At 44.5% G+C, this 256,178-nt stretch overlaps 6 protein-coding genes, 1 long non-coding RNA gene, 1 other non-coding gene and 3 pseudogenes across 25 annotated transcripts; 7 read left to right on the top strand and 4 right to left on the bottom strand.

Moving 5' to 3' along the window:
• Positions 1–13,165: 13,165 nt before the first annotated feature.
• Pop1 (POP1 ribonuclease P/MRP subunit) lies at positions 13,166–48,140 on the bottom strand. Of its 2 annotated transcripts, none has more exons than XM_004850152.4 (16): positions 47,991–48,140; positions 42,158–42,301; positions 40,168–40,335; positions 37,362–37,537; positions 35,630–35,878; positions 32,256–32,343; positions 31,661–31,848; positions 30,000–30,256; positions 29,787–29,880; positions 27,578–27,689; positions 26,872–26,991; positions 22,581–22,696; positions 19,936–20,127; positions 18,730–18,884; positions 14,907–15,266; positions 13,166–13,962 (listed from the first exon to the last, which is right to left on the bottom strand). In XM_004850152.4, the coding sequence occupies exons 2-16, from the start codon at positions 42,297–42,299 to the stop codon at positions 13,308–13,310; spliced, it is 3,072 nt and encodes a 1,023-aa protein (XP_004850209.1). In that variant the 5' UTR covers positions 42,300–42,301; positions 47,991–48,140; the 3' UTR covers positions 13,166–13,307. The 2 variants fall into 2 exon arrangements, with proteins under 2 accessions (XP_004850209.1, XP_021118336.1); XM_021262677.2 differs by lacking the exon at positions 47,991–48,140 and adding an exon at positions 46,769–46,937.
• Positions 39,144–39,738, top strand: LOC101713113 (eukaryotic translation initiation factor 1A, X-chromosomal-like). Its single transcript, XM_021262680.2, has one exon. The coding sequence runs from the start codon at positions 39,184–39,186 to the stop codon at positions 39,616–39,618; it is 435 nt and encodes a 144-aa protein (XP_021118339.2). The 5' UTR covers positions 39,144–39,183; the 3' UTR covers positions 39,619–39,738.
• Rida (reactive intermediate imine deaminase A) lies at positions 48,130–62,199 on the top strand. The gene is made up of 6 exons (XM_004850153.3): positions 48,130–48,327; positions 56,735–56,840; positions 58,843–58,897; positions 59,475–59,543; positions 60,062–60,117; positions 61,648–62,199. Exons 1-6 carry the CDS (start codon positions 48,263–48,265, stop codon positions 61,708–61,710), a joined length of 414 nt encoding a protein of 137 aa, XP_004850210.1. The 5' UTR covers positions 48,130–48,262; the 3' UTR covers positions 61,711–62,199.
• A 9,039-nt stretch (positions 62,200–71,238) lies between these two features.
• On the bottom strand, positions 71,239–97,220 carry Erich5 (glutamate rich 5). 2 transcript variants are annotated; one of them, XM_004850150.3, is made up of 3 exons: positions 96,897–97,220; positions 80,019–81,041; positions 71,239–77,149 (listed from the first exon to the last, which is right to left on the bottom strand). In XM_004850150.3, the coding sequence occupies exons 1-3, from the start codon at positions 96,952–96,954 to the stop codon at positions 77,040–77,042; spliced, it is 1,191 nt and encodes a 396-aa protein (XP_004850207.2). In that variant the 5' UTR covers positions 96,955–97,220; the 3' UTR covers positions 71,239–77,039. The 2 variants fall into 2 exon arrangements, with proteins under 2 accessions (XP_004850207.2, XP_087046793.1); XM_087190667.1 differs by lacking the exon at positions 96,897–97,220 and adding an exon at positions 92,419–92,690.
• Positions 97,221–104,754: 7,534 nt separating this feature from the next.
• On the top strand, positions 104,755–110,084 carry Rpl30 (ribosomal protein L30). The gene is made up of 5 exons (XM_087190668.1): positions 104,755–106,809; positions 106,916–106,968; positions 107,210–107,355; positions 109,174–109,304; positions 109,985–110,084. Exons 2-5 carry the CDS (start codon positions 106,948–106,950, stop codon positions 110,032–110,034), a joined length of 348 nt encoding a protein of 115 aa, XP_087046794.1. The 5' UTR covers positions 104,755–106,809; positions 106,916–106,947; the 3' UTR covers positions 110,035–110,084.
• On the top strand, positions 109,733–109,864 carry LOC147824075 (small nucleolar RNA SNORA72). The gene has a single exon (XR_015442942.1). It is a non-coding gene; the product is annotated as a small nucleolar RNA SNORA72 (small nucleolar RNA).
• Positions 110,085–113,611: 3,527 nt separating the features above from the next.
• On the bottom strand, positions 113,612–247,761 carry Matn2 (matrilin 2). 16 transcript variants are annotated; one of them, XM_087190651.1, is made up of 18 exons: positions 247,622–247,761; positions 234,219–234,392; positions 198,400–198,969; positions 186,732–186,854; positions 173,389–173,511; positions 164,998–165,120; positions 146,972–147,094; positions 140,107–140,229; positions 137,302–137,424; positions 136,935–137,057; positions 128,286–128,411; positions 124,831–124,953; positions 120,152–120,565; positions 117,882–118,034; positions 117,016–117,087; positions 116,566–116,700; positions 116,097–116,195; positions 113,612–114,241 (listed from the first exon to the last, which is right to left on the bottom strand). In XM_087190651.1, the coding sequence occupies exons 2-18, from the start codon at positions 234,364–234,366 to the stop codon at positions 114,186–114,188; spliced, it is 2,757 nt and encodes a 918-aa protein (XP_087046777.1). In that variant the 5' UTR covers positions 234,367–234,392; positions 247,622–247,761; the 3' UTR covers positions 113,612–114,185. The 16 variants fall into 16 exon arrangements, with proteins under 16 accessions (XP_087046777.1, XP_087046781.1, XP_087046778.1 ...); XM_087190655.1 differs by having other exon boundaries at positions 116,566–116,643; XM_087190652.1 differs by lacking the exon at positions 247,622–247,761 and adding an exon at positions 234,968–234,987.
• On the top strand, positions 190,127–192,174 carry LOC147824074 (coiled-coil domain-containing protein 152-like; annotated as a pseudogene).
• On the top strand, positions 230,636–231,539 carry LOC101712035 (F-actin-capping protein subunit alpha-2 pseudogene; annotated as a pseudogene).
• On the bottom strand, positions 235,212–246,485 carry LOC147824073 (PEST proteolytic signal-containing nuclear protein pseudogene; annotated as a pseudogene).
• On the top strand, positions 247,599–249,067 carry LOC147824072 (uncharacterized). Its single transcript, XR_015442846.1, has 2 exons — positions 247,599–247,729; positions 248,020–249,067. It is a non-coding gene; the product is annotated as an uncharacterized LOC147824072 (long non-coding RNA).
• The last annotated feature ends 7,111 nt before the right edge of the window (positions 249,068–256,178 follow it).

The following is a 256,178-nucleotide window of genomic DNA, read 5'->3' as shown; positions in this document are numbered from 1 at the left end:
CAAGATGCTACCAGTTCGCTTCGAGTAAAATCTTCAGCTGAAGGTATTTTACTTTTTTTGTTTATTGTCTGTTTCCCAAACCAGAATAGCAGGCTCCCCAAGGGCAGCAATGATTGCTGTTGCTGTCTTCCAGAGCTTGCAGCTGTGTCTGGCAGGTGGCACTTGCATGAATGCAGGGACATTCCAGCGAAGAAATGGATCGATGAGTGAGAGAAAAGAAAGAGGTACACCGTCCCTGCCCTCCAGGCCTTTGTGATCTGGTCAAGTAGATCCTTTTGCTCCTACAACTTAGAAACAACTCAAGCTCATTGCTCTTTGAAATTTTTCTTCAGCATTTTCTCATCTCCAGATCCCAAGCAGAAAATTCCATCTATCCAGGTCCTTTTTCCCAGAACAGTCATAGCCCATAACTGAGCATCTGAAGGAACTTAGAGGAAAATCATCTGGGGTGTCGTGGTCCTCACACAAACCAGCAGGGCCTGGGGACCATGGCAGACCATGCTTTCACCATAAAGCAAGCAGAGCTGGCAGTGCTGACAGCACCGAGCCCTGGGAAAGGCTGGTGACCAGCTATGGGGAATGGGGAGCAAACACCAAGGCCAACAAAGGGGAGGGAGTGACAACAAGGCAAAAATAGGAAGCGAGAAGAGCAGCAAGATGATTTTAATATCCTCTCAGACTATGCAGTATCAGCCTTATTCTCTGGTAGGCAGCTCAATTCTGGAAGAGTCTTGGTGTCTGAAATTCTACCATTTAAGCCCTTGTGTGTGTCCGTTAGCTACAGCTCCATAACAAATCACCCCAAACTGTAGAGACTTCAGTGGTAACCACTGACTATCCAACATTATTTCTGTGGTCAAAACAAGGACAGTTTGGCCAGCTAGCTCTGGCTCAGGACTCCACGTGCCAATGTAGTTGGCTAACAGCTAAGTTAGCAATCGTGAGAAGGCTGGCCTGGGGGTGGAGGTCCCCTGTGAGTGGTGTCTAGGAGCCTCTGTTTCTGCATTCTGGGACCTTCCACAGAGTCACTTGAGTGTCTTGGGCATAGAAGCTGGCTTTCTCCAGAGCAGGTGACCCAAGGGCCAAGACAGAAGCTGCAGTGCTTTCTTGCTTGAGCCTTGGAAATCACCACCAGCACTTCCAGCATGTTTTGTTTGTCACACAGGCCACACTTAGGCCTGTTGGTCAAGGGATTTGAATATCTGTAGAGAACTGGGAGCTTGCTTGAAGGCAAAGGATCACACTGCCTTTCGTGACACCAAGTCACTACCTGCAGTTAGGTGCCAGGACCTCTGGGCAGGACAGCAACTAAATCTCATCCACGCACTTCCAGTCTTATTGGGACTGACTGCATGAGTTCCTCCAGCCAGGCTTCACACCCTGTCCCCAGGCCCAAGGGAAGGTCCCAGAGGAAGGTAAGAAGTCATGGTGATGAGCAGGGTAAGGTGGCTGAGAAGGGAAGTGGAGAAGTTGAATAAACACTTTCTCCCATCCGAGGACTTCCCTCCTCACTCACTCATCTACTGAACAAACACTGATTGCACCATCAGTGCGCTGAGGACCCAGCAGTGGCACACTGGTCCCATCTGAATATGCACTTCCATGTGGTAACAGTTCCAGGAGCACACAGGAGGAACTGAGTACACTAAGGGAGACCAGGAGAGCTTCAGAGAGGAGGTGCTCGCTCCCCTACACACCAAGGAAGGAGGCTTCCCCATCCCTGTACTGCCTGAGAAACAGAGAGGGGAGAAGCTACACCCCATCTCACTTGCTGTCACATGGTTGCTGAGAAGGAAGGGTGACCAGCTGCAGCAAGACCCAAAGCTCCCAGGATCCATGGTCCCCTGAGGAGAGTCCCAAGGCCCCAGACAAAGGGCACCTCACATCCCTGATGCTCCTGTGGACCTCTCAGGGACAGCAAAAGCGACATCAATCAACTGAGGGCTTCAAAGCTGGACTCTTTCCCCTTTTTCACTTTTAAGGCATGTTTATTATTATAATTGATTCAAATATTTTCATTCCCACAAAGACATGTCACCTCCAGCCTCCCCAATGTCAAAACGTCCTTAGGTAAGCTCCCTGAAGTCAAGTTTAACCTCAGCACCAAAGCCCACAGGGGGCGGCCCCATCAAGCCCCAGCTCCACAATAGGTGTACCTGCCTCCTGCTTCTATAACTACGTAAACTTGTCAGAAGACACAGAGCAATGGTCCCTGGCGCCCAAGCTAAATTGTGCTAAGATTGTGTCTCACTGCTCCCTCTGTGAACCACCTAAGAACGGCTTGTCTCCAAGCCTCTGTTATCCTCTGAGATGGCAAGAACACGATCCTCTTGCCTGTGTCGTCATTGCTGTTGCTCTTCAAGTTTTCCCCCAAAACATCTTTCTTTTCTTCTCTAAGAAACACAGCCAGCCCTTTTCATTTCCTGACATGAGGGTTATTTTACCCATGTCCTTTTCTTTGACACATGATGTTCTGCAGGCTCAGCCTACGTAGGTTGTTTGATATTTATTACCAGTGTCAGAGCGTGACTCGTAGGTGTGGATGCACATGTAGGAGGATGTGTTCGTGTGCGGGTGTGTACAGGTATGTGGCTCTGCAGCAGAGTTTAATTGTTGGTATGTGCGTCTCACATTTCTCAGCGTGCCCCTCCATCTATATGTCATGGCAACGTGGCTAGTTTGGGCCAATGAGTTATAAACAGAAATAACTCCCAGATCAGGGCACCTGAGTATCCACCCGCCCTGGAAGTGGTAGTTCTCACGGACTGAATGCAGCACCAGGAGCTGGGATCTTCATGAGATGCTTGGGTGGAGGTAAGGCCATGAGGGTGGGGAGTTCCTGACGAGATCTGGGATCCCAGAGGAGGGGAGAGAAGTCAGGGGTGGTGTATGATGAATCCCAGCACTTGGGAGGCTGAGGCAGGATTTCAAGCCTTGCCCGGGCAACCTAGCAAGACTCTGTCTCAAAAGAAAAAGTTAAAAACGGGGTGGAGAGTAGCTCAGCGTGAAGACCTGGGTTCAACTCCCAGGACAGTGAAAGCAATCAGGAAAAAGAATAAAGAAAGAGGAAGAAGACTAGAGTTCTCTCTCTCACTCTCTCTCTCTCTCTCTCTCTCTCTCTCTCTCTCTCTCTCTCTCTCTCTCTCTCACCTTGGAGGATATCTTACCAGAAAACAAACCTGCTGTCACCTGGATGTCCAACTTGCCAGCCTTGAGAACTGTGAGAAAGAAAAGTCTGTTTAAGCCTCAAAGTTTGTTTTTGTTACGGCAGCCTGAGCTAACTGAAACAGCAGCCTTGGAGAGACAGATCCTCCTGCCTCAGCCTCCCAAGTGCTAGGATTACAGGTGTGCATCATTACATCTGGCTCTTCATATTCCCTTGGGAGGGTTAGGGAGACTGTGAACTCCTCACGGGCAGGGACAGATCTGAGTGTACAGCGCCTGGGCTCCTCAAGCCTAGGCCTTGCTCTGTGGCTGGAGCCCCAGAAATGCCTGTTGAATCCAAAGGATCATGAGCCCCATCCCACTGCTGATGCGCAGCACAAACAAACAAAGCTGAATATCCCTCCAGGGCTGTACCAGGCCTGCACTCAGGTTTTTCTGCCCTAGGGCCTTGGCGCCACCATGTGGTCACGTCTGGGTGCTGCAGGTTCTCAGGCCGAACAGAGTACCATCTTGTCATTTTTTTTTTGGTACCGGGGATGGAACCCAGGACCTTGTCCTTGCTAGGCAGACATGGTCTCACTGAGCTAAGTCCCCAGCCCTGTCTTTTCATTCTTCGTGCCCTCTGTCCCCAAAGTCTTGAGGAAACAGGGACCCAGAGATTGTCCTGCCTCCCCACCCCTTCCCTCCATGAAATCTTGGGGAATAGCCACCACTATTAAGCCCCTGTTTGCCAAAGGATTATTAATGGGAGGTCATGTGTGAGATAACAAAGGACAAAGACAGGATGCTCTAAACCCTTGTCAAAGAGTACATAGATTAAGATGTTCACATCGGTGTTTAATACCACTCCGCTGCTTCCTAGCTGTGTGACCTTGGACAGTCATTTCATCTCACTGAACCTCAATCTTCCCTTCTGTAAAAAGGGAAAGATAATAACTTTTAGGATTGCCATGAGGATAAAAACAATTCATATAAAACCAACTAAGGCTCCATGACTGGCCCATAGCAAGTGCTCAACAAATTCAATACAAAGCCCTTAGGTTTCTGTCCCTGCCCAAGACTCCCTGCAAGAGGACGAGGTAGACACTAATATGACTTCCATTGTAGTGACCGGAATGCTGAGCAGCAGAGAGAGTGATTACAGGACAGAAATGGCTGGACCTGAACCCAAAGAGTCTTGCTCTTGCTAGTGTTCCAGGCAGCCCCTTGAAAGGAGAAATGCCCAGGGAAAGTTGGGCAGTTGAAAAGCAGTTGACAGAGGAGATGCAGAACTTCCACACAGCAAACTGCTCACTTCTGCTGTGACTGTCAGACCCTCTCTATGGAAAAGGGAATTCATGCCAAAGATCCGTCCTGAGAGGCACCTGGCACCATCAGGAGACCTGGGTTCTGGCTCAAAGTGTAACTGTGACTTGGGCCATGTGAGTTGGCCTCTCTGGGTCTCAGCCTCCTCCTTGGCTCAGGTAGGGGTTGGTCAAGGGCCTTTCAACCCTACACCCCACCCCATCATTCCACAGTCTGTCCATGGGGGGGGGGGTCACCTCTGTCCCCAGAGACAAATGGAGGAGGAGGTAGAAAGAACCCAGAACTCTGCCCTGAGGGTGGGTAGTGACAGATGGAAAGAACAACTCTGCATTTGATCACATGAACAGGAGATCAGGAGTTATTCGCACACAGTCCCGCACCTTGGGCCTGGAGCACAGCAGGAACAGAAGAGGGGAGCCAGGCTGCTGACTCACGGCACAATTAGATGAATCCAATGAGCAGAGGTCTGGCTTACCCTGGGTGAAGAAGGAGAACAGGCAAAGGCTCCAGGACCCCCTGGTTCGGAAAGAGCCCCATGAGGCTCCTCTCCTCTCTGGGTGGAGTGGATGGCTATGTGTGTGTATTGTGCTGTTTTGCTTCTGGCTGATGTTTCCAACTTGAGCAGGCCAATTGAGAGACGTAATCGAGGCTCTCAGCCACACCAAATGAGGGCAAGATGAATGGTGTGGGAGGTGCTGGGGTCATAAATATCTGCAGCGTATCAGGGCAAAATTAGAGAGAAAAGCAAATGAAATAAATCTATCAGGACTCTAGGGCCATCTTTCCGAGAAAAACATCAGGATGAGAAAGACCAGATTCCTGTGACAGACTAAGAGCCAAAATCCATGACATTCTTCACATGGTACCAAAGCACAGGGCTGTTGACCTTGAAATGCTTAAGGACAGAGTCACGTGTGATCCATGTGTGCCTCTGACCCCTTGGGTGTCCCGCACAGAACAACAGACCCGGCTCTGATGCTGACTGGGTGGCAGCCGGAGCAGGCCCAAAGCCTGTGGCTAGGAGCTCAGACCCAGATGCCAGCAGACCTAGGCCCAAACACTCCCACACAGACTGCCCTACTAGCAAATCACCGCACTTCCCCAAGCCTTGGTTTCCTCATCTGTAAAAGCGACACAGCGGTAAGACTTAGAGTGTGGTTGTAACTATCAAATGGAATGCTGCACGCAAAGCCCCAGAGTGGCGCATGTGCTGAGTGTCCCCCATTCACGTGACTAAGGCCTGACTGAAGTAGTTGGGAACTTCACAGATCCACTCCACACGCCAACCTGGTTGGACTAATGTGTTAAGTTTTGCCTCTGCTTTCTAGGAGAAGGCACCTAGGTGGCTCTGGGAGGTCACATGCTGGGTGTGGGGCACTCTAGCTGTCCCTCCTCCAGCTCTTCTCCTCGGTCACCACAATGGGGGTGGGCACGCACCTCAGGGCGTGTGATAGATCATGCTTGGGAACTCAGGCAGGCCCTGACCTTTGCTGCTCTCGCGCCAGCCTCTGGGTGGAGCAGAAAGGGGCAGTGCCAGGCAGCTGCCTGTGAATGAAGCTGGCCCCGAAAAATCAAATCCCCCCTCTGGCCCCTGCTGAAGGCCAAATTCCCGTCTACCCCTGACTTCCCCACTGGGGGACACCTGAATGGGTGACAGCCAAGCTCTCCCCTCAGTAAGAAGCAGTTCCTACCTTCCCCCCTTTCCTACTTGTGCCAAAGAGCCACTCCCAGAGAAAATGACTTGAAGGAAGTTTACAGGATCTTCAGGCCTGCCGAGGGCCCGAACCCCAGGAGGATCTTCGAGATCTTTCTTTTGGTTTGAAGCCTCCTGCTGCTTCTTTGCCACTGGCTTCAGCAGAGGGATCCATGAGGTCCTTGCCCCCTCACACCTCCAAGTCTCTGAGGTCCAGGGACCAGTAGTGCCCAGCCCCCTGGGCATGTCCCTGTCATGAGGGTAAGAGGCTCCACAGATCCCACTGAGGCTCCCAGAGCTAAGCTGCTTTTGCGAGAGCCACTGAGGCTTACAGGACACGACGCTGACGACCTAGGATGCTCAGAAACCAGGCGCAGGCAGACACTTGGACCTCCCAGCCTCAGCCTCAGGCCGCTCTCTCAACAGCAGCCCTGGGGAGGCAGCAACCTGGGCAGCGCCCACTGGCCAAGGGATGGAGGCCTCCACTACCCGGCTGCACCACGGCCCATCAGCCCTGGGTCCTCAGGTGGCAGCTGGGGAGCTGCAGGCATGGCAAAGTGCCACCAGTTCCTGTAAGTGACAGCTGCTAGAGGGTGGAAGGAAGACAAGCTCCTGCCCAGAATACCCAATCGTCAGTACCAGAATCCAGGCCTCACAACTATAAACAAACAAACAAACAAACAACAACAGCCCACAGAGGCCCAGAAACCAGATCTCACTGTTTTAAAAAAAAGTTCAGACGGGGGATTTAGCTCAGTGGCACTGAGCCTGCCTCAAAATCCCAAGGTCCTGACCTCGATCCCCCATACCAAAAAACATAAAAAGTTCCTGAGGCCTCAATTCGTAACACCTAAAAAGACTAACATTGAAGTTTGTAAAAAGTCAATGACAAAAATACCAGAACCTCAAAAGTGGAAAGAACCCAGAGAGGACCCGGCCCGGTGCCTCTGAGACCTGAGCCTTGAGCTCACACAGGGAGCTTCTAGAAGCCGGGTCAAGGCTGGTGCACCAGGGCCGAGGCTGACAGCGCGTCCTTGTCAAGCGCGGAGCCCCCGGGTGACGCCGGCTCACGTCCTGTGGACGGGAATCGCCTGGCTAGGGAGCAAATGAAGAGTCTACTCCAGGTCCGGGGTGGCACCTGGGGCTCTGCATTCCCAGTGCTGACGCTGCAGTCTGAGGACGATGGGAGCCACTGGGGGTCCCTCAGCCTCTACCTCCCGAGAGAGGGAAAAATCATTCTCCATCCTCCCCCAGTTCACAGAGAACAGAGCGGCAGATCTGAGGGAAGCCAGAGGTGACCCGCTGAGCCGCAAGAGCAAACCCTGAGGCGCGCAGAGGATGATGGGAGAGCCAGGCCCGAGCCACCGCCTCCCCGCGGTCTTTCTCCTACCAGACCACCGTCCTGGTGTACAGAAAGAACGAATCGGAGCGGCACCGATCCGGGTGTGGGGGCTTGCTGGGCGGCTGGACCCTAAGCGCCCACACTAAGCCAAAGCAACACCAACGTTGCAGTCGGCACGCCAGCTTCTGGCACTTGTTCCGCAGTGTTCATCAGGAGCGCCCTGACACCTGGGAGCCTCCTGCTCGCAACAGGGCTCCAGTACACAACGCCATGCACGTGCGCACAAACACCATTAGCCCCTCTATTTCCTGCCCTCGGGGGTGCCTGGAAGGCCTTTCAGGGGCCGAAGCCGGGGAGCAGGCTCAGCCACCAGCATTCGAGCTAAGGTTGAAATGGCAGGAAGTGCACGCTCCCTGGCGCAGCCCTGGGCCTGCAGGAAGGGCCGCTGAAAAATGAACACATACCTCTTCCCCGCCTCAAGTAAACAGGCGGAGGGGCACTCAGTTCCACGGCGTCCCTGGGGGAGGGGTCCAGGTGCCCCTGAGGGTAACTAGTTCAGGGTGCTGCTTGGACTAGTTTTCCAGCCTTTCCCTGCCTCCCTTCCCTGTCCCCTTAGGTCACCTCCTGACATGAATCACCTGCCTGTACTCCGTGTGCGCTCTTCCTTTAAGGGAAGCCAAAGGAACACAAGGGCCCAGGCAGCAGTGTGGAGCCCTGCAGAGCCCGGGGGTGGGGGGCGGTCCCTCAAGATGCAGATGCCCTCAGAGTCCCAGAGAACAGAAGGATCTCCCTCCAGGCGACAGCTCTGCCGGGGCCCACCACTGTGCCAGGCTTTCTGACAGCAAATCACATCATGTCCAAAAAAAACAATTCGAAGTCCTCCGTGAGATGCTGGAAATAGAAAGGGAAAGCTAAAGAAAGGAGGCCTGTTTAGCCTGGAGGAAAGAAAACAAAATGTTAACAACTGACTTCATAAAAATAAAGGGATGGCTGTCAATGTCAGCTGAAATAAGAATGTCGTGAGATAGCGTGAAACCAGAGCAGAGGCATTTTGACCATCCGCCGGAAGTAATGAGCTCTCCATCATCAGAGGCAATCGCTCGTGATGGAGGGGGACCGTCTTCCTGGGGACGATGTGGATAAAATTTGTCCATTAGATAAAAGCTTTTAAAGTTATTTCTTCTAAGCCAGGCATGGTGGCTCACACCTGTAATCCCAGCATTCGGGAGGCTGAGGCAGGAGGGTTGCCATGAGCTCGAGGGCAGCCTGGACTACATAGTGAGTTCAAGGCCAGCCTGGAATACATAGCGAGACCCTGTCTCAAAAACAAAAAATTGTTTCTTCCGTTAGGCGCACTCTTTAAAATTCGGTCTTTTAAAATAGGATTTTGTTAGTACAGATTTGCCTTCAGAAGGGGGAATCCTGATTGATCTTTGACCTCATATCCCCTCACACCCTGCCGGTCCCCAACCTACTACACAAGGACAAACATAACTGAATTGTTTTAGTTCTGATGGTTTTTCCAGAAAGAGCTGTTTACTCGTGTGGTTTTGGCACCACCTTGTGGCTGATTTGTTTATTACAACATATACCTGGCCTGCAATAGAGTTTAATACAAATACAGTACCCTCTTTGATGAATACTGTACATTAATTCAACAAAAATTCATTAAACACAAGTTATGGCTTAAGAATTCTCCCAGAACCTGGGTTCACTTCCTGAGAAACAAATTAAAGACATGCTCTTGCCTTCCTGAGGTTCACTGTGTAATGGAGTAGACAGCAAACAAGCCAACAGGGAAAGAATTAATGATTGCACATTGTGATGTAATTTGGAATAAGCCCATCGTGGGACAGAGGATCACATAGGCAGGAGGAGTGTGTGTTAAACAGGGTAAGAAGGACGCCCTGAGAAACATAAAAATCAAGCTTGGAAAGACGGGATGAGGTGGCACCAACACAGTGAGCAAGGCCAGGGGGCGAGCGGTGAGGCTGGAGAGCAACTTTGAGCTCCGCAGCTGGGGGAAGGGCCTCCCAGAGAGCACCTGGTTACATTTACATCTTCACAGAAACAGGAAGGAGGGGAAATGCTCTGGTGTAAACCTGGCCATTTGCTTGGCTCCAGCAGAACCCCAACCAGGGACATCGATAATTCCTGCGCTCCTCAAAACCAGACGGCCTGCGTCTGCTCCTGCCCTGCCTTGTGTGGTTGCCACTGCGGAAAACTGTGTCTCTGCAGCCTCATTTTAAAGGTCCAAACAGTGTACTTGCAAGTCACTTGGGAACGCTTAAGAATCCCAGTGTGTGGGGCCAGGGATTTAGCTCAGTGGTTTCGCTGCCTGCCTGGAAAATGCAAGGACCTGAGTCCGATCCCCTGTACCAAAAAAAAGAATCCATATGTCCAGGCCACACCCCTGATCGGTTAAATCTGCTTGCCTGGGGGTGAACCTGGGCTTTAAATACTCCCTGGGTGGTTCCAATGCACAGCTGAAGCAGAGCAGAGCTGATCTGGAAGGACATTTGCCAGAAGAAAAAATAAAGGCCTCACTTGATAATGTGGAGTGGTGAAGGTTATGCAAGTAATGAGCTGGGCTGGTTTCTTTTTCAAGACCTGGACTCTTTCCAAGTGGAAACCACCACTCTGGGCCACCACGCATGCCCTCCACAAGATGCTTGAAGTTCCTGCCTGGACGCTTCACGTTGCAGGAAACAAGACAGCACCTGTAGTCCCCTGTGTCCCGGGGAGGCCTGCAGTGACCAGAAATGCTGTGCACCTGGACTTGCTGCTCCAAGTGACCTGCAATTGCTAGATTTTGTATTACAGGTTGAATACCCATCCAAAATGCTGGAGACCAGAACTATTTCAAATTTTGATTTCTTTTTAATTTTGGAATATCTGCACAGAGAGAGAGAGAGAGAGAGAGAGAGAGAGAGAGATCTTGGGGAGAGGACCCTGGAGCTGAGCCAGCCACGAAACATTAGTACACAATGGGCTGTTTACTACCAGCTTTCTATTTCCAGTAAAAGGATGATTAACATTAGGGTTTACGCTAATCAAGCTCCCTAAGGAACTGGCAACACACACTTATGTTGCACTTGTATTTAAGCAATTACTAACATTATTTTCCTCAAAAGGAAACTACCCCCTACATTTTAGTGCCCACGTAGCTAAGCAAAGGTGGCGAAAATCCATGAGACATAAACTGTCATTTTCTAGTTTTCCTATCATGAATACAGATGATTAGTGTAACAGTATTACTTACATAATTGCAAAGGAAGCAAACCACAATCACCCAGCAAGAATCAATTCTGTGCTGTACAAGATTCAAGCATGGAACTGCTGAGTGGTCAGCACCCAACTGCCTTTTAGGATACTTCCTCTGTGGACCCTGAAATTGTTCTCCCAACAAGGAGAAGGGCCACGTCATACTTCCTTGGTAGCTAAGTGTCTCTAGTATAGGGTGGGAGGCACCTATCAGGATCAAAATACGAGCATAATCAATTCAGTTAGCTTAGACAGTGAAGCCATTCCCAAACAATTTTTCGTAAGGGCCGTGGGCTCTTTATTGTATGTGTGCAGATGTTACCAGTTTTTCAAAGTATATTCCAGAAAACTAGTGTTCTCTGGGCTACAGGTATATAAAGCAGGTGGTTGGGGGCTGAAAGACAAAACATTTCTTTTCAGAGATGGTCAGAGCCTTGACTATGCAAGTATTCACTGTGAATCTGTTAATAGGAAGTCGCCATAGCCCTTTATGAATTTAGTCACAACACACCTTTCTCCAGAGACCAGTGCTCCCAGGATATGTTTTTAAAAATTCCAGTCAATCTTTCAGGACATGGCTCTTCGACCTACCACCCACAGGGAAGAGGGACTGCAAACTCGGCCTATCCCGTGATGAGGGCAGGGCAGCAAACCCCAAAGGGCACTGTACAGAATGAGGTCAGGTGGCCATAGGACAACTCAGACTTCTGTCAAGAGCTAAGCTGCAGATGAAGTGGCTCAGAGCCTAGAAAACACATGAGGAATGGTCCAATAGTCACAGCTGAACATCAGGTGACATTTTAATTTATTGTTTAGACATCACTTACACTGTTTTCTAGGTCCCGTTTGGGTTGGTCAGACACTCAGAGGGATGGTGAGAGGAGAAACAGCAGCGTGGACCAAGTGGCTCACAGGGCTTCCTCACTGTCAGGCCTGCAGCACCTTCCCCAGCACATCGCCACAGACCTTTACTGTCACATGCCACTGCGAAAATATGCTTTTACATGAAATAAAGCCTAACTGCACATTTACCTCATTAAAATCCCACACAGACTCTGCCAGAGATTAATGAAGGAGAGTAAGGTGTTAAGAGTTAAAAGATGATGAGCCACTGAGTTTTTCCATGGATGAATAAAAGCAGTGAGCAGGATGCGGTCTCTCCTGTACCCCACTCCAGGCCTCCAACGGACAATGTGACTGCACTGATGGTGGCAGGCACTTAGGCACCTATCAGAGGTAGCCATGACAACATACAGCCACACTGACCAAAGCGGGTCCCTAAGAACACATCCTACAAAGTGCTCCTTGTAAAAGGAGATCACAAAGATTTAGAAAATACTCGCTATCGTTTTTATCTAGATGTCTCCCAAGAGCCTCCTGCACCCCTGGGCAGGGCTTCTGGAAGGTGACTATCCCATAGGGGCTTACAGCTGCCCTGCTGGTAAGAGGTGGGGTGTCTGAGGGCAAGGCCTGGGTCATTGCCCCTTCCTCCCTTCCCTCTCTGCTTCCTGTGGGCAGCTCTGCTCTGCCACACATACCATCCTGCCTTGGAGCCAGTAAACTATGGCCTGAAACATGAGCCAAGATAAACCTTTCTTCCCCTAAGCTGTGGGTGTCAATTACTATATACTATTATCTTTCTTCTTGGAGATTCACAATGCACATCATGACACGGAAGTGTCAAGAGGTCCTTTAATTAAAAAATGCTTAACTTGGTTAACCCAGAGTTTCCCAAATCAACCTGACCTTGCAATCTTTATTTATTTTTAGTCAATATATGTCATAGAACATATTTTCAGAAATGCTCCTCATGCCTTTGAGAAATTCATTATAAAACAAAAATAATTTTTTTACTTAAAAAAATTAAATAATTCCTAGGATCACATGTTGGTCAGTAAGGGAGAGGTCACAAAGCCATAGACCCCCACCATTTTAATTCCTGCCCAGCTCCTGTGTCTGCTGTGATCATGCTCTTGAACGGGCCATTGTGCCTGAGCTCTTGAGCCTGCCTAAAAACACACAGGGATAAATTGTCCATAATTTCTTTCTTTATGGCATAGGGTTCAGCATCTGATTATGGTACAGATTGAGGAGGGCCTAGACAGGGGCCTAAATTTCATGTACAGAAACCAGATGTTTATAGTCTTTTCTTCTGTGGTAACCATCAGATCGGTAAAACGGTACTGCTCATCGCATGACTATAAGGCCTTCCGAACAGACCTTTGTTCCTAACAAAAAAGGGATGATAAAAGGTAGAGCTTCTAATACTTTTCAGCAAGAGTCACACAGGCCAGAGATCATAATACAAAAGCTTTTGGCTACACAAATTTAAAGGTATTACAGCGAGGAAAGATAAAAATCAATCAGAGAACTGGAATGATGTAAACCTTTCATCGTTTGCATAATATGTCATTTTTTATTCTTGATTCCAAGGAATTTCACATGATATTTTGAAAGAGAAGACAGGGAAAGCAAGAATCTCCAACTGTGGGACTTGACAAAGTTATCATCAGAGCCCTGCAAGGCCGTGAACCGCGTTCACACCTCAATAGCAATTCTTGCAAATCGGTACTGCGGGGAGGCGGGAGGCCTCAGCAGCACCAAGCCCCTCTCAGCTGCTGGCTGGCTGGACAGCAGATCCAGCAAGCCCGTCACACTAACGAACCCCAGGGCTTCTCCACAGCCAACAGCCATGGAAAAATCTCCCTGAGTGACAAAGCCGAGGAGGGCTCTGGAGCAGTGTGAAGTCAAACCCGGGAGGGTGCCTGACCATAATCCCAGAGTCGGGGCTTCCTGCCTGGCCTCAGGCGGCCCTGATGCCAGGGCCTCAGAAGCAGCACATCCTTGGTTCTGCCTTTTCTCTATTTTCTTCTTTTCTTTCTGCTTCAGGATGACGCTCTTGAATGGGTCGTTGTGCCGGGGCTCCTGGGGCCCACAGTACTCTGGGTCCTGACTGAGCCGAAGCAGGTCCTCCTCAGCTGGGACACAGATCATGGTGTGTGGCTCGGGGCTGCCCTTCCTGAGCAGGGACAGGCTGACCCACACCAGGGCCCTGGGGAAGCGGTCCTCGAAGGCTAGGCAGGCCTCTCTGGTCAGTCCTTGCTGGCCTCTGGCAGGGCCCCACCGGGCTGCCCGCCGATCCTCAGAACGGGGTCTGCACCAGGCGGACAGCTGCTTCAGTAACTTTCTACTCCTACATGAAGCCAGAGACACACATTTGAGGATATTTTGTTTACGGAAAGATATGCAATCAGAAGATTAGGCATTGCTAGAGTTAATTTGATTTTTTTAGACTATATGCGAGAAAGTATCAAAACTATAATTTTTTTAAAATTAAAAATACATATTAATATATTTTAGTAAAAATATTTTTCTTTGTATGTGTCTGTCATTCTAAAACTAAAAGTTTAAGAAGTTGAAGGCAGAGAAAATTAAGACAATGGGTAGAATGGAAGGCTGTCATCAGGGACAGGATGGGGACAAAGAAGGACTGGTATTCTGATGAGGAAAACCTAAAAGGATAGATGTGAAGTAAGAAATAAGGATATGAAATTCTGAGCTTATTGTGCAGAAAGAGAAGTATGAGGGAAAGAGATGAGTGTTTTTTTAAAATGAGAACGTATTCTACGGGGAGCTGCTAGGCAGCAGACCTTGGCCTGCCCAGTACCAAGGGTAGAATGAATTTCACCCAGAAGCTGCATGACATGGCATGTTACATCGAGGCAGCTGCTAACCCACCATGAGTCCATGATTCGAAAGGAACCGGAAGAGACATAACTGAGGGATGCAAAGAAATAAAGCTTGCTCAGTGCAAGAGGTTCTTGGTGACCTAGTAGGACCACAGCCGTGAGGGTGCGGCAGTAGGAGCAAAGACTAAATGAGGTCACAGGAAAAACTGCCTTGATTACTACTGCAGATGACAGTACTTTCATTTCATCAGTGACTATCATGCCCTCAATCAGCTATTACCATGCTGTTTTGCTGGGCCCTCTATGCAACATCAAAGGACTTCTTCCGGAAAGCCCATGCATTCACTTGGGTTTTACATGAAGGAACGGTGCTAACTTTTACATCCCGTGGCCTGTTCAACATAAAAATAAATAATGCAAAATATATCCAGAAGTTACCTGCACTTACCTCAGCACACAGAGTTGACTACTGGTAGCAGCAACATGGTTCTCACTTGTACCCTGGTCCATATCCCTCTCGGTGCCTGGCTGGTCCTGACACTCTGTGTCCAAGACTCGTGACTCGGTGGTGTTATTTACGGGTGTGCCTGCTTCAGCAGATGCCTGATGAGGTTCTTCAGGGGTGGGAGCATGAGGCACCTCGCATCTTCTTAGGTCACTCTCCTCACCAGTTGGAGAGGAATCTACAGAAGATCCTTCTTGGGCCCAGACTCTGGACTCCCAGTCCTGAGTTAACTGCTCCCAGGGACAGCAGAAAGGTGCCAGTGTGCCAAGCTTGACATAGTTGGGCCGTTTGGCAGGAGGGCGCCTAATGAAAACCAAAGAGGAGAACAGATTTTCAACAACTGAGAAGTGACACTTAAAATGATTAGGGCCATTATCTCCATCTAACACACACACACACACACACACACACACACACACACACACACGTATACCACACACATACACTTCCCAGGAAATGTATGATAAGAAAATAACACCTACCACTACTGGCCAAGAGTTTTTGTTTCCTCTGGTCTTTAGGAGATACAAAGTAGTTCCACGTGGCCACTGGACAACCCCAGGGAGTGCCATTCCTGAGAGGTCCAAGCACATGGCACTCCTAGTTTGGAGATGTCCCTATACATCCATCAGGCTAAGTACAAGGTTACGGTGAAGTTTCTCTCTCACTCCTGACCTCTCCTCCTATGACCCTGCTCTCCTCCACAGAGGCAATGTTATCAGTTTCTTAGATATCCTTCCAAAGACATTTCATGTACATACAAGCACGTGGGTATCAATTTCTTCCTTTTTTACTCATATGGGAGCATACTAGATACAGTAACTTTTGTTTAACTTCACTTTTTCTATTTAACAAAATATCTTAGACATCATTTTATATCAATACATCAAGCTCCCTCCCTTTTTTGTAAAAGTCTGTGTCTCCTTTTCCACCACGTGAATATACCCTAATCTATATAGGGAGCCCACTGCTGAAAGACACTTTGGTTATTCCCAAGCCTCTTCTTCTACAAATAATGCTGCCATGAATGACCCTGAGCATGCTGCACCTGTATCACCACAAGCCATGGAACTGCTAAGGCGAGGCTTCTGCCAACTTCCCAGATGCCCTGTTCACCTCCACTCCCAAACATTTGTTGTCACTCACAGTGGCCTCTGCATCTACATAAATCCCCCTTCGAATACACTGGCCAACCGTTACTCTACCTCTGGGACCCACCTTAGGTCTAGTCGTTGCCAGCGTCAGCCCCACCTCACCATCTCAATTCCAAGGACACTACTCTCAGAGCACCGGCTTCTATTCACCCACTTGCCCTCCCCCAAACTCCTCCCATCAGAGTCCCCATTCAGTCACACTGCCAGTTTCTCATCCTTCCCATCGCCCCCTTACCCCTGACTATCAGCTCAGAGTCCAAGTGCACCACACCCCCTCCCTTACATGCACCTTCAACTCCCTCCACCTGGCAGAACCCAGCCAGGTTAGAGCAGCTCCCCAGTGCCCTGTGCCAGCATCTAATCAGCAGCACGAAGCAGGAAGGATTCACAATAGTCCTGAATAGTCCTAGTTATTTAGTTTATTTAAACACAAAACAAGTGGGAGTGCTCTTCCACTTCTTATAAATCTCTTATTTTATTTCCCCAGTCAATTCAATCTTCCACTCTTCCAGAAAAGTGTTTGCAACAATTTCTCTCTCTTCAAATCTCCAACAATCCCTCTGCACTTCCTGCTTCCAGCTTCCAATCTCACCACTGTTTGCCGAGAAGACAGTCACAGCCTAGAAAGCACTGGCCAATCTCCTCACCACAGCATCTGTCCCACTAAGTCTGGGTTAAGACTTCTTTAAGGGGAATAACTGGACCCCCATCCTATCAGATGCTACCCCTCCACCATGTGCTGGACCCCACTCCCTCTTCCTAGCAGCACTCCTGCATTTAGCCTCCCTGCCCTCCTCTAAGTCCCCCTACCAGCTTGGAAACATGTCCATCAAGGAACTGGGAGCTGTGTCCATCAAGGATACAGGCCTCACAGAGCCAGGGACAGACTTTGTCAGCCTTGTCCCTGTGACAGCCATGGTGCCTAGAGTGGTGTTGGACCCACAGTACATTTTAAATCAGTATTATTAAGTGAATGAATATGTCTGACACATATACAGAGATGTGTACAGGGAAATGTTCACAGAGCCCACAGTAAGAAATCAGAAATAACCAAAGGGCAACTGATAAAATATACATCCATATCCCAATTCCATGGAATCACTAAAAGTTCTATTTCCAGCCAGAGCAGGAGAGCTGTGACTCACAGGCCAAATCTGGTCCCTGACTATTTTTGTACAACCCATGAGCTAAGAATGGTTTTAATATTTTTAAATGGCTGAAAAAAGCAGAAGAATAATATTTTATGACACACAAAAATTATATAAAATTCAAATATGAGTAACCATAAATAAAGTCTGATTGGAATACAGCCATGCTCATCAGCTTCTATGTCATCTGAGATTGCTTTCGTGCCACAATGACAGTGCTAAGTAGTTGTTATGGAGACCAAAGGGACCACAAAGCCAAAAATATTTATCATCTGGTTCTCTGCCAGAAGTATGCCAACATTTGGTTTAGAGTTATTGATATGATTGCTTCTCGGCCTTTTGGCTAAGATCAAGTGTAAAGTTATTGATATGAAGAAACCATCCACAATCTATTGTTAAATGAAAAGGGCAGGTTTCAAAATAGTTTGTATAGAATAATCTTTTATTAAAAAAAAAATTCTGTACCTATGGAAAATGTACTTGCATTAAAAAAAAGTATTACTATCAATTACTGACCAAACACCTAAAAGACCTTGACTATGTATTATGGGAGACACAAGGACTGCAGCGCATGATTGCCACCTCCAAGAGCCAGTAAATGAACAATCCAAGAATGTGTTACCACTGCCCCTCTCCGTCGTCATCCATCCATCACTGAACACATGGCTGGAGAGCTAGGCCCTGCGCCTGCTTCTGTGGTTGCAGCAGGGAATAGGAAGGCATAACCTGGTCTCCATGGAGCTCAGTAAAGGGACTACAGCAGAACCTCCATTATGCACTTGGGCATCAGAAAACAAAGAAAAGTTATCAAGGCCTACCATGCCCCAACAATGGCTGGACACCACAGATGCCACAGCAAAGAAGAGAGAGACAGAGAGAGGAAGCCTACCATTCAGTGGAATACAGGTTCCTGATGTGCACACAGACTTCCCTATGTAAAGGAAATAAAGCCCCTCGTTCACTTATCTTCAATTAAAAGTCCAGATGAACAGCTACTAAAATATAACAACTGTGCTTATCTCTCTGGATAGCAGGACTACATCAGTTTGTAAAGTATTTTTAACTATTTACATAGATTCATTAACATTTTATAAATATGTATTAACTCTATCATCAGTTTTTTAAAAGCACAATTTCCACAAAGGAGGAGGGTGGTATCGAGACTCCATTAGCACATGTATGAAATTCATGGCCACAGTTCAGGTGGACTCCACTATCAAAGCCAGTAAACAACCAAGAGAAAGGCTGCAACCTGAATGTGCCCATAAAAGCCAGATGGACAGGAGATAATCTCCTGACTTAAGTAATATTATCTTAATTACTTCATGGTATTACAGCGCTCAAGAAAAGATACCACACTGCACATAAAGAGTTACGGAAGCCATGCCCAAACCGCTAGACAAGGCTGGAAGGTACCATCTCTTATTCCTTAAGACATTACCAGAATAGAGTGCACTTCCTCACCTTTTGTACTTTTCAAGAAGATTCTTCGTTTGCTCTTCAGCAAAGAGAACCCCAGCAGGACAGTCTGGGAAATCACCTGGGACAGCAGGTGCCCTTTTATACTGAGAATGCACTAGACCCTCTTTTAATCCTCCAACTCTTGCACCTCGATAGATCTAAAAAAAAATATCAAAAGATACCATCAATTTACCAACATAAAGTAAAATGCTAAAATGTACATTAGAAGGAGAATGGATAAACACGTGATGGGATGATCCTATAGTCGATTACTATCTGACAGTAAAAATGAATGAAATGGAGCTTACCATTCAGCATGGAAACCCCATACCAAATGAATACAGCCAGTAGCAAAAGCATATATACAGTGAGATATATAGTTCAAAAGCACTTCAAATGTAGTTATTTCATTATGGGATAAAAACGGTTAATAAATCAATAAAAATATGCATACTGGCGACAAACACCAAAATCAGAACAGTGATTATTTTAGCATATGGGAAAGGAAGTAAGGTTGGATAGAGGGTCACAGAGTAATTCCAGGGGATCTGCATGCTTTATTCCTTAAACTGGATGGCAGATGAAGAGTACACAGGCTTTTATTATTTCAGGGTTGTTTTTTTTGATGCTTGAAACATTTCATAATTTTTTTAATTAAGTGGAATTATTTTAAAATATCACTCCTAAATAATTAACAGACTGTCCCTTGCACTAGGCATAATTGCTAAAAATTGACTGTATGAATCCAATAGTCTGATATGCCATTCACAATCTGTACCATCAAAGTAATATTTAATGTAATGAGAAAAATACAACATGTGACATTTAATAAAAAACTTAACTGTAGTTAATAAATAGAAGTACTATATGCTTATAGTTAACATTTTAGATTAGAAACAGAAAAGTATATTCTATACATCTGTAAAAATTGTCTTTTGCTTTTAAACTAAAACTCCAAGTTGAAAACTCAACATTTTGTTGCTACTATTATTAAAAATAAGGCCATTTTTAAAACCTCAAAAATTCACAGTTCAGTGCAAGGGAGAACTTGTCCTGGGACTATTTGTATGAAGTACGCTGTATCCAGGATTAAGCCTCTAAGGGCAGAAATATACTACTCAGTTTCTAAGTCATATATACATTCTAGAACACTTGTAGCATGTGGTATTTACTAGGAATGTATTTTAAATGTTGCAAAGAGTAACTTACAAATGGGATCCAGAAAGCCATGCCCCAGCCCTTTGGGAGGAGGACATCCCAGCCACTGCCCCATCCTAGTCGGTCTTCACCAGTCACTTTGCCCGGCTGTTGAATCAGAAGTATAGGTATCCTTGATTCATGGGGACCTAAAACAAGCTGAGACCCAGGCACCAGCAATTCACTTCTCATCCGGTTTAAATCCTAAAGTGGAAGAAAATAATTCAAGACAAATAACCCTAGTCTTCTACAAGATTCTATTGGGTCTTCTTACAAGGAGCTTTAGAAACTTAAGTGCTTTTTTAAAAAGCGGGGGGAGGGTTCTGAATAAATAAATGTAACCCATTATAAGCACAAAGTATTCCTCCTATAAAGATCTTCCTCTTACAGGGGCTTTGGTAGAAAATGCCTGCCAAATTGTCTTAAATTTGCTAAGATTGGGCTAGATGATTCAAAGTTATAAAATGATACATTCATTCTGCAATCTCACATCAGAATTAATCTCATATATTTATACTCTGTCCCTACATTTATTTGATTAAGAGTGGCATGAAAAAAGGAACAATTAATGACAGCTTCTTAAGGACAGGCAACTAGAAAAATATTCTGGTTCTTGAGAAAACTTCTCACCAGGTCTGAAAGACTTAAAATAGAAGATGCTATGAAGTATTTGTTAAGTGGAATATAAGTGGGACGACAACATCTCATCAGACTTTCCTTGCCAGCTGTAAAGAGAGATGCACAGGCAGGTGAGAGGGCCACCACTCAACTGAGAACACGACACACGACACACCTAACTCTACGACCTCATGCATGACCTCAGACACGCTCATCAAGGCATCACCAAGCCCGAGTCTTCTTTTTACCTTTGCTTGAGCTTCCACTGCTATCTATATACATATCATTCACTCCAAAGTACATTCCTCTTTAGTCCCGAGTTTCCCATCTGGAATTAAGTCCTGTCTCCTAGGTACCTCCTCTAAGAAGTGTCACAACCCTGAAGCACCTCCCCTTCCTACTGCATTCACCCTCCTCCTGCATCTGCTGTGTAGCTAAATGATGCTGTGACTCACACAGTTCATGCACCCATCCCCTCAGACAGTGACTGAGCGCCTCATGTGTGGGCATGTTCTAGAACCTGGGGACGCAGTAGTGAACAAGTCAAACATCGCTCTCGCTCTCTTGTAACTGAGATCCTAAACCCTAGCTGGAACCTTAGGTACTGATCAACAAATCCTACATCTTATTCCTTTTCTCAATCTGTTTTTTGGGGAGGTACTGGGGATTGAACTCAGGACTTTCACATGGATCTATAGCCCCAGTCTCTTTTTTTTTTTCAATTGTCTTAGGGTCTCCCTAAGACACTATTTTCCCCAGCCTGGGCTCAAACTTACAGTCTACCTGCCTCAAGCACCCAGAGTGCTGGGATTACAGGCATACACTGTCACTCCAACTAAGTCTCCTTTCTTCTCTTGCATCTGCCAGCCAACCACCAAGTGTCACCAATTTTGCCCTCCAGGAAAATAACACATTAAACTTCAGCAAAAAAAAAACTTCAGCATGTCCACTTCTGCCCTAATTCAAGTCCCATCGTGTCATACTTGGAGTATTTTAAGGATCTTTTAAGGCCAGCAACCCATCGTCCTTTCTCCAACTTCCCTGTCCCCCCAACTAATCTACCCTCCTTATGGCTGCCACAGTGAAACCCCATCATAGCATGGCCCACCTTAAAACCTTCAGCGGTGCCTTATATCCTCAGTCCAAGTCCTTGTTATGCCTCAAGCTCTTTTATGTGCTGGCCCTTAAATTTATCTCTTCAGTTTCATCTCCTGTCCCACTGCTGACTACCTCAAGTAATTGGAAGTTCATGAATACATCATCCTAATTTTGTTCTGGGCCACTGCACATGCTCTTCCCACTTCCTAAAATCTTTTCTCCACTGCAGCCTTGACCTTGCTCCCAAAAATTCAGTTAATTCTGATCCCACCTGAGAGGAAGTTCACATACCAGCTCTTCCACTCGGGAAGCCAGCTTCAGTTTCCCTAGTCTGGACTCAGGACCCTGTACTTCAACCATCCCCTAGTCACATATCCCAGCGTCTACTACAATGCCTGCCTCTGGTAGGAGATGGTATTTGAACCTATTCTCAAGTAGGAGTCAGAATTAACTAGACAGATAACATTCCAGGGAGAAAAAACACCAATAAAAGAAACACATATGTAAACCATGAGATTATCTCTTTGAGAAAAAGTCTGTATTTTTCCTAGAGATCATTCTTTCTGAGAACAGAAAAGAAATTACAGTGTGTGCCAGGCAGGGCAGCACACACTGTAATTCCAGCTATTCTGGAGACTGAGGCAGGAGGGTGGTTAAGTCCAAGCGCAGCCTGTGCCACTCAGTGAGACCCTGTCTCAAAATGAAAAAAGAAAAAGGGCAGGGGATGTAGCTCAATGCAAAGGCTCATTCTCTAGTACTGGGGAAAAAGAAAGGAAAGAAAAGAACAATATTATCATGAATAAGGAACCAAAAACTTGTTTTAAAATAAAAGGAAGTCTATTGGATTCTCTAAAGTATAAAATCACTTTTTATGGTCTCTAGAATGATGAGTTTCACCTGTCATTTGTGATTTTACCAGTGATCCTTACACTCTTAGTTACCTGATCCGAGATTTTATTCTCTGTGACACTCCTACAGATCTCTTGGTTCCAGATAAAGCTATGCGCACACTCCACTGGCACGCCCTCCTGGAGCAGCTGTCTAACTTGCTCATTATCTAAGAGGGAAAAGAAATAGCCTTCAAACCACATTCTTAGATCAATAACTCACACCTGAACACTAGCCCATTCATGACAAGAAAATAGCATATAGACAGTTACTTAACTAGAAGAAATTAAGTTATTGTCAGAGCTGGTTTCACAGCCATTGAAATAGCAAAGCCTGCTGAACTTTTCTCTTTGATATGTATTTTTCATGCAGAAGATCCAAATATTACAATATTAAATTCCCTCTTGATAACTGCCTAATATAAGAATTTGCAGTAATCAAATTCTCAATCATTTTCTTCTGCCTCTTATCTCAACTCTCTGATAACCCATTTTTATGGACCTATTTAGTCCTTTTTATGAAACGTGTTTCTCTATTCCTTTAAGATGAACATATTTCCTATGAAACATATGGTTTTATCCCTTTAAGCAAGCGACTCCATGCTAGAAAGGGCTCTACTGGAGAAGGAAAAGGAACATTTTCAGTAATAAACACCAGTATTGATAGAAGACACTTTCCCCATGAGGTCACTTAATCATCAAGGGAAAAAAAATCTCTAACTTCTAAATCTAAGTTTATTAGACTGAAGAATCAAAAGCAACAAAGTTAGACAATCCATGAATTTTGACTATGGCTCCAAAATGCCAACACAGAGAAAGCACGTACCTCTGAGGGTCTGATGGCTAGGAAAACTAAGTTCAAAGTAACCAGGCCAGAGTGTAATAGATTTCAGGGGAGAACAAAGAGAAAACTAAATGATGAACAGATCTGAGATGAGAGCTGCTTAGACAGCAACGGCTTCTGTGCATGCTCCTCTCTCAGAGACACTAACCAGGGGTCTCAGGCACCAGTGCAGAGTGTTGGGAAGGTTCACACCACCTGTCTAAGAGCAAGCAACAAGCTTCATTCCACCAGCCCTGGTCTACCCAGATTGCTTTCCTGTGGAGCACTGCTGCAGATCAGAGTGACAGAATTGGGTGGGATATTACTCAGATGGAGTTGCAGACCAAAGAAACAGCTGACACATAGGGTGTAAAGCACAGAACACCACTGCCTCAACTTCAAATATTCTAGATGAAGGGATATTATTCATCACTGAAAAGAAATGAACTATCAAGTAATGAAAAGACATGGAGGAACTGTGAGGGCATATTAAAGAGGGAGAAGCCAATCTGAAAGGGTACAAACCATATGATTCCATTTTATGGCACTCAGAAACTATGGAGACAGTAAAAGGATCAGTGGCTGCCACAGCTGGCAGGGAGGGAAGCTGCAGCCTTCAAATTCACTCTACTTTATAAATATGCAGATGGGTTGAAGGTGCCTGCCTGAACCTATTAGGATTATTATTTTTTTTTTTTTTTTGGTACCAGGGATCGAACTCAGGTCCTTGCGCTTGCACAGCAGGCAGCGAACCCACTGCGCTAAATCCCCGGCCCCTGAACCTATTAGGATTTTTTCCTCCCAGGAACAGAAACAAAGAAGTCATGGCAAAATGACCACTAACTTGGCACTCCTGGAAGCCAACTGTAACTCTGTGATCTAAAAGTGCTTGCAAGAGCTATAAAAAGTAAATACCATTCTGAAGCCAAATAGACTCTCCCCATGCTATCTCACAAAGTCCTATAGCCAGGATGTTTAAAGAGAAAGATGAAGACAAGCTTATGAACACAGTGTAATTTCAGTATTTTCTTTGTCCCTTTCCTCTTTTTTTTGGAGGCGGTGGTGATGCTGGGGATTGAAATCGGGGCCTTGCACAAGCTAAGCATGTGCACTACCACTGAGCTATACCCCATATTCGGTATTAAAGCAAACTCCTCCTAACAGACAAGGACTAGTTAAAATGACGTATTAGAGCAAGTCAGCAAACGCTAAGGAAAGCAGATAAAGTAACAAATAGTACAATACAGATCTGGGTGTTTTTTAAATTTGTTTTGCTGTATGTTTTTTGGTTTTGTTTCTGTTTACCCTGGTGCTGGCAGTTAAACCCAGGGCCTTGTACAAGGCAGACGCGAGTATTACACGGAGCTACAACCCCCACCTCAGCCCCAGGTATGTATTTTTAAGTCTCACCTAGAAAGCCAGTTACTTGCATAATGAAATGCTGTATTAATAAACTCAAAAGTATTTATAAAAACACATTATTAATATTTAATTCAAACCTAAAAACCAATGACCAAGTAAACTTCTTCAAAGCATCTGAGAATATACATCATCACTTCAGGTTCTTCATGTACCTTCTCTTTTAAAGGCTCTGTGGTCCTCAGGACACACAAGAAACTAAAGAGTTTGTTATCCAAAGCAGGCAACTCTATGGTTTAACTAGCCCAGAACTGATCTTTCTCATCTAAGCCAAAAGAGGCAGAGAATGACTTCAGATACAGACTGAAATTACATCAGAGAATTAGGTCTTTCCATCATCCTGATGTTGTAAATAATTTTTCCAAGGATTAATCTTATGGGCCCAGCCCACCAAAGTATACTTCTACCCTTGGAATTTTTGGTTTTTTGGTTTTTGGGGGGTTTTTGGTATTTCTATAGTACTGGGAACTGAACCCAGAAGCTTTCACATGCTATGCAAACATTCTAGTGTTATGCTACATCCCCAGCCCTTTTTATTTTTTATTTTGAGTCAGGGTCTCATTAAGTTCGTGAGGCTAAACTGAAATTTCACTTGTGATCTTCCTGCCTTAGCCTCCCAAGGTGTGTGTCATGGCGCCCTGCTCTATCCTTGGTTTTGACTTATGTTCCAGGATATTACACTTGTTAATAATACAGTACTAAGTCCTTAAGATGTATACTTTTTTTTTTTTTTTTCATGCCAGGAATCAAACTTGGGTCCTTGTGCTTACACAGCAGGCGGTGAAACCACTGAGCTAAATCCCTGGCCCAAGATGTATACTTCTTAATGTAATCTCATGTAACCAGATAAAATACATCTGCAACGAAACTACAGCATTTAAAACAAGTCTGGGGTTGGGGGTTTAGCTCAGTGGTACAGAACTTGCCTAGCACTCATGTATGCCCCAGATCTGACTGTCTAGGTCTGCCCACAAAAAAGGTTTTAATGAGCTATTGCAATAACAGCTAACAGGATGGTAAGCTTTTATCATGGAAATTCAATCATATATTTCAAAACATTTTAATTTTCCTTGAACTGATTTATAGTAAGATAAAAGCCTTAGAAAGGATTTAATATATACTGCTTCATTCCAGAAAAGAATTTGAGGTAACAAGAGAAATGAACCAGGGCTGGGGATTTAGCTCAGTGGTTCCACCACCTGCCTCGCAAGTGCAAGGTCCTGAGTTCGAACTCCAGTACCAAAAAAAAAAAGGGAAGAGAAATGAAGTAGAGTTTAACTATAGCTTTAAGACAATTAAGATAGCATTTATAATGGTGTAGAAGACACTACAAGCTTTATGGTTGCACTAAATGATACTGGCATTAAAAAAGAAGACAACTCATTGATTAAAATCTTAGGCTCCATAATTAACTAACTTACCTATGTATCTTCAGAGTCCTCTTTCATCCTATCCACCTTTTATGTGATGGTCTCACAGTGTAATTTATTGCCCCCTTAATATGCTATTTAATGTACTATCTAATACATTAAAAGGATAGTAAATACAATGAGGCATTATCACAACTGCTACAAATCCCAGATCAAACTAAAATTCTAGCCACCCCAACCCACCATCCCAGGCCCATCCCAGCCAAACAGCTCCCTCAGGCCCTCTCCAATCAAAACCCAGTCATCTGACACTCTAGCACCTGGGATGGCCTTGCCAGGATTCGAACCTGGATCATCTGTATAGTCAGACAGAGGCTTCCAATGAGCACAAGACCAGCTGCGGGTGCAGATCCCTTCCTCACAATTAACATTCTGAAACACCAGGCATTGTCAGAGAGTCCAGTTTGCAGAGAGACAGGTTTTACTGGATATTAAAACACAGAGAACTCAAAAAGCAAATAAGCAAACATAAATATCCAGCTACATGGTTTACACCTACAAGATACTTCCACACACACCATGCCCTTTGATTGCACCACCCTGAAGGGAGGTAACTAAAGAGCCCCCTGATTTTTCACAGGTAAGTTACTGCAGAAGTGTAACAGACAGAATGCTCTTAACAGGACTGGCATGATCAATAGAATAAGGAAAACCATAGGTGCAAGTGCTTTACCTTGGCATTTTTCTGGGTTGGACAAAGCTTCACAGCGCTTCTGAGGCAAATTTATTCGAGGGTCCCCCACCGTGAGTCCCAGAATAGTACCTGCTGGGATTTCTGCTGGTGATGTTATTCCTTTAATAAAACAAAGGAAAAATAAGCTTACAGCAAGTCACTCATAATACATATATATTTTCTTAGGTTTCAGATTTTCTAATAAAAAATTTTCTTTGGGCTAATTATTTAAAAACATGTCTTTCCTTTTATTCCCCACTGATACTTTTAGAGAATAAATTAACATTCAAAAAAGGGATGTTTCTTGCAAAAAAAAAAAATTAAGCTGACATGAAAGAAGTTATTTCACAATGCAAGCACATATGCTTCTATCAGTGATAACTATTAACTGCTGCAGGCACAAAAACAACCAGCAGACTAAGTTTAAATGTTAGGGTCAGTACCTGGTATATGCATTTATCTACCTCAGAATGCCAGTTATTTAGAATAGTAACATCACCATGGTGAGTCATTTCATAAACAAACATGAATACAGTGTTTCATTAAGTCAGGTACCTCTCTTACTTGCTTTTCTTGCTATATCATAACCAACCACAGTAAGATAAGAGCAAGACTACTTATAGGAAGCCCAACAGCATATGCTCTCTTAACCCATGTCTTTCTCCTCTCTTCCGGCCTACTACACCCCAGTGCTCCCTCTGTTTACCTCCCAACAGCTCAAAAATGGCTTCCTGTCTGCGATGAAGGGAAACACTATCAGTGTTCCTACAGGCATCAATCCACCAGCGGTGAGGTGTCTCCTCTGTGTCCTCTTCCCCCTAAAAAAAAAGGTCCTCCTCACCAGGTGCAGGGTGAATCAGATTTAATAACAATGCAGTCTTGGGAGCCACCCCTTCTGTTTCTGTTTGTGGGAACGACTGTTTTATGAGGAGTGGCACAGTTAAAGCAGTAATTAGTATCAAACTAAGTACTCTTCTAATTAGAGGCAGGGACATAGTGTTATAAATTTCTGTCCAGATTTCACACACTAGTAGGAAATACAGCCCTGATTTTCAAAGAGACTACCTAAATAAGCCACTTCTCACCTCCAGATTTCTGTGGAGCGCAGTTCCTTTTAATAAGAAAGGCCTTGGTCCTCTCCCACCTGATCACACCAGTACTTTCAGAAGACGTCTTCAGGTAAAAGATGCATTATTACTACAGAATTCTTTAAAATGTTTCTAAGATGCATGAGTGCTCCATAAATACCTTTTCCTGACAGAACCAGGAGTTGCATGAGGTTTCAAAAGGCAGTTCAAGCATTGGGCACACGCCAAGCCAAGAGAACCAGCAGCCAAGATTCACAGTGCAGCTCAGAGGCACCATTCACCTCACAGAACTGTGGTATCGAATCAGAGGGGTCTCAAGTACAGACTCCAAACTTTCTAGATCCAAATCTCTACTCCACAGCTGTGAGCTACTGTGGAGCACCTTCTACAAAGTGCCATGCTGCACCCTGGGGACACAACACAATACCCTTGCTGTCATGAGGCTCACAGTCTATCTAACAAGAGAGGCAGACACAGCATAAATGCATGAACAAGTCTGAACACATAAACTGAGGAAATGTGCATAGCACAACAGGAGGGACATGATGTAACCCGAGGGATCAGGAAAGGGCTCTAGAGGGAAGTGATGTAGATTGAATGAGGCAGGCGGAAACTGGAAGAATGAGAATGATTTAGCCAGGCAGAATGGAGGGAGAATGTCCAGGAAGCGGAAGAAAATCAGCACAAAGGCTCTGAGGGAGATGAGAAGTGACACGTCCAGGATCTGAAAGGCCAGTGTTAGCAACATGCAAAAGTGACGAGAGAGGAGGCCGCAAAGGCAAGAAGGTCCCACGTTATTCGAATCACATTAGGGCTCTGGATTTCACCTTAAAATCAACAAGCTACCCAGAAACTTTTAATTGCAAACCAAAAAGTAAATAAAGTGTTAAAAGATTACTGTGTCTCTTGCATGGAGCATAGCTAAAGAGCAGGAAGCCCGGCCAGTACTGCCAGCCAGAGACAAAAGCAGTAGAAACTAGGCAGAAGATGGAGCGAAGCCACTTGTTTTTTAAAGCTTCTTTTTTCTAAAAGCTCAAAATTCATTCAACTCTGTCATAGTTGACCACATCAGATCTGTGAGCACAGGCCCTGAGAACTTAACTGCACTAAGACAGGAAAACACACAGGACCTGTACCTACATGGGCGAATCCTAATCTAGTCTCTATGCCTTAGAGCTGTGCTGTCCAACACAGTAGCCACGAGCCACAAAGTCATTTACCCTTAATTCCTGCTTAATTAAGAGAGCAGAGATGCAAACTCACTCCCGAGTCACTTTGTAAACATTCAGGAGCCTCATGTGGCTCGCGTCTACTATACTGAGAAGCACAAAGGGCCATCATGCTTGCAGAAAGCCAGATCAGCAGTGCTGGGCTCGACATATTACTCTTTCCCTTTTTGGAGATGACAGAAACCAGCCCCAGAGAAGATGCATCACACAAGTCAAACACTCGAAAGCTGGCATACAATTTCAGGGATTTCAGAGGCATCCTGTTTCCTACACAGAGTTTGTATGTAAATAAAAAGTCACAGTTTACTTATCACAAGCTCTTAGATGTGGTCTTCTAGAAGAAAGAGATAAAAAGTTCTCTGATAAGTAGGGAATATTTAAAAGCTATGGCCCAAAATATTATCAAATTACAGTATATATTGGGTTTCAGAAATCTGCTGAGAGGGCCAGGGATTCAGCTCAGTGGTTCTGCCGCCTGCTGCGCAAGCGCAAGGACCCAAGTTCGATCCCTGGTACCAAAAAAAAAAAAAAAAGACAAAAGAAATCTGCTGAGAAAAACATGCCCAGAAAAAAGCTGCCAATGCACTTGTACTCTTACCACATGGACAGAAGCAGCTTTCAGTGCCTCCGTTAGGACAGAGTGGGAAAGGGGGCCGATAAGCCGGAATCTACTCATCTCCATGGTCAAGTCACTGAAAGACAGAAAAGATCTTACGGTGGGAACTTGCATCATGTACAGAGCCTGTGCCACTGGCAAAATGGGGTCTTTGCCGGAAATGTTCAGTGGACTCAGAGTGAATCCAACCCAGACCTGATTATAACGCCTGTGTCTGCAGAGACCCAAGAATACGGTTGATGTGGATCTCTAGTCCCATCACCAACAATTTTTGTAACTGGTTTAGCATTTTCTTCATCGTCTCTCCTTTTTCTTTTCTTGCCAGTTTTCTCATCAGTCATTTCAGTTTGGCATTTTCCTTGAGACAGTGTTGGAAGTGGGTTAGGTAAGCCGACAGGTGACTGGATGGGTTCCAAACACTGGCACACAGTTTTTATCTCCTCTAAGATATCCTAAGGGTATAGAACACATTTATTTTTAAGTTTTGAAATATAAATACTTCTTACAAGTTTCATTATATATTTTACCCTTTATAAAAATTTACTTTATATTTTACCCTCTTTTTTTTTTTTGGTACCGGGAATTGAACTTGGGTCCTTGCGCTTGTGCAGCAGGCGGCGAAACCACTGAGCTAAATCCCTGGCCCATATATTTTACCCTTTTAAAAATTAACATTTTGGGCCAGGGATTTAGCTCAATGGTTCCACCGACTGCCTCGCAAGCACAAGGACCCAAGTTTTTTAAAAAAGTAACATTTTGGAGGCTAGGGATATAGGTTAGTGAGCACATGCTTAGCATGCTTGAGGCTCTGGGTTGCATCCTCAGCACTGGATTTTAAAAAAAAAACAAAAAAAACTATTTTTCACATTTCTATCCCTCAAAAGCTTTTTGTGCCAGGCATGGTGGCACATGCTTGTAATCCCAGCACTTGGGAGGCAGAAGCAGGAAGATCACCATAAGTTCAAGGCCAGCCTAGACTACACAGTAAGTTTAAGGCCAGCCTGAACTACATAGCAAGACCGTCTCAAAAAACAAAACAATCAAACAAAAAGGCTATTTGTATAGTACTTGGAACTAAAAAAGAACCAAATGTCAAATATTATGAACACAATATGACCATTATGACCAAATTAAAAAAGAAAAAAGAGGTCGGGGGATTTAGCTCAGTGGTTCCGGAGCCTGCCTCACAAGCGCAAGGTCCCGAGTTTGATCACCGGTACCAAAAAAGAAAAAGAAAAAGGAAAAATAAGTTTAAAAAAAAAATTGTAAAAACTTTACAGCCTACAGTATAAAAATAATGCTAAAAAAAGGAAAACTAAGCTAAATTGCAGAATTAAAATTCACAGAATTACTGAAGCTTCTCATTATCAAGTAGGGTGTCATAAGCAGCTAGACCTCGGTGAATCAGCCCAAGCAAGAAGGAAGCACTAATCCAGAGGTAACATTTCAAATCATTAGCATAGAAGGTTGCTTTTCATCTCCACTGCTCCTTACAGTTTACGGAAAAATGAGAGGTTGAGATTTGCCTCATTCTATAAGATGGACATTATTACATGGGTAGTAATGGATGTGATGTCATTTGATGTGGTAATCATTACATAATGTATATATGTATCAAGTCATTATGGTGTGTACCTTGAACATATCCATGTTTTATCTGTCACTGAAATATTTTCAAATAAATATTTTAAAGATTAAAAAAGAATCTGTTTCATTCAATATTCACACAACTTTCATTACATTCTAATGCTAACTATCAGCTAAACTTTTATATTACTGTATTTAAATTTCACTAACACTGACTTCTTTCAAAATGTAGTAGTACAATGATGGAGAAATAATACAAATCATCATACCTGTTTAAGAGTTGGATGAAGCCAAATCCACAACTGCCTGCTCTCAGATGTGCCACCAGAGGTCCCCTCTGACTTCCAAATAAACGTAATGGGCCCAAGCATTTCTCTCGGATATTTATTTGCCCGGTAAAGAACAAGATTCCCTTGGTGCTTTCCAGACAAGCAGTGAACTGCTGCAAAGGTCAGGCCTGACATAAACACAAGCAAAATACTCTGATCTCAAGTGTCGGCACTGCAATATTATTTCCCCCTAGGCACACTGTTTTTTACTTGTCTCCAGGAGGAATGAAATTTTGGTTTCACTTATTGCTTAGATGAAAGCCTGGCACATAGTTAAGTTCTCAACAAATATTTATTAAATGAGTGATTTAATGTGTTTTTATAAAAAACTGAAACTAAGATCACTCCACCAGAATGACTACTTCACTTTACACCTAACAATGTTATAGACTTAAATGCCATCCCAACTTTTCTCAAATGAGCACTCCCACTGGGACAGTCTTATGTTTAAATTTCAAAATGCTTACACCAGTTATTCATAAAATGAATAAATGTACAAAGACTAAAATAGGATCCAGCTTTGAAACAAGATTACCTGCATCTAAGCTACACATTTGAGAAAGTGCCTTGAGTATTTCCTCCTCTTTGCCCTTCAACTCCAAACAACAGTAGTAGGACAAATCCTGCATGAAAAGGAAACACAATTAAATTGTTTAGAAATTACATAGGGCAAAACTACCAAGAAGCCAAAAGCTCTGAGGGGGTCAAAAGAACAAATTACCAAAGTTAAGGTTTTCAATATCAAAACCTGACATTACATTAGCAAATAGTCTTAAACCAATGTGAATCAAAACGAAAAATGAATCCCCATTTAAATGTAAGTGTTCTTTCAAGCAAGAAAATCTGTTTTCTCCCATACTCAGAGGCAAGTCCAAAGTAGGGTATAAAAATGGTTGCTTTTAAGCAAAAGTTTACTCATCCCCCCAAAATCTACATAAGATAAGAAACTACAGTAGAGTAAGGGAGACAGTAATAAATTCTGCAAAATTATGCTAAGTTGCTCAGTCTGGTTAGCTAGTGCAGAACCTCAGGATTATGTAACACTGAGCCGAGACACAATGTTACAATGATTTTATCCCATATTCTTCCCAAGCTCAGTCTTGTCCACCATAGGGAACTTTTAAAAAGCAATGTATAGGGAAAAATAAGGGTAATGCGAGTAAGAATTTACCAGCTTAAGTAAGATGAGGTAAAACTGAACTGAGTCGGTGAGATCAATACCTTAAAAAACTGTAACAACAGTTGTAGCACTGAGGGGTTCCTGACTGCTAGGCACTGGGCTAACTCCTTACAAAATTGTCATTGTCAGGCTGGGGATTTAGCTCAGTGGTTCTGGCGCCTGCTGTTCTGCTGCCTGCCTCGAAAGCACAAGGTCCCGAGTTGGATCCACGGTACCAAAATAAAAAAAACTGCCTCACAATATTGTCATTGTTTTCCCCACCGCCTAACAAAGCAGGTCCTATTGCTATCTCACAGGTGAGGACACAGAGGCACAGAAACAGCTGCTTGTGCAAAGTCATACAGTCAAGCTGGAGCCTGAAATTAAAGCAGGCTCTCTGACCCCAAACCCCTTGGCCACACCTTACACAATTTACTACGTACACTCAGCAACTGGAGCTAAAGGCAAATTATAGCTATGATTCTGACAAAATCCGATCAACCAATGCCACCACTAGCACACAGAAATCTTCCTCCTAACAGTGACTCGCTTTCAGCTAACAGTGGCAGATGAATCTCCCCCAAACTGGTACAGCTGGGTGACATAGAGAATAGTGGCGGGAGTGTGGAGCTCTTGAGTCAGCTTCACCACTCCCTCACTTTCCTCTTCTGTAAAACGGAAACCATGGTAGCTGCCTGCTTCACACTGTTGCTGCAAAGACTATAAATGAGCAAACCTGCAAAGCATATAAAAAAGGGCAGTTGTATATTAAGCACTCTAAAGTATTTGTTCCTAATAGCTATGACTTTTATAACTCAGGCCTGATCAAATATTAAGAAAATATTTGATGACTTCAGCAAAAATTCTGCCCTAAATAAAAAGTAACACATTCTGAAATAACTGTCTTAAACTTGAGAGGTGACAAAGTACAGTGGGAAAAGCATAGGTTAGAAAAATCAGGTGCTCAAGTGCTGTCAAGACCCCCAACAAGCCACGTGGTCCTGGGCAGGCCACTTCATCTCTCTCAAACTCAGCTTTCTCGATGTAAAGGAGGGCCTTGATCACACCTATCATTTCTGCTGTGGAGTTCACAAATCAAAGGCTCTTAAAAGCTTCTTACATTCACTTTACATTGATTAGACTAGTGATCATCAAAAAAATACAAAATTTAAAAAATACACAAAATAACACGTGTTGACAAGGATATGGAGAAATGGAACCTTTGTGCACCACTGGTGGGAATGTAAAAGGATGCAGTTGCTATGGAAAATAATGATACCTCAAAAAATTAAACATAGAATGATCATATGACCCTGAAATTCTACTTGTGGCTATATATTTACAACAGCCGAAAGCAGACACTCAAATGGTATTTGTAGCATTTTTGATCATAGTTACATTATTCAGCCAAAAGGTGGAAGCAACCTATGTGTCCATCACAGACAAAGAGGTCAACAATTATGCACACAACAGAGTATTATTCAGCCTTAAAAAGGAAGGAAATTCTGACACGTGCCACAGCATGGATGAGCATCAAAGACATTATGCTAAGTGAAATATACCCAAAACAAATGGACAGATATTGTATGATTCCACTCATGCTAGTATCTAAAGGAGTCAAATTAAAAGGCAGAAAGTAGAACGGCAGTTGCCAGGGCCTAGGGGAGGGAGGAATAGGGACTCTGTCTACCAGGTACAGAATTTCAGTTTAGGAAAGTGAAAAGTTTTTGGAAATGGATGATGGTGATAGCCACATAACCACAATACTGAATACCAAAAGAACTGTTCAATTAAAAATTGTTCATTGTTCAATGGTAATTCTGTATCATGTCCTTTACCCCAATTTTCTAGAAAAGGCTTTTATTATCTGCTATATTGCTCTCAAGAGATATCAGAGGACACTAATACCAATGGCTTTTAAAATTTGGCCAAGGCCATCATGCCACTGAAAGATACACCCTTCTGCAAGGAATAAATTTCTAAGTATGTACTGGAAGAGAGAAAGCAACTGCACTAGCCACTGTTGATAAACTGCATTATGAAGCTCTAAAACAAAATGTCCTCTCAAGGAGTTTAAATCATGCTTCCCGGCACGCCACTGAATCATACACACCTAGACCGGCACTGTGAGCACTGAACAAGGAATCTCAGTATCTGCCACTGCTGCTGAATGACTATTTGATTAATCTACTCTGAGTGAGTCTTAACCTGACAACAAGAGCCTGCATGGGCTCTTTCTACTTATGCCTCCAATCTAATCTCACCCTAACAGTCGCCTTGCTCTCAGTCTCTCCACCTTTGTCACAAAGAACCTGTTCTAATTTTCACTCTCATCCAGCTTCCTTCTGCCTTCCTCACTCTCCCATCTTATTCCTAAACTCAACTTATCCATCACGGCCAGGCGCCTTCCATTTCCCATCAGAAACATTCACTGCACTGCATTCTTTTCTCTTACCACCATATACTTAGCTAATTTGGTCACTGTTAACCTCTCCCACCAATTTTAGGCTCCAGTACCCAGCAAAGTTCCATAGTCATCGTTTTCAAGATGGACAGACTTGGGGCCGGGGATTTAGCTCAGTGGTTTCGCTGCCTGCTGCGCAAGTGCAAGGACCCGAGTTCGATCCCCAGTACCAAAAAGAAAAAGAGGGACAGCCTCACAGATAGGACCCTGGCATACCATGAACTATTCTAAAGGTCAACATTGGAAAGGGTCTAAACAAAAAGAAAAAGCCCACGGAAAAGCGTACCTGAAGGAGGCAACGGTTTGTCATGGCTCGGTAGCAGGCTCTGTGGCTTTTGACTGTGGGCCTCTCCCCAAGGCAATAGCCCCACCTCTTCACCATGTGAAACCGTTTGGCATGCCAGATGTGAGTTTCTAACCATATGTTCTTCTTTTGTCTACGGTTAAACTCTTGTGTCCGGTTTATGTGACATCTTCGAGCTTTATGGCATTTATTTTTTGAATGTTCTTTTTTCTGATGCACAGCCTTCTCTGCCTACAGTTTCAAGAAGAGAGGTAGAGCTTAGTTTGTAAACATCTCAGAACCAGGTTAAATATTAGAAATTCAAACACGTCACTTCAGAATTAAGTACAGACCCCATTAGTTTGCTTAATTTGTTAATTTGCTGGTTTCTCCAGTGTAAATAGAAAATGGAGACAATGGAAAGAGTAAAAATTTAGAGATAGGTAATCCTAGAAAGAAAGCACATTCATCACTCACTAAAACGAGTAAGCTTTGGGGCTGGGGATTTAGCTCAGTGGTTCCACCACCTGCCCAGCAAGTGCAAGGATCCGAGATCGATCCCCAGTACCAAAAGATTTAAAAAATTAAAAAATAAATAAATAGGTCCGGGGATTTAGCTCAGTGGTACCGCCTGCCTTGAAAGCAGAAGGTCCCAAGTTCAATCCCTGGTATGTATGTATGTATGTATAAATAAATCAATGAATAAATAAATAAATAAAATGGGTAAACGTCATCCGCTGTAAAGATGAGGATATTTATGAGATTTCAATAGTTACACAAGTGTAATGTGGCTATTTACAGAGGACAAGAAAAGTAAGTCAAATGCTAGCTGTTGCTGCTGCTTCTTGCTTTAACCTGTAGGAATGTAACTAAAACCAAAAATGTAAGACCAAAATACAAAAGCGGAGAAAATTCAATTAACTTAAGATGCAGACAATGCTAAATGGTATCAGTGGAAAACAGACTTTATATTAAATCTAGAAAGTACAAAATTCTTGGTTAGTTTTCATTCTTTTCCACAATCAAGCTATACTTTAGTGAAAAAAAATTCTATATTAATTTGTGACCCTCATAAGGATAAGGACTTCATCTCACTGAACTCTAACCCCACCCCTCTCACAGTACTGGTACACTGAAGGCCACTCAATAAATTCTGAATTACTAAAGACACAGATAGCTTAAACAACATTAAAATATTCAAGTCCAGAATTTTGGCTATATTAAGCCACAAGTAGATTGCACAAAAATTAAAATGAGTTCAAGCTTTCAACTTTGAAAAAGTCACACAGTAAATGCTAACCACTGATGTTGCCTTTACAGAAGCAAAATGATAATCTGATAAGTCAGAATTTTACTTTACATCTAGGAAGAAAAACATCAACTATTTCACACCATTAAAAGAGAGGAGTTCCAAATTCTACTCTTTTAAAGTGGCTTTAATATCTCAATGCCTATTAATATAGCTTAAGGAAGGTGGGGAGGGCTAGATAAAAAAAAAAATCAAAAAAAGAAAAAAATATAATGAGTATGTTGCTTTCTGATTTTCCTCTTTTTTTTTTTTCCTTTTGGTACTGGGGATCAAACTCTGGATTTTCCACTTGTGAGCCAGGCGGTGGAACCACTGAGCTAAATCCCCGGCCCTGATTTTCCTTTTTCAAATATCTTTTAAGCGAGTGTTTCTCAGTTTCTTCTAGGAAATATCAACCTAAATACCCACATTAAGTGACACTCCTACCTCCTTCTGGGCCATTTCCTGCAGTCGTCTGGGAAGGCGTTTGACATTGTGGCTCATGGCCCTCCGTCTCATGTGCCGTGGCAAGGTCTGGAAAACCAGTGAATTAGAAGACTTCTGGGTCACGGCCCTTAACATAGCACTTATTTCAGCAGCTCGTGCTTGGGCGAAAGTAGCAGCTGTTGAAGGAAATGACATGGTGAAAACGAAGTCCTGCATCAACAGCTTTTCCAGTGGATTCCAGAAGGAAGACAGATTTGAAATATGTGAGCTTATAGTTCACCCACCACTCTAAACCGTTAGATAAACACTGACAGTAGTTATTTCTGTTACACCATTGTTACAAGATTCTCCTCCAATTTTTATTTCAAATTTCCTACTGTTTTATTTTCTAATCCAAAAAAAAGTTTAAAAACAACTTTATAAGGAGGCTTTAAACAGAAGGATCTCCGTGAAGTACACCGAGTCTGCCCAAAAATGTGTACACACTTCAAGGAAAAAGAAAAACTTGCATAAATATTTTAGTAGCCCTGATGTAACAGTTCTGCAGACTTTTATCTATGGGGGACACTAAAGAATGCCGTGTATCATGGAAAACTCACTACACTGCAGGCCCTTAAGAAAAGAAACTGAAAATGCACGTGCAGCTATCTCAATGGACACTCTGACCAAGGTTACCTAAGATGCAGTTCGCCATACTAATAAATGTCTGGAAGCTAATGGCCACCACGTTGAGCACCTCTTGTAGAAGACAAAGGCAACTTGTATTAATCTCATGATGTCTTAGTAAATTTAGAATTAAAATATTTATGCAAGTTTTTCTTTTCCTGAAGTGTGTATACATATTTTTGGCAGACTCTGTATATATGTGCAATATAATCACACCCTTTTTAAGAACAGAAAAAAATGTTTAACTGTAGTTTTTACACCAAACATTTGTTTAATACTTTCTGCTTTTTCCAAACATGGAACTAATATTTTTGATTCTCTTTATTGAAAAACATATTCTTTTTAAGTAGTAAACAGGGTGCTAGGGAACTATAAGTGAATCTGTCCAAGGCATGGAGAGGCCAGAAGGTATATCTAAAGGGTACGCAAAGAATCTAAGGTTTATGTGGCAGAGGAGATGGAGGTGATGAAGGGACAATGGGAGATGAGTCTGGAGAGCACCTGATGAGAGACTTTTAAACAAAGGTCTTGGCTGCAATTAGAGTGTGTTAAGTTTGCTTCCATCTTTGGGGAATGCCACACTAACAAGTGTGAATGGAATGTTATAGAAGGTTGGGATGGGAGTTCAGAGTTAAGTTCACAAATAAAGACTTAAAAGATGGATAATAGAGAACTTCGATCTATTCATTTTGGAAGGGCATATTTCAGCCCCTAACACTGAATTTAAGTCTGCTTTCTTTTCTTTTTGCCTGTGGGTATTGAGCACCTACTATGTTGCAGACATTCTGTTAAACGCTGGTAATAAGATGTGGTCTCTGCCTGGCAAGGTTTGCGGTAAGGTTCCCAGACTGGCTTGTCGGGTCAAAGAGCCACGTTTAAACTGAGATATCTACGAGGTTAATGAGTCAGCAACCTGTCAAACCTCGAAAAGCGAAAAGCGGGTTACAAAGGCAGAGAGGGCAAGGCCGGCCAGCCCCTTACTACGACGTCCCGCCCCGTTGTCTTTGGCCGCCGCCAATTCTCCCAGAAAGCGTCTCACTCCGCTCCAACAATAAGGGCCCCGTCGCGCCGCGCCCCTCGGAGGAGTCGCGGACGCCAGAGCCACCTGGGAGGAAGTTAGAGGAGCCGCGTGGCCATCATAACCGCCATAACCGCTATGCCTAAGAATAAAGGTAAAGGAGGTAAAAATAGACGCAGAGGTAAGAATGAGAATGAATCTGAAAAAAGAGAACTGGTGTTCAAAGAGAATGGGCAAGAATATGCCCAGGTAATCAAGATGTTGGGAAATGGACGATTAGAAGCAATGTGTTTTGATGGTGTGAAAAGATTATGTCACATCAGAGGGAAACTGAGAAAAAAGGTTTGGATAAATATCTCAGACATCATATTGGTTGGTCTCCGAGACTACCAGGATAACAAAGCTGATGTGATTCTAAAATACAATGCAGATAAAGCAAGAAGTCTAAAAGCATATGGCGAGCTTCCTGAGCATGCTAAGATCAATGAAACTGATACATTTGGTCCTGGAGATGATGATGAAATTCAGTTTGATGACATCGGGGATTATGATGAAGACACTGATGATATCTAAATTGAACCCAACATTGTACATTCCAGTTTTTCGGAAGATTATCCTACAGTTTGGATTTTGGTCATAACCCTCCAAGAAGAAGTTTTCATTAGCATGACCGTAATTTATTAAGGCAGTTTGATTTGGTTCTAAGGTATCTGTTTCTGTAAAAACTGTTAATGCTGAATTATCTTAAGTAAAATGTTAAGCCCACTTCATTCTTTTGATGTAATGGCGTTCACGGGTAGAAGACCACAAGTATTTCAAAAATAGTGCATTACTGCCTTTCCGGCTCTGACCACTCCCAGTTAAGTAAATGGGTGTTTTGAATTTAAAAAAAAAAAAAAGATGGGTAATAGAAGGGAGAGAAATGGAAAAGAAAAGAGCATCAGGCCTAAGGAAGTTATAGTCCAAGTCCAGGCTGGGGGTGAGAGAGCCCAAGTAGATGGAATAAAGGAGAGAGGCAACAGACACAGAGCCAGGACACTGAAGAGGGTGATTTATATGCGGCTGCACTAAAAACAAAGAGCACATAACACAATCTGACTGAGTTTCCTTTCTAGTACCCACCTGTTATATACTTGGGAATCTCCTGAGAAGTCCCATCAGGACCTGCTTTCCAGCCTCCCTTTTTTTTAAACGTGAGTTTGGAGGAAGACTGCTCATTCATATTAGGCTCGGGCTGCAAATGGGGCGTCATCTTGGTTTGCCGCTGTCTTGTCATTCCAGAATGAGGTTCTAGTGCATTTTCAAAAAGAAACAGGTCACCCTTACCAGAGATAAGGATTACAGTGCACAACTAACATTTGGTGGGTTGTAACATTATGTTTTTAATCCTACAGCAACCCTCAAGGTGGCTATTATTATTTTCTCTTTCTATAAGAGGAAGGATCTCAAGAACAGAGGTGAAATAACTGGCCCAGGTCACAGAGCTAATCGTGACAGTATGACATATAAAGAACTTTAGCTAGAACAGGTTCAAGGAAAATGTCTCTATTGCATACTTAAAGTGCAACATGAATTTTAAACCTAGGTTCCTTGCTATGGTCTGAATGTTTGTGTCCCCTGCAAATTCACATACTGAAATTCTAACCACCAAAGTGGTGGTGGTAGGAGGTGGGGCCTTTGGGAGGTGATAATGTCAGGAGAACAGAGCCCTCATGAATGAGATATAATGTCCTTTATAAAAGAGGCTCCAGAAAGATCCCTCACCCCTCCACCATGTGAGAACGGAGAAAGTGGCATCTGTGAACCAGACACTGAATCTGCTGTTTGATCATGGACTGCTCTGCCTCCAGAATGGTGAGGAATATACTTATTTTTTAGAAGCTACCTAGTTTATGGTATGTTGTTACAGTAACCTGAATGACACACTCTTAAATGCGACAATCCACAGGATTTTGTGTACTCAGTCTCATCCTAATTGGCACTGTCAAGTCAGAAGATACTTTTAAAGAAGGAATGAAAAGCAAAGTCTCTACACAAATCTCTGGGCACACAAACCACTCTGAATTTAAAAGAACATCAGATACTCGTTTCTGAACAGAGGAAAGGTCAGTAGAGAATTTTACAGTGTCTGCTTATTTCCACACTGTGTGAATTATTAAACCACTGTAATCTTGAAACACTACAAAGTGAGGTTTAAATAAGAGCTTATAGCATGTCATGGTAGTCCTCAATTTACTGGATCAGAATCTAGATCTTATGCATTTAAAGCTCAAATTATTTAGGCAGACTCAATGCACACTGTTCTTCAAAGCAGGCCATCTACTTTTGCTATCTTCCCAATTGGCATTTTTCTACTGCTGTCCCAGTGAACAACTGGTCACCTTCTTATCACCTTATAAGGTTCCAAAATCAGCACACACATTAAATGCAGATATGATGGTTGCACAGTATTATTTCTCTTAGAGAACACGGAAATATAACTAGTAACAAATGCTAAGGTAGAAATAAAAGATATCAGTTGTAAAATACACATAGTGACACAGTATAGTTATGTTCTACAGAGTGACAATGAACAGTGAAATGGCAAATACTGAACTCTCTGCTCCTAGGGGGAGGGTGTGTGTGTCACAATAATTTTAAATCCTGAAAACTTATCCTGGTAGATTCCCATCTCCTTTACTTCACAAAAGAGAAAATAAAGCTCTTTTTTATTTTCAAGTGAGTTCCATGAGCCACACCACAGCTGAGATTCAAGAGCCAGAGCTTCCTGTACCACCCAGCACTACCCTGCTGTGCTCTCCACCTCAGGCCTGGTCTTCGTGACCACTGAAACAAGACGGCACCTGGAACTTACACATGACAGAACTCAGTTTTTCCTGCTCTGTGTATCTCCAGAAATGACCACCAAATCTCCAGTGGGAGTTGATTTTGGGGTCACAAATAAACTTTAGCCAGTAGGCAAATTTGCAAATAGAAAATTTTAAACTAATGGGAGCCTGCTCTATTTGTTAATTTGGCTCATTTACTACATAGATGACAACTACTATCAAAAGGAGCTGGCAAGAGCAATTCAATCTAAATGAAAGTGCAGAACACTGTGTGTGCATCTTACCTTGTGTTTGAGCTTGGAAAGGTTTCCCCCCTCCATTATGGTGCTTTATGCTTCTATCAGCAACAAAGCCAGAGGATAAGGTCACATTAGTGGGCTGGTTTCTCATTTTCTTAGCATGCTTTCTTTCTTTTGCATTAGACATTTCTGGAAAGGAAGTAACAAATTTAATACAGCGAGAGGGGACACCCATCCAATAATAATAAATTTAATACATATTTATCCAATTCAAATTTGATTCTTTCATATAATAAATCTTCATTTACTGTAGGTAGATTGATGATACCAAAGAGGGAAATTTCAAAGTCATAATGCTATGAACACCCAAAACCCATTTAAATAGAAAAAATGAAATTTATTAACAGAAGAGTTCCTATGGTACATTCCAATTTGTGTTGCCAAATAATTAAGTCACATACAAATGTTGACACTGTGTAAAGTCTGTTGGAAGAATAAAAAAGGAAGTGAGATTAAATCAGTATGCATAAAAAATTAGTTAAAACATTTTATCATGATTCCCAGGTGAAATAAGAACCACCTGAATCAATACCATTTGCAATACTATTCCAAAGTAAACATAAATTACTGATGCTTTCATTTCTACTACTAAGATGATGATGCTATCTCTATCATTAACTCACAATAGCAACAGACAGTTTTGAAGTAAAAAGGATAATAAAACCTCACTAGTTCTGAATTCTCAAACTCGACCCCCCACCTTTATTCACTGATTCAGCTTAAAACACTTATTTTCTATTTTAAAATGAAATTCATTAATAATATAACCTGTTAGAGATACACGCTGATCAACAGGCACCCTACAATATATGCCCTAACTGTAACATAAAGGACTAAAACGTAATTTTTTTTTTGGTACCAGAAATCAAACTCGGGTCCTTGTGCTTGTGAGGCAGGTGGCGGGAACCACTGAGCTAAATCCCCACCCCCAGATGCCCTTTTAAAATACAGATTTTTCAACCCAGAGGATAATCACACCAATACAAACACGGGCAGAGGCACTGGCACAATCCGTAAAGCTGGAGAAGGGTCCTGGAAGCCCCTACCCCAAGAAAGACATTAATTCTTTCACTGCTTATTGTAAGGAAGTCTGCAAGGTCCTGCACTGGTACACTAGGAAGTAGGGAAGTTCGGTGCACCAGGTATTTACCAAGATGTTCTTAGTTCTTAACACATTAGTATTTTAATACTCTTTACTTCCGCCTACACATAAACTTACCAGGTACAAAGGCAAAGCAAACAGGGGTATTATACTTGTGCCTCACAGAGATGCTAACAATGCCACTGGTGACAGTTTTCCAAGCTGGTTGTCATGGCTCAGATCTAAAATGTTCCCCCAAAAGATCATGTGTTCAGAGGATGGGATTGCGAAGGCAATTGGATCATGAGATTATAATTTGACGGCATTATTGGGAGGTGATGGGAACAGGAGACAGGGCCTACATGAAGGGAGCAGACCATGGAGACATGACATTGGAACTCTATTTGGTCCTCAGTCCCTCTCTGACTCTTTCCCTCTTTCTCTACCTCCCAGCTGCCATGAGGGAAGGAGCTTTCCTCCTCCATGATTTTTTTGCTTCACCTTGGTCTAAAATTAATGGAACCAGAAGACCATGAATTGAAACCTCTGAAACCATAACCCTAAATAAGTCTCTCTTCCTCTAAGCTGTTTTTTTAGGTATTTAGTCATAGAGATAAAAGCTAACACAATGGTGAACGTTCCCTGGAAAAGTGCCACCCCAAAAAAAGGTACAAACTTGCTTTGATTTATTACATTGCAGAAGGGCCAGGGATTTAGCTCAGTGGTTCCGCCACCTGCATCGCAAGCACAAGGTCCCGAGTTGGATTACCCGGTACCAAAAAATAATAATAATAATAATAATAAAGAACTGTGCTTGCTTCGGCAGCACATATACATTACAGCAAATTTCAGTGTATACTAAAACTGTGCAACCAATGTTTTCATATAAATCAAATTTAGATACTAGACCACTATGGACTGCTCTGCCCATCCAGGGTATAAAACATTCTAGGCCCCTACCCAATAAATACCAGAGTGTTTGCTTGGCAATCCGTATGCCAACCAAACACTATACAAACTTCCATCCACATCAGGATTACACATTCCCACAAAGTCACTAAACTAAGTACATGCCATTTACTTACTGTTCCTCCTTTTCCAGTATAACAGCTCATCCAAAATTAAGAGCTGCTTGTGTGGTACTATCTAAGAGTCTTCCTTTGGGATTTAGAAAGATCTGGACTCAATTATCTTCCTTAACACTTTTTAGTTATATAATCTTACGAAATTACTTTCTCTTGAGCCTCAAACTCTTCCTCTATGAGTGGGAAAAATCAGAGTTATGAGAATTAAGTAAACCTTATATACATATTTATATGGTTTTGGCCAGGAGTGATGGTGCACACTTGTACTCCCAGCATTTGAGGCTGAGGCAGGGGGATCTCCATGAATTCGAGGCCAGCTTGAGCTACGGTCAGTTCAAGGCCAGCCTGACCTACACAATGAGACCCTGTCTCCAAAAAACAAAGTTTTAAAAATAAGGTTTAGATTTCACAAAATGCTTATACATAACTTATTTAGCATAGGGTTTTGTATAAACTAAATGCTCAGTTTAAATTAGCTATTATTCTTCAATAATAAACAGGAGTTTTTGTCCTTTCATGGTCTTACTCCACTGTACTTTTACTTCCATGAAAAAGACAACTATAATTCCATCCAAAAACATCTTTTATATTAAATACGTAGAAAGTGAGTGGAGTTCTGCAAAACTAGTTAGCTAGTGAAGCACATGATTCCGATCAGTCTGCAGAAGAACTATTCAAAACATTTTACAAGCAATTTAGTCTGCCTACTTACTGTACTGTACTTGCATCAGAAGAGGGCTACCCTAGGATCTCTGGCTATGCTCAGGGTTAGAATGGGCCAAAGGCAGGCTGTTGATGGGGGATTAAAGTAACCCTGGCATGTCATATCTCTATCTTTGGTTCCAGACTAAAAGATAAGGAGATTAAAAACTAGGCAGGGTGGCACTCGCCTGTTGTAATCCCAGCATTCTGGGAGGCTGAGGCAGGAGGATCACAATTTGAGCTCACTTTAGTGACTAAGCAAGATGCTGTCTCAAAATAAATAAATGTCTAAAAGGTGGGGATGCAGCCCACCATCAAGGCCCTGGGTTCAATGCTCAATGCCAGGAGAGGAATGAAAAAAAAAAAGATGAGGAAACTTAACTAGTAGTGATACTCAAGCAATTCCAACAGCAAAAAGAATAACTATAGAATGCATCCTTATAAAGTCTGAAGAGTTAGCTTAAAATAGCTTCCAGAAGAAATTTTAATTCTTTAATATTCAAGTCACATACATAGTTTGTATCTGTTTTCATGTTCATTTAGTCAAAAGTTAGAATACTAAATATATGACTTATAACATGTTTTCCCCAAATCTACAAATAAAATGGACATGTCATATTTTCTCACACAGCTTATTATCCACCAACCAAATATATCCCTTGGTATTGTACACTCCAGCTTGAGAACCTGGGAACTAACCACAGATATCTCTATTTTCTTCTAGATCTAAAAAAACTGCTGATTCAGACTTGATAGAACATCTGCTGCTTAAACAGAAAAAAAAAGACCAGGCATGGTGGCCCACACCTGTCACCCCAGCACTCTGGAGGGTGAGGCAGGAGTATCACCATGAGTTTGAGGCCAGCATGGGCTACATAGTAAGTTCAAGGCCAGCCTGAACTACATAGCAAGACTGTCTCAGAAAAACGAAAATAAATAAACAAAAACTGTCTTGTTTCACAAAACACATTTCATATTTGAATTATTTGTAATGTTCCAAGAGGTCCTTAAAAAATCACATGGCATCCAGGTGTGGTGACACATACCTGTAATCCCAGCACTCTGGAGGTTGTATCAGAATTCCAAGTTCAAGACTAGACTGGGCAATTTAGTGAGACCTCATCTCAAAATAAAAAACAGAGGCCTGGGGATTTAGTTCAGTGGTCCCATGCCTGTCTCGAAAGCACAAGGTACTGAATCAGATCCCAGTACCAAAAATAAAAATAAAAAGGACTGGGGATATAGTTACATGCAAGGCCCTGCGCTCAATCCCCTGTACTGCAAAAATTAGTTAAAATAAAATAGGGCCGGGGATTTAGCTCAGCGGTTTCGCCTCCTGCTGCACAAGTGCAAGAACCCAAGTTCGATCCCCGGTACCAGAAAAAAACACCTCAAAAGATAAAATAAAATAAAAATCATAAAGTGAATTATTTTATCCAGTTTAATCAAATGTTAGTAGCTTTTGGGTACTTATTATGTATCTAACAGTTTAGGGCATTATGTAATATATCCTACTGTCATACAGTAGTATAGGATATAGTCTGTTTGCTTAAAAGAGTCTATCTTAGGCAGCTGACATTGAGAACTTTATGTGCCAGGCACTGTTCTACATGCCTCACTCATTTAATTCTCACAATGATATGAGGGAGATACTAGGGTCTACTCTCATTTTATAAATGAAGAAACTGAAGTATACAGCAGTTATATAAGCTACCCAAGGCCACTAACCTTTTTGTGATTGTTTTTGGTTTCAAATCAGGCAGTCTGCCTCTATTCACTTCTGTTTTGTTTTGTTTTGTTTTGTTTTGTTTTGTTTAGACAGAGGCTTGCTATGTAGCTCAGGCTGGCCTTCAACTCATTATGCAGTCCAGGCTGGCCTCAAACTCACTGAAATCCTCCTGCTTCAGCTCCCTCAGTGCTGGGAATAGAGAATTAAATCACATACAAAAAATACTGTAATTTGGAGTATAGCAAAATAGGAAGCTCAGTAAGAGAAAAAAATGAATCAGCAGAAAAAATCAATATGAAAGTAGGATTTCAATTGGCTGGAATTTGGGTAGAAAGAGAAGAAAGTAATTTGGGAACCTACTGTATGAACAGGAGTGAGGACTCTGGAAGACTAAAGAGAGGACGGAACAGAAGAGGATGAAACTAAATAGGATAGTGGAGGCCAGACTGAAAGGCCTTTTGTTCCTGGTTAGAGCTCTAAACCCCGGAAAAGATCTAAATTCTAACAGTTCTTCAGCCTGAAGTTAAAAAGCAGAGTCTTAGCATTTCAAAGAACAAAAAGAGAGGCAACCAAAAGGGATTCTATTCATAGTACGTTTTGGAAGCCGGGAGGACGAAGAATCTTTTTTCCCTATTGTAGCACCAGTACGCAGCTGACTGCCAATGTAAGGGCTCAGTATTTGGTGACTGCAAGCCTGAACGCATAAATGAAGACGTGGTGCAGGCCTAAAACGCGCATATTAACAGGATAAGAAATATTCAGCCCTGTACAACCCCTTCTCACACAGCACGACCTGCCCAGGGACCAGCTCTGGGGCTATTATCTGGATCAAGATCACGTTCTTTCCTTTTGAAATCAGATCTCCGTCCTAAGGCTCGGGCCGTATCCAAGGAGACCTTGCAAAGCCAGAGGAGCGGATCTAGAGGCCAGAACGCGGGAGGAGCCGGAAGGTGGACAACGCCCCGGACTCGGCGTGGTCCCCTGAAGGACCCATCGTGTTCCTTAGGGAGGCAGAAGAGTGCAAACCTCTTCCTAGAAAGGCTTCCGCCCGGCGGGGTAATGAGAGGAAAGGGCAGACCTAGGGGCTCAATGGGAAGAAGGGCCCCGGCCTCAGGCAGCAAGAACCCAAGGTCACCAGTCTGAGACCAAGCGCAGGGCCGCCACGTACAGGGTCCCCTCGACCTCGCGGACCCTGACGGGCACCAGCGCCTCACGACCTACCTGCCAGACGTTCTCAGGGCTCCCCAGGTCAGAATGACAAGACTGTGACAGTCCCTCCGAGGAGACCGGCGAGGCGATCCAGAGGGATGACGCATGCGCAACCCCGGCCACCGCCTCCACGTGGCCCGGAGTCGCGCGCAGACTACAGTTCCCAGAATGCCTGGTGGTGGGCGGAGCCTCTCAGGGGAGTTCGGTCAGTGAGGGGAGAAGCTGTTGGGGATAGAGCTAGGACTTACTTTTCAGTGAGGGACCGAATGTGAGAACTGTTAGCTATGACGTCCCTGATCAAAAAGGTGATCGGCACGGCGAAAGCCCCGAAGGCCATTGGGCCCTACAGGTAACTTGGCTTGTGGGAGCACAGATGGAGCCCTGGGGTTCGCAGTCGGTGCTGGGCCACACCGGCTCCGATTAGGCTGGCCTCGGAGTCCTCCGTTCCATTCCCTCGAACGCGCAAGGCAGCCAAGCCCGAACAAAAGGACGCACCCAGGGACCCCTAGAGTTGGGGCTCCCAGGGGGACCGGGAGCTCGTGCTCCGAGGACTTTGCCCCCACCTGGGCTGCCTGGCTTCCAGCCTACCTCAAAGTTTTCTCTGCTTAGAAGTGGTCTGATCCGGGTTTTTGTTTGGAAGGTGTAGATCTGGGGGTTTTGTTATTGTTTCTGGGTTGGGTGTTTTTTTTTTTAACTCCCTGGGGAGTTTATTGGTGACAGCTTTATTGAAATAGAATTCACAGACCGTAGAATTCACACCTTTAATGTACACAATTCAGTGGTCTTTACTGTACTCTGAGTATATAGCTATCACCACTATACTCTAATTTCACCACTTTCTAACCTCAGAGTATCTGCATCACCCCAAAAAGAAATCCCATACCCATTCGCTCCCCACCCCACCTTCCAGCCCAACAACTATGAAGCTACTTTCTACCTCTATGAATTTATCTGTTCCAGACATTTCCTATAAATAGAATCTTTCTGCCTCGCTTCTTTCACGTAGCGTAAAATTTGGTCTAACCCTCTCAATTTAAAGGGTAAAATCTCATCAACAGATGTGGTTGCTCTTGTAGGTGCAGCTGAGTTCTTTTCACAGAAGCGCTTAGCAAATCTTTGCGAATCTACCCAACACTTGGTTTTTACAACATGTATAGAAAGATGTTGTAATATTTATGTAATATTCATTGCCCATGCTCATTTGCCACCAACAAAATCAGATACAACTAATAACAAAGGTCATTTTCTAAGATTGTCCTATATACTCTAGCTAAATATATGAATACTGGCAAAAAGATGCCCCTGTGTACTTATCAGAAGTACTTGTAAATAGGAAGGTTAATTCTGTTTTTAAAAAATCATTTTTTGGAAACAAAGCTTTTGCATATAGGGAGGGGAGGAGGATGGAGCAGAGAGGGGATGGGAAAATAGAAGAGGCAAGTGCACATTCCTGGTACCTGCAAAGAGGCAGGTACATTTGCCGATGTACAAGGTGCAAATTCCCTATGATGAGGGTTATCATTATGTATATCTAAAATGTACAGGTAAATATTTTGCTAAAAAAAATAAAAAGAAAAATGTCTTTTTTAAAAAATATTTTACCTTTAAAACCATTTGATCTTATTCTCTATGTTCTTGGAGACTTTCCCCTTAATGTAATTTTTGCATACTTTTAATTTCTCTATAACCTATAAAGTATACCCTATAACCATTTTTCCTTTTTAAAATATAGTTTATTTGTGTCTGTTCCTTATTAAAAGAACAAAATCTGGAAAACTTTTACAGCTGGGGCATTTAAACTATGACCAATATGTATTGAATGCCTACCTACATGAAAGCACTTCAGGGATGCAAAAATGTGTAAGAAGCAACCCAATGAGAAAGGCATTCACACATTTGAGGAAAGAAAAATAAATATTAGTGCATCCTCTATGGCAGGTACCTATCTCCATTTTACAAAAATAAAACTGAAGCTTAAGTCAACTTTTCCAAGGTCAGATAGTCTAGAAGTGACAGCTCAATTTAAACTCTAGCCCTAGCTGCCTCTATACCACATTACCATAAGAAATAGTACTCACATGTAACAGAACAATAATTATTATAGTAAAGTTGGAAATAAATGCAATGCAGTGAAGGAACAAATGAGGAGAGAACATAAGATTTAGGATGGTTGGGCCGGGGATTTAGCTCAGTGGTTTCGTGCCTGCTGCGCAAGCACAAGGACCCGAGTTCGATCCCCGATACCAAAAAAAAAGATTTAGGATGGTTCCTTGTAAAAGGTACAAGTGCCTTCATGTCTTTAATTGTGCTTTTGTGCCTACCTTAATGTCCTGAATCCATTCAAAGCATTTACTTTTCGTGGTCATTATGACTCTGAGGAAGAGCCAGAAGTCACACTATGCCACATCCAATGCATAAGGTGGATGAGGACTCACCATAATGTTTTTATGAGCCTGCCTTTCAGTTGGATGGCACCTGACAGCAGCATTTACTGGATCTTTGATCACACCCTGAAAAGACGCTCATGAAAGAGAACTTCCAGAACTGCTTCAGAAAGTGGCAAGAACATGGAATACGTGTTCGAAGAGAGGGAGGGTATTTTGAGGGAGATTAATGGCAGTGTCTCTTGTACTGTATACATTTTTAAACATTCACCCTATATTTTGTTCAACCCTTGTAGCCCTTGAGTTGGGTTTTGAAGATTGGATTTGCCATTTCTAGGGTCATTGTAAAGTTAGATTTTTGTTTTTTAATCAATTTGATAAGGAATTCAACAGGATGTCATGGAGTGAAGTGTTTTCGAAGTAGGGGAAACAGCTGGAGTGATGGTATAGGAGTGGAAGAATGCATGACATGAAGATTTTTGGAAGGAAATTTTAGTAATTCAAAGGCCACTATTACATTTTTCCCGGGGATTTAGCTCAGTGGTTCCACTGCCTGCCTCGCAAGCGCAAGGACCCAAGTTCAATCCCCAGTACCAAAAAAAAACATTTTTCCCCAACACCACACCATTTATATTATAATTTACTTAACACATTTCTTTGAGATGTCTGCCTTTACTTAACAGATTAGTTTTAGAAGGAAACTGTATAACAAATAGTATGCTAGGGCTAGGGATATAGCTCAGTGGTTCTGCTGCCTGCTTCGAAAGCGCAAGGTCCCAAGTTCAACCCCCAGTACCAAAAAAAAATAAATAAAGAAGATCAAACAAATAGTGTGCTAAATAGAATACAGCTCAATAGAAAGTAAAAAATAAGCTTATTGGAAAGTGTTATTAAATGTTAACTAGACACTACAGTTGGCTTAAAACCTGAGGCCTGAACTCTGTTAAAGTGGTGCTTCTGGTGGGATGTAGCTCAGGGGTAGACCACTTACCTAGCATGTGCAAAGCCTTGAGTTCCAAACTCAGCCTTTAAAAAAAAAGAAGTGAGGGCTGGGGATTTAGCTCAATGGTTCTGCTGCCTGCCTCACAAGCAGAAGGACCCAAGTTCCATCCCTGGTACCAAAAAAGAAAAAAAAAAAGTGATATTTCTTTAAACTTGTTTTCTAAAATGGTAATTTTTTTTCTCTTTAATTAGAAGGGTTGAAATCACTCAGGGTTGAAATGACTCAGCACTAGACATAATTCTAAGTGTTTCATGTGCACAGTTCCTATTACAGTTCCCATTTTTTAGCCAAAAAACCTGATGCACACAAAGTTAAGTAATGTGACTAAGGTCACACCACTAAGAAAGGATGTAACAGGATTGTCTTTTTTTTTTTGGTACTGGGGATTGAACTCAGGTCCTTGCACCTGTGCAACAGGCAGCAAAACCACTGAGCTAAATCCCCAGCCCCAACAGGATTTTAATTTAGGCGAATGATTTAGTTTGCAGTCTTCAACATAGAAAAATTGAAAAGGTAATCATTTCCTTACTAGGATTCAATGTGTATGACTGACCCTTTAGGGAGTACTCTGTAAGAGTTGATTTTAGACTTGAATTTTTGCTTTGCTTCTTTTTAACCATACTACCTTGCAGAGTAACTTTACCTCTCCTAGTTTGCTTCTTCTAAATAGCATTAGACATTACATTAATGCTACTTCGTAAGATTTATGTTGGGATTAAATTAAAAAATGGGCAGTAACAATTAGATTTTGGGTTCAAGTTCTTGGTAGTTTCCAGTGCTAAACAAAAGAGCATAAAGTTGGTCTGGAGATGTAGCTCAGTGGTAGAGCATTTTCCTAGCATGCAGGAGGCCCTGGGTTCAATTTCTAGTACCTCAAAAGAATAATAGATTTATTTTGTATGTAATGAGGAGCCCTGAAATATTCCGAAGCAGGAAATAACATGATCATATCCCTTTTAAGAAAAGGATCTTAATAGTAACTTGAATAAAAATTTGGAGAAGAGAATGAAAATAGGGAATATTAGGAATATTACAATGTAAGTAAAAATCAGTACTTTTTTTTAATCCTCTCCTTAATCACACAGTGATAGCATTTAGAATAACATTTCTACTTCATTTTTTCAGTTTTAATTTTATTATTAGTACCTGTTTGCAATACACAATGATTACATTCCTTGTGGGGAGTTGGTACATGTACCGAACACATTCTTTCCTTTTCATCCCTTCCTTCCCCCTTTTTTACTTCAAAACAAAAGTGACCCATAAAAAAAAAAAAATCAGTGACACTTTGTCCTGACACCTGCTAAGAGAGCATACATCTATCTTGACCTATTTAGAAATACTCTGTGTTCTTTGCTCAGTTTGAAAGAAAAGATTAATATCCTGGTTGACTTTGAGGTGGTGGGGGTCAGCTTCTTGATAAAGCAAAGCAAGCAGAACAGAGGGGCGCTGTCGTAGGTGTCTGCCGGTGTGACGAAAGCTGTGGATCTATGTCATGGTGTGAGACTTTGCACAAAGGACACAACACAAGCTCCAGATACGGTCTTTGTTTCAATATTTTCTGTTGAAGAAAAACACCTTCCAACCTACATATTCTGATAAAGTTAATCGGACGTCTTTTAAGAACTATTTGGAAACAAGAGTTTTTGTGTGTGGAGTTTGTAGTGAGAATACTTTTTGAAAATTCTAGGTCCTCTCCAGAAAGACTTCAAGTGCATTGAGTGAATTCAGATGTGTTGCTGGCCCCTGGCCTTGGGATAGATGTAGTGTCGTCACTAATTAACTAGTCAGCTCAGCACACTGCAGGAGATTCAAGGACAGAGCCTTGAGAAATTTCATCTTAGTCCTATTACATTGCTTTCCATTTTTTCCATTTATTAGCACACCAGCCAGTAATTCAGTGGCATAGATAGTGATGTCATAATTTTTAGAATGCTTTTTTTTTTTTTTTGGTTCTGGGGATCGAACTCAGGTCCTTGCACCTGCAAGGTAGGCAGAGGAACCACTGAGTAGAATGCTTTTTAAAATGTTCCCTTTGACCTGGAAATAGAACCATACACTTTCAAGTCTTGTCTGTGGCTAATAGGATCCTTATGCTGAGGAGGTAGTTATCATGTGTCCAATTATTTTGTAAATAAACCTCTTGAAATTTCTAAGAAATAACTCAGTCTCAGAGATGCAATGCTTACTTTTGATTCTCAAAAATAAGTGGGCCTTTATTACCACCATAAAGTTTTTGGCAGTGCTGAGGATTGAACTCAGGTCCTTATGCATGCTAGGCAAGCCCTGTATCACTGAACCACACTCCTATCATAAAGTTTTTGATAAAAATAATACGAGTTTAAACTCCATTTCAAATGTAGGAAGAGAGGACATTTGATGTTAGCTAATGGTAACAGAGGGACTACACAGGACAGTTGGTAATGTTAGCTAAAGGTACTGTTCAACCTGAGAAAAAGTTACAAATTAACCTCTCTCAATAATTATTTATTTGAGGACAAGCGTGAAAGCCAGATAGTTGAGAATTCCTAGGCTCTGAATCCTGTTACTAAGTTCAAAGTCTATTTTCTTCAGCTCTCCAAAGCCCATGTTAAAAGCTAACAGGTCCTGCCTAAAAGATATTTATTGACAGCCAAAGTGGTTTATGCGACTAAGTGATTAGAGAGGGAAACATCAACAAGTAGATATTTGTTGTCTACTAGTGTCATAAGATACTATCTGTACCCCTAAGAAATTTAGAATCTAAGATGCCTTGGGGCCCGGAGGAGATAGGGTAGGAACAGGGCTAGGTATAATATGCAGGGCTAGGTATAATATGTAGCAAGCTCCTATATGTCATAAGAAAGGCTCAACCAGGGGACCCTTAGGGCCCAGGGCAAAGGCTTAGTTACTTGCTCAGGGGAAATTTGTGTGCAGTGGTTTTCAATGTAGTTTTATTTATAATACTAAAATATTGGAAGCAAAGGTTAAAGTATAAAGTATACTAGTTAAGATATATTCATACAGTGAAATATTTCATACAATGAAATGCTGTGTAGCTGTTTTAAAAAATGAATGAGAAATGTTATATGTAATTATGGAAGATTTTTCTGACATACTGTTCAGTGAAAAAAGCAAGTGTAAAAGTATAAAATACCATATTTTGTGTCAAAGGAGAAATATACGTGTGCATTTGTTTACATGTGCATGAAGAAAAGACATAAACAGGAAGGAAGTCGGGTGTGGTGGTGCATACCTATAACCCCAGCACTGGGGAGACTGAGGCAGGAGGATGCCCATGAGTTTGAGGCCACCCTGGACTACATAGTGAGTTCAAGGCCAGCCTGAACAACATAGCAAGACCCTGTCTCAAAATACTGAGAGAGAGAGAGAGAGAGAGAGAGAGAATGATCATTATCTATAGGGGCTGTGAACTGAACAATCAGAGCACAGATGGAAACTTTTCACTGCTCTTCTTCCTATATTTTATAGATTTTTTTGGACCATGTTAATCTTCTCCTATTCTAAAATATTAAAGTGATTTGTAAAAATGTGGTTGAGAAGACCAAGGAAAGCTTCATGACATAAAAGAAGAAAGTTTGGGGCAGAAGTTGTAGGTCAGGGATAGAACACTTGCCTACCACAAGTGTGAGGTCCTGGGTTTGATCCCAGCACTGCAGAAGAAAGAGGAGAAGCCAGGGATTTAGCTCAGTGGCGCTGCGCCTGCCTTGCAAGTGCAAGGTCCTAAGTTCGATCCCTGGTACTACAAAAAAAAAAAAGGAAGGGAAGGAAGAGGAAGGGCGTCCGGGGAGACAAGATTATTAAATTATAAGTATCTTAAATAAGCATACAAATGGTAAAACAAATATTAAGATTTCAGTTTCAAAAAACAGGCAGCTTTGGGGCCGGGGATTAGCTCAGTGGTTTCGACGCCTGCTGTGCAAGCGCAAGGACCTGAGTTCAATCCCCAGTACCAAAAAAAAAAAAACAGGCAGCTTCTTTATTCTGCAACAAAAACATTTCCTATAAAAGGTTGAATTGTTTGGCATTGTTTTAAGGTATCAGTGTAGTTTGAGGTTTTCCCTATGACTTTATCCTAACCCTGAAATTCAGCACCCTCATTATAAAAGTGAGCACTTGGCAGTAGTGAAGAGAATCTTCAAACATGCATCCTTAATTTACTCTGCAGCAAGCAGTGACTGGTCATGTCCGAGAATTACTTATTTTAAAAATGCTCCTGGCACTTTTTTGTTTCACAGCTTTATTGGAGAATAAGTTACTTATTTTTTCAAAATTACCTATTTTGAATGTAGAGTTCCATGACTTTTGGTAAATGTGTAGAGTTGCACATCTGCTACCATGACCACCTTGTAGGGCATTCCCATCACCTCCAGAACATTTCCTCATAGCCATTGGTATCCCTTCCCCACCCTGCTTAGACAGCTACTGGTTATGTACTTTCTGCTGCTACTATTTGTCTCTTCTAGAATTTCATATAAATGAAAGCAAATTTTAGTTGGATCTGTCAGAGGTTTTGTTCATTTACTTTCTCGATATCATGACCAATGATGTTCTGAGTGTTTATGTGATGTCTTTGAACACATGTTTTCATTTTTCTTGGGAATGAAAGAAACTTTCTGGGAAAGAAACTCCTAAGTTGTGAGTTGAGTGTATATTTACATTTTTAAAGAACTGCCAAACCATTTTCCAAAGCAGCTGTACGATTTTGCGTTCCTATCAACAGAATGTGAAGATTCCAATTGCTCTACATCTTTGCCAGGGCTTGTTATTACATCACTAATGTGTATGGTGCTCTCTTATGGTTTTGATTTGCAAATCTCTAACGACTAATAATGTTGAGCATCTTTATTCCTTAGCTCATTGTTTATCCTCTTTTATAAAGTTTCTGTTCAGGGCCCGCGATTTAGCTCAGTGGTGCTGCCGCCTGCTTTACAAGCGCAAGGTCCTGAGTTTGATCCCCCAGTACCGAAAATAAATAAAGTATCTGTTCAAATCATTTGCCTATTTTTTATAAGATTGTTTTTCATGGGCGGGGGGGGGCAGTTTGGTACCAGGGATCGAAAACTTGGGACCTTGCACTTGCAAGGCAGGTGCCGGAACCACTGAGCTAAATCCCCGGCCCTGTTTTTCATTATTGAGTTATAAGCATTTTTCATATATTCTGTATAAAAGTCCTTTATTAGATACATGTTTTACAAATATTTTTCTCCCAGTTTATGAGTTATCTTTTCATGGTCTTAAAGATATTTGTTGATAAACAAGTTTTTAATTTTAATGAAATCTAATCTATCTTTTTTTCTTTTATGATTTATACTTTTGAGCATTGAGTCTTGTATTTTATATATGCACTGGCTTTCTGTTTGTTGCAGTCAAGCTGTGTTGGTGGACAAGACCATTTACATATCAGGACAGGTCGGCAGAGACCCTGCAAGTGGACAGCTTGTGCCAGGAGGGGTAGTAGAAGAAACAAAACAAGTAAGCCCTTTTCACATTTGAAGTTTCCTTTTCTACTTCTTTTCAATATTGATGAGGAAAGAAGGGACAAAAAAAAGAGCAAATAGAAGGAAAAAATGAAAACAAAGCTTTTGTACATGGTGGGGGGCAAGATATATCATGTACAGGTGCAAATTCCCTATGATGAATGTTACCATTATATATATCTAAAAGTACCAATAAATGTTTTTGCTAATAAATAAATAAATGAAAAAAATATTGATGAGTATTGAGAATCCACTGCCTGATTGTTCTGGTAGAGTTTAAATGCTTTTTAAAACCAAGGATAGTGGCACACACCTATAATCCCAGCACTTGGGAGGCTGAGGCAAGTGGATTACTGCAAGTTCAAGGCCAGTTTAAACTACATAGCACCCTGTCTCAACAACAAAAACAAAAGCTTTTTAAACCACTCACTGATTTAAAACAGTTCTTGATTAAAGGACTGGAGCTAGAAATTTAATGAATCATTTCACTAAAAAACAGTATTCCTAAGGTGACCTAAACCTGAATTGTCAGAATCAAATAACATGTAGCCACTTCCATGTGGATTGGGAAATTTTCTTTTCAAGGACATTGACCCTCTGCCATCCCAAAAAAGTCACCACCATGGAAGTAAAAGGTCAATATTTGTTAGTAAGAGAAAAATATCAGCCAGGGATTTAGTTCAGTGGTTCTCCTGCTGCCCTGGAAGAGCAAGGGCCCAAGTTCAATACCTGGTACCAAAAAAAAAAAGTTATTGAGAAAAATATCAAAGATTACACTTAGCGTGTTTCTTTTAAAAAGAATATGTTATATAACTCTAATCAAATAATAGAATTAAATTGTAATTTAATGCATTCATTGAGTTTGTAATACACAACACAATAAAAAAAACTAAATGTCTATCTGTAGGAACTGGTTGAATAAATTATGCTAGATGTATACAACTAAATTCATATGGAAAGATCTCGAAGATAAATCATTAGGTGATAAAATGAACATCAGAACAGTATGTACCTTATGCTATCATGTGTGCATGTTTGTGTGTCGAAGAATATGTACATTTATGAGGGTAAAAGCATTGACTGTCTCTAGTAGAAGAATGTGTAAGAAACTAGAAGTTGTTACCTCTGGGGAGTAGGAGTCCCAGGGTGGGAGACATCTTCTTGCTGTTTATTCTTATGCTTTTGAAGTTTTTGCCTTATCCATGTAGCACTTATTTAAAAGTCATCATTTTTTAAAAACACAAAACTATAAACAAATGTTATATTATCATCAGTAAAGAAGGGAAGAAGAATGAATTGAAAATAAAAAGTAGAAGATAAAAAACTGAAGCTTTGCTGGGGATGTAGCTCAGTGGCACCACACCTGCCTCACAAGTGCAGGGTCCCAAGTTCGATCCCTGGTACCAAAAAAAGGAAGCTTTTCCAGAGGCCAGAGTTACCAACATATATAGAATTCACTAAAATTGTTTTTAGAAAAAGGAAAAAGAACCCTTTCATATCAATTATTGCTTTAAAAGAAAACATGTTTTCATGCTTACCAGTTCATTCTTATCTTTGAAGAATTATAGTGTGGGGGATCCTGGAAATTATTTGTTTCAACTTCATGGATATTGACTTGAAAGGATATATATATATATATATATATATATATATATATATATATAATTTTTTTTGGGTATTGGATATCGAACTCGGGTCCTTGCGCTTGCACAGCAGGCAGCAAAACCACTGAGCTAAATCCCCGGCGAAAGGATGGATGTATTTTAGCACTTTGTTCCAGTCTTTTCACTCAGAAAAGGAAAGAGTGTTTTCACAGAAAGATGCATTCCGCTAGAGGAAAATCAGGAAACTACACTTTCTAGGTGCGTCCTAAAAGAGTAGGAGAGTTTTTATGTCATCTGAGCTGTTTCAAGAGGTAATGGAAGGGTGAGTAGCTGTATTTATGTAGAGCTTTAATGTCACACCAATGCCTTAGCCCTTTCGTTCCTTGGTTCCAGGCTCTTAACAACATAGGCGAAGTTCTGAAGGCGGCCAACTGCAACTTCACCAATGGTGAGCAGCTGGGTTTTACTGCACTGTTAATTTCTGTTTGATATTTCCTTCTTTAGTTTTGTGTTTTTTGTTTGTTGGGGGGTGGTGGTGGTTGTTGATTTTGTTTTTGTTTGTACCAGGGATTGAACTCAGGGCTTTCACACTGAGCTATATCCTTAACTCTTTTTTTTTTAGTTTTTATTGGGAGACAGGGCCTCCCTGAGTCATTAAATTGCCCAAGCTGGACTTGAACTTGCCATCCTCCTACTAAGCCTTCCACAGTGCTGGGATTACAGGCCCAGCTTCCAGTAATATCTCATGCCTTATCTTTGTTGCATTTTAAAGTTGTTTCAGTCGTTTGGGACACAGCACTATTCCACTTCACTTCTTCAGTCCCATTTTAATCAAGACAGAGAAATTTATATGTACTAATTTTCTGTGTTTTTCATCTTTTTTTTTTTTTTGTACCAGGGATCAAACTTGGGACCTTGCACTTGCAAGGCAGGTGCTGGAACCACTGAGCTAAATCCCTGGCCCTTTTCTGTGTTTTTAATCAGACCCAATAACTAAGCCTGATGACGATGTACTTATCTTCTAGTGGTAAAAACAACTGTCTTGCTGGCCGACATAAACGATTTTGGTACTGTCAATGAAGTCTACCAACAGTGTAAGTAACTGACTTTATTACTATTTGGTGTGTTAAAGAGAAATTAATTTAACATGAATAAGTGTCCCTTATCAATTCAGAGTGATAGGAGATGCTTTAAAAAATGGCATCTGTCCTTAAAGAATGAATAGTTTGATTAGAAACATACAGTATAAACCCATGAAAAAAGATCTAAGATATTTCTGTTGAATTTCTAAGATAGTATACAAAAATCTTACAAATTGATTTTCCTAAAGCCTAATTGTGTTACACCTCCCTTTGGCTTTTTAAGCCTCCTAAAAGTTTTATGGGCACAGATTATATGTACTTATTTTTTCTAGAAAGCTAAGAAATTTAGAAAAGTATTAAAAATTATATGAATTATATGGCAAAATGTTTCATCAAACCAGTGTGAGTTGCTTCTCTGAAGTGTTGCTTATATGTAAGAACTGATTAGTCCACAAAGCACTCACCAGACTCTTGATTGTGCAGTAACATTACAATGTCTGGAAACTAAAATAAAATTCTTTTAAATTCAGATTTCAAGAGTAATTTTCCTGCTCGAGCAGCTTACCAGGTCTCTGCTTTGCCTATGGTACGTATATTTGAAAATGACTCATGTCCACAATTTTAAATTTCTACATTGTATTTTGAATACACCAAACTAAGCACTGTGAAAGGAAATTTTAAAATAAAGGATGCGGTTCCCCTGTGTTTGGTTTTTGAGACAACATCTTGCTTGGTAACCATGACTGGCCTCAAATTCCAAATCCTCCTTCCTCAGCCTCCCGAATGCTGGGATTGCAAGTCACCACACCTGGCTTGCTTTCCAGGAACTTAAAGTCTAAAAGTGAATGTCCAATATTTCATCCATGGAAAAAAATTAAGAAACCATACTTCTACAAACTGTGAGCCAAAATAAACTCTTCCTTTCAGAAATAAACATTAAACCTTAGGGGTGGGGATTTAGCTCAGTGGTGTTCCACCTGTCTTGCAAGCACAAGGTCTTGAGTTCAATCCTGGTACAGGGAAAAAACATTAAACCTTATAAATCAGAGTTTTTAAATTGGAGAAAAATTGCTAGGTTTGGTGGCATGTGCCTGTAATCCCAACACTCAGAAGGCTGAGGCAGGAGGGTTGCTGCGAGGTCAGGGCCAGCCTGGGAACATAGTGAGTTCAGAGCCACCTTGAACTACATAACAAGATCCTTTCTCAAAAAAAAAAACTGTGAGAAAAATTACTAGAGCAGCTATGTGGTTGTAAAATTACTTACAGGACTATAAATTTGAGACAGGTTTTCAGTTCTGCATCTAGTTGTTTGTAAGGCATCTAGATCTTCCACTCGAAAAATGCTGTTCAAACCAGCAGCACATGTATTGCTCAATGTCCTGGTTTTGATCTTCTGATCTCACTAGTAGCTTTTTCCTGTGCCCCTGAGCCACACAGTAGTACAAATGGAAGTCAGGCAAGAAGCTGCTCGTAACTGACTTCTACTTGTAATTTTCCACTAAACAAATATATCTCCCAAGAGTGGCATTTTTACTCATTAGTTGCTGTGTGGAATGACCATTACCATCAAACTTACTAAAATATTGGGTTTCATAAAAGGAACTCTGAACTTGGACATGGGGTTTTTGTTGTTGTTTTTTGTTTGTTATTTGCTTTTCTGAGACAGGGTTTTCTATGTAGGCCAGGCTGACCTTGAACTCACTGTGTACCTCAGGCTGGCCTCAAACTCACAGTGATCCTCCTGCCTCAGCCCCCAGAATGCTAGGGTTACAGGTGTGTGCTATCACACCCAGCACCAAGACATAGATCTAGCCCTCTGCTGTTTACATTTGTGAGTACTCAGCCTACCTAAGCTTCAGCCCATCATTTTATGAATTGGCGTATGTCTAAGAGGGCTGCTGTGAATTAGCATCAAAAGAGCTAATGTACTGAGCATGCCAGGTATGGGAACCCGGCCTATTATAGGTTCCTAGTGAATTTTCCTTATCCTTTCTTTCTTTTGAGAATTGTAATGCTAAAAATATTATGTTGCTGTTAGTTGCGTATGTTTTGGGCATTACTGAGCTCTCTTAATCTGTACAAAATTATGAACATGGTTTCTCTCCTTTCCTTACAGGGAGCCCGAGTTGAGATTGAAGCAGTGGCTGTCACCGGGCCTCTCACAACAGCATTGCCCTGAGCAGGCCCAGGGCCAGTGACTTTCGAATTTCCATCATGGCTTCAAATCAGTGTCTTAATTTTTATAACTTGATATTGGAAAGGGCAAGTGTGACTAAAATATCTGACATTATGGAAATTCCATCTCGTAGGGAGATTTGACATGAGCTGAGGACAGATAGTGCAGTTGCTGCAGGGTGAATTACACTTAGGCACACTCATGCTGCACAGTGTGAGGGAAGGGACATCACAGTCACAGAGTGAGAGGGAAAGAGCCGCAGAAGGAGGACTTGGCCCTGAGAAATAATACTGAGCACACCTAATTCAATTAAATCCTATTAATTTAGCAGGCAAAATATTTAGTTCTTGTGTTAGACATATGATTATGCTTTTATTTGAGTAAAATTAAATTAGTCAAACTTGAGTAATAGAGGTAAAGGAGAAAAAAATGGACCAAAATTTTATAGAGATAGTATTTTTCTAATGGAAATAAAATAGACTTGCAGATTTCTCTTGGTGTGATTTTGTTTACTTTGATTGTTTTGGGGGTTTTTTGTTTTTGTTTTTGTCTTTTTGAAACATTGTCTCACTGGGAAGTTCAAGACTGGCTTTGAACTCACTATGTAGCCCAGGCTAGCCTGGAATTTGAAGTAATCCTCCTGCCTCAGCCTCCCAAGTGCTGGGATTACAGATGTGAGCCACAACGCCCAGGTTATTGTTCACTTAGTTTTTAACAGTTTATACATGAAAACATGGTAAAGGGGGAAGGAGCCATGAAGTGAAGTCTATTTTATTTCTCAAAGTTTGTTTCTGACTTTGTACATTTTTACACTGCAATCTGTAGGGGACGGGAAAGGACGTTACCAGGACTCTGCCGTGGGCCCTGGCCCGAGCCGCCACAGCACAGGCGAACTCAAGAACAGACAGAAAGGAGACTTGAGTGCAGAAGCTGAGTCTTGGGTCCTGGTCAGTGCTGCTGACAGCAGCAAAGACAGAGGCCCCCAAGCAGGTCCAGGATTTAATGAACACAATCGTGGGAAGGAATAAGGAGCGGGTGTGCTTTGAAGGCATCCAGTGAAATACTGCGAACACCTGGCACGATGGCGCCGGGCAGGGCTGTTAGGGAGGAAGCACTGCTTATCTTGCTTGGGTGGAACAAACCGGTACGGGGACCAGGTGCAGTTAGCACGCAACCCATCGGGTCAGTGAGAGGCCATAATTCAGGGGAGAGGGTTTTAATTGGGGTCACCCCGACCTCAGCTGCACATAACTCAGCAGAGCCCTGCCACTGCACAGACCAGGGCCTAGGTTTCCATGGCAGCCATTGAGGGAGGGGCTGTACTAGCCCAGTCCGCCCTCCGACAGGCCCATTTGAGTCACGTAGAGCTTCAGTCTGATTCCTGATATAAAATAATATAGCCGAATTATGGAAGGAAGAAGCATATGCCACTCATAGCCCCTAGTACTGGGCAGGGATGTCTGCTACATTAATCAGAGTATTTATAATAATGTTGTGTTTGTTGAAGTCTTGCTTGCTTTTTTTCTTTTCGTTTCCTTTTTGGAGATGGAGACAGCATTTTGCTGTGTTGTCTGAGTTGGCTTCAAAGCTCCTGGGCTATAGCTGTGGTCCTGCCTCAGCCTCAGTGGTTGGATTACAGGAGTGCCCCTGCCTCTGGCTCTTTAAAGTATTTCAGCAGTTTTAGACAACTAAATGAATACTTCCTCCAGTACAATAAATCCTAATACAAAATTAAAGAGATTAGGAAAGAAAATCCCCCCTTCCTTTCCATTCCACAAACCTCCCCAAAGAAACAAACCACTCCTAGGTTCAATACTTGAATTTTTTGGTTTCTTTTGCTTATTTATAAATGGAACCTTATACATTATTTTGAAGATATTCCCATAGAGAGAGGAGAGAGGGATTGACCTCATTTTCAAAACAACTATGGAATTTTATGTGAATATACCTTAGGTAATTTACCCATTCGTCCAGTTCACTGTTTTCAAAATTATATTACAACAGCCTGGGGTGATAGCACATGCCTGTAACCCCCATACTTGGAAAGCTGATGCAGGAGACTCTCCATAAGTTCAAGGCTAGCCTGGGATACCTAGTTCAAGGCCAACCTGAACTACATAGCAAAACCCTATCTCAAAAAAAACCCAAAAAAAACCCAAAATAGATTACAACAATGCTACCATGACATTATCACATGCACAACACAGAGAGAGCAGCTGTAGGAAAAGCAAAGCATGCAGAGTGGGGATTACTGGCTGGGGTAAGGAAAGATTTATGCTTACAAGCTCATTGGGGGCAGGCCTCCCTGAGATGACAGTGAAGTTAAGGATGTTTGTTGAGATTTGTTGAACTTTTTTTAACCGGTGGTAAATGTCAAATGGTAAATGGAATGATTTTATAATGAAGAACCAGCTCTGTGTTCCAACTGCTCAGTATATGTTTACTTATATAAACATACACATATTTATGTTACATATCTTATAGATTATTAAATTCAGGCTGGTAATATTTTGTTTAGGATGTTTACTCTTATGTTCATCTGGGAGATTGGTTTTTCTATTCCAGAAAAGAGTTTATGGCTATAAACATCTGTCCTTGAGTGCTTGAGGAAGTTGAACAGGGTTTGGGGGACGGCGTTGGTTTGGTTTGTTTTTTTACTGTACTGGGAACTAAACCTAGGGCTTTAATACTGAGTTAAATCTCCAGCCCTTTTTTATTTTGAGACAGAATCTTGCTAAATTTCCCAAGCCAGGGCCAGGGATTTAGCTCAGTGGTACCTCCGCCTTCTCCCTCAAGCACAAGGACCCAATTTTGATCCCCAGTACCAAAAATTAAATAAATAAATAAATTTCCCAGGCTGGATATAACTTGTGATCCTCCTGCTTCAGTCTCCCAAATTTCTAGGATTACAGACATACACCACCATGCCCAGCTTGGGCTAGGTATTTTGGGGAAGGGAAATGTTTAAACTGGTTGAATTTCAGGAATATTCTGAATTTTCTGGTATTTTCTTCAGTCCCCAAGTTAACTGACTTGTTAGTGACTGGGTCAGAATTCTGAGTCTTCTTTCTGCACAAAGGACAATCACTAGATATTGTTAAATGTGAAACACTATATGTTGGCCTTTCAAACATGTTTACAGATAAAACAATTTCTTTGAAACATGAGATACCTAAAAAAAGTCACCCATATTTCCTTACTGTTGTATTCCTTACCTTTGACAGAGTCTGTAAAGTTTGCTTTTTTTCCAAAAGACATGTGGATCATAAATCTTACATGTTTCTATAATAATAGTTCAGATAAATACACCACGTGGGTTCCACACTACAAAGACGAAGAGGACACCGGACAACCAGACCACGGTACTGAGTCCCGCTGCTCCGGGCCCAGAGGTAGGGGCTTCTGAGCCACCGTGCCACTGCTCCTGGACCAGAGGAAGGGGCTTCCCGGCCACTATCCCTCCCACTGCTCCCAGCCCAGAGGAAAGGGCTTCTGGGCCACCATCCCTGCCGCTGCTCCCGGCCCCTGTCCCACCTCTCCCAGCTCAGAGGAGGTAATCCATGCAGGCACCAACAGCCCACCACCCCCATCGAAATGAGAAAACACGTAAATAAGTCTCAAAACCAGACCTCCAGATCACCTACAGCAACCCCAAAGGGAAATGAGATGGAACACTCTGATACTCAACAACCTGGACCCACTGAACTGGCAACAAAAGGGGATGTGGAAAAAATGAAATCAGAAATAATTTCTCAGATAACAGGAGAAGTTGTGCCCCTAGTGCAAGACATGATTAATAAATCTAGAGAGGAGCTCAGGAACATGATGGAATCCCAACATAGGAAACAAATGGAACCCATAAAACAGATGCAAATAGATTTCCAGGACATGAAAAACTCCATTGAAAGTCTACACAGCAGAATGAGCCAATGTGGGGACAGAATTTCAGATATAGAAGATAAGATTGCAATTAATGACCAGGAAAAGAAAAATTGCTTCAAAATTATAAGGGAACATGAGAAATCAATCCAGCAGCTGCTAGATGATGCAAAGAAGAATAACATAAGACTGATTGGAGTCAATGAAGAAACAGGAGTGAGTGCAGATGACATAAAAGATCTCTTCACAGAAATAATGGCAGAAAACTTCCCAAGCAGGGGAAAAGAGCTTGACATACAGATAAGTGAGGCATATAGGACTCCAAATAGTCTTGATCAAAAAAAATCTACACATAGGCATATAATTGTTAAGATTCCAGAAACTCAACAGAAGAACAAAGTTCTACAAGCAGTTAGAGAAAAGAAACAAATCACATACAAAGGAAAGCCCATCAGAATCACAGCAGACTTCTCAATACAAACCATCAAGGCAAGAAGAGCTTGGAGTGACATATTCCAAGCCCTAAAAGAAAACAGCCTCCAACCTAGATTGTACCCTGCAAAACTATCTGTCAAAATGGATGGAGAAAGAAGATACTTTCATGACAAAGAGCACCTTAGGAACTTCGTGAATACCAAACCAGCACTCCAAAGAATTTTACACAATATCCTAGGAACAGATATTGAGGATCACAACCCCAGAAAGCAAAGCAGAATGAACCCATCTGGCATGACAAGAAATTCAATGTAAAGGGGGAGAACCCAACAAAAAGAAAAAGTCATGCCAATGACAAGTCAATACGTTTCAGTTAGAACCATCAATGTTAATGGTCTCAATTCACCAATCAAAAGAAATAGACTGGCAGAATGGGTCAAGAAGCAAAATCCAACAATATGCTGCATGCAAGAAACACACTTAATTCAAAAGGAAACTCATAGACTGAAAGTTAAAGGGTGGAAAACAATACTCCATGTGACAGGAACCCGAGAAAAAGCAGAAGTAGCTATCCTCTTTGCAGATCAAGTAGATTTCAAACCAACACTGATTAAGAGAGATGAAGAAGGACACTGCATCCTTGTAAAGGGAACAATCCAACAGGAAGAGATGACAATCATAAATATCTATCCACCAAACACTAGTGTGCCAAGCTATATAAAACAAATACTAACGGACATGAAAAGTCATATATGCACTAATACAATTGCAGTGGAGGACCTCAACACCCCACTGTCACAAATAGATAGATCAACTAGACAAAAAATAAGTAATGAAATACTAGAACTCAATCGAACTCTTGAACAAATGAATTTAACAGATGTTTACAGAGTCTTCCACCCCACAAAATCAGAATACACATTCTTCTCAGCTGCACATGGGTCATTCTCCAAAACAGACCGCATACTCACACATAGAACATGTTTAAGTAAGTGCAAAGGAATTGAAGTTATCCCCTGTATATTATCAAACCATAGTGCAATGAAATTGGAGATCCATAGCAAAAGAAACTCAAAAAATTTCATAAACATGTGGAAGCCGGGGATTTAGCTCAGTGGTTTTGCCGCCTGCTGCACAAGCACAAGGACCCAAGTTCAATCCCTGGTACCAAAAAAAAAATTTGTTTTGAACCTTTACTGGACAGGTCAGTGATTTAGCTCACTGGTTCTGGTGCCTGCCTTGCAAGCGCAAGGTCCTGAGTTCGATCCTTGGTACCAAAGAAAAAAAAATTAAATGAATTAAAGAATACCTTAGAAGCAGTACTTAATTTCAGAGGTCCCTTTCCTCTTCATGCAATAAGAAGGAGCAAACTGAAAACTTTGGCTGGGAATTTAGCTCAGTGGTTCTGCTGCCTGCCTCTCAAGCGCAAGGTCCTGAGTTCGATCCCTGATACCAAAAAAAAAAAAAAAAAGACTTTCATGAACATGTGGAAATTGAACAAGACACTTCTGAATACCCAATGGGTCACAGAGGAAATTAAAGAAGAAATCAGACACTTCCTTCAATTAAATGACAATGACAATACAACATATCGGAATCTATGGGACACAATGAAAGCAGTTTTATGAGGGAAATTCATAGCAGTGAATATGCACATTAGGAAAACAGAATGAGCCCAATTAAACAACCTGATGCTGAACCTCAAGCTTCTAGAAAAAGAAGAACAGGACAACCCTAGAGCTCATACAAGGGAGGAAATTATAAAGATCAGAGGAGAAATCAATGCAATGGAGACTAAGAGAATGATACAAAAAAACCAATGAAGCCAAGAGTTGGTTCTTCGAAAGAATCAACAAAATTGACAAACCTTTAGCCAAGCTTATCAGGAAAAGGAAAGAAAAGGCCCAAATCCATGCAATTAGGAATGAAAAAGGTGAAATTACAACAGACCCAGCAGAAATCCAGAGGATCATCAATACCTACTTCCAGAACCTATACGCCAATAAGATGGACAACACAGAAGAAATGGACAGATTCCTAGATACATACGAATTACCAAAATTGAATGAAGAAGACCTAAAAATTCTGAATAACCCAATATCAACCAATGAAATTGAAAACGTAATTAAAAACTTATCACCTAAGAAAAGCCAGGGCCCTGATGACTTCACTGCTGAATTCTACAAGACATTTAGAGAGGAACTACTGCCACTACTGTTTCAACTCTTCAATGAAATTGAAAGGGAAGCAATACTCCCAAATTCATTCCTGGAAGCAAGCATCACCTTGATCCCCAAAGCAGAGAAAGACCCAACTGAAAAGGGGAACTATAGACCAATCTCACTAATGAACATAGATGCAAAAATCCTTAATAAGATAATGGCAATCAGAATGCAGAAGATCATCAAGAAGATCATACACCCTGATCAAGTGGGATTCATCCCAGGGATGCAGGGATGGTTCAATATATGCAAATCAATCAATGTAATACACTGTATCAATAGAGCCAAGGACAAAATCCATTTGATTATCTCCATAGATGCAGAAAAAGCATTTGACAAAATCCAACATGCATTTATGATAAAAACCCTACAAAAAATTGGAATAGATGGTCTCTACCTCAAACTGATAGAAGCTATCTATGAAAAGCCAACAGCCAATATCATACTAAATGGTCAAAAACGGAAATCCTTCACACTGAAATCAGGAACAAGACAAGGATGTCCACTGTCACCACTCTTGTTCAATATAGTTCTGGAAACATTAGCCACAGCAATTAGACAAGAGAAAGAAATAAAAGGAATAAAGATAGGAAATGAAGAAGTCAAATTGTCATTATTTGCAGATGACATGATACTCTATATAGAAGACCCCAAGAACTCCACCAAAAGTCTTCTAGACTTAATAACCAAATTCAGTCAAGTAGCTGGTTACAAGGTCAACACACAAAAATCAAGAGCTTTCCTCTACACAACTGACAGACTCACTGAGAGAGAAATAGGGAAAATAATTCCTTTCACAATAGCATCCAAAAAACTGAAATACCTAGGAATCATCCTAATGAAAGAAATCAAAGACCTCTTCTCTGAAAACTATAGCACTCTGAAAAGAGAGATTGAAGATGATATCAGAAAATGGACAGAGATCCCCTGCTCCTGGGTAGGAAGGATTAATATAGTGAAAATGGCCATACTTCCAAAACTGCTATATAGATTCAATGCAATTCCAATTGAGATCCCAGCAGCATACTTCATGGACCTTGAGAAAACAATCCAAAAATTCATTTGGAACAAGAAGAGACCCAAAATAGCAAAAGCAATTCTAGGTAACAGAGACATGGCAGGGGGTATCACAATCCCCAACCTGCAACTCTACTACAAAGCTACTGTGATGAAAACAGCATGGTACTGGAAAAGAAACAGACCTGAGGACCAGTGGAATGGATTAGAAGATGTAGAAACAACACCAGACACACTCAGCCATCTCATCTTTGATAAAGGAGCCAAACACCCTCACTGGAAGAAAGATAGCCTCTTTAATAAATGGTGCTGGAAAAATTGAGCTTCAACTTGCCAAAGATTAAAACTAGACCTATATCTCTCACCATGCACTAAACTAAAATCAAAATGGATTAAAGATCTAAATATTAAAATAGAAACTCTGAACCAGTTGGAACAGAGGTTAGGTAGAACCCTTAAAGACATCAGTGTAGGAAAAGATTTTATGAACAAAACCTCAGTTGCCCATGAACTAGTACAAACAATCAACAAATGGGATCTCTTCTTATTAAAAGGCTTCTGCACAGCAAGAGAAACCACCAGCAGTGTGAAGAGACAACCCACAATGTGGGAAAAAATCTTCACCTGCTCTTCCTCAGACAAAAGTCTACTATCTCGAATCTATAAAGAACTTAAAAAGATCAGACCTCCCAAATTTAAAGACCCAATCCAAAAATGGGCATCTGAAATGAACAGACATTTCTCAGACAAAGAAGTAGAAATAGCAAAAAAAATACATGAAAAAATGTTCAACATCACTGGTCATTCAAGAGATGCAAATGAAAACAACGCTGAGATTCCACTTCACTCCAGAAAGAATGGCTGCTATCATGAAATCAACCAATAACAAATGTTGGCAGAGCTGTAGGGAAAGAGGAACCCCGCTCCACTGCTGGTGGGAGTGTAGACTGGTGCAAGCACCAAATCAGTATGGAGATACCTCAAAGAACTAGGACTGGAAGTCCCATTTGACCCCACTATTCCACTGCTGGGGATCTTCCCCAAAGAATTAAAAGAATCATACCACAGTGATATATGTGCACCCATGTTCATAGCAGCACAGTTTGTGATAGCTAAAACTTGGAAACAGCCCAAATACCCATCAACTCAAGACTGGATAAAGAAAATGTGGTTTTTTTAATAAAATGGAGTACTACTCAGCCATAAAAAATGAAAAATTAGAGACATTTATAGCTAAGTGGATGCACATTGAGGCAATACTCTTAAGTGAAAGAAATAGGACACACATGTATAAATACTGAATAGTTTCTCTGGTGTGAGAAACTGAAAGTGTAAATAAGGACTAAATGTATAATAGGTCATGTGAAATAGGAAGAAAAGGGGCACAGGGGAAGGGAGTGGGAGGGGTAGGGGAAAGAATAGAAGGGAATGGGATTAATATGAGAAAATGGAAAAATAAGAATAAAATCTTTGTAAATAGGGAGGAATGGAGGGGTTGAAGGGAGGGCTGGGCCAGGGTGAAAAATAAGAACCAAGAGAGACTATGTAAAGGTGCAAATTTCCAATGATGAATGTCATTATATTGTATACCTAAAATGTACCAATGATTAGAATGAATAATCAATAATGCAAAATAGGAAGAAAAGGTCCAAAGGGGTAGGGGTAGTGGGAGGGGCAGGGGAAAGGATAGAAGGGAAAGGAAAAATGATGAGAAATGGAAAAAATGGAAATAAAGTCTTTGTAAATAGGGAAGGGTGGAGGGCGTGAAGGGAGGGCTAGGAATGGGGAAAAAATAAGAACCAAGATGCATTATGTAAAGGCACAATTCCCAATGAGAAATGTAATTGTGTTGTATACCTACAATGTACCAATAAAAGAATTTAATAAAATAAATAAAAAATAAATAAATAAGTAAATAAATAAATACACCAGGTGTCTTAGTTACTTTTTTCATTGCTGAGACAAAATACCCAATACCCAAAGTTAAAGGAGGAAAGGTTTATTTCAGCTCAGTTTGTAGAGGTTTCAGTCCATAGTTGGCTGGCTCCAAGGCCGGGTGCGTGCCAGAGGGGAATGACAGAGGAGAAACAGTCCATGGCAGGGTTGGCAGGAGACAACAAGCAGCAGCAGCAGCAAACTCCCTTTCCCTTTAATCCCCTCAAGGCTACATTCCTTTTGGGCAGTCCCAGCACATCCAGGGTCTGGCTTCTATTTTCAGTAAATCCATTCAGCCACCCCCAGAACTAGCTAGTTCCAATCAGTGGACTAATTTAGTACCACACACCCTTAATGCAAGTATCATACCCTTAATCCACATTCACACACCTTAGATCCAGCTATTTCCAAAAAGCCCCACATGTGACTCCATGGGGGTTTGGGGAGACAACTAGATACAAAACCTAACACCAAGATAGGCTTTCAAACACTTTATTAGTTCTAATATTTAGCAATCAAAATTATAAATGTTGAACCAATGGTAGAAAACACTTTTATAAAAACTCTGGCCATAATTCCCCCTACAGCCAATTATGTTTAGTTATAAGGAAACTACCATGATTATATATATGAGAATAGAGAACATTTGTCAGCAACAAATATTTCAAGAACGCCAAGTTTGTGTGAGGCCCTGCAGAAAAAATGGCCTTTGCCAGGGATTTAGCTCAGTGGTTCCGCCGCCTGCCTTGAAAGTGGAAAGACCAGAGTTCCATCCCTGGTACAAAAAGAAAAAAGAAAAAAATGGCCTTTCCTGCCCCCAAAAGAGTTTAGTCTTCTCTCACTTCTACCATTTGTTCAGCAATAGCAAATTACTAAAAATTATTCTTAAGTAAACTCTTCTTCTATCATAAGTCATAAATCATAATCGGCTAAATGCTAACACACCGTAAGTCACAGTTGCTTTTGCTGTAGTCTAGTCAGTATTCACGAGGGGCTGAGGATTTAGCTCAGTCGTGCCTCGACTGCTTGGCAAGCCCAAAGTCCTGAGTTTGATCCCCGGTACCAGAAAAAAAACCCTCAATATTCACAAACCCAGCAAGTATTGCTGGAACCTCCTCTCTGGCCTGTTACGTCCAATGAGTTCTGTGCTTGGGCCCTCAAAAGATTTAACATTCCATCAATCCTTGTGTTTTGACTAAGTTATTACAAGTTTTTCAGCTAAAGAAAAAAATAACAATCCTTCAAATATATCAACATGCTAACAGTGATGATTTTTTGATTGAGTTATGATTCCATCTTTTAAATTTATATTTTCTGAAGTTTCTAGACCGAAAGGGGCTGGGGATTTAGCTCAGTGGCACCGCACCTGCCTCACAAGCACAAGGTCCTGAATTCAATCCCTGATGCAAAAAAAAAAAAAAAAATTACAATGAACATGCATTCATTTGCTACTAAGAAAAGAAAAAATAATTATTTTAATAAGAAATCTTTCCTTGCAATTATTATCTAAATAACCATTCTGTGTCCCTTGCAAGGACCAAGACAAAAAAGTGTTATTTTTACCAAAAAAAAAAAAAGGTTTTGCTTTTGAAGCAGGAGGACCAAGTTCAAACCCAGCCTGGGCATCTCAGGGACTCACCAAGACCCTGTATCAAAATTTTAAAAAAGGCTGGAGATGTAGCTCAGTGCAAAGGCCCTGGGTTCAAGCCCTGGCACCTTAAAAAATAGGTTTTTTAAAAATAATTCTGATATTCAGGAAACTTGAAAGTAATCCATGCTGATTCACTGAATAACTACTCGTTGCAATCTACTAATTTGTCCTCTCATTGAACTGATAGGCATGTGGTGATGGTTGGAATGGTTACCTTGGGCCTGTGACTTCCTAGCAAGGTGCTGGGGGGACCAGCTGTGTTTATAAATCAGGGAGCTGATAATCCCTAACAAACTACACAATGAGCCAAAAGAGCACAAATGTAAACCCTAGTAGAGTTACTTGACCACGATCGTCCAACATTTCCTGATCAGTTAAATGTGGAAAAAACATTTTCCTTTTTCCAATTCTCAATTCAAAGCCAAGTTTAAGACAAAATCTTTGTCAAAGGTGATGTGGATGTTTGCTCAAAAGCTATTAGCTTTCTTAAGAGTTCTTACTCCAAAATCTAAAGAGAAAAAGCAGTAAAATCACAGGTCAGCCACAAACTTCTATACTGGGGGTCGCCAAGGAGAGGGCACTTCCAGCCAAGAGTTTTTGGGTCTGATTTTGATATTTCTTAGATTTGCAACTGGCAAAATGTTCATTCCCTATAGGCGGTGCTAGTTAGGAAATCACTGGTTCACCATTTCCCTCTAATTAAGCATAGAAAATAATCATTATCTCAATCAGACATAGACTAGGCTACAAAGTGGCCATACTTTTTATCTAACAGAATTTTTTTAAAGTTCTATAAATGTCTTAGTAGCGCCGGGGATTTAGCTCAGTGATTCCGGCGCCTGCCTCACACGCAGAAGGACCTAAGTTCGATCCCTGGTACCATAAAAAAGAAAAAAAGAAAAAAAAGAAAAATGTCTTAGTAGCCACACGAAAGGCTAAACACAGTATAGAAAGTACCAAAATGTACACAAATTTCCAAATTTTTGAGATTTCATTCATTAATGGAAAATAACGGGATTAATAAACAATTTGGAAATGTTTTCTTTTGCTTTGTTTTGAGACAGTGTCTCACTATGTAGTCCAGGATGGCCTTGAACTTACTATGTAGCTAGGGCTGACCCTGAACTTTCGGTGATCAGCTTCCCAGGTGCTAAGACTACAGGGGTGCCCCACCATGCCCTGGAAATTTTTTATATTGGAAATAAAGAATGCTTTTTGAGAAAGAGTTCTTTCAAGAATGAGTTCTAGGGCTGGGGATTTAGCTCAGTGGTTCCGGCGCCTGCCTTACAAGTGTAAGGTCCCGAGTTCAATCCCTGGTACCAAAAAAAAAAAAAAAAAAAAGAATGAGTTCTAAATAGATTTCCTTAACATATGTCAGAGATTGTTTTTTAAAAAATAAGCCACCCATGAGAGAATGGGCCTTTATGGCTATTAGTTAAATTAATCCTGGGCCAGGGATTTAGCTCAGTGATTTCGCTGCCTGCTGCACAAGCACAAGGATGCGAGTTTGATCCCCGGTGGCAAAAAAAAAAAAAAAAAAAAAAGAGATGTTCAAAGTGGTGGCCGTTAGCTTCCAGACATTTATTAGTACCACAAACTACTGCTTGGGTAGTTCATTGAGATTGTTGCATATTTTATACAAAGGCCTAATGTGTCTTTTTTCAAATTTTATTTTATTTTTAATTGACAAAAATAACTAGATATTTATGTGGCACAGTATGATATATTGATATTTGTATGCATTCTGAAATGATTAAAACAAAAAATTTTTTTAAAAAACTAATATATTCATCACATACTTCTCTGCCTTGATATTTTCTAATTATTAGATACTTATGTCTAGTAACTTTCTTCTGCTCAGAAAAAAATATTTGAAAAAAATGTATCTCAAAAGCAAATTGTATCAATTCTTGATTACTATAACTTTCTAACCTAGAAATACTGCTGTTATTTTTTATTATACCACACATGAAGCTATTCACTGAGTTTGAGTAGTCATGACATAAAAATAGACTTTCCTCAGTTCCCCAGATAGGACTGCGTCAATGTTGCATAAATTCATATTTTAAATATATCATTTTCTAGTGAACCCATGGTATTACTCATTGATTGATCCAACACGTGTTCAGAACATCTGTCATGTTCCTTTAAAGGCAGTGGGTGCTTAAATTCAAAGATACATAAAACACAGTGCTTGTTTTTGGTACTGGGGATCAAACTCAGGTCTCAGGTTCTTCCGCTTTCGAGGCAGGCGGCGGAACCACTGAGCTAAATCCCCGGCCCACACAGAGCTTGTTTTCAATGAAATCATGATCCAACTATTTTATTTTGCAAATAAGATGATGTCATCTATTCAAGGAACTCCTTTTGTTTTGAGACATTTTGGGTTTTGGTTTTGGGGGTTTTTTAGACAAGGTATTGCTACGTAGTTCAGGCTGGCCTTGACATTATCTATTCCAGGCTGGCCTCCAACTCCTGGCAGTCCTCCTGCCTCAGCCTCCTGAGTGCTGGGATTATAGGTGTCCACTACCACACCCAGCTCTAGGAACTCCTTTTGTTGTCTACCTAAATGCTTTTAAACCAACAAAGGCATAAACTGATATTAAAAACAGAACAAAGATGATATACTCTTCCTACATCTTATATTCCCATGATTAATTACAAGTCATTTTAGTACATCATTTTAATGTAGAATCTAAAGTTTAAAAGTCTAGTTAATTCATTTGGGCAGTTATCTAAAAACATGTATTTATAAATACTATAAAGAAACCAAATGTTTCTAGAATTCTATCTACTATGATACTCATAAACACCAGGTACTTAAGAGTGGGCACATTAACTATGATATTATTATTTATTTGTAGTCATTTACTGAAACCCCTTGCCAATTTTGGAAGAATTCTTGAAAAATGACTTTCTGTGGTACATTATTTTAACATGAATGAATGAAATATTACAAATGCTTTTAAAATCTTTTTTTTTTTTTTTTTTTTGGTACTGGGGATCAAACTCAGGTCCTTGCACTTGTGCAGCAGGCAGCAAAACCACTGAGCTAAATCCCCAGCTGCTTTTAAAATCTTGATGTCTTCCCTCCTTTCCACCTCTAAAACCTAATATTAAATAGTTGTCATTTAAAAAATGAATAGGGCCCAGGAGGACTCCACATAGGCAATAAATCTAGGACTTAATTTTTGCTGTTTGTTGCCTCTGAAATACATTGAAGTCAATTAGTTCAAAATGCCTTTCATGACAGTAAAAAGGATAACACCAGCTGAATCGCACAGAAGAGTACATGAACAGCTGATTCAAAATGGCACATGGGAAAGGTGAAGCCTTCCATTTCAAGAAATGCTTAGTCTTGCAACAGCACCAGAGTCTGCATTCCTTTGGAAGGAGTTTCATCAACATATTTAATATGTCATGATGCACAGGGTCTGTGGCAGCAGGTAGACTTAAGGTGATTAGATGACAGACTTCCCAAGGTTCCTACCAGCTCTAATTCCTGATAGAACAGAAATTCATCTCATGGTTTTTGATATTATTCATTTTTTTTGTTTTTTGTTTTTGGTACCAGGGATGGAACTCAGGACCTTGTGCTTGCGAGGTAGGCAGCGGAACCACTGAGCTACATCCCTGGCCTTCATTCTTGTTCCATTGTAATAATACTAACTATTATGATGACTTCTTTAAAATGTGCTAACTCCTTTCTCCAGCCACCTGTGCATATAGGTTTTATGCTTTCTTTTCAGTGTCTAATTTTTTATTCCGAAAGGACCCACTGCTACAATGACCAAAGTCACCCTCACATTCATAAATGATCATATTCCCTAGTTTTCATTGGCTCTGGCTATGGTAATTTTAAATATATAATTATCCTAGGTAGCTAAGAAAACTTTCTAGCTTAGCAGGTTTATAAAAAAATACAATCAAGGGCTGGGGATTTAGCTCAGTGGTTCCGGCACCTGCCTCGCAATCTCACGGTCCCGAGTTCAATCCCCAGTACGAAAAAAAAAAGGCAAAATACAATCAAGAACATGGTTCCAACAGTCAATTACCACACTCCCTGTATAAAACACGTAGCTGTAGACAGATAAGATCCACAACAAAGGGGATTTTCTCTCTCTTCTTTCTCAGCATTTTTCTCTCTTCTCTCTCACAGCAAGCTGTGTCTGTTTGCCCGTCACCATCCCTATCTATGTGGCTGCTGAAAGATCCACAGCTTCTCCTGTTTCTTCTTCTTTTGTTTCAGCTTCATTTACTTTCTCGTTCTCCATCTCTCTTTCCACATTTTCTCCTGTCTCACCTGGGAAAGTAACCAAAGGACAGTAAGAGACATTAACAACAAATTACCCCATACTTGGTTTCCATCCAGTGGGGGCAGTTTTTGCTCTTAGTCTACACAGTAAGTTTCTTTGGTGTCAAGAAAGGAATTCTCCTGAGTCCCCCAGAGTCTCTGAATGGCCAGTGTCAAGTTGCTTAACATTTCCAAGTCTTGGCATTCTCTTCAATAAAATCAGGATGCAAAGCTGCCCAAGAAATAGCATTCAAACATATTATAATAGAAAGTTAAGTTTGTATATATCAATCCACAAAGTGCTCCAGGGATGCCCCCAAAATCTGTTTTAGTTGGCCTTTATGATGTTTAAAGAAAATACTTGTTAGAGCTAAGAGACAACCTACAATGTGGGAAGAAATATTTAGCAGCTGTAGCTCAGACAAAGGTCTACTATTGAGAATATATAAAGAACTGAAAAAAACCAGACCCCCAAATTCAAAGACCCAATTCAAAAATCGGCATCCGAATGAACAGACATTTCTCAGACAAAGAAGTAAAAACAGCAGATAAATATATGAAAAAATGTTCAACATCACTGGTCATTCAAGAGGTGCAGATGAAAACAACACTGAGATTCCACCTCACCCCAGAAAGAATGGCTGCTATCAAGAAATCAACAAATAACAAATGCTGGCGGGGCTGTGGGGAAAGAGGAACCCTGCTCCACTGCTGGTGGGAGTGTAGACTGGTGCAAGCACTGTGGAAATCCGTATGGATATACCTCAAAGAACTAGGCCTAGAGGTCCCATTTGACCCAGCTATTCCCCTACTGGGAATCTTCCCCAAAGAATTAAAAGAATCATACTACAGAGATATATGTGCACCTATGTTTATAGCGGCACAGTTTGTGATAGCTAAAGCTTGGAAACAGCCCAAGTGCCCATCGACTGGAAACTGAATAAAGAAGATGTGGTTTTTTTATAAAATGGAGTACTACTCAGCTATAAAGAATGAGAAACTAGAGACATTTATAGCTAAATGGATGCATATTGAGGCCATACTCTTAAGTGATATAAATAGGACACTCGTGTAAATACCGAATAGTTTCTCTAGTGTGAGAAATTGAAAGTGTAAATAAGGATGAAAATGATTAAAATGAATAATTGATAATTTGAAATAGGAAAAGGTCCAAGGGTTTCGGGATGGTGGAAGGGGAAGGCGAAAGGGAAGAAGGGAAAGGAAAAATTATGAGGAAAAATAAATGGAATCAAACTCTGTGTAAATAGGGAAGGGTGGAGGGGGTGAAGGGTGCACAGGTAATGGGAGAAAAAAAAAGAACTAAGATACATCATGTTCTGGTACAAACACCCAATGATAAATGTAAATGTATTGTATACCTAAAATGTACCAATAAATATATATATAAAATAAATAAATAAAAAGAAAAAAGAAAATACTTGTTAAACACATAGACTTACTAACATTCAAAAGTCAGGACATTGCATATAGAAATGTTTCTCTAAAAAATTGGTTTGGGAAATGATAGCCCCATTCCTCAGCTGGGGCCAAGCAGCAGCTTCCTTCTGGCAGGTCTGTGATGCCCTGTTCAGCCGAGGGCCCAGGGCTCCCCACAAAATCTGATGTGTCCCCCACCTAACTTGTTTTCAGAATCAAGACCCTAAAACCTTTTGATTTTGTCAATTCTGGTCTAAAAACATATGCTTTTATTTGGTTCTCCTTTGTTGTTCACAGAGTATTTTTTGCGCACTTTTATTAAAGTGTTTGCCTCCACAGATTGCAGTAATTAGTTTACACTCTTCCGTCCCACTAGGTGGAGCAGCCCTTAAGGACAGGGCCTATCTTACTCCTTCCCTATGTCCAGCACCTAGTATGGGGACAGACATCAAAGAATGCTGAGTTAGTTGTCTGCGAGCAGCTCAGTGGGAGAGCATTTTCCTGGCATACGTGAGACACAATGTTCGACCCCCAGCACTGAAAAAGAAAGTGAGTTAATAAATGAAAGACTTAAATAGATGGGTGGCTGTAATTAATGTCTCACTTAATTAAACTATGCTGTGAACCTAAAGTTTACCAAAATGTAAATCATGCCTCAGAAGAAAATGTTATTTTTCAGTTATAACTCCAATAAAGAACAGTGTAAATATCATTTATTTTATGCTGGTAATGTGTGGATTTAAATTTTTTTGAACACCATATGCCAAGACTTAATACACATTCTCCAGTCTTATGAAGATAAAAAGACGGGGTTGGAGGTGTAGCTCAGTGGTAGAATGTGTGCTTAGCATGAACAAAGTCCTGGGTTGGATCCCCAGCACCAAAAGAGAAAAGAAGAGAAGAGAAAGGAGAGGAGACTATAGCAGAACAGGAACAAATTGACAGTAACTTTCTAAAGATAAGATTGGCCAAGATAGAAACTGCATTCTGAGATCTATTCTTTGTATATTTTGCCCCTGGAAGGTCAACTCCTCTATCAACTATCTGTTCACCTTGTCTTTGGAGCCTCATATACTTCAGGGAGCCCAGTGAAGAGTGAACATTTTCCTTTTTTTTTTTTGGATACCAGAGATCGAACTTGGGACCTTGCACTTTTGAGGCAGGCTTTGGAACCACTGAGCTAAATCCCTGGCCCAAGAGTGAACATTTCAGCGTTACTTTCAATGCTTGATTCTACTTAACCATCAAACTAGGTTGAAAATCCAGACACAGATTTTTAGAAAAGCTTTAGAAAATATGTACTAGAAAGCTGAGCTGAGCATTGATGGGATGCCCATTTCCAAGGCATGGAAACCTTTTGATTTGGGTCAAGTGAACTTCATTCCCCTGACATCTCCATGGAGGACATCTAGACAGGCTGACCTCACAGCCTAATGTTTACCTTCAGTGCATTGCTCCTCTTCACTAGTGTGACTTTTCCTGTCCACTTCCATATTCTCTGCTGGCTCTGTGATTCCCACCGGATGCTCCCTGCCTCCAACTATTCCTTCAGGTTGAACCAGCTCCGGGATTCCCGGGCCTTGAGGAGTTGCGTGGATTGGATCATCCATTACTGGAGTTGGCACAGGCTGACTTTTGTCCTGTATTTCTGATGTTCCATCCTCTTTGGGAATTATCTCTAGAGGCTGAAGCTGTGCATCTTTTTCTAATGTTTCTTGAAGCTTGAGCTCTTCAACAGTTTCCACAAACTGACTTCCTTCCAGTATTTCTGGCCCTTCATTCTCTTTGGGAATTGTCTCAAGTTGGGACTGCGCCTGCTCATCTTTCCCCACTGCTTCCTGAAGCTGCTGCTCTTCAACTGTCTCCACCAACTGATTTCCTTCCGATATTTCTGGAGATCTGTTCTCCTTGGGAGTTGTTTCTGGAAGCTGGCATTGTTCGTCTTCTCCCATCGCCGCCTGAGACTGTAGTTCGCCAGCTGTCCCCAGAGGTTTCATCAGCCCCACAGTTTGTGCTTGAGGATGCTCCGTCCTTTCCCCTGCTCCCCCCGCTCCTGTCGTCCTCAAAGGCTGGCCAGGGGCTGCTGTCCCTGAAGGTTCCATGTCAGCATTTCCTTTTAAAGACTGAACCTCCAGCGCTGTTTCCACGTCTTTCTTAATTTCTTCTGTCCCTGAGGTGTCCCCTTTGCCTCCTGGCTGACGTGGCTCAGCTCCCTCCCGTCCGCCTGGAGGCAGGCTCTTCTCCGTGGGTCCTGACTGGTCTCCAGCAGCCTTTGTGGGTGCTACACCCTTCGCCAGCCCGTTAGCCGTGGGCATCACTGAGGCCTTGGGCTTCTCTGATGGGGGGAGGCCCCCTCTCTGCGAGTGGCCGTAGAAAGCAGAGTCTCTGCCCGCTGTGCATGGTTTGGGTTGGGCGACGCAGGACTCGCTTTCTTCTGTAGTAGAAAAACAATCGTTTGAAGTTGCTTTTTGATCATTCATTTGAAAAAGAGAAAACAAAAACAAATTATTAGTTTTTGTCTTGAGACAGTGAATTAGAATCAAGAGATAGATTCAACACTTAAGACATAGCAGGACCCCCTCTGTCCAAGTCAAAGCCTTTCCTGTCTTCAGCCCAAAACCCTCTTCATCAATTTCAAGGTCCCAGCGCAAGGTACTGAGTTCAATCCCCGGTACCAAAAAACAAACAAAAAAGAATATGGATAAACAATTTCAACGTCCTCAAGCCCTTTTCTCCGCTGCCCCGGGCCCCTCCCATCCTCTGCACTTGTGTCTCTGGTTCTTTTCCCTGACTCCTTTTCTCCGCCTAGGCTTCCGGGCGCGTGGTTCTTGGGCTGCCAGTGCCCCTTCCTTCCCGCGCAGGAGAAGCGCCCAGGACTGGGAAGCCCGGAGGGCGCCGGGACACAGCGGCAGGGACGGCAGGGCGGAGCTCCGCGCCACTGGGGGCACGGAGAGAGAGATCCGGAGAGTCGGGCACTGCACTTCCGGCTCTTCCTGCCTGCGCGTGGCCTTGGGAACGAGCTGCCCGTGACCTGTGAACTTGCGCCCCGTCGCGACCGCCCCCTCTCGGAGTTGCAGGCGGTGTCGGCGCAGGAGGGGTTCGAAAGAGCTGCAGCGACCGGGTGGCATGCTTAGACTCCTCGACCCAGTAGCTGGATTTCTGGAAACTTATCCTAAAAGCACGAACCTTGAGATAATTCTTTAGGAGAAAAATCTAGCATTCAAGTGTCCTTTATAATAGCGAAAGTTAGAAAACAATTTAAAATCCTAATAAGTTGGGAACAGATGGATATTGCCCCGGGTGAAATATTATTATACCATGAAAAAGATGATTGTGTGGTCCAATCTCAAAAAAAAAAATTATAATGAAGACCATATGGTAAATAGTAAGAAGATAATTATAAGTAAAAACAAAACACTCGTGGTTAGGAGGAACAAAGGACATAATGCATAGAAAGTGTTCGTGGTCCACGGTCTGTTAGCTGTCACCTTTATATGTAGTATGACCCAGCAATGTGGCAAAGGAGGGAGGGAGGAGGCGGGAGGGAAGACAGGGAAACCGATCCTAGATAGAGGGGGTGAGAAGACAGGAGAAAGTTAGACAAACATTACAGCAGGTCCCTTGCTGTGTCTTCCTTCTTCCCCAAAGGCTGTTTTTCTTTTTCTTGTTCATTTTTTCCTTTCCACCACCCCAGTTATATATGCATATAATTTAAAGAGTTACTTGTTTGTTGACCCAATAGAAGTTAAGTAATACTCGGGTTTCTCCACTTTTCCTATCCCCCCTTCCTCCTCCCTCCTCCTCCTCTCCCCTCTCTCCTCTTCCTCCTTCTTTGTTTTTTTGGAGTTTTTTGGAGACTGAGTCCAGCTGTGTAGTCCAGGCTGGACTTGTACTCACTACATAGCCCAGACTGGCCTCAAACTCACGGCAGTCCTCCTGCTTCAGCCTTCCAAGTGCTGGGATTACTGGTGTGCCACCGTGCCCGCCCACTTTCCCTTGTCTAGGGCCAAATATTTTAATTCTTTTAGCCGTTTTGAGGGTTTTTTTCCCCTTCCTATATCCAAAGATGGAAACCACAGGCTCTACCGTCTGCTGTCATAGTCATGTGGCGCTATCAGAAGCAGTAAACCTCCAAAACAATGCACTGGGGATAAGCACTGGAGCAACCGCATACACCGACGGGCAGGAGACCTCCCCGGAGCTGAGCGCTGGAGGGCCAGCTTCTGTGAGCTCCAGAACCAGAGCCTAAGGGAACCACGAGCAGGGTAAGGGCAGCGCAGCGAGGCGGGGCAGAGCGAGACCGCAGAGAGTCCTGTAGGTGGCGCTAAAGAGTTTAGAAGTTAGCCGGAAAGCATGAGGAGCAACAACTGTGAAGCTTTATTACAAAGTTAAAGAAATGTCAGGTGTGGTGGCGCACGTCTGTGACCTTAGCACTCTGGAGACTGAGGCAGAGGGATCTCCATAAGTCCCAGGCCAGCCTGGACTATACAAGGAGACCCTGTCTCAAAAAAAAAATTTAAATAAAATGAAAATTTAAAATGTTTTTTAAATTTTTAAAAATAAATATACACGCCCAGGGCTGGGGTGCCCTTGCTTACCATGTGTGAGGCCATAAATTCAATCCCAAAAACCAAGTGAAAGAAATGCGCACGCACACACACACACACACACACACACACACACACACGTGCATGCACCACATACCTCAGCCATTTTACTCCTAAATATTTTCCCAGGAGAGAAGCTAATATGTGTCCATACAAAGACTTGCGCACAGAGCCAGGGATTTACCTCAGTGGTTTCGCCGCCTGCTGCGCAAGCGCAAGGACCCGAGTTTGATCCCCGGTACCAAAAAAAAAACAAAACAGAGACTTGTGCACAAATGTTCATGACAGCTGTTTCCGGTAACAACACAAATCTGGAAACGACCTAATTTTCACCAACCTATGAATAGGTAAACAAACTGAGGTAGTCCACACGGTGGAATACTATATAAAGATTGATAAGTGCAACATGGGTGATTTTCAAACTCAGTGTACTGACTGAAAGATGAAAAGATTGCATACTTTGTGGTTTCCTCTTTTGTTTTTTGTTTGTTTGTTTGTTTTTTGGTACTGGGCATTGAACTCAGGACCCTGCGCTTGCAAGGCAGGAGGCGGAACCAGTGAGCCAAAAACCCAGCCCTGTGGTTTCTCTTTTATAAACTAGAAAATTCCAACTTATCTATAGTTGTAAACTGCTAATTTCTAATTTAAAACAAAGAAAGGCCTGGGATTTAGCTCAGTGGTTCCGCTGACTGCCTCGAAAGCGCAAGGAGCCCCCCAAAATAAATAAAAATAAAAATAAATAAAACAAGGAAAATGAAAAAAATTGTGAGCAGGGGAGTGAACTGATCAGATTTGGATTTTACAGCCCTCCCTCTTAGGGCTGGGGATCTCAGTCTGTGTAGAGTATGCTTAGCATGCTCGGAGCTCCAGGCTCAATCCCCAGTGTGAAAAACATGCACATACCAACTTCCAGGAATGAATGAGCAGTGGGTGACATGAAAGTCAATGTGACCAGAGACTCCTGAGAGAAGAGGGGACACAGACAGGGTAATGACTGATCCAGGGAATGAGGAGGAGAGAGAAGAAAGGGGTCACTTTCATAGCTTGGTGCCTAGATCTAGAAAATATGGGAGATTTGGCCTGGAGGGAGATGAAAATGGTTCAGTGTGGGGCTCTGTGTTGGAGATATTGTAGATTTGTACGTCCCCGAGGTAAAATCTGGGCGGCAGCTGGACATCCAGAGCTTGGCCAGAAATACATGGAACAGGCAAGAGCTGAAACATTCATCTTATGACCTCCTCTGCCTTGTGTGTCTCCAGAAGGACAGTTTTTGCATAAAGGCAAAACAAGGCCATCTGTACCCTGGCCCTGCCTCAGGCCTCAGTATGAATCCTACGGAGAGGGCAGAGGTGAAGAAGCAGAGCTCAGACTGCGGGGTGCAGGTTGTCAGCTTTGGGGTCAACATGGCAGAACTGGGGAGACGGGCATCCTTCACCTCCCCCTCCCTCCTCATGAGTGAAGCCTTCAAATCAGCAGCAGAGGAGGCAAATTAATAAAAGTGATTTCTGAAGTCTGTCAAGCAATCCATTATGGCAAGACAACTCATTGAGATGCTATGCTCTGGTGACAACTGCTTTTGGGGAGTTGAGGAGGAAATGTGCTAATGCTCTTGTCACAGACGTCTGCCCTGCTACATTTCCTGGGGAGATGGTTATCACAGTGATCTATGGTCAGCAAAGTGACAGGGACCCTCTTCCTCCACCTGTGCCAACTGGGGTGCAGTCTAATGGTGCAAACTTCTCAAGCAGGATGTGGGGTGAGGAGTGGAGGGGATCTCATTATCTCTTTCAAGAGTACCCCCAAAGGAATGGTATCTCTTTTAAATGATTGGAAAAAAATAGGGAAATCACTAGAAGTGTAGTGAAATGTTGACTTTGTAATTTATTCTGACTCACCATGCCTTAACTACATTTTTGAAATGACTGTATTTTGTTTATTTTATTTATTTATTTATTTTTTGGTACCAGGGATCAAACTCGGGTCCTTTTGCTTGCGAGGCAAGTGGCGGAACCACTGAGCTAAATCCTTGGCCACAAAAGTGACTGTATTTTGGAGGGAATTGTTCCTAATGAATAGCTCTAAGGTTCTTTTCCTGTGTGGTGACAGAAGAGGGAGTCTGCTCTAAGAGGGAGGACAGAGATCTTATGACCTTGAAAATGACAACTCTAATGTACATAGTGGGTTTGGATTCTGCTTCCTCCCCTGGCTCCAGAGTCTTAACTTCTCCATGCCTTAGTTTCCTCATCTGTAAAGTGGGAGTGGTATTGGCACTGGACGGGGGAGCTACTGTGAGGATTAGTGGGCCAACCCTTGGAAAGCCCAGCTCCCCCTGTGCCAGTCTTAACATCACGATTCTGGGATAAGACCGATGCCAACCAATCTCAGCCTTGTTGAGACACAGCAGTGGACAAAAAAAAGACGTCGTTCATGTAAATACAGCCACCTTCCTGTGAGCTACTCGGATAGAAGATCAGAGGAACCCAGTGGAAAAGTTGGAAAACAAATGTTTGTTTCAAACCTTCACTCACAGAAGACAACAACGAAGCCTACAGTTGCCACTAAAACGTCCTATCAGCTCCAGATTTCCTATCCTTCAGATTGTTTCCATCCCCAAGCTGCTGAGAAAGATACAGTCTTTTTATTTGTTTGATCTTCTTCCCTTCCCTTCAGCCAAAGCAGGAATTTCAGGCTGTTCTTCGGCTGGTTGTGAATTCTGATCCCACCATTTATTTAGCTCTGCAATCCAGGCGAGTTCCTAACCTCTCTGGATCTCAGTTTCCTTACCTGTAAAATGGGAGGTCGTTTGGCTTTCAAAAGCGTTGAGGGAAGTGACAACGGAGGATATAGTTGGCCCAACATGGTGTCTGACTTGAGGGGGCAGTGAGGAAACAGGGATGTCACGCACAGATATCCAGGTTTCTCACTGCACAAGAGTGCCACTATGCGGGGCAAGGGAGAGCTGAACTCTGGGCCTAGTGCACCTTCACAGCCCCTGTGTTGCTGACTTTTTGAACATTACAAATGGCCCTAGAGGCCTAGCAGTGGTTTGTCACCAAATTATAGCTGAAGTAACAACAGAAAGAATGAATTGCAGCATTCCGGGGCATGAATGAACAGTCTGCTAAACACTATGAAATTATCAGTGTTCATCTTCAAAGTTGTATTGCAGTCATGGGAAGTTTTAAGACATGATTACTGAGCAATAATGGGATGGGGTTCATCACATTAGCAATGATTTTATCTGACCTGACTGCTCTTAGTAAAGACCACTGATAACTTTGGTCTAAAGAAATGTTTCATTCTGTTTATTGACTTTAATTTCATTGATTCATCCAGTGTCTACTCCAGGCCGAGCTGAGCATGGGGATATGCCAGCCAACAAGGAAGCTCTGGCTCCTGCTCTCCTAGGTTACCATCTGCAGGAAATGCAAACCATAGCTACTTCCTCCTGAAGTGCGACTCCCGTCTGTACACTGCCTCTTACCCAAGCACCTTCACATGCTCTGTCTATAGGCTTTTTTGTTTTTGTCTTTGTTTTGGTTTTTGGTTTTTTGAGACAGGGTCTCATCATGTAGTCCAGATCTCACAGCGTAGTTCAAGTCCAGGCCTTGAACTCACAGTGATCCTCCTGCCTCAGCCTCCCAAATGCTGGGAGTACAGGTGTGTACCACCACGCCTGGCTACTGTCCGTAGATTTCTGTGAATTCCCAACACACTTCCTCAAGGCAAAAGAAGGTGCTATATCATTTCTTCTGATGCCTTAAATGCAGTGAAATTTTTCTTCTATTTTTTAACCTCACAAACAGGACACAGGTTATGCCCAATCTACTTTATTAAGTAATAAATACTATGGACAGATGCATTGTTTCCACATCTGAAGTTGTTTAAAGTTGAGTCTATTTTCTGAACCCTACATTTCATCAAATTATACACTTCTCTAGGCCTAACCCTTTTGCGTTCACTCTCTCTCTTGATTTTGCTGTAAACTGATCCATGCACAAATTTGTTGTGACAGCTGAACCAACAGAACTTTTGTCATAAGCACCGCTGTGATAGATACACAAAGAAACAAAATGCTAGGCAACATTATAAAGGGATTAGGCTGACAGCTAACATACCTACAATCCACATTACGTACATGCTTTTCAACTCAGTTCATTGCCTAATCAGAAATGAAAATTTCCACCCACCAAGGAGAAAAACTTGAGGTCAATGCTTCCTACAACTGTGCCATATCAAAGTACCCAAGGGGTTCCCTGCAGCGGTCTGCCGGGTTTCCCACAGAATCAGAGAGGAAGGCGGACCCTATGTGCCCTGCTCTTATTTCTAGTGTCTTACAGCTTTTGCGATTTAGCAGTGCAGCCTAAGTCTGGCCCCAGAAGGGGGTCCACTCCTCTTCATCCTCCTCCTCATTTTCTTACCTTCATTTCTTTCAAGTTCCAGCCTACCATTTTCCCATCCACCCCAACAACCAGGGAGCTGCAAGTGATGCTATTCTAGCATGGTTTTGCCCTTTCCTACATCAAAGTGTGTAACAGTGCCATCCTCTGTAGCATCACGCAAGTGCTAACCCCAATTTTTAAAATTATTATTCATTAAGTTTATTGGTACATTTTAGGCATACATTACAATTGTATTCATCATTGAGAATTTGTACCTGTACATGATATATCTTGGTTCCTGTTTTTTCCCATTCCTCTTCCCTCCTGTCCACCCCTCCACTCCTCCCTACTTACAAGCTTTGTTTCCGTTTTCTCCTTCTTTTCTCATTGTTTTCTTTCCCTTCTTTCCTTTCCCCCACCCATTTTCTAGTTCCCTCTTCCCCTTTGGACCTTTTCTTCCTAAGTGAAATAAATAGGACACACACGTGTAAATACCAAATTCTGTCTCTGGTGTGAGAAACTGAAAGTATAAATAAGGACCAAAATGTATAATAGATATTGCTAATCCCCAATTCTAACAGCCAGAAGACACTAACATGCTACTCTTTTGGGGGAGAGGGGAATTTAAGCAACGTTATGTAATCACAGTAGAAAATCATCAATAAAAATGAGGCACACTCTTCTTTTTTGCTGGAACCACCTGAATGGGAAGGTACTTCTGGAGCACAGGATGAGCTCAGGGGGAGACAGGCCACTGCATACCAGAGGCTCATAAGTAAGAGCTGCAGAGCCTGCACCAGGTCATGACAACTGAGTTGCTTCCTTCAGATGCACTTTTCCAATTTTATTTCTTTTCATTTCTTTTAGACTCCCATCAGGTAAACTCTTGTCTCAAACATGTTATAACACAAAACATCTTTTTGGGGGATATTTTTATTTTTTGTTTTTTGGTGCTGGGGATCGAACTCAGGACCTTGAACTTGTGAGGCAGGCAGCAGCAGCACTGAGCTAAATCCCCAGCCCAAAATCTTTTTTTAAATGAACAACAGCATCTGTCACTGGAAAAAAATCTTGTTTCATTGATTGATGGCCAATATTAGCACAAAAGACTAACATTTGGGTAGCAAGGTAGTCTATAAAACCAAAGGCAACTCATTAGACAAGGAAAGCAGCAAGAAAATCATGTCTCTAGCATTGCTTATCGGACACTTTACCAACTGAAATGGGCTTTGCCCACCATGCATCTCTAGAACAATGCCGAACAGCTACTGAAGCACCACGCTAGAGCTTTGTGTGGATTATCTCATTCAGTCTTTCCAGGGACTCCACAAGGTGTATCTATTGTTACCTTCATTATAAAGAGGAGGGCATTATGGCATCATTATCTAGGAGAGACAAATACCTTTGTACCCCCCAAATTCCATCATCAGGATTACCTGGGATTTTTCTTAATGCAGAATTTCAGGCCCCACCCCAGAGCCAGAGAACCAAAAGTTGTATTTTAATAAGATCCCCAGACAAACACCAGGCAGAGGCATATGGCGCTAGTTGGGCTGGACCAGAGTGAACGATGGCACATGAACTGTAGGGGGGGTGTGGGTGCAGGGGCATGGGAGCTGCCCACCTGCAAAAGTCTGCTGTGGTCTCCATCTCATGATAGTGTGCTGGGGTTGGCATGAGAGACAATCTAAGGATACTGATGTAGCAATGAATCAAGGGGCTGAGTTAGTCCAAGTGAGACCCACCCTAGGATGGGAGATTTTTCACCTTGTCCTAGTGAGAAGGCAGCCACAGCAATATGTAAATGAATGGGCAAGTCTATGTCCCAATAAAACTTTATTAACAAAAATAGGCAGCAGGCTGGATTTAGCCAGCAGGCCAGTTTCCCCACCCCTGTTCTAGGCAATTATTGATACTCTATTCTAGGTGCATAGTATGTATCAACTTACTTATTTCTCAGAACAACCCGATGCAATAGGTCAGTTCTATTTGACAGGTGAGGTCGCTGAGACCCGGATAGGTAGAATGATTGGCTCAAAGTCACACAAATAATAAATGAACCAAGACTTGACTAGATGGCCTAACTCCAGACTCACATTCTTTTTTTTTTTTTGGTACCGGGAATCAAATTCGGGACCTTGTGCTTGCAAGGCAGGCGCTGGACTTACATTCTTAATGAGCACTCTACACTGTACTGCAGTGTGCTGGATTCACATACACACACACAAGTGTGAGGTTCACAGGTAACCAGGGTGTCTCATAACCATCTAGTCTATAGACACCACACCAGAGCAAGCAAAAGGAAAGGACATTAACCAAAAGAAACTATATGGTTTTATGAGTCTTAGGAAAAGGGGGAAAAAAACCTTCCACTATCATTATCAGTGATGGTGAGGGAAAGAAATAAGGAAAAAGAATGGTTTGCAGAGGATTTTGCAACAGAGGTCCCTGCTGGGGTGGCTGAAAGTAGACACTGTGTCTCAGTAAGTGAAATATTATTAAAAATGATAGGGCTGGGCCAGGGATTTAGCTCAGTGGTTCCGCCGCCTGCCTTGCAAGCAGAAGGACCTGAGTTCGATCCCCAGTACCAAAAAAAAAAAAAAAAAATGATAGGGCTGGGGTTTTGGCTCAGTGGTTCCGCTGACTGCCTTGCAGGCGCAGGGTCCTGAGTTCGATCCCTAGTACCAAAAAAAAATATGATAGAACTGTCACAGTGCACACCCCAGTGCTCCTACTCGCTTTCCTGTCCCAGCACACATAGAATATATTTGTGTGGCACAGTGGGACACATGGAGGAAGCTGCTCCCATAGATCCCAGGCTGTCAAGTTCTTGCCGGCCTGGAGATCCGAGAGGCTGGAGAAAGCCTGGCTCACTACAGCTTGCTATCACAGGCTGCCAAGCCCTGACACATCTGGCCCAGGAAGCCCTGGGCACTGTGCACCCGCACTGCCTGACTTACTCTATCCACCTTCCCAACACTGAATTCCCCGGGGGGGGGGGTTTCAGCTCTTCAAAATAAGGTAGGGTTTTTTTCAGTCTTCATTCTTCAAGGGCAAAGCTTGGACACCTTGGCTCTACAGGAAGAAGTTACTCAGAGCACAAGGTCCTGAGTTGGACCCCCGGTGCCAGAAAAAGAGAGAAGTTACTCAGGACCCTGAAGGCAATTCGCAAGGAGGGCTCAAGGAATGAGGGCAGGACCAACAGCCTGAGATGGGTTGGAAGCTTCTGAGGTCATCAGGACGCTTTCAAGACAAACTACTTGGAAAGCTATATTCAGGTATTTTGTTTTAAAGAAAAATTGTGACTCAGTACTACCTACGCTTACACACACCAGGATTCCTACTATAGCCAGTTAGATGCTTTTTATCAGCTTTGGTAAGGCTGTGAGTAGCCCTCCGATAATGGCTGTGGTATCTTTTCAAACTTGAGGATGTAAAACATTTACACAGAACTGGAATGAAATTACACAGCATTTGAGAGGCGTGGCAGCCCTGCAGAAGCAGGACTTAGTGCTTGCTACACAATGCAGCTTTGTTGCGCTGTGGTTACAGTTCCTGTGTGCCTAGGAGGCCCTCTTCACACCCCGTCTCAGGCCCAGCTCTGCCCATGCCACCTTCCAGTTTCTGCTTTCTGTTATTCTTGAGTCCTCCGTGTTTCTCTCCCAGATTCCCTGTCTCTGTCAATCCATTCATTCATCCACACACCTGCCCACCGATAATTGACTGAAGTTTTCCTGAGAGGAAAACCTAGCAGAACCAGGACCAGACCTCAGAGTTCGGAACTATAAGTTGTGAGGAAGGCAGGGGCTTTGGGGCCATCACTTACCAGCACTGAGATCTGGGGCAAGTTAACTTCTGACTGAGCTTTAGTTTTCCAGCTGTTTGGGGTGCTCATATTTGCTTTATAGGCTACTCTGGGCATTAAATGACATCATGAGCTGAGGAACCCACAACCAGGAAGGTGCTCCCTGCTTTGTCTCCTGGCTTCTGCTCTGTGCTCATGTTTTCATATAGCTGCATAAACATCTGAAAGTTTCCAATTGTTAGAAAAAGATTTATTTGCTTGTTGATGAAAGTGTGAACCGGCACACCTCTTATGGAAGGCATTGAGGCAGTTTTCTATCAAAATTATAAATGAGGGCCTGGGATTTAGCTCAGTGTACCAGGTCTGCCTTACAAGTGCAAGGACCTGAGTTCGATCCCCGGTACAAAAAAATATATATATAAATGTGCCCACCCTTTGACCTAGCAACGCCACTTCTGGGAAACTGCCCTTCGATATACTTGTCCACATTCAAAATGACGTATGCTAAAAGGAATTTGCTGAAAACTTGTTTGCAACAGGAAAAGGCTGGAAACAAATCACATCCCTCAATGAGAAACTGGTTAAATAAATCACACAATAGATTATTTTGCAGGTACAAAAAAAGGAGAAAGGAGCCTCTATATATCAATATGCAAAAATCTCTAATTTGTTACATAAAAATCAAGATGATGAATAGTGGATAGAACACATTGTATTTTAAAAATAAAAAGGAGGGAAAGGGGCTGGGGATTTAGCTCAGTAGTTTCGCCGCCTGCTTCGCAGGAGCCACGACCGGAGTTCAATTCCTGGTACCAAAAAAAAAGGAGGAAAATAATATGTGCAATGCATGTAGAAACTTTGGAAGAATATATGAAAAGCTCTAAACTAGTAAATGTTTACCCAATGATTGGAACGAAGCACATGGTGTGGATGAGAAACTGCCTAATGTTTTCAAATATTTTCACATTTGAACCAAGTCTGCAGTTCTTATATTCGTTTAATTAACTGTAAGCAATAATCAGCTAATTAACTACCACAGAGACTTACCGAGAACTCAAGGCCAGGGACTTCTAGCATTTGAAAAAAAGTTCCATTTATATTTCTGTCTGTATGAAAAGCCTGTACAAAGTCATTTTCATGTGAATGATGTTTGTTCTTCAATTACAGAGAGAATTGTTGGTCTAGTTTGGACTGAAATGTCATAGCTGAAAATACTGGTTGAAGCCTGGAGTTATGCCCTTGGTACAAAGAACAATTCATGCGACAGTGTGAAATTCAAGCCTCCGCCCATCGCCTAGGCAGCGTGGACTCCAAGCATCTATCTGAAAGGCAGGCAGGTGAGAACAAACAAATTGTTACAGCTGTCAATGGAAATGTACACATTAACCCGGCAATGAACTTGGCGGTAATTACCGTCTGTTTACTTTCTCCATATTAGGGCTTAAACTGTAGAATCTCAGGAAGGTCAGTTCTGCCGCAAAGGGGCGGCATTTGTGTTAGGGAAGGGAGGAACGGTAATTACTTACGCTAGCAGCAGGCGGTAGCCTGGGGGAGAGGGCGCTAGGGGAAGGTCTTCCAAGTCTGTGAGATCAACACATCCTTTGGTTCAAACTCTATCAGACTAGTCATGGCCATAATATTTAGAATTTGCTTCCACAAACATTAAGAAATTCCAAGCTCAGTCGAATCATCCTTTGGGAAAGGAAAGCCCCTTTGCTCGCGTCTTTCAGGGCATATAGTAAAACTCAGTGTGACTACCCCATAGCACGCAGCGTTAGCCCTGGGTAATTATTTACACCCCGAGTCCAGTCTGCACCTGGCTTCGCCCCGCCCGGTGCACAGACCTCCCGGTCGTTCAGAGTCTGGGAGAGGGGCAGAAACTGGGGCGGGTGGAGATTCGGAGCCGGTGGGTTAGAGCAAGGTTCACACGTTATCAGTAGAACAAATTATTCCCACGAGGCCTAATGGCTACAGAACCAGCAGCTCCAGACTGATTTAAATTTGAGCCCGGAAAAGTACCTTGGTATTTTAGTGTGCAGGATTTTAGAGCTGAAAGACCCAGGCTCCCAAGCGCTGGGTTCACAGGCGTGCGCCACCACACCCGGCTGAAGCTCATTATTTTAGAATTCATTTTCCTTGTAAGTCAATATTATAGCATATGAAACAATTTTTGTTTGTTTATTTTTATTTTTGGTGTTGGTTTTTTTTGAGACAAGATCTCATTATGATTGAAACTAGCCTTGAACTCATTAGGTGGCCCAGGCTGGCATTGAACTGGAGATCCTCCTGCCTCAGCCTTCTAAGTGCTGGGATTACAGGCATACTTCACCATACCTGTGTATGTATAACAGTTCTTAAGCTTGAAAATTTCTAGTGAAAAATTCAGTACAGGAGATCTATTGACACAATCCAGTCTATAATATAGTTCATGTATTTTAGTTTCAACTCATGGAGTTTTAAGGTTGCTACTGTAAATTTTAAAGAATCTCTTGGTTCCACCTCCTGTCTCCCAAGCGCAATGACCTGAGTTCGATCCCCGGTATCAAAAAAAAAAAAAAAAAAAAAAAGAAGTCAGAAATATCTCTAAAGTCAAATGTCCTGCAAATATTCCTAGTTTATTATTTAGCTATTTATTTATTTTTGGTATGGAGGATTGAACTCGGGTCCTTCCACTTGCGAGGTAGGATGCGGAACCACAGAGCTAAATCCCCAGCCCTAATAGTCCTAGTTTAAATTCGAAGCAAACATAAATGTCATATTTTACCATCATTTAGGAATTATAATAAATGTATTACTTTTATATTACATTTATATTATATGTCTCAAATAATTCTCTATCCCCATTAGATATGTGGTCACCTACTACAGAAACAACAAAAGAAATACAATAAATACATATAAGTATGTTAATAAATTAATACCATATATTAATAATACATATAACATATTACTATTATATATTACTTTATATAATGTGTTAAAAGTATATTAATAGATTAGTATGGTATATAAATTATACAAAATTTATATAATATAGCTTATTAATATTATCTTATGTAATATTATATTAATATGTTTATATATTATGCAGTATTTGAATAACACCTAACTAGTATGTATCTAATTTAGGAAATAGAACAAACACTCTTTATGGTGTTTGCCTAATGAGTGATCCTAATAAGGATCCAGAGTGATTTTAGGCAAAGGCAGATTTGATTTAAGTCTCGTTAGCACGAACTGGTTTAACTGCCTGGGTTGGAAACCCAGCTCTGACACTTAGGAGCCCTGTGACTTGTGGTACATTATTTCCTCCTTGTCGGTAAGGTTGGGGTAACCCTAACACTTAGCCATGGTGCTGTTATAAGGATAAAATGAAGTTATTCCTTCAGCAAGTAATTCCTGAGGGCCTCTGAAGGGCTGGGGTTCGGCGAGTGAACACATGTACAGCACATTCGATGCACCTCAACTGTTTTTATCTACAGGCACATCTGCTCAGAGTGGGAGTTATATCTAGGACGTGAAAGTTTTAACCTCAGAAACAGGAATGAATTATTCATCAGGTCTCCAAGATCACGGAGTTGAAAGGCTGCTGACCACACAACAGTATCCAGTTACAGGGGAGATTGCCTCACAGGAAGCAATACGCCTGCTGATTGATTCAGTGTGCACGGTGAGCGGCTTACGCAGGATGGTAATTAATTTCTGCACGCTCAAACTGGTTGTCAAGTTTTTCAGAACAAGATCCACGGAAACTTAGAGGAGCAATGAAAACAAGAATAAAAATGAAAGCATAGGGGCCAGGGATTTAGCTCAGTGGTTTCATCACCTGCTTCGAAAGCACACGGTCAGGAGTTCGATCCCCGATACCAAAAAAAAAAAAAGAAAGTATAACGTGTTGAATGGATATTAATGTTGGTGATAAAATAATAGAGGATTAAAGACCTCTTCCACCCAAAACTTTTGCCCCTCCTCAAGATTCAGATTCCCTGAAATGCATATTTTTTTCAGTTTTAAAAACCTATAATGATTTGTCCTTTTCTGGAGGGTGGTGTGGGGTGGAACCCAGCATCACCTCCACCTAGTGCTGTTTTTTAAACCAAGATACTACTGCCCCTCATAGAGGGGGAATAGAGAAGCCAGGGTATTATGATGTAGCTCCCTGAAGCATCCCTTTTTTTCTTTCCTTCAGTTTTCCACATAGATATCAATAAGGATTTATCATGGAACAGGATGAAAAATCCATCTGATTTCACAAGATAAAAGATGAAAAAAGCAACTGCTCATTGCTCTGGCCTCACAGCGGGCGGGGCTCCAGCCTGTTCAGGAGAAAGGTTAGTGGGGTCGGTGCTTTGGGAATGAGTCTTTCCTGTCTTCACACCATTGTGGGCAACAAGGAGGTCAGTTTCATACACGGTTTTCATTTTTTGCCTACTTCCTAACTTCTTATTGCTTTCTGTGACCTACTGAACTTAGAAAAATACATTGTACACATCATAAAATATCAGCAGTGAGTGTTTCTGGCCATGCCCCAGCGCCTGAGCTTGCCTGAGTGTGGATGACAATGCTGAGCTCTCTGCCGCACGCTCAGAAGGCAGGGATTTCTGTTCTGCAGTAATGGGGGATCAGGAGGAGACTGAGGAAAGGGCTGACTGCAATGTAAAATCCCCCAGCCCCTACAGTGAGTCGTGGAGAAGGCCAGACACTAGTTGGAGGGAACTGCCTGACATTCAGAGCTTTGTCCAGGACGGAACCCATTCAGAATCCCCAGAGTTGGCTGCAAAAGCCGGTCACGCTGTGGGACTGAATCTGCTTGTATACTTCTCAGTATTTATCACCGTCCAACTATCTGAATCACTTGCTCAGCGTGTTCATTGGGTTCTTCCACCCTCAGCCTCACTTAAGAGGTCATTTGCGTCCCCAGCATCCAGCCAAACCGGGCTACTGAACAGCAGAGGCTCGAAACGTAGTTGTTGCCTTTCTCCCGCAGTACAGGGCCTTGGCTCTGAGATACACCCTAACTCTCTCCGCACTTTTTTTTCAGGCAGGCTCTTACTGAGTCACTAAGTTGCCTGGGCCGGGCTTGAACTCGAGATCCTGATATTTCACCCATGCTGACCACTTTTCAACACACACACACACACACACACACACACACACACACACACGCACACACGTTTCTCAAGAAATGCTTACGCCAAGGGTGGGAGAGTGGATCTGCAGACCCCAGAAAGTGCAGGAGGAGCCCGGGCTGGGTGAGCCCTCTCTGCGCTCTCCCATCCCTTGCGGACCGCTCTGGGGCTCGGGGGATCCGGACTGACGCTTCTGAGCTCCCTCGGGTAGGGAAGCCGCAGATAACCGATCAGGTTTGTGGCCCGGGCCCCAGGATCCGGAGGTAGCCGGGTCCCAGCGGGGCGTCGCTCGCCCCCTGCTGGGGGCGCTGGGCTGGGGCGCACCTTTTGGACCTTGCAGGACCCAGCACCCTCGAATCCCCGACCTCTGCTGGGGGAACCCGGGCCCCTGCTCACCGCTGCGGAACCTGCTGTTGTCTCCGGCCTTGCCGAGGGCGCTGCTGGAGCAGCCCATCGTGGGCGCGAAGCCACCTGTCCCAGCCCCGAGCGGGCGCCGGCCCGGAGCCTCGGTTCCTGCGTACCGCACGAAGCCGCAGAAGTTTCCCAGCTTCTGCCGCCAGGCTCCCGCGGACTCAGGGCGCAGGCGCACGGCGGGGCGCGGGGCGGGGGGCACCGGGGGGCGGGGACAGGTGGACCCGAGGCCCCAGGTGGGAGAAGGTAGGGGACGGGAAAGGCGCAGCGGCGCCCCAGGAGGGACAGGAGATGGCACGGGGAGGGCGAGCTCTGAGGGGGACCCTTTGGATCAAAACTAAAAACCCGGGCAGGGGAGGGGCGGCTGCGGGCAGTGGCTATTGATTGGTAGAGTCGATGTGCGGTGACAGTCTCGGTGCTTACATAACAGGTGCATTCACCACGAGGAAGTTTACCACTGATAACCCCCCCCCCCCCGTTCGGGGGATGGAGTTCAGGGCTTCCACTGAGCTACATTCCCCAGCCCCTATCTATCTATCTATCTATCTATCTATCTATCTATCTATCTATCTCTATCTATCAATCTATCTATATCTATCAATCTATCTATCTTTTTAATCTGTTTTTATTTGGAAACAGGATCTTCTAAATCACTAAATTACTCAGGCTAGGCTCAAACGTGCAATCCTCCTGCCTCAGCCTACCAGAGCGCTGAGGTTACAGGCCACTATGCTGATACCAAAGTAATCTCCATTCCGTGTTCAACGTATGTCAGATGTTCCCTCCCAGACAATTCCTTTAGTTGTCCTCCCATTTATTTTGTAGAACATTCCCGGATTGGGTTTGTCTGATGTCCCCCATGTGACTGTTTTCAGGGGAGGTAGTTTGGGCCATAACCTGTGTGTATCTGTATCGAGGCACATGATGCCCGTTTGTCTGGTTATTGGCATTGTTAACTCTGATCTGTTAAAGCAGTGTGGCCAGGTTTCCCCCACGTAGTTCTTTCACTCTTTATAATTTATAGGGTGAATAAGCTAAGTAAATGTCCTAGCGATTATCTGCTACTTTTGGTATAGAGTGTTTCTTGGGTCAGCTATTGATATAATTAATTGTTATCAAATGATGATTTCTCTGTTATTCCTTCTATATTTACTGGCTGGCATTCTTCTATAAGATAGCATTTTCCCTTTTCCTCCACTTATTATTCACTTATTCCTAACAGTAAGCTCTCAAGAATTCCTACATCGTCCAGCAGGTTGTGTTGCCGTCTGCATTAGGCTGTGAGGCTGTGTAACAAGCCCCACAGGCTGCGAAGTTTAAACAGCATTTATGTCCTCAGAGATTAGAAATCCAAGATCAAGGTGCCAGCAGACTTCTCTCCTCAGCTGGTAGATGGCTCTCCTCCCTCCCCAAGTGTCCTAATCTCCTCTTAGGGGACCATGGTCCTATTGGTTTAGGGACGCCCCTCATGACCTCACCTAACCTTATTTCCTGAAGCCCTTATTCCCAGATGCAGTCACACTGGAGGTTTCAACATATGGATTTGGTCCATGGCAAGTTCCCCTTCTGAGGATGTTTTTCTTTTTTTTTATTCAAGGATATTTTTTTCAGCACCAAGGATTGAACCCAAGGCTTCACACATGCTAGGCAAACGCTCTACCAACTAAGCAACATCCCCAGCCTGAGGATGCCTTAAAATAAATTAAAAAGTCACATTTAATTTTTTTAGCTAGGAAAAAAATTTTAAACTCAATTCCTCCCCAAAAGAAGTACAATAACTCACATAGTAGTTAAATGTAAATATGTAACTTGAAATTCTCTAAATCCCAACACTTTCATGCTAAATCAGAGCTTACTGAGCCCTGTTACATTTCCCCTTTTACCTATCAATTTTTTTTTCTTTTTTCTTTTTTTTGGTACAGGGGATTGAACTTGGGACCTTGCGCTTTTGAGGCAGGCAGCGAAACCACTGAGCTAAATCCCCGGCCCCCATCAATTATTTTTTAATTGCCTGTACTATCTCGAATTTCCTCAGGGATAACCTGTCTGCTGAGCCATGCTATCTTTTTTTCTTTAGAGGAACCATTTCATGATCAGACGAAAACAGCAATCAGATGTTTGGCAAATAACAATAAGTCTCTCTTGGGGCCACCTCCGTAGCTGGTCAGTGGGCTCAGGACAAGACAAAGACAAGGACAGAAGCTGTACCTGGGCTCAGCACCAGGCACGCTTCTCTGCTTACCGAGGCTTGCCTGGCTGAGTGCCCAGTTGCCAGCAGCTCTAAGGCTCTAAGTGGTATCACCCTTTGAGGATCGAGTAGCTGCTTTGTGGAAGATGGAATGGACATTTTGGGAGCAGCAGACAATCTTCCCTGTGGTGGACACTGGATTACATTTGTTTTTCCTACCTATCATTCTCTGGCAGCATCATGGTTAGTGCACATGCCATCAGGCTGTCACACTCACCCTAGCCTGGTGTGGTGGCACTGTGCCCGAAATCCCAGCTATTGAGGATACTGAGGCAGAAGGATTGCTCAAGTCCAGGAGCCTGAGGCCAACCTGGGCAACATAGAGACCCCATCTCACTAAGAAAATAAATAACCCCATCATATCTATCAGACCTTCCATTCCATATTATGTTATTAAATAACTCACTTTATTATGAGGTGAGGAAGGTAATAGATTAATTTCTACACGATTTACTGATCTTTCCATCTGCCTCCTCTATCCAGAAGCAGCCAAACATGTGGAGTTCCACATCAAGCACTCAGCTGTGCAGCAGCCAAGATCAGCCCGAGGTGCTGTCCTGTGGTTTGCAGAGTGTCTCCCAACTAGTGTCTAATCAGTGGTTTCTCCATGACCAGTGTGTGCACATCTGGGTTTTGCTGTCCTGGCTTCTTTGCTGAACTGCGAAACAAAATGCTTTTCTGTGTAGTGAGCTTGTTTCTGTTGCTTACAACACAAGTCTCCGGGCTACCACATTGTGCTTTCCCTACCTCTTCTCTTCCTGGTCCCTCTCCTTCTCAACAGTTACTTGTACTGTCTTGTTCCTTTAATCTTGTTAGATGATTACCTTAATATCTGATCACAAGGGATACTATAATTTAATTAATTCATTTTATTTTTGCAATGCTGGGGATGGAACCCAGTATCTGACACATACTAGGCAAATACTCTACTACTGAGATACAACCCCAAATAATGTGATTTTAAAGGCCAATAGTACCTTGATGCTTTATATATCAAAAGCTGTAATTCATAAATCTTTTTACCTTCAAGAACTTTTTTTTATCATTCTTCTTATGCATAACCATACTTTGATTTTATCACAAAGTCATTTACTATTTCTCCATTGAGTAATTTGTGATATTTTCTGAGCGGTACGATATGCAGTGTTACAAAACTGTGTTGATATTATTCTGTTTTAAAAGCAAAGAACATTGATGTCTTAGTCTTTTTTACGAAGGATAAAAGTACAGAGTAGACTTCTCAAATTATTGAAAATAATATGTAAAACATCATATTTTTATAGATACTTTGAAACACAGAAATCCCAGTTACAGTAAAATTTTAAAGACTGACTCTCTAGGTTATTATAAACCCAGAGACCATCTGGGAAGATTAAGCAGGTTAATGTTGCTAGGTGTGGTGGTGTATACCTATAATCCCAGCACTTAGGGAGGTTGAAGCAGGAGGATCACAGGTTTGAGTCCTGTTTGGGCAATTTTTGGAGACCTTGCCTTAATAAAAGGGAAGGGAGGTGTAGCTAAGTGATCAGCGTCCTTGGTTTTCATCACCCAATACCGAAAAAAACAAAAACAAAAAAAATCACAAAGTCCAATCTTAATAGATACCAAAGTGTCGCTCCCAAACCACAGTAAAATCACAAAGAAAGCATTCAGGGTTCTTCTTGTCAAGAGTATTAAAAGCATATGCTCCCTTGAATGAAAAAGTGGTAAACTAAAATAAAATGATAGGAAAATGATTTGTTTGCTTTATTTTTAATCCCTGCTGTGATTTGCACCAGGTAAAAGCCAAAAAGCAAACCTGTCAGTCTGGGACACGCCCAATCTGAAAAGAAGGGCTGCAGGAGAGATGTTTCGCACTTTGTTAGGTTAGCAGGAGGCAGGAAGGGTGGAGAGCAGAGGTAGACTCTTTCCCTCTTCCCTCTGGGCTTTCTAATTCTTCTTATTAGCTGAAAAGTGCAACATTCACGAAGCATTCAGGGACTTTTCACTGGGGCTCCTTCTCCCCGCTGGTCGCAGGTCGAGTGTGATTCAATCCCGCGGAGCTGACAAGTTCATAAAAGCTGAGTTCGATAAATTGAGCTCTTCCAAATCATCTGCACATGGCCTAAGTAAGTTAACAACAATGACTGTGACAGGAACTGCCGGACAGCAAGGGCCAGCTTCCTGAGCCAGGGGCAGAAGGACTCTGCAGTGCTGTCCCTGCCCCTCCAAGGAACACAGCTGCAATTTCAGTCCTCACAACAAGCAAGAGCCAGAAAGCAGTATGTGAGCAGGTGCCTGCAGAGCTCAGAAACGGGGAGCCATGTTGGTGAGGGGAAACCAAAGGAGAGCCACATGTTAACTCTGTCCTAGGGCCTTTATCTGTTGATATTCTTCAAAATCCCTCTGAAATGCCACCGACTAGTATTCAAAACTAATAGCATCTAAATTCAACGATTATGAACGCTTTCCTGAGTTTGTTCTACCTGCCTATCCAAACACCTGTGTGTGGTGTTTTGTTGCAGTACTGGGAATCCAGGGCCTTTGCACTAAGCTATATCTCCAGCTTTTAAAAAAACTTCTCTGTTGAGACAGGGTCTTAGGGCCAGAGGTGTAGTTCAGTGGCAGTGCACTGGGCTGGCAAGTGCAAGGTCCTGAGTTTTATTCCCAGTACGAGAGAAAGAGGGAGAGAGGAGAGAGAGAGAGAGAGAGGCAGGCAGAGACAATAAGTTGCCCAGGCAGGGCTTGAATTTGTAACCCTCCTGCCCCTGGTTTTCCCAGAGTGCTGGGATTACAGGTGTATGCCACCATTCCCAGCTCAGGATATATTTCTTTAGAATATGACTTAGAGTAACTGTTTTTAGTAATAGTTATAGTCATCTTCTAACATAGAGATTTGCAAACTTACGGCCCTCAAGCCAAATCTGGCCGGCTGATTTTGTAAGTTTTTTTGGGGGGGGGGGGTTTGGGGGGGTACCAGTGATCGAACTCGGGTCCTTGCGGTTGCGAGGCAGGTGGCGAAACCACTGAGCTAAGTCCCTGGCCCTGATTTTGTAAGTTTTTATAGGAACACAGCCATGCCATGGTAAGATCTCTGGGAGAAAGCAATCCTTTGTTTAAAGTGTAGTGAATCAAACAAACAAAAAATAAATTTGAAAAAATACAATAAAGTGTAATGAGGACAAGAAATTTGGTATTGTACAATACCAAGGAAAATCACTTCAAATGCTTTAATCATTCATTCTCTAAAATGGAAGTAACAAGTCAGGCATGGTGGTGCACACCTATAATCCTAGCATGCGGGAGGCTGAGGCAGGAAGATTGCCGCGAGTTTGAGGACAGCCTGAACTGCACAGCAAAATTTGGCCTCAAAAAAACTAAAAACAAAACAAAAAATAAATGCAAATTTTAAAAACAGAAGTGATAGGTTGGGAATGTGGCTCAGTAGTAGAGTGTTTGCCTAGCATGTGTGAGGCCCTGGGTTCAATCCCACTCCCCAAAACAAAACAAAACAAAACCTGAAGAGTAATAATTATCTTTATTTTAGAGGATCATGGATATTAGAATACTTAACATAAGTGTCCATCAATGTATATATGAAGAAAATATGGTGTGTGTGTGTGTATATATATATATATATATATATATATATATATACAAAATGCAATAGTATCCTGTCATAAATAGATTGAACTCCTGTCATTTGGGACAGCATGGGTTAACCTAAAGGACATTATGCTGCTAGGTGAAATAACCAGGTACAGAGAGCCAAATACTGCATCCTCACATGTAGTGAACATTTATAGAGGTTGAACTCATAGAAGAAGAATGGAGAATGGTAGCTAACAACACTCAGGGGTGAGAGAGAACAGAGAGATGCTGGTCAAAGAGCACCAGGTTCAGTGACACGGGGGGAGTATCTCTGTGATCTACTGCACATCATGGTTCAGAAAAAAAAAAGAGAGGGAGGGCCTGGGGATTTAGCTCACTGGTTCCGCCGCCTGCCTGGCAAGCACAAGGTCCTGAGTTCGATCCCCGGTACAAGAAAAAAAGAGAGAGAGAGAGAGAGAAGGACAGTGATAGTGCATACCCATGTTTATAGCAGCCCAATTCATAATAGCTGAATCTTGGAAGTGGGCTACATGTCAATCAGCAGATGAATGGATAAAGATAATGTGTTATGTACACCTAATGGAGCAAAATAAAAGAATAGGAGACAGGGAGATAGAGCTTTAGCAAATGAGAAGGGAATCCAGAATTGGAGGGAGGGAGTAGGTTAAAGTAAAAAGAACTGAGATGTGTTATGCACAGGGACCAGCTCCCCAGGATGAATGTAATCATTATGTACTGCAAACATGAGCTAAAACAAATTTTAAGAATTGAAAAGTAAAAATGAGAATAATCCTTAAATATTCTCATCATAAAACGTGATAAGCGTGAGATGATGTTAGTTTGATTTGATTATTCCACAATGTATACATACGTCACACCTCCACATTATACCCCAAATAAATATTGCCAATTAAAATTAAATAAAAATTTGAAAAAGCTGCAAAAGTACAGAGCTCAATATAAAAGTATAAGGGTCAACTAAGGTTGACCTAAGCAAGCAAGCCTCGGAATCACCTTGGTCAGCTCTTTCTTTAGCTCTTTACGTCTCAAATTGTAGTACCTGTATGAGTATTCTAGAGCACTAGTTAGACTCAGATTCCCTGGTCTGATGTCCAGAAATCACTTCCAACACCAATGTGGGCCCAAGTGAGAACTCCACGTGATTCTAACACCTGTGATCTGGGAAAAATTGCTGGAGATGTAACTGATATTTCACGAGACACATTTAAAGAGACGCTATCTTAAAGTAACATTTTGTTACCAAAAAGAAAACTTTAATGTAATAATAATGCATGCTGTAACATAATTCAGCTAGTACAGAAATACTGTAAAAATAAAGGTCTGCCCACTCTTCTTACCTCTCTCCCGTGGATAAGTTTGGTTAAGTAGCTTTCCGGCCTTCTCCCTAAGCTTATGTAAACATATATACTGGGTAAGAATGATGAGTATTTGATACAGTCTTAAGATTTTTTTTTGCTAGTTCAACAACGGTAAAATGGTGAATTGTTTACACATTTCTGAGCAACTGTGTGTTTCTGTAGGACAGGTCCCTAAAGGTTTAATCCCTGGGCCAAAAGATTTGAACAGCACAGAAGGGAATAAAATAAAAAAGTGTTTCCCACCTCCTTCCAACTTCCAATCCCATTGTGCAGAGGAAGTAACTTGATATTGTGTGTCTTTATACATAATGCTTGGTGTGTTTTAACACAAGTTAATCTGTCCTTCAAAGGAGCCAATTTCCTTAACATATTTTGTATCTAACTTTAATCTTTGAGTGGCAGTTGGATGTTAGTGCCTTCATTATTTCTAAGTCCCACTGGCAACAGAATGGTTCATCAGAGCACAGTCCTTCAAATAATGCTGAAAACTGAGGGAGCTGCTCCCAAAGGCTCTTCAGTAACTGAAGAGTCTCTTCTCTCGGGATTTAAATAACGTTCTGGGAAAAGTCTAGAATAAGAAGCAAATTTTTGTGTACCAAATTATTTCTTTTTTTTTTTTTGGTACCGGGGATCGAACTCGGGACCTTGTACTTGCGAGGCAGGCAGCGGAACCACTGAGCTAAATCCCTGGCTCACCAAATTATTTCTTAAAATTTGATTCTTGGCCAGGAGTGGTAGCACATGTCTGTAATCTCAGTACTGATCCCACTGAGCTAAATCCCCAGCCCTTATACTGTCTTTTTTTTTTTTTGGTACCGGGGATGGAACTTGAGTCCTTGGCGCTTGCGCAGCAGGCGGTGAAACCACTGAGCTAAATCCCCGGCCCTTATACTGTCTTTTTACAGGTCTTATCTTCTCAGCATAACTATCAGTCCCTTTAGAGTTAGGGTGTAGTTCCTTGGAAGTCAGGTGTCTAATAATAATGAAAAAAGATGCACAGTTGAGTATCTAAACGTGTGTGGCAGAATGAATGTGTCCAAACTGTACTTGGAGTGAACTGTACTAGAAAGTGTTAAGTATATGATTCCATTTTTCATAAGATAATAACCATAAATGAAACAGGTCAGGAAAAGACCACAGAATTACAAGTGGGGAGTGGGAGGGCTAGTGTTTTAGCCTTTATTAGGTAGCGGAGTTACAACTTCCCTAGGCTTGTTCCTTCCCTTAGAGGGATAGTTATTTGTTAGTTTCAAATTTAGAAAAAAAAAAACCCCCAAAAGCAAAACACCTTAACATGTGTACAGAACTAGATTAATAGAGGGCAAATATCTGAATTTGTACAATCTTAATTTAAACCTAAATGTTAAAGCAAGTAGTACGACAGTCTAACCATTGTTTGGTTAAATTCACATCAAAATGGGGCAGGCACTTGAATAAACTTAATTGTTAAGAGACATACATTATAAACCTGGGTTCTGATCTATGACAATACCCTAGACATGTAAACTTGTGAATAAAAGGTTACTATCTCATAAGATTTTTGTGACTGTTAAGTAAAATAGGGTATAGGTGAATTATGTATTATAGTTCCCAGCACAGCATGTTTTTTAGGGGATGGGGTGAGGTGAGGTGGGGCACAGATCCTCCCTCTGTCATTCATCAGGGCAAAATGACAACGTAAAATAACTTACTGGTCTGATTTTATTTTTTTTGTGCTGGGAGGGGGTGGTGGTGGATACTTTCCGAGCCTAATATTCTGAATGACCCGTCACTGGAAATTTATACCAAGGTTCAGGGTTCACAGCAAAAATATTTTTAAAGGGGATTTAGCTCAGTGGCGCCGTGCTTGTCTCTCAAGCGCAAGGTCCTGAGTTTGATCCCCGGTACAGGGGGGAAAAAATTTTAAAGATTAGACCCATTAGCCGCGCGTGGTGGCGCACGCTTGTAATCCCAGCACTCGGAAGGCTGAGGCAGGAGGATCGCCGACAGTTCGAGGCCAGGCTGGCTACATAGTGAGTTCAAGCCAGCCTGAACATACATAGGGAGACCCTGTCTCCAAAAAAAAAAAAAAAAGGAAAGGAAAGAAAAGAAAAGAAAAGAAAACCCACCACCAACAAACTAAAAGATTAGACCTGCTTATCGCTCTTTCTGTGCAGATTCTATTCCCAAGTTCATCTTACAACCACAAAAGGCGAGTCTCGGGAAGTCTGCACATGACGCCACTGCTCTCTGAGAGATCGACAACTTGGGGGATTGCAGGCGAGTTGACAGCGCTACTTCTGCCCAACCGAGGATAGATAGATACAAAAAACGCGGCGCGTCGGGAGGGTGGTCGCAGATACCACCGCCTCTCCTTACCGTCCCTCCCACCTCATCCTCAGTCGCTTCACTAATTCCCGCTTGGCTCGACGCTCCTTATTTTCTAAGCCTACAGCTCGCACCTTAAGAGAAACCTAACGCCGAAAACCGTAAGGCCACCGGACAAGCAAGCAGGAACCCCAACCACTATTTCAACCTGCAGAATCCATAGCAACCGACAGCGGCTCTCCACCTCTAGCCCCACCCCTTCCGCTCGCGATTGCTTCCGCTTCCAGTCGGCTCACAGCACTGGTGTAAGGCGCTTTGCATTGTGGGAACTCCTTCTCTTCTCGCTCCCCGGCCATCTTGGCGGCTGCTTTTGGTAAGTGGGCTCCCCGATGCGGAGATTTGGGGAGCGCGAGAAGCCCTGTAGGCTGTTGTTCGCAGCTCCGGATGCTAAACCACCTGCCCTGTCCTCTGTGTTCTAGGCTGGGGTCCGTCGCACACCTACGGCAGGAAGATGGTGGCCGCAAAGAAGACGGTGAGTGAGGCAGCCAGGCCGGAAGCCGGTTCACGTGGAGCGATGGGTCTAGCCCGGGCGGGTAGATCTGGGCACACACTGGGGTGACTTCATGGCCACTGGCGTGTGGAGGGTCTTAGAGGGAATCTCAGAGGTCTTCAGTAGTTTCGGAGGTTTTATACTCGGTTCCAGGAGGCTGGGTGTGGTTTGGAGGTGGTTGCATATGAGTCCTTCATTTTTGTGTTAAACGTTTGCTTTGTAGAAAAAATCTCTGGAGTCCATCAACTCTAGACTCCAACTTGTTATGAAAAGTGGAAAATACGTGCTGGGTTACAAGCAGACACTGAAGATGATCAGACAGGGGAAAGGGAAATTGGTCATCCTCGCCAACAACTGCCCGGCTTTGAGGTAATGGACAGAACCCGGGCGTGCGTCGCTGGTTGCCAATTAATTGTGAAGGGGTGTCAAAAAGTGCAAACTTGTAGTCTTTGTAGCATGAGTTTTATTTTATGTTGAACTTGTTCTCCAAGGGACCCTTGGGAGAATGATTACTGTTGGTAGGGTGTTTGGCTGTTGATTCCTTCCCTTGTCATGTGCTCTTCTGTAAGCTTATCTTTGGGGGAAAATGTAAGACCTGGGTTGAACAGGAGGATTAAAAACCACAGAACCTCCAAGTTTGAGGCAAACACAGACGCATAATTTGTCCATGTATTTTGTGTCTTGCAATTTTTGATGGGTTTTTTTAGCTTAAAGAAACTTTAAAGGTGCTTTTCTGTGTGCATTTACTTTAGTGTGCAAATCCAAGTAAGAAAGCTTCAGGCTGGGCTATGAAGTTGCATGGGTGTCATTGAATCACCTGATTTGGTGCCATGTGTCAATTCTCTGAGTTAAAGTTTATTACTACTTGTTTTTAAGTTTTTATTTTCAGACAAGGTAGGGTCTTACTAAATTGCTTAGGCTGGGCTCAAACTTGTGATCCTCCTGCTTCAGCCTCCAGAGTGGGATTATAGGCATATGCTTAGGTCAAGGTTTATTCTTGACTTACTATTTTGAGGTGTTGTGTTGTTTTTTTTTTTTTTTGGTACCGGGGATCAAACTCAGGTCCTTGCGCTTTCAAGGCAGGCAGCAGAACCACCGAGCTAAATCCCCAGCCCAGACTTACTATTTTGAATTTGAACCTAGTAGACATATTGTTAATGAGCTAAAGAAACTTGGAGCATGTGAACCATGTGATGGGTTCTTTATTCTTTGGATTTCCTATGACAATGTATAACCTACTCAGAATTTTATATAGGCTGTCTCTACTTACCAGCAGTCCCTGACCTGTTTTTGTTATAATTCCAAACCATTCTTAAAGGGTTTTTTTTTTTTTTTTGGTTTGGTTTGGTTTGGTTTTTTGCCTACTTTCTTTTCTTTTTTTTTTTTTTTTGGTACCGGGGATCAAACTCGGGTTCTTCCACTTGCAGGGCAGGTGGCAGAACCACTGAGCTAAATCCCTGGCCCTCGCCTACTTTCTATAGTAGTGTACCTCAAACATAACTATACAATACCAGGGTTGTTCTTGTTAAAATGCTAGTTTGGTTTTTGGTGTAGTTTTTTTGCTACTGGGGATTGAACTCGGGACCTTGCGCTTCCAAGGCAGGTGGTGGAACCACTGAGCTAAATCCCTGGCCTTAAAATGCCAGTTTTATTTCAGCCAGTCTGGGGTGGGGCCTAAGATGCAATTCCAACAATCCTTTGTGGCATTATTGCTGATCTTGTAGATCCACACATCAAGTGACAAGGTCCTGTAGGACTCCTTTCAAATTCCTAAAACCACCAGTATCTGCTAAATTGATACTAAGTGTTCTGTGGGTAAATACACCCCCCCAACTCTCCACCCCCATGCCAGAGATAGAGATGGCTTATCCTTTAAAGATAACTTAGGTTTGGTTTCTGGGTCCTTCACTGATTCAGTGTCTTGGCTTCTTTAATTTGCATCTGCCGTATTCCATAAGGATAGATAGTATTTTAAACATAGTAGGTGCAGTAGGTATTTGCTAGTTACCTTGTTACTTGTAAGGGATCCATATAAAGGTTTGTTTCTATTGCTGGGTGTGCTTTTAAGAATAGTAATGAAGTTTCGTTATTGTTAGAAGGCTTGGCCAACAGGGCAGCTAAGGAGAAGTGGTAACATTCAGTTTGTTTATTTGCCCTTTAAAATTTTTTTTTTTTTGGTTCCCAAAGGAAATCTGAAATAGAGTACTATGCCATGTTGGCCAAAACTGGTGTCCATCACTACAGTGGCAATAATATCGAACTGGGCACAGCATGTGGAAAATACTACAGAGTATGCACATTGGCCATCATTGATCCAGGTATGCTTTTTAAGTCATAAAATCATTTTTTCCCTTTCTAGTGTAATGTAAGTATTCCCTGTTAGCAGATGTCTTTGGTTCCTGAGTTCAAATGGTGAGAATTTGGATATATCAAGGGATATCCTATAGTTTTACTTTGCACCCAAATTCATAATGAATGTTAGTGAATTATAATGGTCTTTGTTATAAGGAAAAAATATTTTTTTACTTTGAGGTTATGAATTTTGTTTGAAATACCTAAGGAATAATGACTTAGAAACTTGGCAGAAGGTGAAACTTTAAAGGGGAAGTAATGAGGTGAAATAGTATAAGAAAGTAATCCTTACTTGCTGCCTGAAGAAACAGGTCAAATTGAGAGGGGAAAGAGCTTACAAATATACATTGTCTTGTATTTTGAACTTCCACATTTTTACTTAACTCATAAAATACTGCGAATATTCTCGCTGTTCTGATTGTGTTATAATCAGGGCAGGCTAAACATTCGCTATAGTAAGACCATGCATGTGTCCCCAGACCTAGATCTTTCCCTAGGTCTGGTTTTACAAATGCTGGTGATAAACCAGGTCCAAATAATCAGGACTAATTTTCAGACTTGGCTAAAGAATGTGTGACCTAAGTTGGAAAATTGTGCAATTACCAGTTGCCATTAAATGAATTATAAACTATTTTTTATTTTCTAGGTGATTCTGATATCATTAGAAGCATGCCAGAACAGACCGGTGAAAAATAAACCATGCAAAATTTTTCATTAATAAAACTTGCCAGAGCTTGTTTTAAAAACAGTATCCATTTCATTTATTTTTCTCTGATTCCTGACACTTTGCATGAAAGTAGGATCAGAGAGGATAAAGTAGTGGGATGTGGCATAGAGCAAAACTTTCCAGTGAAGAAGTTACACGTTCCAGTCTCCATTTTCCCGTTTTTCTAGAGAGAAGGCACTAAGCATTTCTTAACTGAAATGTGTGGGATTGCAAGTGTTTTAGATTTTGGAAAATTAGCACTTATATAATGAGGTGTGTTGGTGATGGGATCTAAGTCTACACACAAGGTTCTTCTTTGTGCTTCATATACTGTACACATACAACCGTAAGGTAATCTTACACAGTAATCTGTGCATGAAACTGTTTGAATGTGGAATTTTCAACTTGTGTCTCCAGTGCTTAAAAAGTTTGATTTTGAAGCATTGCTCATTTTGTATTTTTGGATTGGGGATGTTCCAGCTACACTAGATTTTTAAGAGAATTTGTAGAATTATAATTTCAGAATATTAAGTGAAGTATTTCATCACAGACTGAGAAAAGTTCTAGTGAATTTTAATGAAGAAAAGTCTTCCTGGAGTTGTGCAGTGGGTGGATAGAAGAAATATACTTGGGCGACTTCAGAATAAGCTCAGATCTTCAGTAAGTATGAAATGAAAGATTGATTGCATCTATATTTTTGTTTATTTCTAAAAGATAGGAAGTATGTTTGCTGTTGAGATTTTGGGGAAACTGCACATCTGCCTAGAAAATTCCCATAGAACCCTTTTCCCACATTAGCCTTTGGAAGATTGAGAGGAAATAATTTGGGGGAAATAGCAACTTAGTTACATCTTGATTTACCAAGTTGAATGGTGCTGGTGTATGGTATGTACCCCATGCAGGCTGCTGGGCTTTGAGGGAGGCTACAGAACTTTTGGAAATGGCAGTATTGGGAATTTTAGAATCAATCTCCCCTCCCTTGTCCACTCAGGCAATTTTGGGTGGTAGACGAATGAGACGGGAAATGAGGGTGCCGTGTATGTGCTATTGATAGTGCTGTGTCTCATGTTGACAAGTGAGGGAGTAGGTTTCTTTCAAGCAGCATGCTTTTGGTGTCAAGTTATCTGAGGTGTACAAGCTGGAGAGTGGCTGTGACTAATTTCGTTCAGTCACTCTGGGAGCATGGTTGACCTTTTGTAGTGGGACATTTCTTTGGAAGGGCTGTATTACAGCTTTTCAGCCATATCACTCTTATATTTTTAAACTTGCGTGTCTCCTGGTTAAGAGGTACTGAGGTGCCAGGCATGGTGAAGTGTGCCTGTGATCCCAGCACTCGGGAGTCTGAGGCAGAAGAATCACTGCAAATTCAAGGCCAACCTGGGCTACATAGCGAGACCCTGTCTCCAAAAAAAAAAAAATTGCCTGGTCTGACTACCACTCTCAAAAACTTAGTCCTGTTTCCACAGTTTAAAATGTTTGACTCTTGGCTGAGGAAGTTTGTGTGTTTTTAATCGATGAGCTCAGTTTCTCCCCCAAGTGGACTTTTCACACTGTTTGGAAAATTTTTTCTTCCAGGATAACTAGTTCCGATTTAATTTCTAAGGTGTGACCTGAAGAATATAAAATTACAGATGCCAGTGTACCTCTTCTTTTTCTTTTTTGGAGGGTAGTGTTTATATAGCATGGCTTGCAGGGATTTTGGCGTGATGTTTTATCAGTATGTTTGTTGTACATAATGATTACCTTTATCATGGGGAGTTGGGACCTGTACATAATGTATCTTAGTTCTTTCTACTTCTCCCTCCATCTGTAGATCCCTTCCCATTTGCTAAAGATACCCATGTTTCCTATTATCGTTTATTTTGCACTTCAAATTATTTATGCTTTAGGTTTCTCATGACATTTTAAACTTGTGCATCTGATTTATTTCACTTAACACTCGTCTTGAGGGAATACATTTTCCTACAAATAACTCAGATTTATGGCCTACTAGTTCTCATAATCAAAAGGGACATTCATGTACCATCTCCCCATGACAAATGTAATCATGTACTGCAAACATGTACTATAAAAATACAATTTTTTAGAGACTGGGGATTTAGCTCGGTTTCGCCGCCTGCTGCGCAAGGACCTGAGTTCAATCCCCGGTACCTACCCACCAAAAAAAGCCAATTTTTTAAAAAAAGAAAAAAATGATAAATGATGAAGTGGAATACAAAACTCTTACAAATTCACGTGAGAAAAGCAAGGAAAATGGAGAAATAGTTCCTATTTTACACAGTCCTCATTAAATTTTTTTTTTTTTGGAGATGGTCTCACTATGCAGTTCAGGCTGGCCTTGAACTTGTGGCAATCCTCCTGCCTCAGCCTCCTGAGTGCTGGAATTACAGTCTTTCGCCACCATGCCCAGTTTAAATATCTTAATCCAAATTTTAATAAGTTCGGTGGAATTTCTTACATAGTTGTGGCTCCCACTTCCACTCCCAAGTTGTAGAAATTTTGAGCCACTAGAGGGAGCTCAAACAGAAGTGAAGTAGAATTGAGCCACCTGGAAGCCATAGTTACATTTCAATAGTGATGCAAACCCAAATCAGTACTATATCCCAATGAAAGCCCATTTCCAGGTCAAGTGCATTGTTTAGATACAAACTCCAGGGCTAATTACAAATCATGATACTCAGCTAAGCTACCACACTGCCCTTTGGGAAGACCTGGTGAAAAAACTTGAAATATTTCAACGTCGGTTCATTTGTAAAAATCATTTGGATGTAATTTGATCTGTGTCTCTTAGGAAGCTGTTCTGCTCTAAGTGCCATCTTGAGCTGATAGCGTTGAAGCCCCCTTAACGGTCCCCACGCACCTTTCCCTGTTTGGTATACATCCTTGTGCACATCTCCTGCACTTACACATACCAATGTATCATTCAGCCACTCGTGCTTGGGTTTAATTTACAGAGATGGTGCATACAAGAATTCTGTGTGACTAAATTCATCTTTGAGTTTTATCAGGTATTTGAGGGGATTAGGGAATTCCTAGATGTGGAGTATTTGTGTGCTTGGACTGCACCACAGTGTACCAGTCCCCCTTCCAATCTGATGACTTATTGCCTTCAAAAACTAGTTCCAGGGCCAGGGATTTAGCTCAGTGGTGTTGCCGCCTGCCTCGCAAGCCAAGGTCCTGAGTTCGATCCCGGTACCAAAACCAAAAAACCAGTTCCATTCTTGTGGAGCTCTTCTTGAGATCTGTGCTGCAGTCGTGCAGTTAGACACCTATAAGTGCAGTTGCCAGTCACAGAGTGGCTGCCTTTTTCATTTCATTCCTGTAGGCAGATTTATTCCCCAAAGAAACCGCCAATTTGTACTCTGGAGCAGTGTATAAGAGCCCTGTATTTCCACTTCCATACTAATACTAATCAGACATTGATTTTTGTCAAGCTGATGGAGAAAAAAATAGTATTGTTTTAATCTGCATTTTCCTGACTAGTAAGATTAACCACTTTTTCATATATTGGCCATTTTTATGGGTACATGTCTTGTATTTAAAGATAAATGAGAATTACACACAGAATGCCATTCTCTTAAGTGAATTTTAATATTGTATAAAAAAATTCAACTTGTGGGGGCCGGGGATTTAGCTCAGTGGCACTGCGCCTGCCTTGTAAGCACAAGATCCTGAGTTCAATCCCTGGTACTCGGGAAAATATTCAACTTGTTACATAAGTACATATGTCCTGTGATCTTTTACGTATCCATATACATATATCAAGATAAAGTCCAGTACCAAAACATCTCTTGTGGCCGGCCAGTGTCTGTGGGAGGGGGACTGCAAAGTGTTTTGTAGTCAAATAGTACAATGCTAAGGCTGGCTGAGGCAGAAGCAGAGCGTGCATGTCCAGAGGACATTACAGAACACCTGTGTAGCTTATTCTCACGGTAAATGCATCCTGGAATGCTGATGCGTTTGTTTTCCTAAATTATACAAGTTAGTGTGTACTTTTTGTCTTTGTTGTATAGAAAACCAGCTTCCTCAGAACTGGTGTTTACTGCACAACATTACAGACGTAACAGCTGAGCTGTGGGGCTCTGGGCCTCGCCTGACCCTCGGCACTACGGTGTACACATGTGTATAGCATTTCTAGTCCTCATCTGGCTCTCAGGCGATTTTCCAAAGCTTCCATTCTCTCTGTCATTTCTTCTAGTAAATCTCAAATTAAGGAAGAGGAGTATGAATTACTTGTTTTAATCTATATTCAAATACAACTTGATTCATCTACCTAAAAATTTGTCCTGAAATACAAAAGGGTTTGGGTTTTCTCCCTGATTTTAAAAAATTTTTTATTTTTGAGACAGGGTTTCACTCTAGCCCAGGCTGGTCTTGAACTCACAGTGATCCTCCTGCCTCGGCCTCCCAAGTACGAGGATTATAGGTGAATGCCACTACACCTGAGTTCTCCCCAGTATCTGAAATATTTTTAAATCCTGATTTATGAGTTTATAGTAACTCATTTAACATGCTGTCAAGATAAATTCATTTCAGGTTAAGTTCAGTTTTAGAAGCATCACAGCTAGATAGCTCAGTTAGAATTTGTCTTTTTCATTCTTCAAAGTTTTCATTCCACTCACCCCTATTGCTTGTTGATCAGTTGTTAAGAGCACAGTTCTGGAAGGCAGCAGGGAAGAGTATGGGAAGTAGAGGAGTGAAAGGATTAGGCTGTGGAAAACTAAAACATGAGGTAGGAAGGTTTTTGCCCTGGTGCTGCGGAAGGCCGGAAGGCCGGGACAGCAGCCTTGAGCTCAGTCCTCTGCTCTTACACAGAACCTGAGCCTTTGACCTCCAAGGGGCAGGGGAGGGAGAAGAGACAGAAAGGTTCCTCTTCCCTGGAAGCTCCTTACTGCCCCTACCCTGGCAGTGAGATCCCAGATTGATCATCTGCATTAGCCACTGCCGATAGATGACTTTGTTCCTTAGGAGGAGCATATTTCCCCTTTTAAGAGGGGAATTGCCGTGTGCTATGTTCCTTATGATACAAGCCCACTGGCACCAAGGTAGAGCCGGGAATAAACCATTTCCCTGTAGATGAGCTGAGCACGCTGAGACACAGCCAGCTTTAGTAAACTTAGTATAATTTTAAGGTCCAAGCACTTGGAAGTGAGTTCAATGTGTAAAAAACCCAAAATCTCATTTCTCTGATATCCCACAGTATCCCTTTCTTTATAATATTAATTGAGTGAATCACTGGATCCTGCTGTTCCCTTGGTAGAATGTTTCATCTTTTAGAGTGGTGATACAAAAGATCTCTGCTGCCAAAAACAAAAGAAAAGCCCAGCCAAAAAGCCTCAGCCTCAGAAACTTCACTCTGAATTCCAGTGTGGCTGCCCTGCAGGCGGGGGCTAAAGAACATGTCCAGGGTTGGAGCTGAAAGCTCGTTCTACAGCATTCTTTGCCCAAGCACACTGCTCTGACACACCTCAGACCCAGCTCGTCGCCCCTGTCATCCGCAGAGATGGAGGAGTTAAGTCCTTTTCAGCTGACTGGTCTCACTGCTGATCCCCCTACAACATCAGATGGCAACTAAGTGCTTGACTACTGTCACCAAGCTTGGCCTGACCGTGGCTCCCAGACAACTACCAGGCTGCTTCAAAAAATCCTTTTCTGGAGTTCACTATTTTTGTTTGTGTGTTTGTTTTGTTTTGTTTTTTTGAGACAGGATCTAGCTATATAGTTCAGGCTGGGCTCAAAGTCACTATATAAACCAGGCTGGCCCAAACTCACAGCAATCCTCCTGCCTCAGCTTCCTGAGTGCTGGGATCACAGGTGTGCATCACCACGCCCGTCTTTACTATTCTTGATGTCATGGAAATTACTTCATTTGCTAAAACCCACAGATACTGTATTTGTGAAATTTAGATATTTGCATTTTCTACAGAATGTAATATAGGGCTGGGGGTTTAGCTCAGTGGTTCTGCCACCTGCCTTGCAAGCGCAAGGACCCAAGTTCGGTCCCTGGTACCCAAAAAACCCAAAAAAACAATGTAATATTAGAAAAGGATATAGCGCTGTGTTAGTTTTCTGACTTCTTCATTCGCAAGGTTCTGGAACATTATAAGGTTTTCACATTTGCATTGATCATGGTTTTCTTCCAGAACTTTCCCTGAGAAAGCAGATAGAGAGTGGTCGCCTCTGTCACCCACCAGACTTCCCCAACACATAGCAACAGGACTGAATCAGCATCCAGGGGAACCCATAGTGAAAGAAATGTCCAGCTTTTCCAGGTAGCTGGACCCGCCAAGTGAATACCAGGGAAGGGCTGGCTGCCTGTGTGCCACGCACTGCAAGAGCCCTTACTGTGGATTAGGAAGAAGACTACTTGTGTCCCTCTTAATTTATTTTTTTAGTTTTCATTATACTTAAGTTCTTTCTTCTCTTTTCCTCTTTACTACTTCTTCCTTGAAGCTAAGCTTGCTGTCAACTTGAAAGGCTGGTATCAAGTCATTTTACAGTACTATTTTACTTAGAATTACCTGAAGGTTTTGTGGAGTGGAAAAGCTTTCGTGTAGACTGCGAAAGATTGTCTTCTTCAAACAGATACCGATGTTGCACTGCAAAATTAGAACAGGAAAGTAGGTCTTGTATATTTATGGTGACTGGCTCAGATTCTGTAAAGAAAAAGAAAACTGAAGTCAAACCTGCTTAACACTTGTGGCCTAAAGCAGCCACCATAGGAATAAGGAAGGCACTTGGTCCTCCTCGTTCATGGTGACAGAGTTTACTTTGGGACCTACTGTGGCACAAAGACTGTCAGCAGAAAAGCCAGTTACCAAATATGGCTTAAAGTCCAGAGTAAATCTGCCCTATTTGATAGAGGCAAAAAGGCCTCAGCAAACAATTTAGATCTTACTTTCAGCTTTTCATCTGGAGGGAAAGCATGGCAGAAGCCCCATCGAGTGAGAACACTGCTTTTTCAGAAGTACCTGTTGGCTGGTGGACCCTCTTTGGCAGCTCCTCTGCTGGTGAGTCCTGTCTCCCATCAGAGTCCTCTAGAGCTGAATAGGAAGAGACAACAAAAAGGAGTGACAGGTTGCCACATGCACAGCCAACTCCTTACCTGCCTGCCATAGCCCAGGGCCTTTGTTTTGGTTTGATAACACCAAACATTCAAAAAGCCAGGACCACTTTAGGGCAGCTCTACTAGAAGCCTGGGCCCCTGTGATACAGATTCTACAGAAGCCCCCATCCATGTGCGCGCACACACACGCACACGCACACGCACACACACACACCATCTCTAGGGGGGTGCCACAGAATTAAAATCTCAGGGCTAAGTTGCAGTGGCAGTGACTCCATTTGAAGCATTTCAATATGATGAAAGAGCCATGGGGCCACCAGCCCTCTCCGGAACCCGAGGTCCGTCCCAGAGTTCCTTCCGGTAGAGGAAGGGCTGGATTTTACAGAGGACTGAGCCTGGGACCGGAGTCAGAAGACACAAGGGCAGAGCTCTGTGTGTGTAAGCACGCCTGGCACAACTAGTGAAGTGGAAGAAAGGGTATGAAGCAAATCCTGAATGCGGAAGGGCAGCCTAGTACTCTGCAAGCACAAGTGTCCACGCAGGAAGGCATACTTTGTCCCTCAGCAGCCCTGCAAGGATGACCACCCCTGCCACTCCAACCGCACGCACATCCTGAGAATGCATACAGCTCTCCTGAGTCAGAACATTTGCTTCTCAGCCAAACATCTGTCATCACACGCAAGTGTGTGCTATTTCCGAGTGTCCCGTCCCTGGACTCCAGGGAGGCGCTCGGAGCTCTGCTGGCTGAGCCCTGCCCTGGCCCCCAGGAACCTCCACAGATGCCCTCCTTGAGCTTCCTGCTGATCTCGCCCATGCTGCTGAGGTCCTCTGCATAGAAGAGGTGCTTGGTGGTGGGCTCTGAGGCAATCTCCTGCAGCTCCTCCTCAATGGCCTTTCCTATGCCGACGGCGTACATGGCGATACCTAGGGGCAGAGCAAACTGAGGACAATGTCGGTTGCCTTCCAGATACTCAGAGCTATGGAGTGGTGTGATCTGAGGGGTCTCTATCACCACCCTTTTCTTTGTAAGCCTCACCATTTTTATTTTGGCACCAGAAGTGAGAGAGGAGAGAGGTGAGCTATCTGGCTGAGGCTGGCACGCAGAGGCACCAATCTGTTCCTGAACACATCTGCAGCTTTGCCCTGAGCTGGCCGTTCCGGGTAGGTTGAAGAGAGAAATCTCCTGCAGCTCCCTAGAATGGAAATCTCTTCTGGAAGAATTCTATGAAACAGGTCAGTTTCAGACCTTATAACCTGGTTCCTACTTCTCAAAGGTCTGGTGACCTAAGTGACCTTGGGCCAGGTGAAGCTGCTTCTGCCCACCTCTCTGGGGAGGACTCCATCTTGCAAGACCCCAAGCTGAAGAGGCAACTCAAGACCATTAGCACCCCAGTCGAGAAAAAGAACAAGGCCAGGTATCAACCTTAGGTTTCCAAAGCTCCAAAAGCTTTCCACAATCCTTAGCCCCCCCCCCCCCCCCCGCATATACTCTTAATTCCAACATTTTTCAGCACTGATGTTATTCTGGCTAATTCATTAGACTACATTTTTTAAAAAATGCACATAAAAGTGGCCTGTAAAGCCAAGGGGTAAGGGTTATGCCTTGTTCCAAGTCTGTAAGGTCAATAGCCAAGTCCGGCATATTTGTCTGCGAGCCCAGAGTCTGTATTCACAACTTCCCAAAAAGGGTAATGACTGTTTGGAGATAGTGTTATCCATACACAGGGACAATTAAATTCATGAGAGAATGTCATGCCACATAAACCTTGCTGATTCAAGAACCAGATACCTGTTTCTCCTACCACCTACCTTTGGATAATCTGTGGAAATCTGAATGGGGGAAAGTGTTAGGCAGATTAGTCCTTTTTTTGTTTTTAGAGTCAGGGTCTTGCTATGTAGTCCAGGCCAGCCTGTAACTTACAGTGATCCTCCTGCCTCAACCTCCTGAGTACTGCAATTACAGGTGTGGGTCACCACACCCTGCTCAGGTAGATTTGTCTTAATGAGTCAAATAAGGGGTGAACCACCGTTTCTAGAGAAAAAGATCCTTGCCCCAGTACTTGTTAGAATGCAGGCCATCAGGGCCATGGGTTAGCTGTGATCTCCAGCCTGTCTAGTGTGGACAGCAGTTTTACTGTCTTAGATGGTTCAGGGCCAGACCCTTGGGTCCCACTGTCTTGGGCAAGGAAAAAGGAGTGAAGAGGGAGGTAAGCAATGTCCATAAAATGGATCTTCACAAAGAGGATTTGAGATCAACTGGAACCGGCCTTTCCGCAAGGAGGAGGGGGCCTCACCAGTAGTTCTCTCAGCCCCGCTCCTTTACTCGGCAAGTTTGTCATATGTCTTCCATGTGTCAGGCCTGATCAGGCCCTGGCCCAGGAAGTCTTGGGCGAGCCTGGTCTGCACCTTCTTTTCCCCTCAGAGGACCCAGGGATTCAGTAGTGTCTGCAAATAAGCTGCTTCAGTCTCAGGTCTTCTGTCTCCCCAGGGAACCCACACACCATCTCTACCGGCTGTGCCAGTGTAGGGTGTCCTTTTGTCAAGGCCACAGCCCTTCCCAAATGTCACCTCAGTACCCCTTAGGTGACCCTCCCGGCCTTCCCTGCATCACACTTGAGGTGGAAAACCCTCGGCCAGGCTGCGCTTTACTGAGCAGAGTCACCATCTGTTCTGACATTTTGATTTTTCAAGAAACGAACTTTCACTTTCTGCACCAGCAAGAGTATTCTCTATCTTAAAGGCTACTGGGTTTTCAGTGTTCCCTCAAAGCATTGGTTAAAAATGAAAGGACCTGGGCAGGGTGGCACACACACACCTGTAATCCCAGCACTCGGGAGGCTGAGGCAGGAGGATTGCTATGAGATCGAGGCCAGGGTGGGATACCTGGGGAGTTCAAGGCCAGCCTGAATTACAAGAAGAGACCGTCTCAAAACAAAACAAAAAACTCCCGATCCCATTACCGCCTCTAGGTGGCAGTGTGGTAAAGGTGGCAATGCTGCCCATCTTTCAAAGGCCAGCTGCGCCGGGGAGACCTGCATTACCATGGGCCTTGGCCTTGCTGGCCCACTCGGAGACGTCGTCCTGGGCCCGGCCGTCGGTGAACACAATGGCCACTCTGGGCACGCGTGCAGACAGGGGCCGGGCACCCTCCGAGGGAGTGAAACTTCTCTCGAACATGTGCTTCAGGGCCAGCCCGGTCATGGAGCCCTTGCCCATGTACTTCATGTGGGCCACAGCTTTCCGCAGGTCCTTGGCCGAGTGGAAGCTGCGCAGGGTGAACTCGGGGCGCACCTGCGTGGAGTACTGGAGCAGCCCCACGCGGGCGGCCTTGGGGGAAATGGCCAAGGAATCTATGATTCCAGTGACAAACTGCTTCACGATCTCAAAATTCTCTTCGCCGAGGCTCTTGGACCCGTCAATCACAAAGACCACGTCAATTGGGCCCTCGGTGCATCCTACGGGAACAACAGGCAAATTAAATAATTAAAAAGCATTCGTGTCCAAGAGTAAAGAAAATGATGCTCAGCTACAGGCCTCACTGCTTTGGTGAAACACTTATTTTTATTTTCAGGAAGACAAAGGGTGTTGGAGCTGAGTGTGGTGGCACGTGCTTCTAATCCCAGCACTTAGGCAGCTGAGGCAGGAAGATTCCTATAAATTCAAACCTAAATTACTTAGCAAGATCCACAGACAGGTGTGGTGGCTGGCCCCAGCACTCCGGCGGAGGCTGAGGCAGGAGGACTCCCAGCCTGAATTACAGAATGAGACCCTGTCTCAAAAACAAACAAACAAAAAGAGGTGTGTGGGAGGTTACAATCAATGATCATTTCTGCAAAGGCCCTGGATTCAATCCCCAGTACCACCAAAAAAATCATTTTTGGTTCCGCTGCCTGCCTCATAAGCGCAAGGACCCTGGTACCCTTTGATCCCTGGTACCAAAAAAAAATTTTTTAAAAATCAATAAGCAACCCCACACGACAGATGTTCAAATTATGTAAGAAACCAGGCCCACACTTTACCCTGATCACTCATGGCCAAGCTGGGAGGGGCTGTGTGTGCGGCACACAGAAGAGGCTGGCCGTACCTGAGTGACTCCCGTGACACCTGGAGGGAGACACCACTCAAGTACTGGCGATCAGATGGCGCCATCTCTGCCCAGGACTTTCCTAGAAGCCTTCTCTGAATATCCTGACCCTGTTTATTAGTTTATTCAACCACAATCTTATTTATTGAGCACCTTGTTACAGTTTACATCTAGATGTCCCCTGAGAGTCTCAGTGCTCCTAAGTGTGGCTTTTGGAAGGTGCCTGGATTACAGGGGCTGGTAGCTGAGTTGGTGTCAGGAGGAGGTGGGGCCTGGCCAGAAGAGGCAGTCACTGGGGGCGTGGCCTGGAAGGGTTCCTCTCTTTCCCTGGGTCCTCCCTCTGCCCGCTGCTTCCGCTTCACCAGGTGCTGAGCAGCTCCCTCCTCCATGCCCCTCTTCCAGGCCGCCCTGCCTTGGAGCCAGTGGACTGTGGACTGATCCCTCTACTAACTGTGAGCCAAAACAAACCTCTCCTCTTTTAAATTGTGGGTATCAGGTATTGTGTCTCAGCAACGAGAAAGTGACCAAGACACATGGGCATTGTGGGAGTCCGTGGACAGGGCAGGACTGCAACAGTGACCGAGACAGAACGCCCAGCACTACGCTGTTTACAGTCTAATATGCTCTCTGCTCATTGAGAGAAGAAGAGACGAGGTGGTGTCTACTGGGTAGGACACTCGTAAGCACCCTACTGACTATTAGAGCTTAAAATGAACAATCACTGGATTCTTTTTTTTTTTGGTGCCAGGGATCGAACTTGGGACCTTGCGCCTGCAAGGCAGGCGGTGGAACCACTGAGCTAAATCCCTGGCCCACTGAATTCCTTTTACCAAAGCTTTTTGGCCAACTCAGTTGATGGTAAGAGAAAAAAACTTCATGCAAACACTTAAGCAGTTTGGGTGTGGAGAGACTTTTTGTTATTTAGGGCTGCATAAGAAAATGGATGATCTCATTTCAGTGCACAGTGTGTTATTATAACATTCTCTTCTATGTATCTCATCTTTCAAAGTGAAGCACAGCCCGCTGGGCATGGTGGCGCAAGCCTGTGATCCCAGCACTAGGGAGGCTGAGGCAGGAGGATCAAAGTGAGTTTGAGGCCAGCCTGAACTACATAGCAAGACCCTGTCTCCAAAAAAAAAAGGGAAGCACAACCATATAAGCAAGTAAAGACACACATGAGCACAAATGTTTCTAAGCCTGGCCAGTGTAGCATGGTAATATAATTTTGTGTGCATGTACATGGGGGCAGCTGGGTTCTTCTCTTTCTCCATTAAGTGCTTGTCCTCATCATTCAACCTGTTGATTCTGTACTGGTGAACAAGGAAAAGGCCTGAGGCAGGTGATTAGGGATGGTAAAGCTGGCTGGGGAAGTAGGTGTGATACATGCAGAGCAGTTTCCAAAGCCTGCACATGGATTTCTTTTTTGTTTGTTTGTTTGTTTTTTTGGTACTGGGGTCTTTGCACTTGCGCAGCAGGCGGTGAAACCACTGAGCTAAATCCCCGGCCCCACATGGACTTCTTGTGAGAACAAAGAAGGTTCTCCACAGGATGGCCTAGACTTGACAGCCTGAGGCATGGGTAATACAAGGATGATCCACACTGAGTCTTTGCCAGTGTGTTTTCTCTCTCTCTTTCATGGTGACTGCCCTCACACTGTAGGGTGTACTCCTTTTCCTATTAACATAGAATGTATATATTAGGCCTTTTATAAAATACATCAATGGTAATGTGCCATAACAAACATTAAGCAACCCCCTACACACACACACACATTGGGACTGAAACCAGAACCTTTAGACTGAGCTATATTCTTAGCCATTTTTAATTTTTTTTTTTGGACTGGTGATCGAACTCGGGACCTTGCACTTTCGAGGCAGGCACTGGAACCACTGAGCTAAATCCCTGGCCTTTTTAATATTTTATTATGAGACAAGGGTTACTAGGTTGATAAGTTGCCCAGGATGGTCTGGAACTTGAAATCCCCTTGCTTCAGCCTCCCAGAGTACTGGGATCACAAGCATGTGTGACCACAGCCAGCTTATGAGCATCATGCTTTTTTCATTTAAAATATTCGGGGATAAGACAAGCATGGTGGCCCCGAACTGTAATTCCAGCACTCTGGGAACCTGAAGCAGGAGAATCACAAGTTCAAGCCCAGCCTGGACAACTTAGCAACTTAGCGAGATCCTATCTCAAAATTTAAAAAATAGGCTAGGGATATAGCTCAAGCTTGAAGGCCCTGGGTTCAATACCTAGTACCACAAAACAAACATATTTGGGGATCTGTTTAGAGCTGCTTCATTCTTTTTAACAGTTGTACTGTATTCCATTGTGTAGGAAACCATGATTTCTTTAACCAGTCTCTTAAGGGCAGATAATTAGCTGCTTCCAGTTCTTTTTCTTTTTTTTTTGGTACCGGAGATCAAACTCGGAACCTTGCACTTGCCAGGCAGGTGGCGGAATCACTGAGCTAAATCCCCGGTCCCCAAAAATGTAACAACAATTTCTTTTTCTTTCTTTCTTTTTTTTGGTACCAGGGATTGAACTTGGGTCCTTGCACTTGTGCAGCAGGCGGCGAAACCACTGCGCTAAATCCCCGGCCCATGATTATAACAGTACACTTTAGCTTCTTCTTTTTTTTTTTTTGGTACTGGGGATTGAACTCAGGACCTTGCACCTTCAAGGCAGGCGGCAGAACCACTGAGCTAAACCTCCTGGCCCTTGCTTCCAGTTCTTTGGTGCTGCAAATAATGGTATACAAAATATCCTTGTGCTTGTGACTTTGTGAACACATGCACATATCTGGAGTTGCATTTAAAATATGGCCAAATCACCCTCCTAAAAACTGTGCTAGTTACATACCCACTGATCACTTTATAATTGCCTATTACCACATACCTTTGCCAACATAAGGAGTTATCACATTTTTCAGTCTCTGATAACTAGTGGGTTAAAAAAGGGTATCATAGTTTTAATCTCTTAATACATATTTTCTTTTTCTTTTAAGGCTTTTTAATTTCATGTCATGTTTAGAATAAGTTTCTCTATTCTGAGATTATAATTCAAAATTTTCTTGCTATTTCATGGTTAAATTTTTTTGTTTGGTTGGTTTTTTGAGACAAGGTCTTGCTATGTACACCAGACTGGCCTTGAATTCACTATGTAGCCCAGACTGACCTCAAACTTGTGGTGATCCTCTTGCCTCAGCCTCCTGTGTAGTGGAATTATAGGCGTGTGCCACCACGCCTGGCTTAAATTTTTTTTAATGTTTCAACCTTTGCTCCATCTCTCTTTTCCTGAAGTGCTGTGCTGAACTGACTGTAATTTTCCAGCACAGTGCAGAGCATAATTCTACCTCTCATAACCAGATTTTCTCATTCCACCTAGGATCACTGCAACCTCTTGATGGGTAGTGAACTTCCGGTCACCTCAAACTGGAAGCATTTCCGCAGGTCACCTTAACGGAAGTGTGTCCGCAGGTGCTGCCTCCCTGAGGCCTCCCCCTCGGCCCATCCTGTTTGTGTACACTTGCTTAGATTTATGAGAAGCAGAGGTGAAGGATTTGTGGCCTGAAAATGTTCCAAAAATCAGTTGCTCTAAAACCAAGCGAGAGCAGAGCCAAGCCGGGTCACTCACTCTTGCAGCGCCGTCTATCCTCGGCGAGGATGAAGCCCTGGGAGCACTTGCAGACGTAGGAGTTGCCCTTGTTCACGCAGATGTGCTCGCAGCCGTGTGAGTTCGAAGTGCAGGCGTCCTTCCCTGAGGAGAGAGTGGGGGGTGAGCAGCCCCATCAGCATGGACAGGGGCTGCCAGACGGTCAGCAAGAAGGGGCTGAGGAAATGAGCCATTAAAACAGACCATCTCGGCGTGAGCTTTTTTTTGAGGCAGGGTCTCGTTAGGTGGCACAAGTTGGCCCCAAACTCAGGGCAATCCTGCCTCAGCTTCCTGAGTGCGAGGATTACAGGCCTGTGCCATCAGGCCTGGCAAAAGCAAATGAACTTTTGCCTTAACTAGCAAAGGACCATTTGGCCAACTGGGGCAGAGTGTCGCAAAAGCAAGTAAGACATTGTCAAAATCCCCAGGAAGAGGAAGAACAGCCAGAATCTCCCAGTGGATAAAATGTCCTGCCCTGTGCTCTTCTAACACCCCCTCCCTGAGCCAGCATGTCCACGGCTCTCTCTTCCGTGGTACTGTCATGGCTAATGTTATTTGCCACCTTGGCTAGGCTGGGGCACCCAGTTGTTTGTTCCAATACCAGTCTAGATGTTGTTGTGAGGTAATTTTTAGATGAGATTAACATTTCAGTAGACCTAGCAAGCAGACTTCCCTCCCTAATGTGGGTGGGCCTTATCCAATTAGTTGAAGGTCAAGAGAAAGACTTAAATTCTTTGAGAAGGAGATTCTCTGGGTCTCAAGACTACATTGAAGACTTCATACTTGCCAGCCCTCACCAGCTCATGAGCCAATTCCTTACTTTCCCTCTCTTTACACACACGCGTGCACACACACACAGAGGCAATCATCTGTTTTGATGTGTTTTTTTGTTGTTTTGTTTTGTTTTGGAGACAGGGTCTTGCTATGCTTGAACTCACTGTATTGCCCAGGCTGGCCTTGAAGTCAAGATGATCCTCCTGCCTTGGCCTCCTGAATGCTGGGATTTCAGGGGTGTGCCACCACCTCCAGCACAATGTCTGCTTTTCTGGAGAACCCTGGCTAACACATTTTGTAACTAACTTCTGAGACTTTATTCTGTATGACTTCTGAAAGTAAATGACAGAATGGATTTTTCAAAAACCCACAGAAATCCCTCAGCCTCTCTCCTACCCTTTACCCTCACATAAAATCTGGAAGAAGAAAACGGCCTGTAATTATCTTCTGCCCTGTGTAGTGGCTCTGGCAAAGATTCTACTTCTGTGCAATGCCTGCCCAGGCACTGCCCTAGGCTCTGGCTTCCGCATGGCCACTGTGTTCAGGGCCAACATGGGACAGGCAAAGTGCCTGGCAACTCAGGACCCCCTAGACATTGCTGAGGAACTAACATCAACCTCATCTCTAGTGAAACACTTCCAGGGTAGCCAAGGCAGGAATTTTGATCTGTGATGCTGGCTAACAGTTGTGTGAAAGATTTAAAAGTGGGGTATGGTGGTGCATGCCAATAATCCCAGCACTTTGGGAGGCTGAGGCAGGAGGATCACTGAGTTTGAGGCCAGCCTGGACTACATAGCAAGACCCTGTCTCCAAGAAAAAAAGGGGGGGGAAAAGATTTTAAAGATTAAATGAAGATCTGTAACTGTCTAAGTCAGATGGACAACCCCCCCCCCCCAGCTTCTTCTGCAGTGCTTCCTGTCCTCGGCCAGCTTGAACCCCTCCAAGCTCTTGCAGGTGTACAACTTGGTGCTGCTCACAGCTGTGGGCCACGTCTTGGCAGATGTCTTTTTCTGTGGGCAGCAGAGCAGTCAGAACAACTGCACAACTTAAATTTTACATGGCCTTGGCCTTGGAGGCCCCATCTGTCATGGCCACTGCCCTCTGTACCCCCGAGCAGAAAGGTAAACTGAGGATGAGGGTTCCTGGGCAAACTCTTCCAACTTTCTTACTACTGTCACCTCCACCTTACCTTTAGGAGCACTGAAATCTAATTTGACTTTGTCTCGACAAAACACAGGATTTAGGTGAATCACTTAACCTCTTGGAATCTTAGTGTGCCTGTCTGGAAAATCAGAATAATAACTCCAGTTATTTCCTTCCACTAGTGTTAACCATCACTGTAGCCCAGGCTGGCCTTGAACTCACAGTGATGCTCCTGCCTCAGCCTCCTGAGTGCTGGGATTACAGGCGTGAGCCACCATATCTGGCCCAAGTTGCTCTTTGCAAAGAGCTTTGGGAAGCTTGAGAAGATGACTGATAGGGATGGGAGTCATTTGCCCAGGGTTACACGCTCTAATCACACCAAGCTGTGTTGTGAGATTTAGGCCGGTAATGAAGTCACCATATGCCTGTCCTTGGTGGGCTTGTCATGCCCCATCTAAGAGGCCTTACTGTCTGAAACACAAGGCTGGCTTCTTCACCAGGTGGCCAAGGAGGGATTTGTGCACCAGAAATATCACCGTCAACAAAATTATTAAAGACAGATAAACAGAGGCTTACAGAGGTTATGCAATTTTCCCAGCTCATAACTGGAGAACTACAGGCCGACCAACTCCTGGACTCCTGGTCCTAGTTTCCTGCCACATGGCACATAAGGGAGCAGCCCAGCTATTGCTCTGCGCTGATTGGTTTTTTTGTTTGTTTTGCTTGTTCACTTTTTAATAGATTTTATGCCTTTATTTATTCATGTAGGTGCTGGGGATTGAACAGGCATGCTAAGCCTGTATTCCACAGTGAGCTGTACCTATCACTAGACTTTATTTTTAGGACAGTTTTAGAATTACAGAAATATTGGGAGAATTCCTATACTCCCTACACCCACTTTCCCTTATTATTAACATCTCCATTAAGACACTATATTTGTTATAATGAATGAACCCAAACTGATACAGTATTATTAGCTAATGTCCAAAGTTTGTTTATAGTCAGGAGTGTGTGTGTGTGTGTGTGTGTGTGTGTGTGTGTGTGTATAGTACTGGGGATTGGACCAGGACCTTGCACATGCTAGGCAAGTGCTCCTACCATGGAACATTATCCCTGGACCACATTTACTTGGGTTTTTTTTTTTTTTTTGGTACTAGGGATTGAACTCCGGTCCTTGAGCTTGCGAGGCAGGCACCGGAACCACTGAGCTACATCCTTGGCCAATACTTGGTTTTTACCTAGTGTCCTTTTTCCCATTCCAGGATCTCATTAGGATCCCACCTTTGTTTGCTGGCATGGCGCTGACTTTAGAGCAGACCTGATCTCTTTTTTTGGGGGGGGGGTACTGGGGATCGAACTTGGGTCCTTGCATTTGTGCAGCAGGCAGCGAAACCACTGAGCTAAATCCCCAGCCCTAGAGCAGGCCTGATCTCTACAGAGCCCAGGGCAGTGTGCTGACTGACGCAGCATGTGTGGGTCTGCCCTAGTCCTAGTCGGGAGCCGCCTGTGATCATACTTACTCCTCCGGCAGGTCTTGCCATCGCTGCGGAGCGTATACCCTTCAAAGCACTGGCACACAAATGAGTCTTCGTTGCTTACACATGAATGTTCACAGCCATGGTCCCCCACAGAACAAGGGTCCAGTTCTGAGAATCAAATTGGAATAATAGAAACAGAAATAAAAAATGATTCATACATGAGAGACTTATTCGCAAAAATGTTTCAGACACCTTAAATTAAAATGGTACCCATTCCTGCAGCACATTTTTGAGTAGAAATAATGTCTACAAGTAGTCATCTATACGGATCACATACAAGTAAAACAATACAATCGTCCCTTCAGGAGAAATGAACAAAAGATATGAAAAGAGGCTGGGTGTGGTGGCACAGGCCGGTAATCCAGCATTAGGGAGGCTGAGGCACGAGAATCATCACAAGTTCAAGGCCAGCTGGGGCTACCCAGTGAGTTCAAGGTCAGCGTGAACTACATGGTGAAACTCTGTCTCAAAAAAAAAGAAAGATACAAAGAGACAATTTATGAAAGGAGAAATAAACGGCATAAAATACTAGAAAATAAGTAACTTCATTGGTTATCATAAAATACCAACTTATCTACATATGTATGTATATATGTATAATGTATGTATGTATGCATATATCACACTATGTACATATCCCATCCAATCAACAATTTTTATTTCTCTTTTTTTTTCTTTTCGTACCGGGGATCGAACTCAGGTCCTTGCGCTTGTGCAGCAGGTGGCGAAACCACTGAGCTAAATCCCTGGCCCAACAATTTTTATTTCTTTCTTTATTTTTTGCAGTATCAGGGATCGAACTCAAGACCTTGCACTTTCAAGGCAGGTGCAGCACCACTAAACTAAATCCCCAGCCCTATTTTTTTTTTTTTTTTTGAGACAGGATCTCACTGTGTAGTTCAGGCTGGCCTTGAACTTGCTATGTCACCCATGCAGGCCCTCAGGTGATCCTTCTGTCTCAGCCTCCTGAGCGCTGGTATTATGGGCATGTACCACCATACCCTGCTCCAGTTGTGAGTACATGGAAAAAACAGACTAAATATGTTACCATGTGATAATAAATCCCATGGTTTTTTTTTTCCTGACTACACAGCATTACTACATTCTAAAGTAAGCTTCCAAACACAAAGGGAATTTTGCCTGTGTTTCTTTGGGCAGAAGCGCTGCCCAAATCTTCCAACAATGAGTGAGCGCTGGTAACTAACTGCAGAAGACAGCCGGCTGGGTTTGCTGTGGACATGACTTATCTCTGGGCACATGCTGGGCTTATTAAGGCTTGAGCAGTTTTTCATGTAGTGGAAAGGACAGCCTCATGATCCAGAGCACAGCCGGCCCTGGCTGCATGGAGGGGAGCTCTCCGCACTGTGAATTTGCTATACTCTGTCATCCAGGGTGAAGAATTGCTGTAGCTCTCTCCAGCCGGCCCTGCCAGGCTCTGGTGTGAAGGCCATCAGAGAGTGCCTTTCCTTCCCGGGCTTCCCCCGCCTCCCTGGCCCGGCCCTCCCTGGAGGCTTGGGTTTTGCTCCTGAGCCTCCCACTCCCCAGGCCCCGCCCCAGAGAAGGACCCTGTTTGGGGCGGGGCTGCTTCCCACCACCAGGCCCTGCAGGGAGAAGTCGTGAGCCCAAGGGTGCAGCTTCTCAGGGCTGCGGACTCCTCAGTCCTCCGGGCGGTCAGACTCACAGCTCTTTGGGATTTTTGCTATGTGTGATTCCAAATCATGTGATGAATTTTCACTGTTTTCCCCCTCCTCGTCTCCTCAGAACATGTGATCAGGAGACAGTAAAAGTGGGTGAGCTCTCAGGCTTGGGCAGCAGGCCCAGGATTCCAAGGCAAACCCAGGAGGACGCCTGGCCCTGCGGACACAAATGTACCTTTCACTAGCAGATGCCCTCCAGCCTGTGAAGGGCATCGCACTCTGGGCCCCCTAGTCAGTCCTCCCTGAAGAGGCCTCAGGCCTTTGCACAGGGGAAATCCGCTCTTGTCCTGCCTTCGCCAGCCCGCGGTCCTTTAATGCTTCAGATTGTGGAAATCTTGTCGAGGCCCGACCCACCTGCCCTTGGCCTCACACCCCCTGCTCTCCGGGCTCTAAGGCTTCGAGTGGCCTCACTGCTCCCTGCAAGCCTCCCCTCCTCTGCTGCTCTCCCTCTGGCACCCTTACTTTTCCTCCTGCTCACCACTCAGGAAGTCTTCTCTGGCCTCCCAACTGGGTCTCCAAACGCCAAGTTCCTGGCCTTTATGTAAGCATCAAGCTGGAGTTGAACACTCACTGATGCGACTTTGTGGGGACACAGCCACAGGGCTAGGGCCACATGGACTGTGAAGGCCAAGAGCCCACCGTGAAGTCCCATTTCTCTCCCATCCCCAGCACCAAGGTAAGGCCCAGCATGTAGCAGCACCCTGCAAAAAGCTGGCAAGGCCAAAGAAACAGTTTCTCTCTTTTTTGTGTGGGTGTGACAGGGTCTTGCTATGTAGTTGAACTTGCTATGCTTGAACTCACTATGCAGCCCAGGCTGGCCTCAAACTCACAGCAATCCTCCTGCCTCAGCCTCCTGAGTGCTGGGATCACAGGTGTGCGCTACCACACTCGGCTGGTTCCTGTTTTCTACCCAGAACCAAGGGTAATTGAGACCCCTTTGTGCAGATGTTTCTGGTTGGATGCTTGTGGCCGTCTGGGCACCTCACTCTCCCACACACCAGCCTTGCGGAATAGAACCCACTGCTCACAGTGGCTCCACACAGTGCCTGCTTTCTGCCTGGTGGGGATGTGCTGGGCCACATTCAAAGAATCACACGGCAAATGAGAAAATGCCAAAGGTGCCCTGGGATACCTTCCTGACTGCTTTCTACCTCCCATGTCTGGAAACCAAGCTGGAGTCAGCTTCTCCCCAGGGCCAGAGATACTCCCTTATGGGGAAGGGCCTCATTGCTTTCCTGGCAGGTGATGACCGCTGTCCCTGACTCACTGCACAGGGGTCTCCAGCTTGGGGGTGACAGGGGACACCCCAGTGAAGGCTGCACTCAGGCAGGAGGTGTTACGGAGCACTTACCCTGTGCCAGGTACAATCCCATTTGGGGGCTAGAAAACACCTTGGAGATGGATTGGTCCCAGCTCATCGCTTTAGAGATGAGGACACTGACACTCATGGAGAAGTGACTCTGTCAGGGTCCCTGAATGACCTGCAGACAGGGCTTGTCTTTGCTGTCCTGGGGCAGAGGTGAGAATCCATCATGAACCTGTAACTGCCATGTTTCCTGGTCCGGCTGCACCCCTACTGGCCACCCTGGCTCATCACGTCTGCCCAGACAGCCCAGCAGGTGCTCAGAGACAAACTCAAAGGTTGCTGGGGGTGGGGGTGGTCTCCAGAAGGTTTGCTGTCACTCTCACCATGGGCGACATGTCCCTCTTGCTTCCCCAAGCTCCCCCCTACCGTCGGTACTCAGGATTCAGGACTCAGAAGGCCCAACTCCCTCTGGGGTGGGCCCCAGGGATCCCCAGTGCTGAGCACCCTGAGGTGCCCAGTAAACACTTGCAGAGAATAAGCAGAAACAGGCCCAGAGCTCAAGGAAGCACTTGGACTCCAATCCAGAGCGCAACAAGCTGGGACAGGAACCATGGTCACTGAAGGCCACCTGAGGGCCCAGGAGAAGTCTCAGGAGGCAAGGGGGAAGCATGCCCCACTCAGACGGGATTCTCATCCTTTCCCAAGTTTAATTAAATCCTCATTATGAGCTGGCTCTGCAATTGGTGACCAGGATGATTAGAAGTTTCAAGACAACTGGGGATTTAGCTCAGAGGTGCCGCTGCCTGCCTTGAAAGCACAAGGCCCTGAGTTTAATCCCCGGTACAAAAAGATTTAAAAAAAAAGAAGTTTCAGGACATAGCCCAGGCTTTGGGGTCCCTGCATACTGACATGGGCTGTGCCTCCCACATCTGGATTACACATCTGGCAAGTCACTCATCTGAGGGGCAGGAGTTGTGGGGCACCACCTCTGGCAATGACAGCCTGGATCTGGGGCTCCATGGGAGATTATTAAAGCCATCCTGACCTCGGAGGGAGAAAGTAACCAAAGACTGACTGACAGCGTGACACAATTGCCTGTTGGTTTGATTTTTTACCATCAAATTGGGAGCAACTGGTCCTCTGCTCTTCTGTCTGAGCTTTTCCTCACAGACCGAGCAGCAGCTGAGCTGAAATGTACTTTTGGGGGCATCTTGCACTGAGCAAGAGATCTGAAGATGAGGCCTGGGCTGTAGTCCTGGCTCTGCCAGGGGTGTCCATTTCTTCCCTGTGCTTGTTTCCCACAAGCAAGGGAAGCTTTCTACTGCTCCTTCTGTTCACGAGTGGCCTTCCCTTCCCTCACTCCCTGCTACTCACTGAACAGTGCCCCCCACGCCCTGAATTCCTACACTGATGCCCTAACCCCATGTATGGCACTTGGTGGCGATCAGGCTGAGATGTGGTCATGAGGCTGAGCCCTGATCCAACACGATTAGTGCCCTTATGAGGGACCCTGGGGCTCACTCCCTGTCCTGTGCTCTCTTGCCCTCTCTCTCGTTCTTCCCTGCTATGTGAGAACACAGCCAGAGGTGCTAGCTGTCTGCAAGCCAGGAGCAAAGGCCTCACTGGAACCTGACATCCTGATCTTGTACCTGATCTCAGATTTCCAGCCTCCAGGACTGAGAAACAGATTTCTGAGGTTAAAGAACAACACCCCATCTACGGTATTTTGTCATGGCAGCCCAAGCAGACCAAAACACTGTGCTAAGCTTGCACAGGGCGGCCAAGGCAGGCCCTCAGGCCTGAACAGGCCTTTGCAGATCTATTGGCCTTTGGTAGCTGAACTGGGAGTGTGGCCAACCAGGTCCCAGGAGCACTGAGGTTTGTGGTCCAGGCCTGACAGTGTCCTCCAGGACCCTGGAGGAAAGGAGGGTCTCCCCTAGGACAGGCTTCAGGCTCCTGGTTCTGTCCCCTTCCAGGTGGTGTGTCCCTGGGGCTCCTCCAAGGACAGCAGGCCTGGCCCTGGGACATGGGTCTATAGGCAGCAAGGTGGGGAGCTCCCTTAGGCTGCTCTTCATGTGGTGGAGTCGAGAGTAGGGAGGGAAGACCCTAACGAGACCCTAACAAGGGCGGCTGACAATTACTCTACAGGTTCACAAAGCTCTGATGGATGCCTCTCCCTCTGCCACACAGGGACCCTGAGAAACAGGCAGCAATGACTGTTCCCAGTTTACAGATGAGCAACTGACCCAAAGAGGGCCAAGTTCCTCACCCACAGCAGAAGCCACAGGTTTAAATCTGGTCTTTGGCCTCCCAGTTCCACGCTCTTTATATTTTGCAAGGCCATGTCCCATATCTGCAGAGAGCCACAAGGTGAGGCCAGGTTGGACAGCAGGCAGAGGGGCCCCAGATGAGTGGGGTGGCAGGAGGATACTGGCACCCAGCGGGTGGGGAGGGAGAAGTTCCGCACAGGGGCGACACTGGAGACGGGCTGGGCTTCTGCAGGCAGCTGGGGTAAGGAGGCTGTCCTAAGTGGACACAGGATAAGCTGAAGGCCCAGGCCCTGCTCAGAGAATAAAGGACTCCTCACTATGGCTGGAGCACAGGAGCTTCAGGGGAGACCCAGGACTGGAATGAAGAGGAGGAGGAGGGAGTTCTCCCACATGGCCAAAGTGAGGGATTCGAGTGGAAATGAATTCTGGGGAATGGTTGGGAGCCACAGAAGGTGAGAGAGCAGGGAGTGGGCCCTGGGCCAGGGCCACAGGATCAAGAGAAGCTGGTCTCCATTCATCTCCTCATCTCATCTCCCTCTATTAAGCACCTCCCATGGGCTGGGCTCTAGGAACTTGGAACATCTAGGAATCTGTCATCTCTAGATGACACTCAACCTCTGACTTCTGACCTCCAGGAGCCCACAGGGCAGTGGACTGGGATCCCTTGTGCAAGGTCCATCTCACCTCAAGGAAACTTCTAGTGGTAAGAGAGTCTGCCCATTGCTCTTTCCAGCCCAACTGGCTGTGTAACCAGAGCTTGGGGTCCAGGAGGTAAGGAGGGAGGCCAGGCTTCACACTAGAGCCCAGAGAGCCCCAGGTGCCTCAGGGACATCAAGATCACAGTGTCAGCTTCGTCCCAGGGCCTCGGGAACTGGGGTCTCAGCTCTGTTCTTCAGAGAACTTTCCAGAAGGTGAGTGAAGATCTCTTCAGACCACTGCAGTCACAGATCTAGTGGAGGCTGCCTTTATAAAGGCCAAGGAGATTCTTGCGACAGTCAAGTCAAGCGGCTCCCCGTCATCTGGTGTAGGGCTGGGAAACTTACATGCCAACTCCAGTTAGCTGTGGCCACACTGAAAACAAAGCCCACTATTACAGAACCTGGCCACCAGACTGAATCATCCCAGAGCAGACAGAACGTCTTCAATTAACCCTGGTGCAGAAATGTGGCTCTCGTGTCCTGTTCCCGAGGGTAATTCTAACCTGACTGATTGTCTCCCAAGTTCTTGTATCAACCCAATCATAGAGAAATATCAAAATTTACTTTTAACTGCATTTTGGGACATTTACTCACATGGATGACGTCACGGTGCCATTAGGGACAAACACTTTAAACGAGAAAATGGGGAGCGTTTCAAAGTGGCAAAGGCCTCACTCACATGGCAGGGCAGGAAAGCGAAGGAAGGGGCCATGCATGTTTGGAACGCTCTGTGAGAATGGTTAGAAGTCCTGCAACCATCTTATGTTTCTGATTTTCACAGAAAAGGGGGGCACAAAGGAAGGGCGTGACCCGACCCGTCAAACATGATGGAGAATGAAGCGCTCAACTCCTCTCGCATCTGCTTTGGCAGGCAGGCAAGCAGAGAGCTCTCGGGCACACCCACCCTTTCTCACCCTCGGTGTCCAGGCTCCCCGAGCTGGCTGGGGCAGCAGTGTGGGAAGCAGCTGGGTGGGGAGCCAGCAGCAAGCCCTGACATGGGTAAGCCCTTCGCCGAGACCCGAGAGTCCAGCCCAGCCCAGCCCAGGAAGCGTTTCCTCCCAGGCAGCACTGTTGCAGGGACACAACCCTCGGGGCTGTCACTCGTTTGCCCGTGTGCAAAGACGGCACTCCGGGTGGACAGAGGAGGCTGTGGCCACAACTTTGTTAGTGGTCGAGGACCTGGGCCCTGTAACAGGAAAGACCAGCAGGACAGGGAAGGTGACGTGCAGTCCTTTCTCTCCATTCCCGATCCCTTCTCTCAGACTATTTCTCCATTTTTTTTTTTTTTTTGAGATATGGTCTCACTATTTAGTTCAAACTGGCCCTGAATTCACTACATAGCCCAGGCTGGCCTCAACCTTGCAGCAGTCCTCCTGCCTCAGCCTCCTGAGTGCTGGGATTACAGATGTGCATCACTCTGCCCAGTTCAATTTTTTTTTTTTAATCTTTGTCTACTTGGAAACAGGCACGCAGGACAGCAAACTAGGCAGCATTCTTGAGTGAAAGAGAAAAAGAGGCATGGGACCTTCCATTTGTTTGCTTTTAATGGAGACAGGAGTTAGGATGAGCTATAAGGAAACACTGCAAGCTGGGTGTGCTGAGAGGGAGCAGGGTCAGGGAGCAGGCTCCGGATTTCCCAGGACTGGAGTCACGCGGTGAGAACCCTCACTTAATAGCAGGTGACCTCAGTCTCTTGATCAGGAGTTTCCTCATCTGTGATAGCACTGGTGCCCAGCACAGTGCCTGGCACACAGCCAGCAAGTGGGCATATTACTATTCATGAGCAGGCTGCTGGCTGTCTGACGGTAGAGCAGAGCGAGACTCTTAGTCCATTTCCTATCTCAATATAACTGAATACCAGCTGCGTGTGGAGGTGCACATCTGTAATCCCAGCACTTGGAGGCTGAGGCAGGAGGCCAGCCTGGGCTACATAGTGAGTTCAAGGCCAGTTTGAACTACATAGTGAGACCCTGTCTCAAAAAACCCAAAAACCCCCAAACCAAACCAAACCAAACTGAATTGGGCAGACTGGCTGATTTAGAAAGAACAGAGGTTCAGGAAGCCCCCAGTTCCGGAGGCTGGTAGGCCCGAGAGCAGCACCAGGCAGGGGCCTTGTTTGTCTTTGTCTTGTCCTGGAAAAGCACACGCCAGGAGAGTGTGTGCGAGGGGAAGGGACGCCGGGAACAGGCACCCCTTTTGAATGACCTGTTCTCCCCATCACCTAACCTCCCTTGAGAATTAACCCACTCCCCTGAGAAAGGCACTCCTTCCCTGTACGGCCTCATGCCTCTGAAGGGCTTCTCTCTCAAAACTGCCATGATGGCAAGGCAAATTTGAATGTGAATTCCAGTGGGGACAAACCACACTGGAAGCAGAGCAGCATGCGAAGATCCAGGCCTGTGTCCAGTTCCACAGCTGCAGTGAGGCCCTCTGTGGAAACAGCCAAGGCCATTTCCAGAAGGGGGTTTGAGGGCAGAAGGGAAGCAGCCATCTGGGCTCGAATGGCTAAGAGACAGTCACACAAGTCCCCACCAGCCAGGCCCAGCCCAGACAGAGGACACCAGGCACGGGCACGTGTGGCAGCACAGCCAAACCCACAGCCATGGAACGCCCACGCCAGGTCCTGCTTGTCCCGGGACCTCAAACACGACGGGACTCACTTGCACAGGTCTTCCCGTCACTGCGGAGCACGTGGCCCTCGGGACACTGACAGGCGAAGGACCTGTCTGTGTTGACGCAGGCGTATTCACAGCCATGGTCGCTCAGCAGGCAGTAATCCGCCCCTGCAAAGCCAAGACCCACGTGAGGTCCCTGGGGCCCCGTCAGTGAGGTGGCAGGCCTGGCAGGATGGGGGTCATGTTGCTGTCATGCTCACCACCCCTGAGGCACGCAGTCCCTGGCCGAGTGCCTACATCTCCCTGGAGCAGGGGAAAAGGGCACCACACCCAAGCTGCCACTCTGTAGGGACACCATGTTCTACTCCTGCCGCAAACCCTTCCCTACCAGAGAGGGGTGGAGGGGACTCACTAGAGCAGGTTTTGAGGTCCTCGTTGATGAGGAAGCCTTCTGAGCACTGGCAGACGAAGGACTCCTCCGTGTTCAGGCACAGCTGCTCACAGCCATGGTCCTTCTGCGCGCAGTGGTCCACCCCTGCGTGGGTCACACACGTAAACCTAAGAGGTGAGGGGGCCATGCCCTCCCAGCCAAGGGCACTGGAACGGGAAGCCTGCCGAGAAGGGAAGGCGCCATTCTACGCCATGCTTCTCTGGGGAACCAGCTTTGCCTGTGGCTCTTCCCATCTCTCTGAACCCCAGGCCAGGGCCTTGCCATGAGAATCTGGTGTCTTGGCATTGAGAGATTCTGAGAGCAGGTGTGATTTACACATTGCAGAGCATGGTGCTTAAGAACAGGGGTTCCTGGTCTAAATCCCATCTCCGGCACATCCCACTATGGACGCAGACAGTTGCCTGGCCTCTCTGGAGCCTTCCAATTGTCTCCTGACCTGAGCATGGGAATGATGATGGCTGTTTTCTGATAGGAGTGTGGTGAGAATTAGAGGCAATAACACATGGAAGGCAAGCCTTCAGAACAGTAGCTGGCATGCAGCAGCCACTTCATGGATGCTTGTGATTATTAGCAAGTAGTACTGAGTGAGGATCCATTGTATATTTTCATTTCTATTTGAAAATTTAAGAATGTGATTTCTCTTTAATCCTCATAATCAGGACACCCAGATTCAGAAAACAAACCGAAGGCCAGGCCTGCCTGTGTGGCCCGTCCTGGCACCCGAACTCCACACAGCTGGGCCCTGGGCAGTGAGGGCTGAAGGCCAGCAAACACACAGCTGTGGCCGACGGCTTCCACAGACAGCCTGCAGGCGGCCTCAGACTTTCTGGATGGAGAAAGTACACCCCAGAGACTGGAAAGACACGGAAGGCCTTGTGGAAGGCCACCAAGTGAGCTCTTCACTCCTGTGGGGCCTGGGTCCTCAATGCCGAGACACCGGTCCTTCTAGAACCTTCTCTCGTGGAGGAACCTAAACAACCACTTGCAGACTCTCAGGAGCTGCATGCTCCTGTTCACATCCTGGTACCACCATTTACCAGGAAAGTGACAATTTTCTGGTTTCCTTCCCTTTAAAAGGGATAGGATTGCAGGTGGCTCACAGGGCTGCTGAGAGGATCAGGAGAGCTGGTGTGTGAAAGTGCTCACCATAGCTCCTGCAGAGTGAGTGCCTCTTAAGGCTTTGCTGTCATTATGGCCTGGGGACCCCAGAGCCCTCTGGGAGAGCAGAAGACCTCAGCTTTCTCTGGGGATTTCTAGTCTGAAGAGGCTTGGGTTATGCTTTTTTTGTTGGTGGTACTGGGGATTGAACTCAAGACCTTGTGGCTGCAAGGCAGGCACGGTGCCACTGAGCTAAATCCCCGAGCCTGGGTTACACTTTCTTACAGCTGACCAGATAGATCCCAGAGAGAATGGAGGGTCTCCATGTCTTCCAGCCCAACCTCTGAGCCCGTCCAGGCCCCCAAGGCATGCTGGGAGAGAGGTTGGCAGGCTCTGGCCCCAGTGGCCTAGATGGCCCAGTCAAATCATGCCCAGCCTGTCCCAGGAAACTTTGCAGGGCCAGCAGCTGGTGGACACCACACTCCTGGAAAAAAGCAGGATTGGCAGGGATCTGTCAGGACCAGGAGCTCTCCCTTCGTGCTGAACGTAAGAGCCCCTGCTCTCCACTGGCTAATCCACAGCAGAGCCTGGCTGTTGCACCAGCTTCCTCACTCAGAAGCCCTGGCCTCTGAGATCTGCCTTCAGAAAGCCTGGTCGAGGCATTGTGTTCCTTGTGCAGGCTGAAGGGGAGCGAGTTTTCCCGAGGACAGTGTTGGACCTCATGCTCCAGCTGTGAAACTGCCCCCCTTCCCCCAGCAATTTAGGGTCCAAATGCTCAACAGCTGCACTGTTCTCCTTCTCGATCCATCCCTGTCTCCAGCGCTGAAGCAGATGTGCGCTTGCTGGTGGAAAGCCACACAAAGGGCCTCTTCTCTGCAGGCCATGTCACCAAGCCCCAGCGCCCAAAGTAACAGGGTCACAGGGATGCGGCACAGCGTCTATGTGCTCCCACCCTGCTGGCCTGGGCCATGGAGCCTGTGCCTCACAAAACACGATGGGACTGGCCAGCTGGCAGGGCCTGCGAGTTCCCATGTGTTTACATCACCGATGGGCTTTGTGGTGGCTCTGACACAAGGACATGAAAAAAGGGCTTCACAAAACCCTGTGTTTCTTAGCTCTGCCCTCAGATCAGCCCAGGGGCTGCTGCTTCTGAGGTCTAACCCTTCTGGCCTCTTGTCCCAACCTGGGGCCGGACACTGGTCACTCCCATGGGCCCCACAGTGTGAGCTGTTAACCTTGGTGTGATGTTTACCTTGCACCAGGCCTGCAGCTAAGGGATTGGAATGGTCCCAATTATTCCCCATAACCACGCTGGAAGATCAAGACTAGTATTAGCTTCACTTTTTTAAATAGATAGGAAATCAAAGCTCAAAGAAGTTAAATAACTTGCTCAAGGTCACTGGAGCAGAATGTGGCTTAGTCCATGCTTCTAACAGCAAAGATTAATAAGACTAATATTTATTGAAGGCCATGCCTAACAATACTGTCTAAGTATCTTGAATGGATGGATTCTTTTAATCCTCACAACCCACCTATGAAGCAGGTAGTCCTAACAGTCCCATTTTATAGGCGGTAAAACAGGCAGACCCACAGGAAATCTGGGAGCCCCAGAAGGGCCCAGAGGTGAACCTGTGTGCATCTGCACCCACACCCCTGGGGTGCACTCACGGCTGCAGGTCCTGCCGTTGGGGTCCAGGATGTAGCCCCGGCGGCAGCGGCAGTAGTGGCCCTCTTCCGTGTTGACACATTCGTGTTCACAGCCCGGTTTGTTCAGCGCACAGTAGTTGATTCCTGCAGGGAGAAAGGACAGAGCCTCCTTCAGACTTGGGCTTCTCCAGGGCTGAGAGGCAGCCTCGGGATCCCAGGGTGCCCTGCAGACAGCTGCTGCTCCCTCCCCAGGCAAGCCGGGAACTGATCATTCATTCATTTGCCAACCGAGGGCCAGGCCTAGAGGCAGCTGTGGGGGATGGGATAGGGTCTGGGCCCCAGAAGGAGGCAGCCAAGGGATTGGGGGGCCTCAGGCAACACAGAGGAGGGCGCCACTGAGCCCACGGATCGGGTGTCTTCCCCAAAGAGGTGATGGGCAACTGGAGGCTTAGGGAAGAGAAGAATTAGACAGCAAAGGGGACTGTGGGAGCAGAGAGTAAGGACTTGGGGACTGCACAAGCCCGGGGATCAAGGTGGGGTGGGGCACACTTGGGAGCTAGAGGAGCAGACTAAGGCTGGAGAGTGAGGGACAGACAAGGCTGGGGAGGAAATGGTTGTGCCTTGCAAGCCACAGAATGGAGCTGAGAGGGCTGAGAGCAGGTGGTCAGGCCAGGGAGTGGTGGTGGCAATGGAAAGGCCTGGAAGAGGATTCTGCAGTGGAGAAGGAAGATGGTGAGCTCAGCAAACACTCAGCAAGCGAGGTGCTCTGCAGGACACGGAAACAGCCCCTGCTTCAGGGGGCCCGTGCAGAGCAGAACCTGGACCCGATGTGGGCCTCTGGGTTCTCCACCATTGCTTTCCTCCCCCTTTGCTGGCCAAAGGCCAAGTCAAGGGCCCTCAGCTGAGTTGAGCTAAACTGAGTTGATGGGTAAGAGCTGAGAGGTGGAGCGAGGGCCACACTTCTCAGCCCATCCCCTTTCGAAAGAGATGGCGAAGCTAAGGAAATCTAGTCTCTTCCTTGAGTAGATCTGATCACTAGAGCTCAGTGTAAGTGGGCAGCTTCTGTCCACAGTGATGTCTGACAGTGACGTTCAACAGCATGGGGCAGAATAATCCAAAGTTGACCTTGAAAACTATCTGGCTATTTAGCAGAGTCTGGAAATGACAGCTACAGGAAGGGTCCAAGGGCATAGCTTCGCTCAGATCATGATAGCAGCAGATTCATGAACCAGAGGTGACAGTCCCTGCTGATGCCGCAGGTCGCTGCAGTGTTAAGCTCACCCCCCCACCCCCCCACCCCGCCCCCTGCCCAAAGCATGCTTCTGCTGGGAGACAGAAGCTGACTCCTACCCAGCAGGCGACTAACAACTTATTTCCTGCTAAAACCACAGTAGGTCACAGGGGAGGTGAAGACTGGAAGGGAAAACAAAAGGAGCTCACAGAAGGCCTTTGTGAGACTGGCATTGAGGGGAAAGGTCACCAAGACCTCATCGTTGGGCCCAGACCAGTGTAACTGCACCGCATTGTTCTTTTTCTGGGGACATGGCAGAGACTGTTGGTTGTCTTGCCAATAACCATTACCCTGTGGCCCCCAGGGCACAAATCATGGCTGGGTTAAGCCAGTCAGACCCGGCAACCATGGCAACAATGTTCTTCTTCCTCAGGGCCTGGTCTGGGGGAGGAATATGCCCAGGTTCTGGCCAGAAAGCCACACAGAGGAGTTGACCCAGGGTTCCTGGAATGGCAGATGCAGCACGTGAAGACAAGGCTGTGGTATGCAAGGGCTGGCCTAAAAGAAATATCACCTTGCTGTGTCCGGGACCCTCGGCGCCCTCTCTCAGCATGAGGGGAGGTGGCATATTGTTAGGGCCCTTAACAACCTCACCTGTGCTGGGACATCACTGAATGCCAAGAGATCAGCAAAGAGCCTCTCAGAGAGGCAGAGCTAGCAACCAAACAGGCCATAGACAGGCAGGAGACGCAGGGCAGGAGGGCGAGAGGTCCCTGCAGGACAGGGATTGTAGGGATCATTTCATGATCCACCCCATGGCTGTCCAACCTTTGGCCTGCCAGGGGCCACAGAGAGAAACGAAGAATACAGAATGGAGTTAATGTATATAAGTAAGAAAACTTCCTGTTTTTAAGTATTTGAGCTTATTAAATTATTTTATGGAAAACAAGCCCAAGGTTAATAACTAAGTAAGAGAAGTTACATGTCTACTTAGTAACAATAAATGCCCATCTTCAAGGCACAAACTCGGAAGAAGGCCGAAATACCGTTACCATTAGTCCCTGAATTTCACTCTCCAAGTCACACAAGCTCCTCTAACATCTGATACAATGGGGGTTCCTGTGACAGGCAGTGTGTGGCAGGCTCGGGAGGCAGAGTTAGCACTTTGTCCTCTGCCACACAACATTCATCGTCACTACAGTGACTGCTAATTATATCTATGCAGTCCATGCCTATGCACTGCGTATTCAAGACTGAAAAATGTTTGTGAGCTTGTGAGCCCGAGTTACCAGCTTTCCGGGGCTGGACGAGGTCCTCAGGCCTGCATTACCCCACCAGAGAAAGGGAAAAGTTCAGTAAACTCTGTCTTCAAAAGCCAGGCTTTAGCCACTGAGGAAGACAGCACAGTGGTTCTGCCAAAGTGAAATATCAAATAAACCACATTAGCCAGCTACTTCACTCCTACATATATAAGTCCAAGATTACAGCAGCACTATTCACAACAGCCGAAAGCTGGGAGCAACCCCAGGGGCTATGAATGGATCTGGTTATCAACCAGATGTGATGTAGAAATATAGCAGAGTATTATGCAGCCTGTAAAAAGAAGGAAATGCTGACATGGGCTACAAATGGTTGAATCATGAAGACAATATTGTAGAAAGGTGAGTAAATTAAATTATCTGGTAGGCAGTCAGACAGGGCTGCCCTCTCAAGGCACCAGGCCTCAAGGTGCCAGTCCTCAAGGAGCCAACACAGGGAGGAGCCAACACGGAGAACAATTAAGGCACATTCATTGGTTAGCATTATAAAAAAGAAAAGGGGTACTACTTCCCCTAGAGACAGATAGCAGTATTTATTCAATATGTATCTATTGCACCTGTGATAGCTAATTGTGGAGTCAATTTGAATACAAAGGCCTAACAGATTGGTTCAGCCCAGTTCTGAGTGACCAGATATCTGACTTACTGACATGGAAGCCCCACCCAGGGTGTGGATGGCACCAACCAATGGACAAGTGGCCTGTTTGGAATAAAAAGGGAAAGAAGGAAGTCTTGCTTTCTGCTTCTTCACAGTAGCTCCAGTCTTTGCCATCACCTTTGGACATCCATGTCCAGCCTTCCAGTGAAGACCCTTCAGCCTCCTGATATGGACTCACATGGGAGTCTGCAGTAATCTCCAAACCTTCAACTTTCAACTGGATCCTTTTTTTTCCCGTACCAGGAATTGAACTCAGGACCTTGCACTTGCCAGGCAGGCACGGCGCCATTGAGCTAAACCCCCCACCCTTAACTGGATCCTTTGGATCTCCAGCATGGAGAAGGACCTTTTGCATTCTTCCACATCAGACCATTTTAAGTCTACCTCGTAAATCCGTATCTATAGTCTGTATAGATCTATAGACCTATAGTCTTCCTCTAGTGAGCCCTAACTGACACAGCACCCCCTATCTGGTTATGTGAGCCTCATAAACTGTAAGGTGGTACACATGGGTCTGCTGGGAAGTCCCAGTATATCCAAGAAACCCCCCAAGTTATGTGACTGAACAATCAGATGACAAAGTAAATAGTCTTTATGATGCCAGCTCCTAAAAGAGCTGGAGACCTTACTGAGAAAGTAAGACTACGAACCTGCGAGCTCAGGGACCCCAGGCAGTGAATTATAATGCCAGCTGAATGGCTCTGTGAGTAAGTTCCAGAAAAATCGGACAGGTAAAGAAACATTGAGGGAGGAAGTCCCGTTCCTTCATTTAGGAAATCCAGGTCCACAGAAATAGGAAGTAGCTGGCTCAGGTGACACAGCCAATATGAGTGACACTGCCCAGACTGGACCTGACTTCTCCTGGCTCAGTCCAACCTGGGGGCTGGGACTGGCTTTTTAGGGGGTGTCATCTCCAGCTACAGGGAGCCCCCACCGTGGTACCAGAATCAGGAGCGCTGGAGCCCCCACCTGGATTGCGCCCACGTCTGATTCAGCCTAGAGCTCCACCCAGATGACAGTCAGGCCAGCCCCAGCTTTGCTGCTCTGCACCGACGCCTTCATAATTCACGTCTTTAGTCAACGACAGCAGCTGTCTCCAGAAGGAAAAGCTGCCCAGATGAGGAGGACTGAATCCTGGCCAAAAGTTTTTCTTTGGAATTCTGCCTTCAACTTTTTTCCCCCCAGTTTAACTGGATGACATCAAATTCCTTTGATACATTTCTTATTACCTTTGAAAATAGCCTACATTGGCTGGGGATTTAGCTCAGTGGTTCCACCGCCTGCCTCGAAAGCCCAAGGTCCCAAGTTCAATCCCCAGTAACAAAAAAAGGAAAAGAAAATAGCCCACATCCATCAGCCTCCTATGAAATGTACATGGCTGTACCCTCAGCTCAATATATCTGCAATGCTCAGATCACTTGAGAGACTTCAGGTTCCTAATAAACTTCAGATTGGAAGCCTAATTTCTTTGTTTCCCCTGCCATGTAACCCTCCGGGGAGACCTCAAGTACTGACTTCCGGTCCAGCTGTCTGCCATGAGGACCAAGTGCAAGCATCAGTCAGGGGAGGCTCCAAGAGGTGACCTCAGGCATCCAGGGCTGCACCCTCCACAAAGACAATGGAAAATGTAACGAGGAGGCGGAACTGTGGGAGAAGAGCTAATAACACTGGCTTTTAGGATCAAATTCGACTTTTCCTGGATGAAAAAGTAGGGCACCTGGCTAAGGAGGAAATAGAGCTATCACCACAGAGTCTATGTGAATGAGCGTTCGGGACTCTGCCCAGGGCCTCGGCCTGCACACAGGCCTATCTGTGGGCCAATGTGTGGTCAAACTCCTTCTCAGCCTCCCTCCTTGGCGTCTCTTCTCCAAGTGCCTCTCCAGGCAGGGTGTGGAGGGAGTGGCAGAGGTCGAGGGACTCAGATGCCTGGGAAGAGACTCAGAGCTGCAAGAAAAGTGCACACCAATAGCCACTGCCTAGCTCATCTTCGTCCCCACCAGTGACACGGAAAGCTTGTGGCCATAATGAATGTAAGCAATGAACCAGAAAATTACCCCTCACATAAGAGCTCTGGACCCACACACTAGAAAAAGGTGTAAACAGCACAGAGGGGCCTGGCCAGGACAGAAGAGCTGGCCCTCTAACATACTGGAGGCACGTGTGGTCTCGTTGAAAATACTCCAATTGTTTTCACATTTCGAATGCTCTCAATTAAAGTTCCCATTAGCACTTGCATGTTTCCAGGGTTTGTATCCAGGCAGGGGAGTGGGGACTATCTTTTACAAGAGACGTTCAGTTTCACAATCTGGGCTCTGCAGCCATCTGCCTCCATCCCAGGTTTAGTCCTCAGCAGGATGAGTACGTGAGCTACTGTGTGTTTCGAGCAGAACGCACCACATCTGGATTCAGTTACACACGTGGCCCACAAAGCTCCACAGAAGAGGTAGACAGTGCAGCCTTTGAAAACCAGATCCTGCTCTGTGGAATGCTGCTGTTGTATCTCCAAGAAGTCTGGGAAGCCACATGTTGGGAAATACAACACCAAACGGAAGTTCTAGAGAGTTCTACAAGTGATGTGGTTAGAAGAAGACAATAATTCAGCATGCATCAGCATGGCCTGATGGTGAGAAGACTTTTTGAAGAAATTTTCACCTTCCACGCTTTAAAAAGGTCTTCTTTTTCTTTCTTTCTTTTTCTCCCTTCTTTCCTCCCTTCCTTCCTTTCTTTCTCTCTCTCTCTCTCTCTCTCTCTCTCTCTCTCTCTCTCTCTCTCTCTCGACAGGTTCTCTCACTATGTAGCCCAGGCTGGGCTTGAATTCTTGGCAGTCCTTCTGCCTCAGCCTCCCAAGTGCTGGGATGACAGGTGTGCACCACCATGCCTGACTTGAAAAGCTCATCTTTCTAACAAGATTGAAGAATTCAAATAATAGTTGTAATTTCTCTAGAATAATACATCTTGAGTGATTCCTTAATTCATTTGTTCATTCATCTGTTCCACAAACACATGCTGTACCCATGCACATCAAGCATGCAGCTATTGAGGATCTGGCTACAGGGAAAAGACAACCACCTCTTGCCTGGCGGCCTTCTAGTCTAGTGTCTCGCAGAAGTCTGGTTTAAAGACATCCCACTTAGGGCCCGTGCTCTAGGCTGCTCATGTCCCTTGAAGGGCAGTGACAGGCACTTATTTGAGTCACTCAGCACATCCTCACCATCCTTCCATGCCCTGTACCCCTTGAGTGGTGCCACAATGCTTCTGAGTCTTATTTTTCTTCTACCTCCCTATCAAAGAGAGTAGAGCTACAGCTGACCCCTCTTAGCAGCAACCAAGTGTCTTATCTTGTAGGACTGAAGAACCCAGCTCCTTTGATGTCCCATTTCTGGGTCCAGCCTTTTCTTTCTCAACAGGGTAAGGAGGACCAAGAGTGAATCCTCATTTCAAATAAGTAGAACTTCAGCTTGGTCCCGAGTTTGCTGAACAAATTCAATGGTCAGACCTAGTCTATCCAATCTCTACAAAACATCCCAATAGGATTTGATGAGCCAAAAGAACAAAGGGCAGAATAGTGTTAGTAAATGTAAATGCTGAATACAGGTATAAGCTGCTTAAGATTTGCAAGGAAAGGAAAGCTAGAGGAGCATTTGGTGGACAACACTAACAGTGCCTGGCGCGACTTACTTCTGCAGGTTTTCTTGTCTGGATTCAGGGTAAAGCCTTTCAGGCAGCGGCAAGAGTAGGAGTCACCTGTGTTGGCACATTCGTGCTGGCAACCATGATTAGTGGAGGCGCAGAAGTCTATCTCTGCAGAGAGAACCATCAGAAAAATGTCCAACAAAGCCATGCAACTAGCACATCAAAATGGGATTTTCATCTTCATTTTTCCTAAATGGGTAAAGCCCATGCCTCAAAGACCTATTCCAGGAAGCAATCTCTCAATAGAGCTACTCCCAGGTCTAGAGACATAAGGGCACAAAAAGGAATCTTCTTGACACATGACACAATATCTAAGTAACTAATTTTTTAAAAAATTTTTTGGTACATGTTAGGTGTACAATATAATGACATTCATCATTGGAAATTTGCACCTTTACATAATCTCTCTTGGTTCTTATTTTTTCCCCATTCCCCTGCCCTCCCTTCAACCCCTCCATCCCTCCCTAGTTACAAAGACTTTGTTTCCATTTTTTCATTTTCTCATATTAATTTCATTCCCCTCTTTCCTTTCCCCTACCCCTCCCACTTCCTCTAAGTAACTAATTTGTGAACATGCTCTCCTTATCTTGGTTCATGTAAGAGCCACTCAAATTAAAATTACTGGACTGTGGGCTGGGGAGAGAGTTTAGCTGAGTGTTTTATGAAATGATGCAATTAAAACAATGAAACCTTCTCCAAATCAAACTCTACACCACTCAAGAGCCTCTAACACTGAGCCTAATGGGATGCAAAAGCATCCCAAGAAATATAAGGCCTTAGAGAGAAAGACACAAATATTCCAAGTTCAAAATTCCTTCCTCCTGGGGATTTAGCTCAGTGGCGCCCACTGCACCTGCCTCCCAAGCATAAGGTCCTGAGTTTGATTCTCAGAACCGGAAAAAGAAAAAAGAAAAATAGTTTAAAAAAAACAAAACCAACTCTTTCCTTATTGCATAAATAGGACATTTCATCTCAAGATTCAGTCAGAGATTATAATGTCTGGGGATATTCTAATTTAAACCAAAATATTCAGAAAAAAAAGGTTGCATGGAATTTGTTACAAAGGAATGTTACTTGCATAAGCATTTCTAAATATGGAAAGAGACTGCTCCACTGAAAGGTCTGAACAAGGGCTTTTGCTGAAGTGGAACCTAAAGGCATTGTTTAAAATCGCTGGGAGTAAGTAGTCACTGATGAAATCTCAAAAGACATCTGTTTTGATGAGGACTTTTATTGTTTTAAGGAACATCTAAATTATGTATATAACTTCCATAATGAAGAATTTGATGTAAACGACTTTTCCCAGTCTATATCAAAGGAAACAAACCAACTAAGAGAAGCATACACCATTCTTCAAAGGAAAAACAATGAAAAAAATGCCAATTTCCCACCTTAAAGTCCTGGAAAATTTACACATGTAGGAAAATGGACAGAGTGACATGGGGAATCCATGTGCTCATTTCTCGGCTTCAGAATCTATGGCTGCTCTTCTTCCTCTACACCTTCACCCTATAAAAATCCCGTATCACTGTGGGGCAAATCTCAGACATGATATCATTTTTTCATAAATATCTCATAATACATCTTTAAAAGATAGAGACTCAAAAAATACAACTATAGGGACAGGGATTTAGCTCAGTGGTTCTGCCACCTGCCTTGCAAGTTCAAGGTCCCGAGTTCAATACCCAGTACCAAAAAAACCAAAACAAGACAAAAAACAACTATAATACCATCCTCACATGTAAAGGTATTTAAACAACTTTTTATTTGGAAACTCTTTGAAAACTACACAAAGTTGCAAATAAAAATTATACAAGAGGCCAGGTGTGATAGAGCATGTTTATAATTCCAGCACTCTGGGAGGCTGAGGCAGGAGGACTACAAGTTCAAGTGCAGCCTGGGCAACTCAGTGAGATCCTATTTCAAAATTTAAAAAGGGATGGCAGTATAGTTCAGTGCAAAGGCCCAGGGTTCAGTCCCTAGTACCACACATGCAAACACACAGACACAGAGTATAAGAGCCACTGATAACACTTTTTAAGCCAATTCACCTACTGTTAACATTTTACTCCATTTGACTGACCATTTCCATTTCTGGTCCTTTTCCCTACAATGTAGTCTGTGCTCCCTAAGAAGAGGGCTACTCTCCTACATAGGTAACCACATGATCCCCAAACTTACATTGACGTAGTACTTTTTCTTAATCCATCTTCCATATTCTAATCCTGCCAGCTGATCTAATGTTCTTTATAGTATTTTCTATCTACCAGTACAGGATCCAGTCTAAGGTCAGAGATAGTAGTTTTTACATTTGCTTATGCCACCTTTAATCTAGAACCATCCTGTCCAATGTGGCAATTTAAATTTAAATTGGTTAAAATTAAATCAACAATTCAGTTCCTTAATTGCACTGGTCATATCTGAAGCACTGAAGATAGTTGCACAAGGCTCCTGACTGGTTTTTTTGGAGGCAGGGTCTCACTTGGTAGTCAGCTGGTCTTGAGCCCACTATATAGCCCAGGCTGCCCTTCAGCTCACAGTGATCCTCCTGTCTCAGCCTCCTGAGTGCTGGGATTATAGGCATGAACCACCATGCCTAGCTAATGCTCCTAACTGTTTTATCTACTTGTTTTTAGGTTTCTTTTTTAAAAAATATAATGTGTAAAAAACAAACTACACACATTTATGATGAATAATTTTATGAGCTTTTGTATACTCCCATGAAACGATAACCACAATCAAAGTAATGACTATTACTTGTTGAAGATGGTAACCTTGCCCTATTGAATCGTTTTTGCATCTTTGTTGAAATATTTTCACCACGTACATGTGAGTCTCTTTCTGGATCCTATTCTGTTCATATTTGTACCAATACTTCACTGTCCTTGACTGTTGTGTGTAATTAGTCTCCAAATTAGGAAGTTTAAACAACCCACAGAGTGGGGAAAAAATTTTACCAGGTATTCAGATAAAGGACTACTATCTAGAATATTTAAAGAACTCAAAAAAAGTCAGACCCGGGCCGGGGATTTAGCTCAGTGGTTCCACTGCCTGCCTCACAAGAACAAGGTCCCAAGTTTGGTCCCCAGAAACAAACAAACAAAAAAGCCAGATCCCCCCAAATTTAAAGACTCAATGCAAAAATGGGTATCTGAAATAAAAAGACACTTCTCAGATGAAGAATTAGAAAAGGCAAATAAATTTATGAAAAAATGTTCAACATCACTGGTTATTTGAGAGATGCAGATTAAAACAATGCTGAGATTCCACCTCACCCCAGAAAGAATGGCTGCTATCATGAAATCAACCAATAACATATGCTGGAGGGGCTGTGGGGAAAGAGGAACGCTTCTCCACTGTTGGTGGGAGTGTAGACTGGTGCAACCTCCATGGAAATTAGTGTGGAGATTTCTCAAGAAACTAAAACTAGAAGCTCCATTTGACCCAGCTATACCACTTCTTGGTATCTTCCTGAAAGAATTAAAAGCATCATACCACAGTGATATGTGTACACCCATGTTCATAGCAGCACAGTTTATAATAGCTAAAGCTTGGAAACAGCCCAAATGCCCATCAACTGGTGAGTGGATAAAGATGTGGGGGTATTTTATACAGTGGAGTACTATTCTGCCATAAGGATGAGCTTCAGACATTTATATAGCTAAATGGATGGACCTTGAGACCATACTCTTAAGTGGAATAAATTGGACACACGTGTTTAAATACCACGTTATTTCTCTGGTGTGAGAAACTGAAAGTGGAAATAAGGACTGAAATGTATAACGGATGTTGGGAAATGGGATGAAAGTGTTCAAATGAGAAGGGGAACAAGGGAGGAGAGAGGGAGAAAGGAAGGAAGGGGCAAGAAAAAAAGTGAAAATAGAAGGAAAAATGGAAACAAAGCTTCTCCACATAGGGAGGGGAGGGAGTTTGAGGGCGGAAGGGGATTAAAATAAAATTTATTAAAAATAAAATAAAATTTAAGCTTTAAAAATCAGGAAGTTTAAATTCTCCACATCTGTTCATCTTTTCAAGTTTATTTTACTATTCTATTTCTTTGTATATCCATGTAAATTTTAGAATCAGTTTTTCAAGTTCTAAAAAGAAGGACTGCTAAGATCATTACAGAGATTGCTTTGTATCTATGGTTTGTAAAGGACTGATCTTGAAAAATACTGCCTTCTCTTTTTCTTTCAAATTTGTATTTGTTTTCCAGTGCTTTGGATCAAACTCTGGACCTTGCACTTGAGAGGCAGGCATAGTGCCACTGGCTAAATCACCGGCCTTTGTATTTTTAATAGTGTGGGTCTGCAGGGCACACTGAGCGCTTCGTGTGGGAGCAGCGCAGGCACACAGCACATCCCAATCCTGCCCCAATTCTGTCTCCATCCACTCCCTCCCTGCCCCTTCCTTCCCTCCAGCTCGTGGGCCTTCAATTTACCAAAGATTTCTCTGCCCCCTATTTTCTATCTTTTAGAAGATCTTCTGGTCCATGAACATGGTAAATCTGTTTCATTCAGTCTTTTTAAATTTCCCTTAGAAATAAATGCTTTCCAGTTTTCAGTGTACCAGCCTTTCACATTCGGTGTCAAGTTTGTCCATAGGCGTTACATATTTTTTGCTATTGGAAAGGTATTATTTAACTTCAAATTTTGATTGTCTATTGAAAGTATGTAAAATAGTTATTTTAGGCCTGGGGATTTAGCTCAGTGGTTCCAGTGCCTTCCTCGCAAGTGCAAGGTCGCAAGTTCAATCCCCGATACCAAAAAAAAAAAAAAAAAGATAGTTATTTTATATCATCTTGTATTCAACAACCTTGTTAAATTTACTTAATAGTTTCAGTAGCTTTTTTGCAGATGCCATTAGATTTTATATGTGACAATGTTATTGGATAATAAAGATGGTTTTATATTGTTCTTTCTATTCTATGCACTCTTTTATTTTCTCTTCCTTCTTGCACTGGCTAGAACCTCTAGCACAACATTAAATAGAAATAGTGAAAGCAGACTTCTCTCTTGTTCCTGATCTCATAAAGAATTCAATCTCTCATTAAGAATAAAGTCATCTCCCCGGCCCAGAGGAAGGGGCTTCTGAGCCAACATTCCACTGCTCCTGGTCCAGAGGAAGGGGCTTCCAGGCTACCATCCCTCCTGCTGCTCCTGGCCCAGAGGAAAGGGCTTTTGGGCCACCTTCTGTCCCGCCACTCCTGGCCCAGAGGAAGGGGCTTCATCCCTACCACTGCTTCTGGCCCCTGTCCCACCTCTCCCAGCTCAGAGGAGGTGAGCCACACAGGCGCCAACAGCACCCCCCTGCCCTCCAGTCAAAATGAGAAAACACGTAAATAAGTCTCAAAACCAGACCTCCAGATCACCTACAGCAACCCCAAAGGGAAATGAGATGGAACACTCTGATACTCAACCACCTGGACCCACTGAACTGGCAACAAAAGGGGATCTGGAAAAAAATGAAATCAGAAATAATTTCTCAGATAACAGGAGAAATTCTGCTCCTAGTGCAAGACATGATTCATAAATCTAGAGAGGAGCTCAGGAACATGATGGAATCCCAACATAGGAAACAAATGGAATCCATAAAACAGATGCAAATAGATTTCCAGGACATGAAAAACTCCATTGAAAGTCTATACAGCAGAATGAGCCAATGTGAGGACGGAATTTCAGTATAGAAGATAAGATTGCAATTAATGACCAGGAAAAGAAAAATTGCATCAAAATTATAAGGGAACATGAGAAATCAATCCAGCAGCTGCTAGATGATGCAAAGAAGCATAACATAAGACTGATTGGGCTCAATGAAGAAACAGGAGTGAGTGCAGATGACATAAAAAAAACTCTTCACAGAAGTAATGGCAGAAAACTTCCCAAGCAGGGGAAAAGAACTTCACATACAGAGAAGTGAGGCATATAGGACTCCAAATAGCCTTCATCAAAAAAAATCTACACATAGGCATATAATTGTTAAGATTCCAGAAACACAACAGAAGAACAAAGTTCTACAAGCAGTTAGAGAAAAGAAATCACATACAAAAGAAAGCCCATCAGAATCACAGCAGGCTTCTCAACACAAACCATCAAGGCAAGAAGAGCTTGGAGTGACATATTCCAAGCCCTAAAAGAAAACAGCCTCCAACCCAGATTGATGGACCCTGCAAAACTTTCTTTCAAAATGGATGGAGAAATAAGATACTTTCATGACAAAGAGCACCTTAGGAACTTCATGAATACCAAACCAGCACTCCAAAGAATTTTACACAATAGCCTAGGAACAGACATTGAGGATCACAACCCCAGGAAGCAAAGCACAATGAACCCATCTGGCATGACAAGAAATTCAATGTAAAGGGGGAGAACCCAACAAAAAGAAAAAGTCATGGCAATGACAAGTCAATATGTTTCAGTTAGAACCATCAACATTAATGGTCTCAATTCACCAATCAAAAGAAATAGACTGGCAGAATGGGTCAAGAAGCAAAATCCAACAATATGCTGCATTCAAGAAACACACTCAATTCAAAAGGAAACTCATAGACTGAAAGTTAAAGGGTGGAAAACAATACTCTATGTAACAGGAACCTGAAAAAAAGCAGGAGTAGCTATCCTCTTTGCAGATCAAGTAGATTTCAAACCAACACTGATTAAGAGAGATGAAAAAGGACACTACATCCTTGTAAAGGGAATAATCCAAGAGGAAGGGATGACAATCATAAATATCTATGCACCAAACACTAGTGCACCCAACTATATAAAACAAATACTAATGGACATGAAAAGTCATATATGCACTAATACAATTGTAGTAGGGGACCTCAATACCCCACTGTCACAAATAGATAAACTAGACAAAAAGTAAGTAATGAAATACTAGAACTCAATCGAACTCTTGAACAAATGAACTTAACAGATGTTTACAGAGTCTTCCACCCCACAAAATCAGAATGCACATTCTTCTCAGCTGCACATGGGTCATTCTCCAAAATAGACCACATACTCACACATAGAACATGTTTAAGTAAGTGCAAAGGAATTGAAGTTATCCCCTGCACATTATCAGACCATAGTGCGATGAAATTGGAGATCCATAGCAAAAGAAACTGGAAAAACTTAATAAACACGTGGAAATTGAACAACATACTTCTGAATAACCAATGGGTCACAGAGGAAATTAAAGATGAAATCAGACAGTTCCTTCAATTAAATGACAATGACAATACAACATATCAGAATCTATGGGACACAATGAAAGCAGTCTTACAAGGGAAATTCATAGCAGTGAATACGCATATTAGGAAAACAGAAGGAGCCCAATTAAATAACCTGATGCTGAACCTCAAGCTTCTAGAAAAAGAAGAGCAGGACAAACCCAAAGCTCATACAAGGGAGGAAATTATAAAGATCAGAGGAGAAATCAATGCAATGGAGACTAAGAGAACGATACAAAAAATCAATGAAGCCAAGAGTTGGTTCTTCAAAAGAATCAACAAAATTGACAAGCCCTTAGCCAAGCTTATCAGGAAAAGGAAAGAAAAGGCCCAAATCCATGCAATTAGGAATGAAAAGGGTGAAATTACAACAGACCCAGCAGAAATCCAGAGGATCATCAATACCTACTTCCAGAACCTATATGCCAATAAGATGGACAACACAGAAGAAATGGACAGCTACCTAGATACATATGAATTACCAAAGTTGAACGAAGAAGACCTAAAAATTCTGAATAACCCAATATGAACCAATGAAATTAAAAGCGTAATTTAAAACTTATCAACTAAGAAAAGCCCGGGACCTGATGGCTTCACTGCTGAATTCTACAAGACATTTAGAGAGGAACTACTGCCACTACTGTTTCAACTCTTCAATGAAATTGAAAGGGAAGCAATACTCCCAAATTCATTCCTGGAAGCAAGCATCACCTTGATCCCCAAAGCAGAGAAAGACCCAACTGCAAAGGAGAACTATAGGCCAATCTCACTCATGAACATAGATGCAAAAATCCTTAATAAGATACTGGCAAAAAGAATGCAGAAGATCATCAAGAAGATCATACACCCTGATTAAGTGGGATTCATCCCAGGGATGCAGGGATGGTTCAACATATGCAAATCAATCAATGTAATACACTATATCAATAGAGCCAAGGACACAAACCATATGATTATCTCCATAGATGCAGAAAAAGCATTTGACAAAATCCAACATGCATTTATGATAAAAACCCTACAAAAAATTGGAATAGATGGTCTCTACCTCAAACTGATAGAAGCCATCTATGAAAAACCAACAGCCAATATCATACTAAATGGTCAAAAACGGAAATCCTTCACACTGAAATCAGGAACAAGACAAGGATGTCCACTGTCACCACTCTTGTTCAATATAGTTCTGGAAACAGCCACAGCAATTAGACAAGAGAAAGAAATAAAAGGAATAAAGATAGGAAATGAAGAAGTCAAATTGTCATTATTTCCAGACGACATGATATTCTATATAGAAGACCCCAAGAACTCCACCAAAAGTCTTCTAGACTTAATAACCAAATTCAGTCAAGTAGCTGGTTACAAGGTCAACACACAAAAATCAATAGCTTTCCTCTACATAAATGACAGACTCACTGAGAGAGAAATAGGGAAAATAATTCCATTCACAATAGCATCCAAAAAACTGACATACCTTGGAATCAACCTAACAAAAGAAATCAAAGACCTCTTCTCTGAAAACTATAGCACTCTGAAAAGAGAGATTGAACATGATATCAGAAAATGGACAGACTTCCTCATGCTCCTCGGTAGGAAGGATTAATATAGTGAAAATGGCCATACTTCCAAAACTGCTATATAGATTCAATGCAATTCCAATTGAGATCCCAGCAGCATACTTCATGGACCTTGAGAAAATAATCCAAAAATTCATTTGGAACAAGAAGAGACCCAAAATAGCAAAAGCAATTCTAGGTAACAGAGACATGGCAGGGGGTATCACAATCCCCAACCTGCAACTCTACTACAAAGCTACTGTGATGAAAACAGCATGGTACTGGAAAAGAAACAGACCTGAGGACCAGTGGAATGGATTAGAAGATGTAGAAACAACACCAGACACACTCAGCCATCTCATCTTTGATAAAGGAGCCAAACACCCTCACTGGAGGAAAGATAGCCTCTTTAATAAATGGTGCTGGAAAAATTGAGCTTCAACTTGCCAAAGATTAAAACTAGACCTATATCTCTCACCATGCACTAAACTAAAATCAAAATGGACTAAAGATCTAAATAGTAAAATAGAAACTCTGAACCAGTTGGAACAGAGGTTAGGTAGAACTCTTGAAGACATTGGTGTAGGAAAAGATTTTATGAACAAAACCTCAGTTGCCCGTGAACTAGCACAAACAATCAACAAGTGGGATCTCTTCTTATTAAAAGGCTTCTGCACAGCAAGAGAAACCACCAGCAGTGTGAAGAGACAACCCACAATGTGGGAAAAAATCTTCACCTGCTCTTCCTCAGACAAAAGTCTACTATCTCGAATCTATAAAGAACTTAAAAAGATCAGACCTCCCAAATTTAAAGACCCAATCCAAAAATGGGCATCTGAAATGAACAGACATTTCTCAGACAAAGAAGTAGAAATAGCAAATAAATACATGAAAAAATGTTCAACATTACTGGTCATTCAAGAGATGCAAATGAAAACAACACTGAGATTCCACCTCATTCCAAAAAGAATGGGGGCTATCATGAAATTAACCAATAACAAATGCTGGTGGGGCTGTGGGGAAAGAGGAACCCTTTTCCACTGCTGGTGGGAGTATAGACTGGTGCACCCACTGTGGAAATCAGTATGGAGATACCTCAAAGAACTAAGACTGGAAGTCCCATTTGACTCCGCTCTTCCCCTGGTGGGGATCTTCCCCAAAGAATTAAAAGAATCATACCACAGTGATATATGTGTACCCATGTTCATAGCAGCACAGTTTGTGATAGCTAAAACTTGGAAACAGCCCAAGTGCCCATTAACTGGAGACTGGATAAAGAAAATGTGGTTTTTAAAAATAAAATGGAGTACTACTCAGCCATAAAAAATGAAAAATTAGAGACATTTATAGCTAAGTGGATGCACATTGAGGCGATACTCTTAAGTGAAATAAATAGGATACACATGTATAAATACCAACAGTTTCTCTGGTGTGAGAAACTGAAAGTGTAAATAAGGACTAAAATACATAATAGGCAATGTGAAATAGGAAGAAATGGGGCAAAGGGAAAGGAAGTGGGAGGGGTAGGGGAAAGGATAGAGGGAATGGGATTAATATGAGAAAATGGAAAAACAGGAACAAAATCTTTGTAAATAGGGAGGAATGGAGGGGTTGAAGGGAGGGCTAGGCAAGGGTGAAAAATAAGAACGAAGAGATTATGTAAAGGTGCAAATTTCCAATGATGAATGTCATTATATTGTATACCTAAAATGTACCAATGATTAGAATGAATAATCGATAATGCAAAATAGGAAGAAAAGGTCCAAAGGGGTAGGGGCAGTGGGAGGGGAGGGGAAAGGAAAGAAGGGAAAGGAAAAATGATGAGAAATGGAAATAAAGTCTTTGTAAATAGGGAAGGGTGGAGGGGGTAGGGAGAGCTAGGAATGGGGAAAAAAATAAGAACCAAGATGCATTATGTAAAGGTACAATTCCCAATGAGAAATGTAATTGTGTTGTATACCTAAAATGTACCAATAAAAGAATTTAACAAACAAACAAGCAAAAAGAATAAAGTCATCTGATGTTTTCTTATTTCTTTTGTTTGTTTTGTTTTTGTGGTACCGGGGATCAAACTCAGGACTTTGCGCTTACAGGGCAGGTGCAGTGCCACTGAGCTAAATCCCTGGCTAGCTGATGTTTTTATTGATGTATTTTACCAGATTGAAGCAGTTACCTTAATTTCTAGTTTGTGGAAGGGTTTTTTTTTCCCCCAATTAAATCACAAATGAATGTTAGATCTTGTCCAGTTCTTTTTCTCCATTTATGGAGCTGAGTCACACGGTTTCTACTTCTTAGTATGTTAACATGGTGAATTGTATTGATCAAGGTTTGTTTGTTTGGTACCGAGGATTGAACTGAGGACCTTGTGCTTTTGAGGCAAGCACAGCACCACTGAGCTAAATCCCTGGCCCTATATTGATCAAGTTTGTTGTTTTTTTTTGTACCAGGGCTCGAACTCGGGTCCTTGCACTTGTGCAGCAGGCTGCAAAACCACTGAGCTAAATCCCCGGCACTATTGATCAAGTTTTGAATGTTAAGCCAACCTTAAATTCCTGGGATAAACCCAACCTGGACATGATGTATTATCCTTTTTGTATAGTACTAGATTTGATTGCTAAGAATATTCAAACTTCTAAAAAAAAAATTCAAACTTCTGCATGTATCCCATGAGAAATATTTATGTGCAGTTTTTTCTTACATCTTATACTGGATTAAGTATCAGTAAGCTGGCCTCATGGAATGGAAATATGTTCTCTTTAATTTTCAGGAAGAATGTGAATAGACTGGTATTAGTTATTCTTCAAATGTTTGGTAGATATCACCAGTTAAGCCAACTAGATCTGGAATTTTCTTTGTGGAAAGGTTTAAAGCACAAATTCAATTTCTTCCAATAGATGGAAGCCTACTCAGAAAATCTATTTCTTCTTTAGTGAACTTTAGTAGTTTGTGTCTTTCAAGGAATTTGTCCATTTCATCTAAATTGTTGAAGTTAGTGGCATCCATTGGTTCCTTTCTTTCTTTCTTCACTCTCTCTTTCTCTTTCTCTTTCTTTTCTTTCTTTCTTTCCCTCCCTCCCTCCCTCCCTTTTTTCTTTCTTTCTTTCTTTCTTTCTTTCTTTCTTTCTTTCTTTTTCTTTTTCTTTTCTTTTCTTTCTTGGGATTGAACTCAGGACCTTGAGCTCACGAGGCAGGCGATGGAACCACTGACCTAAATCCCCAGCCCTGGTTCTTTACTTTTAATGTTTGTAGGAACTACAGTGAGATTCACTTTCTCATTCCTAATACTGGAATACTCTGTTTTTATTCTGGTCAGTTTGGCTAGAGGTCTGTGAATTTTATTGGTCTTCTCAAAAATCAATCTTTTGGTTTTGCCAATTTGCTGTATTAGTTTCATCTTTTCTATTTCTCTTAGTGCCACTCAGATGTTTCCTATTTCCTTTCTTTTGAATGTGTAACATAAAAAAAAGTGCTAACCTCACAGTGCCTTCACTAATGCTCCCATTTATTCAATAAAGTTTTTCTGAACACCAGGCATGGGGCAGGCACTAGTTTAGCAGTGAACAAAAATACAAAGTCTAGGGCCAGGCATGTAGCTCAGTGGCCCCGCACCTGGCTCACAAGCACAAGGTCCTGAGTTCAATCCCGGTACTGTAAAAAAAAAAAAAAAAAAAAAAAAAGCAAAGTCTAAACCAGGCATGTTGGTACACACCTGTGACCCCAGCACTCAAGAGGCCGAGGCAGGAGGATCACTGCAGTTTTGAAGCCAGCTTGGCCAATTGAGCAAGACCCTGTCTTAAAATTAAACAAATAGGGCCGGGGATTTAGCTCGGTGGTTCTGGCGCCTGCCTTGTAAGCACAAGGTCCTGAGTTCGATCCCCGGTACCAAAAAAAAAAAAATTAAACAAATAAAAAGACCTGAGGATGTAGCACATTGGTAGAGTGCCGATGGGTTCAATCCCCAGTATCTTAAAAGTAAAAATAAAAATAAATAAATCTGGAAGGAAATGTACCAGATTACTATTACAATCGTTATCTCTGGATGATCATAGATGATTTTATTTTATATTTCATTTCTATGCAAATCAGTTTTCTACAGTAAGTCTATGACTTTTGTAATCAGAAAAAGTATTAATAAATATACAAATTCATATTTACAAAACTAGTTGCCATGGGAAATAGCAGAAATAATGTGGAAAAAGAACAGTGTAGGAGGTGCCCAGAGACTTGGAGAAGAAAATAACCAGGGGACATTGCTGAGAATAATATATACAGTTACAGATACCTCTGTCCAAAACATAAGATCCAGTCAACAAATAGTGTGAGCCCTCAGGTCAGGAGAGTATGAGCTCACAGGCATCGCTGCAACTTGGGCAGATTGGAGACAGCAGGTTAAATGCTCCGGACATGACAGCCTCTCACTGTGTCCTAGTGGTACAGGCTTTCTCGCTGCCTCTCAATGTTGCTGTGCCTCACAGCTCCTGCCTCAGGGCCTTTGCACAGTGCTACATTCCCTCCACCTCCAACACTTCCTTCCTCTTTCCTCTCGTGCAAGACTTTGACCAAATGTCACTTTCTTTTCAAGATGGTAGTTTTTCTTTTTTTAAATTTTAACATACAACTCTTTTTAATCTATTTTCTTTCTCTTGTATCCATATAGCAATTTCATATTTTCATGTAGCTCAGTATAGTATTCACTCTTCAGTTATACTTCTCTGAAGTTTAATATAAAATAAAGCAGGGTATGGTAGCACACGCCTGTGATTCCAGCACTTGGGAGGCAGGAGGAACACTGCTGAATTTGAGGCCAGCCTGGAATACACAGTGGGAATTTGTCTCAAAAAAGCCAAATCCAGAGCTGGACATGGTGGTGCACACCTGTATTCCCAGCACTCAGGAGACTGAAGGAGGAGGATGGCCACAAGTTCGGGGCCAGCCAGGGCTACATAGTGAATTCAGGGCCAGCTTGAACTACAGAGGAAGACCCCACCTCAAAAAAACAAACTCAAACCCAAGAAGAGTCTAACATATATATGAATCTTTCATGCTTATGCTGAGTCACTGTTAAGTTACCTGTACTGCAAACAGTGGGAAAGGTAGAACTACTTACTTTATTTTATTTATTTATTTTTTTGGTACTGGGGATCGAACTCAGGTTCTTCCGCCCATGAGGCAGGCAGAGGAACCACTGAGCTAAATCCCCACCCCAGAACTACTTATTTTAAATTTGTTATTAATCATCACTAGGATGCTTAGATGGTAGCTTTTCTTACCCTACTCTAACCCAACATAAGCACCATAAGGACAGAGTTGTTTTGTTTACTTCCTGCTATAAGTGCTGTATCTACAACTGTACCTGGCACAGAGCAGATACTCCGAAAGTATTTGTTGCATAATAAATGGTCACTGGCACTACTCCTAGCAGAGTGCTTTGTTGGGCTTTCGATGCATGAACAAGGTCACTAGCAAGGGAAGACAGCTCTCTTGCCCTCCTTGAGGCTTCTTCTTGCCTGGCTGTTTGAAAACCTCCTTAGAGGTAGTGAACACCTGTAATCCCAGCCCTCTAGGAGGCTGAGCCAGGAGGGTTGCAGAATTAAGCATTTGGTGACTTAGCAAGACCCTACCTCAAAACTGAAAATGTTTAAAAAGGGCTACAGATGTAACTCGATGTGAAGGTCTTATGTTCAATCCCCAGTAGCAAAACCCAACAAAACAAAACAAAAACAACCAAACACAGCAAACTCTTTCTAGGAGGATGCAGTTTGGGAGTCAGCATCCTGGGAGTCAGGCGTCCAGTGGGTTCCAAGGCCAGTCAGGCAATCGCCCTCCCGCCAGTGCCCATCTCTCATGCGGCCCCCAGGCATGGGCTCGCTCCAGCAGACTGGGAGGCGTGTGCTGGGGCCTAGGCCGTGGCTGCAATTTTCCACGCCTGGCTGGTCTCCACGAGACATCATTCTGATCTGACTCATTCTGAGCGGCCACAAAGTAGCAGAGAAGCGGGATTTGTTTCCTTGGGCTCTAGGCACAAGGAGGCAGATACCAGCTCAGTGTAAGGACTCACTTTCTAGGAGGGGACGAGCGGGAGCAGAGTGAGTGTCCTGTCAGTGGGCCTGTTCAAGTGCATGCAGGATGTGGCACAGCAAGGGCACTGAAGGATGGGCAGGCGGGCAAGATCAGGTTGAACATGAAGGCTCCTTCCAACTGACTACTGTCAACAACAGCAGGGGCACTGCAGTCCACAGGAAGGCAGCAGGTTAGCTATGTCCTGGCCAGGAAGCCTGACAACTACTTTTTATCCCTCTCGGTGTCATCTTTGTCAGGGTCTTGCTATGTAATTCAGGCTGGCCTTGAATTTGCGGCAGTCCTCCTGCCTCAGCCTCCCAAGTGCTGGGGTTACAGGCATGTGCTACCATGCCTGGTGGATCTGGCATTTCTACTTCTAGGTATATGCCCAAAACAATTAAAAACAGGGACGTGGATAGATACTTGTGTACCCTACTTCACAATAGCCTAAAGGTGGAAGTGTCCATGGATAAACAAAACATGGTATACATACAAAATGGAATATTATTCAGACTCAAAGAGGGAATTCTGACCATGCAATAATGGATGAACCCTGAAGACATTATGCTGGATGAAATAAGCCAGTCACAAAAACACAGACACTGCATACAAAGTACCTGGAAAGTCAAATTCAGAGAAACGCAGTGGAACAAAGGTTGGCAGAGACTGGCTGTGGGTGCAGATCAGGGAACCAGAGTTATTGTTTAATGAGGACAGAGCTTCCATTTGAGGTGATGAAAAAGTTCTGGAGGTGGATGCTTGCGACAGTTACATAACAATGTGAATGTGTTTAATGCCACTGAACTGTACACTTCACAATGGTTACGCGGCTGGGGACAGTGGCACATTCCTGTAAACCCAGATACTCATGAGCCTGAGGCAGAAGGACCCCAAGTTTGAGGGCAGCTTGGGAAACTTAGTGAGCCCCTGCCACAAAATAAAAAATTGGGGGATGTAGCTCAGGGATGGCATGTTTAGCATGTGAGATACCCTAGGTACACACACACACACACACACACACACACACACACACACACACAGGTTACAATGGTAAATTTGATGAAATGCATATTTTACCATGAAAAATCTTACCAATATTTTGCAAACTGATGGTACCTGATTTTTCCATTCTTTCTCCTACATAATGTTCACGTGGATTTGGACAGGCTGCTTGAGCATAAGGAACTGATATAGAAGCTGCTGTGTTTTTTGATACCATTTAGCTAGTTTAAATTACATCACTTATTTGGGAACTGAAAGCTCTAATTATGTACATTTTGGCCTAATCATAAATTACTCACGCTTGGCATATCACATTGACTAGAACACCTTAGTTAGACAATAATTGCATACATGCTAACTGGATTAACCAGCTTTCAACTATACTTTTGGTTAGAAATAGAGATTAAAATGCAAGGAACCGAGTAACTTTTATTTTATTTTTTGGAAACTTAAAAATCTTTGACCATCACAACAGCAGGCAGGCTGCCTCCAGCTCTACCTCCACCCATGCCTGCCCGAGGTCTTAGGTCTTGCTAGTGGGCCTGCATCTGGCCCATAGCTTGGCACATCTTTCCTCCTCTGGGATCCCCATCTCACTGTCCTTTGCCTGGTGCCTGACAGCTCCACCTTCAAGACCGAGCCAGCATTTTCCCCTCCAAGAAAGATTTTGCTTCATTCATTCCTGTTGGTTCAGGGTTGGGAGTTCAAAAATGTAGGTTTTTTGTTTTGTTTTGCTTTTTGAGACAGTCTTCATATGTAGTTCAGGCTGGCCTTGAACTCATAATGTAGCCCAGGCTGTCAGTGAACACCCAGCAATCCTCCTGCCTCAGCTTCCCAAGTGCTGGGATTACAGGCATGTACTCCCATGCCTGGCCACAAATTGTACGTGTGTTTGTTTTTAACTTACTGTACTCATTCCTGCTCCAATATATCCCCTGCCTCCAGCCCTGGTGTTTATAGGCTATAGATGTTAAGGGATTAAAGTATAGGAGATATGTTTATGTTTAAGGAAGTTTTAGGGGATGCTTTTTTTTTTTTTTGGTACCAGGGATCAAACTCAGTTCCTTGCACTTGTGAGGCAGGTGGCGTAGGGGATGCTTTTTGAAAAAAATATAGTATGCAGTGTAACCTGTTTTATGTAATGAATGCATTTTAGAAAGGTGGAAGGTAGATGAGCATTTTATAAATTAAAATCCTATCTGCTCATTGTTGCATTTTTCAGAGATGCCATATCTTATTAAACTCTGCCTCTTAAAAATACTGGGCCCTAGGGCTGAGGATTTAGCTCAGTGGTTCCGGTGCCTGCCTTGCAAGCCAAGGACCTGAGTTCGATCCCCGGTACCAAAAAAAAAAATACTGGGCCCTGGACCAGGGATTTAGCACAGTGGTTCCGCCACCTGCCTCTCAAGTGCAAGGACCCAAGTTCGAGCCCCGGTACAAAAAAAATTTAAAAATAAAAATTAAAAAAATATTTTAAAAACAAATAAAAATACTGGGCCCTCACAACTAAGAACCTCTCCCAAGTGACCCTGTACACACTGGGATAATGATCCACACACAACTCCTAACGTGATACCACACACTCCACATTTAAAAAACACTGTTAGAATCCTTTTGCAAAACTAACGACCACCTCTACTTTGTAGATTTTGTGTTCTGATTTGGGGAACATAAGTCAAACAGAACAAAATAGCTGCAGTAAAAACTGAGTGGTTCTCTGGAAAAGACCATCCACCTATCTCTACCCTGCCCAGAAAAACCACGTTCAGTTCTTTCTGGCTCAGCAATTTTCTAGCACTGTGTGGAGTCAGAACTGGAGCCCACAAGCCACAGAGCTTTGCTGAAAATATTCCTCAAGCTCTGCTAATACTGATGAGCGGGCTGGGCTGAGGGAGGTAAAGGAAGGTGGTCTGGTTATTGGCACGCTCTGAGCTGGATTAGGATGCCCAAGTGCGGTTTCCATCAAAAGATACCTTCACCAGACACCTCGACTGGAGAGATGGAGTGGGAGGAGGCTGAAGCCTTAGACCACGTAGAAAGGCCTGGCCCAGGAGGACTCGAGTCAGAAGGGAGTGGACCTCCTGGATGTAACCCTACGCTAATCCACGCCTGGGAGATTTCCACTGCCACAGTTCCCACAGCAACAGTGTAAATGTGTGTGCGTGCGTGTATGAAACTTACTTGTGCATGTTTTTTTATCTGGGTTAAGAGCAAATCCTTCATGGCATTTGCACGAGTAGGAGCCGTCTGCATTGACACACTCATGTTCACATCCATGGTCTTCCAAGCCGCAGTAGTCCACAGCTGCAGGAAACATGACGCATTCAGAGTTCAGTTAGAAATTCAGGTCAACATTATGTTAAATGAGGAGAAGCTGAACGCTTTCCCTCTAAAATCAGGAACAAGTCAAAGGATGGCCACTATCATCCGTCCTGTTCAGCACAATCCTTGAAACATTAGCCAGAGCAATCCGGTAAGAGAAAGAAGGAAAAGGGGTATGTATAGGAAAGGAAAAGGTCAAATTATCATTATTTGCAGATGACATGATCTTGTTCATAGAAGATCCAAAAACTTCCACCAAAGACTGGTAGAATTCATAACCAAATTCAGCAATGTAGTAGGATACAAAATCAACCCACAAAAATCAATAGCATTCCTGTACATCAATAATGAACCCACCAAGAAAGACATGAGGAAACAATACTATTCACAACTCCATCAAGAAAAATTAAATACTTAGGAATTAATCTAGTCAAGAAAGTGAAAGACCTCTACCACAAAAACTACACTTCTTGGCCCAGGAATTTAGCTCAGTGGTTCTGCCGCCTGCCTCGCAAGCACAAGGTCCTGAGTTCGATCCCCGGTACCAAAAAAAACCACAAAAAAACTACAGTTCTCTGAAAAAGGAGATCAAAGAGGACTCAGAAAGTGGGAAGACAGCCTCTGTTCCCAGAAAGCCAGAACCAATATTGTCAAAATGGTCATCCTTCAAAACCGATACAGAGATTTAATACAATCCCAATTAAAATACCAACAGCAGGGGCGGGGGATTTAGCTCAGTGGTTCCGTCACCTGCCTCGAAAGTGCAAGGTCCTCAGTTCAATCCCCAGTACAAAAAAAAAACCAACAGCATTCCTCACAGAACTAGAAAAAACAGTCCTAAAATTCATATGGAACCAGAAGCAGCACCCTGATTTAAGAGGTCCAGCCACCAGTACTCTGCAACACTGCCATTGTGTGTGGTGCTTTGTCACAGCAGCCCTAGGAAACAAAATCACTAGGCAGATGTGAAGAAGGTGGAGAGGCTTCCTATTGGATTAGAAGTGAAACAAGAGAAAGAGAGGAATTAGAGCTGACTCTGGGACTATGCGCGCGCGCGCGCGTGTGTGTGTGTGTGTGGGTGGGTGGGTGTGTGTTGTATTTTAGTCCTTATGCCCCCACCCAGTTCTGGTCTCCCTCTACCCCTAGATCCCCTTCCCATCTGCAAAAGGTCTACCTTCTTCTTTCCTATCATCTATCTTTTATTTTGCACTTTACATTATTTATACTTTGGGTTTCTCATCTAAGAAAAACTTACCATTATAATTATGATGACCCAATTGTAAACAGGAAGACAAACCAAATCTGGTGAAAAAAAAGTAGACCCCAAAATTGTATTTTCACAGTGATTATATCCTTTTCTGAGGCAGAGCCAGGAAATTAGAAATAAGAAAGCTTGTTGTGTTAAGGTGGTAAAATTATGTACAAACTTTAAGAAAATGTTTCCCTCTGCAATGTATTAGTATATATTAATGTCAAACATTTGTAAATAAGAACGAGAACAAATTAATACACATGTATGATTTTTTTGTTGTTGTTGTTACCGGGGACCGAACTCGGGACCTTGTGCTTGCAAAGCAGGCGGTGGAACCACTGAGCTAAATCCCCCACCCACATGTATGATTTTTTAAAAGCAAAATTATGCAGTAGAGAAGACAGCGACACATTTAACACAATAACTAATAGAAGCAAAGTAAAAAGCTGAAGATTTTTAAAGGGTAATTGCCTGTGTTGTATTTTTTCTTTTGCTCCCGGGCTTTATTTTCTGTCTAACATGCTATTTTTTGTAACGTCACCTCTCTAAACAGTTCTAATAGTACCTGATATCTGTCATTATGGTGGGGACAAGATGACATTGTCTCAGGGTCTGAACATCATGGGACATTAGCCAGACGCTGGGTTGAGTCATAATATAAATATCTAGCTAGCATCAAAGCCTCCTAAAAGTTAATTTCTCATCTTTCAAGAAACAATGGTTGTTAAACAAATTACTGGTGATGTTGGGGACACTGAGATTAAGGAGCACCATGCCCGGGCACATACCCCAGTCTGTGTGTCGGAGGAGGTGGCCCTGCAGTGGGGCTCACTCACATGGGCTTACGTTAGCCACTGGCAGTTGCCACCCTCAACTTCTTCCACTGGGCCTGGCCCGCCATCTTGGAAGCTTCCCAGCCCCTGCTGTGGGTGTCACTGTCAGTCAGCCAGTCCAGTCTCTGTCACCCACATCTCAGTGTCCCCTCCACGGGAGGAGCTGCTAATCTGGCTTCTCAGTTCCAGCACATTGACAATGCTACAATGATGAGTGGTCAGGTCACTATTCCAAAAAGACAGAAATTCAGTCTGTACTTCATTCTTGAGCTCTCTCATCCCAAAAGATGTAATCTTTGAGTCCAGAAATTTCTGACCTTCATAGGGACAGTCCATGATTATACTGCCCCATCATTTGTTTAAGACTCTGATCAGGGAAACCCACTTTCCGGTCCCCCTTCTGTCTCTCTTTAGCTTTCTTTCTCTCAACAAATTTTTCCTACTCTTAAAAGAAAAACAAAAAGACTCTGATCTAAGCTACACACTCCAAATTTCCCAGAATCCTCTTCTTCCATAGAATAGAACAGCCAACATTGGCCCAAGTGTTAAAAAAAAAAAATTGTACAGAGAAGCAGCCCCTTAACTGACCTCCATTTAGCCAACTCTTGATCCATCAACATTTTCTTCACACATGATCTGGGGCCCGAAGCCTGGAGCATGCTAGACCCTGTGCCTGCTCATGCCTGGCTGTATGCGCATGGCTGTGACGAACACCTGTGCCTGAGGACCCTGTGTGCTGCTCCCCTGCCCCAGGCGGGTTTAGAAAGCTCTGGTTCTGAGAGTGCAGTCTGGGAAGTGGCTGCAGCAACCATCATTCAAAAACTTCTCAGTGACACCAATTCTCAGGTGCTGCCCGGTTCAGGGGGGTCGGAAACTCTGGGTATGGAGCTCGGGAACCAGCTCTCGGATATTCTATGCATGCTAAAATCTAAGAGCCTTTATTAAAAAGACAAAGTTGTTTTCCCTCAAACCAATATATGCTATTTATACAGGCTATTATAATTAATTTAAATATAATAACAGGCAACAAATACAAGCACTGTGAGAAACTGATTTTTTAAAAAAAATATATAAATTAAATTGATAGCTTTGGAAAGACTTGAGGCAATTTCCTAACCAAAACTGCTGTAGGACCAGGCATGGATGAAACAAGTGGAAAAGATCAGGTCATCTTCATTAATATTTATAAGGATTCTGTCTTTAGGCTAGTCTACCTAAGTCTTCAAATCCTTGTTCCAGTTTAAAGAACCCAAAATTGAAAATCAGACAATATCAATTCCATGTTATTGGTATGATACAAGCAACAAAGATTTAAAAATATTTGTATTCAAATCAACCTTTGTATTTTTTGAGTGTATTTGTAAAATTATTTGCTATTAAATGTACATTTATGTGTTTTAAACAAAATTAATTAAGGTAGGTCTAGTGTTTGTTCGCTTGTATATTTTGAGACAGGGTCTCACTTGGTAGTTTAGGCTGGCCCTGAATTCAATATGTAGCCCAAGCTGGCCTCAAACTTGCGATCCTCCTGTCTCAGCCTCCCGAGTGCTAGGATTACAGGCCCAAGTGCTGGGATTACAGGGGTCTGCCTACAACGCCTGGCTCAATTAAGGTGGGTCTGGATATGTACTTTTACTGGGATTTTCCTATTTGAGCTACGTTTTCCATTAATCTGGCAGCCATAGGCCCAATTTCATTCAAGCATCACTGGTCCCAAGGCCCCGGTCTGTGTGATTAGAAGGTGTCCAAAGCCCACCTTGATTTGAGAGCCACCCACCGATTCACTGCTAGGTCACCGGGACAACAGATGAGATCATCGATGCAGCAGCTGGACACAGAGAAATTCATTTCCAGGTCCCTGAACCTCCGATGTTTCAAGGCCAAGTTCTAGCGTGTCCAACTCTGACATCCTTTGCTAAATGTTTTGGGTTCATTGCACAACTTCCTTGGTTGTAAAACTGTGCTTGCAAAAAAGAAGACAAAGGGCTGGGCGTGGTAGCCTATGCTTGTAACCCCAGCACTCTGGGAGGCTGGGGCAGGAGGATCTCAAGTTCACAAGTTCAAGCCCAGCCTAGGCAATTTGGTGACTTAGCAAGATCATGTGTCAAAATTGTAAAATAGATAAATAAATGGACTGGACTGTAGCTCAGTGTGAAGGTCCTGGGTTCAATCTCCAGTGCCGGAAAAAAAAATAAAAGAGGAAGGCCAAGGTCAGGGGCCAGATGTATAGAGGCGGCCTTTGCGTGTAACTCCAGAATGTCTCTATTGTTCTCAGTCCTCAGCTACATCAACAAACCCTTTCTCAGTCATTTCTGCCTGAAATGCCCACATGCTCCTTTCCAAACGGGAAGAGCAGAGTCATTCCCTGGTGCCCGCTTCCCTTCCAGATCACAGAGAGCTAGGATGCTGGAGTCAGAAGCCAGCCTGTGTGGGAGAGCGCCTGGCTGTTCATGGATAAATGACACTCAGGTGCAAGGTAATAAAAGCTAAGATGGGCATTTCTGATTTATAATCTGCTCACATCTCCAGTTTTTCAGCAGGAATCACTCTGCGGAAACAGGCTATTTTAAAGAGGAGCATTAGGATTTTAACATTTGTTGATGATAAAGTGAGGAAAAACAAATGTGTCATGAGAGATATGGTAGAGCCAATTTATTTGCTGAGCACGTATTAGACACTTACGTACACAGAGACTCACTAAACCTTCCCACCCACGACTGGATTTCTATATGCAGGATTTTAAAGCTCAGGGTATACTCTGGTTTCTCTTTAGATCTCATAAATCTTTCACCTTTTTAAAGCTCAGGGGAGGTTTCTTATGAATTCTGATAGCACTAGAGGAATGTTATGGGCAGATTGTGCTTCCCCTATAAAGTCAACATGATAACCCTTAATACTTCAGAACGTGACTGTATTTGGAGACAGGAGCCTTTAAAGAGGTGATTGAGGTCAAACGGGGCTGCTAGCTGGGTATAATAGCACACATCTGCAATCCCAGCACTCTGGAAGGCTGAGGCAGGAGGGCTGAAAGTGTGAACCCAGCTTGGGTAATTCAGCGATTTAGAGAGGCTCTGTCTTGGAATAAGAAATATGTAGAAAGTAGTGAGGATGTGAAGGGCCTGAGTTCTATCCCCAGTACTGGAAGAAAATAAAACCAGGCTATCAGGGAGGCCCTCCCCCTCTCTGACTGGTGTCCTTACATGAGGAAATCAGGACACAAATGAGGTACTAGGAGGGCTGGACACAGAGGAAAGACCAGGTGGGGCACAGCAGGCAGGTGGCCATCCACAAGAATCTCCAAGGGCGGAGACCCCAGAGAGAACCAACACGCTGTCCCTTGGATCTCGGACTTCTGCCTGCCAGAGCCATGAGAGAACAGATGTCTGCTGTGTCGGCCAGAGGCCTGGTGTAGTTTGTTACAGCAGCACGAACTACAAACCCAGGGACAATGTCCAGAAGGGTTCAATAATGCCGGGCTAAATCCCCATGCGATCAGTCACCTGTTACCATCATTCTGGACACACCAGGGCCGCGTAGGATTTTCAAATGTACCATATCTTAGGTACATTGGGCAGGGGCGGGGGTTAAACTCAGGACCTTGAGCTTGCCAGGCAGGTGCAGTGCCACTGAGCTAAATCCCTGGCCTTCTTAGATACATTATTAAAGGCAAACATTCATAAGTAGACAAAGTTTCATAAAGAACATATAATCAAGATTCAACTAATGTTCACCAGTTACCTATCAGACATTGTTCTTGTTATGATAGTAATCATACTAATAAGCACTTATATATACTGTACTGCTTCAAATATATTAACTCATTTGACTCTCACCACCACTCTATTTTTTGGGGGCGGGTATTGGGGATGGAACTTGGGTCCTTGTGCTTGTGAGGCAGGCAGCGGAACCACTGAGCTAAATCTCTGGCTTCACCACCACTCTTTAAGGTAGGTGTTATTATCCTCAATTTATGGATATAATAACTGAAACATAGGTTAAGAGACTTATGCTGAATATGGTGGCACATTCATGTAACCCCAGCACTTGGGAGGCAGAGGCAGGAGGATCACCATGAGTTCAAGTCTAGCCTGTCTACATAGTGAGTTCAAGGCCAGCCTGGAAAACATAGAGACCCTGTCTCAAAAAACAAACAACAACAACAGCAACAACAAAAAACCAAAGGGAAAATACTTATTTTTCAAGAGAACCTGAATGCTCTGGATTGTGATCAGTTGTTCAGTCTCAGTCAATGCTTCAAGAAAAATACATCATGGGTCCACTGTGAGATGCAAAGTACAAGTGGCCTCTGCCCTTGAGAGGTTACAATCTGCTTGGGCAGGCAGGACACACACAGGACCAAAGTTACCGAAAATACAAGGCAGGCCACGGGCATCAGGTGAGCAAGCCCGAGAGGAAAGCTGCCCTCAAAAGTAGAGATAAATGCTCTTTTCAAACACAAAGTTTGGGGTGACGATAAACACAGTGGCAGTGGTAGCAGCAGCTAATGCATTACGAATTGAAGGGCTCCGCTAAAGCAGAGGAGGATCTTAGCTGATCACTTGAATGTGGAAACACACTCAGAACCATGCACAGGGACCTGAGGTGCAGGGAGGTGGGGCTTTGGCACTCAAACACAGCGTTCCACAGATGGGAATGTACAGAAATGCTCCAAGGCAGCGGCCAGGAACTGAACTCTCATCGAGGCAGTCATAAGTCCGGGAGGAGGACGGTGAAGGACTGGAAGGCCAGGCAGGAGAGGACGGTAATTATCAGGAGGGGGAGTGGAACGGGCCAGGGGTTGGGCACTGGCTGAGGAACGGGGAGGGAGGCAGGGAAGGAGGAAGGAAGGTACCAAGAATACAGGGGAAAGGAGAAGCTAAGTGAGGCTCCAGGAACTTGAGCTTCATATCATTCATTATCTCCTCTAAAATCTGTCCCCACCGCTCTCAGAGTCTGAAGCTCAAGTTCATGGCCTTCCCATCCTTCACCATCCTCCTCCCGGAGCCCCTCCTATAGTTTGCCACAAGATTACATTAAACGTCTATTAATCACCCCCAGTTATAAGCCCATCAGCGTCTCCTTTTCAGATAAAAAAAAAAATCCAGACTCTTAGATTGATTCTCCACACTTCTGATGAGCCTCACCGGTGTGAAAAACCAAACAAAGCTGTCATCGCTCACTAACAAATAGCTGGCTGACACCTTTTTGTTGTGTTGTTCTCCTTTCACATCCCTCACTATGATTCAAGGTGTGCTAGAATATGCAAATTTTGTTTTTGGTACCGGGGATCCAACTCAGGACCTTGCGCTTTGGAGGCAGGTGGCGGCACCAGTGAGCTAAATCCCTGGCCCAGAGCAAGTAAATTCTATGTGCTATAAACATAAATAAGTAAACACTGTGGGAAGCAAAATATACTAGGGCACCAGAAAGCAATGGGGTATGGAGGAGAAAATGCAGGATTCAGTGAGAAAATCTAGGCTCCAGTCCTGATGCCTGTTCTGCAGGTGCTGAGGAGAGCTAAGAGCCAGTGTTGACCATTGGATACCACCCTAGCTCTGCTGCCTCTTGCCTGACCGCTCAGTGCGGAGTCGCCCGAGTGGGATGGAGCTCAGCCGCCTGCAAGTTCACAGCATCTTGCCCTTGCGCCGAGGGCTTGGGCTTGGCTGAGGCCACAGTTTTCTCCGACTGCACTGTCTTGATGCAGACTGATAGGCTCTCACATGGGGTGGTCACTTGCGCCTCTCGCTGACCAGCAGGTCCAATAGGCAGGAGGAAGGTGGCAATGTCTCTGAGGTGCCACCCAGCTCCCCTGCCCACTGCCAAATGCATTTCATGTTCAACACACAGGCTGTATTTAAGTCAGGCCACCAAAATGTGAACAAAATCCACTCAGTCCTTTTCAGGCAATACAGTAATAGATGACTCTATTCACATAAGATTATCATAAATAGGCCTTTTGCTGAGGATCTGAGTGAACAAATACTGACCTTAGCCACAAATGAAATCTTTAGAATTCAAACACTGCTTAATGAGACCAAGGAACTGAGTGGTTTTTTTTGAAACCCAGAGGAGAATAGCTGGATGTGTGGGAGGTTCATGTGGAGCCTCCCCTCCCGCCTTCCCAGCTTGGCTCTCTGCCCCAGAAGCCTGCAGGAGGATACTCACCCACGCACCTCTTCCCGTCCTCGGCCAGCGAGTACCCACTGTAGCACTGGCAGACAAAGGAGCCGGGCACATTCACACAGAGCTGCTCACAGGCGTGGTCCTCCACGGCACACAGGTCCTGGACTGAGGCAAAGGGGCACCATGAGAACACAGCTATGGAGGAGAAGTACCCCAACCCAGGGTGACTGGACGAATAACTCCACAGCTTTGCTGAAAGTAACTTTCTAAAATACTACAAGTACTAAAAGTTAATCAGAGTAGAAAACTTGGAAAATAAAACCACATCAAGTGGAATCTGGGCACGGTGGCTCACGCCTATATTCCAGCGCTTGAGAGGCTGAGGCAGGAGGACTGCTGCAAGTTCCAGGCCACCCTGGGTTACATAGTGAGTTCAAGGCCAGGCTGAACTATATAGCAAGACTGTCTCAAAAACAAGAACAAATCAAAGGAAATGCCCTGACATCCTACCACCCAGAGGCAACCACTGTTAACATTTTGGTGAGTTTCTCTTTATAAAAACATAGTTTTTAAAGCTAGAATTATTTCTCACCTCTATGAAATACATTAAGTTTTAATTACTATCAATTTGTGATTTCCTATGTCAGTGAAAGGTGCTCAGAAGCTACTTGGACTTGTTCATATCAAGCCCTGCTTCAGTCCTCTGGGGACTGAACATGCTCCGTAACCACAGTCTCAGTGATGTGCACCAAACTGATTTGGCACTGCCTCTGACATTGTGCGGATGGGGTCACCGCATGCAGGAGGGTGTAGTGAAAGGACTTCCTACTCCACTGAAAACGTGGTAAGTCTGCAAACAGCCCCTAACGGCCAAGTTCCCATCAACTTTCCTCATCCCATTTATCTACAGGAAGATCTTTGAAAATCTTCATGCTCTGTTCATTCATCCCAGTAACAAATGAGGAAAACAGAGAAGCCAAAACAGGGGAGGCAGAAGTAAGAGAATAAGGGAAAAATGGATGTATGGCTACTCGTAGTCTTATTTTGGTCAAGTATTTATTATACATGCACAAAGTGCTGAGCCCTGGCTATTAATTCACATGCAACGTAGGAACACACACACACATACACAGGCCTGCATCGACCGCCAACAAGTAAGAATCTATCAGAGGACAAAGTGGGTAGGGTGCACCCCTGACTCAGTCTCTCCTGGACAGACAAGATGACAGCTTCCCAGCAAGGGGATGGTTCGGTGCTATGCAGCAGCTGGCTACACCGAGATCTCACTGTTACAACTGTAGAAAACCAGCTCAGAGCAAAGGATTAAAGAGCATCATCTCTGGCTAAAAGCTTTCATTCCTAGAGGTGTGATAAAATCTTGGCTAGCTAGAAAGCTTGATGGCCTCTTTACTCCAATGGTTATATTGCATATGACCCCCTAGATCTCTGAGTTTCACAGTTTACTGTACTTTTAGATAAAGATATCAAATTGATAAAAACATAAAAGCTGATTTGGTTCAGTGCCATTACATACTTTAAATCATTTTTTAAAATAAAATCTACCTCATCACATTTAAAAATGTTAGGTTTGGGGCAGGGATTTAGCTCAGTGGTTCCAGCGCCTGCCTCAAAAGCACAAGGTCCTGAGTTTGATGCTGGGTACAAAAAAAAAAAAAGTTAGGTTTAAGATTCTACAAGTAAAGATTCTGTAAAAATCCTAAAAAGAGTATTTTCACTCTCAAATCAATAAAGTACATGGAAAAAATTGTAGACTCAAATTTCTTTGCTTCTTACTAGCAGGCTTATATCCTAGATTTCCATTTGGGAACTTCAACTGGGATTTTCAATGTTGGTTTCTTGTGGGTTTAGATGGAAACCATCTGGTGCAAAAATTATAGGAAATAATGAAGGAATGATAAAACCCACCAGAAGTTACAAGCCTAGGCGAGAGATATAAGAAATATTTATCCATAGGATATTCACTCCAGGGTCAGCAGCCCTGCCTAACCTTGGTGACCAAGAAGGGGGAAACACAGGTGATTCTTCTTCTTTCCTAACTGTTGGCTCTCATAATAACCAACCAAAAACTCCTTATGAAAGTAGAATGCATGGCACATGCCTGTATTTCCAGCACTCTGAGAGGCTGAGGCAGGAGGATCACAAGCTTGAGCCTAGCCTGGGAGACTTAGTGAGACCTTGTCTCAAAATTTTAAAATTGTAAAAAGGATTAGGGATTTAGCTCAGCATAAAAGGCCCTGGTTTAATCCCCAGGAGCAAAACCAAAAAATAAAACCAACTAGAATGAACCAAGATCTTGAAGCAACATTTCCCCCCGCAAAAAACCTCCCCCTATGAAGTAGGCAGAGCAAGAGGCAAGGAAATGCTCCTTCCTTTCTGGATAGGTTGGGACATCCGGGTAGAGCCTGAGGAATAACTGCAAGGTCCCCCACACAGGAGCAGCAGCACCCAGCCTTGGCTTTCCAGAGAAGCTGTGGGAGACCATTTAAAAGTCGCACCCCATTACACCAGACAGGCTGGTCTCCCCTGGATGACCTGAGACCCCAGGCTCAGTCTCTTCTTCCAAACAAACCTCAGAGTGAGCGCTGTCCCCTCTCCAGCGGCTGAGAGAACCACAGATGCACACAGGGTGCGAGCAGAGGGAAGAGCTGGCCAGCACGCTGGCCAGTTGGCTCTGGGCAGACAGCCCTTTCATACTGTTTTTAGAACGATGGGATTTATGGCTGAGAGTGACTTGTACCGACCCAAGGGAAGCCATTGAGGGATTAATCTAATTAAATAAGGACAAAAGAATAAATACAGATTGGGCTCTGACAAAACAACGTTGCTGTTTTCCTGGCAGTGGCCGCTTCCATTTGAAACAAGAACAGATGTTTTTTTTGGACGATTCCTGCTGCTATTGAAAAACAGCACTTTTTTCTCAGAGCCTGGAAAGATTTCACTGAAGGGTGATAAAACCAGCTGGGGGGATGGGAGAGACTGTCTTCAGAGTTCCTGTTACCCTGGGACAGCCTTCCACCTCCTCTGCCAGGTGACCCCAGCATGGCTCTCGATTTCAGTTAAACGTCACCTCTCCAAGCTCACTGGGCATAAGGCTCCTAGGGCACTACAGGCACAGCGCCCTCCAGCACTCACTCATGGTCCCTTGTACTGGAAGGACTAAGTCACGGAGACCATCAATCCTAGTCTTGGTGCTGCTCGAGGGACGTCCATAATAGCTGCTTAGCTGACACAGTTGTTTTGCCTAGACAGCCTCCTTCCGGGCCAGCCTGGGGCACTGCTTCATGAATGAATGTTCCTAGGTGGAAATGGGGCCACTGGTGAAGAGCCTGAAATATTCTTTACTTTCCTTTTAGCACAGATAAATATTTTGAGTACCTAAGTTTTTGCTGTGGGGTGAAAGATGGCAAGAGAAACTTGGAAGTCACAGGCTTTCCCCCTCTCCTGTACTCCTCAGACCCAATCAGTTCTCAGGTCCTGTTGGCCTGCTTCTCTTCATCTCCCTGCCAACCTGGAGTCATGATCTCTTGACTAGACTGCCATGGTAACTTCTGTGACATTGAAGCTGGATTGTCAACTTGATTGACCTGAGAACTTTGGTGATCAGTAAAGCACACTTGTGGGTGGGTCTGGGTAGCTCCTAGAGGCATGACCTTGGGGTCTATAACTGGTCCCTGGTCCATTTCTCTCTGGCTCTCTTCTCCAGTTCTCTGATTCCTGGCCACAGTGAACTGAGCAGTTTTGTTCTACCATACTCTTCTGCCATGATGTTTCTGCCTTGGAGGCAAATTAACATGGACTGGACCCTCTGAAACCCTGAGCCATATTAAACCTCTCTCTCCTTAAGTTGCAAGTGTTAGGTATTTTGTATCACCAATAAGAATGCTGAATAATACAACCTCTGAGCTTTTCTTCTGGCAACTCTCCCAGCCCAAGGTTCCCCAGAAGCAAGAGTAAAACATGTAATGCCTTCCTACTGCTCTAGGATGAAGTTGAAAACTTCTAGTGTTGGGCTGGCGATTTAGCTCAGTGGTTCTGCTGCCTGCCTCATAAGTGGAAGGTCCTGAGTTTGATCCCCGGTACAAAAAAAACCCCCAAAACTTCTAGTGTATCAGTCAGAGTGATGCATGATCCGTCCTGTCACCTCTCCAGTCTTATCTCATGCCTCCTTGTTTTCTCTGTTCCATCTACGCTTCCTGTTGTCCAAAACAAGCTTTCTTCTGCCCCAAGACCTTTTCACATGTCATTTCTTCTAACTACAATACTCATGCTCCTGCCTTGCCTTCTTTTCACCTATCTAACTCTTACATACCCTTTAAGGATTCAGCTTAAAGAATACTTTCTCAGGGGACTCTTGCCTATCACAAAGGCCCAAGTTCTTCTTCATAGTTTCCTTATGTAGTGCTTACCTCAATTATAATTTAATGCTAATTTGCAACTGATTATTTCATGTCTAGTGCCCCTGCCACATGAAGGCAGTCATGTTCTCATGAGTATTTGTCTTGCTTAGCACTCTAGCCTAAATATCCAGTGTGGTACTCAGCATGTGGTCAATTGAATATTTGTCCATGATTGAGTTAATTAATCTATTTGTTCATTCATGAATCTCTTCAAAGTGCCGAGAAAACATGAGTGAATGCAATAAGCCATAATTGGGCTGGGGATTTAGCTCAGCGGCACCACGCCTGCCTCCCAAGTGCAAGGTCCTGAGTTTGATCACTGGTACCAAAAAACCCCACAAAAAACAACAAAAAAAATAAGCCATAATCTCTGGTGTGCTGGAGCCAGCTCTTACCAATTCACAAGAACAGATGACCCGCCTCTCACCCACTCTGCACTCAACAAAGCCAAGCAGGCAGTGTGGAATGGCCAGGGCGCGAGTGTTTATACCATGGAAATGGACAAACCCTGCAAGCAGAGCTTCTCTTAATTCCTGGAGAGCTGGTTGTTGCACATTCACCAGCACACCACTGACAGGGACCAACAATAAACAAGACAATACAGAAAAATGTACAGGGTATCTTATAATCTGGAAAGGGCGGGCAGAAGGGTTGAGAGAAAGGCTTCCATCTGAACTAATGTGACCAAAAAGCAGCTTCATGACTGCAAGGACCTGAGGAGGTGGTGGTGGGGACAGAGGGGTGAGGGGTCTTCATTGGAGGACAGCAAAAAGAGCAGAGTGAGGCAGACAAGTGAAAAGAATACCACCTTTGGAGCTAGACATGGCCCTTGAGTGAACTCTGTGACTTCATCTAAGGGACTTTCATGAGATTCAATTTTCAGTATCTTTTTTGCAGGGTTAAGTGAGATAATATAGGTGGAAAAACATCACAGGGACAGTAGGCCCTGAACATATGCTAGCCCCCTTTTCCTGGGGAGGGACAAAGGTCCTTGGCTGCAGATCATGGAGGTGAAAGGTTCACTGAAACATGAGGGAGAAGTGAACCTCAACCAAATTTTGGCCACATCACAATTCTAATAGAGTTTCACTTTACTGGATACCTTTGAAAACTGCAAACGTGGAGATTTTATTTTTTTTTAATTTATTTATTTATTGAGACAGGGTCCCTCTTTGTAGTCAAAGCTGGCCTCGAACTCGTGATCCTCCTGCATCAGCTTCCCAAGTGCTGGGATTACAGGCATGCACCACCATGCCCTGCTGGATTCAAAAAATTTTTAAAAGCATTTTTGGCTAAGTTTGTTTTGCTAAATTGACAATTCTGAAGCTTATAACAAAAGATCTGCCAAATTCAAGCTACGCCTTGCCAGAGGGCAACGTTAGCACACAGACACAGACGACAGTCAGCAGTATTCATTGACTTGCTTCTTTCTCTCAGTTCCCAGAGAATTTTATGAGGGATGGTGACTGCAGCAGCTCAGTTCTGCCAGGTGAAATTACTTAGTAATGGTTTGCTAGCTAAGAGCCCCAAATCTGTTCTGCAATCCCCCTGGGTGTGTCCCAGGAGGCTCGAATGTGCCCCAGACTCAATGCCTTTCCTCTTAGTCATCTCCAGACCCTGGCACTGGGGCTCCCCTCTGGAGTTAAAGCAGATGAACACCTTTAACAAGACACTCTTTTTATAGCTCCTGCTGTTATTTAACCCAGGATGTGGAAGCCAGCAACTGTTTATCACAGCAAGAGAGAAGAGAGAAGTGTTATTAAGGCTGCAATTTCACTCAGGTGGGGTCTCCACTCACTCAAGAGCTGGGAGTCCACAAACACACAAATCCCAGGCCAGTATTCGGGGGGCCATCCCCTTCCTTTCATGGGGTCGGAAGGCACTAATCTTATTTTGACAGTTGCAGTTAGGATTTAAAGACTCACAGTAAATGTGAGTCATCCATTCTATGCTTCTCGGCTGAAAAGAAACAAAAACCAGTGTCACAGAAAAAACAAACCTGTCCTCAGGCAAATGCCAGCTGGACCAGCTCACTTCTCTGTGTTTCATTCTTTCTCAAGCAATTGTCCTACTCCATTTGTTTTTTTCTGGAGAAGGGAAAAGGAGGAAGCAGGAGGGAATCCCCAAAACAAGGCCTTGAGATATAAATAGGTCTGACTGAATGAGATTTTTTCAAAATAATAAATATTGAGTGCTTTTCTGTTACCAAGGCTGTCACCTCATTTTTGTTTTGTTTTGTTTGCGGTACTGGGGATCAAACTTAGGACCTTATGCTTAGCAAGGTAGGTGTGGTTTCACTGAGCTAAATCCCCGCCCTACCTCATTATGTTCTTTTTTTTTTTTTTTTTGGTATCAGGGATCGAACTCGGGTCCTCACACTTTCGAGGCAGGCGGCAGAACCACTGAGTTAAATCCCTGGCCCCCTCATTATGTTCTTAATACAAGCCCCTCGTGAAGGGCCAGCCCAAGAAGAGAGCTGGTTTCAAACCTAGTTCAATGCTCTTTAAACCAGAGTGGACACAGCATCCGGGGCTGTGAAAATGCAGGTTACTTGGCCTTGCCCCTAGGTTAAGATTCAGCAGGTGTAGCACAGGCACTGGAGCATGCATTCTCTCCGCCCCCTCCCCGCCCCTTCTTTTCTAGACAAGGTCCTGCTAAATTACCCAGACTGGGCTGTACTGTAATTGTGATCCTCCTGGCCCAGCCTTCCAGAGTACCGGGATAACAGGTGTGCACCACTACGCCCAGCTGGGAACTTGCATTTCTGACAAATTCCCTGCAAAGCTGACACATTTTTGGAGCCACTTGTCCAGGTGAAAAATACCAAAGCAGAAGAGAAGCTGTATAAGGTTCAAGCTCACATCCCCCCGTGGGTCTGTTTTTTCATAACTGGCATCTCTCCACTCATATTTGGTCAGTTCTGTTCTCCCAAGGGGCCCGCTCACCCCAGATTCGTTCTCTTACACTCTGTCCCCTCCAAGGGTGAGCAGCCTCTAAGGGGAGGGTCCGGAGGAAGGCGCGGCTCAGAGAGCCATCTGCGCACGCGCCCCGGGGGCCTCAGGGTCATTGCTTCTGCAGCCTCTGCAGCGAGGCAGCTGCTCTGTGCTTGCGTGCCTGCACCTCATTCACTCTTCCACCCTCGCTCAACTCTCTGTGAGGGCGCTGCCCCAGCGCTCAGACCTTGACCTTCACTTTCCACGCCTCCAGCTCAGGGTCAATGACCACCACCAAGCACACTCAGGTCAGGCTTTTCCGTGACCTCTAATCTTCTGCCTGTGTGTGGCCTCCTCGGATTCAGCAGTGTGGCCTCAAATCCGGGTTTCTTCACTGAAGGAAAATGTGTTTCTTAGGTCTCAAATGTTGGGAAATGTCCCAACAGAGTCCCTGGCCCACGGAGGAGAATTCATAAGAATAAAGAAACGAATACTAACATCTGGGGCCCACTCTGCCTCCTCCTTCTAATCCAGGGCACACATATCTCCAGCCCCAATGCAGTAAACTGTGGCTGTGCACAGGACACCGGTGTCCAGTTCCCCCCGACCAAAAGACTGCTGAAACCCAGCTTGAAAATTCAATCACGCCATCATTTGTCCCAGCTCTGTTCCTTCCCCACTGATGCCCTGAACAAGCTATTCCAGTCCAGCAGTCCAGCTGCATTCCATGCCAGCTCTATTGAGGTGTAATCGGCATCCAATAAACAGCACATATTTAAAGTGTGTAGTTTGACAAACTGGACATATGAATGTATTATCTCCACAATCAAAATGAGGAACACAGCCATCGGCCCAAGGTCCCCGTGCAGCTCTGTAATGAGCCCTCCTCTGCCCTCTCTGGAGCCCCAGATACCGGTGAATCTACTCACTGGCATTTTGGTGTAGGTGCCATTTTTCTAAAATTTTATATGAACAGAATTATAAGCAGGTATTCCTTTCTGTCTAGTTTTTTTCATTCAGCAGTTACTCTGAGTTGTGTCCAGGCTGCTGCCTGTGTCAGCAGTTCATTCTCCCACTGGTGAGGAGCTTTAAGTTGCGCCTATGTGTCACGGTGTGATATTTATCCCCTGCTGATAAACAGCCATCCAGTTGTTAATTTCTTTAAAGTCCATAATACAGTGTATCCTCCATTTATTTAGGTCTTCTTTAATTTATCTCAGAAATCTTTTTACTTTTCATATTTTATGCTATTGTAAATGGTATTTTAAAATAACAATTTTTGGGCCCAGTGATTTGGTTCCACCGCCTGCCTTGCAAGTGCAAGGTCCCGAGTTAGATCCCCGGTACTAAAAAAACAACAACAACAATTTTTTCTTTTCATTAACAGTATACAGAAATATAATAAAACAATTTTGTATATTGACTTTTTATCTTGCAACCTTGCTAAATTTATTTATCAATTTTAGTAGATTTTTGAAAATTCCTTTAGCTTTTTTACATAGGCAATCATATAATCTAATAAAGACAATTTCCTTTCTAACCTTTATGACTTCTAAATCCTTTCATTATCATTCACCTTTGAGTATGTTAACTGTAGATTTTTCTGTAGATGCTGTTTATTGGGTTGAGGCATTTCCTTTTTATTCCTACTTTGCTGAGAGTTTTATCATGAATGATTTAGATATTGTCTATTACCTTTTTTTGCATCTATTGAGATGGGTTTTTTTTACCTTGTTAATATGGTGAATTTTAATTTTTGAATGTTAAGTCAACCTTTAATTCATGAGATAAACCATTTTTGGTCTTAATATATTGTTCTTTTTATAAACAGTATTTGATTCTACTTGCTAAAATTTTTGTTAAGAATTTTTGTGTCTAAATTCATGAAGGTTATTGGTTATAGTTTTTCTTCCTATCTCTATAATGCAACTGTTTTTCTGGCTCATGCTCCTTTAAATTAACATAAAAGCTATTAAATCACTTATATAGCTTGGAAAAAACACTTCCAGGAATATTTCCAAAGCACAAGAGCAGTAAAATCCATTTGGTATGGTTATTGAGACAGAAAAAAGAGAATTGAGAAATCTGTATAAGAAAGTTTACATTTTCTGCCAAATGAACTTTTATAAATGTTGCATTTACATAGCTTCCAGATAAATTAAATGTTCCAAAAAGGAGGGAAAATTCCTTGCTTAAAAGGCGTATAAAGAAAAAGCAGGCATGTGGAGAGGGGGAACATTTCAGCTGCATGCATTAGTACACACCTGTAACCCCAGCACTTGAGCCCAGCCTGGGCAACTTAGCAAGACCCTGTCTCAAAAAATAAAGAAGAAAGAGTTGGCGATGTAGCTCATTGCTAAAGCCCTGGGTTCATTCCTCAGTACTGAAAAAGGGTGGGGGACACATTTCATGAAGTTTTCTTTTCACCATCTTTTTTTAAATGAGGAAAAGGACGTAAACTTCTATTGTTCTAGCACTATACTAGAGCTTTTGTATATGTCTCATATAATGCTACTGGAATAGGAAAGATTTTTTTTTTTTTGTACCAGAGATTGAACTCAGGGCCTTGCGCTTTTGAGACAGGTGGCAGCACCACTGAGCTAAATCCTTGGCCCTAGGAAAGATTTTTTGAAAAGCAGAAGGAATCCATAATGTTGACTCCCAGTACTGTAATTCCAAATTGCCCATATGAGCAGACCTCAGAAGGTAAGACTCTTCAATGCCCTTGATCTAAAGCCCTGCTCTTGGAAAGTATGATTCTTTTTTTTTTTTTTTTTTTGGTTCCAGGAATTGAACTTGGGTCCTTGCACCTGCAGAGAAAGTATGATTTTTGAATGCATTTTCTTTTAAACAGAAGGCCACCCAAAAGAGGGTTACCTGGACAAGGAAGAGACCCAAAACCAGGGCATCTAAGGATGAGTTTATACTTCCCTTGAGAACGACAAGATTAATGAGGATAAGTGGAGTGGGTGGAACAACATTTTTCAATAACTGAAAGACTTTCTCTTTTTATTTGGATTAGGAAATAACTTTCATGACATATGGCTTCAGATGGCAGAAACAGGATCAAAGGGGAAAACTGCAGAGTAGGATTTTAGCTTACCCATTCATCCAGGCCAACTGGATAAAGGATCCAGGTCCTTTGCAATGAGCTGGTTCTTAAGAGCTATCGCCCATCTAGAACACGCATAAGGGACAGAATTCTAGGGTCCTGAAGGAGGGGGAGTTAGACGTCTGAGACAATGCCCATTACCACTCAAAGAATCTGTGAATCACCTGTGTCTGCCTCCGATCTCCACACGGGCACAATCGAATAGAAAGTGGTGGAGATACATGTGGCATATACGTGAAGTGTGCATGTGTTTGAAGGCAGCTGCCCAAGGGGCCTCCCTCACACAATCATTTTGTGCAAGAACAGCTGTTGGCAGTGGACTTGGGGAACCAACAACCAGTTGCATGTGGGTCCTGGTAAATTAGCTCTGATCTCTTCAGTATCTGTGGGCTGTGGGCCCGTCTGTCCTAGGCTTGGAGAAGGTCCCTAGTTGCGGGCCTGCCCTGCTGCCATCTAGGGGCCCTCGAGGATCATGGGATGGTATCAAACAGTGGCTAACAAGTAGGACAGGACAGGATTTGGATGCTGGTTGGGGCACATTGCTAGCCATGTGACCTTGGGTAAATTTTTGTTCCTTATTTTCCCTATGTGTACACCGAGGGTGATGACACTACTTTAAAGGCTCATTTTGAGAATGAAATGAGACAACAGATGCAAAGCACCAGGGGAGCTCCTGGCACACAGTAAACTGAGGAGAAGTGGTTATGGTTAGGTCTGTCAGCCTGACCTGTGGCTGCAGGCACTGGTGGCTTTGATGACCTGGCTTGTTTACTTAATTCACCCCCAGGCAAGAACAGAAGCTGCAAAACGTAAGCAGTGCTGCTTACACGGGCTGACAGGGACCTTGAGGTAAGTAGTATCTGTTACTGCCTGTCTCATTATACGGGTGAGGAAACTGAGTCAAGGAGTTCCAGTAACCAGCTCAGGGTAAGACAGCCACATCTGGTAGATGATAAAGTCAGGATCCACGTGGCAACCAGGGAACACCAAGGTCCTGTTCTTCCCACAAGACCTCAGGCACTCCAACTTCGGGAACGAAGAAGAGTGATTAATATGATCTTTTCCTGACAGAGAGGGAACTGTGCATATATTAAGCTAAGTCTGCTGCTGAAGAGAAAGGGAGCTTAGCTGGTACAGGCTGGCTGGCGGGCTGGCCAGATGGGATGCCCTGTTCCAGCTCCCGTCCTCCCGCAGGCCAGGCCTTCCCCTTGCCCCCTCACCGCCTGAGACTACTGACCTCAGAGTGTGGCCATGTGGGTCAGAAGCTCTTCGAAATTCCACACCAGTTGACCCAGAATCTCTGAGGTGAGCCTAGCAGTCACTTCCCAGCTGGTTTCTGGTTCTGGAGTTTGAGAGCCAATGTCCTGAAATCGGCCCCTCCTCCACCTGGGCCTACTGCTCTCCCCTAAGCCTGTGTCTAAAGACCAGGCTTCAAGGTCGTCTATGTCCAGGGACATTAGGGCCTGCATGGGACCCAGGCAGGGCTGCTACTGAATTCAGAGGGACAGCTTTTTCTGTTTTCAGTTGGTGTGGGAATTCCTCTGGCTTGGCTAAGCTGGAGCATGGAAAATAGACATTGGCAGCCACCCAGCTCCCAGCCAAGCACTGGAGATGGGACAAGGAGAGGAATTCCTTGTGCTGGTAAGAAGGGAAGGGCAGGAGGAGTGGGCAAGATGGTGGGGTGCTGAGCATCCCCGAAGAGGACAGGGATGGCTAAGGAACTCAGGTTGCTTGCTGAGCAGTGTGTAAGATGAATTGAGATGGCCTTTCCAAGGCCTCCCAGTTCTTCAATAAGTTCTATTAAACCCAGGAGTATTTTCGGGGAGTGATTTTTATGGTGGACACTGAAGAAGCATCAGAACTTCGAGTAGGAGACAAGGGTGATGGATATCAGCTGCGCTGAACATGGTCGTGCGATCTGAGAGGGACCAGAGAGCACAGAGTGCCCAGGCCTCAGAGTCCGGAGGGCTCCAGAGCCCCAGAACCGGAAGGAGGCAAGCAGATGTTCCCTAATCTTGGGGAGCAAGGGACCTCCAGCCAAACACTCAATCCTAAAAGTGAGAAGAAAAATGGAAAATGTGGTTTGCCTCTATAAATACAACATTAATTACAGCCATTTGTACAAACTGTTTCCCATTAATGTTTAATTGCTTGCCGTGTGGTATAATAACAATTATGCATTGCATAAGCTACATGTCAGATGAGCTGAGTTCGTGTGCTCCATGGGGCTTGGCTTCCTGAGGCCTTGCTTGGTAGCCTGGCTGTCTGCTCATGGGGACAATGGCTACACTCACAACTTAAGAAGTAAGGGTACCTACTCGATAAATGGAGGTGATTCCGTCCTTCAAGAGGGAAAATACCCCTGATATCTGCTAGCTCAAACATCAGTATATTGGCTACTCCTTGGGGCTTGGCCAAAAAAGGAGAATGTGAATTCTAACTCTTTATATCTATTCCCCCCATTTTTTTAAATTTAGGAGACCAATAAAGTGTCCTCACCAAAACAAACAGATCCCTACACAACCCTACAACAGAACCTGCAAAACCATTCCAGCTAAGGTTAATAACTCCTCCCAAGCCCAAGCTTTAGAGAAAATAAAACAGGAAAATAGTTCCTCCAGGTGCAGTTAATACAGACAGTGGATGAAAAGGCTCTTCAGTGGCTCCCCTGGGAGAGGCTGAGAGGGGAGGGCTCCAGCTCACTTGAAAAGGAGCTGTTTCCAACGATCTGCCACCCTCTGCTTTACAGCTGACAACGTGCCAGGCTCTGACCAAAGCCCAGTGATGGCTGAGTGGGGGTGGGGTCAACATAAAACCTTGTTTCTGTCCTTGGGGAGGTGGTGAGTGGGTTGGATGAGGAACCTCAGATGAGTAAAATGAGCCCAGCGAAGACAGCACAGTGTGTTAGCAAAGCAAGCTTACTTCTGCAGGTCTTCTGATCCACGTTGAGAATGTACCCTTGTTTGCACCTGCAGACATACGAGCCGGGCGTGTTGATGCAGAAGTGGGCACAGTTGTGCTCCAGGATGCTGCACATGTAGACGGCTGAAAGGGAAGACACAGGAAGTTAAGGGGGCCATGATGCCTTCCTGAACCTCCTTCCTGCCAGCAAGCATGGATTCAGAGCCTACACTGCAAACAAGCTGTAGTCCCTACCCTTAAGGGGGTTTACAGTCTAATGTAGACAAGAGAGTATCAGATAAATGGCATCAGCAACATACAAAGGGCCATGTAGTGCAGGGTCAAAGGGAGATGACGTTGCTGGGCACCCAGGCACATGCCTGTCATTCCAGCACTGAGGAGACTGAGGCAGGAGGATCCATGCAAGTTTGTGGCTAGCCTGGACTATATTCATAACAGTAGTGAGACCCTGTCTCAAAGGGGAAGGAGGTTGTTATGCTGAACTACCATATATGAAATTGCTGATATCTGGTTGTTTTTAACCTACACAAACAGAAATTTCCAATTCAATTTAATAATAACACTTGGAGGCAGGAAGATCAGAAGATGCTTTGGTTGATGTGTAGATGTTCAGTAGGCAGCAGTGGGGTGGGAGGAAGTGCTATCAATTAAATGAGGGTGTGCTGAAGAACCAATAGTTTCCTAGGATCATAAATTTTAAAATAATGGATTTTTTTGAACATGTAAAAGTATAAAAAAAAAGTTACAAAAATTTTTTGGAGTAACAATGCATTCACATGTTTCATACTGTCATACTTTTTATGGCTCAATTTAGAATATTTCTGTATTTTGTTTCTGAAGTACAGTACTTCAGCTTTCAGATGCAGACTGTTGCATAAGTCTGTCTGGAGCCCACAAGATTCTCTTGTTTCCACATCTTAATTTATGACTTCCTTCAACATAATGCGAGTTGAGAACATTTAAAATTAACAAGCATCAGTGCACACAGAACAAGTTATGCAAGAGTTCTCATAAACAGAAAAGATACCTACATGCAGAAAATAATTGGTTTTTTGTTTGGTTTTTTTTGGTACCGGAGATCGAACTCGGGTCCTTGTGGTTGCGCAGCAGGTGGCGAAACCACTGAGCTAAATCCCCGGCCCTGAAGAAAATAATTGTATGAAGCTAAAATAAAAGAAACACTCAAAAGCTAAGAAACAATCCCATTCATTTAGCCTTAGAAAAACTCAGCTACAGATGAAATTTATCCGTATATGTGGCTTAAATCTAAGTAAGAAGTATGGTGGGCAGTAAATGAGATAGGGGGATAAAACTGTTTTATTTCATAGTAGTACAATTTAGAAAGTATTGTTCTGAGTTTATGGCTGTTTTAGCTCCCACAAATAACAAATACAAATAACATTAGGAAGGTTTGCTTATTGAATCCAATCATCATTTTTACTACCGAGTGAAATATACATCTTGTTTGTAACCCTGAGCCTTTTTTTTTGTACCAGGGATCGAACTCAGGACCTTGCACTTGCCAGGCAGGTGCAGAACCACTGAGCTAAATCCCCGGCCACCCTGAGCCATTTTTGAAACTCTTTATATAAAACGGGGATACAAATAGCACCATGAGGGCCTTGTGAGGGTTAAAGTAGCCAAGATGGTAAAATGCTTAGAACAGTACCCAAGGGTCTCCAGGGAAGGCTGGGTACCTCTTAACCATTTTATAGTGAAAGAAAAGTATCCTGGTGTTTTACTTGATGTATTTAGGTGCATCCCATATATACTGATCTTGGGCTTGAATTTTCACTGCACATTAATCAGGTTCTATCTATATTGATCCTTGTTTTGCATTTCATGAAATCAAAAACCCACTCCAATGTGAGAGATGTCAAAACATGTGATGACACGTATAGCTGATCCTTGCTATTCACAGATTCAGTGTTTGCAAATTTGCCTACTCAAATTTCTTTGTAACCTCAATCAGTACTGGTAGCACAGTCATAGGCCTTCGTGAACATGCTCAGAGAGGTGAAAAATTTGTCACCTGGTGTTCATGTTCTCAGCTGAGGTCAAACACCCTGTTTTCTTTTTCTTTTTTTTTTATTACCAGAGATTGAGCTCGGGTCCTTGCACTTGTGAGGCAGGAGGCGGAACCACTGAGCTAAATCCCCGGCCCCACCCTGTTTTCTTGATTAAACTTTCACATTCCATACTGTAAACAAGTGTCCTTTCCATGGTCTATTTAGTGTCATGCTTTTTACATTTTTGTGCTTTTTATAGGTGACTTTGCAGTTTGAAATGGTGAAGTGCTATCTAGTGTTCCTAGGTCCAAAAAGGGGATGATGTGCCTTTTGGGAAAAATATATGTTAAAATAAGCTTCATTCTGGCACAAGTTACATCTTTGTTAGCTACTGAGTTCAATATTAATGAAGAATTTATATTGAATAAATTGTCTTTAAATTGAAACACATATAAAGCAAAGTGACAGGCTGATCAGTTGACAAAAATGTCATATGACTAGAGGTTCACAGGAACCTAAGCCCGCTTTCACCTAGGATCAGTAGGTCAGGATTCCTTATTTCAGCATTCACAGTGATGCTATAAAACAATATCACCTTCAATAATAAGAATCAGCTGTCTTAGACTGGATCGATGCTGGTAGATCTAGTCTACCTTTTTTTTTTTTTTTTTTTGGTATTGAGGATCAAACTCGGGACCTTGTGCTTGCGACGCAGGCGGCGGAACCACTGAGCTAAATCCCTCACCCATAGTCTACCTCTTTGATTGCTTTATCCACTGGTCATGTGGCCATTCTTACTTTATTTAGTCCTTTCTTGGCTGGTCAACACTCAGCTGGTTTCCAGCGTTTCGCTCTCACAAGGCTGAGACAAGGCAGCATTCCCAAGCGCATCTCCCGGAGAGCCCGTGCAACCATTCCTCCAGGTTGGGGTCCCTGCTTCAACAGCTGTGGCCTCAGTGCCTTCCAGCAAGGCTCACACCAGCAAGGCATGAAAGGGGCATTCCTAGCCCCTCCAAATTACCACACTGTAAGTTTCTGACAATGATGCCTTCTGTTACGATTTATATCTGGATGCCCCCCAGAGCCTCATGAGCTCAAAGGTGGGGCTTTTGGAAGGTGACTGGATTATGGGGGATTCTAGCTTGCTTGCTATGAGAAGCCAGGGTCTGGGGGGAGGAGGAGGGTCACTGGGGGGCAGAAGGAGTTCATCTCCCTCCCCAGCTCCTCCCTGGACCCCTCTCTGTTTTCTCACCGTGCAGTGAGCAATTCTCCTCCTCCGCCAGGCCCCTCTGCCACGCCGCCCTGCTTTGGAGCCAGTGGAATATGAACTGAAACCTCCGTAAACTGAGCCAAAATAAGCTTCTCCTCCTTTCATTTGCAGGTGTGGGGTACTGTGTCAACCATGAACCCTGGAAGGCTGCTGAGGTCAGCACCCCCAGGACCTCACCAAGCGGCACTGGCCCCGAGGTGAGGACAGCAGTGTGGCAACCAGGTGGCCAGGTTCCACAGCAGTCACCCGCCGTGCAGGCTGGGGGTTAGCCTGGTGCCGTCTCCTTATAGGACCCTGTCCCAGCAGGTACGACGACGGGGATGTGAGGCCCAAAGCAGCACAGTGGGGTGGAAGACGACTTCCGCAAATGTAGTCCCTGGAAACTCAGCTACTGTGACTCGCCTGAGCCACTTCATTTCTCCAAACTCCACTTTCTTTACCAGTCAGACGGAGACAGAAGAACTACTGCACAGGTTTGGGAGTGGCAGCTTGTTGCTAAGGTTTATCCTGGTCATGCTCCATTTAAAAAGAAAACCAGAGGGGCCGGGGATTTAGCTCAGTGGTTTCGCCGCCTGCTGCGCAAGAACAAGGACCTGAGTTCGATCCCCAGTACCAAAAAAAAAAAAAAAGAAAAAGAAAACCAGATTAATTGAGGTGGGGGAGACTTTGAGGAACCAGGAACAACAGCAATTCAAGCATGGATCAAAGTAGTGAAGAACGTACAAAAAAGATTAGCAGTGTGAATATTGACAAACTTATAAAGGATTTTTCACAGATAGAAAAGAAAATGATAGAAACCAGTGGAAAGAATAAGATACTGGGGCCCGGGATTTAGCTCAGTGGTTCCAGCTCCTGCCTCGAAAGCGCAAGGTCCCGAGTTTGATCAACGGTACCAAAAAAAAAAAAAAAAAAAAGAATAACATACTGGAAATTCAGTTGGAAAAGAGTACCTGTTTACGGGCCAGGGATTTAGCTCAGTGGTTCCGTCGCTTGCCTTGCAAGCGCAAGGACCCGAGTTCGATCTCTGGTACCAAAAAACCAAAAAACAAACAAACAAACAAAAAACAAGAGTACCTGTTTACTAAAAGTAATGCAAACAAAGGAAGCCTCAATTTAAAAAGAATGTGCTGCTCTTCATGATATGATAAAAGGGCTACAACAGACCACTGAATATCAACACAATTTGAGAGGTGAAAATGAACAACTAAAAAGAAATGCTGATATGACAAGGGAAAAGCTGAAATCTCACAAACAGGACTATAAGAATAATATTGCCAAACTTGTACATGAAATGAAAATCAAAGAGGAAGAGCATAAGATAGAAATAAGCAAACTTTATCAAGATATGCAGAAAAAAGTTGAATTAAATGAAGAAAAGCACAAAGATCTAATAAAGAAAAAGAAGATGGAAATCTCAGAGTTAAATGCAAAGTTAATAACTCAAGAAAAAGAAAAGCAAAATGAAATAATGAAACTACAGCTGGAGTTTGATGCTAAACTAGCAAGAGTTCAGACTAAATCAAAACCATATCCAGATGCTACTATTTCCCCACAGAGTATCTACAGAAGGAAGCTGGAACATCTTCAGGAAGAAAAAAACAAAGAGATTGAAATTCTTCATAATACCATTCACAATTTGGAGCAGCACCTTTCTACTGGCAAAGATTCTCACCTTAAACGTAGACGATTTTGAGTATAACAGTAAATTCATTAATTACTCTTTACTTTTTTTAAAGCAACTGAAAAATTCACTTCCATTTTCAACATAAGTATACTGCCTAAATAACCTAAACAATAAATGAGACAGCTTTTTAAAAAAAATTTTTAAATAAAAAAGAAAAAGAAAACCGGAATCAGGAGGCTGTGACTTGGTGCAATGGAAGAGCACTGGGTTAGGAGCCAGAAGCCTGTGTTCCCATCCCCCTGCCTCGTGGGACAGCTGAGTGGAGTGGCCCTTCCAGTCCTGCTCCTCTGCCTGCATAATAAAGGTATGAATGGTCTCAGGGACCCTCTGCACAGACCTGATATTTAGTCAGTATAGCACCCCGTTTTCTAGAAATGACCCTTCTTTTTCATCACATTGCCTGACAATTGTGGGAACTGCCTGCCAGGCGTGGTGGTGCAACACCTGTAATCTCAACACTCCGGAGGCTGAGGCAGGCGGATCGCTGAGAGTTCGAGGCCAGCCTGGGCTATATACTGGGTTCAGGGCCAGGGTGAACTTCAGGGAGACCCTGCCTCAAAAAATAAAAAAATTTGTTGGAACTGCCTAGTGGTCTGAGGTAGTCCCAGTCCTGGCCACTATTGGTTGGTACAGTGTTTGACAATCAGTCTTTAGTTGGTGTTTAGGAACTCACACTTAGCAAAACAGGGGGCTAAAACTGAAAGCAGGTAAACCTGGGGGCCCCCAGGGCCATGAATCCTGCCCCATGGACCAGAAAAAAAGGGACCAGATGAAAGCAGGCCACTCAGTACTCCTATTCAAATTTCCATGGATGATGTCATACAGTCCCCTCTTTTTCAAAGTTAGTTCGAGTTGAATTCCTCATTCTTTCAGCCAAACGAGTCCCAAACGTTTTCACTAAACAGAATAAAATCCTTCCATGTGACAATGAGTGCCGAGTAACTGCAAGAGCATCTGGGCCTCCTGCCTCGCTCCTCCAGGGCCAGGCCTCCGCAGTGTGACATAAGGGGACACGACATCCTGCCTCCTCCTCCAGCCTGCGGGTCCTGGTCCTGGTGGTTCCCTTTCCGGGGTCTTCCAGGTTTAAATTCAATCAAGGCTTTGTGTTCAGAAGGAGGAATAACTGACCAGCAGTCTATGTCATTGACAAGATTAGAGTTTTTTCAATTAGGAAATATAAAGACAATTTTTTTTTAAACAAATTCTTGAATGACTCAGAATGTTGAACAAGGTGGGGTGGTCTAGGGATCTTGAAAGGAACAGTTACTGGGTAGATGAAGCCACCTCTGTGTGGCCAGTCTGGTCTCCCCACTTTACAACAGGGCCTCAAAGAGGAGCAGTGAGCATAGACTTTGCCCAGTCGATCAGGGTGTGTCTTTGGAACACTATTAGGGCCTGGAATTGTGCCCAGCCTGGGTGGGGCAGGGCTATTAGAGTAGGAACACTAGCTCTAGTTCCAAAATGCCAGACAAAGCTGATAAAGCTGGCAGCAAGGGCTTAATTAAGAGCAGCCCGTCCAGGTTATGATGAGTCAGTCACCTGAATGCCAAGGACAGGCAGGCAGTTTTCAGACAGTGAGACTCGCTGGGTGGTGAAACAGGCCACACCCAGGGTGTGGGGGCCTTGGTCATCTCCCAGACAAGACCTCAATTCATAGCACGCCTGGCCTGCAGGTCTCTCTGGTGGTCTCCGGGGTGGCCTGAGAATGCGACCTGAGGATTCTCCCTTACTGTGGCTGCTGCGGGAGGTCACCACCTACCAGTCCAAAGCTGCCACTGTGCCCAGGCTCAAGGCCACATGGCCAGCAAGAGCCCCGGCCGGGACCCTCACCCTGAGCACCCTGGCTCCCGAGCCAGTCGCCAGTTGCTCAGTGGGGCTCTGTAGTGATCACAGACACTGCCTGCCTCCTGCGGTCCGCAGATCCGGCCTCACTTTCCGGTTCCGCCTGTGGTCTTCCGCCCTGCGCCCCTGTCCTCACTGGCTGCGCAGCTGCCACCATCTGGTGCTTTTTGAGCTATGGCTCAGGACCCCCTTATGGTCATGAAATTAACTGAGAGAACTGGGACTAGCTTCTGCATTTAAAAAATAAAATGAAGCAGAAACAAAATTGAAAGTATCATTCTTTGCCTGGATGATTCCAGCTGTCCATCCTACACATCTCTCTCAAGCTGCTTTCAAGTCCGTGTAGCACATAGTGCTCACACACAGCTTCTGGCATTCAGGTGACTCATCATAACCTGGGCAGCTACTCTTACTTAAAAGCACTTGGTGCCTGCTTTATCAGTCTGTCTGGCATTTTAGAGCTGGAGCTGGGCGCCTGTTTCAACTCCAGCACTTACAGTTCTATGATCTTGGACAAGTTATTTAACATCTCCGGAGATCTTCTGAACATCTCCATTTCCTCTTCTGTAAAGTGGGAATGTTTTTTGTTGTTGTTGTTGTTTTTTGGTACTGGGGACTGAACTCGGGACCTTGTGCTTGCAAGGCAGGCAACAGAACCACTGAGCTAAATCCCCAGTCCAGTAAAGTGTGAATGTTAAGTGCACCTGTTTCACAGGTTAGATGGATGAATAAGATGAGTTAACATTTGAAACGTGATCAAAATATATGGCAAATGCTAAAATTTTAAAAATTTGTTACAGTAAAAGACACATTGCCAGGGGCCGGGGATTTACCTCAGTGGTTTCGCTGCCTGCTGCGCAAGCACAAGGACCCGAGTTCGATCCCTGGTACCAAAAAAAAAGACACACTGCCATTTATTTATCCTCTCAAAATCTTCCCCTTTGCTTCAAACACATTTATCCTATGGTTCTTGCCCCTTTCTGAAGCAATTCTGGACATTCTCTTTCATGAGTGTCTTTACTTATTCTACTGGGAATCAGGTGATAGCCCACTATAGTTTTTTGGGTTTTTTTGTACCAGGGATTGAACTCAGGACCTTGCGCTTTTGAAGCAGGCAGTGGAAACACTGAGCTAAATCCCTGGCCCTCCCACTGTGGTTTTGATTTGCATTTCCCTGACAACTGATGATACTGGTTGCTCTTCCATGTATTTGTTGGCCATTTGTGTAGATTACTTTAAGAAACTGTGTTTTTATCTGAAGAGCACAGGGAAGACATAGGGGATTTTAAGTTAGGAAGGTCACATGCTGCTGGCAAGTGCCATACAACAGAAAGGCAGGCTCATAAAAACATTATGATGTATCGACTACCTTTTTCACTGGATCTGGCACCATGTGACTTCTGGCTCTTCCCCAAAGTCAAAATGACCACAAAAGGGAAAGGTTCTGAATTGATTCAAGACATCAAGACAGCCATGAGAGCACAACTAAAGACATTCACAAAGAGAACTTCTGAAAGTAAGAACCACAGTATAAATGTGTTTGAACCTGGGGATGGAGATATTTTGAGGAGGATTAATGCCAATGTGTCTTTTACTGTAATGATTTTTTAAAAATTTAAACATTCACCAAGTTTCCGTTACACTTCATATGCTAATAGCTCAAAAAAGCACAAGGATAGTAGGGAGTAATATTATCACTCCCCATTCAAGGCTCCAGGAGCCCTAGGAAGACCCACTCCTTCTTTGGCCCAAGCCCCCAAGTCCCGGGGGCTCCAGGGCCCCTGCTGTGTACACTTTGCACATCAGACACCCCTTGTTCTGGGAAGAGGCTTCTTGCCAGCGGTGTGCAACCCTCCAGACGAAGAGTTTAAGCTCTGGATCTCTAGCTCTGCTACCTGAGGCTGCTTACTATTTCTACGCCTCAGTTTCCACTTCTGTAAAATGAGAATAATAACAGCACTTGCCTCATAGGGCCACGTTAAGTATTAAATAGAATAATGTACAGGAAGTATCCAGCACAGGACAAGATTAGTTGTCACCAGCAGGATGTAGCTCAATGCGTCAGGAACAAACCTCAGATTGTCTTCTACAACTTGGAAGATGCTCCTCACTGATGTCTGGGGATTGATGTATAGATCAAAACTGAGGCCAGCAGCCAGGGATTGTGGCACACGCTTGTAATCCCAGCACTCTGGGAGGCTGAGGCAGGAGGATCGAAAGTGGAAGACCAGCCTGGACAATTTAGTGATTTAATGAGACTCTGTCTCAATATAAAAAAATTAAAAAGGACTAGGGATGTAGCTTAGTGCAGAGGCCCTGGGTTCAGTTTCCAGTGCTAAAAAACCAGAACACCCGAGACCAGCTGCCTTGCCCGCTGATCCTCAGTTTGATATACACACAGCACACACTGAATAGAGCTCTACAGCTCCTATGCCTTGCACACCTCTACTCTCTGCAGGTAAGATGAAGCAAGTGGGGCTCGGAGAACACAGAGCATTCGCCCAGCATCAAGCAGTGGGAGTCTTCTCAGCCCACTGAGGCTGCAGAGTTTACTGTGGCCGGCGAATGCCAACCACAGAGCAGGTTCACCTGGTGAGGCTGGACTGAGGGGGCCACCATCAGAGAATGGTTCACCCTAGGAGAGGAACTTCCACTTCCCGGCATGCTGAGGAGTGAAAAGAGCAACAGATGGGATCAGGCCCTGCATCCCTGGCTGTGCATCCGGCTGATTCTCTAACAAGCTTGCTAATCTAAGAAATGAGGGACTGGATCGATCCTCCGCCCCACCTGGTTTCCCTGAGGATCCCATGCGAAAGCACCAGGGAAAGTGCTTAAGGAAGGTGAGTCACTGTGGTCTTTCCTGCTGCTGCCACTGCCGAGGAGGCTCTGGGGCCTCTTCAACCTCTCAGGACAGTGGATGAGGTCACTCAGCATTGCCAGGTCGGGGTGGGAGGGGGAGACACGGGATTCCTTTCTCCTCCGTGAGAATGAATGGGTTGGGACGATGCTCTCACTGCAACAAAGACTGGGGGCAAAAAGTCCCAGCAGCCTCTGAGCGCGGCTGCCTGGCCTTAAGGCACATAGCCAGTTCCTCCCTGCAGAGCCCACAGGCGGCAAGCGGGCTGGGCTGCACTGCAGGGCTCCTCCGCCCCACCGTTACCTTCCACTGCCTGTGCTCAGCAAAGCATCCCTCCAATGAATGTGCCAGCACCCCTGAGCACACTGTCATAAGTGTTAGGGGACCACTTTCTTTCCTTTTTCAATATTTCCAGGAAAGGAGGAACATAAATTCTGCAGAAGTCATTTAAAGTCATAAACCTTAAAAATGTTTGCAGCATGTTCTTCTGATTGAAGTTTTCCAGCTGACTCGGGCCATGCCACAGCACAACACAGCCTCTCAGTGGCGCCAGGGAAATGGCACTTTTGAATGTCTTCCAAGTGACATTGCAGAGAGAAAGGTTATTTTGCCTCCGTGGTATTGATTTCTTAAGTGAGTCTTTTGATTCTGAAGTCAAGAAAAAAATGGGGTCTCTGCTTTTTGAGGTTAGTTCTTGGCCAGGATTTCAAAAATACATCCTTTTTCTGACTCACTAAGGCTTCTATATCATGGGGAGTGGGGGTGTCGGGGTTTGTAACATTCTGAGAACTGGTCCTCAGAGGGACAGGATTCCCTCCTGGACAGGTGGTCAGGAGTCTGGCCCTTAGCTCATTCTTCACTCAGACTTCAGGGAAAGACTGGTCATTTAAAAATTAAAAATTAAAAAATTAAAAACAGACATTTCAGTCTGCACATAGTGCCGTACACCTGCAATCCCAGCACTCAGGAGGCTGAGGCAAGAGGATCACTGTGAATTCAAACTCAACCTAAACTGCATAGTGAGACCCTGTCTCAAAAAAAACCCCAAATAAATAAATAGTTTTCTTTTATTTCCCCTATGAAAGCAGCACGGTGGCTGGAGGGCACAAAGGACACTGCAGTAGATGAAGTGGGGTGGGAGAGCATTCCCCAGGTCAGGATGCACATTTCCGGTTATGAGGGACGAGAGTGGCATCTGAGTTGGATGGTGGGCCCCTGCCCTCCCAGAGGAGGAAGGGTGGTGAAGGCAGCCACAGGGCAGGAAAGCATGGAGAAAAGTGGAGGTAGTGCTAGGGTCAGAGGTCCATGGGAGCGGTGAGGGAAGGAAGACAGAAAGAAAACACACGGTGGCCGGGGATTTAGCTCAGTGGTGCCACTGCCTGCCTTGCAAGCGCAAGGTCCCGAGTTCAAGCCCTAGTACCAAAAAAAAAAGAAGACAGGAGGAGAAGAATGCAGCCCAAGGACCTGGGGAGGTGGCTTCCCGAAGAGGGGCCTGGGGTAGGAAGAGGGCCTGCTCCAGCAGGCAGGAGATACCAGGACCACGCCTTGGTCCTCCCCACACTCTGCAGCTCCTCAGTTGAGAAGATGCCCACTGCTAAACACCACCACAGGGCACAAAGGCTGTGGCATCCACACCATGCAAGGGGTGACACTATGACTTCCGACTTCCATCCCTCACCCTACTCCAACTCACAAGTCCCACCTCAAGGACTGCCAGGACAGCCCAAGTGCTGCCTATCTATGCTTGGCCCTGGGGTTACACGCACTCGGAGCCCTGAGCTCTTTCTCCACCGCACTGCTGCCACTGCAGTTACTTACTTATCTGTGAAATCACATGTTTAATAGCTGTCCCCCGGGACAAAGTGGAAACCCCAAACGAATACTGTGTGTGTGTTGGTCCCTGCTGCCAACCACTACCAGCAGAGCACCCAGGACACGGCAGCCCAGAGCAAGCACTTGAAGATGAGTGACCACCCCACAAAGAGCCACAGAGGAGCAGGACTTACTACACAACTTGTTCTGGAACACTGAGGTCAGCGACTCTATCTGGCTAAAGTTGGCCACCAAGAAGACATGGTCCTCGTGGGGTTCACTCCCAATAGCCTTGAGTGTGTTGAAGTCCACTTGGCCCACGCCAATGGCGAAGATCAGGATGCCCGTGTCCCGTGCCTTTGCAGCCACTTCAGCCACCGAGTCCTGTGGCCTCCCATCTGTCACAATCATTATGACCCGTGGCACATTCTCCCTGAGGGGCCGGGCCCCCTCTGCTTCTGAGAAGGCGATGTTCAGGGCATACTGGATGGCCAGCCCCGTCATGGTGCCCGTGGACAGATGCCGCATCCTCTTCACAGCCCGCTCCACCTCAGACTTCCTCTTGAAGGTCTTGAGGGAGAACTCATTCTTGACTGTGCTGCCATATTGGAGCAGCCCCACCCGGGTGACCTCAGGACCAATGTCCAGGAATTGCAAGATGTCCACGATGAACTCCTTCACCTTCGCATAGTCCTGGGTGTTGACGCTGCGGGAGCTGTCAATGATGAAGACCAGGTCTGCCCGCTTATTCTCGCAGGAGCTCTCTGAGAAAAGAAGAGAGGCCCAACATATTAGAAGACACTCAAGGACACAGTGAAATTGGCTATTTTTTGGAAATCTAGAGCTCATGACCAGCCCTCAAGTCTCCAGAGTTTTGGTTTTCCCTCCCCATTGGGGAAGTTATAAAGATATACATATATATATATATATATATATATATATGGAGAGAGAGATATTACAAATAGGATATATTTTGCAAGATAAATAAACATATGAGTTATTAGTCCTAGAAAGTCACCAGTACGGCCCATAGATTCCAATATGTTGTACTGTCATTGTCATTGTCATTTAATTGTAGGAACTGTCTGATTTCTTCTTTAATTTCCTCTGTGACCCATTGGTTATTCAGAAATGTTTTGTTCAATTTCCATGTGTTTATGAAATTCTTGTGGTTTCTTTTGCTATTGATCTCCAATTTTATCACACTATGGTCTGATAATATACACGGGATATCTTCAATTCCTTTGCATTTACTTAAACATTTTCTGTGAGAGAGTATGTGGTCCATTTTGGAGAATGACCCGTGTGCAGTTGAAAACAATGTGTATTCTGATATTGTGGGGTGGAACACTCTGCAAACATGTGTTAAGCTCATTGTTCAAGAGTTTGATTGAATTCTAGTATTTCGTTTTTTCTTTTTTGTCTAGTTGATCTATTTATTTGTGACAGTGGGGTATTGAGTTCCTCCACTACTATTGTATTAGTGCTTATTTGATTTTTCATGTCTGTTAGTACTTGTTTTATACTGTTGGCTGTACTAGTGTTTGGTGGATATATATTTATGATTGTTATCTCTTCCTGTTGGATTGTTCGTTTTACAAGGATGTAGTGTCCTTTGTCTCTCTTAATCAGTGTTGGTTTGAAATCCACTTGATCTGCAAAGAGGTTAGCTACTCCTGCTTTTTTGGGGGTTCCTGTTGCATGGAGTATTGTTTTCCACTCTTTAACTTTCAGTCTATGAGTTTCTTTTTTAATTAAGTGTGTTTCTTATATACAGCATAATGTTGGATCTTGCTTCTTGACCCACTCTGCCAGTCTATTTCTTTTGATTGGTGAATTGAGACCATTAACATTGATGGTTATAACTGATATGTATTGACTTATCATTGTCATGACTTTTTCTTTTTATTGGATTCTCCCCCTTTGCATTTAATTTCTTGTCATGCCCAATGGATTCATTGTCCTGGGCTTCCTGGGGCTGTGATCCTCATCTTTTCCTAGGATACTGTCTAAAATTTTCTGGAGTGCTGGTTTGATATTCATGACAATGACAATACAACATATCAGAATCTATGGGACACAATGAAAGCAGTCTTACGAGGGAAATTCATAGCAGTGAATACTCATATGAGGAAAACAGAGCAAGCTCAATTAAAAAACCTGATGCCGAACCTCAAGCTTCTAGAAAAAGAAGAGCAGGACAAACCCAAAGCTCATACAAGGGAGGAAATTATAAAGATCAGAGGAGAAATCAATTCAGTGGAGACCAAGAGACTGATACAAAAAAATCAATGTGGCAAAGAGTTGGTTCTTCAAAAGAATAAATAAAATTGACAAACCCTTAGCCAACCTTATCAGGAAAAGGAAAGCAAAGGCCCAAATCCATGCAATTAGAAATGAAAAGGATGAAATTACAATGGACCCAGCAGAAATCCAGAGGATCATCAATACCTACTTTGAGAATCTATACACCAATAAGATGGAAAACACAGAAGAAATGGACAGATCCCTAGATATGTATAAATTACCAAAGTTGAACAAAGAAGACCTAAAAATTCTAAACAACCCAATACCATCAATGAACTTGAAAATGTAATTAAAAATTTACCAACTAAGAAAAGCCTGGGGTCCTGATGGCTTCACTGCTGAATTCTATAAGACATTTAGAGAGGAACTGCTGCCACTACTGTTTAAACTCTTCAATGAAATTGAAAGGGGAGCAATACTCCCAAATTCATTCCTGGAAGCAAGCATCACCTTGATCCCCAAAGCAGAGAAAGACCCAACCAAGAAAGAGAACTATAGGCCAATCTCATTAATGAACATAGATGCAAAAATCCTTAATAAGATACTGGCAAATAGAATGCAGAAGATCATCAAGAAGATCATACACCCTGATCAAGTGGGATTCATCCCAGGGATGCAGGGATGGTTCAACATACACAAATCAATAAATGTAATACACTATATAAATAAACCCAAGGACAAAAACCATATGATAATCTCAATAGATGCAGAAAAAGCATTTGACAAAATCCAACATGCATTTATGATAAAAACTCTACAAAAACTTGGAATAGATGGTCTCTACCTCAATCTGATAAAAGCCATCTATGAAAAACCAATAGCCAATATCATGCTAAATGGTCAAAAACTCAAATCCTTCACACTAAAATCAGGAACAAGATAAGGATGTCCACTATTGCCACTCCTGTTCAATATAGTTATGGAAACATTAGCCATAGCAATTAGATTAGAGAAAGAAATAAAAGGAATAAAGATAGGAAATGAAAAGTCAAATTATCATTATTTCCAGATGACATGATATTCTATATAGAAGACCCCAAGAACTCCACCAAAAGTCTTCTAGACTTAATAACCAAATTCAGTAGAGTAGCTGGATACAAGGTCAACACACACAAAACAATAGTTTTCCTCTACACAAACAACAGACTCACTGAGAGAGAAATAGGGCAAACAATTCCTTTCACAATGGCATCCAAAAAAACTGAAATACCTAGGAATCAACCTAACAAAAGAAATCAAAGACCTCTTCTCTGAAAGCTATAGCACTCTGAAAAGAGAGATTGAACATGATATCAGAAAAATGGAAAGACATCCCCTGCTCCTGGGTAGGAAGTATCAACATAGTGAAAATGGCCATACTTCCAAAACTGCTACATAGGTTCAATGCAATCCCAATTGATATCCCAGCAGCATACTTCATGGACCTTGAGAAAACAATCCAAAAATTCATTTGGAACAAGAAGAGACCTACAATAGCAAAAGCAATTCTAGGCAACAGAAACATGACAGGAGGTATCACAACCCCCAGCTTGAAACTATACTACAAAGCTATGGTGAAAAAAACAGCATGCTACTGGCAAAGAAACAGACCTGAGGACCACTGGAACAGATTAGAAGATGCAGAAACAACTCCAAACACACTCAGCCATCTCATCTTCGACAAAGGAGCCAAACACCCTCACTGGAGGAAAGATAGCCTCTTTAATAAATGGTGCTGGAAAAATTGAGCTTCAACTTGCCAAAGATTAAAACTAGACCTATATCTCTCACCATGCACTAAACTAAAATGGAAATGGATTAAAGATCTAAATATTCAAACAGAAACAGTGAACTAGCTGGAACAGAGGTTAGGTAGAACTCTTGAAGACAATGGTGTAGGAAAACATTTTAGGAACAAAACCTCAGTTGACCATAAACTAGCACAAACAATCAAAAAGTGGGATCTCTTCTTATTAAAAAGCTTCTGCACAGAAGAGAAACCACCAGCAGTGTGAAGAGACAACCCACAATGTGGGAAAAAATTTTCACCTGTTGTTCCTTAGACAAAGATCTACTATCTAGAATCTATAAAGAACTTAAAAAAATCAGACCTCCCAAATTTAAAGACCCAATCCAAAAATGAGCATCTGAAATGAACAGACATTTCTCAAAGAAGTAGAAATAGCAAATAAACACATGAAAAAATGTTCAACATCACTGGTCATTCGAGAGATGCAAATGAAAACAATGCTGAGATTCCATCTCACTCCTGAAAGAATGGCTGCTATCATGAAATCAACCAATAACAAATGCTGGCTGGGCTGTGGGGAAAGAGGAACCCTGCTCCACTGCTGGTGGGAGTGTAGACTGGTGCAACCACTGTGGAAATCAGTATGAAGATACCTTAAAGAACTAGGACTAGAAGTCCCATTTGACGCAGCTATTCCCCTGCTGGGTATCTTCCCCAAAGAGTTAAAAGAATCATACCATAGTGATATATGTGCACCCATGTTCATAGCAGCACAATTTGTAACAGCTAAAACTTGGAAGCAGCCCAATTGCCCATCAACTGGAGATTGGATAAAGAAAATGTGATTTTTTAATAAAATGGAGTACTACTCAGCCATAAGAAGTGAGAAACTAGAGACATTTATAGCTAAATGGATACACATTGAGGTGATACTCCAGTGAAATAAATAGGACAAAGATATGTAAATACTGAATAGTTTCTGTAGTGTGAAAAACTGAAAGTATAAATAAGGACTAAAAGGTATAATAGATAATGTGAAACAGAAAGAAAACTGGCAAAGGGGAAGGGGAAGTGGGAGGAGTAGGGTAAAGGAAAGGGGAATGGAATTAATATGAGAAAATGAAAAAATGGAAACAAAGTCTTTGTAAATAGGGAGGGATGGAGGGCTTGAAGGGAGGGCAGGGGAAGGGTGAAAAATAAGAACCAAGAGAAATTAAGTAAAGGTGCAAATTTCCAATGATGAATGTCATATTGTATACCTAAAATGTACCAATAAAATTAATTTTAAAAAAAGAAAAGCAAAGAAAGTCATCAATGTGGGCTGGGGATGTAGCTCAGCAGCACCACAAGTGCAAGGTCCTGAGTTTGATATTCAGTACCAAAAAAAGAAAGAAAGTCACCAATGCAGTTTTTAGGTGGCCAAACAGATGATCAAGATTCCATTTATTTTATTATTTGCTGCATGGGACAGAAGCTTGGCAGGGTGCTGCAGAGAATATAAAAGCTTACAATGGGGTCACAGCCAACCTGGGAAGATGTTAACTAATGGAACAATGAAACAATAGCTAAGGCGAAACTGGTTCTGACAACAGTTGTTAAGAGAACAGGGATGTTAGAGATGAGACAGGAGCTGCTTTCTGGATGCAGAGCATTTGGATTGGAAAGAAGAGATCCCTGAAGCAAAGCCCAAGAAGGAACAGAGGTGGTGGTGACAGAGTGGGTGGTGGGTGGGTGAGTAGTATCTGGAGTAGAAGGAACACTAGGAGTCAAGGCAGGAGTTAGCTGGAAAGGTAGGTGGAAGCCAGTTATAAAAGACTTAAATTCACACTGAGAAATCTGAACATGATGCCACAGATGACGAGGCATCTCAGCATTGTGTTAAGGATCTTGTGTCTCCTGTAGGGAAGTCACAGGACAAAGTCAGGGCTGGTCTGTAGCTCAGTGGTAGAGCACGCACTCGACATGCATGAGCTCCTGTGACTCAGATCCCAATCTGGGAGGCAGCAGTGGAAACGGAGAGAAAGGACTCACTGCAGAAACATTTGAATAAAGGACACAGTCAAACTAGAAAACCTTCTCCCTTGCCACCTTGACAACCACACTATACCGCCAGCACCCAAGCCACTTTGGGGTCCACAGACAAAATTCATCCCTCTCAGTTTCTAGGAGAGGGTGATACTGGACAGGAGGAGACGACTGGCCTCCTGGTGGGATTTCTCAGGGGTTATGAGCTACAGCCTGCAGCCTGCTATGGTTTGGATATGGTCGAGTGTGTTCTCCAGTGTCATATATCGGAATTTAATTCCCAGGGTGAGATACTAAGAGGGTGGAAACTTAACCCAACTCTGGCGCTTAGAGGTACAACCTTGGGAGGAGATTAGAATTAAACACTGGTGACTTTATAAGAAGAGGAAGAGCGACCAGAAGGGACAACCGCCCACTCACATGCTCCCTGTTTCTTGCCATGCGAAGCCCTTGGCTGCCTTGGAACTCTGCCAATAAGAAGCCCATTGCCAGATGCGGCTCCTTGACCTCGGCCCAGAATTATGAGCCACAATAAACCTACATTCTTTGTTGAGTTACCCGGCCACAGGTATTTCCTTACAGTAACAGCAAGTCGACTAACATGCTGCCTTCAGTAGAGCCTGGTTCCCTATTCCCCTTTCCCACCCCCTTCCCAGACTTTGTAGCTAAATCAGGATTTGAAAGCGATCCCAAATGCCTACCCTAAATCTCAATCACCACAGCTGTAAGAAAGAGACAGCCAAAAACGAAACAGTGAAGCCAGTCATAAAAATGGGAAACAGGAAAGGCCCATGAGCTCATCCTGCCCAGGCCAGCTTGCCAGGCTATGACTCCTTGGCCTGCATGCATGCACCTCATCGCTGAGCCCGGGCTGCCCACTGCAGAGGAGGAGGTGCCCCAAACACCAGGAGCCCAGCTGGAAGCCAACCTGCATGCCATCATGGGGACAGTGTGAATCCAAGGTGAATGCTCAGGCAACCCAACAAATTGGCTTTGAGGACCCAGAAAGATCGACATAAAATCTGACATTTGTGGGATGTTTTAAATTCTTTTTTCCAGAGTCCTTTCGTCACAATGGCCTCATTTTTTTTTTTCTTTTTGGTACTGGGGATCGAACTCAGGACCTTGTGCTGACAAGGCAGGCGGCGGCACCACTGAGCTAAATAAATGCCCCACCCTCCCAGTGGCCTCATTTCCTTTGCAGGATAAGCTATTGAGAAAATAGCCAGGAGGATCACGCCCATTGGCTGGATGAGAAAATGGAGACACAGGGAGTCTGAAAATCATAATTCAGAAAAAGAAAAATATTTAGAGATGACTTTCTGGGTAGTTCCAAGAATGTAAGGAAATGAGCAGGGAAAGAGCCAGTATGAAGCCAGGTGTGGTGGTACATGTTTATAATCTCAGTACTGGGGAAGGCTGAGGCAGGAGGATCAAAAGTGTCTGGGCAACTTAGCAAGGCCTGGTGTCAAAAAATAATAAGGGTTGGGATGTAGCTCAGTGGTAGGGCACTCCTCGGTTCAATCCCCAGTACCACACCCCCCCAAAAAGAGCCAATATGGTAGCTGTCCTCTGTCCACCCTCCTGCCTACCGTTCTCCCTCAGTCCACACTGTACCAAGGCTACAGCTTACAGCTCTGCACCCAGGAATGTGCCCAGGGAGGGGCGTGGAATGGAAAGGCAGGCAATTCCTGGGCCCTGGGCCTGAGTCCACCCCGGAGGTCACGTGTTTCTAATTTTCATGGAGAAACCCACGGTCCAGCATCTGGCAGATGACAGATGCACAGGTCCCAGGAAGGAGGTCACTCCCAGGAGCCTTACCTGCCCATACTTCCTGTCCAAACTTACCGCTGGGTCATGCCCCAAAAGTCTCCACTTGCTGAGGACTGCATGGCCCGGGCTTCAACTCTGCCATGGAGGAGGATATTAATTAAAGGCTCCTTCAAAGAGAGGATGGTCCACAGAGGCCTGGCCCCCTGAAAACTCTCTTTCTCTGGAGATCTTTGGAAGCTGAGGGCTATCCCTGGTGTGGGATTTTTATTACGGGTTTTAGTCATGGCATCAGCACTTCTCACTAAGCATCACAATCAATTTAGAAGGAAGCCTGGAAGGTCCATGTGGAATTGTGTGTGAATCTGGATCAGTTCCCATCAAAACAAATGGGTAGTTTCCACAATGTCTGGACGTTTATAAAAATACCACAAAGCTTTGAAATGTTGTTGGAGGCTCCAAGTGGGTTGTGGCTCAGGAGTTGAAATCATCAAGTCCTAGCAGCCCAAGTGACTGAGTTTTCTTTAAGAAAACTTCAGATCCCCTGAGGGCTCAGAGCCATAGTCCAGCTTGTCCATGGAAGGGCTAGTGCAGATGTTTTCAACCCTAAGCATGCATCCCAGTTCCCCGGGGTACTTGCTAAAAGCTAAGATCTGTAGGCCACCCCCCACCCTGAGCTTCTGATTCAGTAGGTCTTGGGGGAGGCACCTGGAAAAATGCATTTTTTAACATGTGCTGGGGTGCAGCTGATGATACTGGTCCAGGGGCCACTCTCTGAGAATGACTAATCTAGGAAACAGAGAGATCTTCGGGGTTCTGTTTTGGGGTTTGTTTATTCGTTTGTTTTGAGTACTAGGGACTGAAACCAGGGCCTCAAGCATGCCAGGCATTAGCTCTACCACTAGCTAGAGGGATCTTTGGAATTCAGAAGTCCTAGGAAGTCATGGCCTCACTCTGTCAATTCCCCAAGGCCAAGAAACTAGTCTCATTCACCTCTGAAGCCATGTGATTGGCTTGAAGTAAGTCTTCAGCAAATATTTGTATAATTAAACAGTGAAAGGGCTTCGGGTGGAAGGGACTGAGTCAGAGCAGTCAGTTCAAGGAGATGATGACAACCATGGAGCCAAAAAGTTCTCGAGTAGATGCTAATGCAGGCATAGATTTTAGGACTCAAATCTTTGCCATTTTATGAGAAAGTACAATCCCTTTTGAACTTTTGGTTCATGGAATCATTGAATAATAAAATCTCAGGACTGGGGGTTCCAAACAGAGTCCAAAGCACTCACTTTATGGAAGGAGAAACTAAGGCTCAAAGAAGTGACTGCCCTGCGAGGCCTAAGGGCTCATTACAGTTGGACGTCGAATACAGTGGTGCCTTTTCTGCATCTCATGGCAAGTGCCCTTGGTAAATTCTCAATATGGTCAGCACCACCACACAGACTTCGCTAGTACTTGGGATCACTCCAAAATATTTCCCATGAGGAGCCTTGTAGCTTCTCCCCAAGGGTCTGCTGAGAGATTTTTCCTAAGAATGGGCTCCCTTCTGTGCATTCCTCTCCATCGGTTCTGATGAATGACATCCCTGTCTCCTCAGCCTGGAGGACAACAGTGGTCTTCCTTTGGCTTCCTTTGGTCTTCCTTTGTCTGGACAGCTTGCAGCCACATAATAAAATGTCATCCCTCTAGCCACGAGGCAAGGGTCTGGACCGTGTCAACAGCACTTGCAATTCTGTCAGCTCAACTCTAAAGTCCATGTACTCAGCAAAGGAGGGTGGCTTACCTTCCAGAAGGTGAAGCTGAGTCAGGACAACTTAAAGCAACTTTTCTACCTAGTGAGATGACAGCATGCAACATCAGAATCACTTTTCATTGGAGGGCTGTAGCCTTATTGCTGATCAGCCACCCCTGCTCTGGCTAAATTCAATTGTGGCCATGTGATAGCACAGCAAATACTTCATAACATCTTCCTGGGAAGGTTAGAGCACACTTGGAGTAAGATGGGATGCGAATCTTTATGATGAGGGTAAAACAATTTCATCCGCAGGGAGCTCTGAAATCCTCGGTGAAACAGCAGTAGTCCTGTGAGCTCAGTACAAGTCCCACCTCTGCTACTCTCTGCCCAAGTGGTCTTCAGCATCTCTGTAACCTCTTTGATCTGCAGTCTCTTCCTCTATAAAATGGGGATAATAATTTCTCACAAGGCTGTTGTGGGACTCCAAGACAATAGAGTACTAATTGATAGATCATTGTCTTAGTTATATTTCTAGTTGCTGGGACAAAATACCCGATACCCACAGGTTAATGGAGGAAAGGTTTATTGTAGCTTGCAGTTTGTAGAGGTTTCAGTTCATAGTCAGCTGGCTCCGAGGCAAGGTGGCATCACAGAGGAGAAACACTTCATGGTATGGCAGGCAAGAAGCAGCAGCCTTCCTTCTGCTGCCCTTTTTTATTCTATCCAGGCTACAAGCCTATTGGTTGGTACCCCCCCCACCCAGAGTGTGTCCTCCCTCTTCAATAAATCCAGAATTATGCTAAACTAGTGGACTAATCCAGTGTTGCACACTCATGATCCAGTCAATTCCCAAAAGCCCCACCTATGAGTGCATGAGGCTTTGGGGAACATCCAGATACAAGCCATGACAATCATATTATTGGCCACATAGTAAGTGCCAGAACTTGTTTGGAATGCTTTACATGTGTTGGCTTTATCACTCTTCACATCCACCACAGGGAATAGGAGGGTGCTGTTCCCTTTAGAGATAAGGACTGTGAGTCTAGAGGATTAGAGAACTTGCTCAAGGCCTCCTGACTAGGATGCAGAGGAGCTTGGATCTAAACCCACTTGGATCTAAACCCATCTCTTATAACTCTACTACTGCAAAGGGCTAAGAGCCCTCATTTTAAACCATCAAGCTATGCTCATACAGTGACAGGATTTTGTCCTTTTAAACCTTTTCTATTCCTCAAGATATACCAGGACTGCTGGCTTGGACTCAGGACCTTCAGGCTATGGCCCAAACTCGTCTGCTTCCCTCCAAGAGCTTTCACCTCGCTAAGTGCCTACTTGTATTTCTCTTGAATTTAGTAAAATGATGAAAACAGATGCTTGTCTCCCACCATCACAGCAGCCCAGGAAGCTGGTCACTGGCTGTTCACATCTGCATGCACTGGACAAGCGCCCACTGAGAATTCAGTAGGTGCCAGCTCTGGGGGAGATGGAGTGATGGGACAGGTGTGATGGAAAGACAGATGAGGAGCTGTGGGGAAACAGTCTGGACAAGAGGAAAATCCCCAGAGGAATGGATCTCAGAAAATGTAAAGCTTCATATCAATTCCCAGCAACACAAGCAGATGGTTTGTGGGCATTCACCAAGAGAACCATGAGAAATTTAATGATGCACCATAACAGTTCCTGGGACAGTGGAAGAGTGAGTGGATTAAGAACCAGAGAATGGTTCCAACCAGTATTGAAGGTCTACTTGAAGATGGTGATCATGATGAATCAGGAGAGGGGCAAAGGTAGTTGACAAGGTGACAACCTTGCTTTTCTATGATATTAAAGCTGGAGAAGTAGGGCACAGAGGTACTGAGGGGGTGAAGGACAGTGAAACACGGGATGGATAGTCTGAAATTCCAGATAAGATCACAGAATTGTTGGAGCTGAAATGTAGGAAGGGTGAACTGGGAAGAGAGGAGGTTTAAACTGAGACGACAGAAGGACTGCAATTACTGTAATCATAGGGCTAAGATAAGAGAAGTAATGGTTGGGATCAGGTGGAGAAATGAATGTCAGAGCTATTGAAGGATGATTCATGTGGATACTGAAGTCATGGGAATTATGACAAGGATAATATGCGAACCAAGAGCTGCAACTGTCCTGGTAACTAAGAATAACCAGAGGATTTTCTAATTACCTAAAAGCAACGAGAAACACTACATGATTAAGACCATGAGCAAAATTTCATAAAGGGACTGAGAAGAAAACTAACTCACCAGAGTTTCAAAAGAACAATGGAGGAAAAAAAATCAAAGCCTTGATGATGATGATGATGATGATGATGATGATGATGATGATGATGATGACGACGACAATGATGAGAGATTGAATAGCTCTTGGAACAGGTACTTAAGTTTTCAGACAAAGTTAGCAATACCGTCTCTTGTTTTTTGTTGCCCCAGCAGACATTATTAATCGATTCCAGCCTCTCCCACTCAGCCTTTTGACACCAGACTCCAGGTACCTACACACAGTCTGTCAGAGTTGGCACATGAGATGGAACCATTTTGCCAGCTTTGTTCAGAGTCTGGTGCTTAACAACAAAGTCAGAAGAATTCAATTTTACTAATTTCTGAGAAACCGAATAAAGGTAAATTAGCTAATCCTACTTATGTGACAGTCTTATGAGCCCTTACATTATTAAGAGCTAACTTCCTACTTTTCAGTGAGAAATAAAAAGGGCAGGCAGACAAGACTGACCACACCAACAGTCTGCATGTGAGTTTCCAGAGAAGGCCACATTTATGGCAGAGGACTACTATGGGTCATGGGGACGGAGCAAAAGAAATAAAGACCTCCTCAAACTGTAAAATGCCCTATGTGTATGGATGCCCCACCACAAAACTATAAAACAAGCTCATCCAAACACAGGGAGCCTGCATCCTATGAGCAGTGACTGCTGTGCACCGACCCAGGGGCTCGACGCAGATGGAGAGCATGGCTGGGTATGAAGACCACCGTGTGACACAGCCTGCGACCCCACCCACCATCATGCTATGAGTGCATGCCCATAGATGCCTGAGATGCGGCCGCTGCAGCCCCCATCTGGTTCTGTCCCCGATATGCCTCCACATTGTGACCAGCTGTCAGGGCCCACAGATTATCTCAAGGATAGTTCGGAGGTGATTTGGACCATCTTTGTTCCAGTGCTGCCTAACCTGCAATTCCTCAGTATTTAGGGCCCTCGGTTGGGGTGCCAGGGACACTGGCCAGGTCTGGGAAGCCCAGAATCAATTCTTCCCTCTCCAATTCCCTCATTAGTCAGTGGCCAGCTGCTGCATTACATCACGCCAGAGGCTGTGAAAGAATGGGTGAGCTATGGCTTTCTCTGAATCAGTCATGCTCCATCCACATCTTCCAAAAGAACCACCAGAGAATACCCCAAAAACTTGACTACATTTACTAGGGAGGCACCCTGGACTACTTAATGGGCCTAGGACATATCTTGGATTCATCAGCAAATCGTTTCCTACTTGGTAACACTTTCCAAACATTTTTCCAAATTCTGCAGGGGCGGGGGTGGGGGGGCTTGTGGTTCCTCTATGAGGAATCATTAATGAAGTGAGTAACAGAATCAGGACCAGAAGCTATCTTTGAGAGCTGGGGTAATGGGCCAAAACTAACAATATGCAATCTAATTGGTAAAAATGGCAAGCACTGCATGTTGGGCTCAAAAATCAACTGCACAAACTTTGGGAAGGGAGACAGCTGGATTGACAGCTGGTCATAAGATCAAACCAAGAGCCAGGTTGACGAATCCAAGTCTGTACCTCTCTCTCCTTCTCCTAGCCCCAGCACTGGGGCAGACACCCCAATCCACCCTGGCTTTAAAAGTGAAGTTCAGCCACAGGGTTCCTGTCAACACATCGTCCCAAGGCTCCCCCACCTACAAACTGGAGGGCTTGTGGGAAGGAACCCGCTGGCAACCGGCTGACACTGTCCACTCCGTGCACCAACCATCTCATCAGTGGCCTCCTGTCCCAGGAGAGAGGGACTCTTCGAACAAAACAGACCTGAATCTCCCTCTTTTTATCTCAACTTTCCTGTTAACGAGTATCTTCGTGGCTATCATTTATCTAAGTCACAACAGCTGGATCTGGCAGCTATAAAATTCCCAGGAAAAATAAGCCTCGGGGAGCTGTCTCATCAAAGCCAGCATCTCCTAAGGCCACTGATGTTCACAGGAGGATGAAATCAGGACTCTCTGCCCTCCACTGTACCCCACAATGCCCCGCTGCCCTCCACCCTCTGCCAGGGATCCCCTCGGCTGCCCCTTCAGCCTAGCTCACTGCCCTGTGGGCACCTCCTGGAGCACCTTTCCTAATTGACCTTCACGGACCTAAATGACATCCCTCTGCGCCCCTGCACCCCCTGTTTACTTCTGTCTCAGCACTTTCCCCAATATGTCATGCACGGAGCTACCAGCCATACACAGTATGTTTTGTGAATCCCTCGTACCCAGCGTGGAGCCAGCACTTAGATGCCCATCTGGGTCTCTGCTTATGCCCCTCGGCGGGAAGGCCGGGAGAGAGGGCTGCAGCCAGCCCCCCAAGCTGGGGCGGGCTGGGAAAGTCGCTCACTGAAGGCACAGTAAAGACAAGGCTCCTCAACAGTGAGAGGCATCAGAAACACTGGTGTCTTAGTCACTTCCCTTGTTGCTAGGACAAAATATCCAACACCCACAATTTAGAGGAAGAGAGGTTTGTTTTGGCTCACGTCTCAGTCCATGGTGGGCTGGCTCTAAGTCAGGACCACATGGCAGAGGGACAGAACAGAAAAGAGCTGCTCAAGGCATGGTGGGCAGGAAGAAGAGTGTTAGGGAGGAGCCAGGAAGGGAGGTACACTCCTCCTAGCCACAGGCCCAACGACCCCCTCCTCCAACCAGACCCCTCCTCCTAACAGCCCGTTCAGTTACACACTCGTGGGTGGGCTAATCCACTGATGAGTACAGCACCCCTGCTATCCAGTCACCCCCAAAAGCGTCCCTATGACTGCATGAGGCTTTAGGGAGACACCTATATATAAACCATTATACCTAGCATACTTTAAAATACTGGATCCTATTCAGCTCTCCAGGCCCAAAGAATCAGCCTCCCTCGGGGTGAGGCCCAGGAATCTGCACTGGTAATTGCTCCAGGTGCTTGTTAGGCTCAACAAACCTGAGAGCTTTGTCCACAAGGACAGGTGAGCCTGACAGATCACCTGCCAAGGGCTGAGAAGAGAAGATGAAGGCAGGGCACCCTGCGCCTGTGTCCCCACAACCAGGAGAAGCCTTGGAAATACGGTGGCCCAAATCCTGGATTCTCTTGTGTTTCCTAATGCAAACATTCCGTCACGGATTCTAGTTAGGGTCAGACAATAAAGAAGGTGGGCACCATTATTACCTCCCACATGTAGATGAGGAGGCTGGGACATGCATGTTCCTGGCACTCATGAGAGATGGTGCAAAAGGAGAGCCCAAGTCCCTCCAACTGCCACACCTGTATATTTTAGCCTCTGCTTCATGGCAAGTGACCTGGTGCAGACTTTCCTCTCAATGGGAAACCGTCCCAGAGAAGAGTCCCTTACCCTCCCATTACCAGGTAGTGCACGAACTGGCACTGGAGACCAGAACAAGACCCAGAGGATAGAGCAGAACTCCAGACATGCTCCTGATCATACAAATGTCCCCACTTGCCCTCTGCCCCAGGCCAGTACCCTGGGTGGCATCGCTGGGCCTCTTTGACCTGCTACACTGCCTGGAGTCCAAAACTGCCTTCTCCTTACAGGGTGACAGCCAGGGCAAGCACAGTCACAAACCCAACCGCAGTGACGTCACCCTAAATGCCCGTGGTGCCCACTGGCCTGCAGATGGCGCTCTGCGTCCCAACGGTGCCTCATTCACCTTGATTTCCCTGATGGCTGGTGTCTAACTGAAGGCACCATGGGCAACATCCCACTCCTGGTGCTGGGCGCAGGAGCACATGGAGGCCATAGAGACAAGTACAAAGGGGTGGCAGGGCATGGCAGGCAGGGTGGGCGGAGTAACCAAGCAGTTCACATGGTGCATGCGTCACCAGGACGCCCAACCCTGGCTCCCAAAAAGCGGCTACCAGAGATTGTCCTGAGCGCGGGGCATGTACCCCACACAGACACAGCGACGCACTACTCCTGGCCAACTGCTGAGGGTGACAGTCACAACACAGGTGTCTCCATGGTCACCCCCTCACAGCCTAGCAGGAATGCCCAACTGGAAAGAAAGAGAGAAGGTGGCACGGGAAAGGGAAGTTGTGGTAGCCAGTCTCCCCATTCTGCCAGACGTGCTTTTCTTCTCTGCTCAAGGGTTTTCTCTTATGGACCCTTTGTCCCAGTGAGCCATGCCAAAAAGTGGCTGCCAACATTCAAGGAGCCATGAACCACGTACTTCTCTTAAGAACACCCAGCTGTGGTCTGAATGTCAGCCTTCATTGTTTGTTTGCTTTTTGAGACAGGGTCTCACTATGTAGTCCAGGCTGGCCTTGAACTCACTATGTAGCTCAGGCTGGGCTCAAACTCACACGGCAATCTTCCTGCCTCAGCCTTGAGTGCTAGGGTGATAGATGAGCAACACCACACCTGGCTGTCAACCTTTATTAAGTTCTTTCCAGCACCTAGAAGCAGGACCCAAGTTCACAGGCAAAGGCAGAGCTTCTGAGCATGTGCAGAGGGTAAGTGTGTGGTGGGAAACCCCATTGGGCGGATTCTCTCTGCCACAGAGGGACACAGCAAGTTTCTATGCAAAATACATTTGGCCACGGCTCGGATTGTTTCTGTTGCTGTTTTCCCAAGGTTCTGGAGAATGGGTAGCAAGGGTGCTTCCTAAAGCAGACATGAGGGCCACAGGGACTTTAGTTGCCCTCCTGACAGTCAGAAATTCCTTCAGAAACGTGGCCCTCGCAGGCCCTCAGGAGGGCACCAGGGAGCCAGCAGAACGGGGAGGAGAAAAATCAGGAAAAACACACCACTTCACATCAGTCTCCCCTGGCGGCTGTTCCCTGAGCTGAGAGAAAGCGGCATCATGAGTCCAGAAGCTGTGGTTTCCAGAACCCTGGACGATTCTCTCCACAAGGAAGCCAGGGAGAAAGCTGCCCCAGCGCAGCCCAGAGCAAACGTTCCTAAGGCACCGAGTCACCTTGCAAGGTGGACATGTGACTCGCCTGAGCCTCGCCGAGCACCGCTCACTTTCCTCCGGGTCTGCAGCCCAAGCAGCTGTCTCACGTGGGTAAGAAGTGTGGAAGAGCCTGGGATCACCAAGGGCTTAGAGCCTTTTAAAGAAAAAAAGGGAGCTTACTGAATACCTACAGAGCAAGTTTACTATTCTCTATCAAACCTCTCACCATCTTTTCTTTCTAAAACTGCCTCTCTCCACATCTTACAGAAGCCAGGGGCTGGGCATGCAGGCCAAGAGCCAGCCTCAGCCTGCTAGAGGATGGATTCCCAAGATTCATAAACGGTGTGAGCAGCTGGAGCTCGGAGGGGAGCACCGACCCTGGGTGTGGGGTGTGGGGTGGCGGTGTTGACTCCGGAACAGAATGATGACTACATGTTACAGTGCTAATACAACAGGAAGAGCAGGTGCCGGGCAGGCAAGGAGGTGGTGGTATTTCAGGGAAGGGCAGCAGAAAGCAGAAGCATACAAGTAGCCCCAGCTGGTATGGGATGGCTGGATCCCAAAGAACAAGATTGGGATGGTGGGCTGTGGGGGGGGGGGCGCTGCACATGCCTCCAATATAAGGAGTTTGGACACCATTCAGGAGCTAGGCATGGTGGCACACACCTGTAATCCCAGTTACTTGGGAAGCTGAGGCAGAAGGATTGCAAGTTTGAGGTTTAGCCTGGACAATTCAGCAAGACCCTGTCTCAAAATTTAAAAAAAAAAAATTTTTTAACAGTCAGGGATATAGCTAAGTGGTAGTGTATCCCTGGGTTCAGTCCCCAGTACCGTGGGAGAAAAAAAAAAAAAAAGATTCAGGAACAAGTCAATATAGTTATGGAAACTTTACCCAAGGAAAAAAAAATAAAGGGATATGAGTAGAAAAGGAAGAAGTCAAATCATCATTGTTTACAGGTGATATGATCCTATATTTAGAAGACCTAAAGACTACCAAAAACCATTTAGAGATGATAAATAAATTCAGCAATGTAACAGGACATAAAATCAACATTGGAAATCAACAGCTTTGCTACACACCAGTAATGAGCTACTTGAGAAAGAAGTCAGGAAAACAATTCCATGTACAATAGCTTCAAATAAAATACTCAGGGATCAATCTAACCAAGGAGGTGAAAGACTTCAGAACATTAATGAAAGAAACTGACAGACACCAGAAAATGGAAAGACCTCCCATTTTCAATTAATATTGTTAAAATGTCCATATTGCCAAAAGCACTCTACAGATTCAATACAACCTTCATCATAATACCAATGACATTTTTCACAGAATGAGAAAAAAATCCTAAAATTCATATGGAAATACAAAAGACCCAGAACAGCCAAAGCAACTCTAAGCAAAAATAGCAGGGCTGGAGGACTCATAATACCTGATTTATACTTCAGAGTGATAGTAACAAAAACAGCATGGTACTGGCACAAAAACAGACATGTAGACCCAAGGAATAGGACAAAAAACACAGAAAAAAAAAAACAACCATGCAACTGCAGCCATCTGATTCTGGACAAAGGAACAAAAAATATACATTGGAGAAAAAATAGCCTGTTTAACAAATGGAGCTGAGAAAACTGGATATCCCCTTGCAGAAGATTAAAACTACATCTAACCCTGGACAAAATCAATTCAAAATGGATCAAAGACCTAGGTATAAGACCTGAAACTTTGAGGCTGGGGTGTAGCTAAGTGATAGAGCACTTGTCTAGCATATGCAGTGCCTTGGGTTCAAGTCCCAGTACTGGAAAGACCTGAAACTTTGAAACTGCTGGAAGAAAACAGAGGGGAAACACTTGAAACCATAGGCACAAGCAAAGACTTCCTTAACAAGGACTGCAAGGGCTGGGAATTTAGCTCAGTGGTTCCGGTGCCTGCCTCACAAGTGCAAGGTCCCAAGTTCAATCCCCAGTACCAAAAAACAAAAACAAAACAAAACAAAAGGACTGCAATAGCACAGGAAAGAGCATGAATCAACAAATGGAACTACATCAAATTTTAAGATTCTGCATAGTAAGGGAAACAAGATACAGCCTAATGAATGGAAGAAAACCTTTACCAACTACTCTCTGACAAAGGATTAATATCTAGAATACATAAAGGGCTCAAAAAACTTAACAAAAAAATCAAATAGCTCAATCAATAAAAAGGCAAATGAATCAAACAGATTTTTCTCAAAAGAAGTACAAATGGCCAGTAAGCATATGAAAAATGTTCCATCTCTTTAGCCATTAGGGAAATGTAAGTCAAAACTTACATCCTGCTCACCCCAGTCAGAATAGCTCTCAGCAAGAAAAAAAAATGGAAATCTATAGTGCTGGTAGGAATGTAAATTAGTATAGTCACTATGGAAATCAGTATGGATCCCCAAAAAACTAAAAGTAGTTACCATTTGATCCAGCTATATCACTCTTTGCTAAAAAAACAAAAACAAATGGAAGCAATTATAGTCAGCATACTACAGGAATACTGCATATCCTTATTTATTGCAGCACAATTCAGCATAGCCAAGATATGGAACCAGCCTAGGTACCCATCACAGTTAAGTGAATAAATAAAATGCGGTATATATACACAAGGGAGTATTATTCAGCTATAAGGGAGGATGAAATTCTATCATTTGGAGGAAATTGGATGGATCTGGAGACCATCATCTTGAATGAAATAAGCCACTCTCAAAAAGACAAATAGTGCACACTCTCCCTTATTTGTGGAATCTAAAGAAGAAAACAAAAAAGTAGAAGGGATACTATTATCCGACAAGAGGAAGGGAAGAAGGGGGGAGAGCCGTAAGAGGGATAATAGGTAGATGGATATGAGCAAAATGTACTCATTGAAACCAAAAAAATGTGAAACTAGGGGAGAGGGCTGAGGAAGGGTGTGATGGGGGATGGCCAAACTATGCTGTGTGCACATACACATCTGGCAAAGTTGCCAGGTGTGGTGGTGCATACCTGTTATCCCAGCTCTTGGGAGGCAGAAGCAAGAAGACTGCCACAAGTTCGAGGCCAGCTTGGGCTGCCTAGCGAGTTCAAGGCCAGCCTGAACTATATAATAAAACCTTGTCTCAAAAATAAAAACATGTTTTGCTTTCTTTTTTTTGTGGTACCGGGGATTGAACTCAAGACCTTGTGCTTGCAAGGCAGGCGTGGACCCACTGAGCTAAATCCTTGGCCCCAAAAAAACAAAAACCAAAAAACTTTGCCAAAGTGAAACCTGTTAATCTATATAACCAATGAAAAAAGAGGAAAGAAGAAGAGGAGGAGGAGGTGGAGGAGGAGGTGGGGAAAGAAAAGAAGAGAAGGAAGGGGCCGAGGATTTAGCTCAGTGGTTCCGCTGCCTGCCTTGCAAACAGAAAGTCCCGAGTTTGATCCCTGGTACAAAAAAAAGAAGAGGAGGAGGAGGGAAAGAAGAAGAAAAGGATAAGTAGTAGTAGTGCTAGCAGTAGTAGTGGTAGTAGTCGTCATCATCGTCATATAGTTATTATTTGGGCATCATTAAGGAGCATTGGGAGCCATAAAAGGGTTGTAAATGTGCCCATCCTCCTTGCAGGCACATTCTAGGGCCTCCTGACTCACCCAGACTTCACTCTCCTACATAGTTGGCCCAACCCCAAGCCAGCCTCTCCAACCTGGCACCTCCCTAGCTCCTGGATCCCCTCCATCCAGTTTCAGTCTGGCCACAGGTGTAAATCAGTATCTCCCTCCATATAAGCTAATGAAGAAGGCCCGGGGATTTAGCTCAGTGGTTCCACTATCTGCCCTACAAGTGCAAGGACCTGAGTTCGATCCCCAGTACAAAAACAACAACAACTAATAAAGAAGGCACCAGATTTAATTTCAGGAAAACGCCTTTGTCCTCAGGGGTTGAATTTCTACCCTTTGTTATCCCACCCCAGAGTGAGTCTACCTGACAGACTTCAGGTGGCAGAAGAGAGAGTTTACACCAGTGATTAAGTCCTATCAACTCAGCCTTCCTAGCCCTCCTACTCCTTTACCTAGTTAGCCCAAATTTCAAAGGAAATTATAACTGGGTGTCAAGTGGCACTCAGCATGAACTCCCACCTCTTCCTATGAGTCTTCCAATACGGCAGAAATTTAAAAGATTAAAAACCACATTTCCCAGACTCCCTTGCAGCTAGGTTCTAGAGAAGAATGAGGTAAACCTGGTTAGAAATGCTCACAGAGGATGAAGCGAGGAGGTGGTTGCTGTTTCTGCTGGTGATCGAGGTTATAGAAGATAGTTAGCTGCAGCAGCCACGTGGTATGTGTGCTAAGGTCAGCTCACCAGCACCATACATGCCAGTTACAGTGGTGGGGGGCAGCATCCTGATCCTACCCATGTGTCCTTGTGCAGTGGCCCCCAGGCCCCCTCTTCCAGCCCTTCCAGCAATTACGTGAGCACTTAATTCTCTGTATTGAATCCCTTCTTGTTAAAGTACCTATAGAGCTCAGTTTCCTGTACAGGCCTGGTGGCTCCTCAGTCCCAAACCCATCTGCCTGCTTGACACCTCATCCATCCAGGGTGAATTCCCGCTGAGGGTTCCAAATGTGCTGTAGGAAAATACAAAACTAAGCATGCTTGGTTCTCTTCAGAAAGCTCATTGAAGGCCCCATCTCTCCAAGCTTTGTGAAATCGGAGCCCAACCTCCTCCACTCCCCTGAAACCTCCCTCCACTTTGATGCAATGCTTCATTTCCTCCATCCTTACTTAACATGGCTCCCCGTCCAGCTCCTAAACACACTGGGACAGTACATTACCCAAGAGGGAGTCTATTGACGCAGCAATTTGTTTCCTTTTCACTCACAGCTTGAGCAAAGCCTGGGCTTCAGCAGCTGTACTTGACTCCATTAAATCCACTGCCCAACGTTACAGTTTCCATGGCAGCCAGAAATAACATTCAGGAATCCCTATGGCCTTGGCGCTCTGGTTTCTAGGCTGTTCTACAAAAACGCCTTTCTTGCCTCTGATCATTAAGACAAGGGTTTGCTACTAAGACAGCTGGTATTTCTTCAAGACTCAATAATCACCAAGAACTTTGGATTTGCGAATTTCAAGTTAAAAAGGGATTTTAAAAGACCAGATTCAACTTCTCTCCTCCAAATGGAGAAGGCGGGCCGCACCGTGTCTGGGCGGAGCAGCCTGCTCCCTGGTCCCCTGTACCACACACACTCTCCACCCTGAGCGACTCACTTGGTCTCTCCAACTTTCAGATTCCTCTCCTGCAAGATGGGACAGGAACTGCACTTACCTGGAGGGGTTGCTGTGAGTATCAAAGGAAACCAGTTTATGGCTGTCCTTATTCCCACCTGGTACTGCATGGAGGGCTCTAGGCAGCAAAGCACAGGAGAGACAGCTCCAGATGGGAGTCCAGAGACCTGTCCAGCACGTGATTCCATGGCCAGCAGCCAGGTAACACTGGCCACATGACTTTTTATGGCTGTATAATTTTTTATCTCTGGCTTTCATTCTCCTATAAAATGAGAGAGCTGGACTAAACGATGGGGGTCAGTTTTTTTTCAGCTCTAGTGTGCTATGGTTCTAAATAAAATAAAGGAAGATGTGCCTTGACCTTTATAAATGGCTTGATCAGCTGGGGAAGGTGGTGCATGCCTGTAATCCCAGTGCTCAGGAGGCTGAGGCAGGAAGATTGCAAATTCAAGTCCATCCTGGGCTAGACAGTAAGACTGTCTCAAGAAAGAAAAAGAGCCAATTGTTGTGGTGCTTGCCTGTAACTCCAGCACTCAGGAGCCTGAGGCAGGAAGATCACCATGAGTTCAAGGCCAGCTTGGGCTACATAGTGAGACCTGTCTCAAAAAAACCCAAAAATAAAAGAGAGAGAGAGAGAGAGAGGATGCCAATTATTTCAACTACAGTTATCAAGATGTTAAAAAGAAAAAGTATTTGGCATATAGTACTATGCCTACTTTTGGAAATAACAGGATGACAAGGCAAGACTACTAACAAGTATGGTTTTGAAGTATGGATGAATAGTGTGCTGTTATCTGATACCTGTCGCCATGTGCCATGAAACCTAGGTGATCCCTACTCGTGACTCAGTGCCACCACTATGCCTGTGGTCTGTTGCTTACAATCTAATAGGAGGAAATACTACATTGCAGCGAGAGGTCAGTGAACAACTGTGTAACTTTCTCCCTCTACATATGGACCCGCTGACTCCGTCCAAGCGGCCTCTGTGATCTGTGGGTCCCGGGTGACTGCCAAACTCTCTGCTGATGATGACAGTGGGATATGTGCCTCACACAGACAGGGTGTGAGTGTGACACCTGGCTCATCTCTCTATCCTGGGGAAATGATCGCCTCTGACCCTACTCACAGGTCAGAAATCATGAGATGCACCTCTCAAGGGCTCTGTGAGGACATGGGAGATAAGACAAGCAACGCAGGCCTTCATAAAACAATAAAGCTCTCTAATAAATGCCGGGAATTATCAGAGACACCCAAAAGCTCTTGGAAACTTCCCTTCCCCAAACTCACGCCAGTCCCCCAGGAATCAACAGTTCTTTAAAACTTCTGCCAAGTTTTCTGATCCGTGCGAAGAAAACCCTGGCACTTTTTGTGAAAGAATACCATGTTATGTAGCAAAACATAGCCTAGCATTCTGAACTGCAACCTCTGCCAACAGATTTGAGCGTGTGAGCAAATGGAACAATTATTAAGGAAAACACCAATTATAAAAATAGATTAAAAAGGAAACAGAAAAGATGAATGGCTCTTAAAAAAATCAGATTAGTTGTCAAATGGATTCCCTCTACAGAAGGCACCCAATCCAGATAATTTTATGTGCAAGTTTACCAGCTCTGTAAGGAACAGAGAATTCCAGTTTTAGAAAAATCATGTATTTTCATGAAGCTAACTTCACTCTGATATCAAAACCAGACCGTGCAAAATAAGAAAAATTACAGGGAGTCGTAGCCAATCTCGTTTATGAATCAAAGTACGAAAGTGCACTAGCAAAATAACCCTAATAAGAGTACAGCATGACCCAGCAAGGTTTGTCTCAATGGTGCAAAGTTAAACGATAAACTCGTCACACTGCCAAACTGGAGCAGCAAACACTCACGACCTGTCAACACAGGAAGGGAAAGCGTTTGCTAAGCACAGCTCAGGACCAGCACGGACAGGGTCCCTGTGGCTGTCACCTGGCCATGGGGTCTCTTAGCCACCTCCATCCTGACCCCAGGGTCTGATGCCCTCACTGAGGCGGGCTGGAAGTTTCCAAACCCACACACACCTGCACCCCGTGCCTGAGCGGAGGGAGCAGCACGTGCCGCCGCAGGTGCTGCCCGGGGTAGGCGGCATTGACAGGAGAGGAGGAGTGTGCCTGGTGGGAGCCCTGCCTCCCCAGAGCTCAGATCTGCTGGGGCCTTCCCCATGTGTGGGCACACGCACTGCCACGGCGCTGATACACAGCCATGACCTAAAGGACAGTGCATGTTTCCATTTTTAAAAACTTACTACAGGAAAAGACACATTGCCCAGAATGATGGGATAAGTGTTCTCAAAGCGAGGAGGAGGAGGATGCTGAGTGTGCTGAGGGGGGTGAATGGCAATGAGTCTTTTACTGTCATACATTTTTTTAAACTTAAACATTCGCCGTAACTTTTGATCACACTTCATTGACCAAACATTTATGACAATTTCTGTCAAAGAAAAACACGATGGTGAGTCCTCATCCGTCTTCCTCACCCTGTGACTTCTGGCTCCTCTCCAAAGCCTAAAGGACCATGAAAGATAAACGTTTTGAATCAGTTCAGGACTCAGAGGCAGCCACAACAGTGTAACTAAAGACACTCACAAAGAGGACTCCAGAGCTGCTTCAGAAAGTGGCAAGAACAATGGCTGCCAGGCGTGGTGGTGCACACCTATATAACAGCACTGGGGAAGTTGAGGCAGGAAGATGGAGTTTGAGCTGTGCCTGGGCAATTTAGCAACTTAGCAAGACCCTGTCTAATTAAAAAAAAATGTTTTTCTTTTGGTACCAGGAATCGAACTCAGGACCTTGTACTTGCCAGGCAGGCATGGTGTCACTGAGCTAAAACCCTGGCCCCCAAAATATTTTTAAAAGGGCTGAGGATGTAGCTCAATGTAAAGGCCCTGGGTTCAATTCTCAATCCTGGGGTTTAAAAAAAAATGATGGGTTGAGTTTGAAATGAGGAGGAGGAGGATTCTGATGGGTGTTAATGGCAATGTGTCTCTCACTGCAATAATTTTGTTAAATTTAAACATTCACCACATTACTTGCCGGCTCCTTGTAGAACGTGATCTGGCCTTGTGCCCACTCTAGCACTGTAACCATGCCCAGACACAGGCCATGTGGCACCAAGCCACCTGGGCTTTCGTCCCCTGGCTCCAAGGTGACAGGAAAGGCAGTGACTCCTTCACAAGCACGAGGCCAACACTGTGGGTCTCGAGGGGCTCCCGCTGGCACCTCTGAGAGGCCGGGGCCATGGGCACACAGGTGGCAGGGAGCCAGGGTAAGTAACAGGCACTGTACAACTGTAAAGCTCTGTAATAAATGCCAGGCATCGTCAGGGGAACCCAAACACATGCACATCCCCCAGCTCTCAATGTTTTTTCAAAATTTTTCCGAATACTTTTATGATCTCAGAACAAAACACTAGGAATTTCTGTGAAAGGATTATCATGTCATCTATTAAAACATAACTCAGTGTTGGCTGATTTTTTTTCTGTACTGGAGATTGAACCCAGGGTCTTCACACTCAGCTATGTCTCCAGCCAGTCTGAACTACAAAGCAAGACCCTGTCTCAAAAAACGAAAGCAAAACCAAAAAACTGAGACAGGGTCTCCCTAAATTACTGAATTACCCAGGCTGGGCTAGAACTTGTAATCCTCCTGCCTCAGCCTCCCAGAGTGCTGGGATTACAAGCATGCATGACCACACCTGGCTTGCAAACTGATTTGAGAATGTAGACAAATGGGACAATGTTGTTTTTTGGTTTTTTGGGTTTTTCTGGTACCGGGGATCAAACTCAGGACCTTGAGCTTGTGAGGCAGGCAGTAGTGCCACTGAGCTAAATTCTTGGCCCTAATGGAACAATTTTTAAGGGAAACACCAATCACCAGAATAAACTAAAAAATAGAAAAGTTAAATAGACTTAACGGTTTTTTAAAAATTACTTATCAAATATATCTTTCCCCCCACACATGGCCTCTGATACCAGACAGTTTCATGAGGGAGTTTAACAGCTTTTTTTTTTTTTTGGTATCGGGGATTCAACTCAGGTCCTTGTGCTTGCTCAGCAGGTGGTGAAACCACTGAGCTAAATCCCCGGCCCTAACAGCTTTTTAAGGGATTCCCTTATGTGTCCCATGCACGTTTTTCCCAAAAGCCACTTCCTCATGACAGCTGTTGAGCCAGATACTACCCTGGCATGACCCTGCAGTATCCTTAGCACCCAGAACAATGCCTTGCACCCTGTATATACTCAATACATATTTGCTGAATGACTAATAAAACTAAGTAAACTATGAAACAAAAAAATATTAGACCTGAACCACTTTGGTTTAGAAAAAAATCCTTTCCTATTCCTCCTCATTTTGGAGACAAATCCAAATTAACTGGAAGAGGAGAGTGGAGCGCATTTCCTGTGAGGCTGGGACAGACGCACAGGACAGCACCCAGGCTCCAGGCCATCTTATTTCCAGCAGGCTGGGGCCAGCCGAGGGCTAGGAGAGCTCCTCCTCCTCCCGCTCCGGGCCCCTGTGTCCCCTGAGCCCCCAAATATACACACTCTCTTCTCCACCTGCATACAAATGGCCCCTGGATGTTCCTAAAGGGGCTTTTCCAGGAACCTTCTCAGACTGGCTTCACACCCTGCTCCTGTCCCTTCCGAAGCCCTGGGCTGTTGGCTGGGTGGCCCCCTGCACTGCTGCACTGACTCCCTTCCCTCCTTTCTTGTCTGAGTCAGGGTCTTGCTATGTGGTCCCGGCTGGCCTCAAACAGCAATCCTCCTGCTTCAGCCTCCTGAGTGCTGGGATTATAGGTGTGCACCCCCATGCCCAGCTTGTACTGTTCTAATGACTCAAATACGTGATGGTGAATTGGTAAGTAGTGAAGTCTGTGAAGTTGTCTCCCCAGTGTAAGTCGGTAATGCTGCATCAGGAAACAGGAGCACAGGTGGATCAGAAAAGGGCTGGGGGTTTAACTCAGTGGTTCACAGCGCCTGCCTTGAAAGCGCAAGGTCACGAGTTTGATCCCCGGTACCAAAAAAAAAAAAATTATAATAAGAAAGGAAAGCCAGGGAGTGGGGGCGTGTCACATGACATCCATCCTTCCCACCCCGCAAATGTGGGAAACAAGCCGATTTGTGAGGAGCTATGTCTCCCACGTCCCCAAATTCCTAAGTTGACATCTACCCCAATACTGCAGAACACGGACCTATTTGGAGACACGGTCTCTAGAGTGTAATAAGGTAAACTGAGGCCACTCAGGGGCTCTCATTAATGCAACTCATGTCCCCAGAAGGAGGCAATCTGGACACAGAAAAGCACAGGGGGAAGAGACCGTATGGGTGTGGAGACCCGGGGGAGGCAACTGCAGGTCTCAGAAGACGCCAATCTTGCCAACCTTGACCTCAAGACGTCTGGCTTCCAGAACTGTAGGACAAAACATTCCTGCTGCCTAAGCCACCCCATCTGTAGCACATCATTACAGCGGCCAGAACAAACTAAGATACAACTCAAACCTCCATAATACTCCCTATAAAAAAGACACTGAGGCCTGGGATTTAGCTCAGTGGTTCCGTCGCCTGCCTCGCAAGCACAAGGACCTGAGTTCCATCCCAGGTACCAAAAAAAAAAAAAAAAAGACACTGAACCAGGCGTGGTGGAGCACACCTTCATCCCAGCATTTGGGAGGCTGAGGCAGGAGGATCACATGTTCCAGCCCAGCCTGGACAATTTAGCCACTTAGCAAGGCCCTTTCTCAAAATAAAAGACTTAAAAGGGCCATGGGATGTGCAAAGGCCCGGGATTCAACCCTCAGTTCAAAAATAAAAGTTATCGCAAATGCTTCCAAGGTAGATTTTTCTTGGAATGCAAATATTTAGCTTTTCTTCTTTTTTTAAACAGGAGAGAAACTGCTTATCTTCCAGTTCATTTCCCAATTCTGCAGGCCCCTCTCCAGAACCCTGGAATGTGCCGATTTGCAGATTAGAGCTAACAAAACGCTCCCTGCAAGGTGTTCGATATCCCTGAGGCAGGAGAAGCCATTTGTATCCTTTAGGGTTGACCTGCTAGTTACAAGGTTTCACAGGGAAGAAAAATCTGTTTCCTTGAAAGTCCAGGTATTTAATCCTGCCTGCTTTCTCTAAAAATCTTAATAACAAGTCTGAACTCTTCCATTCAGCCAGGTGGGGTGGCTCACGCCTTTAATCCCAGGACTCTGGGAGGCTGATGCAGGAGGATCAAAAGTTTGAACCCAGTCAACAATTTGGCAACTTAGCAAGACTCTGTCTCAAAATTAAAAGAGGCTGAGGATGTAGCTCAGAGCAAAGGCCCTGTGTTCAATCCCTAGTACCACAAATAAATGAATAAACAAATGCTTCCATTTCACAGAAACCCTATGTCTTCTATTTTTCAAGCCAGACATTGTTAGTTTTCTCATTAGATCCGACGACTCACAGAATGAGGCATAGCTGCCTAATGCCATCCAGGCAGGCGGGAGATTTTGAAGGCAGCATCAGGGCCATTGTTACCTTCATGTCATCCATGGGGACACCAGGGCTGGGCACTGGGTGTAAGGCCTGGTCCCCAAAAGCAGCAGCCATCAAGTAAGATACAGGAATGGTAGCTGTCACCCCTGGAGAGAGCACCCTCCCTCCCCCACCTGGGATGCACACACTGTGGGTACCAACCTGAGGGTCAGCAGGGGACGGGGTCTCAGCTGAGAAGGAAACGGAAGGAGGGGGAAGCGTGAGAGGAAGAGATAACAGACAGGGACGGAGAAGGAGTTTAACAGAGAAGAGAAAGGGGATGAGAAGGGGCAGTCAGAATCTGTAAAGGGCAGAGCGTGGTGGCGCCTTTCAACGCAACACTCAGGAGGCTGAGGCAGGAGGATCACTATGAGTTCCAGGCCAGCCTGGGCTCCATAGTGAGTTCAAGGCCAGCCTGAACTACATATCAAGATTCTGCCTCAAAAAAAAAAAAAAAGGAATCTGTAGAAGAAGAAACCTCAAATTCTGTATCCATGGGCTATGAAAGCTTTTAATGTCTTGGTGTTTTGGAAGTCAGATCTTGTGCTTCTGGGGGGATTCTCCCAGCATGAATCATAAGATAGGATCAAGAAATTTTATTTCATGGTTTATTTTCAAATGAATGATAACAGAGAGGTTGTTTCATACATTAGCTGAGCATGGCTATTGAAAATGCATTTCACGGGAAGCAGCAGGGTGTGCCATGCCAAGCCACACTGGGCCACGCTCGTCCCCCACTGGGTCTGAATTTCCAACTGTGAGGCTGCCATGCTGGGCACTAAGGAAAGAGAAGATCTTACTTCAAAAATCTTTCCTATGCCTAAAACAATTTGATGCTGGGTGTGATGACATGAGTCTGTGATGCCAGCACTCAGGAGGCTGAGCCAGGGGGGTCCCAGCAAGTTTGAGGCCAGCCAGACCTCTCTCAAAAATATAAATAAAAATAAGACAAAACGATTTGATAAGCTCTGTGCACCGAGCTTCGATTCTGTAATTAGCTCTGATGATCTACAGGCTGCAGGTGAGTGCTGTGAACCGGCTGGTGCCCCCAGAGGCTGGATCCAGCTCTGCCAGCTCCCCAGGAGGAAAATGTGCTCAGTGAGTTTTCAAAGCATCTGCAGGGTGGACGCAGCTGCAGTTGGTTCATTCTCCAGCTGCAAGTTCCCCTGCAGGCGCTGCTCGTCTTGAATGGTATCCCCAGCCCGAGCTGCAGCACCTTCCCTCAGATCTCTCCTCCTCCTCATTCCCACCCCACGTGTAGAGACGGTTTTGCTATGGTGCCTAGGCTGACCTTGAACTCAACATCCTCCTGCCTCAGCCTCCTGAGTGCTGGAATCACAGGCATGCACCACCTCACCCGGCCAGAAATGCAGCTTCTCCAGCCTGAACCCAGACCTGGTGAATCAGAGCCCCAAGCCCAGGGCCCAGTGATCTGTGCCCAACAAGCTTTCCAGGGGCTTCCAATGGACAGAGAGATTAGCAAACCAGCTCTGCTGCCTGGTCCTGCTGCCCCCAACCACACACTGTGTCTTCACCTCTCCCTCCTTGGCCTTCAAGACCTGGCGAACCCTCAGCTCTCCTATCTGGAGAGAGGGAAGGGACATGTGCGGCATCCACATGAAGGACCACCAAGGAGAGGACTTGGTGACACACACATCCTCAGGGAGACCGGGGATGGACTTCAACCTCCTCCTTCAACAGAGGAACAATGGAGTCCTGGATAAGAACACCGTTAGCCCAGGTCTCTCACTGAGAAGTCAAATTAAAACTAGAATCATCCAAGACAAGGGGTGGTGGTGCATGCCTGTGATCCCAGCACACAGGAGGCTGAGACAGGAGGATCACCACAAGTTTGAGGTTAGGCTGGGCTACACAGTAAGTTCAAGGCCACCCTACATAGCAAGATCCTGTCTCAAAAACAAAACAACAACAAAAAAATAAAATCACCCAACTGAGGGTGGAATCAGTCATCTGTGTGCAACTTCCGCTCAGAGGTTCAAAACCCACTAAGATGTGGGTGAGGCCTGGATCCTGCATCTGCAATTTGAGGCTCAAATGCTTCACAGGGCCTCCGGGGTCTGCAGTGACCAGCTCCTGCCTCTTCCAGCCTGGTCCCCAAGCAGAGCCCATCCCTGACCCCATCTCCACCCCGGCCCCTCTGCCACCAGTGCGTCTCTACTCCCCGAGGCCTTGGCCTTCGGGAGCAATGGCTCCCTCCCCCAGCAACTTCCACAGGACGGCTTGAGGACCTCCCAAAGCCCTTTCGAGGCTCCATGAGGTCAGAATTAGAACTATCTCCTGACACCGTGTTTAAGGCTCAACTCCCCCTCTCTCATAAGCATAGAAAGTGTCTCCCTGTGGTTTTAGGCACAACTCCAAGCAGTTCTGGCAAACTCCTCGGGTAAACACCACGGTTACAGGAGAGGCTGCTCCAAGCGTCCCCCTTCCAACTACGCCTCTACTTGAGGCCGCACTTTCCGCATAGTCCCGCCGAAGCCACACGACTGATCACATGATCGCGTGACTGAGTGAGCGAACAAGAAATGAGGCTCCAGGTATCTGTATTAGGCCAGACACAAAGATCTGCAAAAATGTACAAAGGAGCCACTCTTCACTAATTCTTCGTTATTTAGAATATGTGGTTTTTATGCAAATAGTTTATGGTATATTCTAGATTTATTATTTTTCAATGACTCAACAAATATTTTTCAAGTTTTCTATTTAAATTTGTTGTTGTTGTTGTTGTTATTTTGCTTTTTGAGACAGGGTCTCCATATGTTGTTCAGGCTGGCTACGTAGCCCAGGCTGGCCTCAAACTTGCAGTGATCCTCCTGCCTCAGCCTTCTGAGAGCTAGAATTAGAGGCAAGTGCCACCACGCATGGCCTCCATTTTAATTTCTTTCTTTTTTTGGGGGGGGGGGCGGGTACCAGGGATCGAATTCAGGACCTTGTGCTTGCAAGGCAGGCACCGGAACCACTGAGGTAAATCCCCAGCCCCTTCCATTTTATTTTCTGATCCCATAAATCTTGATAGATCTAACACACACAAATGGAAGCCCTTTGGGATCCTAAATTATTTTTCTTTGCTTCTTGTGGTTTGAGCCCAGGGGTGCACACATGCTAAGCAAGTACTCTGCCTTGAGCCACATCCCCAAGCCCCTTACTGATTTCTGAGTGGGCCAGGAAGGGTCCTGAGATCAGAGAGCTCAAGCCCCTCTGCCACCTATGCTGAGCACATGAGGCCAGGAGAGCGAAGCCCCGACTCGCAGGTGCCTCTGCCATTGCACACATTCACCTTCAGCTCTCGGCAGCAGGAGGGACACCTGCTTTACCATTTTAACTGGCTCGAGTTGTTACAGAGACTCTGCTTCGAATTACACATAAAATATAAACATTTTAAAAATTCAAGCTGAGTGTGGTGGCACACACCTGTAATCCCAGCACTTGGGAGGCTGAGGCAGGAGGATCGAAGTGAGTTCAAGGCCAGCCTGGGCTACAAAGTGAGACTTTGTCTCACAAAAATTTTTCAGAAAATTCAAACCAAAAATATTAACCTGAGAAACAATGCTGCTATTCTACTCGGTTACAGTTTCTGAGATACAGGAAGAAGTGAGGAAACTTGTAAGGTACCCCATGCCCAGGAATGCCACAAATACAACCTAAACAACCTGCCACAGACAGGGAACTGGGCCCTGGGCGATGTTCTCAGCATCAGAAACCAGAAACCAAGAAAAAGTCAGCTGTGGTGGTGCGCGCCTGTAATTCCAACACTCAGGAGGCTGAGGCAGGAGGATCACAAGTTCAAGCCCAGGTCCTGCCCCTCCCTTGGAGGGGGCGCGCAGCTTGAAGGACTGCAGGGAAAGGGGGAAGTCAGGTGGTTGCTGCTGCCACCGCCATGGTTTGTCACCAGCAGGAAGATGGTGGATCTGAAGGAGCAGTTTTCTGATGAGGAGAAGGTATGTATAGCAGCAAAATTCATCATTCATGCCCTCCTGGAGAGTTTAATGAGGTTTTTTTTAATGTTCGATTACTGCTTAATAATGATAATCTCCTCAGAGAGGGAGCAGCCCATGCATTTACACAGTATAACTCAGATCAGTTTACTCCAGTAAAAACTGAAGGTTACGGAGATCACATATTGATAACAGAACGTGGCGACTGGGGAAATGGAAAGTTTTTGGATCCAAAAATCAGAATCTGTTTCAAATTTGATCACTTAAGAAAGGAAGCAACTGATCCAAGACCCTATGAAGCAGAAAAGGCAGATGAATAACAGAGAACTTCGGTAGAAACTGCACGGTGAGCATATGTGAAAGAACATTACCCAAACAGGGTCTACACTGTATATGGTAAAATGATAAATGGACAGCAAACCATTATTGCATGCATAGAAAGCCATCAGTTCCAAGCGAAAAACTTTTGGAATGGTCATTGGAGGTCAGAGTGGAAGTTTGCAATCATGCCTTCAAATTGGCATCTTGAAAATTCAGGTTCATTATTATGAAGATGGAAATGTTCACCTAGTGAGTCATAAAGATATACAAGATTCCCTAACAGTGTCTAATGAAGTGCAAGCAGCAAAAGAATTTATAAAGATTGTAGAAGCTGCAGAAAATGAATATCAGACTGCCATCAGTGAGAATTATCAGACAATGTCGGACACTACTTTCAAGGCCTTATGTCGACAGTTGCCAGTTACACGTACTAAGATTGATTGGAACAAGATCCTTAGCTACAAGATTGGCAAAAAAATGCAGAATGCATAAGATGAACATTGCGTGTCCGGATCGTTTTAGTAATCTTTGCGTTTAAAAGAATTACTGCAAAAGCGTTCAGAACTGTCAAGCTGCACAGTCACATGGGCTATTGCCACTTAAACTCAGTGGAATTAATTAGTTTGGTTAGAGCACAAAAGTTAGCTAATCAACCATTATTTTCTTTACTTTTGTTTGAAGAGGATTAAAAAAATGAGTTTAGTTTAAATGTCTTTTACTTTCTGTGATTCCTTTCTTTGTTACAATGAAGAGTTGATTCCTCTAGTTTATGGTTAAAATTTGTGAAGTATTACAAAAATATTTCACTTAGTATAACCCTAAAATTGTTGTCTTTTGGCTTATGAAATGGGTAGCTTTTGATATTAGCCCAATTCTTTTTAATGGGATCAGTAATGGACATTGTAGAGTAAGGTGGTTGATGGACTTAGCTGTATATGCTGCTGAAGAAATCGTCTACCTTTTCCCCTTCACCTCTTCCACTTATGTAAGATTGACGTTAGAGAGAAACCATTTTCTACATCACTTGTGTCTAAACCTTTCGGTAAGGTTATTTAGCTAGCTTAGTGTTTAACTAAACTTTTTTTAAACAAGGCCAAGGTCTATTGCTGTTTTGAGATTCTGAAATTAAATGAAAATACTTACTTTATAAATGCATTTAATGCTTTTTTTCTTGTGACAGTTATGCAAATTAGCTTGAATTCCGTATGTCCCTGAGTTATTTTTATCATAAAGCCACAAATTTAGTATAACAAGGCAAATTGTAATATATGTAATCCTGAACTCATGACCATGTCTCAGTTTATTTTTTTCCTTGGATTGAAATGTACTGAAATTCAGTGTAACATTAAAATGCAAACTTTCCTATTTACTTGAGTAGAAAAATCACTTAACAGTGAGTCATATACTATTTTAAAATACTTTCTTTGGATATTGTAATTCTTTTTTTTTTTTTTTTGGTACTGGGGATCGAACTCGGGACTTCCTGCTTGCAAGGCAGGCATCGGAACCACTGAGCTAAATCCCCGACCCAAGGATATTGTAATTCTCAACTGGTTGTAAATTAGGAAAGCTGGGAGTACATATGGTGTGTAGTCACAGTCTAAGTCTTCCCATCTTCCTATGCATCATAAGCATGTCTGTAATATTTTAAGAAATTGATATATTAATACTACAGAAATTTCAAACTGGTGGTGAATGTTAGTATTTACTATAAGGAGTTGGGTAGATTTATGGTTTATTCAGTAGAATTTTGCTTTTTATACTTGAGTGAAATCTGTTCCTCACATACTCCTGCAAACATCTGGGCCTGGAAATTTTTTTTAAACACCACTTTTATTATGTACAAAAAAATATTTCATTAGCTTGAAAAAACAAAACAAGTTCAAGCCCAGACTGGGCAACTCAGCAATTTAGCAAGATCGTGTCTCAAAATAAAAAAACAAGGAAAGGGCTGGGATGCAGCTCAGTGGACGGCTCTGGGTTCAGCCCCCAGTGCCACAAAAAGAAACGGAGGCCGTGTACACATGGGGTCAGATGCCTGTGGCACACGGGCTTCCCAGCCCCGTCTCCCGACTGGGGTGAGACTCAGAGACAGAGCAGGTGGGCAGCTGGCCGAGAGAGGTGGTGCCTGTGGGGACTGGGCCCCTCAGAAATGCAAGTTCGAAACCGCTGCTGGTGAGCTAGGAATCCACGCGCACTTCTGGTATATATATGGTTATCACCTTGGAATTTGCTTTTAAAGAGCCTTAAATCAGTGAAATAAACACTTCATGTCCCTTTTTCTATATGCAGGAGTCTAATGTCTACCTCGCTAGGGAAGGTCTCTCAGGAGCCCCAAGACAGGAAGACTGGGGGGTGGGGACATCATTTAATCAGCAGCAAGAAAGAAGAATTCCAGCACTCTTAGAGGCTGAGGCAGGAGGATCCCAGTTGAAGCCCAACCTGGGCTATGTAGCAACTTAGCAAGATCCTGTCTCAAAATGGGGGGGGGGGGGGGCGCGGCAGGCTGGGACTGTAGCTTACTGCAAAGGTCCTGGGTTTAATCCCCTATAAAAGAAGAAAAACAAAAACTCTTTGGCCCCTTTGGGGCCTAACCGGAATTCTGGATGCTGAGGCTGCCAGTTTGCTAAGCTTCGCTGCCAGGGGGTGGAGCACTTTCAGAGCAGAAGCACAGCTCCGAGTCACCTTTCCTTCCTCAGAAACGTTCCCAGGCTGCCCGTCCTTGGCCAAGTGCACAGCCGCTGTTCCTGCAGCATTGGCCTCTCCTCCTCCCGCTCCCTGTCTCCTGGAGAAAACAGGTGGACCGAGGCCAGGACCCCCAGCCCTACAGTCTGGAGGATTCAGCTCTCGGTGCCTGCTCCTCCCCAGGAGGAAGCACTGGTAACCGAGCCTCCTCAGAACACTGCTGTCCTCATCAATTGGACCAACTGGACAAAGGTCACGAGCCTTCCGTAAAACTGAGGGCTTTAAAATAGAAAGGGTTTAACTTTACATTGAGTGCCCGGTGTGGTGCTGCATGCCTGCAATCCCAGCACTTGGGAGGCTGAGGCAGGAGGATCACAAGGTCAAGGCCAGCCAGGGCTACACAGTGACTCCTTGTCTCGAACAGTAAGTAATTTTATTTTGAAAACCTAGCTACACCAACCACACCCTCAGCTAGGGCCGTACTCCCCGCCCCCAGACCTCGGGCCCAGCTCCAGGGTCCACTCACCCAGCAGGGCCGTCTGTGAGTGGGTCCGCGCTTGTCTGCCCTTGGCGGGAGGCCTGGCGTGAGGCCGCTGTCCGGCCGCAGCTGGGAACACCAGGGTCTGTCCAAGGAGGAGCAGAAGCAGCAAGCAGCCCGCCAGTATCTTGCCCATTTTCGAGAGGAGGAAGAGCACGGAGGCTGTGACACACAAGAAGAGGCCGTGAGATCCCCACTCCCTGGACCCCTCTCCCGCCCCAGACCAGCTCATCCAAGTCCCTCTGCACCCGGCTTCGAAGCGTCCCAAGCCCGGCTGGCCGGGTTCCTTGAGGCCTGGGGAGCGGAGCACATGCAGGGGACTTTCTTGTCACCTTGGCCACCATACGCCTTGAATAGAAGCTGGAGTGGTGACACACACCTGTCATCCCAGCCCTCAGGAGGCTGAGCCAAGAGGATCACCATGAGTTTGAGGCCAGCCTGGGTTGCATAGTGAGTTCAAGGCCAGCCTGAACTACATAGCGAGACCCTGTCTCAAAAAAACAAAAACAAAACAAAAAAAGAATGAAAACTGGAGGGAGAATATCTTGAAGCTTTTTATTAATTAAGTATATTATCAATTAGTCATGGTACTATGAAAAAGAAAAAATTATATCTGAGAATTCCAAATAACAATATTCCTCCAGTCTATTCATAGCAGATGGCACAAATAAACATACATAAATGTCCCCAGAAAGTCATGTCAGCCAGGAGCACCGCAGGGCCACTCTGCTTCTCACCGGGTCACAGCAAGGACGGGCTGAGCCTGGGTGCTGGGCACCCAGTGTCCTATGTGTTCCGCAGGCACCAGCTCTCTTGTTCACGCTGCCCGAGGCTCGGGAGGGAAACCCACTCACCCCGGGCCGCAGCTGGTGAGTCACACCCGGCCCCGGGCAGTGTAGAGAACTGAGACACTGAACACTGAACACTTCAGTGAAGGGTCTGCTCCGCAAACTGTCTTCAGCACTGACCCAGTGATGAACTCATCCGTCCACTCTCAAGTGCAGTTTCCACACTCACTCTACGGAACCAGCTGCTCTTCGCTCTGCATTCAAACCATACTAAAACTAGCGAATGTTTATTCGGCGGTCACTCTAAGCCAGGCATGGGGCCAAGCGCTTTAACGTACGAAATGACTTAACTGAATTCTTCAGACGTGAATAGGGCCACGATCCTGTGACTCACATGGGGTGAAGGCCCAGAACCCCCTCACTTATGACAGAACACTGAGCCCCTCTTCCTTGTTTTTAGTCTTTTTTTTTTTTAGTTTGACAAAATTTATTGGTTATTTTAGTAAAGACATTCATGTCAGTTGTTTCTCTCCTCATCTTGACCTTAGATTAGTATTTCATTTGGGTCAAGAAAAGAGTATGTAGGAGAGGGATGTTATTTTAACAAACAGTAAAATGTACAAAAATGAACAGTTTGCCTACATAAAACTAAAGTTAAAGTTAAATTCATGTATCTTGGTATAATTAAATCATGTAAGAACTAATAGTTCTATATACATTTCCATTGTTTTACTTGGGGCTTAATCTACACTTTAATGTGAAAGATCAACCTATTAGGCATATGCACAGGTTTCTTCTCTGGAATTATTATTTAAAAAGATCAGCAAGTAACTACCACCAATAAAACAGTCTGAAGCTGCCTCCAAATTTAACATTGTAGGCATTCTGAAGAAATTAACTATATCATTTTTCTTTCGTCTGTGACTATGCTTTCAAAGATGTGTTTAACTTCACTTTTTGAAAGTCCATATATGGGCTGGGGATTTAGCTCAACTGGTTTCGCTGCCTGCTGTGCAAGCTCAAGGACCCAAGTTTGATCCCCAATACCAAAAAAAAAAAAGTCCATATACAATACAAAACTAAAAAACCATACACGCTACAGTACACAAATCTAACAGTATATGTGATGAACAATTCTATAAAATGTGTTTAAAGATTCATTTTCTTTCATTTTCAGTACCTACAATATGCCCAGGCCACTGGGCATTTTGTATACACTTAAAATAAACCATATAATTCTAATAAATTCTGTGGTGAGTTCAATTCAAATTGGATTTAGCAACTTAGTAATGTAAATGTGTAGACAAAGTTACAGAAAATGCATCTTATTGTCTTCCATCTTCTACAGTGTTAAATTTTAGGGGGGAGGGTTATACCTTTTAAAAAATAAAAACCAGCCAAATACTTAAACAGTATGTACATTTAAATTTTTAGTGGGTTTTTTTTTTTAAAGAAACAGCTTTGGGCCAGGGATTTACCTCAGTGGTTATGGCACCTGCCTTGCAAGCACAAGGACCTGAGTTCAATCCCTGGTACCAAAAAAAATAATAATAATAAAGAAAGAGAAGAAAAGAAACAGTTTCCTTATGATTTGCCTCAAGTTCTGGTGGAAATGCTTATAAGAATTAGCTAATAAACAAACAAAAACCAAGAGAAGCACATTCAAAATACTGATTTACTGTGGTAGCAAATGGCTGTTCTTTGAAGACTAACGAAGGTAGACAAGACCATTAAAATGAAACGGGCTATTTCAAATATGATGCTTCACCCAGAAATTTTTTTAAAAAAATTGTTTTTAGTAAAAGAGCTAAGCATGTGTATCCACTGATAGCAATGCAATACCTAATAATATAACAAAACAAATGCCCATAAGGAAAAAAACTATTTTAACTTTATCTAAATTTACTTTCAGTCAATAGTCTAGCAACATTTTCCTTTCAATACAATACTCCTCCTTTCTCTATGAGGCTGTTCCTGGGAACCAGACAGTCAGTTTAGGTAATGAGGGAGTTAATTTAGGAGTAATTGCTGACAGTTTTAAATAGACAGTTATTTTTTGCTTCCCTCTTAATGTGCTAACAGTTGTGTCTAAAAAACAAATATGCAATTCTTAAAAAGGTACCATTTCTGTTTTCTTTATTATCTGTAACCTTTGGGAACTAATCACATGAAACTACAAAATTAACAAATGTCTTGAAATCTGTATATAAAACATAAATTTCCTCTAATTTCAAACTCTCACTTATTAGTGTACCAGTCTTTAAAAAAAAAAATGAAAAAGAAAAAGCGGCTCCAAAGATAGTCTTACACCATTTTAAAAAAGGAAACTGTTCCTTTTAACTTTACACCCACCCCACACCCCAAGTCAAAACACATCATTTAATTGTCTTGGTCATGGACATTTCCAAGATGAGATTTTATATTTCGTTCCCATGGTTTCTGGTTATCAGAAAACCCATGCTTTCCTTTATTGAAAGAGTTTGGTCCGGCTGATGTTGGTGTATCCCTTCCAATATTCTTCAACCTCATCTTGGCTTCTGGGGGCATTTCCTGTGGTTCACTATCTTCATCTTCATTAAAAGCTGCTGTACTGAACGGGTTTTTGGAGCAAGAGTTGGAACAGTTTCTTTAGGCTTACTTGATCCAAGTTTGATGGATATAGCTGATGCTTTCCTTGTTGTGTGACTACCTATGGCAAGTCCAAACTTGGAGATCTTTGTAGGCTTCGTTGGGAGGTCTGCAGCTTCTTCTTCAGCTGATAGCTTCTCAGCGCTGTGACTGGAGCTTTCCCCTCCATTACTGGAAGAAACAGTCTTAGTTTTCACAGGTTTTTCTGCTTCTTCTTCAGGTCCTCCGGCGGCTCCAGCTCGCTTCGGCTTCTCAGGGTTCTCCTCTCCTGCCTTTCCGGCCGCCATTTTCCCGTCTTTAGTCTTTGGAGACAGGGTCTTGCGGTGTAATTCAGGCTGGCCTCGCCCTCACTGTGTAGCCCCGGCTGGCCTGGAACTCATGGCTGTCCTCCTGCCTTGGCCTCTGAGTACTGGGATTACAGGCGTGCGCCACCACACCTGGCTTTGCTCCTGCTTTTAAATAATTGACACTCCACTGGTTGAGCTGCTCCCTTTCCATAGCTTTCACGTGGAGATTCCTCGGAGAAAAGGAAGAAAACAGACCATCTTTCCTCTTTCTCTACTCTTAAACCTATTATTTACTGTCAAGCTTTCTTGGTATTTACCACCTGACCTGACAGGACTCTGAATGTCCGGCATCAGTTACAGGTGCGTCGTTATTTTAATACGATTTCCCTCCTCCAAACCTAATGTCCACGTTTGCTCTCCCTCTCGGCACGCCTGGCCTGGAACTAAGTACTCAGACTCCGGTGTGCTGGGTCCTCGTCACTTCCAAGAAACACACACTGTTGTGTGTGGCGGTGTTTGCCGTGGGCCTCAAGAGGTGATTTCAAGTCACTGCTGCTAACCAGAAGGCACTGAGGATGGATGGAGGCTCGGGAGCTACACAGAAAACCAAATAGTACTTCTAGCTGTCTAGTCTTTACCTCTTTCTGCCTCAGTTTCCTCATCTTTAAATTGGGGATGACCATAGGACACACATGTGTAAATACCGAATAGTTTGTCTAGTGTGAGAAACTGAAAGTGTAAATAAGGATTAAAATGATTAAAATGAATAATTGATAATTTGAAATAGGAAAAGGTCCAAAGGTGTAGGGGTGGTGGGAGGTGAAGGGGAAAGGGAAGAAAAGAAAGGAAAAATTATGAGAAATGAAAAAAAAAATGGAAACAAAGTCTATGTAAATAGGGAAGGGTGGAGGGGGTGAAGGGCACACAGGGAATGAGGAAAAAATAAGAACCAAGATACATCATGTACAGGTACAAGCGCCGAATGATAAATGTAAATGTGTTGTATACCTAAAATGTGCCAATAAAAGAATTTAAAAATAAATAAATAAATAAATTGAGGATGACCACAGGCCTGGTGTTACATGGATTCAATCAGTTCCTATATACAAAACCAGTTCCTGGCACACAGTAGATGCTGAATAAGTCTTTGCTATCATTATTATCATCATCTACATGCAAACCAATTAATAGGAAGTATACACTGTTCATTTTGTCATACCAAGACATTTAATGAATATTAAATCAACTCCTATGCTTATAAATAGTATAACAAAACAGTGACATAAAAATTTCTAAATTCTAAATATACATGAACACCTAAAAGTACTTGAAATGTTCTTTTTCTCTACATGCAATGCATTACAAGCCACAAACTGGTAGAAAATATTCGCAAAACATACCTGATGAATTATTCATTTCTACACTAGGTTAAACTCTTATAACACAATAAGAAAAAGACAAACAATCCACTGGAAAAAAATGTGCAAAAGATTTGAAGTCTCATCATTAGGGATGATATTTGAAAACATGAAAAGATATTCAACACCCTTAAATCATTAAAAAAGATACAAATTAAAACCATAATTTGTGTCATAACAAATCTACTAGAGTAGCAAAAATTAAAAAGACTCATAAAAACAAGAATCAGTGATGACATGAAAAGAAACTGGAACCTTCACATGTTGCTGGTAAGAATATAAAATGGAGAGCTCTGTTTGGAAAAGAATAGGGCATTTCCACACAAAAACTTGCTCTCTCATGCTTACAAAACTAAACTCTGGAAACAATTCAGCGTCTAAGAACTGACAGATGAACAAATTATGGTACATCCACACAATAGCACCCTACTCACCCATGAGAAGGATGATCTATGGGGGGAATCCTGATTATGCTGAGCAAACACAGCCACACACAAAAACACAGAACTACCCCAGAAAGAAGATCAGTGGCTCCTGGGGCTAAAGGGACAAAGAGGGGACGTGCTATGGAGGACCACCGGGGACATTTGAGAGGATGGAGATCATGGCTGTGCTGGAGCTACCTTGTCCAAACCCATCAAACTGTGCACGGAAAACTGATGAATTTTATTATACATAAATGAAACTTCAAAAGAGCTGCTAAAAATAAAGGAAAGGGGAAATGGATATCACATAGATACCAACATAAAACCAATAAGGCAATGTTAATGTCAGACAAGACTGTCTTTTTAATTTTTTTTTTTAGATAGGATCTCACTATGTCATTCAGGCTGGCCTTAAACTCACTGTGTGGCCCTTGGCGATCCTCCTGCCTCAGCCTCCTGAGATTATAAGCATGCACCACCACATCTTACCAAAACAGTTCTTTAAAAAGATACAATGGCAAGGAAACAAGAAAAAACTAAGCCAGCGCCTGGGTCCAGGTCAGTTGTTTCTTGGTTTGACATTAATGGCTGTCAGCCTTTGAGAACGGCTTCGTCTACCCGGAGACTGGGAGAGGGTGTGCCTCTCACAGAGAAGCACATGGACACAGCTGTGCTGGGAAACAGGTCAATTCCATGTGACTGAGTCCATGAGCAGCGGGAGCAGGGAAAGAATCTTTTAAATACAAAGGCTGTGACTGGTTTTGGCAAGTTTTCGCCTCTCCGTGGGACAATGGGTCTTTTCACCGGGCTTGGCCAGGAGCAGGGGGAAGAGAGGAGGGTTGTGAGCACCTCCGCTGGGAGTTCTCTGGGCATCACTGTGCCCGGAAGTGCGGTCCCTCCCGAGCCAACGCTACATGCTGTACGCCTATGCCTTCCCCCACTGACAGGAGCCTTCTGGCTTTCAGTAGTCGTTGCAAGGTAGGAGCTTCGGCCTGAAGCAAAGTCCCAGCCCCTGCTTCCCTGTGTGGTAAGTGCTGCTCAGGCGGGAAAAGAAGGTGCTCACATGCAGGGCATGCACATGTGCATCAGGTCGTGCACTGCTCAATTAGCAAGGTGGATGAGACCCCATTCATTTATGGATGAAAAGACTCTCCAGGGCCTCAGGGACAGTTCACTGGCAAAACCAAGACTCTATCCCAGCCACCTGTCAGGCAACCAGCCTACTTATTCAAAAAGAAAGAGAGAAGCTTGGCTTGGAGGTGCGTGGCTAGTAATCTAAGCACTCTGGGAGGCTGAGGCAGGAGGGTCACAAGTTCAAACCCAGTCTGGGCAAGTTAGTGACTTACCAAGACCCTGTTTTTAAAAAAAGCTAGAGATGTAGCTGTCAAAGCAAAGGCTCTGAGTTCAGTCCCCATTTGAGGGGATGGGAGGGACAGGCCGTTTCCACAGTTTCCAGGTCTTTGTTTTGTTTTGTGGTACTGGGGTTGAATATAAGACATTCATACTAAATTACGTCCCCGGCCCTTTTTATAATTTTTTAAAAATTTTGATACAGGGCCTCACTAAGTCACTGAGTTGCCCAGAGAGGGTGCAAACTTGGCAATCCTCCTGCCTCAGCCTCCTGGAGTTCTGGTATTATCACAGGCCTGTGCCACCGTGCCTGGCAGTGTGTAAGTTTTCAGACTGCAAGTTCTACAACTTTGCCCCTGGCTGTCACAAGCCACTCTGCATAGTCACAGAGAATCACACAGCCCTGGAGCGGCACACCTCCCAGAGGCCAGGTTTCTCTCCCTCACCTACGGGGGAGCCTCATCTTCCACTGCGCTGCTAAGGCTCCCCGCCACCAAGCTGTCCAGGTTCCCAGGGACATGGACCTGCCCGGGCCTGTGACTGCACCCAGGGATGAAGCCCTGCCTACCCGCTGGAGGCGCAAACTCGTCTTCGACCCTCAGGGCCCTGCGTGGTCAAGGCAGCCCCCAGCCCCCATCCGTGTGCAGACAGAAAGGCGCTTCGGCCTCACATCCCGGCCACAGCACCGGCACCAGCTACGGGGCTTCGTCCAGGGTCCCGTCCCCCGGCCCGTCCCCCGGCCCGGCCCAACTCGGCCACCTCTCCAACACGTCCACTGCAGCCTGAGGGAACTGGGTCCTTCCACACTGGGCACCTCCTCCGCGCCGCCTCCTGGGGCCGCGACGTGCACACGACGGGAATCAGGGCGGCCTTCGACGCTCCGGTACATGCTGAACAAACGCTTGTTCAATAAAGTTCAAAGAAACGCAGCCTTGGCCGGGGATTTAGCTCAGTGGTTTCAATGCCTGCTATGCAAGCGTAAGGACCGGAGTTCGATCCCCGGTACCCACCCCAAAAAAGAAACGCAGCCTGAATTGGCCCTGGTTCTGCCAAATCTCAGCACGGCGTCTTCCCCCGCTCGCTGTGACGCGTGGCAGAGGCGACCCATAGGAGGCCATGTCCCACTTTCCTCATGGGAGGCCCCACACAAGCTCTCACACCTGAATACACAGTGCTTAAAGAACAGGGCTGAAAGAGCAAATATCAGCTTATAATAAGCTGCCGGTCGAGTCACAAATGCACAAACACTTTAAATTATAAAATATTAATTTAGAAATAATGCTTTTTCCATTCAAAGTGTTATATAAATTAGGCACGGTGGTGCACACCTGTAATCCCAGTACTCTGGGAAGCTGAGGCAGGAGGATCAGATTTGAGCCTAGCCCGGGCAACCTTGTGACTTACTGAGACCTTGTCTCAAAATTAAAAATAAAAGGTCTGCAGATGTAGCTCAGGCCAAAGGCCCTAGGTTCAATCCTTCGTATACCAAAAAATAAAATTAGAAATTAAAAAGTTATATAAAACAAAGTTTTCTCTCTTGTTTCACAAGACAATGCCCTTGCCTCTCTGACACTGAGATCTTAACCCTAAAACAATGTCTGCACCCTCACTCTGAAGTTGCCTGAGATACAGGACTTTCTGAGCCCATGTATGATGCTGTCACTAAAAACTTTATTCCAGGCCACCAGGCCCCATTTATACAACAGAAGGATAGTTGGATAGCTTATATGTCCTGAAAGCATAAATTCATAATCTGCAACTTAACCACTCATTTTATTGCTCTTTTAAATGACCTTGTTTGTTTGTTTGTTTGTGAGACAGGGTCTCCCTATGTAGCCTAGGTTGGACTTGAACTCACTGCAATCATCCTGCCTCAGCCTCCTGGGTGCTGGGATTACAGGCATGCACCACCACCCCTGGCTAGAATGACCCAAAAAGGATAATATACTGTGTCATTCAACCTTGTGATAATGAAGCTGCTCTCAAGACTAATTACTAAATGTGAGCTGAAATTTCTCCCAATTCTGGTCAGTTGATTTCTACGAGGAGCCAAAACTGCTACAACTGAGGTCACGTTTGGCAAAAGCGTCTACCCTGACCAGTACTTTCCTCCAAGCCGTGACAGGGCTCCCTGCACTGTGAGCAGTTGTGTGAGCCCTCAGGTATAAGGCCTCCCCCGTCCCCTCCCCTCTCCTCCGATCACAGTCTGGTCTCCTTGACGACTCGCATGCCCTCCTCCCCGGCCCTTCCAGCCCTGCCCCAGCCCTAGACGTGGCCCTTCCTCCTATCAGAGACCACAGAGGCCTTGGCAGAGGTTGCTGGTTGTCTTCCAATACCTACCTTGTCCTCTTTCTCCTCCTCCCGCCTCACTGAGGACTGAACGCACAATCTTGGCACTGAGCTACATCCCACGGCTTTTCAAATTTTGTTTATTTTGAGACAGGATCTCACTAAGTCACTAAGTTGCCCAGGCTGGCTGAAACCTTCTATGCTCCTGCCTCAGCCTCCCAGGTGCTAGGATTCCAGGCATGCACCACCACACCCAGCATTGCCCTTCTTCTTTAGTAGGACACCACTTTCTGACTGGACAAGTGATATGCTGGACCAGGACCACAGCTTCCACTCTCTGGTCTGCGGTGACTAAGTGCTGGCCAGCGGACCGGGTGACGGGATGCATGCAGCTTTGGGAGGAGTGCATAACAGCAGCAGGAGGCGACCTTCCTACTCTGCCCTTTCCTGTCTCCAGCGATGAGGACATCCTTGAAGGAGACCAGCAGTCCTCTCAAAGCATGAGGCCCCACAGAAATGGAGTCCTGCCGGGCATGGTGGAGCACACCTGTAATCCTGGCACTTGGAAGGCTGAGGCAGGAGGATCTCTGTGACTTCAAGGCCAGCCTGGGCTACATAACGAGTCCCTGTCTCAAAAAACAAAAAGAAATGGAAGCCATGCCTAATAAAAGCAACAAGGTACTGAGCTGTGGCTCCCTTGTGCCCTGCCACACACTTCGGGCCCTGCCTCCAGGACAGAAACAGACTTCCTTCTTGACACCACTCTTACTTTGTTCAGCAGCTTGCAGCTAAAATATCCCTAATTAATAAACTGTTTCCAACTCTCTCCTTTCCAACCATCTGGCACCAGTGCTAAATTCCATCCTGCCGACATAATACAGTACCTTGCTTATTAAGCTCCGTGCCAAAACTGTCAGTGACTTCCAATGGGATCAAGTCTAGACAGCTTAGCTCGGCATTCAAAGCCCCAGAATCCGGACCCATGTTACAGTGTGAACTGCAACAACTGCTCCCTTAACACGTCCACTCCCACACCCTGACACAGGCCCTACTTAACCCTGCAGACCTGGAGCTCCACACAATCTCATTCATTCCTGCTGCTGAACTGAGTTCAGGACAACTGAGGCTGGGATTTAGCTCAGTGGCATGGCCCCTGCCTCGAAAGCACAAGGTCTCGAGTTCGATCCCCCGTACCAAAAAAAAAAAGTGAAAGAGAGGGGTAAAAAGGACAACCGAGGCACCAGTAGTCACATGCTCCCTTTCAAAATGAAGTGTGAGTGGAAAAAACAGCAGCTCTCCTAAATCATGGTGGGTAACACAATGGGATGTTAGAAAGCAACAAAAAGAATGCATTACTGAGCTGGGCGCTGTGGCGCACGCCTGCAGTCCCAGCACAAAGGAGGCTGAGGCAGGAGGATTGCTGTGAGTTTGAGGCCAGCCTGGGCTACACAGTGAATTCAAGTCCAGCCCAAAGTACATAGCTAGACCTTGTCTCAAACAAAAAAAAAAAAAGAAGAAGAAGAAAGAAAAAAAGAGAGAGAGAGAGAAAGGGCACTCCATTTGGGACCCCGCCTGTCTCTTAACCTCTGTTGTTCCTCAGACAAACGCGCATATCTGACATCTAGCATGATAGGAGTAACATCTATTCCCCTTATAACCCCTTCTGTCTCTCTTAGACAGAAGCTATCTTTCTCTCAATAAATCCTTCCTAAATGTGGTATTTATATACAATGAAGTACTACTGTGCTCTAAAGGATAAACTTGAGTCATTTGTAGAAAAATGGAGGCACCTTGAAACCATTCTATTAAGTGAAATACTATAAATCAGACACAAGCTTAAGAATCACATGGTTTCTCTTATATGAGAAACCCAAAGTATAAAAAAATATTTAAAGAGCAAATTAAAGATAGATAATAGAAAACAGAGCTAGATTTTTTGCAAATGGAAAAGGTACCAAGAGATAGATGGACATGAGAGGAAGAGAAGAGGAAGTGAAGGAATTAAGATGTGGGTGTTAGGTACAGGCACCAATTCCCCACGATGAATGTAATCATTATGTACTGCAGACATGTACTAATAAAAATTTTTTTAAAAATTCTTCCTACTCTTAACCTCCGTTGTTCCTAGAATTCATTCGAGTTTAGAGAACATAAACCCGGCATTTCGGATGTCTAGCAGGCATTGAAGCCAGCTCGCTACGGGAACACCCGCGTACCCACGTTTACTACAGCACAACGCACAGTAGCCAAGACATGGAGCCAGCTGAGGTGCCCACGAACAGTGACAGTTTCAGCAGATACAGAAAACCGCAGCCCTCGGCAAAGACACACTGCTCCTTAGGTGGCTGAAGACCAGGTCTACGTTCTGCAGTCTCCACCTAGATACAGGTGTGCGTGTCCTCACTCAGAACGCAGAACGGATGTTATAGAAAGGAGAAAAGACCACAACGCACAGCACAACGTCTTCCCGGCGCCAAGTCACCCGACAGCACCCACACATCTGCCCTGACCGCGCATGGACCCCGACCACAAATATTTGCTCCGACCCCTGTACCTGCCAGACCCCTTCCTGGTCCCCTCTAAAACTCCCTGCCTATTCTTTGTTCACCACTGACCAGTTGCTGACTACTGAAGTTAGAACAATGGGCGGCTTCTCGGTTAGGTGTAATCAATTGGGGTCAAAGAGGGACATCTGGGGCGCGGGCCTGGGAGGGAGGTAGATGACTGTTGTCTGGGTCTTTTGATAAAGAATTTACGTAACAAATGAGTGCGGCACTGGCTAGCCTCTGCTCCAGACCCCACCACGGGCCAAGAAGAGGGGTGGGTGCTGAGGCGGGCATGTTCTCTCTCTCTCCGACTCCCGCCCCCACTCTGGAGGGTTAAACACAACCTTCCTCCCACTGAGCTACAGCCCCGGCCCTTTTTCACTTTTTATTTTGACACAGGATCTTGCTAAGTCACTAAGTTGCCGGAGCTGGGCTCACACTCGCCCGCCATCCTCCTGCCTCAGCCTAAAGCCAACACCCGGAACTCCCCTCGGGCGGGGCAGGAAGAAGAGAGTCTGCAAAAGTGGCCCCACCTCGTCCTCGGGGTCTGTGACCGAGGTGCCCCACGACCGAGAGCACTGGGGCTGCCAGTGAGACAGCGCGAGACCTCCGCAGTAGGAGGCCACCCTGGAAGGTCCGGGGAGTCCAGCCGCGCCACCTCCCTTGAGCTGTGGAAGTCACCATCAGACTTCTGGCTCCAGGCAAACTCTGGCTCCACCCGCCGGGGTTCTCTCTCACCCACCCTCGGGCAGCATCGTCTTTCTTCCTGGCAGTGAGTTCTCAGCTCACATCAACTCCTGGCTCTTTCTGGAAAGACAGCCGAGGGAGCTCACCACTAACCTTAGGGTGCTCCTAGAACTGTTCTCAAAACTTTGTTAACAGGAATGGTGCGCGCACCAGTAATCCCAGCTCTCTAGGAGGCTGAGGCAGGAGGATCCCAAGTCCTAGGCCAGCCCCTGCTACTTAGCGAGACCCTGTCTCAAAATACAAAACAAGAAAGGGCCAGGGCTGCAGCTGAGTGCAAAGGCCTTGGGTTCAATTCCCAATATCGAGAAGCGTAAGAAAAGGCCAGGAAATTACTCGTCCTATCTCTGACACACCTCAGGCAGCCTGTCGGCTGCGCCCTGACTCAGGCGGCGGCGCTGTGGGCTCCCGACCCGGTCCCCACGGGACCCCGTCGCCGGCGAGCGGCTATGCGGAGGCGCCTTCCGTGCGCCCGGTCCTGGAGACCCCCGGGACGCGCCCCGCTTCCCCGGCCGTCCCCGGGGTTTACGCAGCAGCTGGCGGGGTGGCCCTCCGGGTCCTCTCCTGCTCTCACACTAGGAGCCGGAGCCTTCGCTGCCCGAGAGCGAGCGGGAAATGCAGGGGCCCCTGGAGTGAGCAGCAGCCGCGACCCGCGCCTCGAGTACCGGTGCGGCCGCCGAGCCCGGGTCCGGGTCCCCGCGCGGGGCACAGCGCCCCCTGCTGGCCGTGCGGGAAGTGCGCCCGGCTGCCCCGGCCGGGGGCGCGGGACTTGGCCTCCTCCTCCCGCTGTCCCGAGGGATCGCCAGTCACGCGTCCCGGGGCCTCAGGGGCAGCGCCCCCCGCCCGCCCGCGCGCGCGAGTGAGCCCCGGCTCTCCGTCGGCCGCTCGGTGTCGCCTGGGCGGCCACCGTGCTCACCTGCAGCCGCCGAGGCCGGCCGCGGGCCCTCGGGTCAACCTGGCCGGGCTCTCCGCGCCTGTCCCCGGGGAGCGCCGCGCTAGCCGACCGCGCCGCCGCCGACCCCAAGTACCATCCCGGGCTCCCCGCGCGCGGCCCGGAGGCTGGGGCGGGGGCGGGCGGGGGGCGGTGCAGCGGCGGGGGTGGGGCCGGGAGGGGGCGGGGCGCGGAAGGGCGGAGCGGGGGCCCCACCCTGCAACCCACCCCGCCCGGCGCGGGTGCTCGGACTCGGGGGGTCCGCGGCCACCGGTTCCCAGCACCTGGGCAACGCCGAGGTTCGGGGCGGGGCCGGGGGTCTCCTCGGGACCGGATCCGTGGCTGGAGTCCGGAACCCTGAACTTGGGGATCATTTTCTGCAGGAGGCATCACCAATGACGAGGAAAGAAAAAGTGGGGACCACTGGGATACTTGGTGACACGCGCCGGGCGCCGTCTTGGCAGTGCCCGGGTCGCCCTACCATCGCCGATTCCAATGAACAGAGGTCTGCTGGCCGCGGCCCAGGCCCGGGGCGGAGAGGACACAGATTCCTGCCCGAGGAGCAGTGAAAGTCTAGTCCAGACAAGACCTGAAGATGACGGTGAGACCGCTGCAGTGGTGTCTAGCGAAGGTCCCTCCAGAGCCTTGGGACCGGCGGTAGGCCACCAGCTGGCTGCTCCTCCGGCGGCGGCGGTGAGCACTTCTAATAAACCTTCACATCCGGCCCCCACGCCGCGAGCCCCGTGCACCCAGTTCGGGTTGTGCCGAGCTAGACAGCTACACTAACTACTCTCACATCCTCCTCCGTGGCAGATGCTGTCACCTATGTATTCTAGGCTACCTGTCTCGTAACTAATCGTCACTCCTATTTGATGATAGAGTTGGTCCCTGGACTGTGAATAAATGACGAGTACAAAATCAATTCCTCGGAAAAATATAAGGGAGGGGTAATTAAATTCCCAGCCATAAAGCAAGGGTTAACGCACTGCCCACATCAGGCGACTCAGTGGCACCAGAGGCCAGGAAAGATCCTGGGCTCACGGCCCTTTTTCCTTTAGGACCTTAGGACCACAGGGTGCTCTTGCCTGCACGGACCAGAAACAGCTCCTCTCTGTGTCTTTGGGTGGAGGTCAGAAAACAGAGGAAAATTAGGAAATATTTGGTCCTCTGAAGCCTTGGATCCCATGGAAGGAAACTTCCTGAATGGAAGCCAGTGAAAATCCCCTAGGAGCTGGGGAAGTTGAGTTAGAAATTATGGAAACTTATGTTTAAAATGGGGCATGCTCTTCTAAGACACCGCTGTGATCCAGTCATTTACCAGGAAAACAATAGCAAGCCGGAAATCCTTCCAAATTTTAAGGAAATTGTAATTTAGTAACTGATTCCAGGGACTAAGGTGGTTGCCAACTAAAATGGGTGTTTCTCCCCTGAGTTTTATCGGAATTCTTCAAAATAGGAAATGCCTGGGTCAAATCACTTGCTCTACCTTGTGGGATGATCTTCAGGTCTGCCAAAAGAGTGAAGCAAATGCAAGTTTGATGTCCTGAAACAGGAAGTCAGAACAGTTACTGGGCTTCTGGTTACCTTGGGGGTGAAGGCAGATCGATGCAAGTTGCTAATAAAGGCTGTTGGGAAAAGGGCAAATTTGCCTTTTCTGCCAGAGCAGAGGATGTGGGGTTAAGGTTTTCAGTTCCCCAGGGACATTTGTGCAGGCAGATGTGAATTTGGGTGTGTGGTGTCTGAGAGCTCACAAGGCAGAGACCGCTGATGATGGTTTAATCATTCGTGGGCAGCTATGCTGCACATCGGCTGTCCAGGGCCCGTCTTCCCTTGGGGTCTGTGGTGGTGAGGATTTGGGGTGAGGGTCATTTGACTCAGGCTTCACATCCAGGAACAGACTTCCATGTGGACTTTGGACATAACATCCTTGTAAACATTAGAACTTTCTGTTTTGTGCTGGAATTCTTATTTGCAACCTAGCTAGGTGATCTACAGGACTGATGCAAGTGAGGCTCTAGAAACACAAAGGACCAGAGAACCAGCATTTGGATCACAACTGACAATCTAAACAGATCTGGTGTGAATATGAGAGTAGAAATGAGATCACACTGTGTCTCTGGAGAGCAGATGATGTTTGGGTCCCCTGTAAATGGCTGGAGCGCCTCTCTCTTGCCCCTGATACTCAGGTGCTGGAGCTGGAGACGCAGGGTGGCAAGGCCGGGGTGCTGCAGGGTAGTGGCTGGGTCTCCACTGCAGGCCAGGCTCGGAAGTCCTTCTAGAAGGGCAGCACTCCCTTCTGGATGCTTGTCACACAGACAGCTGGCTCTATGTCCAGAGTGTCCCCTTGAGAAGCTGACTGATAGTAAGATTGTCTTGGGTGGAGTGGTTTCTAATTAAACATCTTACCCCACCTTGGGAAGACAGGACAGGAATCAGAAAAAAACTGTACAAGTCAAAACTCTGTTCAGGAAAAAAAGTGCTTTTCTAAAAGGATTCAGTTTTTGTTTGTTTTGTGGTACTAGGGATTGAACCTAGGGGTATCCTGCCACTGACCTACATCTCTGTCCTTTTTATTTATTTTGAGGCAAGATCTTGCTAAGTTGCCCAGGCTGGCCTGCAACTTGCTGCATTCATCAGCTTTCCCACCACTGAGACACAATATGTGATATTCACAACTTAAAGGAAGAGAGGCTTAATGTGGCTCTCAGGTTCAGAGGGTTCAGTCCATGGTCACAGGCTCCAAGTCAGAAACATGGCAGAAGGGCCTGGTGGAGCAAAGCTTAGTCCATGACAGCCAGGATACAGAGCAGAATAGTATCAGAGAGGAGGGGGTCAGGGGCCATATATACAGTACCAAAGTCACACCTCCATGAGCCACACAGACACACAAGAAAGTGTGCTTTATTAATATGCTAGGTGTTCCTTAATCCAATCAACTGGACACATCATGATTAATGGCCACACTTGAGATCCTCCTGCCGGAGTGACTGGGACTGCTGGTATGCACCACCATGATCTGCTCCAATTTTTTTTTTTTGGTACCAGGGATTGAGCTTGGGACCTTGTGCTTACAAGGCAGGTGCTGGAACCACTGAGCTAAATCCCCAGCCCCTGCTTCAATTTTTTTTTTTTTTTTTTTTGGTACCAGGGATAGAACTCGAGTCCTTTTGCTTTCGAGGCAGGCAGTGGAACCACTGAACTAAATCACCAGCCTTCAAATGTTTTTTATGTGACCTTGAACTTAACCATGAGGTCCTGAGGGGAAGGAACTGATCTTTTGTCTGATTACGGCTTGTGCCCTGTGCCATAATTGGAAGGGACTGGACAGCTGTGGCCTTATCCTGGGGTTAGAGCCTTGTAGCTTTTGTGGAATCGGATTGAGGTGCCTGTCAGGAATGAAACAGTAGGGTGCAGTGCAGAGTCCTCAGCAGAGGCAAGAGTGAGTGGAAAGATGACTTGCTTTTGGGGATATTGGCAAGGCTGCATGGGCCTGGCATATGTTGAAGTGTCACTCAGCATACAGATTTCCACTCCTTAAATCCCTAAATCTAGGAACTGCGACAAAGTGGTCTGATTACAAGCCAATAGTCTCATTCCTTTGACACTCAATACCTTCTCTCAATGACATTAATGACTCTATGTCTGCATTGGTTGCCTGGTGTTAAATCAGGCTGCATAATACTCAGGCAATGACAATGTCAACTGCCTGTAAGATCCCCAGCACGGTGGCAGAGCTCAACAAACAGGGACTCAAGAATAACCATATTGGGGCCAGGGATTTAGCTCAGTGGTTTCACCACCTGCTGTGCAAGTACAAGGACCCAAGTTCAATCCCCAGTACCAAAAAAAAAAAAAAAGAAGAAGAACCATATCATGCCGGAAATGTAGCTCAGTGGCACTGCGCCTGCCTCACAAGCACAAGCTCCTGAGCTTGATTCCCGGTGCAAAAAAAAGAATAACCATACCAGAAGATCAGATTTTTCCACATTCTCTCTTGCCAAAGAAAATTACTGGGACATAGTTATTAGCAGGGTTCCACAGAAGGGCAAACACCACAAATGGTTAGTGGAAAGAATAATGTGACACATTACCAGAGTCACACATAAATCACAGGAGGGGGAAATAGGATGCAGTGCACTAAAGCAAACCGATTTCATTGGTAGAGAAGATTCTGGGAAGAAGCAATAAAAATATCTTAACTCACTTAAAACAAGAGTCAACAAAGCAATTCCCAAGCACAAAAAGTGTCAGAAAATCACTGGCTAAGTGCACATTGTCTGGGAAAAATATGTATATTTTTTAAAAAGAGGGCCGGGGATTTAGTTCAGTGGTTTTACTGCCTGCTGTGCAAACACAAGCACTGGAGTTCGATCCCCAGTACCAAAAAAAAGATGTTGAAAAGAGGATGCAATAACCAAAGATTCAGCCAGGCATGGCGGTGCAAGCCTGTAATCCCAGCACTTGAGAGGCTGAGGCAGGAGAATCACCATGAATTTGAGGCCAGCCTGGGCTACATAGTGAGTTCAAGATCAGCCTGGAAAACACAGCAAGATCCTGTCTCAAAAATTTTTTTTGATCTATTAATACATCATGTTAATGAAAGAGAAAACTCACATGATCGGGCTGGGATTTAGCTCAGTGGTTCCACTGCCTGCCTCACAAGTGCAAGGACCCGAGTTTGATCCCTGGTACCAAAAAAACAAACAAACACATGATCCTCTTAACAGGTATCTGACAAAATTCAACACCTCTTCACACCAAAAACAACCCACAAACTAGAAATAGAAGGGGGCCTCCTCAACCTAATAAAGGGTATCTATAAAAAGACCACATTATACTTAATAGGGGAGGACTGAAAGTTTTCCCTCCAGGTATTACAAATAGCCTTTCTCTCTAGGCTCAGGAGCAAGATACTTTCTCACTACCTCTATTCAACACTGTACTCAAAGTTCTACTGGGCATGGCTGTGCACACCTATAATCCCAGCACTCAGGAGGCTGAGGCAGGAGAATTGCCACAAATTCAAGGCCAGCCTAGACTACATAGCAAGACATCTAGGTTGGGAAAAAAAAATGTAAAAACTGTATTTGCAGATGACATGATCTGTATGTAGGAATTAAGGCATAGCTATTAGGTATATGACTTTAGTAGGGTTTCAGGATACAAGATCAATATTTTAAAATCCATTTGTAGGGCTGGAGGTGTAGTTCAGCAATAGAACACTGAACAAGGCCCTGAGTTCTATTCCCAGAACTGCCCCCCCCAAAATCAATCATTTGTATTTCTATACACTTGCAACAAACTGAAAATAAAATTAAGACATTTCCATTTGCAATAGCTTATTAAAAAGAATAAATCACTTAGAAATAAATTCAACAAAAGAGGTAGAAACACTGAGGCATGCATGGTGATGCATGCCTGTAATCCCAGCACTCTGGGAGGCTGAGGCAGGAGGATTGCAAATCTGAACCCAGCCTAGGAAATTTAGTGACTTAGCAAGACCCTGTCTCAAAAATAAAGAGAAAGGAAAGGGCTTGAGATGTAGCTTAGTATGCAGGCCCTGGGTCCAATCCCCAGTACTGAAAGGAGAAAAAAAAACAAAAACCCTATCTGCCGTAACTTGCTGTCTATTGGGGACCAACCCCCAGAACTCAAGGGTACCAAAATGCTTGGATGCCCAAGTCCACATAGGAAATGGTGGAGTATTTGCCTATAGCTAATGTACATCCTCCCTATTACTTCGCTCTCCAGGTTACTTACAGTACCTAATACAATGTAAATATTGTGTAAATGGGTGATATGTTGGATTAATTAGGAAATAACAACAAGAAACATTTTGTACTTGTTCAGCACAGATGTTGTTTTTGAAATATTCTCAGTCCAGTTTGTTGACTCTACAAATGCAGAACCCACAGATATGCAGGGCTGACTGTATTCTGAAACTACAGAACACAGTTGAAAGAAGTGTAAAAAGACCTACACAAATGCCAGGCCATCCTTTACCCATGGCTTGGAAGATTTAACATTGCTAAGATGGCAATACTCCTGAGTTGATCTAGATTGAATGCCACTCCTACCAAATTCCAAGGTGGCTTCGGTCTTAGACACTTTCTTGTCAGTGAAACACAATACCTGACTCCTGCAAATTAAGGGAGGAGAGGTTTATTTTGGCTCATGATCCAGTCCAGAGGTGGCTGGCTCCAAAGCAGGACAGCATGACAGAGGGGCATGGGCGGGGACACACACAGACACACACACACACACACACACACAAACACACACACGCACACACGCATACACGCACACACCAAGCCAGTGAGACTGAGGAGCAGGAAGGGAGCTAGGTGGTGTAGGCCCTCCTAGGCCACGCCCCCAGTGACTGCCTCCTCCAACCAGACCCAAGCCCCATCTTCCAAAAGCCCTGCCTATGCGTAATGAGGCTCTCCCAGGATATCAGGCCAGGATATCATCTGGATATAAACCATGGCAGCTTCCCTGCAGAAACTGACAAGCTGATGTTAAAGTTCATACGAAAATTCAAAGGACTGAGAGCAGACAGAACACTTCTGAGCCAGGAGTGGTGACACACACCTCTAATCCCAGCACTTTGGGAGGCTGAGGCAGGAGGATTACTGAGAGTTCAAGGCCAGCCTGGACAGCAAAGTGAGACAAAAACCAAAAGCAATCAAACAAAATCCTGAAAAAGAACAGTTAGAAGATTCACTCAATATCCAAAAAGTGACAGCTACCCAAGTGACTATCACCTGATAAATTGGCAAAATATGGCAGATTCATACAATGGAGTATGAATGAAATACTGATACCTGCTACAAAATAGGTGAACCTTGAAGAGAAGCTAAGTACCGAGCAATCATAAAAGACCACATGTGGTCTGGTTCTGTATCCTGAACAGGTAAACACACTGAGACAGCAAGTAAATTAGTGGTTGCCTGTAACTGGGATGACTGGGAAGAAATGAGGAACTGCCTCTGGGTATAGTTTCTCTTAGGGATAATGAAAATGTTCTAAGCCAGGTGTGGTGGCACTCACCTGTAATCCCAGCATGCTGCATGCCAGGAGGCTGAGGCAGGAGGATCACAAGTTCAAGCCCAGCCTGGGCAATTTAAGTGACTCAATGAAACCCTGTCCCATAATATAATAATGATGATGATTATAATAGCAGCACCTGTGGATGTATCTCAGTACAAAGGCCCTGGGTTCAATCCCCAGTACCACAAAAACTTCTAGAATTTATCTCAGTAAATTTTTGGTTATGGGCAGAGGGCAAGTATTTAATTCAAAGCCCTCCTGTCAACACTTTGGTCTCCTTTTGTTTTTTTTTTGGGGGGGGTGGTTGGTACCAAGGATCAAACTCGGGACCTTTCGCTTTCTAAGGAGGCAGCAGAACCACTGAGCTAAATCCCCGGCCCTAGTCTCCTTTTGAACAGACATCTCTTCCTCCTTTGCACACCCTCCTCTCATCGTTTCCGGAAGCGGGCCTCTGGAACGAGGCAGGAATGGCTTCTTGTGCCACTTCTCAGCCTCTACTCCTGCTCTTTATCCACCTTTTCTGGAGTCTGTCCACCTCCCCTTGCGCCCACTGCAGGACTTGACTGGTGGTGGGAATTCTGCACTAGTGTCTATGTTTCCAGGGTACTGGAAGCCTGTGATATTTTTGTTAAAGATGAAGAATGTGCTCTTATCATGCAGTCTCACAGGGATTTATTCATTCATTCTTGCAGTACTGGGGATCAAACCCAGGGATTCTGACCAAGCTACAACCCCATCCCCTTTTATTATTTTAAGAAAGGCTCTCAATAAACTGCTAACTTGTCCAAATGGGACTCAGACTTGTGATTTTCCTGCCTCAGGCTCCCCAAGTGCTGGGATTACAGGCAAACCTGCCTGGGATTTAAGTCTAAGTGCCCAGGAAGTGTGTTAACATGTCACCATATCTGAGTTGTATGTTAGCTGTTCAGAATTTCCTCCTATATATCTAAGGTCTCAGGGTTCCACAGGGTTTAGATTTAGTCATTTATTGGTTTAATGATTCATTACTAGGAACAAGAAAAGTGCAAGCTTCTGAGAGGTACATCGAGCGATTTTTCATTCAGAGCTATACTAAATTAAGCTGCCATAAAAAGGACCTGACCACAAAAACAGTAAGAACTAAAAATGCAGCTTCCCTCTGATGTCAAATTTAAGCAGAATGTTAGCTAGCCTCTCCTCAGTGGTGCTTTAATCTTTCTCCAGAGTAATCCATTTACAACTACACACACACACACACACACACACGCGCACACACACAGGCACACATGCGAGCTCACAGGCGCACATGCAGTAAACCCTACTCCACCCTTGGTGCCTGCTGGAGGAGGGACCCTTCCCTTGCATGCCACAGGAATTAAGCTGGGCCTTCTGAATTGTCCTTTTTCTGGTATTGGGAGTCAAACTCAGGACCTGCACTTGCCAGGCAGGCGGTGGCCCCACTGAGTTGTTTGGAATTGGTTGTGATCACTGGGGGTGGATTTACAGCTGGTCT

The sequence above is a fragment of the Heterocephalus glaber genome, unplaced genomic scaffold, assembly GCF_053883595.1.
Source record: "Heterocephalus glaber isolate CG9 unplaced genomic scaffold, H.glaber_assembly_v1.0 deba00001555, whole genome shotgun sequence".
NCBI lineage: Eukaryota > Metazoa > Chordata > Mammalia > Rodentia > Bathyergidae > Heterocephalus > Heterocephalus glaber.
Note: the sequence above shows the minus strand (reverse complement) of the source record. Positions and strands in the feature narration are given on the sequence as shown.

Coding starts and splice junctions, on each gene's coding strand:
- LOC101713113 (XM_021262680.2), top strand. CDS start 39,184: ATGCCTAAGAATAAAGGTAAAGGAGGTAAAAATAGACGCAGAGGTAAG.
- Pop1 (XM_004850152.4), bottom strand. CDS start 42,299: ATGTCTAATGCAAAAGAAAGAAAGCATGCTAAGAAAATGAGAAACCAG. Junction 37,538..40,167: donor GATTCCCAAGTATATAACAG/GTGGGTACTAGA, acceptor TTCCTTCAACAG/CTGCTACTTTCGCCCAAGCA. Junction 30,257..31,660: donor TTCATCCAACTCTTAAACAG/GTATGATGATTT, acceptor CTATACCCTTAG/GATATCTTAGAGGAGATAAA.
- Rida (XM_004850153.3), top strand. CDS start 48,263: ATGACGTCCCTGATCAAAAAGGTGATCGGCACGGCGAAAGCCCCGAAG. Junction 48,328..56,734: donor AAGGCCATTGGGCCCTACAG/GTAACTTGGCTT, acceptor TGTTTGTTGCAG/TCAAGCTGTGTTGGTGGACA. Junction 58,898..59,474: donor CAACTGCAACTTCACCAATG/GTGAGCAGCTGG, acceptor CTTATCTTCTAG/TGGTAAAAACAACTGTCTTG.
- Erich5 (XM_004850150.3), bottom strand. CDS start 96,954: ATGGGCTGCTCCAGCAGCGCCCTCGGCAAGGCCGGAGACAACAGCAGG. Junction 81,042..96,896: donor CAACAGCAGGTTCCGCAGCG/GTGAGCAGGGGC, acceptor ATGATCAAAAAG/CAACTTCAAACGATTGTTTT. Junction 77,150..80,018: donor AGAGGAGCAATGCACTGAAG/GTAAACATTAGG, acceptor TTACTTTCCCAG/GTGAGACAGGAGAAAATGTG.
- Rpl30 (XM_087190668.1), top strand. CDS start 106,948: ATGGTGGCCGCAAAGAAGACG. Junction 107,356..109,173: donor AACAACTGCCCGGCTTTGAG/GTAATGGACAGA, acceptor TGGTTCCCAAAG/GAAATCTGAAATAGAGTACT. Junction 109,305..109,984: donor ATTGGCCATCATTGATCCAG/GTATGCTTTTTA, acceptor TTTATTTTCTAG/GTGATTCTGATATCATTAGA.
- Matn2 (XM_087190651.1), bottom strand. CDS start 234,366: ATGGGCAAGATACTGGCGGGCTGCTTGCTGCTTCTGCTCCTCCTTGGA. Junction 116,196..116,565: donor CCACTCCACAAAACCTTCAG/GTAATTCTAAGT, acceptor CTGCTTTCTCAG/GGAAAGTTCTGGAAGAAAAC. Junction 114,242..116,096: donor CAGAAAACTAACACAGCGCT/ATATCCTTTTCT, acceptor TTTGAGATTTAC/TAGAAGAAATGACAGAGAGA.